The sequence below is a fragment of the Bacillus rossius genome, chromosome 6, assembly GCF_032445375.1.
Source record: "Bacillus rossius redtenbacheri isolate Brsri chromosome 6, Brsri_v3, whole genome shotgun sequence".
NCBI classification, from domain to species: Eukaryota; Metazoa; Arthropoda; class Insecta; order Phasmatodea; family Bacillidae; genus Bacillus; species Bacillus rossius.
The window spans coordinates 73,004,952-73,248,744 of record NC_086334.1 but is presented as its reverse complement, the minus strand read 5'-3'; the positions used below and the strand labels follow the sequence as shown (position 1 = coordinate 73,248,744).

The window sequence follows — 243,793 nt, the reverse complement described above, 5'->3', positions numbered from 1 at the left end:
GCTTACTCTGAACAAATAAAGTTTTCTCTCGAACTTCAGTGTTATGATGTATCAAATGGTGTTTGTTGTGTTGTTCACGTCGCATACGTTAATCTGTGGTGGAGCGCGAAACGTTTGTCTGTTTTGAGGTTTTAGAGGTTAGAAATTACGTTGCAGTGGTTGATTGATTCTCGTTTGTTCTACCTCCTGTCCGGTGAAGAGGGACGGGAGGGCAAGATTTTCAATCACAGAGATGTGGTGCAAACGTACGTGAAATAAATGTTTATTGTTAACAAAGGTTTTCACAGTAAACATCACCCTTCAATACACAAATTAAATAGGCTTGACATTAAACTTCAGAGACATTACTTTGAGGAATAACACCATGAGAAGAGCCACGTTTCTGTGAACAAAAAAATAACAATAGTTAAATACACCTACTCTTAAATACAAATTTACACAAGTTTTATTAGGGCCCTTATCTGGAGCCGACAGGGATAGTAAATTAATTTTACATATAGGAAATACCCTTGTAATTAACAAACATCCAAATGAAATTAATTTTACAATTCAAGTTCTGGTCACTTTCCCTTGATTTTAAAATATCCAAAGAAATCGGTTTACTGTTATACAAAGATAAAAGAGACCATGGTGAAGTATATGAACAATGACAACAGAAACGAAATATAATATAGCACAGTTTAAACAACACCATGTAACTTGGTTTCTCTGGTTATGAATATATCCTTTAAATTCATATAACATAAACTCCTACTGTACTATCTTTGAAAATGAACAATTCTTTAAAGTTTTTACTGCATATTTTTTCACTGGACTGTTTTTCTGGTATAGTGTGTATGAGTGTATGTGTGCTCAGTCTTTCTTATTTTATGTTTCACCACGCCCCAAATTACGTGTTCCCAACTCCGAAATGTTTACGTTTTTACGCACACTTTAATCTATGCTGTTATAATAGTGAGTCTTAACTAAACATCAGGCGACAACCACGTCGGTACTTTTATTCCGGTGTACACCCCGCCGATATCGCGGAGAGTCTTATTTTCATTTACTCGCCTCGTGCTGTTGCTGCCTGGTGTTCTACTCAGCCTTGGACGCCTGCTGAATGCTTGCCTGTGGCAGCAGCTGACCTCGCTGAGAAGTATTGGGTCGGCGCCCGACACTCGGTGAGGGCGACGTTGGTGCGGACTCCTGTCCGTCATTACTTCTCCAGATCCACGTAGTTGCTGTGTGCTGCTGCTAGGAAGGATGGTCGTTACACAAGCACTGCATTCATCCGGAATGTATTGTTACTTCGTGAAATGTTTAGTCGAATACTGTCACGTAAATTATACTTTGGTTACTGACGTTTCAAAATGTTACGTCACCGTAGTCCTCAACGTAACTGGTAGTTGGTAAAAATTTACGTAGGGCGTATGATCTGAACCCCTCGTCCGACGCCTGCCCACTGCTACTATTACTCACTGCCGTTATAAATCTCAGGTTCAGTTAAACACATTTATGTCCGTGACTTCTTCACGAGACCTCCTTTATTCAACAGACGAGGCAAATTTTTCTATGTCCTCACTCTGCGAAAATTTGCTAAGTCCAACGAGAACTATTTCATTTCAAATTTCTCTAAGTCCGTCGTTGACTTGTGTCTTCCAACTGAGCTGAAACATTTTCAAAGTCCCTAGGAACTTAGTTTCTGACGGCGTCTCTTACCGTATTCTTCTGGCAGTAGCAGTTGGCACGCCGGGCTGAGTCAGAGACTGACTGACGATCCACTGGAGTGGGCCGTATTTATAGTCCGCTGGGCCCCGACCGATCACACCGAACAACAGTCTGGGTGCCCGCGGCGGAAGTTCGGCTCGTCGGTAGTTCCGGCGCCAAGCCCGCGAAGCCGATCTGAGTCGAAAGGACCCGAGCGGGCCCGATGGCTTGCTGTCAGGCGCGCAGAATTCGAACAGTGCGCGCCCCTGTGTTGCGGTCGGTATCCAGGTGACAGGCAGGGGCGCGGTCTTGAAATTCATCAAAGTTACGCTGTGCGAAACTGCGTAACAATTTAGCTGTAAATTTATTTACCAGTTTAAGTAAATTTTGGGGTAGCAATGCCACACTAGTGATGGAATTTGATCGTCATAGTGAAAATTATGATACTTTAAACAGAAATCATTTTCCATTGAAAATATATGAATTTCGGCGGGAATTTTTAAAAAATATGTTAATTAAAAATACGTTATAGTGAAGTACGTTGTCCCAGTATTCTACTGTAATACAGAGTTTTACATTGAAAAGACAATTCTTTAAAAATTAAATATATATCTTATATGTGTTATATATTTTTTAATAATTAAGACACGATTGAAAAAAGCTATTTTAATATACTTTTTATTAAACTAACTATAACATACAAGCCATAGCTGTAAAATACAAAAAATTGAACGAACGAATAAAAAATGTATTTAAGTTAATTAGAAACTAAACAGTCGTTTCTGTTTAACATTACTGACTTATTAACCGTTCACAAGCATTAATTTATCTCTTAGGAAGCTCAACTAATGATTCTCGGTAGCGGACAAAAGGTGGTCGCACCATTAGGAAGACGTACAAAAACTTAAAAATTTATATGGCAACAAGTGTCGCTACATTTCTAAATCCCCAAAACTGTCTTATATGGAAGGAAGAAACATTTTTCTCAGGTTACTTACTTTTTAAAAAAATTCTTTTGTACTTATTTTTAAATTGGGGCATACATTGAAACCTCGCACCAGTGGTTGGGTTAACACTTCTCCAAGCTATCAGTGTGTACGGCCTGAGCCGTGATAAAATCATCTACGATGCTTGCCCAAAACCCAACGGCACTCCGGAAAAATACGAAGTTCGAGGCAAGCGCTCGTTAAGTTTGACGACACAAAGAGACAGCCAACACACAATTTCACAGATTTCGTCTGGATGATCCGGTATGAACTCCTGGAATCGTTCACCAACAGCACAGCCAAGCGTCGCGATGGTGCCTCAGCATATGTCGCTGAAGGAAGGCGCTATGGCGATCCTTTCAATCACGACCGACGGCACCGGGAGTGAAGCGAGTCTGACCATAGACAGACGTGGTAACAAGGTAAGTCTCCATTGGATCATGTGGAGCTGCGAAAAGACTTAAAGGCTATACAATAGCGAACAAGACAAGAAATCATGAGTCAGTAAACTGTTTGCAAAAATGTACGGAAGAAAAAGCATGTAGACACAAAAAGAAAGAACATTTAACTTTTAGTTACAAACGGTTAGAGAGTTGGAGAAAACGAAATGCCAGCTATAAAAAATACAAGAAAATTATGCTGCCTCACCAAACATAAAAAAAAAAAAAACTTTCTATTTTTAAATTTTCGTTTTTCACTTATAAATTCAATAAAAATAAAATAAATTAATTTATAAAAAATAATTTAACATTTCATAAATAAATACGTACTTTCCTCTTTTAAAAGAAGTACACAATATTTAATTTAAAAAAAAATATTTTGAAAACCTAAGTATTAAAAGTATAAAATAATAAGTAAGATTAAGTTTTTTTACGCTGGTAGATTATTTAAAATATTGTTCTGATCAACTACTGGAAGAGGTTTTGTCTTTGAAAACCTGCTGTTGATTTTCTGTTTTGAAGCAAGTTATTCATACATAACTTTTAAATTTAAAAAATCAGCTGATTTTAATCAACATGATATTTATGCCACGTAATGAACTAATCCATAGAAAAAATTGGTATTAAATAATTTTTATGAAATATTTCATAACATTTGTTGAAACTATCTTACAAATTCGTAGATGAATTTTGTTATCGTAAAATACCATTAACAATAAAAATACATACTTAAAATTTTTTAATTGTAATTATTTTCGAATTTAAGTAATAACTTAAATGGGTATTAATGTTGCTTTTAATTGTTTAATATTTGTAATTTAAGAAACAGAAATATGATATTGTTTACTTTATAATACATCATATTTTAGTATTTCTTAAGAAGTTTTATAAAATGATTTTAACTATATATTTTTATTCAATAACAAAAAAAAATAAAACAAATATTCTGCTTGAAAAAATATTATTATTACTTACTTTGGTACCTACTCTCTGCATCTAGTAGATAACACAAAATCAGCACCCGAATGGTTTTATTAAAATACAATTTAAAACAAACTACAAAAAATGATACCAAAAATACGTGCATGAACCCAGCCCGAAAATATTTTGTTAAAGAACACGTCCTCAATAGACAGAGCAAATACATAACGGTGTAGAAATAAGCACTTTATTTAATCAAAAACTATTTTGTAAATCATAATAGCTCTACTTTATTTGACGCAATTTTTTTATGAAATACTTGGACTTCTTAGAAACATGAATTAAAATATAGAGTCCAAATAATTTAATTGTGACCCGAAAATAGTGTTTACTACAATAAGCGCTAAAAAAATATAACCTTTACATATTGGTAATTATTGTTTATATAAAAACTAATTTTTATAAAAAATATTAAATTACGGAAAATTATTTGTATAAACATCGTACAAAATGATTATTCCTAAACTGCCAGCAGTTAATAAAAGATATTAAATTAAATGACCGCATTTATATTCAAAGATATAATTAACAAAAATTACCATTAAAAATACACCAATAAAAAATTAATTAAAAAAAATTATGTACCAAAATCCTTTACTAAGCGCTGGTGGAGTGCACGAATATTTCATGTTTAAGTCAGTTTACTTCTTGAAATATAAACTAAAAAAAATTATTAATTCCAAACCAAGTTATGTTCGCCCACTGAAGCGCACGCAAAATGCGGAAACCGATATTCTGGCCCACCACAAGGTCACGTAGCATAACTTCAGTTCATCCGAACCAACACCATATACAAGCAAATCAGCTGTACTCACTCGTAGCTAATCTCAAACAATGCATTTAAATTCCTTCATGCCTTGTAATAGATATGTCTTGCCTGTCCCTCTAAAGCCGATCAAACCTGCTCGAGGCTATTCGTGTAAAATTCAAAGTCTCGTGAAAAGTTTTGCACCGCGCCCGGGCATGGCCTGTACACTCACAGTCGCGAGCCAAGTATACTCCCCGCGCGCACAGGTGCTACAACGAGGTCTCGCCTCGGCTAGCAGCGGACTCGTCACTTCGCAACACACACTTGCCAACTTCTTTTTTACAGGGCAGCCAACTCACACTCCTATTGCCAACTGTCACGTAAACTCTCTAAACGAGGAAACTGATTCCACACTCCCGCGCAACGCCCCAGCGATACAATAGAATTAAAAACAAGAAATAATTAAAAAGGCTAGGATAAATGACTTTAAATTTAAAAAAAACTAAAATAACTTTAAAATATAACAAACATTAAGATATTAAAAAAAAGTTAGTAAAATATATAAGTAAACAAAGATAAACTCTTTTTTTATTTTTTATACAAAAACAAGTTTCAAAAGCAAAACAGTATGTTGGCCGGAATCCTGGCCACATTACTTTTATAAGCTAAGAAATAATATATGTTGGTTTATTTTTTTTAATAATATTCACGACCTCACAGTTACATATTGACTAGAATTACATTTGATATGATTGATTTTACATAAAGTAATGTTTATATTTGTGTAACATTTGTAGTAATATATTAACGGAGACCATATTATTTATTACAAAACATAGTAAAAAAACATTAAATGAATTTCACTGCCCTTCAAAAATTAGGACATAAATACATATCATTTGATTCGTCACAATTTAAATACATGTTATGTGCCTCGTCTAATGTTTGTTATCTTACTCGTAAGTTTGCTGCGAAACTAATCTTTGTAAAATATCTTTTTTCTTGGGTTATTCATTTCTATATTTATTTTTCAAAACCAGACAACCCAAACTTTAAAAGTAAAAAAGAAGCGTTTCTACAAGACCCTGGAGGACAGGGAGGACAGATGGAACTCGTCGCGCATCACGGAGTTCCAGACGGGAGCGAGCAGGCCACCGTCGCTGCGAGTCGCACTATAGACCAGCGAGTAGTGTGTCCAAGCGAGTAGTGTGTCCAAGCGAGTGGGGACTCGCAGTCAGAGCGGCAGCGCACTTGGCTGCCCGCCAGCAACTAGCTGAGGAGAGCAGGGAAGAGGGTTGCCGACTCGCTCAGCGAGTAAACGAGGTGGGCGTACGGATGTACCCCGATGCTCGTTCACCGAGCAGAGACGAGGCGAGTTATCACCGTGTTGTTTGCCCGCGTAGTCTACGGCTGACTTCTTGATTTTTATTTGAAACTAGAAATTATTCCATGTCCCTGTTTACGGAAGAAACCTATTAATTTTTTACCATTATCAGAGAGTGTCGTGAATTTGCACTAATTATTATTTTTTTGTTTGTCTAATGTGCCATTCTACAATAGAGGACCATTAACAGAATAACATAAGTAAAATAACGTATGAATCATACCATTTTCTAAAAGTTCTCTTAAAATTATGGTATTAATACAAATATTTTTGCAAGTCCAGGATCTGCTTCATGATTTTGGTCGGTGTCGTGTCCACCATGTTGGATGACCTTGACCCAGACCGTCATAATGGATGACCTTAACCGGGCCAACATTTTTATAATGACACCACAGCCGCCATTTTAGATTACATCGTGGATTCTATATACTTCTACCATCTTCGATCATGCTTTTTTAGTATAGAGAACTTTCCGTAATATTGTATTATGACATCGCATTCACCATCTTGTTTTCGTCTAATGGAGATAGCTGTCTTGGATGATGTAAAACCCTCCATATTGCTTTCGTCTATGGAATTCGCCATATTTTAAGATGTAATGGTCACCATCTTTGTTTCTGGTGTTTGTTCCTTCTGCACACCAGCATCGCTCTGTCTCATACAAGCTAGGTTAAAACCATGCTAACTGCTATTATTTTTGTAGCAGCAAACCACGGTCTGATTACCATCTTTGCCTTGCTGGGTGGATCTTTAGGTTTCTCCAGTTTATTAGAAACGAACAAAAACAAGGTGTGATTCCGTCTGAAATATAATTACTCCATACTGAGGAAACATATAACAGATACAAGAAAATATTAACGTACAGTATTAATTACATTCTTAAACAGCTCTCAGGTATATTAAAAAAAATTATTGGCCGGCCGTACATGGAATTATCAAAAGTTTCATTTACTAAAAATACATAAACCAATAAAAAAAATACAAATATGTTTAAACTATCCCAGGATAAACTTAAAGTCCATAAATTATATTTATCTAATTAACTGCATCTGACGACGTAATTTAAAGAAAGTTCAGAAAAGGGTCAAAAGATACAGAAGCACCGGAGGTCGGGCTTCGTTTCCCGGAGATCACGCTGGTACATGATGCCAGGGCGCCTGTGTGTTGTTGAGGAAGGGAGATGAAAAAGCCAATTCGGCGTCCGGCTCTCGGACCCTGGCTGGAACAGTCCGAATCAAAACTGATCAGAACTTGAACACAGACAGTATACGGGGCAGAAAATGCCCGGAAAAGTTAAGGGGAGGTTGAGGAAAGTCGCGGATCGTCACTCACCAGACAGGGGAGTTGGCTTCTGTTTACCGATGCGTCGCCAGCCAGGAACTGGATCCCGCGATTACGCGGCTGGGCGCGGTCGTTTCTACCATTTCAAAATAAATAATTTAACAGAAAACTAACTATCACACTTTGTACTATGCAGACGGACTAAACTACATAAAGAAGATTATAGGGATAGCATCCCTTATTTAGGCGACTACATAGTCGGTTGCGGCCGGACGGAAGTCTTGCAGTGTCTCGTCGACTCGCCGATAATCAAACGGTCCGTCTGCAGTCGCGACGCGAAGTGTCCCGCGGAGAACCGCGTCTCGTAATTAAAAGTAAATCTTGAATCATTTTGGGGGGGAGGGGGCTGGGAGTCCGGACCGAAAAGTCCCGAAGTTCCCCGAGAGGGCGTCATAAAAAAACTCTGACTGATGTCTCGAAGTTGGTAGCACTGGCCGACTTTAGCGCTATCTGTTGAGGGCTGTCTGAAATAAAAAAGAATCGACTCGCCCAAGGCGTCTGCTTAAACCAAGGGTTAAAGGGCGCAGTCTAGTTGCTACACTCTGGCGGCCAAGATAATAAGTTACTGTTTCTGCCGCGAGATGTCGTGGGGTGGTCCATCCTGGCACACACATTTTTTATGCGAGGCGTCCTTGGAGACAGTCGCTGTCTGCTGGGGTTTCTGATCTGTCATTGGCCTTAGGCGAATTCTTAGAACTGAGCGGGAAGAGTGGTGGAGTAAGGGGGGGGGGGGGGGGGGAGAAAACGCAACGACGCTGGGAACAAGCATCCATTACGTGCTTCCAGGGGAGTGAACCTAATATGTATTCGTGACTGTAAAGGCTATGGTCAGCTCGTCTCTGAGAAATGGTAACAGCTCGCCCAGAGCTGCTGTAGGCGTTTTTAGTCATGAAGTGAAGTAACTTTACAGGACTGGGGCGTGCCTGTAAGTGAGGGAAATTTTAAACTGGCTGCCAGCAAAGTATTAGATCTGCATAATATCAGATACATCTCTGGGAAAGGTGCTTCAGACTACTGGCACAAAGTTTAACTTAGGGGAGTACACCAGTCTAACAAAGTGTAAATCGCCCTTTAGTAACCAAATTATAGAGCAAATAAAATTTCCAAAAATAATTTAAAATTATATAAAATTATAGAAAAAAGTGTCGAAATGCCTAATTTCCGGCACAATCAATGTTCCATTACTTACTAGTTTATGACCCGTATAGACTAATTATATTTCATTTTAATACAAACTATATTTGACGCGAGGTGATTTGAAACATGGCAGGTTGGACCTTTGGTATGGAAAACATAGTACTTTGAGACATACACAAGATTAATAATTAAATTAAGTAATTAAAAATATAATTAACACATCTTGGGACATGTAAATTTTTTTAAATTAGGGAATAATGACAATACATACATATTGGAGGCCAAGCCACCAACTTTGTTTCAAATACTTCCTACTAGAAGCGCTATGCTCGTTTATTGTTCATGCAGTCTGCTGGAGTGTAGTATCGCAATTTTTGTTTTAAATATGTTCTACTAGGTGCTCCCGTGTACCGCATTGCACACTTCGTTAGATAGAGTATGCTGCCGACATTTTTTTTTTAATTCTTGCTACTAGAAGCGCTGTTGTCGCATATTGCACGCATATGCTAGAGTGCATGGTAGCATTTTGGTTAAATTTATAAGCGTTAGAGTGCAGTAGTGTTAATAACCAGAACATTTTAGAATACGCCATTTGATGGCGAACTTGGCTAAAATATTTAAAATATGTAATTATCAACATAAAAGTTTGGAAAATTCTGCAAAATATTATTTTAAAAATTAATATGTTTAATATTTATTTATATCATCGGTTGGATCCTTGGCCGGGGGCAGGATATTATTTTTTCTTAAAAAAATTATTTAAATAAACATGATGAAATATCCCCAAAGTGGCTTAACTTCCTCATATACCAGCTTTCAGTATGAGGCTGAGGGCGTATTGCCTGCATTTTGAAAACTGTATTTATTACCCTAAATGTTTCAAAACATTCTAAAAATCCTTAAATTTTTACATAAAACATATTGTTCTGTTCTTTTAGTTTCCTTTCTAGGTGTGATTCTTTGTCAGTGCTTAAATTACCAAATAATTTTTAAATTAATTATTTGAAATGTTTTTTTCCATCACTTTTCGACAAGTTTAATAATCTTCATTACCAATACCAAGGACGCTATATAAGATAACTGCCCGATTCTAAGAATATGTTAGGAAACATCAGCAAGTATACCAGCATTAAATATATATAATACTGCCATTGAGGCCATATGCGTCGCAAATTATGATTATTTCTATACATATATGCCAAGCGTTTACGAATCACGAGGATTTCTTCGTCGATACTTGTCAAACCTTTCAAACAAATCATGAACTATTTGAAGCAGACAAGATAAGCTTCTTCGAATTTCCAGGGCTACATAATCTATTTAACCTATTACAATCATATATACGAACTAAGCATGTTTTATGCTTGCTACAGAATCACGCAACCCTGAGCAATTTAATTTTTTGTCCTGACTACTTGAAAATTCACATTCATCTAGAACACACATTTAGATGCACAGATGACTAAAAGGACATATATTGAGACACATTTTCAGGTTTTTGAAAACATATTAAGAAACATATTCGTCATCTAGGAAAATATTTGCAAACACATTCAACAAAAAGGATATTCATTTGTAATTTAGAACATTCACTTGGACACATATTGGTAATTTAGGACCCAATTAACACACACATTTGGACACACATTAAATAAAAAGACACACACATTGTTTACATGGCACACATTTTGCCACATATTCGTCATTTAGGTACACATTTCAGGAAACATTAAGAAAAAACGCACCAATGCACCACATTCAATTAAAAAAACATATTCGACCTCCAGGATACACATTTGGACATACATTTCTCATAATAGCTAAGCATTTTGTTCCAATAGGTCACAAACAATTGTAAAATACTTTTTTAATCAAATTTATGAATAAAAAATATATAAAATTATTTCCGCCTACATATAAAATTTTTATTGTATAAATAACACAACTCCCAGGAATTCCAAATACAAAGGATATCTCATCCACGCAAGAATAATCTCTTCCACACAGAGAAGCCTGACAACAAATCCATTTGGATAGTCACGTGATAAGTAATCCGACTCTTCTAGTGTTTCATATTCTTAATACCTAAATGTCAATATTTTGGTAATAGTAGTATAGTTTGGCCGGTCCGAGATCAGGATGCAGGATGTGGAGCCGAGAGCCGATCCACATCTCTGACGTCACGTCCATCTCTGTCGTCACGGCGGCCATCTTGGATAAGCGTAACAGGACACAGCGTAACGGGACACAGCGTAACGGGACTAATCGTAACGGGACAAGTAGATCACGACGGCCATTTTGGATCCGCCATCTTGGATCCGCCATTTTGGATGACGTCATTGTGTGTGTTCTCGAACATTCCGACGTTGTGTTTTCCGACATATTGGATCCTATTAATGCTGCAATTTTTGTTACGGTCGCCATCTTGAAATTTGGACGCCATCTTGAAAATCTTTAATTATTATCCGATTTTAATGAAAAAAATTCCAAAATACATCAAAAAATTAACTTATTAGAATTCTGATTGATTATATCGATCATCGTCCTCGGTTCGAACCCGGTGAGTGCAAAAAAAACTAAAAATGGCGACAGGCTCCTTCCTCAATGGTGGATGCAGACAGACTGACTCCTACCACTTTTTTTTCAAAGCATATATATCGTCAGCTAGTATGACGACATGTCCGCCATCTTGTCTCCGTCCGCTGGAGATCACCATCTTATTTTCGTCCGCTAGAGTGTGATGATACCATGTTAGAATAATTATCTGGTCACCACACCTTTGACCTTGACCTTGATCTTTGCCCTTGAAATTTGACCTTGACCTTGAACTTTGACCTTGACCTTGAAATTTGACCTTGACCTTGAACTTTGACCTTGACCTTGAAATTTGACTTTGACCTTGAACTTTGACCTTGACCTTGAAATTTGACCCTGACCTTGAAATTTGACCTTGACCTTGAAATTTGACATTAACCTTGAAATTTGACCTTGACCTTGAAATTTGACCTTGACCTTGAAATTTGACCTTGACCTTGAAATTTGACCTTGACCTTGAAATTTGACCTTGACCTTGAAATTTGACCTTGACCTTGAACTTTGACATTGACCTTGAAATTTGACCTTGACCTTGAAATTTGACCTTGACCTTGAAATTAGACTTTGTCCTTAAAAATTGACTTTGTCCTTGTCGACCATCATGGATCCTACATTTTATGTTCAGTACAGGCTACCAGGAGCTACCACCTGCTGGAGTACGCCATCTTGTGTGTGTACTTGTATTATAGAGTACATTTCCATCTGGATAATTTTATTCTAACCTGCTACAGTGCAGTAATCATTTATTACGGAGGTGCCCCCCCCGCCATCTTGAAATTCGGCCGCCATCTTGAAATTCGGCCACCATCTAGAAATCATGTAATAATGTAGCTAGAAAAGCGGGAAAAATTCCAAAATTCATTAAATAAATCACTCATTAACTTACATATCGATTCGATCCGCTCCAGTCCTTGGTTCGATCATCGATCGATGCAATAATGTTTAATTTTATGAAGAAAAATTTAATTCCAATAAACCATGTTCAACATTCTTAAAGAGACTTTAAATAATCTACTACCATCATCTTATCAGACATCAAGACCACCATATTGGAAATTCGTAATTGTAATGCTAGAGATTCGGGAAAAAGTTCAAAATTCATTAAATAATTTTGTAATCCATATAATAATTGATTGGATCGACTAAGGTCCTTGGTTCGATCCCTGGCCGATACAAAACAACTTTAATATTTTAAAAAAAGTACCACTAAAGTGGCAGGTTTGAGAAAATAAAAAACACCACAAGTTCCTTTAAAAAATTTTTTATTACATACATACTACTACAACTACAAAAAAATACACAGACAAATTACTAAAACCGTTTGGATTCCTCGATTCAAACAGTCTTCTTATTGTACGGACTAAGCCTTTTACATGACTTTAAATGTCTATCCGATCCGGTCATCACCGCAGTCAGAGACGGACTGAAGTTCATATCACTTATATAGTCTCATTAGCCGGTACAACACATGAGTCAAATCAATAACCATGTTCATTATACGTCTCGGAGCATTTTTTATAATGACGATGTAAGCTATCGAGACGTGAAATTAGTTTATTGCACTTATTGCACTGAAATTGTATTCTTTGAACATTATTAGAACAACCGCTTCTTTCATGTCTGCGAGCATTTAAGGTGATAGTAAATGATGCACCACAGTATTTGCACTGATGCGAAGTACGCTCTTCATTAATTGAAGTATTCAATGCTGATGAAACTTCAGCTGATGGTGGAACAGCACATATCGAAGTCTCCATCAGTGTTGTCAGAGGCGTTGCCAACGGGAACTGCTCCAACATCGTCGGCGCTGACGTCATGGTTCCCGTAGTCGATGCTACATCCTCCATCGAGTTCGACGTTAAAGTCGGTAAAGATGCCATCGAAGTCTCAAGAACAGGCAATTACACGACTTATGCACCAGAAGAAACAAACTAGGTGATCCGTACACCGTCGACGGCAGTAACAAACTGAGCGTCCTGCTGTCTAGGACTCGTTTATATACATTAACCGGTTTGAATAATACGCTAGTCAAATCAAGAACAATTTAGTAAAATACTAGAGTCAAAACAACATTAAAAAAATAGAAGCACCATCAACAAAAAAGGAAGCACATTTGGAAGCACCATCAAAAAAGGAAGCACATTTGGAAGCATCATCAAAAATAAAAAACAATAGGAAGCACCGACTACGAAAAGGGAGCACATTTGGAAGCACCGACTACGAAAAGCAGCACATTTGGAAGCACCGAAAACGAAAAGGCAGCACATTTGACAGCACCGACAACGAAAAGGCAGCACATTTGGAAGCACCGACTACGAAAAGGCAGCACATTTGGAAGCACCGTCATCGAAAAGGCAGCACAATTGGAAGCACCGACTACGAAAAGCAGCACATTTGGAAGCACCGACAACGAAAAGGCAGCACATTTGGAAGCACCGACAACGAAATGGCAGCACATTTGAAAGCACCGACTACGAAAAGGCAGCACATTTGGAAGCACCGACTACGAAAAGGCAGCACATTTGGAAGCACCGCCTACGAAAAGGCAGCACATTTGGCAGCACCGACAACGAAAAGGCAGCACTTTTGTAAGCACCGACTACGAAAAGGCAGCACATTTGGAAGCACCGACAACGAAAAGGCAGCACATTTGGAAGCACCGACTACGAAAAGGCAGCACATTTGGAAGCACCGACTACGAAAAGGCAGCACATTTGGAAGCACCGACTACGAAAAGGCAGCACATTTTGAAGCACCGACTACGAAAAGGCAGCACATTTGGCAGCACCGACAACGAAAAGACAGCACATTTGGAAGCACCGACTACGAAAAGGCAGCACATTTGGCAGCACCGACAACGAAAAGGCAGCACATTTGGAAGCACCGACTACGAAAAGGCAGCACATTTTGAAGCACCGACAACGAAAAGGCAGCACATTTGGAAGCACCGACTACGAAAAGGCAGCACATTTGGAAGCACCGACTACGAAAAGGCAGCACATTTGGCAGCACCGACAACGAAAAGGCAGCACATTTGGAAGCACCGACTACGAAAAGGCAGCACATTTGGCAGCACCGACAACGAAAAGGCAGCACATTTGGAAGCACCGACTACGAAAAGGCAGCACATTTTGAAGCACCGACAACGAAAAGGCAGCACATTTGGAAGCACCGGTAACGAAAAAGGCAGCACATTTGGAAGCACCGACAATGAAAAGGCAGAACATTTGGAAGCACCGTCATCGAAAAGGCAGCACATTTGGCAGCACCGACAACGAAAAGACAGCACATTTGGAAGCACCGACTACGAAAAGGCAGCACATTTGGCAGCACCGACAACGAAAAGGCAGCACATTTGGAAGCACCGACTACGAAAAGGCAGCACATTTTGAAGCACCGACAACGAAAAGGCAGCACATTTGGAAGCACCGACTACGAAAAGGCAGCACATTTGGAAGCACCGACTACGAAAAGGCAGCACATTTGGCAGCACCGACAACGAAAAGGCAGCACATTTGGAAGCACCGACTACGAAAAGGCAGCACATTTGGCAGCACCGACAACGAAAAGGCAGCACATTTGGAAGCACCGACTACGAAAAGGCAGCACATTTTGAAGCACCGACAACGAAAAGGCAGCACATTTGGAAGCACCGACTACGAAAAGGCAGCACATTTGGAAGCACCGACTACGAAAAGGCAGCTCATTTGGCAGCACCGACAACGAAAAGGCAGCACATTTGGAAGCACCGACTACGAAAAGGCAGCACATTTGGAAGCTCCATCAAAAAAAAAAAAAGGCAAAAAGGAAGCACAAGTTACGAGATCTAAGTCTTAGTTAGAAATCAGAATACAAGAAATAAAAACATTAAATTCTTATAATTTAAATTATTTATTTTATTGCTTTACATTATACAAATGCAAGTAAAACAAGCCATTATTGTATGTAGCCAGCATTCCTCAGTTCCTTGAGTATGAAGGATATTTCTTTGATGCACGAATAGTTTCCTGCACAAAGCGAACCATGTAGAAGTCTTAGCCGGTCAACCAATATGTTTGGATCTTTCCATGATGTGTAATCATTCTCTTCTACCACCATCTTCCTTGCACCTTTATAATAAATATTATGATCTCTGGTGTCTTCCGTTTTACCACCAACCTTAGGGTAACTTTCATGCTTGAGACGGCGATCATCACAAGCTTGATCAGATTTATTTAATATATCACGCCGTTTCCACCGTTTCGGTCTCAGGACACCGCCACATTCTTCGATCTTGGCAGCTTTAGGTGCTTCATCAGAGTCTATGTCTTTGTCAACAGCCTCAGAGTCACTGTAACAATCACCATAGAAGGAATCGTCTTCACCCAATTTACCGTAATAATTCGATGTTGATGATGTTGAAGTGTCTTCATCGTCTTCATGCTTCCTTTTTAGGAGTCCATAATTTTTACAAAGTAGGAAAGATCTACTTGAATTCGGCTGGAATATATTCTCACTTTTCACGTTAAGGATTCTTCCATTGTCTTCATTCTTCCGTAAATCATCAACCTCCTTCAATTTAAGTTCTTTGTCGAGATCGGAAGAACCAAGAAAATTATTGTCGTAATGCAGATCACTCTTCCTTAGGCTAGTAGATTCATCGTTGTCCTCTAGCTTGTACGCAGGCTTGGCGCTACAAGTTCTGCCATGTCTTTTTAGGCTCTCTCTCCGCGTAAACGACTTGCTACATCGAACACAACTTATCATATTGCGCAGTGGATTTTTAACACAGTCATTCTTCTCATGTTGTCTTTTATTCTTTCTCAAGATAAACTCTTTACTGCAAAACTTACACCTATGTTCTTTCGATACAGCGTCAGATCCCGAATCGGAATTCATATTAGTTACTGAGACTAATGCCAGATACCAATTGAGTGTTTTAAATTAGATGCAATACTTAAATATAAATTTTTTCATATTTCATCAGCGAGAATTAATATATCTCATGCAAAAGTACTTTATGCATGTAGTTCTGCTTTTCAACAACAGATGTCGCCACATGTTGCTTGCAGGTAAATTATATTTAGTTCTTTTATGCGGGATGCGGGATGCTCACTAACGATCGCAAAAGAAGGATGGCTTCGTTAGACTCCAAGGAAAAGGAAGTTCGTCTTGCATGTTGGTGCTCCACAGATGTCTCATAGCGTAATATTAATTTGTCTGAAAATGATTTTTTTTCCACCTGATAAAAATATTGCAAGTTTTGATTTAGTAGCAGAAATTATCGAATTAAATGTAACTCCAAATAAAATGACATGTCTCATCAGACAAAAAAAAATCCATGCAGAGAGCGGTTTCTCAGAATAGTCAGAAACACTTGAAGAAACCACAGGAATGATTGCAAGAACACGGGGAAAACCACCATAATATTGACAAGAATAATCGGAAGCACACGGAGAAAACCGCCACAAGTTTTCTTTGATATCATAAAAATACAAAAAAAAATAATAATAAATTAAAAAATAAAAACGAAAAAAATTCAAACATTCTGGCTTGTACTAGAACTCTAACTTTGCACATGAAAGAGAAGTTCACAAGCATGAGATATATTAATTCTCGCTGATGAAATATGAAAAAATTTATATTTAAGTATTGCATCTAATTTAAAACACTCAATTGGTATCTGGCATTAGTCTCAGTAACTAATATGAATTCCGATTCGGGATCTGACGCTGTATCGAAAGAACATAGGTGTAAGTTTTGCAGTAAAGAGTTTATCTTGAGAAAGAATAAAAGACAACATGAGAAGAATGACTGTGTTAAAAATCCACTGCGCAATATGATAAGTTGTGTTCGATGTAGCAAGTCGTTTACGCAGAGAGAGAGCCTAAAAAGACATGGCAGAACTTGTAGCGCCAAGCCTGCGTACAAGCTAGAGGACAACGATGAATCTACTAGCCTAAGGAAGAGTGATCTGCATTACGACAATAATTTTCTTGGTTCTTCCGATCTCGACAAAGAACTTAAATTGAAGGAGGTTGATGATTTACGGAAGAATGAAGACAATGGAAGAATCCTTAACGTGAAAAGTGAGAATATATTCCAGCCGAATTCAAGTAGATCTTTCCTACTTTGTAAAAATTATGGACTCCTAAAAAGGAAGCATGAAGACGATGAAGACACTTCAACATCATCAACATTGAATTATTACGGTAAATTCGGTGAAGACGATTCCTTCTATGGTGATTGTTACAGTGACTCTGAGGCTGTTGACAAAGACATAGACTATGATGAAGCACCTAAAGCTGCCAAGATCGAAGAATGTGGCGGTGTCCTGAGACCGAAACGGTGGAAACGGCGTGATATATTAAATAAATCTGATCAAGCTTGTGATGATCGCCGTCTTAAGCATGAAAGTTACCCTGAGGTTGGTGGTAAAACGGAAGACACCAGAGATCATAATATTTATTATAAAGGTGCAAGGAAGATGGTGGTAGAAGAGAATGATTACACATCATGGAAAGATCCAAACATATTGTTTGACCGGCTTAGACTTCTACATGGTTCGCTTTGTGCAGGAAACTATTCGTGCATCAAAGAAATATCCTTCATACTCAAGGAACTAAGGAATGCTGGCTACATACAATAATGGCTTGTTTTACTTGCATTTGTATAATGTAAAGCAATAAAATAAATAATTTAAATTATAAGAATTTAATGTTTTTATTTCTTGTATTCTGATTTCTAACTAAGACTTAGATCTCGTAACTTGTGCTTCCTTTTTGCCTTTTTTTTTGTTGATGGAGCTTCCAAATGTGCTGCCTTTTCGTAGTCGGTGCTTCCAAATGTGCTGCCTTTTCGGTGACGGTGCTTCCAAATGTTCTGCCTTTTCGTTGTCGGTGCTTCCAAATGTGCTGCCTTTTTCGTTACCGGTGCTTCCAAATGTGCTGCCTTTTCGTTGTCGGTGCTTCAAAATGTGCTGCCTTTTCGTAGTCGGTGCTTCCAAATGTGCTGCCTTTTCGTTGTCGGTGCTGCCAAATGTGCTGCCTTTTCGTAGTCGGTGCTTCCAAATGTGCTGCCTTTTCGTTGTCGGTGCTGCCAAATGTGCTGCCTTTTCGTAGTCGGTGCTTCCAAATGTGCTGCCTTTTCGTAGTCGGTGCTTCCAAATGTGCTGCCTTTTCGTTGTCGGTGCTTCAAAATGTGCTGCCTTTTCGTAGTCGGTGCTTCCAAATGTGCTGCCTTTTCGTTGTCGGTGCTGCCAAATGTGCTGCCTTTTCGTAGTCGGTGCTTCCAAATGTGCTGTCTTTTCGTTGTCGGTGCTGCCAAATGTGCTGCCTTTTCGTAGTCGGTGCTTCAAAATGTGCTGCCTTTTCGTAGTCGGTGCTTCTAAATGTGCTGCCTTTTCGTAGTCGGTGCTTCCAAATGTGCTGCCTTTTCGTAGTCGGTGCTTCCAAATGTGCTGCCTTTTCGTTGTCGGTGCTTCCAAATGTGCTGCCTTTTCGTAGTCGGTGCTTACAAATGTGCTGCCTTTTCGTTGTCGGTGCTGCCAAATGTGCTGCCTTTTCGTAGTCGGTGCTTCCAATTGTGCTGCCTTTTCGTAGTCGGTGCTTCCAAATGTGCTGCCTTTTCGTAGTCGGTGCTTTCAAATGTGCTGCCATTTCGTTGTCGGTGCTTCCAAATGTGCTGCCTTTTCGTTGTCGGTGCTTCCAAATGTGCTGCTTTTCGTAGTCGGTGCTTCCAAATGTGCTGCCTTTTCGATGACGGTGCTTCCAAATGTGCTGCCTTTTCGTAGTCGGTGCTTCCAAATGTGCTGCCTTTTCGTTGTCGGTGCTGTCAAATGTGCTGCCTTTTCGTTTTCGGTGCTTCCAAATGTGCTGCTTTTTGTAGTCGGTGCTTCCAAATGTGCTGCCTTTTCGTAGTCGGTGCTTCCTATTGTTTTTTATTTTTGATGATGCTTCCAAATGTGCTTCCTTTTTTGATGGTGCTTCCAAATGTGCTTCCTTTTTTGTTGATGGTGCTTCTATTTTTTTAATGTTGTTTTGACTCTAGTATTTTACTAAATTGTTCTTGATTTGACTAGCGTATTATTCAAACCGGTTAATGTATATAAACGAGTCCTAGACAGCAGGACGCTCAGTTTGTTACTGCCGTCGACGGTGTACGGATCACCTAGTTTGTTTCTTCTGGTGCATAAGTCGTGTAATTGCCTGTTCTTGAGACTTCGATGGCATCTTTACCGACTTTAACGTCGAACTCGATGGAGGATGTAGCATCGACTACGGGAACCATGACGTCAGCGCCGACGATGTTGGAGCAGATCCCGTTGGCAACGCCTCTGACAACACTGATGGAGACTTCGATATGTGCTGTTCCACCATCAGCTGAAGTTTCATCAGCATTGAATACTTCAATTAATGAAGAGCGTACTTCGCATCAGTGCAAATACTGTGGTGCATCATTTACTATCACCTCAAATGCTCGCAGACATGAAAGAAGCGGTTGTTCTAATAATGTTCAAAGAATACAATTTCAGTGCAATAAGTGCAATAAACTAATTTCACGTCTCGATAGCTTACATCGTCATTATAAAAAATGCTCCGAGACGTATAATGAACATGGTTATTGATTTGACTCATGTGTTGTACCGGCTAATGAGACTATATAAGTGATATGAACTTCAGTCCGTCTCTGGCTGCGGTGATGACCGGATCGGATAGACATTTAAAGTCATGTAAAAGGCTTAGTCCGTACAATAAGAAGACTGTTTGAATCGAGGAATCCAAACGGTTTTAGTAAATTGTCGGTGTATTTTTTTGTACTTGTAGTAGTATGTATGTAATAAAAATTTTTTTAAAGGAACTTGTGGTGTTTTTTATTTTCTCAAACCTGCCACTTTAGTGGTACTTTTTTTAAAATATTAAAGTTGTTTTGTATCGGCCAGGGATCGAACCAAGGACCTTAGTCGATCCAATCAATTATTATATGGATTACAAAATTATTTAATGAATTTTGAACTTTTTCCCGAATCTCTAGCATTACAATTACGAATTTCCAATATGGTGGTCTTGATGTCTGATAAGATGATGGTAGTAGATGATTTAAAGTCTCTTTAAGAATGTTGAACATGGTTTATTGGAATTATATTTTTCTTCATAAAATTAAACATTATTGCATCGATCAAGGATCGAACCAAGGACTGGAGCGGATCGAATCGATATGTAAGTTAATGAGTGATTTATTTAGTGAATTTTGGAATTTTTCCCGCTTTTCTAGCTACATTATTACATGATTTCAAGATGGTAGCCGAATTTCAAGATGGCGGCCGAATTTCAAGATGGCGGGGGGGGGGGCACCTCCGTAATAAATGATTACTGCACTGTAGCAGGTTAGAATAAAATTATCCAGATGGAAATGTACTCTATAATACAAGTACACACACAAGATGGCGTACTCCAGCAGGTGGTAGCTCCTGGTAGCCTGTACTGAACATAAAATGTCGGATCCATGATGGTCGACAAGGACAAAGTCAATTTTCAAGGACAAAGTCTAATTTCAAGGTCAAGGTCAAATTTAAAGGTCAAGGTCAAATTTCAAGGTCAATGTCAAAGTTCAAGGTGAAGGTCAAATTTCAAGGTCAAGGTTAAATTTCAAGGTCAAGGTCAAATTTCAAGGTCAAGGTCAAATTTCAAGGTCAAGGTCAAATTTCAAGGTCAGGGCCAAATTTAAAGGTCAAGGTCAAAGTTCAAGGTCAAGGTCAAATTTCAAGGTCAAGGTCAAATTTCAAGGTCAAGGTCAAAGTTCAAGGTCAAGGTCAAATTTCAAGGTCAAGGTCAAATTTCAAGGTCAAGGTCAAAGTTCAAGGTCAAGGTCAAATTTTAAGGTCAAAGTTCAAGGTCAAGGTCAAAGGTGTGGTGACCAGATAATTATTCTAACATGGTATCAGCACACTCTATCGGACGAAAATAAGATGGTGATCTCCAGCGGACGGAGACAAGATGGCGGACATGTCGTCATACTAGCTGACGATGTATATGCTTTGAAAAAAAAGTGGTAGGAGTCAGTCTGTCTGCATCCACCATTGAGGAAGGAGCCTGTCGCCATTTTTTTTTTTTTGCACTCACCGGGTTCGAACCGAGGACGATGATCGATTTAATCAATCAGAATTCTAATAAGTTAATTTTTTGATGAATTTTGGAATTTTTTTCATTAAAATCGGATAATAATTAAAGATTTTCAAGATGGCGTCCAAATTTCAAGATGGCGACCGTAACAAAAATTGCAGCATTAATAGGATCCAATATGTCGGAAAACACAACGTCGGAATGTTCGAGAACACACACAATGACGTCATCCAAAATGGCGGATCCAAGACGGCGGATCCAAAATGGCCGTCGTGATCTACTTGTCTCGTTACGATTAGTCCCGTTACGCTGTGTTCCGTTACGCTGTGTCCCGTTACGCTTATCCAAGATGGCCGCCGTGACGACAGAGATGGACGTGACGTCAGAGATGTGGATCGGCTCTCGGCTCCACATCCTGCATCCTGATCTCGGACCGGCCAAACTATACTACTGGTAATCTCTAAGGTCTTCTGTTTTACAATCCGCCTGAAAGTCACTACCATCATCGTAGCTATCAGCATATTACTGTAACGTCAACTATGCATCCTTCCGGCTACTGCGATATGTCTTTTGCATTTGTCCACGATTCACGAATACATGAAGGGAGCAAATACATGAAGTATCCATCTCGTATGAAGTTTCGCTGCAATAAGTTTGATGTTTGGTTTGCATTTATTAACAATTTGTGACGGCGTGCAAAAAACAGTAAAGCTGAAGTCCGTGTGCCTACTGATGAACTAACTGCAGACATTTTGACTCCTCGCTGTAGATTAGAAACTCGTATGCGTACAGGCACCAAAAAGGATGTTCAGCAACCGATTGAGATGACTTCTGGACATCAATCTAAGACTAAAACTGTGCTCTGTGCATACAGTTATATGATAACGGATTCCACCTGGCGAAAACTGAATTTCGTGGAATGTTAAAAAAACTACAATTATTTCAATACGATTGGTGAGTCGAATGACATTTGTACTATTCTTAACGATATCAGGCATAACATTATCATTACAATCAGCTTACTGATGAAGAAGCTACATAAAGACCTTTAAAATATAACTTGTGATTGGACTGTGTGTATGGAAAAACCATAAACGTTCAAGGACAAAGTGAAGAAGTGGGCACACAAGACAGTGAAAACTTCCATTTACAATACCGACGATCTGAGGCAGTCTGTTAAACATAGTATCGAGACAACCTGTCAAGAAAAAAAGACTACGTAGGAAAAGGATCTGGCTGGTCTCTGTCTTCAGTAAACCGAATGGAACGAAAAATTAGTCTGTTTAAGCCAATGTAGAACTATATGTTTATAAGAGTGCTCACTTTGGCTTGTGTTCGTGTTGTAGAGTAGAAATTATGTAATTAATTATATTTGTAGAAAAAAATTTTGTTTTATTTTTTGAGTATGTACTTTTATAGAATTTTTAAAATAAAGTATTGTTTTTTGCTGTGATCAAGGATCAAACTTAGGAAGTATATTGATAGAATAAATTAGTAAATTAATACGTGATATTTTTGATGAATTTTGGAATTTTTTCCGAATTTATAGTGAAATAATTCCGAATTTTCAAGATGGTGTCCAAATGTCGAGTTGCTGGGCGCCACAGTAATAATAAATTATTACTGCACTACAAATTTAAATTAAATTAAATTAGCGGCAGTGCACTCTAGAGGACGAAAACAAGATGGCGGACGTGACAGTATACTAGATATATATATATGTCTGCATATATATATATATATTTGTGTGTGTATATATATATATATATATATATATATATATATATATATATATATATATATATATATATATATATATATATATATATACTAGATAATGCCCGGCATGCGTTGCAATGCCTCAATCAATTTTTTTTTGTAATTTTTTAAACGTATACTAAGCATCTCTCTATATCTCTCTAATTCTCTATCTCTCTATGTATATCTCTATAACTCTCTCTATCTTTCTATTTATATCTCTATCTCTCTATATATCTTTCTAGCGGACCCGACAGACATTGTCCTGCCCAAATGTACTTTTTGTGAGATATGGATATGGCGGCAAGTATTTCTACGCTGGACATTTTGTATCTTCTCATTATACATACCCCTCCTCTTGGGCACGCCACTGCCGTTACCAAAAACCTTTCCCATGGTTACGCAGAAGGCAACAACAATGCAAAAGCCCGTTGCCATGGAGGCTAATTATCAACAATGCTTAGTTTTTTTTGCTTTTAAAGCGTGTATTTTTAGTTTTTCTTAACTCAGAATCGAGTTAAAATATCCAATTGTGAATATAAACCATCCTCGAATCCCCGTGAACTCACACACAAAATTTCATCAAAATCGCGTACAAACAGACAGACAGAAAAAGTACTGTTTTATTATAGTAAGATAGATAGATTATTCTTACATGTTCGCATCCATGCAGTATATGAAAAATCAGCATGCATAGCCCCACACCTATAACTATACGTATCTGCTGCCCACGACGTTTTCCGCATGGAATTTTGTATTATCTTGCACCATTTAGAAATTTAAACATTATAACATAACAGTTGATACAGTTGTAGTAGTTTTCTTATGTTCACAAATGATATTTTTTCTCACCTCTATTTCAGTCTTTGCAATAAAAATATGTTACTACCTAAATTTTGAGTAAATATGTTTCTACTTTCAAATGTAATGACGGGAAGACACTTCATAAAATTTCTTTGTAAACCACATTTACTGTTTTTTCCGTCTCGAGCTAGAATGTAAAGATTGTCTGCATTACTGACCCGCGAGCAAGCTACATACATTTCAGAGAGAGAGAGAGAGTGAGTGAGAGAAAGACACCTATTGAATGTCTATCTAACTAATTTTTTTATGAGAGCATATTTTCATTAAATAAATCATGAAATCATTCAACGATAAAAGCTGTTTATTTAATTAAGCGGACGGGTTCGCTCCAAGGAGAAAATTGACGCGGCGAGACCTCGTGGACACAGAGAAATGACACACACTCACTATTTGTGTGGCTATGAAACATGATTTTTTTCTGCAATTTAAATTGTAATATACAAAAAGGGTACTGAAATTTGAAACAAATATGGTGACACTATAAACTGTCAGGATCTTTATTTTTTTCTTACTCTCTACTTAGTTCCTTACAATAGCAAAACTTAATGGCTTCTAATAATGCGTTGCAATTTTTGCTTTTAAAGCGTGTTTTTTTAGTTTTTATTAACTCAGAATCGAGATAAAATATCAAATTGTGAATCTAAACCATCCTCACTATTTGTGTGGCTATGAAACATGATTTTTTTTCTGCAATTTAAATTGTAATATACAAAAAGGGTATTGAAAATTGAAACAAATATGGCGACGCTATAAACTGTCAGAATCTTTATTTTTTTCTTACTCTCTACTTAGTTCCTTACAATAGCAAAACTTAATGGCTTTAATAATGCGTTGCAATTTTTGCTTTTAAAGCGTGTTTTTTTTAGTTTTTCTTAACTCAGAATCGAGATAAAATATCCAATTGTGAATCTAAACCGTCCTCACTATTTGTGTGGCTATGAAACATGATTTTTTTTCTGCAATTTAAATTGTAATATCCAAAAAGGGTATTTAAAATTGAAACAAATATGGCGACGCTATAAACTGTCAGGATCTTTATTTTTTTTCTTACTCTCTACTTAGTTCCTTACAATAGCAAAATTTAATGGCTTTAATAATGCGTTGCAATTTTTACTTTTAATGCGTGTTTTTTTAGTTTTTATCAACTCAGAATCGAGATAAAATATCCAATTGTGAATCTAAACCATCCTCACTATTTGTGTGGCTATGAAACATGATTTTTTTTCTGCAATTTAAATTGTAATATACAAAAAGGGTATTGAAAATTGAAACAAATATGGCGACGCTATAAACTGTCAGGATCTTTATTTTTTTCTTACTCTCTACTTAGTTCCTTACAATAGCAAAACTTAATGGCTTCTAATAATGCGTTGCAATTTTTGCTTTTAAAGCGTGTTTTTTTTTAGTTTTTCTTAACTCAAAATCGAGATAAAATATCCAATTGTGAATCTAAACCATCCTCGAATCCCCGTGAACTCACACACAAAATTTCATCAAAATCGGTCCAGCCGTCTAGGAGGAGTTCAGTGACATACACACGCACACAAGAAATATATATATAAAGATATATATACACACCTTGGAATTACTGGTGGGAGGTCAGTCTGTCGGCGACTTCTGTGGAGGAAGGATCTATCGCTCTTTTTTTTGTCTTCACCAGGTTCGAGCCGAGGACTTCAAGATGTAAGTTCGTTTTTATTACAATTTTATTAAATATTGATTAATTAATTTTTAATAAATTTAAAAATTTTACCTAATTAAAATTTGATATCATTTACTGTTTTTCAATACGGCGGTTGTGACGACATTATCTAAAATGGTGGATAGTTTTTATTTAATATTTAATTATTCTTAATTTTAATTTTTTCCAATTTTATAGTATAAAAATACGGATTTTCAATATGGTGGCGTAATGAAAATTGCAACTATCTAGAATCCAAGGTGGTGACTGCAACGAAACACGCAACGATGACGTCATACACATGTAAGGTGGCTGGCGTAAATAAACATGATACATTTCTAGAATCAAGGATGGAGACCGTAACGATATAAGCAACGACGTTTTAACAATATTTTTATTTAAATTTTATTTTTAAATTATTTTATAAATTTTAAAATGTTTCCCAATTTTATAGCTTAAAAATATACAATTTTTATGATGAAGACTATAACGGAAAGCAACGATGACGTCATATTTTAAAGATGGCTGTCATTGTATACTAATAGTCAAGGTAATGACCTCGGTGGCTAAGGGAGGCTTGTAGATATGTATTCTTAACCCTCATTACCGACTTTTCGAGCCGTTGACATTTTTGAGGACCAAAACGGGAAATTATTCCTCAAAACGTGAATTTTTCCTTCGAAATAGAAAAGTTTTTATTAATATTTTTTTTTATTTTTTGGAGGAATTTTTTTTCCAAAACACTGGAAGTTTTGGTGGATTTCGACAACCTTTGACAAATTTTAGATAAATTTTGGTAAATTTTGATGGTCAAGGTCAAAGGTCAATGTCAATGTCATATACGATGGCCGTCATGACGTCACAATCCAAGATGGCGGTTGGCTCCACCTACTCCTCCTACGAAAGCCTTTCCCAGGAACCTCTATTCTATTATATAGGTACTACTATACTTATAACAAATATTACTAAGTATATATTTCTATATATTCCAATCTCAAAAATTATTAATTTTAAAAAATGTTTAAGCAAGCATACATATAAATAGCTTTTAGAAAAACTTCTCTCTCTGTGCTCCTGGTTACCCCTTGCAATACTTTTGTCAGTTCGGTCCATGTACAGTGTGCCATTGCAGGTAATTTTATTGCCCTTTATAATTTTTAATATTTCATCGAGTTTTTCTTAATACCATTCTTCAAAATGTAAGTGGGTATTTTAATTATTGTTTATTTCGTATCCATTAGTTTAAGCCTTTCAGAATTAAAGTTAAAGTTACATTCTCCACTAGGGATCCCTCGCCAGACATCGGTACCTTTATTTTTGTAGTTGTGTCAGTATTGTTCACAGCATTTCATCCGTAGCAGTTTCCAGCCTCACGCCTCTTTCCCGCCACTACTACCAACGCAGTCTGTACTCAGCACAAGAGACAAGTTCCCCGTTATGTCCAAGTCGCTCCTTCCGCAACTCCCCGCTTCCACAGAATTTTTCTGAAGGAGGCATCTTTGTTAGTGTACTAAATTTGCTAAATAAACACATATGATAAAGCAAGAATTGTGTAGGAATGTCGCAGTAGACACTTTGGTATCTAAAGTCTTCTCTGCTCTTAAACTGAAATAAGTTATCAGTGCAATAACAGTATTAACCGTATTAACCGTAACATCCAGTGCAAGTGGTCAGTAGTTCCTCTATCGAGCCGGTGCGAATCAGTGGCAGCTTGTCAAAAGCTACTAGATGTGGCAATGATTGTGTGTTAAGGCGGATAGTAAATATGTTTATTCTACACTTTCTAAGCTATTGCATGACACTGACTCATCCTTCGAGGTCGCTGGTCATTATGCCGACAAATGAATGAATGACCTTAATCTCTTGTCGACATAGGGGCCATTACAGAGTATGCTCATAACAGGTTAAGGCCGACCTCTTCCTCGATATCTCTGTTCCGAGTAGCTGTGTGTTATCGTCACCAAAATAATAAAACAAAATAAATAAAAAATCACAGAATACATACCTCTCCCTTGCTCTTTCATGCAAAACGGTACTAAAGCCGTTTCAATACACGATTGCTCTCATTTGTTTATAATTACTGGTTGAGAGCGACAATATTGTTACATACAAGTGAAGTTGAATATAAAACAATAGAACGCAAATTGTTGCCGGAAAACACGAAAAAAATTTAATTACTTCTCTTCACTGTTCACCCGAACCGCATTGGGAAAACCTACCGACACTTTTTTGCCTTGATTTCTATTGAGAATTTTACAGCAAACCAAAATCAATTTGGAATAAGTAATTGTAAACACACAAAAAATATTACCTTGGTATGAGGTGGATTTGGAACTAGTTCTTGAAAAATTAAAAATTAAATTTGCATATTTTGAACAACATTTATCTCTGTGATGAAAGTCAAATATTGTATAGGATTGTGTAGTAAAATTTGCTACATTTACATTGAAAAAAAAATATTTTGCGAAACGTTGATGTTATAAACGCCATATATAACATTAAATATGGGAAAAATTTACAATGTGTAAAATTACGAGGTGTGATATAAAGATACATGACGCTACATATATTTGAAATAATAGTCCCGATAGCCTGATCCGTTGAGATAGTCTTTGTCCTGGACCATAAACTGGAAATTTTATACATTTTGACCAAAAAATTCCAAAAATATAAAAAAACAGCTAACGTCAAATGTTTAGTTATGCAATACATCCCAGTCCTCTGTGCGATTCCCGGCGAGAGTAAACATGTAATTTATAAATAAAAAATAAAAAATTTTAATTTTAAATTTTAAAATTTTATTTAAAATTGCTTACGGTACACTCGCCATCTAGGATTCTAGAAACGTTGCACTTTTCATTACGGCAGGCATCTTGAAATTCTGTATTTTTTTTTGCTAGAAAATTGGGAAAAGTTTTTTTAATAAATAAAAAATAAATAAAAAACATTCCGACACATTGAATTAGGACGTCACGTCCGCTAACTCAAAATTGATTTTTATTAAACTAAAATTAGGGAAAAAAACTAAAATTTATCAGTAATCTTAAATTCCGTTTTCCATTACTTTTCGTGGAGTTGATTAATCATTAACTCTACGAAAAACCACTGTATGCAAGATACCTGTCTGACGAAATAAATAGGTTGTCGCTGTGCCTACCATAATTGGAACACTTGTAATACGTTCCAACCTGGTCTTGCACAATATAGACAAAGCTTTTTAGACCCAAGAGATATTGTTATTTTCCATGATACTCAAAAAAATTTTTTTTAACATACCATGTTAAAACCAGGCATATACGAACCACGAGAGAAAAAATGTCCTAGTACAGACTTAACAAACCAAAATCAATGAAAGGAAGCACATTTGGAAGTAAAATCGAAAAAGGAAGCACAAACGGAAGCCAATCAATTAAAAGGAACCACAATCATCGAAAAGAAAGCACAATCGGAAGCACATTTGGCAAAGAGGAAGCAAATAAACGAAAAGTAAGCAATTTGTAAACACAATCAATGAGAAGGAAGAACAATCGGAAGCACAATCAACGAATAGGAAGCACAATTGGAAGCACAATCAATGAAAAGGAAGCTGTAAAACGATAACTCAGTCATAGAAAAAAATTACAAGAAATAAAACATTAAATTTATGAAATCTAAATTATTTTATTTTTATTTTTCAGTACTGCAAACATGACAGTTTAACAAAATATGATTGTATGTAGCCAGGTTTCTTCAGTTCTTTAAGAATGGAGGCTACTTCGTAGATTTTACGAGTAGTTGCTTCTACGAATTGATATCCCCAACAGTCTCAGGCGATCAAGCGATTCGCTAGGATCTTCCCGTGACATATAATAAATCTCTTCTGCTATCGACATCTTCCTTGAATTTATGTTAGTTGTAGTTTTAAGATCACTATCGTCCCAGAGTTCATCGTAAATTTGATTAGAATAACTTATTTTATCACACCGTTTCCATCGTTTCGGTCTCACGGCTTCATTACAGATTTTTTCTTGCCGGCTTTAGGTGCTTCATTACTGTCTTTGGTCTTGTCACCTGCTGCAGAGTTACTGTCGCCATCATCGTAGAAGTCAACATGTTCACCCAGATTACTGTAAGAATTCGAAAACGTCGACTTCGAAGCTTCTTTATCGCCGTAAAGCTTCCTTTTTAAGAGTCCTTCATTTTTACAAAGTACCTTAATTCAGTTTGACTGTATTCTCACTTTTCATGGTATTATACTTCCACTATCTTCAGTCTTCCATAAATCTTCATCGTCCTTTAATTTAAGTTCTTTGTCGAGATCAGGATAGCTATTAACATAATCTTGTTTAAGACAAGGAAAATTATTGACGTAATGCAGAACACTCTTCTTTAGATTAGTTGATCCATCGTTGTCCTCTAGCTTGTAGCAGGCTTAGCTTAATAAGTTATATCATCTTATTAAGCTCTCTCTTCGCGTAAACGATTTGCTGCGACGATCACATCTTGACATATTGCGCAGTGAATTTTTAACACAGTCATTCTTTTCGTGTTTTCTACCATTATTAGTACAAATAAAGTTCTTGATGCAGAACTTACACATGTGTCCTCTCGATACAGCTGGAGACATCGAACAGGTATCCATGTTAGTTACTGAGACTAAGAGCAGACGTTTACTGAGAGTGTTAAATTGGAACCATTACTTAAATATAATTTCAATATGAGTAGTATATAATAGGGGCTCCTGCGGCAGGCTGCAGGCTGTGGAGCTGTGTGTCCTTTCCGCCATCTTGGATTGTGACGTCACGGCGGCCATCTTGGATGAGCGTAACGGGACACAATGTAACGGGACATAACGTAACGGGACATAATGTAACGGGACATAATGTAACGGGACATAACGTAACGGGACAAGTTGACCCCGGCGGCCATTTTGGATCCGCCATCTTGGATCCGCCATTTTGGATGACGTCATTTTGTTTTCTCGAACATTCCAGCATTTTGTTTTCCGCCATCTTGGATTATGACGTCACCGTTGCAATTTCCGTTACGGCCGCCATCTTTAACTTTTTTATTTATTATCCCATTTTAATGAAATTTTTTTAAAAATTATAAAAAAATAAAATTAATAAAATTTTAATATATTTTTTTAAAAAATGTACTTTTTAGACACGGAGTTCGGAGTCCTCGGTTCGAACCCGACGGGTGCAAAAAAAAATTAAAAATGGCGACCGATCCTTCCCCCTGTGGTGGCTGCTGGCAGACTGACAAGCCCCCACCACTTTTTTCAAAGCATATATATCAACAGTGAGCATGACGTCATGTCCGCCATCTTGTCTTCGATGTTGGAAACCATCATCATTGTATCGGCGGCGAGAGTGCGCTGACGCCTAGTTAGTTTGATTCTTACCCGCTAGAGTGCAGTAATCATTTATTACTGTGACACCCGCCATCTTGAAATTTGGCCTCCATCTTGAAAATCCGTAATTTTAATATTCCGTCATCGCATATTATGCGTTTATCGTCGTGCCAACTAAGTGCCAATTTGCCATTTTTACTGTTCAGGTCCGGCAACGTATATTTTTTTCGTTTTGAACCAGTAAATCTTGAAGTGTCTTTTTCACTTGGTGGTATGGGATTTTTCCTTCGTCCCACTCTAGTACGTGATAATATTTGCATAGCCATTCGTTCGAACGTTTACTTTTTTCGTCTAGTAGTTTCCAAGGATACGGAGGTCGGAAGCTGCGGGTTCGAGTCTTGTCTCCGGAGGTGATGGCAATTTCTTTGAGAACAAAGCCGTTTTGACTCTGGAAACCTTGCAGGTTGCAGTACATCTTGTCGCTAGCAATGCTCGATCGTAACTGAATTACTATCGCAAACGAAACAGTATTTAAGTCAGAATTTTCACAAGTTTGTCTCGACAATTGTATGATGCAAGCCGATCGTGAAGTATCAGACAAAAAGCATAGGTGTTTGGTGGAATATTTCCGCTAGTCGATATCTCGATCCTACAGTCGATGATGTTTGAATTTAATCGATCATCCTGTTTGGAAACGTCAAACACCATTAACGGAGCCATGTTCTTGTAACTGTCGGGACTCAGTATCGGTGACTGTCTCCGCCCATAGTAAGCTTGCTGAAACTTGGCATACATTTGATATGCGAGAAGAAATCTTCCACTTTCAAAGTCCATGTTCATATCAACGTACGGATAACTTTCGCTGTTTAAAAATATTTTTACATTACGTAATTGACAGTTATCGAATAAGGAACGACTTACTCCTGCATTGAGCTGTCTTCCGGTCTGAAGCCCGACGATGATGTATCTTGGTTTTTCCGTAGCGAAGCTGGACTTTACTATCCAATTGATACGCTGACTATGAGGCAAGCCAGGATAAGTTTCCAGGCTCCAGGATCGGAATGGCACATCGAAGGTCTTGCCATTTTCTATGTTCTTCAACATCTTGACTCGTTCAACGGTGCTCACTTGGATGTGGGGCAGCATCCACTCGATAGACTGTAGTGTTAGCGAGACATCTTGAGGGTTTTCTGCAGTGACGACAATTGCATTAATGTGCGTGTTGGCTAGAAGCAGTACGAGCTCTTGTTTCGAATTAATGATTATATGCCTGTAGTCCTCAGCGAATCCAAGAAGCATGGACAGAGGAACACAAACTTCGAACTTTCCTTCGGCATAAACCGGAAGCTTATATTCATCCTCGAGAGCCCAACCGGCCATCTTTGCAGCAGTCAGTTCATTTGGCGTGAGCGAAAGGTAATTTTTCATAGCAGATGTTATGCCTACATCTCTTGTCTGGTCTACCTCGACGCCATTGAGTACATAAGTAATGCGCTCGATGAGGTGAAGAATACCATTGCAGGATATTGACGTCGTTGTCGGATGCGTACCATCCGCCTTTGTAAGCATGCCTCTTATACGTAGAAATGACTGTGAAGGTAAAGTACAAATATCTTGGTGCTGTACAGCAATGCGTACTTCCGATGGAAGTGCGTACGGTCCGAGCAGGAAAGGATGGTACTCGTGCAATTCCATTTTCGTAATGCTGTCATCAAAAATGACCGGATCTTCCACGTTGAGGATTTCGTCTTCCATATTTATTCGGCACTTGACCAATACTAAGAAGATACTTTATGTTGTCAGGTGTTAATGCACCGATGTCTGGTAGAGAACTGTTCTTATTCACGTCAATACGACTTCTTTTATAACTGTTCGGTGTTACGAACTTTATGCCCATCGCTTCAAGTGCAACCGTAATGTAATTTCTTCGTCTTGAAAATTCACCAATCGTCCTCGCTGGTCAACGATTCTGACGACGACTTCGTGTGCACACTTCACGACGACTGGAACGTAAATGATACTTTGCGGTACTTCGACCAGTTTATATCCTGGCGGGACCATCGGCGAAAATTCGTGCAGCATGTTGCTTAGTCTTCCGTTGAGATACGTTCCACTTGCCAAATTACAGTTTATTCTTATGACATTCACAGGCAAAATGTTTACTGCGCGTGTAGATTCGTACGTTCTTCCTGCATCATACACCTTTGATTCGAATCCTAACATCGAACCTATGGTCCCAGGTTTCGTAAAGTCGACAATTTCACTGCATGTTAGAATGCTTTTTTGAGTGTTTGGATTTCCACGCAGTTGAAAGTCTACATCCTGTGGTAACATATCCCTGATGTAATTTGCAATGTCGTCAATTTCGTAAGATCCAACAGGTAACCGTATTTCATGAACGGTCCCATCGCTTTTCAGGAAGCAGATCTTGCAGTTTTCTTCGTCGATATTCGGTATGGCATTATACGTTTGAAAATCTACGAGTCCGATACACCATTCTCCGTCTAAATCCAGAGGCGGGAAATGAACCGCCCGCAGCTCAGATGCGTGACCTGTCAATGTAAGTGTTATCGACATGACTAATCAATTATCATCACTGCACATCCTTTAAGTAGCAATTTTTATTTGTCAGCTAAATTTTTTTTTTAGTTAAAAAGCGAAGACACAAGTGTCCGCAGTTTGTTTGATTAGGCTTCTGTTCCGTTTCGTAATTGTAGAACAATGTAGTGGACCGACCCAGGTACCGCCTAAGTTCAGGCGGAGGTCTCAAATTACCGAAACTGTCGTAGTAAGTAGCTTTTTTTCCAGACTTTATGTACGCTACCCAGTGCGTGCCGCGACCTGCCGACGTGTCTAAATTAATTATGGCGCGTTCGTTGGTTTTTGGTTTGCTGGGTAAAGTGTCTCGCATAAACACGCCGCGGAAATTTGGTATTTTCAATTTGCGTGCGTACTTTATTAAATCTATGTTGGTGAGCGGTCGTTTCGGCAGAGAACTTAGGATTTTCGTTTCTTTTTCATGCCTCGGCCTGATTTGTGAGGACGTAGGTACAGTCCTGCACCGTTTTTTTTACCTATGGCAATGGCTTCCATGCTTGCATTATGTCTACGTGCTTCCTCCAACTGCTTTCGCTCATTCTTCGAAGTGTTGACTGCCCGCACTATACCGCTCGTTGCACCGATGAGACCGCCGAGAGCACCCAATGCAGGCAAAAGCAAAGGAAGAAATCCTCCTATAATGTTCTTGTCGAGAGTCTGTAATTTTTGCTTGGCTTTTTGTATGCCTGCTCCAGTCTTGCGTTTGGTCTTGCGTGAGTTAGTCTTTGACTTGATGGAGCTGGGTCGACGAGCACCCAGTCCTAATTTGGTCTTTGCCTTCATGATTTTAGATACGCCCCAGGCCGCGATTTTTTCTCCTAGACCCGCGTGCGACGATTTACTAATATCTTCAGCTTCCTGTGCCAATATCTCGTCGGCCTGGTGCCTGGATTCTAGATCCTTGCTGAGGGAATACGCAATATCGTGCTGCTTGCACTTTTCGTCGAGAGAATTAATGCCCACGTCACCGCGAGCTAACCTTTTCGCTAGTTTGGTGCCGGGGCCGCAAAATCTGTATCCGGGAATGTGTAGCTCGAATGGTAGATTGTTTAACAGCGAGTTCACGAGTCCTGCACCGCTGTGTTTTTTATTCTTACCTGTTCGAGTCATTACGCGCAACTGACCAGAAAGTATAAATGTGTTTGATTATATACAATTTATTTAGTACAATGCAGGTCGTCAAGCAAGATGTTTGTTTGCCCGTGCGCATTACGCAAAACGATGAAACTAGCGGTCGCGAATCGCGACATGGCTTACTGTTACCTTCTGCTGTACGATGCATAATGGCGGGACCGTCAAACTGTGGCAAGACGTGCGTTCTACTGAGTTTACTGGAGGAGCCAAACGGTCTTCGGTTCGAGAACGTTTACTTGTATTCCAAGTCGTTGCAACAGCCAAAGTACCAGCGCCTAGCAACTGTTCTACGCTCGGTGGAAGGACTGGAGTATTTTCCGTTTAGCGATAATACCGATGTGGTGTCTACCGACGAAGCAAAGCCTAATTCCGTGTTTGTGTTCGACGATGTAATGTGCGAGAAGCAGGGTATTATACAAGAGTACTTTTCCATGGGCAGGCACGTCAAGGTAGACTGCGTATACCTGTGTCAGACGTACAGTAGAATACCCAAACATCTCCTACGAGATAATGCGAATGTTATAGTTTTGTTTCGCATGGACGAACTTAATTTGCGTCACGCCTACGACGACCACGTAAACACCGACATGTCGTTTCAGGAATTCAAAGACATGTGTTCCTTGTGTTGGAAAGACGAGCACGGATTCATAGTCATCGTAAAGGACTGGCCTCTATATAAGGGCAGGTACAGACGAGGTTTCGACCAATTTATCGTCAAACATGAATCATAGCATTTCGAAATTCGGTCGTAGCAGCAGACATACTGTATGCCCCGACTCTGATATCCGCAAATACATTATACTACTGTCTCAAAAAGTAGACAGTGTGAAAAACGAAATAATAGAGTATCTCGTTGCCATCGACCTGCGTGTGGAAGCCTCGGATTCTCGCATTCGCGACATGATCGAAGTATCGAATGCACAAAGACGTGACGATTTGAGGACTTTTCAAAGTAGTCTGAAAGCATCACTATCTCACTTGACAACTAATTAAGATTTTGCCACACACAAGAAAGAAGTTTCTGCGAATGAATAAAAAAGTATATAAAGAGGTCTTGCAATAAGTTTTCAGACAGTACAATGTCAGACCTGGCCAGTGACCTTCATCGAGCTATACAGTCTGTTCGTGAAAAATATTTACTTGCTAGACGAACCAGACTTTCACGTGAGATGGAAAATGAGGAGATATTTAAACCAATCACTAGTCGCCTCGACGAACTTAAAAACATGGAAGAACCAGCTATCATTGTGAAGACAGAAGTTGAAGATGAAATGCCAACTGTAAAGAAGAGAAAGTATGAACCAGATCGAGAAGAAGAAGACTTAACAAGTACAGAGACCATGCACAAGAAAAAAATACCGAAAAAGGGACATCAAATTAATGCAATGGTCCGACCATACCTGATATCGTTTACGAGCCGGAATAATGACACGACCTACGGAGTGTACAGAAAACATAATAAGTGGTTCCTCGGTGCTAAAGAAATAGACTTTCTACCAGGAAATATCGTTCGCGTAGAAGAGTTCAAAACGCGCGAGAATCGCTGTTTCGCAGGGAGCCTAAAGGATATTCTCACAACGACTTACAAGAGTACAAAAAACTGCTAGAGCTAACCAACGCACATTTTCGCGATAACGATCCAGATAGTGGTGTATATAAAGACGTAGATCATGAAAAAATCGACATTCTCGCTAATCTCTTCAGTGAACTAACAATACATGGCGAAGGTTTAAAAAAGCTAGAAAGTGGTCAGATATTTGACTATGTATATTGGGACGATCCTAATGAATTAGTTGATCGCCTTAGAATTCTACATGCTTCGCTTAGCGTAGGAAACTATTCGCACATCAACGAAATAGTCTCCATACTTGAAGAACTGAGGGAAGCCGGCTACATACAATGAGTCGAACCGGAATCGCTCACGAACTTCATGCTCCTGCTAGACGAAAATACCTTCGTCGCAAAGTCATAGTTCGTGGAATTGATGATTTATTCCAGGCGGACCTTGTTGAGATGATACCGTATTCCCGATTGAATAAAGGTTTCAAGTACATGTTGACAGTCATCGATGTTTATAGCAAGTTCGCTTGGGCTAGACCTGTCAAATCAAAGAATGCAACTGACGTAGCCAAGGCCATGAACAATATTTTGCGTGATGGACGTGTACCGTCGCACCTTCAAACGGACCTCGGGAAAGAATTCTACAATGCAACCTTCAAGGCTTTGATGAAGAAGTATGGCATCAAACACTACTCTACATTTAGTAACGTCAAAGCCTCCGTTGTCGCAAGGTTTAACAGAACTTTGCGATCCAAGATGTGGCGGCAGTTCACGGCTAACGGAAATTACAAGTGGCTTGACATCTTGCCTAAACTAATAAACGAGTATAATTCCGCGGTGCATTCTACCACGAAAATGAAGCCAAAGGACGTAAGGGACAATCGCCTGCTTCGAACAGTGTTTTCCAACATGAAGAAGAAAGATCCACGAAAGCGTAAAGCTAACGTCGGTGACATTTTGCGAATCTCCAAGCAGAAAGGTATCTTCGAGAAAGGTTTCACTGCGAACTGGAGTCCCGAACTTTTCCGTGTGACACATGTTCGTGAATCAGAGCCTAGGACCTACTACCTCGAAGATTTGGACCACAAACCTATCCGTGGGGGCTTCTATGCCGAAGAGATTCAGCCTACATTGTATCCTGATATGTACTTGGTGGAGAATATTATAAAACGAAGAAACGGACTGTCCTACGTCAAGTGGTGGGGCTTTCCACCTCGCTTTAATTCGTGGGTGGCAGATGCAGACATCGAGAAATCCACAAGACTTTAGTTCTATGTCTGTGTATTATTATTTGTACTTGTAGTAGTGTATTGAATTAATGTAATAAAAGTTTTTAAAAGTACTTGCGGTGTTTTTTATTTTCTCAATCCTGTCACTTTTGTGGTATTTTTTAAATTAAAGTTGTTTTGTATCGGCCAGGGATCAAACCAAGGACCTTAGTCGATCTAATCAATCAGTATATAGATTACAAATTTATTTAATGGATTTTGAACTTTTCCCCGAATCTCTAGCATTAAAATTACGGATTTTCAAGATGGCGGCCAAATTTCAAGATGGCGGGTGTCACAGTAATAAATGATTACTGCACTCTAGCGGGTAAGAATCAAACTAACTAGGCGTCAGCGCACTCTCGCCGCCGATACAATGATGATGGTTTCCAACATCGAAGACAAGATGGCGGACATGACGTCATGCTCACTGTTGATATATATGCTTTGAAAAAAGTGGTGGGGGCCAGTCAGTCTGCCAGCAGCCACCACAGGGGGAAGGATCGGTCGCCATTTTTATTTTTTTTTTGCACCCGTCGGGTTCGAACCGAGGACTCCGAACTCCGTGTCTAAAAAGTACAATTTTTTAAAAAAATATATTAAAATTTTATTAATTTTATTTTTTTATAATTTTTAAAAAAAAATTTCATTAAAATCGGATAATAAATAAAAAAGTTAAAGATGGCGGCCGTAACGGAAATTGCAACGGTGACGTCATAATCCAAGATGGCGGAAAACAAAATGCTGGAATGTTCGAGAAAACAAAATGACGTCATCCAAAATGGCGGATCCAAGATGGCGGATCCAAAATGGCCGCCGGGGTCACCTTGTCCCGTTACGTTATGTCCCGTTACGTTATGTCCCGTTACATTGTGTCCCGTTACGCTCATCCAAGATGGCGGAAAGGACACACAGCTCCACAGCCTGCAGCCTGCCGCAGGAGCCCCTATTATATACTACTAATATGGTCAGCGAAATTTCATTTATCTCATGCAAGAAACTTACTTCAAGAAGTTTCTATTCTCGCCTACAGATGGCGTCACGTGTTGTGTTGAGATAAAAATATTTTATTTTTATGCGGGATATAGGTTGCTCACTCACGATCGCAAAAGAAGGAAGACAAGGTAGTTCGTGTTGCATGAAAGTACTCCTCAGCTGTCTCAAAGAATATTATTTGACTGAGTAAAGGATGTATTTGTTTGTTAGCATTCCACCTAATAAAAAAAGTGTAGGTATCTATTTAGTAACATATCATCACTAATCAAACGAGACTCTTAATAAAATTGTTTTTCTAATACAAAAAAAAATTACATGCACTTTTTTTAGGAATAACCATAAACACTCGTGGAATATCAGCAGAAATCTCACCGTGAATGACCAGGAGAACACGGAAAAACAAACAAAATATTTTCAATAATAATTAGGACTATGTACACAGAAGAAAATTTATGCACGTTTTCCTAAATCAAGATCAGTGAAAAACCAATAATAAAAAATACAAAAAACAATGAAAAAACTAAAATTAATGTAATAAAAAATAATTTTAAAATCTTCCAGAGTAGTATATAATAGGGGCTACTGAAACTGGCTCCGGGGCGAGGAGCGAGGCGCCAGGCCACATCTCTGATTGTGACGTCACGGCGGCCATCTTGGATGGTCGTAATGGGACACAGCGTAACGGGACAAGTAGTACCGTGACCTTGACCTTGACCCTCAATACTTTTCTTAATTGGGCAAAATTTGCCCAAAATTCCTCAAAATTCGCCAAAATTTCCATTTCTATGGAAAAAAATTCCGCCAAAAAATCTCAAAAAATTCCACAATTCAAAAATTAGGATTTCGAAAATCCTCAAAAGTCGTTTTGCCCTAGAAAGAACCCTTATTCCTAAAAACGGCTTAAGCATCCATGTCTAAAGCCTCCGGTAAGCCATTTCTAGGAATAAGGATACCATGATCGCCATCTTGGATTATGACGTCACCATTGCAATTATCGTTACGGCCGCCATGTTTAAAATCTTTATTTATTATCCGATTTTAATGAAAAAAATAAAAAATTATAAAAAAATTAAATAATTAAATTTTAATAAAAAATATTTAAAAAAACAAACATTTACGACATTGAGCTCGAAGTCCTCGGTTCGAACACAACATGTGCAATAAAAATGGCGACCGATCCTTCCCTCACAGTGGACGCTGGCAAACTGACTCCAACCACTTTTTTCAAAGCATATATATCGCCAGTTAAAATGACGTCATGTCCGCCATCTTGAAAATCCGTAATTTTTATGTTAGAAAATCGGGAAAAAATTTAAAAATCATTAAAAAAATTAATCAACCGAACTAAATAATAAAAATCCTTAAAACCACCGTTGCACTTTTCGTGACGGCCGCCATCTTGAAATCATCCGCTGCAGACCACCATCTTGTTTTCGTCCGCTAGAGTGTGCTGATACCATGTTAGGATAATTATCTGGTCACCATACCTTCGTCCTCAACTGTTGGTATTGAACTTTGACCTTGGCCTTGAACATTGACCTTAACATTTGACCTTGACCTTGAAATTTGACTTTGACTTTAATCTTTAACTTTGACCTTGTCGACCATCATGGATCCGACACTTTATGTTCAGTACATGCTACCAGGAGCTACCGCCTGCTAGACTTCTACATGGCTCGCTTTGTGCAGGAAACTATTCGTGCATCAAAGAAATATCCTTAATACTGAAATAACTGAGGAAAGCTGGTTTCATACAATAATGGCTTCTTTTACTTGTATTTGTGTAATGTTGAGAAGTAATTAAATATTGAAAGTAAAAATTTAATGTTTTTATTTCTTGTATTCTGATTTCCAACTAAGCCTGTGTTTCCGCTACTGTATGTGTGATCATTCCGTTTCCTGTGTGTACGTTCCGTTTCCTGTGTGTACTGTGTGTACGTTCCGTTTCCTGTGTGTATTGTGTGTACGTTCCGTTTCCTGGGTGTACTAAGTGTACATTGCGTTTTTTCCTGTGTGTGTACTATTTCTTCATTTCGTTTCCTGTGTGTACTGTGTAATCATTACATTTATTGTGCGTAAATTGCATGTATTGCGCGTACATTGCGTACATTGCGTGTTGGAGCTGTTGGAGCTTTTGGAGCCGAGTAGACTTGTATCCTTGTAGCTTCATAGACATGTGGTTCCGTAGCCAAGCGGTCTTTCAGTAATGCAGTCTCTCAGCCATGTATAACTCGTAACCAGCTAGATCCTTTTAGACTCGTAGCCTTGTAGCCTCGTATTCTCTTAGACTCGTAGCATTGTAGCCCAATATCATTGGAACTGTTAAAAGAAAAGGCAGTTGGAGCATTTGGAGCTGTTGGAGCATTTGGAACTGTTGGAGCTAATAAGTAGTCGTTGCACGTCTATGCAGGGCTAAATGCTTATAATATTGCTGGCTTTCGCAAGTGGTCCTGTAGTAGGATAGAAATTGTGTAATAAATATTATGTTTGTAAAAGAACTTGTGCTGTTTTATTTCTAGAACCTTACACTTTTCTGGTATTTAAATTAAATTTCTTTTAGCTTCGTCCAGGATCGTGCCAAGGACCTTAGTCGAACTAATCAATCAGTATATTGTTTGCAAATTTATTTAATGAATTTTGAACTTTTTTCTGAATTTCTAGGTTAATTATTACGAATTTTCCAAGATGTAGGTATTGATGGCTTATAGAATAATGGTAGTAGAGGATTTAAAGTCTATTAAAGAATTTTGAACATGGTTTATTGAAATTATTATTTTTTTATATAAAATTAAACGTTATTACATCGATCGTGTATCGAACCAAGGACAGTAGCGGATCGAATCAATCTGTAAAATGATTGCCAATTTTTTTGGTTAATTTTGGAATTTTTACCGAAATTCTAGCTAAATAATTACACAATTACAAGATGGCGACCAAAATAAAAGATGACGGGTGTCACAGCAATAATAATAAATGATTACTGCACTCTAGCGGGTAAGAATTAAACTAACATGGCGTCAGCGCACTCTAGCAGTTGATAACAAGGTGGTGGCAATGACCACTAGCAGGCGGTAGCTCCTGGTAGTATGTACTGAACATAAAAAGTCGGATCCATGATGGTCTACAAGTTAAAAGTCAAAGATCAAGGTCAAAGTCAAATTTCTAGGTCAAGGTCAAATTTCAAGGTCTAGGTCAAAGTTCAATGCCAAGGTCAAAGTTCAATGCCAACAGTTGAGGACGAAGTTATGGTGACCAGATAATTATACTAACATGGTATCAGCACACTTTAGCGGACGAAAACAAGATGGTGGTCTCCAGTGGATGATTTCAAGATGGCGGCCGTCACGAAAAGTGCAACGGTGGTTTTAAATTTTTTTTATTATTTAATTCGGTTGATTAATTTTTTAAATGATTTTTAAATTTTTTCCCGATTTTCTAACATAAAAATTACGGATTTTCAAGATGGCGGACATGACGTCATTTTAACTGGCGATATATATGCTTTGAAAAAAGTGGTGGGCGTCAGTTTGCCAGCGTCCACTGTGAGGGAAGGATTGGTCGCCATTTTTATTGCACATGTTGTGTTCGAACCGAGGACTTCGAGCTCCATGTCGTAAATGTTTGTTTTTTTAAATATTTTTTTATTAAAATTTAATTATTTAATTTTTTTATAAATTTTATTTTTTTTTCCATTAAAATCGGATAATAAATCATGATTTTAAACATGGCGGCCGTAACGATAATTGCAACGGTGACGTCATAATCCAAGATGGCGATCATGGTATCCTTATTCCTAGAAATGGCTTACCGGAGGCTTTAGACATGGATGCTTAAGCCGTTTTTAGGTATAAGGGTTCTTTTTAGGGCAAAACGACTTTTGAGGATTTTCGAAATCCTAATTTTTGAATTGTGGAATTTTTTGAGATTTTTTGGCGGAATTTTTTTCTACAGAAATGGACATTTTGGCGAATTTTGAGGAATTTTGGGCAAATTTTGCCCAATTAAGAAACGTTTTGAGGGTCAAAGTCAAGGTCACGGTACTACTCGTCCCGTTACGACCATCCAATATGGCCGCCGTGACGTCACAATCAGAGATGTGGCTCGGCACCTCGCACCTCGCTCCGGACCCAGTTTCAGTAGCCCCTATTATATACTACTCTCCATCCTCTGTACTTTCCCTTTGTTTTGCAAGGATAAAGTTGCAGCATAAGTCAATTTTTTTTAAATATTTTTTGTGACGTTATTTTTTGGATAATTATTAAATTATTTATTATTATCTTTTTTGTAATGTTTTATTTTTTAATATTTATTATTTTTTGTTGTTCACTGATCATAAAAAATATCTTTATTATCTTTTTCTGTCATTCTACAAATATTTTGATTAGGTAGGGTGCCACGACAAAATATTAAACCTATAAGTGCGCCAATGGTTTTTGGAACCCCTAGACTAAATAAAATTGTTCCAATATAAGTGGTATTACCATATATGTAATGTTTTGTGTACTGTTTATAATTATTTTGAAAGACTTAATTTAATAAATGGCTCAACATTTTCCAATTATAAGTTAGCAAAAGTGTATTTAATATTTAAATTACCCTTAAAAATGTGTTTAAATAATAAATGTACTAAAACACCTAACAATACAATAAAAAAACACCACACTTAAGTCAGCACTTCAACCACCGCCAGCAGGCGTGTCGGCGGGACCACAGAAACGCGCCGCGGAGACACATTGCGAGCCAGTGGCGCACAGACTTGTTTTCTGTGGAATGGGACGTGCGCCTGAAATAGCAGACTGATTACCTTTGTCGCCGAAGCGGAACCTAGCAATGAAACAAAAATTTTTGCATGAATGCGCTTGTATCTTTTTCGGTGAGACAGAATGGGAAACACAGAAAAGGGTTGATAGGAGAAGAAACAGCTATCTCCAAGCAGTCGGAAGGAATAGTTTTATGGTTGGAAAATATCGCTACAGTGCATCATGTTGGAGGATAAAAATCTCTTTGTATCAAATGTTTATGTCTCTGAAAATATTTACCTGTGATTAATCTGAAAAGTATGTGTACAATTTTAATCTCACTTAATTTAACTTATATATATTTTTAAGACTTTATTTAAAAATCGCTGTACATTAGATGGAAATTTAATAGGAGGGTGAATCGCTATTTACACTATTTATAGGTAACTGAAAGTTTTTTTCTCCTGTTCTGTTTCGTAAACATTCGATATACTGAGTAATATAAATTTTACATTTTTTGTAAGTATAGTCTCTGGTTATCTTAAATACTGTTTTTTTATGAGATTTAATAATTTCACATGTGGGAATTTATTGTTTTAGAATCAATAATATTAGCTTCAAAATCAATAAAACGCAAGAAAATAAAATTTTCTGTGAATAATATAAAGAATGGAATTACAAGCTCTATGTACAATTCCGTAAAGAAAAAACCTATAATTAGTGTAGTAGTAAAATTATATATTTTATGACCATAATACTAGGGAGGAATGTGAAAATGGCGAAGAGACATACAGAGCTACATCCTGAAATATTAATTTTATTCAAATAATACTGCAAATATAGTGAAAAAGAAGTATGTTTTGTTAAAAGTACTAAAGGAATGTAGGTTCTGCTGATGGTGATGGTGGGAGGATTGTAGATGAGGTCAATGACCGACCGTTCTGACGTCATGGCGGCCATCTTATAAGACCTTTTTTACCTTCAAAAATTCCCAAAATTAATAATAAACGACTCTAAATTTCTCTAAATTCCTATAAATTTCCCTATTTCGAGGGAAAAATTTCCATTTTGAGGTAATATTTCCCGTTTTTATTCCAGAAAAATTCAAAATATTCGAAATTTTACAATTCAGGCTTAAATTATCCACGGGCAAGCCTCCAATAAAAAACTGGAGTTAAGCTTTGATCTTGACCTTACCTCCGCCGTCTAGGTTACACTTTTCGTTACAACAGCCATCTTGGATTCTACAACGTTAAACTTTTAGTTACGGTCGCCATATTGTATTTTATGACGTCATCGTTGAAGTTTCGTTACGAATACAGATCCCGATAGAAATGTTCACGAATGTTACACCTCCCAGCCCGCAGCTGATGATGCCAGGTTCCTACCTTCGCAAAATTTATAATGTTGTTTAAAGTAAATTTTTCGTGTAAACTGTACACCACACTTCTCACAGAGAAATTTTACTCGGTCGATATTCCTTGTACAATCATTATTTTCATGGATTTGTGTATTTCGTCCTCGTCAAAACTTTTGCCTCAGTGGTGACATTGATACAACAGCGAACCAATATATTCCTAATATATAGCTGTAGTTTGCGATGTCGTCACTCCCGCAGAAGACATATCAATAAGTCTTTAGAAGCCTCATTATATGACAAGTCTGTTGCTATGATTTTAGAAATCCTTCGTCATAACCATCAATCCTTCGATGTACAGCTTGCAAATGAACGTTGTTTCTACAGTTTCTAGTCAAATTACTTTTCTGTGTAAAATGTACACAACATTTGTCACATGGAAATGTCGCACGATTATCGTGCCTTTGGCAGCCATGTTTTCATATCTTCTTGCATTTAGTAGATATTTGAAACTTTTGTCTTTGCAACTACACAGTTGACTCGTCGGTAGATTCTGGGTCATCATAGACTCAAATAATACGGTACCTCTAATGTACTCTGCTGGAGGCTCAATCAAAGAGATACAGACTGTCGCATGAGCTGGAGATTTCACAGTTAATGATGACATAACATCTGTACAGGATGTCGAAGAAGCTGAGCTAGTTTCGGCTGATGCAGGAGCTGGAAATTGCTCACAAAATATTTTATTCGCCAAAGCTGATGTAATTGCAGGTATCTATGTATCCTCTGCTATCGGTAATGCATGCATTGAATACTCTTGCAGAGACGAGGCAACAGGTAAAACCAACATCGGACTCTCTGGAGCTGTTGAGCCCACCACCATCGAGATCTGCGCTGATGTAGACGTCTCTGACATTGATATCCTCTTTAAATATGCCGTCGAGTTTACAAGTATATCGGACTTATATTTCAGACGAGCCAAACTTGACTACTCTCAAACTGCCATAATCTGTAACAAACTGTGATCCATGCTACCTAGGCAATGCTTATATAATTCCAGTCACTGTTATAATATGTAAGTTAAAACAGCAAAAATCATTTTTAATAGATAATTTTTTACGATTTTCAAGGAAGGATAAGTTAAAATTATATGGAAACATGTAATCTCAAAGTGTAAATACACGATACATTTAAGCTTACTAGAGGACAAAGAGCATCTAAGACAAGGGACCCAAATTAGAATCAAAATGCAATTCAGACTACTCAGATAGTTTATTGAATACAAAAATGATATTTAAAATGTACAAATGACTACGATAAGTGGCCGTATATCGTACTAGGACCGAAGACAGGAATTAAACCTGTCATCCCCAGCTCAGGAAGCTTTAATGTGTTATATATTCATAGTCAAGCCATGAACTATGTAGAAAAATATGTAACCAACATTTTCAAAACCCGAGGCCATCAGTATCGATCCGTGCTATGACTTATCACAAAAGCCTTCCAATCAAAGTTCCCACTCTAGATTCACAAGAGACGCTTTTCTGCTCGAAATGCTACACATGACCAATATTTCTGTAAATAACCCAAAACACTATTAGGTATCCAACATTTGTTTAAACACATACAGTAGATCACACACATATATATATATATATACTCATGTCCATTCTATAGTCGTCTTCAAACTTGTATTCATCAGTCTACTTGAGCATACTAACACAACACATATCACTAAAATTAATGAACTAAAAAACCTTCATTTATTACATTCAAGCAGTCATTGCCATACCGGTCGTTAGTTGGGCAGGTCTGACAGTAGATATATTCAGCATATTTTACATTTATTTAGAACCAGCAGTCTCTGAACCACTGAACATTCAAAACCATATACACGACGTTCATGTTCCATCATCGAAACTCAATTCGAATCTCATTCCCCATTATCGACACTCAATATATCGATCATTTTCCGTCATCGACATTATATACACTCAATCCAGAAATCAATCCGACCTCATTTCCCATGATTGAAACTCAATTCGATGCTCATTTCCCATCATCAACACACCATCCAGCAGTCATTTACCGTCATCAATATTTAATTAGGCACTCATTTTCCACCTTCAAATCTAATTTTACGTACTTATCACTCAATTAGAAACTCATTTTCTGTCATCAACACTCAAATTAACACTCAACACGGCACTTATTTTCCATTATTGACAATTATTTTGACGATTAATCAGGCACATACAGATGCTGACTAGTCACCTACAGTCATTGGTCAGGATGTAATCAGCGGCCAGGAACAATCAGGTTGTGGATAGGTATGTCCAATTAGCGGCCAATCAAATCCAGTTTGTGGTGAGACGGCTCCAGTCAGTGGCCAGACACATCCAGTATGTGACCAGCCACGCCTTGATGTACGCTATTCATGTCAAGTTGGTGGCCGTGCACATCAGTTGGTTAGCCAGGCACTCACGGCCAGTCGGATATTACGCCCAGCTGGTGGCAAGGTACGTCAAGTCGGTGACCAGACGCGTCTATCCAGTGGTCAGGAACGCATGTCCAGTAGGTAGCCAGTCCCACCCAGTTTGTAGCCAGCCGCATCCAGTAGATGGTCAGGCACATCCAGTCAGTAGCAAAGAGGTATTTTTCGTCAATACTCAAAAAACATTTTAAACAGTTCATATACAGAATCATGCGCATAGGTCAAACGTCTCCGAACCAAGATGTATTACTCATCGAAATGCGACCAATATTTTAAAATCGGTCATGTTCAACGTCATGTATATATACCAGTCGTCTCCAAAACACAAGATTAATCGTGTCCTATGTTCAGACTTAAAGATGCTGATTCGTCATCATATAGGAAGTACATTCTTAAAAGAAAGCACATTCGTCGAATAGGAAACACATTCATACAATGAAGCACATTAAAAGAAAACGACACACATTTGTACGAAGATTAAACTTTGTACGATACGTTCTCATCACAGTGATACGATCACGTCAGTATGATAAGATCGCGCGGTTTATGCAGTAGTATACAATGCCTTCAACTGTCTTTGACGTCAAGAGTTTTTGGCTCTAAAGCTTCAATTGCTCAAATGCTACCACTGATCAAATACTTCAATGGGCCACTGATTCTAAGCTCCAACTGTTCCAATGCACCTATGCTCTAATCGCTCCAAGTACTCTAAAGCTCCCAAAATCCAAAGCTCCAAAGCTCCAATTGCTCCAGTGCTCCAACTGCTCCAATGTATCGCTGCCCCAATTTCTCTAACTGCTCAAATTTCCCAAAGTTCCATTCAGCAGCCAGAGTTAATTGATCTCGTAGAAGAAACTTGTCGCAAATAGTACCTATTCCTGCCAACAGATTTTGCCACATTTTGTGTTGAGGTAGAAATTATTTATTATTAATGTGGGATTTGGGATGCTCTCTCACGATCGCAAGAGGAGGGTTTCACTATAGATATAGGGAAACGGAATACATATTGCATGAAAGAATTTCTTAGCTGTCTCAAGGCAGAGTATTCGAATCAGTAATGAATCTTTTCTTGCTGCGTTTTACAGACATTCACTGTTATTATGTGGGATACAGGAAGCTCTCTATCGATCGCAAGAGGAGGGCTTCGCTAGACATCAAGAAGAAGGAAATTCATCTCGCTTCATAGTGTTTCACAGCCGTCTTAAAAGCAGAGTAATTGACTTAGTAATGAATATATTTCGTTTGAATTCCACAAAAGATATATTTTAACCATTCATTTAATAACAGGATTTTAGCAATCATGAAAAATTATGAATAAAAATACATTTCTGCTCAGAAAAAAGGATGATGTGAAATTTTTCTTAGCATGTTGAAATCTAACAAAATTTCCATAAATAATCTGAAGCACAGGGAGAAAACAAACATAAGTCTTAATAAACCAGTTCAGTGAATGCGACATTTAGAGAAATGTATACAGTATGCCCCGCATAATAATATACTTAGCATATAGCTATGTTAGGCATAATATTATATCAAATATGCTTAGCATCTATATGTTACCATTATACATATACATAACATGTATATAGCTATGTAAGGCATATTAAAATATTATTTATGCTGTCTAGTGACAAAAATTTTAGTTACAGAACGGATATGTGTGGAACTGGTAATTGTCACACACTTGAAGGAAACGCGACACAGTATTACAGGATAAAATTTAATATATGGGTTTCCTAATATTAATTTAATAGTAATTAGTGATTTTTTCTCTGACAACAGAAAAGAATATTGTAACGAAACGAACAAAAAAAATTATTGTTCATGATATTGATTCTGTAGGCTGCGTTCACGATGAATTTCATGATGCTGACTTTTAAGCTGGTGATAGTAATTGTACTCGGAGTTTCTATGAATATCAATAACAATTTGTAAAGACGATGGAAGCAGCGAATGAGATAAATTGTACATCGAGAGACAATCCAAATGGATTGGACAAAAGGCTAAGGCATTTTCTTGGTTCACAAAAATGATGATCATTTATTATCATCTAAGATACCTGGACTAGGAAGTGCAAAGTTTGTTTAATACAAATTACAATTTTTTTATGTGATGTTAAATTTTTATAAAAATTTACAATTTCTTTTAACGATGAAATAAATATGAATTGCTTAATAACATTCTTGCATAGCTATATAAAAAAAATTTTTTTTTGGTCAAAACTTCCCGTTGTATGGAAAATATTAGCATACCTGTTATTCGAGTTAACATATACATTTTACAGTTTATACTTAATGTTTTAAAAAAACTCAATTATCAATAAATGATGTTGGTGTCAAATGCTATTGTATTCTGTCGATCGCAACCTAACGTAATCCAATATATTATGTCGACCGCATCCTATCGAGCTGAATGATTTATGAAATATGTCGCATTTTCGTTTAATGTGTGTAGTTAATTCTTTGGCTGGGAATGAAGATTTGATGGTTCAGAACCTCTCGTTCTAAATCAAATATTTCTCAGGGATTTTTGGTTCTATATTAAGTGTAATATATTCTTAGTTCTTAGTCTTTATGCTTGTTATTGTTTATATCCATACTATAGGTACGGTAGTTTGGAGACTCTTGTTTTGTCTGTTTGAAATAAGTCATAATTATTTTGAAAGATATGATTTTTTTTGACGAAAAATTCATGTGTTGATACACTTTGTCTATATGCTACGCATTCCTAATGGCTTGTATGAAATGAATGTCCAATGTCGAAAAATACGGACTCGTGGTTCGGAGATGCTTGGCCTATTTTACTAACATTGTACATGACCTGGATTCGAAGTTCGAAAACACTTAGCCTTTATGCTTGTGTTTGAAATTATTGTAGTCATAATGTTCATCGAATACATCCTTCAATTTAGGGATAATAATAACGTGAAACATATTCATTCGGTAGGAGTCCTTGTTTGCAATGAGGATAATAAATTATATAAATATTTAATAGCATAATTTTTTGTATAGATCAATGGTTGAAACAAGGACGAAAATAGATCAAATAAATCAATAAATTATCAGGTAATATATTTTTTTTAGATATTTTAAGTTTTTTCAGAAAATTAAGGATAATAATAACATAATTTAAATATGGTTGTCGAGAAGCATAAAAAGATGGCAGATGCCATTGAAATTAATAATACTGCACTCTAGAGGGTTAAAATTAAACCAATATTGTAACGGCACACTCTAACAAACAATGCGCGCCCTAAGACTCCTTAGGGCTTTTACTGATATCAAAGGTGGTGTACATTACATCATTCAAGAAGGTGACCTCAAACAAACGAAAACAATATGGGACTATGTCATCAGAATCGAAGAACGTGGCTGTGATGCCGGGATCAAATATGATGGGCTAAAGCAAACGGAAAGAAAAAAGACATTGGCGGCGACATCGGAATCCTAGATGATGACCTGCAGCAGACGAAAACAAAATGGTTGACGTTACATCATAATTCATACTGTCAAATTCCAATATGTCGTAAAGTTATACCATAACGAAAAACGCAACATCAAAGTGTTGGGTTGAAGCGTTGGGATCGCCGCATCGTTTGAATTACCCGCGTCAGCGCGGGTGATGGCACGTCGTCCCCTCCTTCCTTCCCCCTCCTAGTGTGTGCTTGCTTGCTCCTCGCCTCCCCTCCTCCGGTCGGCGCATGCGCGCTGCGCCGCACCTATGCTATAACACCAGTGGAAATTGATTAATTCAGTCTTGTTTGTCTTGTCTCGTCTAGCTTGTCGGGTCTCGTCTTGTCTTAGTCTCTTTCGAGAGCTCGAGTAGTTTTGTAATCCAGCATGTGGTCAGTCAGTTAGGCTTAACTTTGTACGACGTGCGCGAGCGACCTCGGGGGAACGATAATGTAAGTTTGGTTTGATTGGAGTGAGGCGGTGGCCCTTGCCTTAATGTAAGCTTTTGTAATGTACATTCTTGTTTGCTTTGTTTAAATTCCCTTTCGGCCACCACCTAGAAAATTTACGTTTGAAATTAATTGAATAACTTAACTTCACTTTGCTTGTAACTGTTCTCCCCTGAGACGTCGGCGTACGTAAAACGTAATTTTAATGATTTGTTTCAGAATGTAACTTAACCATGTAACGGGCATTATGTAGTAGGTTTTCCCTTAATTCCAACTAATCGACTTGGTTGTAAAATGTGCTGTTCTCAATGCGTCTACCTTGTGACGCCCCCTTTTGATGGCCCGTAATGGGACCTGCGCAATGTTTCGCCGGCGTAACTTGTTACACGTAAAACGTAAATATAAATCTGTTCTTTATCTTTTGTAGCCTTGATAATGGCATTCACTTGCAATTTAACTTGTGTGTATAATCAATGTATTTGATTCTGGATATCTTTGTTGTTGTTGTTTCAGTATTCAATTTGTTTTTTGGCCTAGTTAAATAACGTAACTGATTAAGTTGTTGAAAAATACAAATACAATTCCTCAATCCTTGCCATGCTATTGCCTCCCTCCCCTCCTCAATTTCTATAGGCATTACAACTGCGCCACTCTGCTAGGGATTGAGAGAGTTAACGTGTATTTGTTCTTTTTTTGCATGTACCATGGGGACTCCGGCAACCGGGTGGATATACCGTTTGCGGAGAGACGACGCAACTGTGGCTACCCTTCGTGGGTTGCTTGTTCAGCACGTGCGACGCGCCTGGGAATCGTCAGAAGAGGTACCGTCTCGGCAAGTCCCCACCCCCGCTAATCCTGCTGTGTCGAATTATAGATTTAATGAAAAGGTTTTCTTTGCAAATTTGAAACTTCTCCCTCGTCTTGACTGTTGTGAACCACGTGCGGTTCTAGATTTTTTGATTGCGGCTGCTCACTTAGCTGGGTTGAAACTAGTCTGTGAGGCGGAGCTTTTGAAAGCTCTCTTAAGCCTCTGTGGTGCGGTGTTTTTGCCACTGCTCACTGACGCCATAAGCCGGAATTTAACTTTCGCGCAGTTCAAGACGTCTGTGTTACAGTTCGCCTGTCCGCTACGTGTTTTGGAAACGTGTAAACGTGAGCTAGTATTCAGGTTTCAGAAGCCTGATGAGCCCTTATTACAGTCCATTAATTCCGTTGCGGCCTATGCCGAGGTGCTGGAGTTGAATCTCTCTGAGGCTGAATTAAGTCAGGCTATTGTAGGCAACGTGTCACCGCTAGTGTTACAGTATAGTGCTATGCTAAGCCCTCCTTCTAGTCCTAGTACTCTCCGCAAGTGGAGCTCAGACGTGGAGAATAGATTATTGGCTGTTAAGAAGTATCAGGAGGATTTTCCTTCCATGCCTACGCCAAGTAGCTTTGCTTCGAATTCTAAAATCAAATCTCCTAATTTTCAGCCTGCTTCGCATGTCAGTTCTAAACCCGCTCGCGCTGTGTGCGCAACGCGACACGTTGAGTGCGCGGCTAGTGTTAGTGATCCTTCTGCCGCGGCGAGTCTTGCTGCCAGCAGACGCCCAGAGTCCGCAAATGCGCCCGGCCCATTCTCTAATCGTTCCAGGTGTGCAAACTGCTGTACCTTCGGCCAAGCGGTGTCTGAGTGCACGTAGCCCGCCGTGAGCCCCGAACAGCGAAAATGTTTCCGTTGTAAACGCGCAGGGCATTACAGAAATCAATGTCCGGGAAACGGGCCCTGACCGGGCGTGCGAGTGGTTGCCACGGTCATCGCTTGAGGAAAGCCGCTCATAATTTGTTCAATAATTTTATACACGTTCGTCTGTTTGGCGAAATTATTCCGGCCTTAATAGAGTCTGGTGCTACCCGTTCTTTAATAAGCTCTGAATTGTTCGATGCATGTTGCATCAAATCTCCGCATTTGCTAAGCCGTGTAAGTACCGGCTCTGACGTAAAAATTTGTGTCGCCAACGGCGTGATTGCTACGTCAGACGTTGAAGTCGAACTTCACTTAAAAATCGCGGGTTTCTCGTGGAATTGGCGATTTAATGTGGTTCCCGGGTTATGTCACCCACTCATTCTAGGATGAGATTTTCTGGGGAAAACGCGATGTTTGTTAGACGTCGCTAATCAGGAACTAGTATTCGGCTTTCATCCTTCAAAGAAAATTAAACTCATTCATCAGGACTCCACTCCTATCTTCATGTCGTGCGCCGACAATTCTGACGTCATCAATAGGGACGCGGTTATAGCTGACGTCATGAATATGTATTCTGACGTAATTACCAGCCGGATAGGCAGGTGTGATGTCATGCCCTATAAATTCTATCTTAAGGACACGACTCCCGTCAGGGCAAAGGGACATAAAATTTCACCGCCTAAATTGCAAAAATTGAAAAATATCATCGATCGTCTCTTAGATGCAGGAGTTATTGCTCCCTCTGTTTCCGGTTTTAGTTCGCCTTCCTTTTTATTTCCTAATAAGGAGGCTGGTGAATTTAGGATGGTTCATAACTATAAAGAACTTAATGATAAGATTAAAGAGGACGGCTACGAGTTGCCAACCGTATAGAGCGCCTTCCAACATCTGGGGAATGCTGCCATATTTTCCGTTATTGATTTAAATGCTAGCTTCCACCAGTGTCTCTTGCATCCTGATTGTCGCAAATACACTGCATTTTCTACCCCTTGGGGGCAATTTCAATTCAATCGAGTGCCTATGGGTGTGTCTTTTGGTAGCCAGGCGATGAGCCGAGTGCTAGATCACATTCTAGGTGACTTGAAATTTAAACCAGTCTTTAATTACATTGACGCTATTATTGTCTACAGTGCTAATCTGGAGCAGCACAAACAACATTTGTGTCAGGTGTTTGACCGCCTCAGAGCCGCTAATTTAACGGTAAATCCCGATAAGATTCACTTGGGAAAAGATTACGTGAAATTTTAAGGTTACATCATTTCTAAAGGTAAATTGATCATAGATCCCGATAAAGTTTCCCCTATTGTAAATTTCCCTCCTCCTAGGAACGTCAGAGGAGTTCAAAGATTTCTTGGCATGACGGGATATTACGCTCGCTTCATTCCCGATTATGCTGCGGTTTGTAGTCCGCTTAATAAGCTGCATAAAAAGAATGTTGTTTTCGAGTGGGGCGACGCTCATTGGAAAGCCTTTGACAGCCTTAAGGCTTTGGTGTCTTCTCCCCCTGTCTTTGTTCTGCCTGATTTTCAACGCAGGTTCGCACTCCAGGTAGATGCGTCAAGCATCGCGTTAGGTGCCGTCCTTGGGCATATTGAAAACGATAGGTTACGCCCTAACGCCTATGCCAGTAGAACACTCACTGACGGGGAACGATGTCTGGGTACATACGAGAAGGAAGCCTTAGCGTGTTTGTTTGGCGTCGAGAAGTTCGCGTCTTATCTTGATTGTCATGAAATGATATATTCACGGACAATCAGGTGCTCAGCTGGCTCTTTAACCATCCGAACCAGCTCGGTAAGCTCGGGCGCTGGGTGTTGCGGTTGTCTCGCTTTAAATTTAAATTACATCACATTAAGGGTAGTGACAATGTAGTGGCTGATGCGCTTTCGCGAATGTTTTCCCCGGATGAGTTCGACACACATGTTTCGTCTGCGGCTGAAACAAAGCCGATTTGTGCCGCTGTTTGTAAAGTATTTCCCGAGTCATTTCTTAGCATTCAGCAATGTCAGCAGGAGGATCTGTTGTGTATTAAAATCCGTAAGGATTTGAGTGCCGGTAAAGCCGTGCCTTACATTGAGGAACACTGTGTAATGTATTATACCAGGACATCCGGTAGGCAAAAGAAGGCTGTTGATCTCGCCTCCCTTCGCCCTATGGTGTTGAAATACTTTCACGACTCCTTATTGGGTGTGCACCTGGGCATCGACAAAACTTTTCGTCGAATCAGTGCGCATTTAGCTTGGCCTGAATTGCGAGCTGATGTTCAGAAACACGTGCGATCATGTCGAGAATGTCAAGTCTCGAAGCCCCCGCAGTGTGCCAAAGTCGGCTTGTATTGCGCTGATGCTCCTGTTTCCCCCTGGCATGTGCTTCACATTGACATTTTTGGTCCACTAACACGTTCAAAAAAAGGGAATAATTGTATTTTGGTCATTTTGGACATTTTTTCTAAATTTGTGTTACTTATTCCCTTAAAAAATATGAAAGCCATTAGTATTGTTAGAGCATTACGAGACCAGGTGTGGAAATTTTTTGGTGCGCCTGCAATGATAACGTGTGATAACGCACGCTATTTCCGTTCTGTACAGTTTAAAGACATGTGTTTTCAATGGGCCATTAAGCCCATTTACAGCAGTCCTTTCTGTCCCCAGGGAAATAAATCTGAGCGCGTAAACAAAGTGCTTAAGGGTATTCTTACAGCTTTCTACAGGGATGATCAGTCGCTATAGGATAGTGATTTGGATTTTATTAATGTAGGGCTTAACTCTGCAGTGCATTCCGCCACTTGATTCGCTTCTTCGATCCAATTCCGTGGTAGAGAGTTGACCCACCCCCTCCTTAACCTGTGGGGACTGCCGCCACTGGAATCTACCTCTGATGACGAGTCACTGGAGGCCGTGCTCGATAGTGTGGCGTGTAACCTTACAAAGGCGCGTCAAGCTGTGGATAATTTGTATAACGCTTCACGGAGACCTCATGGTTTTGTAATTGGAGACCGTGTGTTGATTAAGAATTTTTTGCTGCCTAAGTTGGCTGATAACATAAATTCTAAATTAATTCCTCCGTACGTTGGTCCGTACGTAATTAATAGATTCTTAGGTGACAACACTGTTTTGTTGCATAGTGCTGCGGGTTCTAAGAAATTCAAAAAGCCCATGTTGGGCATTTAAAGAAATTTAATGTGTAGCCTTGATGGTCTGCAGTTGTTTTCGCGTTCGCGTCTGGCCTTGTGTTTTTTTTTTGTTTTCAGCTTGTTTGGTTATCGTTTCCCCCTCCCCCCTTTCCTCGTCGAGGACGCCACGCCCACAAGAGGATCCGCGCCGCTGTGGACCTGACGCTCCTCTGCCTGCCCGCACCGCCGTGGTTGCTGATGCCCGCACGTTCGCCGCTGCGTCTACGAGGCCGCCCGCCTCTCCTGCCGCCTGATTCCGAGACTGCATCATTGCGAGCCATCCGGAACGCCGCGTACACATGTCACTGTGCGGCCATATGCTGCCTCTCAGGGCAGGGGCCCGCCCTGAGGAGCCTTCTTCGAGTCACCGCGGTACGCTCAATGCTGTGCTGGCTGAGCGAGCGGCCGTCTACTCTGCGACCCTGGCGTGCTGGTGTGCGACCCTCGTCCCGCTCATCTGGAGCCGCGACACAGGCCGTGAACGAGTCGCAAAAGAAGCCCTCGCCCCTGTGAGCATGCAACACGCTCGACACAGGTGCGAGGTGAAGAGCCGAGTCAGCCAGGCGCCTGTCCGCATGCAGCTTTGGGGACGCCTACTGTTACTCTGCCCGGAGGCGCGTCGGCTGTCGACTCTAGAACTTCAGTGCTCGAATCCACGTATCAACATGATCTTTCCTGGGACGTCCCGCAAGATTCAAGATTAATATTCAGCGCTGAAGATACCAATGTAATGACACTGAAGATACCAATGTAATAATGATGAAGATGGACTTTGTTAACATTCATTCAAGAAACTTTGGCCTATGTAATTGGCGTATTTAATCACGTTTATTTTGTATTGTATGTGTACGTGCTTGAAAATTATTTGTTTAGACTGGCAGTCAAACCTTTTCGTGGACACTTCAAGTTTTTCTTTTTTGTAACCTATATAACTTTGAAATTGACATTGACATTGGTGTTTGCGAGGGCGGCGGACACGGTTGTTCCAGGGCAGGGGAGTTGAAGCGTCGGGATCGCCGCATCGTTTGAATTACCCGCGTCAGCGCGGGTGATGGCATGTCATCCCCTCCTTCCTTCCCCCTCCTAGTGTGTGCTTGCTTGCTCCTCGCCTCCCCTCCTCCGGTCGGCGCATGCGCGCTGCGCCGCACCTATGCTATAACACCAGTGGAAATTGATTAATTCGGTCTTGTTTGTCTTGTCTCGTCTAGCTTGTCTGGTCTCGTCTCGTCTTAGTCTCTTTCGAGAGCTCGAGTAGTTTTGTAATCCAGCATGTGGTCAGTCAGTTAGGCTTAACTTTGTACGACGTGCGCGAGCGACCTCGGGGGAACGATAATGTAAGTTTGGTTTGATTGGAGTGAGGCGGTGGCCCTTGCCTTAATGTAAGCTTTTGTAATGTACATTCTTGTTTGCTTTGCTTAAATTCCCTTTCGGCCGCCACCTAGAAAATTTACGTTTGAAATTAATTGAATAACTTAACTTCACTTTGCTTGTAACTGTTCTCCCCTGAGACGTCGGCGTACGTAAAACGTAATTTTAATGATTTGTTTCAGAATGTAACTTAACCATGTAACGGGCATTATGTAGTAGGTTTTCCCTAAATTCCAACTAATCGACTTGGTTGTAAAATGTGCTGTTATCAATACGTCTACCTTGTTACGCCCCCTTTTGATGGCCCGTAATGGGACCGCGCAATGTTTTGCGCAATGTTTCGCTGGCGTAACTTGTTAAACGTAAAACGTAAATAGAAATCTGTTCTTTATCTTTTGTGGCCTTGATAATGGCATTCACTTGCAATTTCACTTGTGTGTATAGTCAATGTATTTGATTCTGGATATCTTTGTTGTTGTTGTTTCAGTATTAAATTTTTTTTGGCCTAATTAATTAACGTAACTGATTAAGTTGTTGAAAAATACAAATACAATTCCTCAATCCTTGCCATGCTATGGCCTCCCTCCCCGCCTCAATGCTTATAGGCATTACAGGGTTGTTTATGGATACGTCAATTTAACGACAAATGTAATTTCAAGAAGTAGCATAGTTGATGGCGATGTTACCGTAACGAAAAGTGCAATATTAGGCTGAATGCAGCAAACAAGGAGTTCCGGGATTGCGATTCGGTATTTATGGCACGAACTATAGGTGAGGGGGTAGGGCCTGTCGGTGGGGAGATTGCTGCGAGAAAATTTTTTTGAAGGGGGAGTGTTAAGTTTATAAAATATGCTTTGGAATAGGTGGTGGGGGTCAGTCTGCCAGCTGCCTGCATAGGTGGGATATTATTATTTTATTGCTCCCAACGGGTTCAAATCAAATATGTAAGTGCGTATTTTTATTAAAACTTTATAAATTAGATGTTGTAGGTATAAGTTTTAAAATTTTTCTGAATTTCTAGCCTTAATAATACTGTTTTTCAAATTGGTGATCGTAACATAAAAAGAAACGTTGACGACATAATTAAAGACGGCGGAAAATTTTTATTAAAATTTTGTTAATTAATTTTTGTTAATTTTAAAACTTTTAACATTAATTTGAGATTTTTCATTTTGGATTTTCAATATGGCTACTGTAACGAAAAATGCAACAGTCTAGAATCAAATATGGCGGACGTAACGAAACGTTCCACTATGACGTCTTAAAATCAAAGATGGTGACAGTAACGAAAAGTGTAACATTCTAGAATCCATGATGGCGGGTGTAACGAAATGTGCAACCATGTTGGACTAGGTCAAGGTCAAGTCAAATCTCCCTTCTACAAGGTTATTGGAGACTTGCCCATTAGGAAATTAAGCCTCAAGGGGAACATTTCGAATTTTTAAATTTTTCTGCGGAACTTTGTTCTGAGATTGTCGACAATTGATCGAAGTAACGCCGTCCTCCAATTGTTTACTAGTCGAAGTCAGTTCTTAAATCTTATAGCAAATCTGTAACAGCTGGGTTTCGACTTGGTTCATATTGATATTGATAATTAAAATATTACACGAAACCATTAAAGTCTTCTTTATCAATATGTGAGTGAAAAACGCACTTTTGTTTAATTAATTCTTCGCGTATCGGAGAAATATTAATTAAATTATCAATATGTGCTATGGCAAAATCACCAAATACGCCACGTCATATGGAGATGCAAACATATTTCATGTAACTGTTTTCCACTTCCAATGATGAACACTCACCACGGTTCTGATTGACGTCAGTTAAATTAGTTCTCTTATTGTGACTCGAAGTTCATTTCACCACACATATTCTTACACAGACACAAAATACAAATATCTCCCAGCAACACACAATTCTAATTATAATTTTTGTCATTTCATAGACAGCTTCTTAGTAGTTCAATTGAATATATTGCAACAGATAAGCTCATTCAAGACAAAATCATTCCGCTTATGTCAAATTCTAAAGCAAGACCCTCTGTTCCAATCGAAAATCATTTCAGCGCATTGTCTTTTTTTCATGCTACACAACAACGCTTATAGAAAAATACATTATACTACCAAGAATTATCATCTTACAAAGACAAAATGCCTTATGAATAAAATATTTGGGCATTTCTCTGTAATCTGAGCTATTTTTCTAGGAAAGCTGTAAAGTCAACTTCTTTTTCGTTTATATTTAGTAAATGAAGCTAATAATTTGAAGTCTATGTTTTCGTGGTTAATGCACAAACAAGTATCACGCCTATCAACTTTGGGCATGACAATCCAAAAATGTCGGGGTCTACAAAAGGTTTGGTAACTTAATTTGAAATTTCTCTTTTGTTGGAACTTATTATATAAGCCGAGTAACGAGGAGGCAGAACAAGTTCCCTGTCTTGTTGAGTGGCGGGGGAGTGTTTAGTTTGATTTCATTGAAAGGTAACACATAATGTAATTAAGTCATTTTATTTTACTGTACCTAAATATGAAATATTCATCTATTATAACGATATGAAGTATCTAAGGTTTAATATAGTATATTAAAAGGAAATAAGTATTATCCTCACCAGAGGACAGTTAGCTGTCAGGTTACGACATGACTTCCACGGAGGGACGCAAGTGCAGCACTAAAAAAAATGGCGTCCGGGCGGTAATGGCTGCAACCGAGCAAACTTCAGATTGTTTGCTTTTTGTTACATGCAACGCCGTCCTTGTTTAACCTTAATACTACGTGGTGCGTAATTTTAAATATAGACAGGGGGACTGTTTACAAAATGCGGAGACAAACATTGAGTTAACTTTTTAGTGTGATAAAATAAATAATATTTATAAAAAATAAACATGTCCCATTAACAATTAAAAATTATTGTTTGAATAATAAACAACTTGATTGATTCCAATAGTTATTTTCTTAAATAATTTAATCTAAAAATACTCTACTGTTTCGGTGACACGCCAGGGGACTGTTTTTTGCGGTCTGTATAAACGTTTTTGATACAATAAACTTTATTTTGAAGGCTATTGTATGTTTAGCAGAGCTAAATTAAGTTATGATCTTTTAAAGTTATTTACGAAACATTTATGATTTGAACTTTTTTTATACAATATTGGCCTGAGAAAACGAGTTCCCCAGTTTACAGAGAAATGCCTATTTATTTCCTACGGTTGTAGTTAAATAAAAAATCGAAAGTTTATAATTTTCCTGTATCTATATATTTCTCCACAGAAATGCCACAGTTGTTAACATTTACCAAAGTATGCCTAGTAGTTAATAAGTTCCTATGTATATGCAATATTTTAAAAATTATTAATATTAAATTTGACTAGTTATGGTTTAATTATTTACACAATAGCATATAAATTTCTTTTTATATTGAATTATATGTTACTATATTGTGTTGGGATTTAATCTTAGAATCCTACGATGAATTATTTCTTTTGAAAATGCAACTGTTAATAATTGAACATTTAACTTGCACATAATGCGATATTTAATAGTTAAAAAAATTAAACAAATCAGTTATGCCTTAATGATATTCACAACAACTCTATGACTTTGGTACTAGGCAAGATATAAAAGTATTATGATATACCAATTATTTTTACAATTCGCACAACGACATTTGAAGTAACCTAATTCATAGCAATTTAATTTAAGGATCTGACAAACTACAAAACTAAATAAATAATCCATTCAGTTCTATCTGATACACACACAAAAGGTTTCTATTCAAATCTGAGGCTATTTAAAATAACGTACCTTAGCTTATTTTAGCTGGTACTAATAAAACAACGGTATGCTACCCCAAGCAAATAAATATTTGGTAATTTAAACCTGGCACAACTTTTCAGCTGTTTTGAAAGTCATGTTGTTATGCTATAAATTTTAACTAGAAATTTCGGAAAAAATTAAGAAAAACATTTTAAAAAATCACTTGTTAAAATAATGATTGATTCGGTCGATATACTTAATGGTTTAGATTCTTGCTTGATGCAATAAACGATAAGTTATTTAAACTTATCAAAAAAATGACTGTTTGAAGAAAAACTGCAAAATACAAATAAAAAATTTACCACAGAAATTCTACAAATACAAAAACAAATAAATTACAAGCGTTTCTCGATGTTTACAGTCCTTTTAGATGGCCAAGCGAGTCATTTGCATGTCTTGACATGTGTTTTCAGGGCAGTTATAACTGACAGTCGATTAACCAGCTACGTCCATTCAGGAGTAGGGAACGCACGTTCAGTAGATGGCAAGGCACATCCAGTTGGTGGTCAGACATGTCTATTCAGTGGCCAGGTATGTAATCGGTGACTATCTACGTCTTAATGTAAGCTATGCATGTCAGTCGGATGGTCAGGCTAACACGCCAAGTTGGTGGCCAGACACGTCTACACAGTAGCCAGGAACGCATGTTCAGTAGGTGGCCAAACTCCCTCCAGTTGGTAGACAGGCACATCAAGAGGTATTTTTCGGTGATACTCGATACTCGACGAACATTTTAAACACCAAGTGTCTCCAAACGAATATGTTTTATTCACTGATATGGGAACAACATTTTAAACAGGTCACGTTCGTTCAATGTCAGGCGTATACACCAATCGTATCCTAACCACGACGCCAATCATTTCCTGAGTACAGACATATCGATGCTCAATCATCGTCAAAAAAAAACACATTTTAAAAAGAAAAAAAATTCTTCAAAAAGAAAGCACATTTGGAAGTACATTTGTAAGCACATTCGAAAAATAAAGTACTTTGCAACCACACTCGACCAAAAATTGCACATTTACAAGCACGTTCAACAAAAAAAAACATTTGAGAGCACATACAGAAAAAGTAAGCACATTTGGAAGCACATTGGACAAAAAGAAAGCACACTTAGAAGCACATTAAAAATTAACAAAAGAGGGTGTGAAATTTCAACTTAGTAGCACACGATCTCATTAGTAGGATACGATTGGTCGCAAGATTCGGTAAGATACAATACCTTCAACCATCATTGGCTCCAAATGTTTTTGGCTCCAAAAGTCATTGCCTCCAACAGTACTTCGCTCTAAAAGTCATTGACTCTAAAAGTCTGTTATAAATTGTATTTGGCTCCTGCTGTCTTAACCTAACATCTTCAGCAAAATTTTGCTACAAGGCTACTTGGCTACAAAGCTTCAAGACTACAAGGCTACTTGGCTACGAAGCTACGAGTCTATGAGGCTACAGGACTATAACACTACAAGACTATGAGGCTCCAACTAGCTACAAGACTACGAGGGTTTTTAGCAACAGGCTTTGAGACTAGGCTAAAAGCCTTCAAGGCTACGTGGATACGAGTCTACAAGGCTGCAACTGGTTACAATAACTAATATCAGAAGATAGAGTTAATTTATCTCATGCAAATAACTGGTTGCAAGTAGTCCTGATTCTAGCAACAGTTGGCGCCCCATGTTGTGTTGTCAGACAGTCGCTTTTTCTTGTGGGAGGTGGGATGCTCACTTACTATCGCCAAAGAAGAAGTGCTTCGCTAGACATCAAGGAAAGGAAGTTAATCTTACATGATAGTGATGCTCAACCATCTTAAAGAATTTTTTTGACTGTGTAATTATATTTTTGTTTGAATTCCACCTGATTAAATTATTGTTAGTGCTGGTTTAGTAATAGAAATTTACTATTTAAATGTAACTCTGAATAAAATTAAATGTATCAAAAAATAACTTTTTTTTTTTTTCATGCAGAGATTGATTTCTCAAAAGTAATCAGAAACACTCGGAGGACATCAGCAGAATTATCACCACGGATAACCAGGAAAACACGGAGAAAACTAACAGAAGCATCGCCATGAATGACCGGAAGAACTTGGAGAACCCAACAAAATATTGGCAGGAATATTCTGAAGCAGGCAGAGAAAACAAACACACAATTTCCTAAAGTAAAGTGCTAATTTTTTAATGTGCTTCCTTTTTGACTAACGTGCTTAATTTATATAGTATCTACTTACCTTTAAACGACGAATAATCAATCGCTTTTTCTGTACTCAGGATATTATTGGTTTCGTCGTGGGATACGACTGGTATTTACGCGTGACATTGAACATAACATGCTTAAAATGTTGGTCGCATATCGGTGAATATAACCTCTTGGTTCGGAGATCCTCGGTTAAAGTATGTTAGTTTTCTTGGTGTGATCCTGATTATTCCTGGCTATGTATTTTTTGGTTTCTCGAAGTTCTTCTGGTCATTCATATCGACGCTTTAGTTTTTTTTTCTTTTTCGGGTGGTCCTGGTTAGACCTGTCAAGAATTCTGCTGATGTCCTCCAAGTGCTTCTGGTAATTTCTGAGACGTCGATCCTCACATTAAATTTTTTTTACATAATGAGACATGCAGTTTTAGTCAGAGTTACATGTAATAAGTTAATATCTTTTAATAAACGAGCTGAGAAACATTGACATGTGAGAAGAATTTCCTTCTCGTTGATGTCTAGCGAAGCCCATATTCTCTTGCGTTCGTGTGCGAGCATCACACAACCTATTTGAAAGACCGACTGCCTGTACAACACATAATATGGCGCCAACTGTTGCAAAAATCGGGACTACTTGCAACAAGTTATTTGCATGAAATAAACTAACTCTCGCTGCTGAATGGAGCTATTGTAGCCATTTGCAGACTCGTATCCTCGTAACCATATAGCTTTGTAGCATCTTAGTCCTGTAGCCTTGTAACCTGTAGCCCTGTAGTCGCGTAGATGTTGCCATTTAGCGTCGTAGTCTCGTAGCTATCGGGAGCATCACATAGTCAAGAAGCCGATATCCCTGTCATCTCGTAGCCTTGTAGTCTTGTTGTCGTGTAACCTCGTAGTCGCGGAGATTCGTAGTAGGAGCCAAGAGAGTTTGTATTAAAGACTATTAGAGTCAACGATTTTTGGGGCCAAAGAATGTTGGAGCCAAAAACCTTTTGGTACCAAGACTGTTGAATCCAATGAATTTTAGAGCCAAATATTTTTGGAGCCGAGACTTTTGGAACCGAAGTTATTTGGAGCCAATGATGATTGGAGGTATTGTATCATACCTCATCTTGCGACTTATTGTATCCTACTGATGAGATTGTATCCCTCTGATGAGATCGTAACCTAACAAGTTAATTTTCGTACAAACGTGCATTATTTTCTTTAAATTTTCTTGATATTTTTGAATGAGCTACTAATGTGCTTCCGTTTTGACGAATGGGCTTCTAAATTTGCTTCCTTTTTCTGTATGTGCTTTCAAATGTGCTTCCTTTATGTCGACGAAAAAGCATCGATCAATCTTTACACAGGTTATGTTTGGCCTCGTGGTCCGGAGACGACTGGTATATACACCTGATATTGAACCTGATCTGTTTAAAATGTTGGTTGCATATCTGTTAATAAAATCTCTTGGTTCGGAGATTCTTAGACTAGGGCCATGATTTTAACATTAAATGTTTAAAATGTTCACAGAGTATCGAAGAAAAATAACTTTGGCCTACTGCCTGGATGTTTCTGACCACCTACTGGATGTGCCTGGCTACAAACTGGAGGTGGTCTGGCCACCTACTGGACATGCGTTCCTGCCCATTTTAGATTGCCCGATTTTTTGCCTGGCCACTGAATAGAAACATCTGACCATATTGTATGTGTCTTGCCACCTACTGGTTGTGACTAGACACCGACTGCTGGACGTTCCTTGCCAACCTGCTAGATGAGTCTGTCCAATGGCCTGGACGTGCGTGTCTGGTTAACCAACTGGCATTCATAGCTTACATCAAGTCATTGCTGGTCGCCGGATACGTGCCTGGTCACTGAATAGTCATGCCCGACCACCAACTAGGTGTGCCTTGCCACATACTGGACGTGCCTTTATGCCCACTGATTAAACTTGGCTGGTTAATCGACTATCTTGTGGAGATGCCCTGAAAACACATGCGAATGTTTTTATTGAGAAATGCTTAAAATTGGACTTTATAATTTAAGGATTTCTGTAATAATTTTTTTTAAAATTTTAAATTCTCTTCTTTTTCTCTAACCTATATTTTGTTGGTAATTTAAATAAAATTATCTTTTATGGCATCAACCAATAACGTATATCAATCGTCAATCATAATTTTTAACAATTGATTTTTTTAAGGATTTTTGGAATTTTTCTCGAAATTGTAGTGTAAAATTTACAAAATACTAACATGGCGGTCAAGACGGCTTATAAGACGGCGGACTCTACGGTAATAAATACTACTGCACTCTATCGGACAAAATTAATCTAATATAGCGACAGCGCCCTCTATCAGACGAAAATGTGATGGTGACCTACACGATATGTCAAAAAGATGGCGAACCCAAAATGAGTGGCATGAATGACATCATAGTGGCGGCGTAATATCTATATTGGAATCAGTGGTAGGAGGTGATTATACCAGTGGATTTCGTAGAGGAAGTATGCAATGCCATTTTAATCGAATTATCTCGTCTGTTTTGAACCTAGGATTTCATGATGCAAGTTAATTTAAAATAAAATTTAGTCAAATTAATTTTTCTATAAATTTTCAAATTTCCCCATTAAAATAACATAATAAATTACGGATTTTCAAGATGAACGCTGTAAAGAAATGTGCAACTTTAGAGAGTGGGGATTTCGATTTGAAGTTACGGTAAAATTTAAACAAAATATATTTTTTTAAATTTTTTTTATTAATTTTTATGTTGTTTCTGATTTTGTAGCAAATTTGTGGATTTTCAATATGATGGCCATAATGAAAAATGCAATATTAGGAAGTGGGAGTTCCATTCCAAGATGGCAGACGTGTCATCAGAATGTAAAACAAAAATGAATGTGACATTATATCCAAGATGGCAAACATGTTATTGGAATTCAAAATGGCAACTGTAATTAAAATTGTAACAGTGCCATTATAAAATGGTTGAAAGTTCTAGAAATCAAGTACTTAGTCAAAAAACAAAACGGCCGCTAATGTAAGATCAAACTCAAACATCATGGTCAATTTAAATGTAAAGGTCAATATGAAGGTCATCCAATATGGCCACCGTGACGTCACAATACAAAGAGAGTGGATATCGGCACCAGCACTTTTAGTATTGATCAAGGATCTAACCGAGGTACCTAATCGAATAAATCAGAAAATTAATAAGTTTTATTAACGTTTTTTGTATTTCTTTCCGAATTTCTAGCTTAAAAATTACATATTTATATAAACCCGGTCTGATTTCAATAAATGAGTACTGCACTCTGGCGGGTAAAAATTAAACTATATGATGGCAGCGCCATCCAACAGACGAAAACCATATGTTGGCAGCTACCTCCAGCAGACGAAAACTAGGTGGCCGCCATAACGTCATTCTAGCTGACGTAATATCTGCCTTGGCATTAGTCGTGGAAGTTCTGTCTTCCGGTGGCTTCCGTGTAGGAACGATCCGTCGCCATTTTTAAACCATGCCCTCGCCGGGTTTGAACCCAGTGTCTTTTATAAATTTTATTATATATATTTTTTTTTTTAAATTCTAAATATTTCCTGACTTTCTAGCATAAAAATTACGATTTTCAATATGGCGGATATGATGTCATCAAAGATGGTGGAGGTGACAAAATTGTTGATAAAATTTTTATTTAAATTGTAATTGAGTATTTTAGTAATTTTTTTTATACATAAAGCACAGGTTTGGTCTCGCCAGGAATAGAACCAATGACTGAGATGATTTCGATAACTAAACATTTTAAATAACTTTTTAAATATTTTTTGGAATATTTTTTTTTCTGTTGAAAATTAAAGATTTCAAGTTTACGGTCAAGGTCGACGTCATGACCTCTGATGGAGCTTCTGAGGAATTTTAGCCATCCTAGGAAAATTGTCCCACTTTGAGGAAAATTACCCCTCTCAGAGGAATTTCGGCCTCTTAATTCTTTTTTGAGGCCTCAAAGTTGGTATTTTCGTATCGAAATAGGGAAATTTTTAGGAATGTTGAGGAATTTTGAATAATTTTTGAAGAATTTTGACACCAAGATAGCCATCGTGGCATCACAATCCAATATGGCGGTAGCCACCACAGGCATACACCCTGGACCCTGCCGCAGGGAATACTTGTAGGCTATAGGCCTATACTACTGACGACAACTGGGCCCTGAGTGGGGACGAGGGTTAACGGTAGTGGTTTACATCGTAGGGTTATGCCCGGAGGCTTAACGCCGCGGAACCTTTAACATTATACAAAAGTCCATAATATAATGTACCAAAGTCTTATGGTACATCATAAAATATAACCTTAACAATTTACAACAAATTATACATCAAGTTGAAGGTAAACTAACCTAGTTTTCCTGACAAATGTTCAATTTGTCCATCATTTGTGCATAGACTTAAAGTTCAATTAGGCCCACTATTTGGTTAACAAGTCCGGAGTAATGGAAGCAATTGCCTCATAAATCCTGTATCTCAACTCTGGCAAATCATAAGGTAGCGGCGGATCATAGACACGATCTTTCATAAAGACCCAAAGGAAAAAATAAACCGCATGGTGAACTTGGATGCCAGCGAAAAAGAGCTTTGTCGTCTCGACCATATTGACCAGTCCGTCATGAACTTCGACGATCAGTCACTCTTGTACAAAGATATTCCAATAGGGAGGGTTCCTTTCCATCCTGTTTCCAAATAAAGTTTACAGGTTCACTACCTACAAAAACGCCTTTTTGCGTAGGTGGGGCTGCAAGCGAGATAACAAAAAAAAAGTTCTCATGCATACGCTTATCTCAAACTGTTTGAGTTACTTTTTAATTGTGATCTTGAACCAAAACTTTAAAACGCTTACAGATGATAACATAAAAATTTATAACTGGGACATACTTTTATGTACATACTGTACTATAACTGAAAGTACTTTGGTTGCTAGTCGTTGTACCTGAATATGAGTGACATCTCGTTGCGATCGAACCCACAAATAATGGCATTGACAGTATTGGTCCATATTAAAATGGAGATGTAAATTGGTTGTGAAGGAGCGGAATTGTAAGGTACACGTAAGAGAATAATGTATCAATTTATTTATGAGGCCATTCAGGTGCAATGCTAAGGTTACTTATTACTGACTATAGACTGTTGACCTAATGATTATTTTCTGTGTGAACCTTTTGAATGGAGGTTCATGGCTAGGAAAATAATTCTAATAAAAATTATGATATTAAAATTTTTGTAGAGAAAGAAAACTCAATTAATTAAAGGTCTTAAAATATGAGCAGTAAAAACAAAACAAATCAATGATTATGAAGTTTATCACGAGTGCTTATAAACCCCACAAATGTTTACATGAATCCAAGTAGCACTATTCAAATTTGGATGTACAAATTGTTTTGGTAGATTTCGAATAAATACTAGCTATATTAGCCGTTACCGTGGTGCGACTTACGAAAAATTTTATATAGTTTTTCTTTTCATGGTCCATATACTCCAAAACAATCGTCAAATAAAAGGTTTATTTTGGACACGATAACTGTAGCAATTTTTCCCAAATTACGTCCAAACTTATACATAAAATATAATAGTGTAAAATCTCGGTCAAGTTCGTTAATGAACAATATCCGAGCAAAGGGGTGAAAATAGGAAAGGTTATTTGAAAAACCGAAAAATCGCTGTAACTCTCATCATACGGAAAACATCACATCCGTTTGAATGTATAATAACTCGGAGGAGTAATATCAAAATCTCTTGTCTAAATACATATTTATACATTTTTTATACGATCAATCATAACTGTAAAGGGTTGAAAAAACAACGGTTGGAGGACAAAAACAAATCATAATTTCTTTCGTAGGCATAACATCAAATTTGTACAGATTGTTTGTTAATGTAATACTTTTTAATTAAACTCCCTCTAAGAACAATTGATTAGACGAACCATTGCTAAAAGGGGTTGAAAAAATATGAAAATTAAAAAATCTTAGCTCTCTTAGTAGGTACACTATCAAATCCGTTCGAATTATTTTTATCTTTAATGTTTATTTTAAAAATTTTGGCTGAAACAATTTTTCATCAGATGAACCATTGTTGTAGTGGGTTGCAAAAATTAAAATTGTAGAATCTCCAAAAATATAATTTCCGTACCATGTTAACTATTAAACCCGTTCTATTTAATTGTAAAACCTTAAATTATCTACTACTTTCGTCTGTAAGTTACCGCAAGGGTGGAATAAACAGGGGTTAAATTACAAAAAAAGTTAATAACACCCTTAGTAGGGGCGCTATCAAATCCTTTCAATTTGTTTGTAAAACATATAAGTATTATAAAAACTTGGGTTAAAATAATTTTTTATGCAACATAACATTGCTGCAAGGGGAGGATAAAAATGGATTCAAATACAAAATAAATTAATAATTCACTTAGTAGGAATAACTTCAAATGCGTTCACATTGTTTTTTAAATCTTATAATTAGTACTTAAATTTTTTTGTCAGAAACAATTTTTAAAATACAAACCATTTCTGCAAGGGTTTGATAAAAATGGGGTTGAAATAAGCAATTAATTAAATTTTCCGTACCATGTACTCTATCGAATTAATTAATTAATTTGTTTATTGCCTCTTTTTAAGTGGCGAAGTTAAGGCGTACCGCCTTGTCTTACACTTAACCACATAAATCTTTACTAACTAGGTACACATGCCAAATATTGTCACAAATACATTTAAATAAAACATGAATTAACATATAAATCCGAATATGAAAATAATAAATAAAAAAATTTGCATATACGATACACATGAGCTACCTGAAGTAAAACTATTATAGGCATACTATAAAAAGGCCTTTTTTTATCTTTCTAATGCAAAAATTATAAATATTTAAATATATTTAATAACCTAAATATTTATGTAAAAAACTAAGGCACAAACAATTTTTAAAATATTATTGAAAACTTTTGTCTAAATTCAATTTTATGTAATAAACCATTACGCAAGGGGTGGAAATAGTAAGGATAAAAATACAAAAATAATATAACTTTTTGAAATAGATATGCTATCATATTCGTTACAATTTTTTGTAATACTCCAAAACTTGACTAAAACCTTTGGCTGAAACAATTTTGATAAACAGGGGTTGAAATAAAAAAAAACTTTCTTAGTATAATGTTCGTCGGAATTTATTTTTAACCATCTTAATTTTTCGTTAAACCTTTGACAAAATAAATGCTCTACAACCACGTAGTAGTGCAAGGGATAAAAATAATTAAATTTTTGATAGTCAAAAAGAAATGCAAACCTACTTTAGTAGGCATTATAAAATTTCGTTAATGATTTCAACGTTAGATGCATTGATTTAAAAACTTTCAAAATATAATCGCTGCGTGGAATATGAGAAAACGTTTAATCGATCTTTTTATTATATTGGTAAACAAAAAGGATATTATGTCATAAAGTTCTTAAAATATTCCAGATGTTTATAGAAGTTTCCAAAAATTTCCAGAAGAAATAGGTACTTCGAAATTTACGTACGCCTGTAGGCTGTGCCCGAACATAACAAAATGTTTTAATTGTTTGCTGATTGTGTGCATGAACCCAGACAAACCAGCTGTAGGGTGGCTCGCTTACATGACTCCACTGGTGTTGGGACGGGTAATTGGAGAGAGGGTTATTCAAGCGAGAAAACAGGATTCATTACGAAAGGATTGAATGAGCATGCTGATGCGTGTGGAACATGTCGGTGATAAATAAACTCACTCGTAACGAGAAATTGATGCATGATCAATGTAATTTTCCCGTCATGTTACTATGCGGAAATTAAACGGTGAGAAGGTTTAAGATATGCAAATAAATTTAGCTAAAAAAAGATTCCGTCTCATGCTATTTATGAATGCTAGGAAGCCTAAAAGTAGTAACATTTAAAGCACGAACCTGTTCCTTTAAAATTCTCCTGCTTGACTCTGTTTGCTGACACTAAGTTCATATCTTATTGATCCTGAGCAGTCCGGTTGCCTTGAAATTTAGTAACATATATTTGAGAGACCACTTAGCAGGTAGGGTTATAAGGTGGACAAGTAAACTTTCATTAAGTTTTTCTTTGCATTTGCGAAAGCATGAAATTAGCTCTTCACAAAAACTTTTGCGTGCTTCGATAATTTTTTAAGGTAAACCCTTTGGCTATATTTTGGCTATATTAATCACTAGGTTATATTTAAGTATGTATTTTCACCCCTTATTTTAAAAAGTGGATCACATGGTTTGTTATGAAGTTGTAAAAATGTTTTTTTTTTAAATTACTATATCAACAAAACCTTTGTTTAACATATTGCGAAATTCCACCTCAAAGGAGTCTAAATGATATTAGATATTGGGCCAATTTGTTATTAATGACTAAACACATACCACCTTTTTTTACTTTTCTATGAAATTCGTATTTTTAAGGGAGCAAAAGATGGCGAATATTTTTAGTAAAAACGTATTTATTACTGAAGCAACTAAAGATTTTTTTTCCTAAGAATGAAATACAAACATAAAAACTGTCAATTTTTTTATCATATAATAACATTTTATGTAGAATTGAAGGTAAAAAAAGTTTCATAATGCAAATTCCGTAAAACTGTTGTATAGTTTTTCATTTCATGGTCCATAGACCCCAAAATCATCAATCAAAAAGTATATATATTCATATATATCACAAAATTATGGAAACCATAATAATTGCAGTTATTTTGCACAAATCACTTTCAAATAGATACATAAAAAAGTAATAAAAAATCTCGGTCGAGTTCGTTATTGGGTGATATTCCATCAAATGGGTAAAAATGTGGAAGGTTTGTTTAAAAAAAAAAAAAAAAAAAAAAACTGCTGTAATTGTTTTATTTTAAATATTTTTGTAAGTAGAGTTTAATCGGCTTTCATTAAAAAATTTAATTAGATTATTTGAGGCTTATATTTATAAACAGTGTTGAGAAATTTCGTGAGTGCGGCTGAGTGCACGAATGACACCTAAGCGGACTATGTATTGTTGTTGGTAAGCGTCGCCACGGACCCCAGTGGCACGTGACGTCAGCAGACCTGTGGCCGACTTGACGTGTACAAAAATGGCCTACAAAAATAAAGACGACCGAACAACACTCCTGGTCCTGATTAGGAGTATGCTCCAAATGCTGAAGACATATTGTGTCCTGAAGACGTGTTAAGCCCTGAATAACTTGATATAAATATGAAGTTTATCCCCGAAAACCTGAACCGGGATGCAACAACATTGCAACATATTCATGAGTTGGAAAGAAGTACTGTTGGTCAACAGCAGAACACTAAATGTAGGGATGCTCGTATGAACAGACTTACAGGATCTAATTTTGGTTCTGTGGTGAAAAGACGAACACATACTACATCCTGCCACTGTCTTGTAAAATCAATTTTGTATCACAGAGAGATAAATTCAAAGGCCGTTCAGTTTAGACGAGTCAACGAAAACGTGGCTAAGATAATGTATTCCAAACTAACAACTGTCGAAGTAAACGATTGTGGCTTTTTTGTACTCCCACGATTTCCATTTCTCGGAGCATCACCAGATGGACTAGTGGCAAACGATGGTTTGCTGGATGTTAAATTTTTATTTTCATCTGAGGACGATTAATTAAAGGATTATGTTTCAAAAAACAAAAAAAAGATGTGTCTCGAATCAAAACTTAGACCGTTGCGTCTAAAAAAAAAACCCACAATTTTGTTTTACCAGATTCAAGGTCAACTTGGCGTCTGCAGTAGAAAATATTGCGACTTTGTAGTTTAAACGAAAAATTACTCCCATTCTGAAAGAATTTTGTTCGACAAAGAAATTAGGGGAAAATGCATGCTTCTAAAGGTACAACAATTTTTTGAGGAGTGTTTACCTTCAGAATAGCAGGTCCATTAATTACACTAGACCTAAAGGCGCGAGAGCCTTACTTTGTAAAAGAAGCCCAAGAACCACGAAAGAAAAACACGAAAGAGATTAATTCGGTTACGGTTTCCTACATGTTATGCATTTGTTCTTCTTTTTGAGACAGTCCTAACATAACAATGTTGATAATATTATGATCATATTTTGATCGTAAATACAATACGATTATTTTTTAATAAGATTTTGGGTAATTAAACACATAGTTAATGTTTATTTGTAAACATAATTTGAACTCATAAATTTATATTGATATCTCTTTTACTAAAAGTAATATTATGTGAATCGTAGCAGTCAAAACCCTTGAAAGACTATAATTTCTCTGTTTAAAAACGTATGCCAACATGTTAATTTAAATATTTAATGTTGTTTTGCTAAATGATATGTAATTTATATAAATGTACATACATATAAACTATCTTTCTAAACTCTCTGTTAAATAACACAAAAAAATTCTGACCAGAGTATCATTGTTTATTACAGAATTTAATTTTGTGAGTTTATTCATGTAAATTTCAGGAAGTAAAATTCAAAGTAGTTATTTTTCATCGAGATAAATGTTTTTTAAAATGGAGTTATAAAACTAGGAATTAGTAATTTTTAATTTTTTAGTTGTATTCTGTTTATGATCGAAATTATACAAATAAAAATCATGCCCGGGCCGAGATTTCACATAAAAATATCTCGCTATAAGCCACACTCTTGAAACAGTAACTAAATTACAGATCAATAAATTGTTGCAGCAGAAGATACTGTAGTTGACAACTGTTTTAATTGAAAAGGTATGTAAAATAGCACGCGCACAGCATGTGAAGGCCGTGGATCCTGGCGGAGCTGGTGTCCGGCCGTGAGGAAACATACCGGGTGGCAGGGAGGTAAGTAACCGGCGTACTGCGACAAGAGGCAGAGCGCGTCTGACGACTTGGCAACCCCGCACGCGGAGTAAGCCCCGCCCCAGCCGAGCGCTGCACATTCGCGACACCCGCGCGCCCTACCGGATAACGACTGACAGGACTGGCTCTTGTATCCCGTTAAGGGGCCCGCCTCGTCAGGGGTGTATCTGTGTTGGTGAGGCGGGATTATAAGAGCGAAGCTCGCTGGTGCTTCTAGCGCGGTATAGCCTCTGAGCGCAAGGCTCTGAACTGGCGCGCAGTCTTCTCGTAGTCACAGGATATCTGTAAAATTTAAGTGGTGACCGTAACATTATATTGCGGAGAAATGAAGATTAAGGTGTAATGCAAGGCCCTTAAGTGCTTTTAAGAATCTTTACCAGTTTTTTACGTCTAAAAATTACTCCAAAAAACACGCGTTTTAGACATTTTAACTTTTCTAAAAATACAGTTTAAAAACTTAATCCGAAATCAAAAGTACTTTTCGGCCCTCGGCGAACTCTTAAATGTTTTTCGTAAACAGACCCCACTCGGATATCTTGAGTAGTTTTGAAATCGCGTTGTTTTTCCTGAAGCACTGCGCACCGTATGTGTGCCCGGGTAGGCGGGGCCCTTAAGCCCCTAATTAAAAAGTTATTATTAGGTACAGACATGTTTCGTGATAAAATCTGAACCCCTATAAGACCACAACAAGGTCCACCCGCACCAGTCAGCGGCTCATTCATTGTGATTGGCGGCCGTCTGCGATGTTCTGACCTAGCTACACAGGACACGTTCGGTTCCGAGCTGAATAACTGTGATTTGTGTTGTAACAACTGCCATGTACCTTAAAGAAACTTACACAATACCGAAACACAGCTACAGTGTTATAACTTTCAGCTTGACGCGGAATCTTTTCATGAAATATGCATGCTCTTAGTTATTATACATATTTATTTTGGAATGGTATGTCTTTAACCTACACTCTTTTATCGATACAACATGCAAATCCTTGTCCTATTAAAATACTTTTTAAATAATAAATTACTTGATATTATTGCTTATGAATGACTTAAGACCATTTAAAAAATATGATATTAAAATTTAAAACGTTTTTTATAGTTATGGATATTTAACTATGATATAATTTTATAGATATGTCTTTAACTATACTCTCTATCATAACTTATTATTTTCTAAAAAAAATTAACTTTTTTAAAAAGTCATTAATTTAACCATTATTTTATGACATATTATGTTTTTAGACGTCTACTCTTTAATTGTACATATATAAATATGTTATTAAATATTTAAATTTTGTTTATGTAAAATAAAACTATAGCTAAGCCCGTTTCATTCGTTCCGAATATATTTAAGTAAGCTAAAAAAATTCAAATTTATATTAATTAAGAAATAAATATTTTAATCTAATTAATTAAGGAAGTCCTAAATGCGTGTGTTTGGAAGACCACTCACGAGAGGGCAGGTCGGTAAACGCCTTGCAGCATTTCTCTATAGGTGTTTAGAGGACCACTCTAAAATTATTGGGTTTAAAAAATTAAAAGGATTTTACCAGTCGGTAAAATGCTGTTGTTTTGGTAATTGAGTAACGTGTATCAAAGAAGGAAATATATGTTTGATGCACGTAGCATTGGTAATGATGTAATGGGTAAAGAATGCAAAAGAGCTTGATACTCTATATATTGTATAGTTGTAAAATAACATAAAATTTCATAATTAAACACTTCACTAATTATTCTTCAAATAAATTGTAATTACTAGGTATATGATCGTTGTAGCGTTGGCCATGTTGGATGAACCAACGACCATCAGTGATGGCGATATCTCTGTTACAAACAGATGATAGTAGCCTCGAGGAGCCAGTCAGTCAGCAGCAGCTCCCAGCAGCGCTTGCGCACGCTGTCGGAGTGAGCCTTACATTGGAAATAAACGGAATTTCATCCGAGTGTACAGTAAGCAGATGCCTGAATTGTATTCTGAATGGTGAGCTACATTACTCGCGAGGGCTTCAATCCGCTGCGCGTATGAAGTTTAAAACTTTACGTTAGAACAGACTGCATCGAGGTCAACTCTTAACTTTATAGTTCTACCCTGCACTCGCGATGAATGTGCGATTACTTTGCTGACACAGGGTTGGGTACTACTCTCGAAGCTTTAAATAGCAGAGCTGCGAAGGAAAAGATTCGGGCCTGGCATGACCACTGCTCCGTAGCCTGTGAACTGCTGCGCACGAACTGCAATATGGTCATCTGCTGGGCAGAGTGCTTGAGGACAGGTACACTGAACACCGTGGACCATGCCCTGCAATTTACAGCGTGTAAACTGCACCTGCTTAGACCCACACATTCATCAAACTCTGAAGACGAAGTGTGGTGAGTATCAGAATCTAACAATACTTTCAACTTTAAACAATCCTGCTTCAACATGGAAGCGACTGAAGATAGAGAGACAGTTTCAACGAGCATCGTTATGTTACAAACATTCTAGCCAATGTTAAGACATAATTGCATATAATGTATCAAATATGTAATTAAAATCAATAATACCATAATAAATGAAAATAATAATCGGGTGAGGGGTCCATTTTACCAAATATCAAATTGTGTCAAGTATGGCAGACAGTTGGTGAAAGAATAGCTGAAAAATACATGTAACTGAGAGAAAAACTCTTACAGCAGGTACGCCAGTGGGGAACCTATTAGCATAAACACAAACGACGACCGCAGAGATCACGATGGATTATGTACAGTCATCACAGACAACACTAGAGATGACTTTAATGTGTGAAAAGGTGACTGCTAAGGTAACATGTATGATGTCGACATTATCGAATGGTTAGACTATGTTGAACACATCAATGATGCCCACTGGAGGTACAGAAACATCTTTCGAACATCGATGTCACCATTGTGGAAAGTGGCATTCAAACAAAAGTAAGGCTCCTCGACACAATAAGAGAGAATGCGCTGAGAATTCACCTCGCAAAATTTTTGGATGTTAGAAATGCCGGAAACTATTTGCTAGGAATGATTATTTGAAATGACATTTGTACACAGGCAAAAGTCGGGCTGTGTGACATAAAGGATATAAATGTTTATGGGGAAACATGAATATATTAATCGGTGTTATGCTTAAATGACAATTTCCGGATATATCACCTGTAGATTAATCGAGGCCTTACTGTATTGACAGATTGAGAAGATATTTGAAAATTTACTAAGTTGAAAATCGCTGACCTACTGCGGAAGTACCTGCGAACTTTTCGAGTCATCAGTTTGGGTTGAAGTATACAAACTCAAGTAGTAAATTATATGTTCAGCATCTAGATTCATTGCTGTCTAGACATGTATCTAAAACTATAACCGTGGTAAGTGCTTTATAGGTAAGTGATAATAGGTACCACATGGAAAAATCTGCATTTCATGAAATGTTGGATGACTTCTATCTAAATAAATTAAGTGAGCCAAAAGATATTTGCAGTTTTCTTGGTGATATCAAACATAAAATAATGAACCAGCTTACTCATGACATAGCAATAGAGGTATTAAAAAAAACATAACTTGTTATTGTACTTATGTACGGTAAACCAACGATATAGGTTTATAAATAGGGCTCCGGTGGCATGGTTCATGTTGAATAGTGTGGGGTTTCTGCCATCTTGGATTGTGACGTCACATCAGGCATCTTGGATGGGGTGCTGTCATAACTTAGAAACACACAACTTAGAAACACGTAACTTAGAATTTTCTAAGTTATGACAGTTCTAAGTTATGACTTTCTACGTTACGACGTTTCTAAGTTGTGTGGTTCTGCGTTGTGTGTTTCTAAGTTACGTGTTTCTAAGTTATGACAGTTCTAAGTTGTGATAGTTCTAAGTTGTGACTTTCTATGTTATGACGTTTCTAAGTCGTGTGGTTCTGCGTTGCGTGTTTCTAAGTTACGTGTTTCTAAGTTATGACAGTTCTAAGTTGTGTGTTTCTAAGTTTTTATAGTTCTTAGTTATGACTTTCTACGTTATGAAGTTTCTAAGTTGTGTGGTTCTGCGTTGCGTGTTTCTAAGTTACGTGTTTCTAAGTTATGACAGTTCTAAGTTGTGTGTTTCTAAGTTGTGATAGTTCTAAGTTGTGACTTTCTACGTTATGACGTTTCTAAGTTGTGTGGTTCTGCGTTGCGTGTTTCTAAGTTACGTGTTTCTAAGTTATGACAGTTCTAAGTTGTGTGTTTCTAACTTGCGATAGTTCTAAGTTATGACTTTCTACGTTACGACGTTTCTAAGTTGTGTGGTTCTGCGTTGCGTGTTTCTAAGTTACGTGTTTCTAAGTTATTATCGTTCTAAGTTGTGTGTTTCTAGCTTGTGATAGTTCTAAGTTATGACTTTCTACGTTATGACGTTTCTAAGTTGTGTGGATCTTGAATTGTTAACATTCGGTTGTGTGTTTGTGGCGAAGGTTTTCATACGGTCTTTCATGCAGTCCCTACATAGTTCTCACTTTGCCCGCTAGATGGAGATGAATACCTAAACCATCTTTACCACGAGTGCTTTCTATTGGTTACTTTAAATACTACATTTTTATAAACTTTTTTTTATATACTAAGGCATTTCCACACAGTACGCACGTACATTTAACAAAGAACATCTGTGAGAAATAAAATTTATGTATTATGAATTGTAGAATAGTAATAAAATGAGCTTATCTCCAATTGAAACATATTTGAAGCGCAATCAAACAAAAAATTACTTCAACTGAATTAAAAAATAAAGTTAACATCCGATTAACCAATATGATGAAAAATAACGGCCATTTAAATTAGCTAGTAATAACTAACATTTGATGGGTAGTTTTGATTGCATGGTTTTAAAACTGGGAACAATATTATTGGTTTATTCTTTGTAATAGTGAACACCAAATAACTCTTCGTGTTTTTAAACTGCGTAATTAAAACAAATATTTTAAATTTATATTTTATTTCGTTAAATTGATAAAGCTCCGCTTTATTGGACATTTGTGAAACGGAAAAAAAAAATTCACAGTCCAATGTTCAATAATGTTTGTTCGCTGAAGTATTACGTGTAATAAAATGCATTAATGACTATGGCTAGTCGACGTCTTATAGAAAATGCATAATCATCCCATACAACACAGAAAGTTAGCCAATAAATTCACAGTGAAACATTTGTTTAAGATTTCGTTATGTGCAATTCACAGTCAAATATTATTATTTTAGTTTAAAAATTGGTCTAATAAATACACACTTAGCAGACTTACGGGTCTATCTTTTGACAAAAGTTTGAAATCAACATATTTCATATGATTTTTTTTGTATATGCAAATTTTATTATTTACTGCAGGGCTTTATAATCATGCAAATTTAAAATATATACTTTATAGTTCAATGGTTTCATTACACGTTACAAGATATTACTTCAACCATTTGTTATTTGTAAGTAAATCATCAAGAGTTTGTGTTGAAGGCCAATGGAAATGAGAAAAAAATGTTAGCTACATAGTTTTGTACACTTCAAACGGATTGTCGAATAGAGTTTGATCGTGTATTGGATTATCAAGAAAACAATGCCCAAAACACGTAGGTACAAGGTTTGTCAGTTATGTTTCGAAATTATATTTGATACTGCTGTAGCGACCAGCCATCATATCTTATTTTAACTGAATAACGTTCATTGTTTAAGAGAGTCGTTATTTTAAGAACTAATTTTATAACCTTACATTAATTATACTGTTCCTGAGATTAATTTTACTATCCATAATTTATTTGTGTTAACACTTAATAGGCCCCTACTTCAGAATTTTATTTTAAAACGATTTATCTAGACTCATCAAAAATTAAAATCTTTGTTTTAATTTTTATATGAAAAATTAGCCTGAAAACAAATTTAAGTATTTTTTTTTTCGTGACCATACAAAATATTTCCTGAATATATTTCTCGGTGGACTGATTCATACTGCTGTGTTTTTTTAAGTGTACTTGGCTTTGGTTGCCAAAATAATAAGTGTAACTTCTGCAGTCACAAACATTTTTTCGTTATTTTTACCAGTTACAAAATTCCTTTAAATTAAATGAAAAAGGAAAGTAGCATTTTAACAGATATATTCATGTTGGTTAACTTGAATATTTTAACATTAAAAGAGAACAAAATTACATAATATTTTAATGGACTAACACATTTCTGAATTCTTGCAAGTAGTGAGGTCTGGCGAGTCGAAAACATAATTTAGAGTTGTTATTGTTGTTTAAGTTGGGTTCTTCCCGACTTTGACGTATTACTTTGACAGAAAAATAATAGATCTTATAAAGTTCCATAACTCAGGTAGAATTTGATGCTTCGAGTGAAATTTGAATCCTATATTCCAATTTTACCTTGAAACTGAAAGATTCAAATGAAAAGAAAAATTTAAATAAATTACAAAAATTATGAATTCTTTTTTCATTCTCTTTTCTTCAGATAAATAATTTTAAATATAACTTATATTAAGACGTATTTGAAACCAGTCACATGAAAAAAAAATTATTAGTGTCAATTAATTCAATTACAGTGTTTGAACCTCGGGAAGACAACAATAAAATCCACCGCTGTCTTTACACTTCCAAGCCCATTAGGTGACTGATCTCCTCCGCAGCAAGCAGGAAGTCTTTGTGTTCAAATACTCTTTCTATTCTTTAACTTTTCAATCTCACTGAACATGTCATAAAAATATACAGAATGATGGTAAATCTTCATACAATTAAAAAAAGATTAATGGCAATTATTCTCAAATGAAGAAATTCCTTCATAACTTTTAATGCAAATAATTATTTATAGAAATGTTTGGCAACGTATGGTATATACATAAAGAGTCATTAAAAATATTTTAAGGTAGCAAAAAAATGTTAACGTCATTGTTTTCTTGTCCTATATTTAAGTGAATACAGAAATATACATTTCTACAAAAAAAAATCAGATTTAGTTGTTGCTTAAAGAAAGCAAGACAAATGTCATGTAATGTAACATCATTAAAAAAATTGCAAAAGTTAAACCAAGAAGACGCAAACTTTTGTTTACACAAATCAATAATTTATAAACGCCTTATTTGTACATATAATTGGATTCACTTACAACATACAAAAGTGCGTGCATTTTATTAGATTTAAAGGCGTGAAATACACACGCCGTTCATTTCACACTTGTTTTATTCGTCATGACGGGTGAGCGCCACTTAATGTTTACAAATACAGTAGGCTCAGATATTCTTTTATTGTATTGAATTAAACCTTACATATGTAAGAAATTAATTCCCCTTTCGCTAGACGTGATTTGAACTTTCTCGTTCGAAGCCTCCGATTTTATTTACTTCGCGGGCAAATTACTTTAAATGTTGTGAGTCACTCTGTGCTTAGTTTTCGTTTGGCAAAAACCAGGATTTGAAAATAACGATTTGCGGTAATGTTATGTTCATTAAACATTTCTATGAATAAATTGTGTTTGTTTTAATATTGTAGTAAGAAGCCAAATGAAATTTTCTTTTATCAAATATCCGTCTGACAGTTTTACTTTTCTTTTTGAGTAATTCTTCTTCAATATCTTCATTTTTTAACGTGGATGCTTTGGTATCTGTATTTATTAATGGACATAACTGACCTATTTCTAAGCACTGCCTTGTTTTTAAGTGGGTTCTTAAGCCAGTAATATAACGTTGACTGATTTTCAAAAATTGAGAACACATTAGGCCTTCAGACGTGTTTAATTAATGCCATTTACCTTTAACATTACTGTCACCAAAATTCTTCTGATGTGGTTTTAAAAGAGCCATACTTTACTAGTACCCGCAATTAAAAATAATAGATTAGGTTTTGTACATGAATTAATGTTATACACCTTACGTGAATAGCTAAAAAAAATTGCTCTAAAAAGTTACCACAATTCAATGGGATTATCTTGAATCAAGGTAAAGGCAGAAATTATTTAAATGAACGTAAACAAAAATATACTTTACTAACACGACGACGGATTGTTCGCGAAACCACCCATGTTTTTTGCGCGAGTCAAATGCCAACTGGCGAGTGAGACGGCGGCGGCGCGGCGGCGCGTCTATGTCCGAGTGCATGCGAGATGCAGAGCGACGGAGCGGCAACGTCGCGCTAAGCGATTCAAAGAGCGACGAATTTGACTGAATTTTGCGCGATTCGTCAACCAATTCACGATGTGGATCCACAAGTAGTGCAGGATCCCCCAGGCCTTCAGATGATGCTGCATCCCGTGGGATTGCGGGATTCCACTTAGCTGTATTGCAATCCCTAGTCTCAGTGCCTTGCTCCTGTCAAGCTTATACGCCTATAGCATTACAGTCTTTCATTTACATGTACCTTATTAAGTAATGCGATTGTAGTCTCGTCTTTATTTAGTGTCAGCCACGCACACGGAGCTCAGAAGGGAGACGCTATCCATCAGTGTGTACCTAACTACGTTTTGCTAACTAATCAAACCGTCTTTCTTTACAATAAATATATTTTAAAGTTTCTCTACTTTTAAGACCAATGTATATAATTTAAACCCTGTTTTTCAATGCATTTTTTATCACTTCTGTTCATTAGTGTTTTTCTGTCTGTCTGTTTGTCTGTCTGTCTTTCGCGTTGCTCGGAGACGTTAATTTTTTACATAGATACTTCTGGAAGAGAGGAAAGGGAAGTGGGTCAATTTTCCCTTCAAATAAATATTATCAGAATTTTATAAAGTTTCCTTTATTTCATGTTAAACGATCTTTACGCCATTATATACACCTCGACAACGCGACAGATCCCGTGTTTCATAAATTGTAAAACTATTATTTTAAACATACTCCCCTCACATGCCTCTTCTGCATATATTAAGTTTACTTTATATTATATTAGTATTTTTTTCTTAATATGAACTTTTTTTCTGTTCGGAAATTCCTTACAAAACACTTAAAAGGTTTTGTTTTTATCAACAGCATACTTATTTTGCAGCATGACTTTTAATTTGAGATTCTTAGTATAGTCTCTATTCCATGTTATTCCTACTGACCCCAGCTATTGCATTGTCGATGCTTTCTTCACTGCAGTCGTGAAAGGCCCTTGGTGTATTGCACACATTGCTCTTTAGAAACTGCCAACAAGTTTTAATTATTCAAATTCCAACTCTGTTCAAACCTTTGCGTTGTAACCAGTCCAACTGTTTACAGTCATATTATTATTTTGATTATTATTGTAACATTAATTGTATATTTCATGAGCAGATCTTACGTATTTAATAATTTTATTATAAAGAGGACAACCAAAGTTAACCTATATCACACATCTAATTGCCAGAGACAACACACTTTTTAACTACAGGGTCATCTAAGCATTATTCTTTGGAAACTTTATTCATTTGCTTTAGTTCAGCACTCTGACACGCTAATATCCCATTTTTATTTCACTATGCAGTTAATTTGGTTTGCTGATGGTCCTATAGCTCCTTGGTTGCTAGGGACGGAAAATAAATAGTTAGAAGGAGGAAGAAGGAGACGCCATCGCCATCTTGCAGCGGGAAGACGTTTCTCGGGCTGGGGCGAACCAAAGCCTTGGTTGCCGCCCGAGGAATTGAAGATTCGCGTCATCCGCGGTCGTGTGATATACAGAATTCTCCATATTATGATTTGTGAGAATAGTTCTGGACTGAATAAGTCTCAGATAGGGAGTATCGGCGACATCTAGTGTCAACTTCCCGTCGGTCCCGTTCGTCCCCGTAGTGGTTCCGGACGACTGATGTCAGCGCCAGCTACGATCGGCCACGACGTTTGGTGAGACCAATCCAAATTCAAACAGACTTTTTAGGACGAGAGGGAAGCCGATTCTTCAGCCAGACCCCCGACGATATCGGATCTTCTGTAGCTCGCCAATTTCAGCTTCCAGCGACCAGTGTTCCAGCGTCGCGGTAGACCACCTGTAGTTCCTGGGAAGAGAGCCTCAAGCCTCCGACAGCTTCTAGCTAGACCCGGCATGGTAGTCGATGTGTTCCTGTGTCCTCAATTACCTTTACTTAATGACACATAGATTTGACAAAAATGCTAACATACACTATAAATGATTTTGGTTGTTCCTCTAGCTGAATATTGCATGGTTGAAAGTAACTTCACGTCAATATCAAAGAACACATTAAAATCGCATGTTTTCCAGTTATTCATATTTTATTTATGGCACATGTCAAATTACGTCTAAAACAGACCAGGTCATAGGTAATGCAAATTGTCACTCGTCACACAACACTACCAAACTTCCTTTTAACAATTACTCTCTTGACAGTAATACAATGCAGTGACGTGCTAGCTGGATTAGCAGTCTGGATAGTCACTCCAGCAGCAGCGTTCCTGAGATTTACTGCAGAGAGAATAGGCGACAAAACCCTGAGAATATTCTTATTGTATTATAATAATTATTGGCAGTGTAGACTTTTGCAATATCTACACCGCAAAACACCGTAGAACTCCAATAGTTCACAGTGGCACCCATTATCGTGGGGCTGGTACAATTGGCCACCACCATAGCCACTGTGACCGATCAAGGAAGGGGAATACGCGACAGTTCACAGCGTTTTAATTAAATTGGCTTTACAACAAGCTAGTAAGATTGTTGGCAATGATGGTACTCCAATGTCAAAAAATTCGAAATACTGGGATACTAAAGGTGACGATGTCAGTGTGTTTGATAAATATGTGCACAGCACCGATGATAATATAAATGATCGTAATCAATATTACAACGATTTACAGAATATGATCAGCAAACACTCGAAGAAGACGGTGGCATCAAGTGAAATTGTTTATATATCGTGGAAAGACCCGAACGTGTTGGTGAACAGGTTGCGACTTTTACTTGTTTCACAAGATGACGAAATTTTATCAGTTATCAAAGGAACGTGGACTATTCTTAAAGAACTAAGAATTTCAGGGTATATAGAATAAGTTATTAATGTGTATTGACTGACGAAATTTTATACTTTTGTATTTTTGATATAAATATAATTTTGAAAATTGATATTAAATATGTGTCGTTATTCATACCCTAATAAAGTTCATGTGTTTGCTACTTTAAAAAACTGAGGTGCGTATGAATATTTTAATATATGTCTGTGTGTGTGTGTGTGTGGATGATGGAAAGTTTCCATTTTATAGTATGTAGATAATGGAAAATGAGTGTTGAAGTTGGAAAGAGTTGAGTGTCGATGACGGAAAAATTAGTTGATTTGAGTGTCGATGATGTAAAATGAGTGTTAAAATGAGTGTCGATGATATAAAATGAGTGTTGAATTGAGTGCTGATGATGGAAAATTACTGTTGAATTGAGTGTTGATGATGGAAACTGAGTGTCGAATTGAGAGTCGGTGATGGAAAATGAGTGTCGAATTGAGTGTCGGTGATGGAAAATGAGTGTCGAATTGAGTGTCGATGATGGAAAATGAATGTCGAATTGAATGTGTATTATGGAAAATGAGTGTTGATTTTAGTGTTAATTATGGAAAGTGAGTGTCGAATTGAGTGTTGATTATGGTTAATTTGCATTTGATTGCATGTTAAAGATGGACAATGAGTGTTGACTCGAGTGTCTATGATCTAATATGAGTGTCGGTGATGGCAAATGAGTGTATAATTAACTTGCATCCAGCACTGTATATGTTCTGAAGGTTCAATGGATTCCTGGTCCTATATAAAAGTAAACTTTGCTAACATGTTCACTGTCAGGCTTATTTAACTAACCGACGGTATGCTGTTAAATAAATAATAGGTTTATAATTGACTTCTTGTAGTTTATGTGTGCTGAGTGTAGCCGAGTAGACTGATGGAAGTAAGTGAGGAGCTTAATGTAGAATGGACTTGTGTTGATGAATATGTTGGTGACCTACTGTATGTGCTTAAATCGAATGCTGGTGGTCTGATAATATTTTGGGTTATTTACGAAGATATTTATCGATGTGTGCTATGACAAGCTTAAAAATATCTGGTAAACTTATAGAGTAGGTCTCTTGTTTCGGAGACTTTTGTCGTAAGGCTTAACAAGGTTCGACCCTGAAGGGTTAGGATTTTGAAGATGCGTGGTACTGAGCATGTCTTGGTTGTAGCTATATCAACACTGACGCTCATCTGAACTGTAGATGAGAAGTACAAAAAATAATTGACCTTGGACCTAGCCTGGTAACGGATAAAATAATTTAGTCGTGTGTTGTAGACATTTGGAGTCAGTTGGAGGTTATGTGTAGCTGTACATAGTAAAATTTACATTTGAGTAGTTTAAATTTTGTTTGGATTCTGAAAATTCCATTGTTTACAGACTCTTGCTCCTATAGTAATTCTAAATGAACCTTGTATGTGCGATGTGCGATTAGTTGTTTGAATATATATATATATATATATATATATATATATATATATATATATATATATATATATATAATTAAAACTTTTATTCCTTGAAATTCCTAATTTTTTTAAGTAATAACAATGGATTATGTATTGACTTGCGTATTATACAAGCGGACAATGTTATTTAAGCGAGTCTTAGACAGCAGGTCCCTCAGTCCACCTCTTGAAGTGGTACAGTGCAGATCTGATGAATTGTCTTGTCTGCATATAAGTCTGGTATATGAATATTCATATGTATCCGTACTCAATGGTAGCAACGTCGACATCGGTACAGATCCCGATGGTGGCGGGATCAACGGCTGCAGAGATCTTGGTGGAGGGTCTCGCGTCTTCACCGGGGACCCTGACGACGGAGGCGATGATGACGAAGCAGATCCCGATGACAACGATGAGAGCTGCTCCAGAGATTTCGATGGAAACGAGACTACCATCTACAGAGATCCCGATGATGGCTGTATCGACTGTCTCTTCACTCCAAGAGACTTCAGTGTGTGCATTATCGACAGCAGAGGAGACTACAATACCTGCAACTACACCGCATTTGGTAAATAAATCATTTTGTGAGCACTTCCCAGCTTCTGCATCAGCCGTGTATACTTCAGACATCCAGTACAGATGATCTGTCAATGTCGACTGGGAAATCTCCAGCTCCTGCAACAAACGAGACTTCGACGCCTACAACAGCAGTGCACATTGAAAGTAATATAGTTTCCGAGCCTTCGGTGACTCAAGGTCTAACGACGAGACATCTGTGTACGTGCTGTGACAAAAGTTTTAAATACCGTCAACATGCAAGAAGACATGAAAATCATGTCTGTAGAAGAAACGTTAATCGTTTGACATTTCCGTGTGACCCATGTGGTGTACATTTCACAAACAAAAGTAATTTGATTAGGCATTGTTAAAGCAAAGTACATTTGCAATTTGTACATGGGGAAAGCGATGGTAATTGTGATGAATATCTGTATCAGTGTCGCTACTGTGGTAAACGATTTGAGCGACTACGAAGTACACGCATCCATGAAAAGCATGGTTGTAGAAGAAATCTTGACCGTGTTAAATTTCTGTGTGAGAGGTGTGGTGTACGGGTTACACGAAAATTTTACTTCAAAAAACATTATAAATTTTGTAAAGGTACGTTTCTAGCATCAATATCTCTGGTCCTCTAAGGTGTTACACTCCTGAACTGATGTATCGTGATCTGTATAAATTAGTTGTATTTTGTCACTCTTAAAAAGAACTATAATAATTTATTTTAATAAAAATGAATGTCGCATGGACTGAGAAATGTATACGATGAATATACAGTGCCAGATTTTATTGTGTATAAATGTACAATTTAAAATAAATTATAGAATTAAAGAATTTTATATTTACTCTTCTTAACCTGCATCGTTTATCTTAATGTAATAAACTACATGTGACACGTAATTTAGGTTGGATTTGTAATGTTCGTTTTGACTTGTTTGTGTGTATTATATTTTTTTTACCAAGTATGATGAAGACAGTTATTTTTTTGCTTAAAATTATTTTTGACTGTGTATGTCATCTGCATTTTTAAGATTTTTTATGGGAGATGTTTTGGTAAAGTGCTGGTACAGGTAATACCGTAACATTAGAGCAAATATGACTAGGAACTAGATTTATTATTTCTGAGAAATGATTTATTACTCCCCGAAATAAAACTAAAAGACTTGTGGGAAATTTATGGTCTTAAATCGTAACCTGCCATATATTGGTGTACACTACAATGGTGATATTAAAAAATTAAAGAATGTTAATCAATTGACCACACTTCGGAGTAAGCTGGTGCACTGGATGGGCTGTATCAGTAAGATTCTAAATACTTGGTAAGCGGTTCTTCGTCCAAGTTACTCACTCCTTCGTTGCTGATTTCCCAACATGAATTTTTACAACATGGAAAAAGAATGTATACTGGCCGAGGTCTTGAATAAAAATATTTTGCTGCTTATAATTATCAGAGTATCGGCTTTCACAGTATGGTATGTAGGAATCGACTCCTCTCGTATATGTGCTACACATTTTTTTTGGTAGTAAGTTATACATTCGTAGGCTGATTTTCTGCTCTGGTTCAGTGATGTATACTTTGAAGTGGTTCCAGCAAGTACTTTACGTATGCAGGATTACGATTTCACTGGAGTTTTACGTGTAATGAGTTGGAAGGCTAGCGACGTGATGTTTGTATGACTCGAATAACATATGACTGCCGCAGCATTCTGCAAGCTTGAAACTCCCGCGCGAGGGGTCAATGTTCATTTGCAAATGACGGTATGCGTGTCTCGATCGTGTAGTCTCTGCCTCTATCCTTGAGAATTTTTTAAATTTTCTTTGAGGTTAACGTGCTTGAATTTAGGTACTTTTGACTAGACGCACGTGGATAAGTTTAAACTCGTGGCATTGGAAGATATTTTTCTACAGGAGGTAGGAAAAATACATAGCTGCTACAATGTCTAAGATAGGTATCGAACACATGTTCATTACCCTATGAGTGACTAGCACTTGACGTTTGACCCATCTCCTCTAACCCATTTTACTTTGTGATATAGATGGGACATGGTTGTTTTCAGAGAGATGATGGTTCAAATGTCTTGGGCATAGAGACGTTTGTAGAAATTACTATGTGTGGTAATTGTTTAGACGAAGTGATAATTTAATAATACACGTAAGAATTAACTTGAAGGTTTTTTTTCTAATGTGTAAACAAATCAATGTTAGGATGGATTTGTATGTAGAACTGGTAGTATACCACATCTCTTGAAGATCACTGCATGGTATATAATAAAAGACTCTTGGGTTCAAGAAACTAAACTATAGGTGGAAAGAATGAAGCGGTTCCTAGGATTAAATGAAAGGAACTTTGTTGATATATTTTTTTCTATATACTAAGATGATATAATTGAGTTTGGGATGATGGGTTGAAGGATTAAATAATGATACTGAAAACACTCTCTTTTACAGAAAATGAGAATGAGAATTTGAAAACAGTAGAGAATATTGTGAAGCTCACAAGATCAAAGATTGTGGTAAATCTCTGAAAACTTAAATGTGGAAACGATTTCATAAAATGAGTGATATTGATGCAGCTCCTGGTATTATAACTGGTAGATACGGTGATGATGTCTTTACGTCTGTGATAGTGTAATGGGCTTGGGGATTTTAAGACTAATAATAACATATAAGTAAAGAAGATGGAAGCCGTAGCACATGAGACCAGTTGTTCATCGAGAGACAATCCAAATGATTGGAGAATAGGCTAAAACTTCTACTTGGTTCGCGAAATACTGAAACTTTATACGTCCTCAAAGAAACATGAACTACGAAATGAGGGGTTTATAGAATAAAACCTACTTTTTTTATCTGATGTATATTATTGTGATTAAATATACAATTTAATATGAGCTTTATTAAATATCATTCTTACATACGTACTTTCAGGGTTTTAGTGCCTAAAGTGTACATAAAGTATATAAAATATTTACGTACCTGGTTCTTCGTTTAGCATGTATATTTTGCATTTTTAAATTAGAATTTGTTAACGATCAATGACTGAAATGATGTGTTTTATAAACTATAAGTCCTTCTATAACCGGCGTGATTTATAACACTGTGAAATTTTGAGGAGTATGACCAATAGGATGTTAATATGATGATGTGGCGTTGGCTTGATACTTCGCTTGAATGAAATTTAATGTTTACTTTGTGGTGAAAGCTGCTAGTGCGTGCATTGCGTGTCCATTTCATTATTGTCGAATTTGCTTCCAAATGTGCTGCCTTAATTTGGTGTGCTTCTTTTTTAAATGTTGTTTTGACCCTAGTATTATAGTAAATTGTTCTTGATTTGACTAGCGTATTATTCCATCCGGTGCAAGTATATAAGCTAGTCCTAGACAGCGGTTCGCTCAGTTTTTTACTGTCGTCGAAGGTGTAAGGATCACCTAGTTTGATTCTTCTGGTGCATAAGTCGCGTAATTACTTGTTCTTGCGAACTCGATGGCATCATTACCGACTTAAACGACGAACTTGATGGACGTTGTACCATCGTCTACGGGAACCCTAATGTCAGCGGTGACGAAGAAGGGGCAGATCCCGCCGGCAACGACGACGACCTCCCAAGAGGAGGCTTCAACAGTCGTGATACCGTCAGCAGAAGAGACTTTAATGCCGGTGGTGCTGACTACGCAGGAAAACTTGACGAACTTCGTTTCGACCTCGATGGAAACTTCAATGACTGGTGATTCAACAACGACTAACGAACATCGGTGCTGTTACTGTGACAAGATTTTCACAAACAGCAGCAATACTCGACGGCATGAGAAGAGAGAATGTACCAAGAACCATTATCGTAAAATGTTTGTTTGTGAGAAATGCCATAAGCAAATTGCTAGAAAAGAATATATGAAAACGCACATGAAGACATGTAAAGGTCCAGCTGCGCGGCAGAAAGTAAAGGTTTCGTTGCAACAACGATGCATTGATGTTCATAAGAGTATGCTTGGAGATGGCACAACTGTGGCAACGTTAGTATCTGGATCGGGTCTGAAAGGCTCGTCTTCATCACCCCGGTATCCTTGCAGCTACTGTGATATGTCGTTCGCATTTTCCCATGATGCACGAAGACATGAACGGAGTAAATGCAAGAATAATCCATCTCGTATAAAGTTTCGCTGTGATGGGTGTCATGAATGGTTTACACGAATTGATAGTTTGCGACGACATGTCAAAAAATGCAACGGTAAAGTCCGTGTGTCTACTGAAGAAATACCTGTAGAAATTTCGACTCCTCGTTTTAGATTGGAGACTCGTAAGAGAACAAGCAAGAAAACCGATGTGCAGCAACCGATTGGTATGGCATCTGGACATGAAAATAAACCTAAGACTGTTCGGCGCATTACAAGTGAATGATAATGGGTTCTACTTGGCGCAGTCTGCATTTCGTGGAACATTGAAAGACTTCTATTATCTAAATACGTTAGGTGTGTCGAAAGACATTTGTAACTTTCTTGATGATATCAGAGAGGACATAATCAATCAGCTTACTGATGATGTAGCAACAAACGGGCCATTAAAATATAACTTGTGGTTGGACTGTATATATGGAAAGCCGTATCCATTCGAAGACGAAGTGAAGAAGCGTGCATTCAAGACATCGGCTGCAGTAATTTACAATTCTGACGATGTGAAGCAAACTGTTAAAAACGGTATCCAGAAGCTCTGTCAAGAAGATGAGGACTATGTCTGTAAAGGTTCTGGCTGGACTCTTTCTAGTATGAACCGATTGGAGCTACGAATTAGTCATTTCACGCCTATGCAGACCTAAATGATTATAAGATAACTAACCTTCGCAAGTGGTCCTGTAGTAAAGTAGAAATTATGTAATAAAGTTTATTTTGTGAAAGAACTTGTGTTGCTTTATTTCTCGAACCTGCCACTATTATGTTAAAATGTTGTTTTGTTTAAATTTTTTTCGTCTTCATTCCGAATCGTACCAAGGGCCTTAGACGATCTAATTACTCATTTTATTGGTTGTAAATTTATTTAATTAATTTTGAACTTTTTGCTGAGTTATAGCTAAATAATTACGAATTTCCAAGACGGTGGACATGATGGCTTATAGGTTGATGGTAGTAGAGTATATTAAGCCTCTTTAAGAATTTTGATCATGATTTATTGAAATTATTATTTTTTAAATAATGTTAATATATTTTGAATCGATCAAGTATCGAACCAGGGACAGCAACTGACCGGATCAATCAGTATATTGCTTACAAATTTATTTAATGAATTTTGGAATTTTTCCCGAATTTCTACTTAACTAATTACACGATTCCAAGATGGCTGCCATAACGAATCATGCAACAGTAATAGATCCAATATGGCGGTTATAACGTAAAGTGTAACGACGACATCGTACTCAACGAAGATGGCGGGCGTAACGAAACATGCTACAATTATATAATCCAAAATGGCGACCATAACGTTACATGCAACTGTGGTTTTAAGTACTATTTTATTAATTTTTTTATTTAATTCGATTAGTTAATTTTTTTAATGATTTTTAAATTTTTCCTGTTTTTCTAACATAAAAATTACGGATTTTCAAGATGGCGGACATGATGTAATACTAGGTGAAATATTTACTTTGAAATAAGTGGTGGGGGTCAGTCTGCCAGCACCCACCACGAGGGAAGGATCGATCGTCATTTTTATATTTTTTGCACTTGTATGGTTCAAACCGAGGACTCTGAACTCCGTGTCGTAAATGTTTGTTTTTAAATATTTTTCATTAAAATTTCATTAAATGAATTTTTTTATAAATTTTTAAACTTTTTTCATTAAAATCGGATAATAAATAAAAAATTTAAAGATGGCGACCGTAACTAAATTTGCAACGGTGACGTCATATTTCACAATGGCTGCCATGGCATCCTTATTTTCAAGGTCATGACCTCGGCGGCTTAGAGCGGATAGCTCTTGGGAGTTTTAAGCCGCTTTTAGGAATTTGGGTTCTTTCTAGGGCAAAATGGCTTTTGAGGATTTTCGAAATCCTAATTTTTGAATTGTGGAATTTTTTGAGATTTTTTGGAGGAATTTTTTTCTAAAAAATTGATATTTTGACGAATTTTGGGCAAATTTTTCCCAATTTTGGAGAATTTTGACACATTTTGAAGGTCAAATGTCAAGGTCAAAGTCAAAGGTAAAGGTCACAACCATCCAAGATGGCCGCCGTGACGTCACAATCCAATATGGCGGTCGGCTCCTCGGCACCTCAGCCTGAAGCCTGGCGCCGGAGGAACTATTATATACTACTTACAGGAATAATCTATGTCATAAGATTAAAAATATGTATATTTAAAATAATTTTATAATATATTTTATAGCATATTTCATTATATTCAGACGAAAAGAGGGCTTATTTTAAGGACATTACGATATAGTCAAAAATTGTTGCATTAAAGAAATATTTTCAAAATATTTAAATAGCATTCGTTATTATAATAGGAAAGTTAATATGATTATAGTATAAATACATATCTATGTCATAAATTCGTGGTTTAATTTATGTTTATTAAAAAATATAATTAGTAAAAAACTAGCTATGTTATTAAGTTTGCGTGTTTCGACGTATGTTAAAGATATACCTGTTCAATAAGAGATTAATAATATAAACATTTATTTTAAAACAATTTCATGTAATTATAACATTTTTTATGTATGATATGGATAAAGGGGCATATTTTTAAGATAAATCTTATTGCTATAATGATATTTAAATTTAATAATTTATTAAAAATAAAATAATTTATTACATATTTTTAATTAGAAAAGGTGTTTGTAAATATGCAATAAAATTGTTTGTAATAATATTTATTATAGGGTTAAAACAAAAAAAAACATAAAAAAATAATGAAATAACTCTTAGAACTGAATGATTTCTGAGATATTCTTACTTCAATATTGTTTTTTACAAACGCAGACAGGTCAGGTCAGGTCAGGTCAGGTCAGGTCAGGTCAGGTCAGGTTTGGAGCTGGCTGGTTGCCCTGCACGGCCACCCACACACGTCACGCGCCATCCAGTGACGTAAGGCACGACACATGTGCATGGCCGGATTACCCCCCCCCCCTCAACCCTTCTTCAGGATCCCTCACATCGACCCACCTCATGCCATTGTCAATTACCCTTCCAGCACCCGGGAACTCTGCGGATATTTTCCGAGGCCACCGCGCGGAGTGACGCGAATATGCACCACCTTTCTGGACTTTTCAGGCATCGGATCGACCAAAGGTGACACGACATTTCTAACTGCCCGAATCGGTTCCAGAAAGTCTGCCAAGAGTATAAAAGCAGTGACGCCGGCCTCCATGAGAGTTCCGAGCGAAGAGCGAAGAGCGGAGCAGCGGCGAGAGTCTCCCCCTCGGGCAGTGATGCTGGCAACACCCGTGCGACCAGCGAGAAGTGAGGAGGGCTAGTGGCCCTTGCTGAGCGAACCGGACCTATCGGGAGGCGATACCTGCGAGAAGGCCTGGCGAGCGATAGTTGAGGACTGTGCTGCGGCGCGGTGTGGGTGAGTGTGCGATGGAAGCGGACAGAGGCGGACAGAAGAGCGAGCCACTGTCGAGCCAAATTCAGTGGAAAGTGTTAATGTTTCAGTGACCAGTGTAAGACTAATTTTAATGGAAAGAGAACTTGAGTTAATTTATTTTACGGTGTTTATATTAGTAGTAAGTAAAACTGAACCAATTAATTGGGCTATTACTTACAAACCCAGTTTTCTTCCCACACTATACTCGTATCATTTTGTTGTCAGAAGTTGTATTAAGATATATAGTATAGTTTTTCATACTAAAATTTAAAAAAGAGTAAAACTTATTTAAAAATTTAGTTATCCTAAAATTGAGTTAGCAAGGAACTTTAGTTTTGAGTTAGTAGAAGTTAAGTTAGTGTTATTTTCTGTAGGGGTTTAGGTGATCTCGTAGAGGAAATTACCGTGTAGTGCATAGGATAGTAGTGTTGGGCTGGTAGTGTTAGTGGACTCGATAAATGGTGGGCCGACGAACTGAGAAACATAATGGATTTCTTGGCAGAAATGCATAATGTAATAGAGGAAATGAAAAGGGTCAGGAGGAAATGTAAAATAAAATCGAAAGTATCCAAAAGGAAATGATAAATTAAATAAGGGATGGCCAAGAAGAGATGAAGAATTAAATTAAGAACTGTCAAAAAGAGGTCAAGAATGCTATGAAAACCAAGATAGAGGACATTAAGAAGAACCAAGAAGAAATGAAAACAAAAAGATCGATGAAACCAGGATCCCATTGGAAGGCAAATCCATATTTTCAAAAAAAGTTTTTAAAAATTTTTTGAAGTTTTACTTTAAACAATGCAAAAATATGTTTATTCAAATTATGTATTTTACATAGGTAAATGGTAGGAAATGTAAAAGAAGTAAAACATTATATTTAAAAAAGTTATTAACTCTTTTAATCCGCTATCCAATGCAGTGAAAAACTGGTGCAAATTTATCATAATTAAAAAATTAATATTTTTTTTATTATACATTTCAAAACTTCAGCACTAAATGAACGTATTTGGAACATAACCTTGTATGGACCAGAAAATTTTCTTAAGTCCCAATTTGAGAATTTTTGAAGTTAGTCACAACATTTTCTTACAGTAAAGTAAATGAAGACAAAAATCATCTTTGACAGCGTTACAACAATAGCTCTTTCCGAAATTGTTGCTATAAAGTTGTAGGTAGTTATCTCGTACAACGAAGGCAATTATTTAAATGCAATGAATGTAGACTGGTAGTTTGAGATTTAATTAAAATATATTTTTTTTTCAAGAAAGGCTTTAAAATCTGTCAAAAAATATTTATAACGTTTTTTTCTATTTAAAAACAATATAAGATATGAAAATATCAAGTGAAAAATCTTCTCCTAATAGCATGATATGATAAAAAAAATTGTTACAATTACATTCTAAAAGTGAACAGGCGTGAAGCACGTAATTACGTCGGCTCTCGCTGACTCTCAAGCTTCCTCGCACAGCTTCGCTCCCGGCTCTGAAAAGGTCGCCGGGGCGCAGAATGTAAGCCTTCTTTTCACAGACGAGAGAGCCAAACGCCTGATCGTGCATCTTCAGGTTTTTTATTGTTCATTGTAACTCATGATAACTACTGGTCAATTAGGTTAGGTTAGCTACATTATAAATACTTTAAAACATTGTGGACGGTTGATTTGGTTAGGATAGCTACATTAAAGATACTTTGAAATAATGTAAACGGTTTCCTAGCCCTGGATAGCTTAATATAAAAAGTTATTTGCTAAGCAACCATAAAATGATTATACAGTATTTTTAATGTAGCTATACTTACCTAATAAACCAACCATCCACAATGTTTTAAAGTATTTATAATGTAGCTAACCAATCCTAATCGACCGCAAAATTTAAGTGCCACACCGGTTTATGCCATGAGATAGAATAGGGGGGAAAAAGCGAGCATGAACTTGGGGTAACTTCGGGTGTGGCTCTCTCGTCTGTGAGATGGTGGCTTCCCGCGCGGACAGGGGGTGAGGGCGCGCACGCGCAGAGACCGCGTCGCGGGGCCGGAGAGCGGCTGGCGCGCGAGTCCAGTTGCCCGGCAACCCGCGCCCGTGGAGGTCCGAGCCCGGCTCCGAGTGTGCCGAGTGTGCCGAGTGTGCCGAGTGTCCGAGTGTGCCGAGGCCACCATCTGGTCACCGCCTCGCCTACCTGAGTTACCACACAAGATCCTTCAAGCCAAGGGCTTCGGTAGTTTGCTCAGGCGCGTCGCCATCTAACTTCAACCTTGCCCAGGTAGGTAAATATCTTGTTACTTTCTGGCGTATTTCGGTTATCAGACGAATACACTAATGCTTAGACGCGTCACCATCTTACTACATCCTTGTCCAGATAGGACACTTCCCTCCTACTTGATTTACCAGACGAGAACCTTCATGCCCAGGTTCGTTGCTATCTAAATAACCGTCTTGCTCAGGCGCGTTACCATCTAACTTCAACCTTGCCCATGTAAGCCATCATAATCTTAACTCCCGGCGTAGTTCGGTTCCCAGACGAATACGTTTATGCCCAGGTGCGTTGGCATCTTGATAACTTCTTGCTCATGCGCGTCAACATCTAACTTCAACCTTGCCCATGTAAGCCATCATAATGTTACCTCCCCGCGTTAGTCCAGTCATTTTAGCTTAAATTAGGTAAGAATCTCGGAATTCAAGATACCCAGCTGTAAGTCTGTAAATACTTGTATATTGACACCCTAAAAGTTGTCTCAAAACCTACATATGGTAGGGTGTACGCAACTATTAAATTTCAAGGTCAAAGGTCACAAAAATCGGTTTTTTGGGCTTTTTATTTTTGATAAATATCTCATTTACTATGGGATTTTTTCTATTTGTATTTATTATCAATATTGTAGAATACAAAATTCTCTACAAATTTTGTTCAATAACCTTTTTCATACGGTGAACCGTTTTCGAGAAAGAGGGCGGAGAGCGCGCGGGCACAGCATTACTTCAGGTCAACCGGTGCCTCCGGTCGAAAACGCGCCATATATAGTTGATGAACTATCGATAAATCAATCGATTATAAATATTTGTCAATTTTTATTAACTATTATATTATATTTTATCATTTTTTTCCTAACCTATCCACTTTTTATTCAGTATTAATTTATTTAACAACACTTACCTGCCCATGTAATTGCAGAATTGTTAAAGAAAATATAGGAATTATATTTGAATTTTAACCTAATTAATATTAATAACTTCTTACATGAAAAAAAAACAAATAAATTATTAATTAATCTTTTTATTAAAAAATATCATTCAAACCATTTATTTTTATTAAAAGTAAAAAAAATGGAATAAAGGGTACAAAAACTACAATTTATAATTTTAATCATCTTCTTCCTCTTCATCGTCGTCTTCCGGCTGCTGGTAAATTTCAAACTGGTCTTCATTATCGTCTTCAACGACATTTGTCTCAAGTTCTTCCATGATTTCGGGGTCAAAGGTTCCATCTTCGTTAATGTCGCTCTGATATGGTAGAGCATTGAGACAAGCTTACCCATTACATTGGCCACAAGCTAAAGAGCATTGCAAGCCCGCTTTCCTGCATCCGCATCGCGAACCACAACCACTTTTGCAGTTGCAGAAAATTGTATTTAGCAAATCTTCTGGAGCAGGTGGTAAAATTGTCATGATAGGCTCCAGAAAATCGTTTCGCATTGCCCAACCCCATACCTGGGGTTCGAAATCATAGTCTAAACAAGTTTAAACTTGATAGAATACACGTTTGACGTAGTGGAAGGATTTTAAAATTTACAGATTTGAAAGAAGATGAACTTAATTATTTTCTATTTAAAATGTCATTAGTGTAAATGGGAATATAATTATATTATGATTTAAGTTTTTCCCATAATTATTTTTTAATTTTAGGAAACGGTTATCAGTATTATTGAATAGATATAGATTTAATGCATGAAGAAAATGATAAAATATAATATAATAGTTAATAAAAATTGACAAATATTTATAATCGATTGATTTATCGATAGTTCATCAACTATATATGGCGCGTTTTCGACCGGAGGCACCGGTTGACCTGAAGTAATGCTGTGCCCGCGCGCTCTCCGCCCTCTATCTCGAAAACGGTTCACCGTATGAAAAAGTTTTTTTGAACAAAATTTGTAGAGAATTGTGTATTCTACAATATTGATTAAAAATACAAATAGCAAAAAACCCATAGGAAATGAGATATTTACAAAAAAGCGCAAAAAACCGATTTTTGTGACCTTTGATCTTGAAATTTAATAGTTGCGTACACCCTACCATATGTAGGTTTTGAGAAAACTTTTAGGATGTCAATATACAAGTATTTACAGACTTACAGCTGGGTATCTCGAGTTTCGAGGTGAACTTACTATAATGACTGGACTACGTAGTTCGGTTCCCAAACGAATACGTTTATGCCCAGGTGCGTTGATATCTTGATAACTTCTTGCTCATGCGCGTCACCATCTAACTTCAGCCTTGCCCATGTAAGCCATCATAATGTTACCTCCCCGCGTAGTTCGGTTACCAGACGAAAACGTTTATGCCCAGGTGCGTTGGTATCTTGATAACTTCTTGCTCGGGCGCGTCACCATCTAACTTCAACCTTGCCCATGTAAGCCATCATAATGTTACCTCCCCGCGTAGTTCGGTTCCCAGACGAATACGTTTATTCCCAGGTGCGTTGTTATCTTGATAACTTCTTGCTCATGCGCGTCACCATCTAACTTCAACCTTGCCCATGTAAGCCATCATAATGTTACCTCCCCGCGTAGTTCGGTTCCCAGACGAATACGTTTATTCCCAGGTGCGTTGTTATCTTGATAACTTCTTGCTCAGGCGCGTCACAAACTAACTACATCCTTGCCCAGGTACGCCAATATCTTGTTACCTTCTGGCGTATTTCGGTTACCAGACGAATACATTAATGCTTAGACGCGTCTACATCTTTGCCCGGATAGGACACTTCCCGCCTACAACCCTGGTTCGTCGCTATCTAGATAACGTCTTGCTCAGACACGTCACCAGCTAACTACATCCATGTCCTAGTAGGCCCCTATCTGAATACCTCGTCACCTAGTTGGGTTACCAAAGGAGTATCTTCAAGCCTCGGTGTGTCACTATCTAAAAACATTCTTGCTCAAGCGCGCCACCATCTGCTAGATATGTCACCAGGCATTGTCTCAGTAAGTTACCATCCAGGAAATTACCTCTTTGGATACGTCACCAGGAATGCACGTATCTGCCCAGGAGTTTCATCTTCTAAATACTTCCTTGCCCATTTGCGTCATCTTCCGGGTAATTCCTTGTCCATGTGCGTTAATATTTATAAACCTTAATGTTTAGATGCAACAACATCTAATGGCACTCTGCCTGATTTAATTATGGACAAAGGATATCTTTTCCCAGGTGAATGACTATTCATATAAATCTTCGCTCAGGTGAGTAGCCAGCTTTGTACAATTACCCGCATCAAAGAGCGGAGATTATAATGCATTCATTAAATGTTATATCTTATATAAATTTGTAGCTCTGAAATAAAACTATTTGTATCTTTTTCCTTTAGTTCATTTTCAGTTGTTCGTTTCAGCCAACATCCTTCAATATTCTTAAAGAAAAAAAAAAACATTTCTGAAAAGCACGAGTATTTTAAGTATATAAATTATATAACATAAACTATTAGTTTGTATTTACATTGGTTTATCTTCAGTTGTTCGTTTTAGAGAAAATCCTTTAATATTAGTAGTGAATGACACATTTAAAAAACTGCTCTAATTGTTTAAGTACGTCCTTTAAAGTAACGATAACGATCTTCTGAAAGCAGTTCGCAAAACCAAACTCAAAAGTCTACATTTTAGTGATTCTTATAAGGCACTGTTGAGTGAATTCATGGTATATTAACCTGTACTCAAATTGGTCGAGAGACAAGTTAGGAACTGGATATTCCTTCAGGTTAAATTCCATTCCTTGGCAATAATCATTAAATTAATATCGACTAGGTGCTAAAATGCTTGGACGTCGCAGCTGACCTAACCTACATATAAAATGTTATATTTTAGGATTGATTATTTACTGGTAGTTTGGAATAAATGAAATGATCTTTACGTGATTCTTTATTAATTGTAGTTAATCATAATATAACTGCAGTGTCTATCAAGTTTCTTAAAGTTCTACATAATAAATAAATCATAATTTTTTTTCCAAAAATTTAATGTCAAAAAATTTTTTTTTGCAGTTTCTATATGAAATTGCTGGCTTGGGAGTTTGGGTGTAAAATATAGTAATTTGAAAGCTATTTTATTTCATTTATTAGTTAACAATTTAATTTTATAAATATAAAATCTTTGAAAAAATTGTTACAGTGTAAAATATACAAAAAACAATAAGTCGAATGCATATTTTTTTATACCTTTCCAAGATAGGATTTATAACATGAGTATTGAAAAAGTTATCAGCTATGATCATACGAGGTAAGAAATATTCAGAATTTTGACAGATTTATTTCGAAAATCTATGGTAAATGTTAACAAGAAAACATTGTTTGGAATTTTGGTAAATTGAGTCACCCTTCGTAAATATATGAAAATTAATTTTTAGCAATAGTTATTTTTACGATGATTTAAAATATACTTTAATTTACACTTACAAAAACAATCAGAAATGCTGAGCTTGTAAAGAAACCATATGCTTTGATACGCAAGTCACGTCTTACCATAAACCATCCAAACTTTGTAATGCTAACAATGATTTCAAAATGTCTTACATACTATTTATGTCCAACCATAATTAGAATTATGAACACTGTAAATGTCTCGTAAAGGTCTGAAATGGTTAGTTTCCGAGCATCACAGACAAAGCAAGGCAAGGTGTTTTTTATTGAAAAAAAAAAATGAAAATAATTTTACCCGTTTTCCTCTCAAGTGAGTGTTTGCTAAGGCAGTACAGCTGGAATCACTCCTATGTAGCGTGATGGACTTCACTACACGGACGAGATGCGACAGCCTAATATCGCAGTGATGTGAACATGCGCTTCCACCCGCTCGATAAACAAAACTAAACCAAATAGATGGTTTCAAGTCATTAAATATTAACAACATATTCAATGACCATTATGATTTAGAATATTTTTGATCAACACGTTTTAAAGAAAAACTTTAAATACCAATTTTACGGTCACTCAGAGAATTATTTCACAGATGAACTAAAAAACCAAACTTAGAAAAAATACGAAAACAAACAATATGATTAATGCACCAGTTGATCCATAATTTAAAACAAATTTCTTTTGGCTTGGTTTATAGTAAAATTGTGCCCACAACACGGTGTAAATATTATATATTTCAATTAGTTAAGTCTTGCCGCTTCTTCCCGAAATTAGTTGCAATGACGTCATAGTCTACCTGTTTTGACTGTAAATGGCAAGGACATTATTTTATTCACGTTTGGCAGTTGCTTCACGTACTTCGAACCACGCGTGGTTCTTATGATATCGCAACATTATTCGTCTTTGAAACTCTGATTTCATAATACCTATTTCAATTAATATATGTAACTATAATCATGAACTAAGCAAATAAAGTTCGTAACTGAGATCTGACACACGTGTAAACATCTTTGACCATATCATCCCATTTATTAAAAGAAAGTTTTGAATGTCTCACTTTTTAAGTATATTTTTATAATGGAAAAATGTTAAAAAATTATTTTATGCAATATTTATAGTAGTATAATAATGGCAAGTCTGGCGCACGGGCGAAGTGTGCGGGTCAATGACCGGTCGCCATCTCGTATCAGTGGTGACCGCAACTGGTGACATGGACCGTCAAATACATGTCGGCTGAACCCTTATAGTGAGATTGGAATATGATAATAGGATAACGTGTTCCCTGAGAACTGAAAAGTATAAGCAAAGTTGCAAAAGTCTTACAACCAATTTAAAAGTTAATCATGGCTCTACAGTTTGAGCCTCTGCGAGTGTAAACATTTAATTATCAATTTTATAATTTTGAAGATTAAATTGAAAAACAAAACATAAATGATTTTGTATTAAGTAACATTTCGAGAATAGAATTTGATAGTAAAACAATAGTCCACAGGTAGGGCCTCGGTGAGAGTAATCACGTAATCTTCAAATGAATTCGGAAAACGATCGTTTCAGCATTTAAATAAACCTTTACAAAACGATGCAGTGGTAAGTTCAATATTAGAAATATAAACATGAGTATTTTTAATAGGTTTGTAGCTTTAACAATGTTATTTGTTTAAAACTAATCACATCATAAATTTCAAACCTTGCGTTTGAACGCAACTTGTTCAAATGGGCATTCGCATTAGAATTTACCTTGTAAATTTTCATTTGCAAAGAACAGTTCCATTTTTCATTCCCAAAGCGCATATAGAAGGATATGATGAAGAAATTAACCAAGGGTCTGATCGTAAAGAATCACATGATGCAGGAACTGTGGAGCCACTTCTCTCGTTCCTGGTACATATTGCACTATGACCAAGGAAAGTCAGCAATAATCAGCAATGTACTCCACCTGACCATTCTTCGAAATTGTCAGTGATAAAATGAATGAAAGCAAAGGGGATGGGTAGACACCTGCAGTGGTTCTTTCATCACCGCTGAAGTCCTGCTGCGACCAGCTAAACACGCAGACAACCACGTGGCATCGTAGCAGTTATCTCAGCCACTGTTTCCACGCGACTCGGGATATGCTCGCGTGCGTAGCGATGGCGAGAGAGTTCAGCTGCTGCTCCGCATCGGAGATTAATTACTTAGCATATCTGCAGGTCGCAGAGTTACTATTTAACCACACTTGAAAATAACTTCTATACCTATGGCCATTAAATAATAGTAATGCTACGAAACATAAGCAGGGCCGCGGCGCGCAGGTGCAGAGCTGGCTGGCGGCCCCGTATGACCACTGACGTCACGTGGCCGCCGCAACGTGAGACATGCCGCGCGCGCCTGGCCGATTACAAGGGTCGTCGCTTCCCACTCCACCCCCCCCCCCTTCCACGGCAACCCGCGCGGGGCTCTGTCTCGGCGCCGCTAACCTGACACCTGGCAGCTGTGGGAGTTCCGCGGGTTGCCACGCGAGCTGCCGACGACTGTCTCGATAATTCTGGCGTCAAGTCGGCGAGGAAGGACACGACTGGCCCCAGCCACGCTCGTGAATTCTAGAAGTGGCACCTGGGCCTATATTAGCGCAGGACGCCGGCCTCCGAGATTTCAGTTCCGGTACGATAGTACGGGCGATAGTGCCGCGGGTGCGACGGAGTTCTGGTGCGATAATCAGGGCGATTGTGTCGCGAGTGCGGTGAGAGTCCCGAGCGAAGTTCCGAGCGTAGCGTCAAGTGTAACTCGGCGAAGGGAAGTGCGACGGCGGCGGCGGAGTGCGGCGTCGGAGTCCCGCGATGGAGGACCACGAGGGGTGCTGCGGCGAGAGTTGCGCCAGAGGTTCGGCCCAGCGAGGTGTGCGGTGTTTAAAAACCGAGTGACAGGGGAATAAAATAAATTTAATTGTTATTAATTATTAGGGATTTTTAGAAGATTATTTGTTAGTAATGTAAATATTGGTAACCAATAAAACGGTTGTGGTAGAATCTTTAATTGGGCTATCTATTCACGAACCCAGTAGTTTTCCCACTACGATATTTATTTTGTTTTTAATAATTCGTAACACTAATGTAGTTTTCTAGATTAGACGCACATCCAAAAAAAATTAAAATACTCTTTTAAAACTTTTTTTATTTATTTTCATTAAATTTTATGAGTTTGTAAAATGCATTCTAATATTTCAAGAAGTTTGCCGGTATTATACAAGAAGTATATTAATGTATGTCAGACGCCTAGTTATAGTTCGTAGGCCAGAGCCGATTTCCACCATATTGCATGCTGACATCACAGTGACCATCTTGGATAATAACGTCACCATTGCACTTTTCGTTAGGTCGCATTATTTACTTCTGAAGTCACGGCGGCCATCAAGGATTACCTTGACCAAGACCTTTTATCTCAATCGCCATCTTGAATTCCGCCATCTTGGAATCGAATGCCCCACTCTAATGTTGAAAGTTTCGTTACGACCACCATTTTGTAAATTATGAAGTCATCGTTGCCATCTTTAAATTCATATATACTATCAGAATAATTGGGAAAAATTATTAAATTGATAAAAATAATTATTAATAAAATTTTTTTAAAAACATTATTCCGACTTTTTAAAATTATGACAATACCGTTCCACTTTTCTTATGGCCGCCATCCTGAAAATCTATTATTTTTATGCTAGAAAATCGGGAAATATTATAAAATTCATAAAGAAATCAATTAAATTTGATTAAAACCCATCATGTATCCCTTGTTTAGAACCCGTTGAGGTAGTTCGATTGAAGAATGGTGATGGATCCTTCCTCAAAGGAAGTCACCGACAGACTGACCTCCATGCACTAATGTCAAGGTAGATATTACATCAGCCGTATGATGTCATGGCGGCCATGTTTTTTCATGCTGGAGGCCGCCATATTGGATCCGACATATTGTTTTCATTTGTTAGATTGTGTCATCGCCATATTAGTTTCATTTTTACCAACTAGAGTGCTTTATTATTTATTAACAGCCAGTCAACTGTCGCGATATCCACCATATTGTCGGCCGTCTTTGCCGCCATTTTGAAATTCTGATAATTATTCATCTATAAATTAGGAAAATATCAAAAAATTATTAAAAAAATACATGTAAAAATAATCATTTATTCGATCACATAGATTGCTTTGTTAAATCTTTGAATAATTAATATATATATATCTTGATTATAATTACCATAAAAAATAACAGGTTGAGAAATAAAAAATCTAAATTACAAATAAAAATGTATTACATAATTTCTACTATAAGAACAAAAACATAAGAAATCAATACCGTTTCTCGAATGTCGCAATTTTCTTAGAATGTGAAACAAGAACTTGAACACCATGATATTTATTTTCATTTTATTAGGTCGACTACTTGGTTCACCACATTTTTCACACAGAGAATAATTTTTGATTTTATTAAATAAACAGTGTTATGTTACATGACGTTTTTCACGTGGAATATTTGCTAATGCTTTGCCACAGAATAATCACTTTGATTCTGATGAATGTTTAATCACTCCTTTGCCAAATTACATGTGTATTTTAAGTTTTTATTTTTTATTTTTATTTTTAAGTTTACTTGTATATAAACTGACTACAACACCCGATGCACTGGTATTTAGGGCGTTAAGAGTTATTATTACAATTGTGTACAACATGATCACAAATTATAAACTTTTCGATATTGTCCCACTACTTACAGTCAGGTGATAGAATGCAGTCAGTTACTGCTTCCTTTATCGTTATCAGTGGCACCAGGGCCGGATTTAGAGGTTTAAAGGCCTCGGGGCAACAGAGGAGCGGAGGCCCCCTGGCCCAAAATTATTTTCTAAATAAAATGAAAAATATTTTTCAGTCGAGTTTTCCAATAAAAAATTTCTTGTGAAATCAAATAGATTGTCTTAGTATTTAAAAAAAACATACATAAATATAATCGAAAACAAGAATTATATCAAAGGAAAAGATGTTTACTAGTGTTTACTTGTCGGAATTTGAATGATTTTTTTTCCGAAGTCTCTATTGTTGGGGCCCTCTGTATGTGGGGGCCCTCCGTTTGTGGGGGCTCTCCGTTTGTGGGGGCCCCGGGGCTTTCGCCTCGGCTGCCCTCCCCTCAATCCGGCACTGAGTGGCACTGTTGACAATAATTTCAACAACGGTGAAACGTCAGTCTTGGAAGTCTTCAATATCTGCTTTACTGTCGATACTGCATAATATGTCGAAATCTCTTGCAGTGCTGTAAGAGTAGGTGCAACTTTAGATGCCGTTGCCAACATGATCTGCGACTCGTCATCGGGGTCTGCGCTGTTGAGGGTGGGCCATCCATCCAGGTCATCATTAAGATGGTAATCATGCCATCGAGTTCTGAATAATTCCCAGAGACCCATCTAATATGTGAGATGAGTTTCTGCACCCCAACCAGTGGTGGACTGAGAAACTCATCGCCTAGTCCTCACCTTTGTAGTTGCAGCGACTGATATGAAACTCGAGTCAAAACTAAATACAATTTAATTTCTACAAACTGGTTTTTTCTTGCACTTAACTAACCCAGTACAGATATCATAAGTTCGATGGACTATCTAGTCGTGAATTTAGTTTATTACATGTTATGCATGAAACATTGTTATTCCGGCATCCACTTCTTTCATGCCGACGAGGACATGAAGTTTTGGTGAATAATATTGTCACGCACGTTTACAAATCTTAAACAATAAAATAAAAAAAAAATAGTTTAATAAATATTTCTTTGGGGGGGGGGGGGTAAATCGTAACTCTTAACATACTTGCTTGATTTCATACTTATAATTGGCGAAAGGCATTAATTACAATTCCTCTTAAATTACTAACATACTTTATTGTACCTAGGATCGAAGTGAATAGGTTCGTCATCCCGTACAGGATGTCTGGTGAGAGATAAACTAAAGGAGATTTTTAAAAATAAATTAATACTAAATGAAAATGATTTAATTTGTTTAACTTAAAGAAGCAAAATCAGTCTTAAAGAACATTTACAGATAGTGATTAAAATTTACAACGACAACTCTTCACTACTTGACTACTGAACGACCATACAAGAGAGAGAGAACTTCACTAAGCTCATCCCTAATCCGCCCTAATACGTAACACCCTAATTTATAATTAAAATTAAAACAAAGATAATTCAATACTCACATTTTATAATAAGCAGAACACATCTTGATCCCTTACTTTAAAACTAACATAGGGGCCTCTCTTGCCCTTGACAACCCGAAACTATGACTCTGACGACTCGTGACCCCTGACGAGAGACATAGCCTCCGCCAGAGATAGCTTAAACACGAACTAAGCCACTCGTTGCCACAGGTGAGTGCAATAGGCTCCGCCTGAGTGAGCCCCGAGATAACACTCACTTGCGCTTCAATTCTCGCGCACCGCCGCGCCTAGCATAACAAACGCTGGTTACTGAAGCCAAATTTACTAAACAACTAACCAGGACAGCTGAGAAGGCTACCCCCTTCTACCCAGACGTGCAGGCCACACCGTTGAGACAGCGCGCCCCAGTAACCGCGGCCCGTGGCTGCGAACAAACAAAAAACAAAAATCTGCAAGCCAGCAGCGCGCCGCGCCGGCCCCGTGCCCCAATTAGGCCTACATGGCCACGCCACTTGCGCCGACGAGTGAACAGAGCAGCCAGCCCAGAGTCCTATCAGTAAAGTCCCCAAATTTGATTTCAAAAACCCTGCAAAATTTCGAACCGCGACAATATACCAAAGTAATTGCACTGGCGCAATGAAAGTTCATAGTTCATTGAAGTCTCCAAAGTTACTGGTGAAACTTCATGCGATGTAATAGCACCTGCCAACGCCTCATCTGGAATTGATATCACAGATGCCATTAGTATCTGCGTCGCCATCGACATCACTGCCATCAGGATCACTAGTGCTGTCCGTATCGCAGCCATCTGTGTCCCCGACGACGATGCTAGACATTCCACAATGATCTCTGCAGTTGTTTGCAACGCTGCCACCAAGCTCTGTGCGGCTTATGGTACTACTTCCATCAAGATCGACATTGTAAAACCCAATAAATTTCAGATAATGAACTGAAGAGAGCCGATGCGCAATATGCCACAGTCAGAGGTGGACCGAGGGCCCCATAGACTATATCACTCTTATATACCACGGTTGCTAGTAAACTATAAGTGTAAGAACATTCAAAATTTATATATATATATTATTTAATTAATTAAAATTAAGGTTTCTTAAAACTATAAAAAAATAAAATAATTCAAGGTTCACAAGTAAATGAACAAAAATACAGAAAAACATATCAGGTTAAGGCATTAAGTATTTACATAAACAATTCTGCACGGACTGCCTCGTCGACTCTGGACACACTCTCATCGATTCCAGTTCCAACTGGTTCACTGATCTCGAGCTTAGGAACACAGATATCACATTGCTCATCTCATTTGGTGAAGACTAATTTGGTGAGATATAAATGATGACATCTGCGACCACAGCTGCAATTGGGTTTAGCCTCGGGGCTTGTTGAGACAGAATCATTGACTGAACTACGTAATACAAACGTCGTTTGGACGTTTGCATAGATGCATCGCAGGTCGCAACATGTTGTAACAAGTCCATGTTTGGTGTTTGACGTGCAGATGAGGAGACTATTTCATCGATTCTGGCTGGAAGAATCATGTGCGTTCTCATGTGATAGAAGACACAGTTTCCAGGTTCGCAGCAATCTAGTAGCTGCAGAGTCGGCTCGTAAGACACAGAAAAATGCAAAAACAGTTAGTGATCAGAGTCTCAATCACAGGTTTCCGTATATGTGCGCAGATGTCCGGCATCCCAGTAGCTGTACTCGACACTGCTGAAGCTAGGTCTTATGCTCACAAATATTTTTGGCAGGTCAGACGACAACTGAGGATACGAACCGTTGCATGTCTTGTATACATGCAGACTCTACTCAAACTACAAGTGCCATTTTCGCATTAACTGCAAGTTTGTACAGGCACATACGCATTCAAATGCTGCTCGACATAAATTCAACTAAGATTGTGCTTAAAAGTACAGCCGCAGTTGGACTGCAGGACTACAATTTCGGCCGTTCCATCGCAAAACATGCTTAGCCTTTCTTCTGCGTAGGTCCTATTACATAAATGATGCTACATGGATTCTGCAGTAGCATATAATCTAGAGTGTTTTTCAGTTGTTGGTATGGAATTTTACCTTCGTCCCACTTCAGGTCATGGTCATATTTTCACAGTCATTTATTTTAGCATTTACTTTATTCCTATTGCTTCTAAACAATGATCCTTCCAAGATATAAACTGGTTGAAATGTCATAAAGTATTATTTACGTTTCAGTTGTTGAGAAGTACACACACGAAGTCGACACTGTATCGTGGACCAGCGAGGACACTTGGTGAATATTCAAGATAAATAAATGACATTATATCTGTACTTTAGGCGATGGGCATACATTTTATGACACTGAAGAGTTATGAAAGAAATCGCATTGGCATGCAAAAGACAAGTTCTCTACCAGATGTCGGTGCATTGGCACCTGATAGAATAAAGTTTATTCTTAGTAATGGACAAGTGCTGAATAAATATGGAGGACGAAATTCTCAACATGGAAGACCCAATAATTTTTGATGAAAGCATTACTAATTTGGAACAGCGCGAGTACCAGTCTTTCCTGCTCGTACAGTACGCACTACTTTCTGAAGAAAAAATCGCTGTACAGTACCAAGATATCTGTACCCTGTATCCTTTGCAGTCATTTACTCTAAAGAGGTACACTGACAAAGGCAGATAACATGTGACCGAAAACGACAGCAATAACCTACAATATTATTTTTCACCTAATCTAGCTCATTACATATATTCTCAGTGGTATCAAGGTAGACCAAACGAGAGATGTAGGTATACCATGCGGTATGAAAAATTACCTTCCACTCACAATGGACGAATTGTCTCCTACAAAGTTGGCTAGCTGGGGACTCAAGGATGAATACAGGGGGGTGACAGTAGATAGGACAAACTGAATCCTTAAAAATTGGATCAAACCATGTTTCACCAACATCGGAAAAAAAAGATTACAAGTTTTGATCTCTAGTTTATTACATATCGAGTTGTTATAATTACATATTGTATTGTATTGTCTCGTGGTAATAATGTGATTTGAAAGTAAAAGTATATATTTTTAAATTGTCACTGAAAACAAGATGCTGCGTGGCATATTGCCGAAAACGAAAATTAGAGCACGTTGGCCTGTCGTTCTCCATATTACCTGCTACTGTTTTTGAAGTTGAAAATTAAAAATATATAACGAAATGGAAAATAAATATAATAAACAGAAATAAAATTAATTACTAAACGATCATCAGTTTCAATCTGGCTGTATAATTTGAAGTTTACTAGTGCAGAAAAATATTAAATAAGTAGGAACACTTGTAGAGCTTACTATTTGGTGAATTGGTGGTCATGCGAGTAAAGGCGTCGTGTTTCAGATCTAACGATCGCGGGTTCGAATATGCCTTGAACCGAAGTTTTTTTTATTGCGGAAATTTTTTTTCTATTGTGGAAATAGTTTAACGTCCCATTATAAGGACTAACATAAAGCAATTTTACAATATCGGTAGCCTTTATCGAAAAAATATAAAATATGGCAACTACAAAGGTGCCAACTATCGCACGCTAAACCTTTCTCAGGTTGTATCTGGCTGTAATTATTTGGTTGTCAAGTTGCAAAGAAATGGTATGATCGCAAGGGTTTTGTTTACAAATTTAAGCAAACGATCATTACTATGGGAATGGCACCTCTCCGTTTACTTACTCTATGGATAAATACAAGCTACCTGTTTATTGCTAAGGAAAAGTCGACTTTTTTTGTTCATTTGTTAATGTTTCTTGGATTCGCTGAAGACTACAAGCAAAAAAATAATTTATTTGATCAAAGAGCTTGTACTTCTTCTAGAGAATGTGCACATTATGCATTTGTATTTGCCGCAGAAAATCCACCAGATGTTCGCTAACACTGTGACTGTGTGTATTGGTCACGAAAAATTTAGTGTTAATTTTCTAAATTTCTTTGTGTAGTTAAAGAATGCTTTATATTAATATTGTTATAAAAGCCCTGGAATCTGCTTTAAGTGGGCAAAACATACTATAGTATACTCAGAGGTAAACAAGGGAGAAACATTAAAAGGGGAACTTACTTCTCACAATAGGAAGTAGAAAATTTATCGTATATGAAGTAATAAATAAAAAAGGATAATTTTGCTTAAAACTTACAATTGTTATTGTTAAATATGTTATTTGTTATTTTCTTTTGATAGTATCTGAAATTACAAAATTACACAGACCAGAATTAATGGGGCCCCGGCCATTAAATTGTATAGATTACAAATTGATAATTACTTTTACATGGAATATACGTTTAACATTCACCTTTGATAAAATCAAGTGTTTACAAAAATAATTAACATAAATAATTTCATTAAAGTGGAAATGTTACGCTTACTATAACCGGGAGAGGCTGTTAATATCCATTCCAGAGGGAAACGCGTTAATTTAGTTGATTTCCATATTACCAACATCATCTTCGTTGGTGTCTTTTTAAAGAAATTTAACCTCTATAGTTAAAAAACTAATTACTACAACCTATACTACTACCTCTACTACTACCTATAATCCTACTAATTCTTATACTACCAGTTATTATACTCTACCATTTTTGAACTATTATCACTATTACTTCAATCACTTTTAATACTATTACCACTAATAGTATATACTACTAACTACCACCCGTACCCCAAGTACCCATGACAAATTATGTTACATCTACCATCACTAAACTCTAAAAATACTACTACCCCTACCATCAATATTAATTACTAATACTAATACCCAAACCATCACTACTGTTACAATTTTTTTACTACTGCTACTATCACACCAATACTACCACTAAAATACAAGCGTTACTACTACACTTACCAGTAGACTTTAATAACCCATAACGTTTTTAAAATATTTATTTTGCTTTTTTTGCAAAATTAAAAGACAACACTAACATAAACGGTATTCTAGCGTGGTAGTCCATTAAGAGACAACCATTGAAAATTAAGAAAAAAATTAAATTAAATGACATATTTAAAATTTACATACAGATTAAAAAATGTTTTAAGTGGAAGATTTTAATCCTCTTCACAATTTGACTACTTTACTTATGACAAGAACGTTTTGAAAGTTTGACACACAAGCTAATATACTAGGTGTGACGAGTTTGGCCGTCACCTGTTTGTTTCTATTCTTCGTCCGGGTGATGTTGTGCCCGTTTAACCGTAAGGCGTCATTGCTAGCTGTGTGCTGGCAGCACCCTTTTTTTTTGCGGTGAGTGTGACGTGGGAAATTTTGGTTTGTAAGGTTGGTGGTTGCGTTGTTCTTTTGTTGTCGTTGTTATGAGCTGCTTGAAACATAGGAAGTGAGGTGGAGAGGTGGAGAGGGACGAGGTTGGTCAAGCTGGAGAAAAACAGGCCAGCTGTGATTAAGTTGTTTTCGGGGAGTCTTGGAGACGAGACTATAACGGGTAGCGTCTAGGAAGAGTGTTGGACTGGACAAGGGAAATGGGGATTGACGAGAGTTGTACGACTCACATGAGAGGTTGTGGATTCGCGGTGCGCGAATAGTACAGCAGTGAGCTATAACATGCTTTGTGTCGTGTTGGTCTACGATGGCAGAAATTCCTGAGGTGGAATTGTCCCGTTTCTCCGGTAGCAGCCAATTCCTGTGGTGGAATTTTCCCGTTCCTCCGATAGCTGAAATTCCTGAGATGGGATTATACCATTTCTCCGCGCCGCAAGCAGCCATTTTCCTGGATTTTGCCTGTTTTTCGAGGAAGGGCAGAAATCATCGGTGACCCAGGTTGGAATAGATTTTAGTTTGTATTGGATAACGGCTTGATTACTGCACAATAAAAATTTAAGTGCGGCGTGACTTTTGAAGAATTATTGTGGCTATTGTGAAGCAGAATAGTCCGCGTTTGATATATATATATATATATATATTTTTTTTTTGTAAAGTCATACATTGTTATGTGAACTTCATTGATGACAATATACAATTTTATAGAATTAATTAGACATTTATGTGAGTATTAGCCACCAGCAAGTTTGTAATCTGCAAAGCCGTTACTTTTAGTGGCAAATGTGGCATGAGGTGATCTTAGGAGATTTATGTAAATGTATTAGCCACCAGCATGTTTGTAATCTGCAAAACCGTTACTTTTTGTGGCAAATGTCGCATGAGGTGATCATACGAAAGTTATATGAATGTATTACCCATTTGCATGTTTGTAATCTGTAAAACTGTTAGTTTTAGTGGCGAATGTGGCATGAGGTGATTTTAGGACATTTATATAAATGTATTAGCCACCAGCATGTCTGTAATCTACAAAACCGTTACCTTTAGTCGCAAATGTCGCATGAGGTGATCTTAGGAAAGTTATATGAATGTATTACCCATTTGCATGTTTGTAATCTGTTAAACTGTTAGTTTTAGTGGCGAATGTGGCATGAGGTGATTTTAGGACATTTATATAAATGTATTAGCCACCAGCATGACTGTAATCTGCAAAGCCGTTACTTTTAGTGGAAAATGTCGCATGAGGTGATCTTAGGAAAGTTATATGAATGTATTACCCATTTGCAAGATTGTAATCTGTAAAACTGTTAGTTTTAGTGGCGAATGTGGCATGAGGTTATTTTAGGAGATTTATATAAATGTATTAGCCACCAGCATGTTTGTAATCTGCGATTTTTCTAAATTTTATTTTCCTAACCTAACTTAAACTAAGTGTATTTTGTTTGGGAGGGTCTGGGTTAGGGAAGACTCTAGGTGCGTCCCAGGCCGAAGCCTTTACGCCTATTCATGCTGGGTTTAAGCCATGCAGACAAGGGAGCATGCATCGCGTGCTTGTTCGGGGATTGGCCAGCCATGGCTGCGATTGGCGCCATGACTAACTCCCCTATTTTAATACTAGACTATAACTAGATAAGTTGGGCCCAGGTAAAACCCTCCATAGACAGAGGGAAAACCCTGGGCACTTTCATGCGGGATGCAAAATTTCATGCATTAGTTACGAGCAGGTTGGTTACAGGAACAGAAGGAGGGTTCAGGAAGAAGAGTTGGTCAGAGTAGAAAGAGTCTACCATGCGGGGGTTGGGCGCTTGGACGGTTGTGTCCGCTTGTGGTGTTTAGGGGCACTGGTTTTTTGGGGGCGACTTAAGTCGTTTCCCCCCAGCTGCCAGCCAGCTGAAACTTAAGACTATTTTGTATTCTAATTCTTAATGACATGTGTTGTAGCGCATGTGTGGGCATTAAATGTGTTAAATTACGTTAACTATCCGCGAGCTGAGACAAGGGCCTTACTCCGGAGAAACTATAGCTTCAGGTCGCCTGTCGTCTGTCAATGACTGTCGGCACTTAGAGAAATTAGTTCGTCCATCATTGCTTAACCCATTATCACAGCATCTACGCATCCAGAGCTACGAATAATTAATTTAAACAGTGTATCCGCGAGTTGGCGCGTCAGGAATCACTCAGGAATAGGACACAGCACTTATCGCCTGTCGGCAGTAAGGGCAGTCGGTCGGTCGTGAAACTATCAAATTCCTTCATCGCGAGCCCCAACTTCTACGCTTAATTTTCTACGAGTTTTTGTGCGTGTAGAATTAACTGTAGATGTGTTTAAGAGCTGCCAGCATACTTGTGTGAAGTGCACTAGGAGAACTGTGCATTTTAAAAACACGCCTGCCCTCGCTATGTTAAATTATAGGGCAGAATTTTCTCGCCAGTCCGCAACCGTTTGGTCGGGGTCTGGCTTTTTCGGGTAAGCTGCGTCGAGCGTGGCCGGGTGGCCGCGTAGGTGCGCTGTGATTGGCCGCAGGGTCCGGCCAATGACAGGTCACTACGGTGGTCGGTGCGCGAGTACCATTTTCGGACTTAATTATTTCATCCGGGTCATATTGTCCGAGGGATGAAACAAGTGGGTTTTGGTTTGTCGCACATTTATCGTAAAATGTTTGTGTAGTTCGAATGTAGAAATCGTGTAATGTCTCCATGTCCGTTTCCCTATGTAGAGCCTCGACTGGGCAGTATCTGGGGGCATCTGTGGCGATACGAATGCATCTGTTTTGTATTCGCTGTAATTTTAGTAAATGTGTTTTGGCTGCTGTGGCCCATACAGGGGCTGCATATGTAATTATTGGGTCGAATGAGGGCAGTATACAGGGCCAAGCCATTGTACACAGTGCCTCCCAGGCGCCTACTCATTATTGGGTATAGTGAGCTCATTCGTCTATATGCTAGGCCGCGATTGGCATCTATATGGTTTCGCCATAGTAGTTTGCAGTCCATAATGACTCCTAGGTATTTAGCTGCGTCCTTGTGCGGTATATTTTCGCCAAACAAGGTAAGCTGTGGCCTGTTGTTTGGTCGCGGTAGATTTTTTCATGTAAATACTACTACCTCAGATTTGTGGTATTTATTTTAGTGCGCCATTTTGTGCACCACTGTTGCATTGTATCTAGCACGGTTTGCAGTCTAGTCGTAGCTAGGCGCAAATTATGTGATCTGCTGTACAGAACCGTGTCGTCTGCATAGCAGCCTAGTTTAACGAGGCGGTGCTCAGGCTTGGGTATGTCGCTTACATACACATTAAATAAGACAGGGCCTAAAATGCTGCCTTGTGGTACACCAGCATTTATGTGCTTAAGTGTGGATTTAGTGCCTTCCGTGGTGACTCTAAATGTTCTATTGGCCAGGTATGATGCTATTAATTTTACGTAGCAGTCAGGGAAGCCTGTTTCATACAATTTGTATATTAAGCCTGCGTGAAAGACTCTGTCGAATGCTTTTTCAACATCTAGAAATGTAGCAATTACATAATCTTCGACATTGTATGCGCTTGTTATTTCCTCAGTGAGGCGAACTAGTGGTTGTATTGTAGAGTGCGCTGCGCGGAAACCAAACTGCTCGATGGGCAGAATGTTGTGTTCGCGAATGTGTATATTTAGCCTGTGTAATATAATATGTTCGGCTACTTTTGACAGCGTACTTAATAGACTTATTGGTCTGTAGCTTTGTGGGAGGGATCTGTCTTTCCCCGGTTTATGAAAGACTATGACGTTTGCCTCTTTCCATTGCGTGGGGAAGTGCTGTAATACTAGTATTACATTAATACACGCAGCTAGGTATTCCAGTGTTTCGTCTGGGAGTTGCTTTAAAACAATAGCTTGGATGCTATCATTTCCGGGGGCTTTTCTGTGTTTCATTCGCTTAATGACCCTTTTAATTTCTTGTGCGAAGGTGGGAGCCGGTTCCACAATCACTGGTTGTTGTAATTTAGTGCGTAGTTCCCTGTATATGTGGGCAGTGAATTGCCTATCGCAAGGCTGGTTGTGCGGCTGGAATGCAGTTTACAGTGTCTGTACAAAGGCTTCTGCCTTGTCCGCTGGTTTAAAGGCGATTCCCGTGTTAGTTTGGAGGGGAGGAATTTTCTGTGACTTATTTAGTATGCGTTTCGTCATAGTCCAGGTGCTATTGTCCTGGATTTTAAGTTTAGAAATTTTTTTTTTCCTATGTGCGGTCGCGCCAGAGGGCTTTTTCTTCGGAAATTACAGTCTGTAGTTCGTTTATTCGCCGCTTGGTTTCGGCCTCTCTGTGTCGTGTGTATCTTCTACGTAGGCGGCTTTTTTGTGTTATTAGTTGCGAGATGTATGCTGGCTCTAACCTAATCTCCTTTTCTGGTATGCACGCGGTTATCCCATCCTGTATTTTTGTTGTGAGGTCAGCTATCGCTGCCTCCAATTCATTGCCTGTTGTAATATTAAGCTCTGTCGCGTCAGGCAATGCATGGATTAAATGATTTTGAAAGCCCCTCCAATCGGCGCGTTGATAGTCTTTAGTTTTGCGGGGCGTGTTGCAAAACTGTTAGTTTTAGTGGCAAATGTGGCGTGCAGCTATTAATATAAATTGTTGTTGTTATTACCTTTTGCACTTTGAAAATAATCCTAAATAATAAAAGGAAAAGTTCTAATGCCTGAACTTAGTGTTTATTTCTTCGAGACTCTCCCTCTTCCCCTTACTGTACCGATAGGAGAAGAGAGAGGAACTCTTTACAAGCTGCGCTACTCTGCTGGCTAGGTTAGGTGTGGTAGAACTTTGTGCTTGCTTTTGTATAGTACTTGCTACGTTATTAGACTATGATCTCAAAAATGCCTACAGCCTGGGTACAAGGACTAACCAAAGAGCAGCTAATGGTAAATTTGTTAGCCGCTGGTATTACGGTTGAGGAGATCGATACGGTTGAAGTGTTGAGAAATAAATTTAGAGGGTTTTTAAAAGGTAATAAGGCTATGGGAGCAGAGGTCGAAGACAAACGAGAAGGCCATAGGAGTAGGGTTGAATTGAAAATACCATTGGCCCTATCGTCTTTGCAAAACGTGCCGCAATTAACATCTTATGAACTGAAGGCATTATTGCAGTTTATTGTAGCTGTTGATAAAATCAACCGTAGTTACCTTTTGCAATCCGATGTCGAATTGATCCAGGGACTATTGCCTAGGTGTGCCGGTGTGGCACAAGAAGCATTGTTAGATGGTTTGTCTCTTGGAGAAAATTGGGAGGCCATTAAGAAGAGGCTTTGGATGCTATTTTGTCCTGAAAGGGAAAGAGAGCATTTGAAGTTTCTTGTCTGAGATGTTTTCAGAGAAAAATGAAAGAATGGTTGAATTTATCCAGAATTTACGGGAATGTGCGTGTGGTCTAGGAAAAGCGTACACGGATGAGCAATTCATGAAGCTGGTGTTAGGAAATATGGCGCCCTCTATTAGGCAATTGTGTTCTTTTGTCGAACGTCCAAAAAATTTAGAAGAGTTAAAAGCTTGGGCGATTGAGGTGGATAGTTTGGAGTATACGCGTCGTCTGGCGCAAGGGCAGATATTCAAAGAGCCTCATAAGGAAAGTGTAGAGGAGCATGGCTTTGGCAAGGAGATCGATCAGGGTAGTCTACCAAAAAATAAAATGAAGCCTGTAACTTTCTTCAAGTGTCACAAAGTAGGGCATGCTGTTTCCAAATGTTGGAGCAAACCTAAAGAAAGCCGTAAATGCTATACTTGCGGGACATTGGGATATATAGCTAGCCAGTGTAAGAAGAAAACTGCGAGTGGGAGTGACTCCACCAGTCAGGGAGGCAGTGGGAATGCTACTGGGCAAGTAGCGGTAATCAAATACAAAGGACCAGAAAAGAAACATAACAGTTTTTGGGTAGAAATCCTAATAGGTGATAAATCAACCAGAGCCTTAGTAGACACTGGTGCTGGTGGTAGCTTTATTAGTCATAAATTTGCTAGTCTCTTGGTGTCTGAGAGGCCTGAGCTCAAGAATCATATTAAGGTGCGGGAGGGTTTTAGCTTGCAGGTGGCTGATGGTGCCGGTGTTCAGGTTAAAGTCTCTATGAGGTTACATTTTAAAATTTGCAAATTCTCTTGGACCAGATACTTCTGTATTCTGCCGGGGTTGATTTGTGATATTGTCCTAGGGCTGGACTTTTTAGAGAGAACTAGAGCAGTGTTAGATTGTGCGAAACGCAAGTTAATCTTTGGGTTCCAAAAAGATTTTGCAGTACCCTTAGTGCAGAAACCACAAGGGAACATGAAGTTGTGTTCCGGCATGCAGGCAAGAAAAATCCTTCTGCCTGAGGAACATCAAGAGAAATTGAAACAGCTAAAAGCAGAGTATAGTGATGTCTTGAGTGAGAAATAAGGGAAATGCGAGATGCTCCCATATCGGTTTCAAGTTAGTGACCAAGAACCTATTAGATGTGTTCCATATCAGTGTTCCCCTCCTAAGCTACAGGCCTTTAAGGAAATAGTGAAAGATTTGGAGGGACAAGGCATAATCAAACGTACTCTTTCCCCTTATGCTTCGCCAGCTTTCCTAGTAAAAAAAGAAGCGGGGAAGTACCGCTTAGTGTTGGATTATCGTCTTTTAAACAAAAAAATAAATGTAGATCCTTTCCCTCTTCCGAGTATTGAAGGGCTGTTTCAGTACCTGAACTGCGGAAGTATTTCATGGTATTTGACCTAAATTTGGCGTTTCATCAGTGTGTCCTAGAGGAGAGTAGCAAAAGGTATACGGGATTTGTAACTCCATGGGGCCATTACCAGTGGGAGCGTGTACCTTTTGGGGTTAACTTCGGGGGACAATGCCTATCCAGAATTCTACACGAGTTGTTAGAAGAGTATCAATTCGACTTTGTTGTTTCATTCCTTGATGATATTCTGGTTTTCTCTAAATCATTCGATGAACACCTAGTGCATGTACGTAAGGTTCTGGAGAAATTGCATAGTGCCGGATTTACAGTCAACCCCCACAAACTAGTATGGGCAAGTGAACAGGTAAAATTTCTGGGGTTTATAGTTTCAGATGGAAACGTGATTATGGACCCAGAGAAAATCGGACCCATTGTGCATTTTCCCCAACCCAAAAATATAAAGGGGGTTGTAACGCCCCTCGTGCCTCAAAATTGAATTATTTTAAATTAATTAAAAAGAGCCTTGGAAACTTGCTGGGTAAGAATAATAAGAAAAATAAGTTTATTGACCAGAGGTGGCACGAGGTGGAGAACAAGACAATTTAGAACTCCCTGACACAAGCAACTGGGAAGCTGGTGGATCGTTTAAGGGAAGAAGGTATATCATAAATAAATTAACACTACACAAGTAGCTTGGTCTATAGGTTCCCTGTTTTATTTAAAAATGTAAATAATGAATTCCGTTTTCCATTTGATTTGGCATTTATAAGTTTCCCAATTAATGATATTAACAATATGCTTTAGTTTTTTGAGAAAGGGCCGGCCTTAATTTAGTATAACAACACATACTCAACTTTAACAACAAACAATTACATAAACAAGAATTTATAAGTATCACACCAAAATTTGATATGTCCAATTATTACATCGATGATTAGTTTTATTGATTCTACATATTCTTGAGGAAAGCACTGTTCGCTGGTAGGCTATTCATTCGATTAATGTAGTTCGTAGCTAGAAAGTGGGGGGGGGGGGGGGATGCTGATTTTACATTACCACCCGGGTCTTCAAAAGATAACGTCGGGTCGCGGAAACATCTCTTCTAACGTGACCCGGAGTGGAGGTTACAGGACCACGAGCTGGGAGCAATTTGTCTCTCCAGCACTTCGACCCTGTCTGAAACCCAAATTAAATTCGAAACGAATTAGACTTGCTTCCAGACAGTCCTACACCGTCGGCGCAAAAGGCCAACCAACGGGAATGTGGGGGAAAAGGCCGGATTACTCACCAAACAGGGTGTAGAGTTCGGAGCTCACTAGGTGTCTCGCGCCGACATCAGGATGCCACGGACTGAGAAGACGCGGATGCGCGAACGAAGCCGAAAATTTAAAAAAAAAAACAGTAAAACTTAAAAATTAGAGACATGACTTGAACTAATTACTACTACTGACCGACTACTGAACAAATGGGATCACATCCCTTAGAGCAATTGACTACATCTCTTCTGCAACCGAAAATCGCCGTTCCCGCGAAAAGCCTCTTAGCGCAGAGGACGCCGAGAACACGTAGTCAGCAGCCGGGCTCAGAGAACTAAGTCCCGATGATGGCGGACAAGGCTTCTAATTAAAACAGGCGCTAAAGCCCTTGGGAGGAGGGGGGAAGGTTCGGTTCTAAGCCGTAAATTTCCGAAGGAGTCCGAGGCGGGCGTGACAAGAATACGACATGCGCGCTCTCTACCGGACCGAAACGAAGGCAACGAACAATCGACTTCTACAGGTCGGGAGGAAGAAGCATAGGGCCATAAGGCGTAGTAGCGCTGCGCTCTGGCGGCGTAAAGGGGAACTAACGGAGGCGGTGAACTGACTCGCCGCCAGGTGTCACGAGCGTAGTCTCAGCTCGCTGGCCACCATTGGTGAAGTTGCTTTTTTCTGCTGCTAGGTTTCGTGGAGGTCTCTTTAGGTCTCGTGGATAAGTTCATGTCAGGTCACTACTTCTGGCTTGATTTCTCAGAACTAAAGTGAGGTGGAGAGAGAGGAAGGGGGGCACAGAAAACGCCACTCCAGTGGGAACGCAGCTCCACTGGAGACTGCTTCGTGACGAGCCATGTTTTTCTCAGCAGGCCTCTACAAGGTAGCAGCTTGCAGCCCAGGAGCTGCTCTATGCAGTTTTGGTCATGCAGGGAATTAAAATTACAAACTCGGGAGGTGACTGCAGGCGAGAGAAATTTCAACCGGGCTGACCATGTCCACCTTAGACAGCAAAATATCAGATTGGCCCCCTGGGAAGGGGCTTCGGTCCACTGGCACAAAGTTTAAATCCATGGCGTACACCGGCCTAACAAAAAGTAAATCACCCCCATTAACAACCAAATACATTAAAAAAATAAGAAACCCTAAAAAATTTTAAAATTATAGAAAAATTAAAAAAGGTGACGAAATGCCTAATTTCCGGCACAGGGTCATGAGATTTATTGGGATATTGCGGTATTTTGCCAAGTTTATTCCGAACTATGCAGAGAGGTGTGCTCCATTAAATCAGTTGAAGCGTAAGAATATTCCTTTCAAATGGGGTGAGGAGCAGGAACGGGCCTTCAAGGATCTAAAATACGCCATTTCGCATCCTCCGATCCTCCAGCTACCCAATTTTAACGAAAGGTTTGTACTTCAGGTAGATGCCAGTAGTTTGGCCATAGGAGCAGTATTACTGCAGGGCAAAGGACAGATGAAGCCCGTTGCATATGCAAGTCGAGCTTTGAATAATCAGGAGCAGTCCTATAGTACATATGAAAAAGAAGCACTGGCGTGCATTTTTGGTGTAGAGCGTTTCGCAAGTTATCTTGAGCACGCAGAGTTTGATTTGATGACAGATAACCAGGCCCTAACTTGGGTGTTTTCACATCCTCGCCAACTCGGTAAACTGGGAAGGTGGATCATGCGTCTCACACGTTTTCGTTTTAAAATCATTCATGTAAATGGCAGAGATAATTGTATTGCAGATGCGCTTTCGCGCATGTATGATGCCTCAGAATTCGTACTGGGAGGGAATGAGGAAAATGGAAAACGAAAGACTTGTGCCGTTATTCATCATATTCCTGAGTCTTTGTGAATATTGAAGAATGGCAAAAAAAAAACGCGGAAGGGATGGAGATCCGAAACAAGATTAGGACGGGGAAAAGCAGAAATTTCGTGTTAGTTAAGGGAATAATCTATCACATGAACAAAAAGGGTAATAAAAAGGTTTGGGCACCCAAGAATGTGCGGCACATGATATTACGATATTTCCATGATTCGACTTTAGGAGCCCATCTTGGGTGTGCGAAAACCGAAAAGAAGATACACAAAGAATTCTTTTGGGAAGGTATGCACGGGGAAATTAAGGATTATGTTAGGAAATGTACCGATTGTCAACTAATCAAGCAACCTCAACATTCGAAAATGGGAATGTATTCAGTACAGACTCCTAAGAGAGTGTGGGAGAGAGTATATATTGATATATTTGGTCCTCTTCCACGCTCAAGTAGGGGGCACAATTGCCTCTTAGTTCTGGTTGATGGTTTTTTTTAGATATGTCGTGCTAATGCCACTTAGAGACATGAAAGCGAACTCCATTTGTAGCAAATTGGAGAATGAGATGTGGAAGGTTTTCGGTAGCCTCGAGTTGCTTATTTCAGACAATGCAACCTACTTCACTTCGCAAAACATGAAAAACATGTGTTTCCATTGGGGAACCAAACAGGTTCATACCAGTCCTTACTACCCGTGCCCGAACCTGGTGGAGCGGGTGAACAAAACAATTAAGGCTGCTCTTACCATTTTCCATCATGAGAAACAGAGGGGATGGGATACTGATTTGTCATCCCTGAATGTAGCCTTAAACTCAGTCCCACATGGGGTGACTGGAAAAACGCCTTGTATGGTGATGTTCGGTAGAGAGTTGCCGCACCCACTATTAAGTCTTTGGGGAATTCCCCCTGGATGTTTCGAAGAGTCAGGCAGGAAGTTAGAAGAAGTTTGGCGTGAAACTCAACAAGCCTTGAATAAAGCCCACACGGTTATGGAGAAGAAATACAATAAAGAGAGATTGGTGTCCAATATCGTTGCTAATGACTTTGTGGTGTGTAGAAAAGTCAGCCTAAGCAAAAAGGTGGATTATGTATCCAGTAAATTGTATCCTAATTATGATTGTCCCTATCGGGTGCTGTCTTTCCTCACTCCAGTTACCGTAAATTTGGGGGATCCTGATAAGGGATTTGTTATCAAGAAAGCCCACATCTCGTCGTTGAAAAAATTTACACCTCCTTAAACTAACAGCTGGTTTAATCGGTTATGCTTCGAGCGGCATGCGTTCTAGTGTCTGTTGAGCTTCTTATCTTGTGAGGATGTTAAATTGTTTTTTTTTTGTGTTTCTTCTTGGTTTTTTTTTTTGCTATTGTTGGGTGGGATGATTTTGGGGTTTTGAGTTTTGGGATTTCTTGTTGTCACTGTGTGTTTTAAAGGTTGTGAGTATGCTTCACTTTGGGATGCCTTTATTGCCGAATGCTTTCGTGCCGAGAGGAAAGGAGCGAGGTAGGGTTTTTTTTTGGGAGGGGTGGCTGTGATGAGTTTGGCCGTCACCTGTTTGTTTCTATTCTTCGTCCGGGTGATGTTGTGCCTGTTTAACCGTAAAGCGTCACTGCTAGCCGTGTGCTGGCAGCACCCTTTTTTTTTGCGGTGAGTGTGACGCGGGAAATTTTGGTTTGTAAGGTTGGTGGTTGCGTTGTTCTTATGTTGTCGTTGTTTTGAGCTGCTTGAAACATAGGAAGTGAGGTGGAGAGGTGGAGAGGGACGAGGTTGGTCAAGCTGGAGAAAAACAGGCGAGCTGTGATTAAGTTGTTTTCGGGGAGTCTTGGAGACGAGACTATCACGGGTAGCGTCTAGGAAGAGTGTTGGGCTGGACAAGGGAAATGGGGATTGACGAGAGTTGTACGACTCACATGAGAGGTTGTGGATTCGCGGTGCGCGAATAGTACAGCAGTGAGCTATAACATGTTTTGTGTCGTGTTGGTCTACGATGGCCGAAATTCCTGAGGTGGAATTGCCCCGTTTCTCCGGTAGCAGCCAATTCCTGTGGTGGAAATGTCCCGTTTCTCCGATGGCAGAAAATTACTGTGGTGGAATTGTCCCGTTTCTCCGATGGCAGCAAATTCCTGTGGTGGAATTGTCCCGTTCCTCCGATAGCTGAAATTCCTGAGATGGGATTATACCATTTCTCCGCGCCGCAAGCAGCCATTTTTCTGGATTTTGCCTGTTTTTCGAGGAAGGGCAGAAATCATCGGTGACCCAGGTTGGAATAGATTTTAGTTTGTATTGGATAACGGCCTGATTACTGCACAATAATTATTTAAGTGTGGCGTGACTTTTGAAGAATTATTGTGGCTATTGTGAAGCAGAATAGTCCGCGTTTGATATATATATATATATATATATATATATATATATATATATATATATATATTAAAGTCATAAATTTTTATGTGAACTTGATTGATGACAATATACAATTTTAAAGAATTAATTAGACATTTATGTGAGTATTAGCCACCAGCGTGTTTGTAATCTGCAAAGCCGTTACTTTTTATGGCAAATGTGGCATGAGGTGATCTTAGGAGATTTATGTAAATGTATTAGCCACCAGCATGTTTGTAATCTGCAAAACCGTTACTTTTAGTGGCAAATGTCGCATGAGGTGATCTTAGGAAAGTTATATGAATGTATTACCCATTTGCATGTTTGTAATCTGTAAAACTGTTAGTTTTAGTGGCGAATGTGGCATGAGGTGATTTTAGGAGATTTATATAAATGTATTATCCACCAGCATGGTTGTAATCTGCAAAACTGTTAGTTTTAGTGGCAAATGTGGTGTGCAGCTATTAATATAAATTGTTGTTGTTATTACCTTTTGCACTTTGAAAACAATCCTAAATAATAAAAGGAAAAATTTCTAACGCCTGAACTTAGTGTTTATTTCTTCGAGACTCTCCCTCTTCCCCTTGGGAGATGAGAAATTCTTTACATAGGTATTGCTCGTGTGCTGTAAGCAGGAAGCTGTCTCTATGTATATTATCTCGTGCATCAACTGGTGACACAGATACATTTCTGTGCACCGTCATGCTGTAGCCAGATAGCAAGGAAATATGTTTTCAGGCATGTCATTTAATATTTTGGCACAGTCTCTGAGTGAACTGCCAGGTTTAATCTTGATAGGAAGGGGGTTCGCGCTTACTATTACTAAATACACTAACACAGTTTATCATGCTATGAATCGATTGACAGGTAGATTTTAGTTTGGCCATGATTTTTTTAAGTGTTGAAGTTTTTTTTAACCAATGTGCCAGCCCCGTGCTCAAAATCTTAGAAGGAAATGTAATTTTTTTGTTTTAATTTACTAAAAAAAAAGCCTTCGAAATGCTGTTTAAATAAAGCGTTTATTGATAAAAACCCTTTTAGTATGGGCTAATGTATTAATGTTAAATTGTATTTTTGACTGAAAAAATTTGATTGCAGGTGAATTCTCATCGGCCCCGATATATATGTATATATATCAGAAACATAGTAGAAAATCTACGCCTGTAATCATCTTCATCAGCTTAAAACACAAGGGAAGCAGGAGGAGGTATATACAGCTTCCATAGGGATGGCGGTAGGTGTTTTAAATAGGTAAGCCAGCGAAGCACAGTAGATAGAGAGTTAGACTGCCTTGTGGCGACTCGGTTTCAGTACCACATAGGCTAATTTTTTTTTTATTTTTTATAAATAACTTGAATTTTTTTTTGAAAATACAAGAAAAAAATAATTTTCACATACAGACCATAATAATGAAATTTTTCCGCATTGTAATATTTTCTTGCACGGTATTAAAAATGAAAATATTTTGAAGTTCTGTGTGCATCTATGCCCTTACTCTTATACAAGAACGGGAAATAACTTTGCGTGAGAAAGTATTAAAATTAATTCATTAGTTATTTACAAATTTAAATCTCTAAATTTTACTAACATTCTTCAAAACTGATAGAACCACTAGTAACTAAATCTGATTTTCTCTTTCATTGCTTAAATAAAACGGTTGATATATCACTGTCGTATTCATACAATGCGTATGATGAAAACAGAACATATGTTTTCCGTGTTTTTGGGATAAGTATCACTCGCAAGTTTGCATAAAATCTGTAGAAAATGAATGTAACAGCGATGTGTAAATTTTATCATAATTAGGTATGTATTTGAAACATTAAGAATGTTGTGCATTTAATAAGAGAGTTTTGATTATTTAATTTTACCTTCATCCCAGTAGTAGAACATTTAATAAAAAATAATTTATAATTTTAGTAAATTAATATGAACTTTTACGTAAGCAAAAATTAAAACCAGGATCAAAAGTAGGATCGAACCCAAATCACCAGTATGGTTGCATCATACTCTAACTGTAGGCCCACGCTGCATTAATTTTTTCAGGTGCAATGTTAAGGGTATGTAAGTGGTGTCTTGTTTTATTGAACGGCTATATCTGTTGAGCACTTCAAAATTGGGGTTTCTCCTCTACACGGTAGATTGAGAAGTTCTTTACTGCCGAAAAGGGGCTTGCTTTGTGAATTGCTTATAATTAATGGAAGCGTAGCGTGAAAGAGTGTTTATAAACATCTTTATACAAACAGGGCGTGCCGCAATTAACACTCTGGGGCAACATGCAGCGCGCGGGCCACCAGTTGGACACCCATGATAAAAGAGAGCTGTGTCATTTTGTACACAAGATACCAATATTTTTTCAACAAATGTAATTATTTTAAACATAATGCATACAACGAACCTGGTGACGGGGTAAACAACTGTACTAACTTTCACAAAGATCTTGGTACGATTCTGGGTTTAGATTTTCCATTGTTTTCCAAATCGATTCCGGTGAATTCTGGGTAAGGACAATTCCGTCCTTCTTTGACGACTTCGTTGGTGGTGAGACGTAAAGCGTGATGGAAAAATTATATTTACCTTCGTTACGTTTCTGCGCGCACGTCTTGCCACATCGGGCCCGAGCGCGATGTTTGTTCTCCTGGTCTCTTTCTCCTGGGTCGATCACAGGCCCCAGGCAGTCCCACCGCCAGCAACCACCCAGCTCGCTTCCCTCGCCTCAAGGGTGATCGTTCCAACAACACGGAGCACCCGTGCTGAAGCGCGGATCAGAACAATCCAACACGACAGTGCAGATTGTCAGTCGTGCATTTAATTACCGAAATGAAAACCTCTTATTTGAACTTGTATCATTACTTCAGAAAAACAAAAATAACATGTTATTTTTGACGTGATATCGTCTTATAAATCGATTAACGCCGGCTGCACGCACGAAAAATTGTCACGTTCCGTCTGAGCCGAGCGTGCAGAACCGGCCAAACACCGTGCGAGAAAATCTTCTATAATATCTAACAGGTTAAGGCGGGCTTTTTAACAAATTGTTCGTAATAACATTTAAATAAAAAAATTATTTAAAATAAATTTGCAAAAACTTTAAATAATATTTGAAAATTAACAAGTTTGCAATTTTTCATCAATGTATTCTTATGACGTTATCACGTAAAATTATCTTCCGTAAACCGACTTTACAGACAATTCCCATTTTTTTGTAAAAAATAGTACCAGAATACCAAAAAAAACACAATTAACTTATCAAATACTTAATTTAGAACGAGAAAGAATGTCAAATTTAGTTTAAAGTTTTTTCTTATTAATTTAATTTAATTTTTGTTGAAAAAATAGAACGTCAACATTTTTAAGTTGCCTGTACTAGTAAACGTTAAGCTTGTCTTGCCTAACTTTATCAGCATACTAAGATAGTGTTTAGTGATATTATGTTTAAATAAGTACGTTCTATGTTTTCAAGATAACATTTTAAAATATATTTCTTGCTCTATATTATGTTATGAATACTTATTTGACATTCAAACTAACTTCTAAAAAAATAAGAAATATTACAACCATGGTTCTAATCGGCGAGCAGTTAGCTAAATCTTCAAAAGACTCGTGCAACAAATAGCCACGTGAATTCATTCAAAAACAATCTCTTTCACAACAGTTTGACTTCCGTTTGATTTTTTAGTACGAAATGAAAGAAAGGACACGGTTGTTAAGTAAAATTAAGGATTAAGTGTTCTCTCACAACCGAACAAAGTTCTGTCTCGCCCCAAGCGCTGAAATCCTGCAGCGCTTTAGTCAAGAGCAGCGGAGTTCACCGCAAGCCCGAAAGAGTCCCAACTTTCCTCATATCAAAGACAAACAGTTTCTACCATTTTCAGCCTTATTAATTAATAAAAAAGCCCTTACAAACAATGTTTAACTTAGTCTTAGAGCGCAAAATATCTTAACTCCATTACCAATTCCTATAAAATATTGTTACGATACACTGAGTTCGTAAAAGGATAGCCCAATTAAAGATTTTATTACACACACAGTTTTATTGATGGCCACTACTTTTGTCATTTATAAATAATTTTCTAAAATATAAAATAATTAATTTCACTTAAATAAATGTCTATTCCACAGTCACTCATTTTTACAATCCGCACACCTCGCTGGGCCGCACCTCTGGCGCAACTCTCGCCGCAGCGCCCCTCGTGGATCTCCGCCGCGGGACTCCGTCGCCGCACTCCGCCGCCACCGACGCACTTCCCCTTCGCCGAGGATCCGCTCGACGCCTAGCTCGGAACTTCGCTCGGGACTCCGCCGCGCCCACGACACTATCGCCCGGAACTGAACTCTCTGCCCTGTGTCACCCAGCTGCAACACCGCCTTTTTGTAGCATTTAGTCTCAAATTTGATACACGACCGCAAAGTTCTAGAACATTTCAACTGTTTTAATATAATCTTCTGATCTAATAATTCATGGGAACCGTCGGTATATGCCTTAATGTACGGGTACATGGTACCGCGTACAGCAACATAAGACTATTAATTAATTGTTTTATTATCATATATGTATTTCTTTATTAGTTATGATACTATGTTGTTGTTTAACCTTCTAATGTAATATGTCGAACCTTCAAACTACGGAACTGTCATGCTACAGCTTAGCATTCATAAACATTGAACTGACTATACTATCATCAAACCTAACCTGATTCCATGTTTAACTCATTGTTGTAATTTCACTTCTGTTATTTATTGTAATTTTTGTCTCACCACAGATATCTTATATTTAATTGTGTTTACATATTGTTTTGATGTGATTGTTAATCACCAACATTTAGATTACCTGTTCTTGGCTGCAGTGTTTACAGCCGCAGGCTATCTTGTAAAATAGCATACCGCCGTGGGCGGAAATGCGTCCGTGAATTATGTTATGTAGAAAGAAGTAAGAAAAGGCGTCTCTTCGTCAGGGCCTATCCCGACGCCGGCCTTGAGTTGTAGCCAATTTCAGCAAGCCCCGGCGGCCCGCCAATACTTTCCCCGCCCTCCCCTTCTTAAACTTGCCCGCCCCACCTCTAGTCCAGCTATGCCGCCCCTCCTTCCCCTCTTTTCTTCTCCTTTCCCCTGTGTACCGCGATATTAGCGCCCCTATCGGATTAGTTTTTGCTGGTATATAAGCCCCTGGTCTGAGGCTGTCCACCGACATGTGCACTTCGAGCTCGTTCTGAAAACGTTACTATGCCCGTCGGCTCCTTGATCGCCCTTATGACAGTGGTTGTCAGCCGTTACTATGTTTGAACATAGAGCCGCGTCTTTATTAGCTGCGCTTTATTAGCTGCGCCTTTTTCCTTTTGCAAACACAGCAAGTAATCTGTGTTCGGGAGTTGCGGATTTCTATTGTTATTTCGGGTGTAGTACCTCCTTACGTTCTTAATTTTGCTAGGGGCTGTTAGGCTCATCTAACTTTAGTAGGAGATGCATTCTGATTTATTCGTGTTGTGTATTAAGAGTTCTTAATTACAGATATTTATACGGGTATATTTATATTTGTTCATGATAATTTACTTAGCTACCAAACACTTGAATGGCGTACATAAGTATGCGTTTAAGGCATGTACTGTTTGTACAAGTGCGTTGATTTGTATATGCGCTCTAACTTATCGTATTACTAACGTTATTAAGGGTAAGGTCTAGAGGAAGTAAGTAAGATTTTGCATACATGTATGTGTGTTGCATTTGTAATTCGTATGTGACTGTGCGCCCGTAATTATAGCGCAATTCATTTAGACATGGGCGTTTAACATAAATTTGTTTTATATGAATGTATCTACTTCCACTATATAAATATCTTATACAGTTGTTATTTGTGATGATATTGTTTTAAATTGTTATAAAATAAAATATATATTTTGTTACCTCTTGTATTAAGTCTGTTCGTTAGGGTCAGCCCCATTACGTCTTTAACTCACACTTACAGTGCTTGCCGAACTAGTGTTTCACTAGTGAAGTGTATAAGGGTGATATGTCCGCTTAGTGGTTGTGGCCGACCTGGTGTGTCCGGATCGGTTACAATTACTGAGATGCATTCTGATTTATTCGTGTTGTGTATTAAGAGTTCTTAATTACAGATATTTATACGGGTATATTTATATTTGTTCATGATAATTTACTTAGCTACCAAACACTTGAATGGCGTACATAAGTATGCGTTTAAGGCATGTACTGTTTGTACAAGTGCGTTGATTTGTATATACGCTCTAACTTATCGTATTACTAACGTTATTAAGGGTAAGGTCTAGAGGAAGTAAGTCAGATTTTGCAGACATGTATGTGTGTTGCATTTGTAATTCGTATGTGACTGTGCGCCCGTAACTATAGCGCAATTCATTTAGACATGGGCGTTTAACATAAATTTGTTTTATATGAATGTATCTATTTAAACTATATAAATATCTTATACAGTTGGTATTTGTGATGATATTGTTTTGAATTGTTATAAAATAAAATATATATTTTGGTACCTCTTGTATTAAGTCTGTTCGTTAGGGTCAGCCCCATTACGTCTTTAACTCACACTTACAGTGCTTGCCGAACTAGTGTTTCACTAGTGAAGTGTATAAGGGTGATATGTCCGCTTAGTGGTTGTGGCCGACCTGGTGTGTCCGGATCGGTTACACATGAATGTTTTTGTTATTACTGTAACACTCTCCTTATAAGAATAAATATAGCTAGATGTATGAAAAAAAAAAAATCATGCAGTTGTTAACTGTTCGGATCCCAGGGTAGAAATAAACAACCGCACGTGTTTAAATGTAAACAACCAGGACACTACAGGGCTTTGTGTCCGGAAAACCGGCCTTGACGGGGCGCAAAAGAGGTCGCCGCCGTCGTTTTCTCCGCAAAGCCTCTTTTCAAAATAGATTAGATTCTGTTTCTTGCAACCTTACCAAGGCACGCCTAGATGTTGCCCAGGCTTATATTAAGAATAGGAGTGACCATGCTTATCAAGTAGGTGATCTTGTTTTAGTTAGGAGTTTTAAATTGCCTAGTTTAGCTTCGCAGCTCAATGTTAAGCTTATGCCCCCTTATGCAGGTACTTTTGTTATAGATCGTTTTCTTGGTAAGAACACTGTTCTGCTTAATGATTGTAAAAATCCTAGAAAATCTCGCAAGGCCCATGTGGAGCAGATAAAGCCCTTCTATGGCAATAAAGCAGTTTAGGAGCCCCTTTTTTTTGTATATGTAGGTGTAAGAGTGTTCTCTCCATGTTTGTTCGGTGCTGTGCGGCTCCCCCCCACCTCTGTTACCTGTTTTAGCCTGGTCGCGCCCGCCCTTGTATTCTTCTTCGTCCTTTCCTGGCGCAGTCACGCCGGGGCTAATCTTCGTGGGATCGCCTCGTCGGGACAGTGACAGAGACGTCTGCTTGATCCCGTTCTTCTCCCTCCTGCTAGAGTGTACCTCGCCTGCGGGATAGATTTCTCGTCGAGATCAACACATCGGTCCACCCCGGAATGGGTGGCGTGAGTGGATACAAGATTAACTAGATTCTGGCTTTCTGCGTTTCTCCGACTTCCCGAGTCTGGTGGATGTCTGGAGGCGTTTGATTCGGGTCAGCGATCGTTTTCTGTGCCTTTTCTTGCAGGCCTCAAGAGGGGTACCGGTGGGATGGTTAGCCGCTCCTTGGCGCCCCCATGAGATGATTTTGGTACCTGTGCCTGATATGTGTTATGACTGACCCTGCTACTGTGAACGTTTATCTATGCTGAAATGGGTCAAGCTCAATACAACTTCAAACTTAGGTGATGTGAGAAAATGCGACGTAGTCTTACCAGTCACGCTTCAAGATTAATGATTGCACTGAGACTGGACGTTGCCAAATCTTTTTGCACTGACGTTCCCCGCAGGCTTGAGGAGCTTAGGGAGGGGGGAGTTGTAGCCAATTTCAGCAAGCCCCGGTGGCCCGCCAATACTTTCCCCGCCCTCCCCTTCTTAAACTTGCCCGCCCCACCTCTAGTCCAGCTATGCCGCCCCTCCTTCCCCTCTTTTCTCCTCCTTTCCCCTGTGTACCGCGATTTTAGCGCCCCTATCGGATTAGTTTTTGCTGGTATATAAGCCCCTGGTCTGAGGCTATTCCTTGCAGTCATCGCTCCCTCTGAGCAAGGCTGTCCACCGACATGTGCACTTCGAGCTCGTTCTGACACCGTTACTATGCCCGTCGGGTCCTTGATCGCCCTTATGGCAGTGGTTGTAAGCCGTTACTATGTTTGAACATAGAGCCGCGTCTTTATTAGCTGCGCTTTATTAGCTGCGCCTTTTTCCTTTTGCAAACACAGCAAGTGGTCTGTGTTCGGGAGTTGCGGATTTCTATTGTTATTTCGGGTGTAGTACCTCCTTACGTTCTTAATTTTGCTAGGGGCTGTTAGGCTCATCTAACTTTAGTAGGAGATGCATTCTGATTTATTCGTGTTGTGTATTAAGAGTTCTTAATTACAGATATTTATACGGGTATATTTATATTTGTTCATGATAATTTACTTAGCTACCAAACACTTGAATGGCGTACATGAGTATGCGTTTAAGGCATGTACTGTTTGTACAAGTGCGTTGATTTGTATATGCGCTCTAACTTATCGTATTACTAACGTTATTAAGGGTAAGGTCTAGAGGAAGTAAGTCAGATTTTGCAGACATGTATGTGTGTTGCATTTGTAATTCGTATGTGACTGTGCGCCCGTAATTATAGCGCAATTCATTTAGACATGGGCGTTTAACATAAATTTGTTTTATATGAATGTATCTATTTCCACTATATCAATATCTTATACAGTTGTTATTTGTGATGATATTGTTTTGAATTGTTATAAAATAAAATATATATTTTGGTACCTCTTGTATTAAGTCTGTTCGTTAGGGTCAGCCCCATTACGTCTTTAACTCACACTTACAGTGCTTGCCGAACTAGTGTTTCACTAGTGAAGTGTATAAGGGTGATATGTCCGCTTAGTGGTTGTGGCCGACCTGGTGTGTCCGGATCGGTTACAATCTAAATTAGCATTTTTGGCATAATCTTAAAAGATCAAGTAAATTCAGTGACTTAATATTAATTGGTATGGTGATAGCTACGAACGTGAGTGTTTGCAGCAATATCAGGCGGTAAAAAGATAAGTTACCAACAAATTAAGTTGAGGCTTATGCTATAAGCCAAAAGTAGCCATCGTGATCTTGGTAGCGTCCTTGGTACGGACTTTTATGCGATGTTAATGTTGAGACTGATGATTATTGCAAAGTTAATTACCCATATTAAGTACATTTTTAACATCTGATGGAACAGTATTATAAATTAATATTTTTTTTTTCAGTGTCCTTTACAGTTCATTCTACTCAGTGGTCTTAGAGCAGAACTCCTGCAAACCCTGAGCTACAGCCGAGGTGAAAACATTATATAATAAATAAATTCTAAGATATTTATTTATTGCACTTAGATTTTTTTCAACACTGAGCTACGATAATTTTAAATAAGTTGAAGAGTTTGAACACTGAACTGTTTATCATACATGAACTTTTGAGTGATGATAAGTTTAAATTGACGAACTTTTGGTTGAATATAAATCTGTGCCTACGTATATCCTGAAAATTAAACAACATAAAAATAACCAGGAAAGCCACAATAATCCATATCAACCCAGAATTTTATTATTATCAATCTACACCATATTTACTTCCCCTTAATAACACCTTTTTAATTACAGATTATTCGCAGTTGAAGTGTTATGTTTTGTGTATGTATTTGTTTATAGTTAAGGGCATGTGTTATCGTTGTTGTCGTTTTGTATTTAATTAATATGTGTTATGTTCCAATCACAGGCCGCATACATCTGAATCATTAAAATTAATTATTATTCATTAATTCATATATTCTTTTTCATGTATGTGTTCAATACTCATAATCAACATAATAGACCCGTTTTGATGGTATAGCAACGGCGCCCAATTCACCAAAGTTATATGTATTTAGCTATATTACTACCATTGGGAAACTAATACTATTGTAGCACACTTCTACTTATATACTTATAAGTACTATAGTAATTGTTAAAATACATTACATTACATTACATTACATTAAGTTTAAATGTAAGGTTGTTAATAGGAATGTCTTGCAATAAAGCGTCTAACATTCGACATAAGGGTTCGATGGCAATTTTAAATAAAACCAATGACAATGGACAACCGTGTCTGACGGGGCTCTCAATCGGTTCAGCGTGTATTTACCATCAGCCGGAGGATATTCCTGTGCTGTCATTTTTACCCAAGTTATTTAAGTGTCGGGGAATACACAGTGTGTCATTATTTGAAATATAATATTGTGGTCAACCTGGTCACTTAACACGGCAGTTTTATTTTGTTGTAAAGATGAAAGTAATTGCACATCACGCAATGCAATTACTCCCTTTATAATAGATCTTCTTGGAACAGTACTTGTCTGCCTAGGACAAATGACATTACTCATTCATAACTTTAAACGTTGTGCGCATATCCGGGCTATTATTTTATAGTCTGTACAAAGAAGCTTTATTGGTTTACAGTCTATTGGCTTCACTGCATGTTGCTTTTTCAAAATTAAAACATGATGCCTTCTTTATGGGGCTTGCAGAGCTCCCCTCATACAAGAATGTCATTTACAACCTCACAGAATTGGGGGCCAATAATCTCCTAGAGGACCTTGTGGAACTAATAGATTATCCCATCAATGCCTGGTGACCTTTTTGTTGGCAATTATTGTATTATTTTATTAATTTCCGCTTTAAACATTGCTTCCTTAACATCTTCACTGACTTAAATTTTAATTAAATCTGGTATATCTCTAATTTCTTGTACAGCTGTGAATAGTACATTCACTATCTCGAGCTGGTCATGCATTGTTTTTCCATCGTGGTTCACGAATCTGGTAACGGCTGTACGACGTACTTGCTGTTGCTCTGTAACTATGTAAGACAAACTGGTTTTCGTATCGTCAATAAGGCTCCTACTTTGTAAAAGTATGTCACGTTTTTTTTTTTTTTTTTTTTTTTTCATTTTTGAGTGTTTAATCCCAACAGTTTTTTTGGTGCCTAGGATATTGTCAATTACAGTTTCCCCTCTGTTTGCATATTGCTGTAATTCGTGCAGCATGGTCTCGTAAAAAATGTAAGTCCCCCGTCGTTCCTCAGCCAGTCGATATGCATACCGTTTGAAAAACCTCATCACTTCTCTCACCAAATGGCTACTGAAGGAAACTGCTGTTTCCGTCCTCGCTATAGTTGCCATTGTTCTGTGAAGTCAGCTGTCACTTCTGTATCTTGTAGCAGTTCCGTGTTGAGCCGCCACGTGCCTCGCCCATACCGTGTAACCTTGGCAAATTTTTCATACGTGAATATAACCGCACAATGGTCACTGATTGCTACCTGTAGTACTTAGTATCGATGCACTTTACTTAAATGTCTTATTTTGATGTAAAATTGGCCAATCAGTGATCGGGTATACATCATAATAAACTTAAATTGCATGTTTATCCTGCCGGCAGTAATATCGCTCATTCTCAGGTGAGTTATCAATGTTGAGAGAGCTGCGCTTGTTGGATACACGCCTCCCTGGTGGTCATCTGCTTGAGTGATGCAGTTGAAATCGCCACCAAAACCTATCTGGTTGTAAGCAGGGATAAAGAAAGGTACCAAATATACTTCAAAAAATGGTTTTCTTTGCCGTCTCGCCTGAGTTTCGGAGGGCGCATAAATATTCAGAAGCCGTACATTGTTGATACGTACTGCCATCACGCGGCCTGACGGATGGCAACGGAGGTCTTGTATTTCCAGTTCAGCGCGAGTTATGTCGCTGTTCTCCGTCCCCGATCGCCAACATTGGTATACACACTGAAAGTTTAAAAGCCACAAAAATAAAGTGTCACAACTTATTGTAAGAATGCTATATCGACTGCCTGGGTTCTAGGAAACTTTTATAAAGCTGTTTTTCGTGCAGGGACTGAGATAGCACAAATATTTAAAGTTAGTATTGTCAGGACTGAAATCATAAATTAATGAAAAATACAATAAAACAGCAAACACACACAAAAAACTTCACAACCGAGGGAAACGTTAACCTGTCCGGCGAACTTAAAGAAAGATTTGTATTGTTTTTTTCTTCTTCGCAATGCTTACTATCCATGTCTGTTAGCGGTACCATTTACATTCGATCTTGTCTTTGTGAACCACGCATTTGTTAAATAACTAATTTGGCAAGTGTTAAGGATTCCCGTCGGTCCGTTTGCTGGGGTTTTTCTGATTGGGACAGTGTCATTGCTTTCCTTGGGGAGCTTTTACTCCCGGTTCGTCTGTCTCGTGCATGAGGTCGCTTATCTCGTGCGCTATTTTTTGTCACTTTGGTGTATCCGTGTTTACTTTTTCATATACTTCCATGTCATCCACCTATAAATAATTTTGCAATACGTTAGCAGTTTTCTAACCACCCTGTGTTTGTTCTAAGTTTTAGTTTGGCGTAGAGTGTTGGTCAGTTGTTTCTCCCGCCTTACGCCTTACGCGCATCGGTCAAAAGCGAGTTTATGTTGACAGCTCGCTCCTCACCTGTTTCCGCAGCCACCGTCTGCACGGACGCCGAAACAGTTAAGCATAAAAACGGCGTTCCTTTAAACGGAAAAAAAAAATAAAAATATTCTATCCGCTCTGTCTGGTTATGTATGAAACGGGCGTGATAGTCCACTGTCGTCTTGTGCTTCTCAGCACATCACAAAGCCGTTGTGTTGGCTGCTACAGCTGACACATCCCACCCCTATCAGCCGTCCTTCATTCGTCTTTGTATCTCACTTCTCACCCCCCCCCCCACCCCGGGGACATTCCGTATTCCTACTAGTTCGCGGGGTCTCCACTTGAATACGCTCCATACGCCCGTGGCCGAACGCAGCGCTATCCTACGAGGAAAAAATGAACCACTTCAACTGACCGCGAGCGAGAAAATATTATCTCCCACGCGCTCGTAAGTAATAATAGAAACCATAGAATTTCGTACTCAGTATTTAAGACTCTCATACTTTCCAAAAAAAAAAAAAAAAACTTCTTACAAGGCACTATAACAAATAATTTATTCCAATAAATAAAATATTAATTTAAAAAGGTGACTGATGATACAAATAACCCCTGTTCTTTAAATGGTTCATGCTATTGTAAATTTTCATTTAATACAATTTATTTGCATTGTTTAACATGGGGAAAATTCAAAATAAGAAATAAAAAATTGGTTGTCTGTAAAGTCGGTTTACGGACGACAGTTTAACGTGACAACGTTATAACAAAACATTGATGAAATAATTGCATACTTTTATGAATAAAATTGAATCATTTTTATTGAATTATCACTTTTTTGTATGGATACAAAGAAGGAGTGAAATGAAATCTACAATTTAATTGATATATTTACTTTTTTTGCACTAATTAATTGAACTTTGTTTATTACTTTAACGAAGAGATTATTTTAACTATAACTTTTATACATGTTTGATATTTAACTTCTTCCAATCTGTGTTATTCTGTTAACGATAGGACGATGAAGGAAAAGTAGGAAACGAATGGGAGTGTTTCAAGTTTAATGTGCCTCGAAAAAGTCAAATCGATGGTTGTTCCAATCGAGTGGAAGAGAGATAGATGCGTCGCAAGCATACAATGAGCGTAACGGGAAACATCGCAACGGGACAATGTGAGTAATGGGACACTTTTTCGTGCGTGCAGCCGGCGTTCATCGATTTATTAAACTTTATCACTTCAAAAATAATGATTTAAAACATTGTAGCATAGAAAGACAATTTAAATGTTCAAACATTATTGCAAGAGTCTGGTCAAAATTTATCTACTAACCTAAGAGTACTTATTCTACAAACATTTTTTTTAATCTTTCTTGTAGCTCACGTGCCTGCGACTATATAGGTAATATAGTTCCTTTGGGGCTTCCCTTTGGTTCGACAAGGACCTATATTTTCAGAAAAGAAGCATTCAATATAATATCTCGAAACCATAAGAACTATTCCACCGTTCCAGAATTCCCTTGTCTTTTTTAAACTTTTCCAAAAGCAGAGGTATCTTCTCATGTGTCATGGCACTAAAGTAACAGAAATCAAAGCTCGTGATTGTTCCTTGCACTTTAAAACCATATGTTTGCGATTTTAAAGGTAACTTTTTCAGCATTTGTAATGTATGTTAAAAAAAAATTCTTTTCCGAATGTCATATTTTCCAGTTCTTGATCCACGAAAAACAAATTAACGGCAACGACTTCATTTTTATCCTTCACCATCTGGAGAGATCTAGCACCAAGAAATACATGTTTTAGTTTTTTTTTTTTAAAGACACACTCTTTCACTGACAGTCCTGCTTTATACTGTACCCCCCCTTAGACCAAAAATTTGCGGAAGGCAGGATACAAAGAATTGACAGCGAAATAGTGAGTAAGTTATGTATTATTTGGTTCTTTATGTGACCATAAAACAAATATAAGCAGAACATGCCAAACAATATATAAGTATATTAAATTTAACAATTAACAATAGGGTATGTCAGGCTTCGCCCCTCTTGACTAGAAGTACATAATGCAATAAAATAACAAGTATAACTATACCACCCCGGTGCACCACGGGTGTCGCACATGAACTAGATGCTGTTCCTTTACTGACTTGGTTAACATCAAAAACCACCACAATAAATATAAAATACAATATTAATGAAAAAAACAATATCACTTCAAACTGCAACCTAAAATATATATATAGAAATATAAAATACTACCACCTTTCACAAAATAAATAAGGTGCTCGGTTCAGTTAATCTACTCATTAAATGTTTTTGGCAAATTAATTACTTGTTGCCTCAAACTCTTCCAGTCCAATTCGAAAGTTCATGATCAGGCAGTAAAGAAAAAATATATATATACGATAAATGATTATAATAGTTCACAGCCAATTTTCTGCCTGACAAAATACCCTATCGAGCACCTGACTACACACCTTTAAAAATTAGCTTGATAAATAGCTACATAAAAATTTATAATGTTATAAAAATTGCAAAAAAAATTACAATAAAATCTCATTTAAAAAAATACCCAGTGTGCATAACTCGCATGAAGGGTACAAAATATTAACAATTTCCCTCCCAAATAGGTAACGACTCAATTCCAGACTTGACGTAGTTACTTGCTGCTGTGTCTAATCAAAACCAATTGCTTCAAAAAATTACAGTTATATCCAAACGTTATCTCGAAGGTGAAAAATACCTGCGTAGCGTAGCCCGCAAGGTCTACCCAGCGAAGGTCCATAGAAGGTCCGTCTGACGTAATCTAGACGAAGACTAAATTTCAAAACTTACAGTTTGTCTGTTGCCATCTGCTTCCGGAGATATCCAATCAAGAAGCCTCAAAATCAAGCATTTACACTTCCTCGCAGACAAGCCTTAACCGGGCTGAAGGAGGATCAGCAGCACGCACGGCACCATTTAACATCCACGACATTAGCGACTGGGCTCACTGTACAAAAATTTAAAATTCTCAATATACTAAAAATAAAATTGGTAATAACTGCGTAGAAAACTGCTGCACTCGAACATGGTGTAACCGACGGAGCAAAACCAAGGTTTACCAAACTTCCACACAAAGTTACAGCCATGAATTTTAATTACCGCAGCCACTCCATCGGCAGTAAAAAAGGTAACCCACTCAGGCCATGGCTCGTAGCAGACAGACCCTCCCCAGAGAAAACTCGTCAACAACCCAGCGCGCCACAGGTACCAATCTCAACCCACCAAAAGGAAAACACATGACAAACGCAAACACCGAGAACCGAAAATTGCCGATCAGAGCCTCACAAGAGCACGAGCGGCTCTAGATCCTGACAATCTGAAACGTGCCCGCGCTCCTAGATCCACACCGGCCAAAACACCAAATCTAAGGGTACGGCTCGCGCCGCCACACGGCTAACGGTAAATAACACTGCGCGGTAAATAACCGCCACCAAATGTGACGTGACACACACGTCACAATACGCAAAACGCTTTATGTAAATATAATCATTTCTATTACATATTAAGTTACTGCTTTTTTCATTGATAGCATTTGGTTTACTGATTGTCTACATGAAGCCGGTCTTTGTAGTAAATTAGAATATCAAACATACTTGCTGTAAGTCGTAAACATGTGAAAACTCTAGCTGTCAAATAAATTTTGTAGAATTCATTTTCGTTAGTGTGTGAAAATTTTTAAGTAAATGCGACTGTAGAGCATCTTTATTGTATTACAGTTGTCATCCGGTATACGCGATGATGTTCACGAGTTTTTCTTCTGAAAGAGCTTTTATTTGGTGGAAAAAAATATTTGCAGGAACAATTCTTGTTAGGAATCGATTTACAAGAATTTCCCTTCGGAACTTGAGAGCAACTGCACAATCATCTCTAAACAATCCTACGATCCTACGATCCTACGATCCTCTATTCTGCATTGAAAATTGTTACTAGGATTATGAAAAACTCATTTTAACTGTTTGTTTGGTTCTGCAGTAGTCTCAGAGCTTTAGTAAAAATTCGCTCTACAAGGCATATTCTTAGCTGAAAAGGTCCTGATGCTCACAATTTTTTACACAACATTTACGTTGGTGTACTTATTACAGAAGAATACGATTTAATTAACATATCGCAAACAATTTAGGTGGATTACTTCCTATGTGTCCATATTTTCGACGTTACGTTTGAAGCAGTGCGGGCACTGCTTAGCGTTCCTTCCCCTCCTTTCCCCTCCCCTCTCCCCCTTCCCATCCTCTCCAACCTCCCCTTCCTACCCCCCTCTCATCCTTCCTTCCTCGCCGCGCCACCAGCGCACTCTGACGTGTATTGTTCCCGGCCTATATAACCTCGGCACCCAGGCTATTTGCCGCAGTCTATCGGTCGTCTGACTCGAAGGCTGTCACTTAGGGCTGGCGTCGCGTTGGTATGTACTCGGCTGTGAAACTTAGCTTCTGTAATTTTCTGTAATTAGTATATTCCCTTATTCTTGCTTGTGCGTTGTGGCCGCGCTTTCATCTTTGCTTGTTTGCCATGAGTTGTAATGTTTGTAAGCCATCTTGGACCATTCAGGTCATTGTTTGATTTAGTTCTTTGCCTTAGTTTCTTTTGCTCACACCGAGTACTACCTGTAGCTTATGTAATATTATTTTTCTGCGGTTGTATATGGGCACGCCACGATGGCTTTGGACACTTCTTGACAAGCCGCGTCGTAACGGTAATAGTAATTGTATGTAATTGTAAGTGTAATTTTTTTCTTTCTTGTTGTTGCCTAGCAGCCCATATGATTTGTGCTATGTCAAATGCGTCGTCAGTTGGCCCCATTTATCTCAACATTATTTGAACTTGTATCTGTATTAATGATTCCCGCGGGAATGCTTGATAACTGCATAGTTACTGCCTGTAATCAACTTATATATATGTATGTTTTGCCTCTATATAATTTATGAATAAATTATTGTTACGATTGATACGATTGACTTTACTTCTTGCAGCAATAGCAAATATCTGTCGTCGGTCTTAATGGAAAGACCCCTTGTTATTTCTCCATTTTCAGTTGTATCCCAGTTGCCGCGGCTATACGTTAAATTGTTCAACAGTAAAAGCACCTCTTCCAGCAGCATTAGTTTTCTTTGTTTTAACTTTTCTTGACTTTATGTAGTAATTAGTAGATTTCTGTTGCATGTTTGTGAGGGTATCCCCTATGATTTTATCCACAGTAAATTGAATTTTTAATTTGTGAAATCTACAGCAGTATGGTATATTCCACATTATTATTTTGCAAACACTCGAGTTGTCATTACTGTACAATACTTTTATAGCAAAACATGTTTCTATAACTGTTTTTGAAACCTTCGACGATCTTATACTGTCCCATATTACTGGAATGTTGGTTACTGTCTTAATCTTGTTAACCGATGTGGTCAATGTTACCCTCGTGATTATTTTTTTATTTTCCACTTAAAAGTTAATGTTTGTTCTGTGTGGTCCTATGATCACCTCTATGCAGAATGTTGAGTAATAAAATAAAATCTATGTAGTTATTAAAAATACTTAATAATTTTTTTACAGAAAGCATGTACAAAATATTTTTTTATTTATTACATTAATAATGTAGTACGTTAGTCACGGTTACAACATCAGTGGAAGCATTAAATGTATGGCCGTAACTACGTTGAATATAGCTTCTATATTAAAAACGTATATGGCAAGGGCATAATATATCTTTAAACAAAGCGGCAAACTGATTTCATTTTTAACCAACTTCAAAAAAGGAGGATGTTCTCAATTCGACTGTATTTTTTTATATTTATTACCTAAGAATTTTCGACTGGGTGAACCGATTTTGATGATTCTTTTTTTAATTTGAAAGCTGGTGCTTCCAGTGTGGTCCCATTTCAATTCGGTCCAGTTCTGACAATGGCATCCATGAGAAAATCATATAAGTCTTAAATTTGCATTAAGTATGTGCGCGACAAATGGACGAATAACGCAATATTACACGAAACCGATTTCGATGATTCTTTTTTTATTGGAAAATATGTACTTCAAGGGTAGTTTGATGAGAGTTTGGTTAGGTTCTGATAATAGGATCCATGACAAAGTAACGGAACTCTTCAATTCTTAGGAGCAAATTAACAAAACTCGGCCGAATCTTTTATAGGCTATCCGGATATGTGGGTCGTCTAACGTAACGTCGTTTTGGTCAAGTAATTGTCGTAGTCGAATATGATTATCAATGGAACTCCTTAACGGCTTACAGTAAGGGCGCGATCTATGGCAGAATTTCTAACTGTCTGTAATCAAATTGCAATGCGCTTACAATTGTTGCTGCATTGCAACATGACGCAACCGTTCTAATTACATTACTTAAGGTGTATTGTGTGTGACCTTCATTGTTGGAAGACAGATTTCGTAGTCTCCTTAATACCGTCAACGATCTATCGTCGTGTGGTATATTTAATAATTTGTTGGCGTCCAAATCTGATAAAGCTATACCTTCAAAACTTTTGACACAATTAATATTTGCCCTTTTGCAAAGTATTTTTTCCAAGATCGATTATCGATATTTTCTCTGTTAAAAACTTTTTTCATGTAAAGCCGCATTTCGAAAGTCTATTTTTGCGCTCTTTGCAAGTGTCTTTTGAAATTGTCCTCGAGGTTGATTTCCTCTGTTGAGATAGACGTTTCTCCCTGACTTCGTTTGTTTCATTTAAACGGTGCGGCGCTGTCTCATATGAGCAGCGCGTTTAGTTGGTGTACCCATATACAGACAAATAAGTTAGTGTACTTTAGATTCACTAAAAATAAAAAGTAAACACAAATTTTAACAAAAAAAATATTCCAAAACAAATTAATATGCACTAAAAAGTAAAAAAAAAAAACAATTGCGTATTCTTCTACAACTTAATAATCATCTACTTATTCTACTCATCAATATGTAGGTACGATCTATGTGTTTACCACACAAGAAGGTAGGTAGGTACCTACCCACTTCAAATATAACTCAAAACATACCTATGAAAAATAATAAACAATGATCAAAATAATTTTTAGAGTTCTCCTGAGTAAAATGAAATGAAAAATATTAGACTACTTAAAAGTTAATCAAATATATTACAATAATATAATATAGTTACAATTATTGTTATTTTTGGAGTCGGTGTCAGCCAAGGAAACAAACACTTCAATATACCTAGCAATAATAATACGAGAATACTCTAAGAAATATATATTTTTTTACAAATTAACTTTTATACGAACAACAATATACTGTGAGTACTGTGACAGAATACCAATACCTTATTTAACCCATTTACAAATTAACTTTTATACGACAATACACTGTGACGATATCTGCGACCTTGAAACTACATAACTACCAATACCTAGGGCCATGAAAAGCTCCCGAGAGTAGCTGGAAGTTAAAACACTGTAGCATCGCCTGTGTTACGTGATTGGGTGAGTTACTTTGAGGTGCATGTTGATTGTTACAACAACCAATCACACTAATTTAATGTGGAAGCAATCTCGTCCTTAGTGGCTCGTGCAAACAAGGCAACGACTTCTCTCGCAGGCGGCCGCCAATCACAAGGAAGAAACCGCTGGTGTGGGTATACCTTGTTGCAGTATAGTAGACGTTCATATTTTTTCGCGAAAATTTCCTGCCCCTACCAATACCTAATTAAACAAAAAAAAAAGAACTTTAATACGACACTATGCTCAGACATAATGTAGCAAACGGTGATACGAAAATATAGCCAATATTAAGCACAAGTAATTACCGTAAGAAGGAAGGTGTGGATATCGTAATGAAGTGACTGGTATCTGGCGCGGCACATGCCCGGCGTGTCCACTTAACCGCTCCCTCCCGCCGCGGTCGGCTCTCGCCACGTCAAGTCGCGCGTGCGACACAAGCTCAGCTCACCTATAACTAGAGACCGGAAAAATTCGCGGATTCATTTCGCAATACGCTTAAATTCACATACATATACCTTTAAGCTGCTTTTGTTATTGGTTCACTGTTAATCTGGACTACTTTGGGCCAATGGGAAATACTCAACCAAAGAAGTATCGTATCACAATCAAACTGGTTGAGAAGACTCACAAGTCAGCAGCCAATGAACAGCCGTTATTTTCCCAAGTATACTGAGGACTATGTAGTCTATCCTGAAGGTCATCGAAACTGCGAATTTTTCCAGTCCCTACCTATAACTATGTATGTAGTTACAAACCTACTTGGTACCGAAATTATGATTTTTTAAAATTCTATTCCTTAATTATTTCAACAACTGTATTGTTACGAACGTGAGCAAGGCCACGATACGTGAGGTGCAGAGCTGGCTGGCGGTGGCCGCAACATGATATGCGCCGCGCGCGCCTGGAAGATTACAAATATTCTTGCTTCCCCCCCTCCTTTCCAACACTCCCCGTGCGGAGCCCTGCCTTTGTCACTTAACTGACACCGGACAGTTACACGAGCCGCCGACACGTGTTTAGAGAGATTTCTGCCATCGGGTCGGCGCGGAATGACGCGACTGGCCCCGGCCGCGCTCGCGAGTTCTGGAAATTGCGCATGATATATAAAACGGGACGGCGGCCTCGAGAGATTGAGTCAGTTCAGAGTTCAGGCGGGAGCCTTCCCGCGGCGGAGTTTCCGGGACGATCGTGTCGCGGGCGCGGCGGAGTTCCAAGCAAAGTTCCGAGCGAGGCGTCGAGTGGGATCTCGGCGAAGGCAAGTGCGTCGGTGGCAATGGAGTGTGGCGACTGAGTCCCGCGGCTTGGATCCACAAGGGGTGCTGCGGCGAGAGTTACGCCAGTGGTGCGGCCCAGCGAGGTGTGCGGATTGTGAGAAACGAGTGACTGATGAAGCAACATTTTTAATTGCAATTGAATATTTAGCAATTTTATAAGATTAATTTATTATAAGTGACATACTGTAATTAGTGGCCATCAATAAAACTGTATGGGTAATAAAATCTTTAATTGGGCTATCCTTTAAGAAACCCCGTAAATCGTAACATTTTTGGTGTCAGAAGTGGGATAGCCCTAATTTAAAGAATTTAGGATTAGTTTATAGTGAATTAAAATTGAATTATATTTTCGAGATTGCAATAAGTGTTAGGAACTGTAGTTAGTTTTAAGTGTAGTAGTTGGGAAATTAATGTTAGTGTTAAGTACGGGTTTTGGTTAGATCGTAGAAGAAATTACAGTGTCGTCATAGGACATTAGTGTTAGGTTTGTAGTATATTTGGATACGAAAGATGGCTGTCGATGAGCTTAAGAATGTCCTGGCATACTTGGCTGAAATGAAGAGTGGCCAGGAAGAAATGAATAATGAAATGAAGAGATACAGGGAAGAAATGAAGAATAGCCAGGAGAAAATAGAAAATAGGTTGGATGAGATGAAGTGTGGCCAGGAAGAAATGAATAATAAAATTAATAACTGCCAGGAGGAGATGAAGAATAGCCAGGAGAAAATCTAAAATAGGCTGGACGAGATTATGTGTGGCTAGGAATAAATGAAGAATAAAATTGATAACTGCCAGGAGGAGATGAAGAATAGCCATGAGAAAATGGAAAATAGGCTGGACGAGATGAAGAGTGGCCAGTTAGAAATGAAGAATAAAATTGATAACTGCCAGGAGGAGATGAATAATAGCCAGGATAAAATGGAAAATAGGCTGGACGAGATGAAGAGTGGCCAGGAAGAAATGAAGAATAAAATTGAAAACTACTGAGAGGAGACGAAGAATGCTATGAATACCGAGATCGAAGACATCAAGAAAAACCAAGAAGATATGCGAAATGAAATAGTTGCTGCACAAGAAGAAATGAAGAAGAAGATTGATGAAACCAGCAACCAGTTGGAAGGCAAAGTACAGTGTTTGGACCGACATGTAGCAGAACATGAAGAACTAGTAGCGCAACAGCTGGCTCAACTCGAGCAGGCTACCGAAAAGTGAGTATCAGCGGTAACCGAAGAGTGGCGTCGGATGCTCAAGGAAGCTACATCTGCTACAAAACGGAGTAGTTATTCTGGATACGTGAAGGTGGAAGGTGAAACTGGTCTCCCAAAATTCAAGCCTCCCACCTTTGATTGCCAATCGTCGTGGGCTGTCTACAGGCGACAGTTTGAGGCAGCTGCTGGAGTTAATGGGTGGGATGATGAAGAAAAGGCTACGGCACTCGTCTTAGCCCTGCGAGGATCTCCACTAGAGCTGCTGCAGACCATACCAGTTACAGACCAGAAAGAATATGGGGTATTAGTAGAGGCCCTTGAGCTGAGGTATGGCGACTGACATATGGGCGAGGTGTATAGAACGGCCCTGAAGACACGTCAACAGTGATCTTCGGAAACCCTCCAAGAGTTCGAAGCCGACATCGAGCGACTCATGCACCTCGCCTACCCAGAAGCACCAACAGAGTTCTGCCAGCAGCTAGCCACTAGTTCTTTTAGGCGCGGTGCACACCAGAGCGATACGATAGACTATGCGATAAACGATACGACACGCGTCGCGACGTGAATACGACATGGTTCCATGGAATGTGTGGCAGCTATATGGAAGCAACGTAAGTAGGTGCACACTACCGCGATAGCGATACAATAGCGATACCGATCGGCGTCGTATCGTGGAGGCTACACAGCGTGCTGGTCGCGCCAGGCAACAGTATCGCTTCGTGTTCCCTTCACGAAACATGGCGAGTTCGCAGAAAGATGTTGTTACGATGATTGCATTTATCAAACATGTAGAAAACAAGCCTTTTTTTGTGGAACTACACACTCAAAACGTATTCTAGGAGAGATGTGACTAGTTTGGAGTAGAAAAACATAGCAGAAGAAATTAAAGACACAGGTAAATGACCCATCAGGGTCAGGAAAAAAAAACCTATTACCTTGCAGCACATCCTGCTTTCCTCCATCCCTATATGAAGGGAAAGACTACGTCAGTGAATGCAACCGTACAAGAAAGGGATTACGACGAGGAATCAGAAAATCGTCATGCATGGCAGATAGACAGTGATTTACAACAATCAACAGATAGTGTCATGGAAGAATCATTGGGTATGCCAGAGGGTACACATTAAGATGTGGATTCTGAAATTCTTCAACAACCCCACGTGTCAAAGAAGAGGAAAGTGGTAACCCCTACACACGACATTGACAAAGCATTTGTTGAATGGCTTGCCTCGAAAAAAGAAGAAAGAATTAGGAAACTGGAAAACGAAAGCGAACGAAATTATTCTGACTGGCTGTTTTTAAGGTCGTTGCTGCATGATTTCAAGAATCTGGATGACAGGCGTAAAAGAAATCTTCATGCAAAATATATTCTACAGCTTAACGAACAGTTGAATGATGCTGAGAGAGAAGCATCAGGCATGTTTTCTTCACAATGTGATACGTCTGCTTACAGTACTCCACATGAGATACATTGTCCTATTCCAACCACTGTACTCTCAGCCAACAATGTTCACACAGTTTCACACACTGATTATTTACCCAATAACATCGACACAGTTTCATTAACTGTATTGCGTTAACATTTGTATGATGCAATCAGTGTTTTTTTCTTTGTTTTGACTGTATTGTATTCTCTTCTTTTGCTATACATAATAAATGAATGTATACACTATATACCGCAACTTACTCTATGACCTCTTAATTGCTAATGACATAGTTTACTTACCTTAATGTAATAAGTAATTTCTCAGCAGGTGAAACAGCAAGCCTGTATTTAGTGTCTTGGCTTCGCAGTTCCTCTGAAACTAGCTGCTCCAGAATGTGAAACGTTTCTGTGCTCATCCTATACATTTCGTGAAATTTTTTTTTTCGTTTTGTTGGAGTTCTCGGCCAACCACAGCCGAACTATGTTTAATATTCATGACATTATACGGATGTACCCAGTACTTCCTTGCCCTTTTCCATTTACGAATTTTTAGGTACCTGTAAGCCACTACAACATCCTCGTCAGAAGGAATCATAATTACAAATGAGGCCTTTATCGCTTTCTGTATTGCCTATAGCATTGCTCTGGTGTGTACCTGAGAGTTGACAAGATAAAAGTTGCGTCGCGCAAAGCGATCCCACGCTTATCGCATCGCCTATCGTATTGCTCTGGTGTGCACCGCGCCTTATAGACGGGCTCCGAGATGCGGAGGTTCAGCAAACTCTTCGGTTGGCTCACCACAAAAACATTCGCGATGCTCTTGTTCACGCCCTGGAAATCGAAGCTGCCTGCATTGCCTCAAGAAACATGAGAATCAGAGCGAGACGGGCCGTGATTGAACCTTACCACCAAGCGAATAGCCGCTCAGATACTAACGAAGAGATTATACTTGGAACACTAAGGAAGCCGTTGAATGGATCGCAGTTTCGGAAAACAAGGGGAAAACAGCGGTGTTTCGTCTGCAAAGAACTAAGACACATCCGGCGCGAGTGTCCGAATCGTGGTAGGAAGCCCAAGGGAGCAGTACAACGCTGTAAAACAACGATCGAACAGGAGAAGAGTCTACTGGTCCGACGGAGAAGAGGTCGTCCACGATGTTACGCGTGTCGAGAAAGAGGGCACGTCCAACATGACTGCCCAAATCGCGTGAAGAAACCGAAGGAGGAAGGACATCGATGTGACAGCAGGATTAAGGAGGGTGGTAACTCACTGGTCAGAGGAACGGGAAATCACCTACGGTGTTCTCTTTCTGCGTGCCAACAAGGGCATTCTCGAGGGAGGTGCCCGGCATGGGAATGTGTTCAGCTGGGTTGCCTAATGGAAATGGAAGCGCCACAGCAACAGGTGCGGAAGAGTGAGACCCATTGTCACCGCAAAGATGGCCTATGGACCCGAAGAGTCGGAGGATGGCCGCGATGTTACATCTGTCAGGAAGTGGGCCATATTCAGTACACCTGCCCGCTGTGTAGGATTTCTTCGCCGCATGGCTCACAACAGTGCAGTGTTACCTGTTCGGGATGAACTGGTTTAAGGAGGGGGCAATGTTACGAACGTGAGCAAAGCCGCGACACGTGCAGGTGCAGAGATGGCTGGCGGCGGCCGCAACATAATATGCGCCGCGCGCGCCTGGAAGATTACAAAGATTCTCGCTTCACCTCCTCCTTCCCAACACTCCCCGCGCGGCGCCCTGCCTTTGACTCGTAACTGACACCGGACAGTTACGCGAGCCGCCTACACGTGTTTAGAGAGATTTCTGCCGTCGGGTCGGCGCGGAATGACGCGACTTGCCCCAGCAGCGCTCGCGAGTTCTGGAAATTGCGCATGATATATAAAACGAGGACGGCGGTCTCGTGGGAGAGAGTCGGAGTTCAGAGAGAGTTGAGGCGGGAGTTTTCCAGCGGCGGAGTTTCCGGGGCGATAGTGCCGCGGGTGCGGCAGAGTGGCGAAGTCCTTGGACGAAGGTTCCAGGGCGAAGAGTTCAGTTCCGGGTGATAGTGTCGCGGGCGTGGCGGAGTTCTAAGCAAAGTTCCGAGCGAGGCGTCGAGTGGGATCTCGGCGAAGGCAAGTGCGTCGGCGGCGGTGGAGTGTGGCGACTGAGTCCCACGGCTTGGATCCACGAGGGTTGCTGCGCCGAGAGTTGCGCCAGAGGTGCGGCCCAGCGATGTGTGCGGGTTGTGAGAAACGAGTGACTTTTGAAGCAACATTTTTAAGTGCAATTGATTATTTAGCAATTTTATAATATTAATTTATTGTAAGTGACATAATTAGTGGCCATCAATAAAACTATGTGTGCAATAAAATCTTTTATTGGGCTATCCTTTACGAACCCCCGTAAATCGTAACAGTAACAATTGTTCATCTAATAAAAATTACTTTCGAGAAAAAAGTTTCAGATAAAAATTATAAATTTTATAAACAATTTGAATAAATTTGATAGTGTATTTAATAAGGAAGTTATGATTTTCTTTAATTCTAACCCTTATTTATTCAACACATTGCAGCAATTGTTTAGCTAATCCAAAATTGATTTAGGCAAATGTTTTAGATCAAATTTATAAAATAAAACACAGTTCACACGAATTTTATGTTGTGTGTACGAAGGGAGTTTTTTTTGTCCAACTATTGTCTATTTATCACCTTGCTGTTATGGTTGGTCGTATCAAAAACTCATTCAGACTAATTTTATTACTTATACGAGTTATAATACTTTAGAACGGATGTGATATTTTCCATGGGAGTTACAGCGAATTTTCTGTTCATCAAAAACCTTCCCCATATATACCCCTTTGGTCGAATATAGCCCATTAACGAACTTGATCTATTTTTCAATACTATATATTATATATAAGTTTGGAAGTGATATGTGAAAATTTGCGGCAGTTATCGTGTCAACAAAATATATAGATGTATAAATATATATAAACTATAGATTTGACGATGGTTTTGGGGTCTATGGTCCATGAAACGAAAAACTTTATAAAACATTTCTGAAAGTCGTACCATGGTAACGACTACAATAGGTAGAACTTGAAATATACTTAAGAACCGACACCTGACGTGGATCACTTATCCACTGTGCAGACATCTCCTGCGCTATAGAGGCTGACTGGCTGAAACAGCTGAGCGTCACAACACAATCTTAGTGTAAGAGCATGAGCCGCGAGTTTTGTAATACTCAATTTCATTAAATTTATATTTTTGATAATGAATCGGAATTACATTAAAAAAATATGCGTTTTTTCTGTTTTGAATCTTTAGTCATAATTTTACATTGGGTATTATTTCACTATTTAACTTAATTTCAATACTACAAACTTGGAAGCTAACATAAAAACTTAAATAATAACAAACAATTGAAAACACATAAAAGATAACTTCAACGAAAAAAATATATTTGTGATTTTTATCCAAGCCTATTATTAAATAAAAGTTAAAGTTTGTAAAATAAGATAGTTATTTTTTTAATGTGTGGATGTTTAATGCTGCATCGTGGCCTTACTTCTTTTGATCAGAGGTAGGCCATTTCATGGATTATTAAATATTCTTCATTTATATCATTAAGAAATTTTAACCCCTTAATGGCAATAGTTATGTTTTTTTCATTAAAATACACCTCTACTAAGCAAATTAGGTTAGAGGTAATATATTCCAAATATATTCCATATGAATAATAAACTTACAAAGACGGCAAAATTATTTTTAACATTTTTTTAATATTTTTGATTAATGGGATGAATACAGATAATTGCACTTATAGATAATCTTTAGTAAATATATGTTGAGAATATTTGCAGGAGCTAAATTGTAACAATTTTTTTTTTAGGAAATTTCCTCAAATAATAGAAGTGACTTAAAAATTAAGAAAAAAACTTATTTAGCGTGTTATACTCGGCTTTTAAGATTGAGAAAATGATATTATAGTTTCGTAAAATAAAGTTCATAGATACGAAGTACTATAAGGATGGTGCACAAACCTAAGCATGAATAAAATATTTAAATATTTATGTCGAGAGTTTTTATTTTTCAAACATTACTTACTAATATAATAAAATAAGGTTAATTATGGATTTTATAGTAAAAATAATCATTTATCCGAGTCTACCTCAGAAAAATTTCGATTTTATCTCTGGATAGTAATTACATGTTAATGCTCAAAATTTACTTAGATATACCGTTTCCTGAAATTCCACTTTTAAATATTTTATGGGCTTATTTAACGTGACTGCAGTCGCGGTGATATTCTGCTTAGTGACCTTGGAGCCTGGGAGGTAGACAAGCAGCCTGGCGGTTGAAGCCTGGGGTATAGGCCACCCGCCGTACGGCAGCAAAAGAAGGAAAGAAACTCCAGTGCCAAGAAGTGACGTCATAATGACGTCATAATGACGTCAAATGGATACGGCCATCTTTGCTGGTCGACTACCCAAACATTCTATATTGTTTGAGGTTGGCAGGACTCGGCTGTGAGCTCCTGGCGGCGAGGAGTGGCCGCGACCTCCGACTGCCCGTAGCCCCGCGTCAAAGATGGCCTGACAGCCGGAAAATATGTCGAAAATGGACTTAGAGTTGAGTTGGTGACAGCCCAGCAGCACCAGGTGGAAAATATTCCAAGTCCGTGATGGACTTCAACTTTCAACGAGTCGCAGTTGAACTTGTGGAATTTTGAAAAGGCATACCACTTTGGGACTTTACAAAAAATGGGTGGATGACCAATGATGGCCATCTACATGTCTGATCGTTAAGCTGGTCGGTGATCGGTGTGGCAGTTTTGTCATTTCTTACTTCGGACTTAAAAACTTTTCAGGCCCGGCACGAGGAGGCTACGTTCAGATACGTAGCTTACATACGCGGAGTTACGGTTACGGTTTTCAAAAATTAAACCGCTACTCTGGAATCCCTTCTGCATGAAGGGGCGAAAATGGGAATATGTTTTTGGTGAAGTTCAGAACTAATACTTTGTGTTTGCAACTGCATACGGAGAGACGTATTAAGGCACGAGCGAAAGGAACGTGTGTGATTCACTCCGTGATTACCGGGGCAACCCGTGTGCCCGCCGTAAGTGTAAGGTAACCCAAGTTTTTGGCCCCGATGCAACCTGCTCGCTAGTTGGTTACGCCAGAAGGAAGACATGGCGGGACAACCAGGAGCCAGTCTTCAGGGAGCTTGCTACTCGCTGTGCACACCAGCTGTGCGGACCCCAGAGCAGCGAGTAGCCGCTAGTAGCAGCGAGTAGCAGCGAGTAGCAGCGAGTAACAGCGAGTAGCATCGAGTAGCAGCGAGTAGCAGCGATTAGCAGCGAGTAGCAGCAAGTAGCAGCGAGTAGCAGCAAGTAGCAGCGAGTAGCAGCTAGTAGCAGCTAGTAGCAGCGAGTAGCAGCAAGTAGCAGCGAGTAGCAGCTAGTAGCAGCTAGTAGCAGTGAGTATCAGCTAGTAGCAGCGAGTAGCAGCAAGTAGCAGCTAGGAACAGCAGCAAGTAGCAGAGAGTAGCAGCAAGTAGCAGCGAGTAGCAGCGAGTAGCATCGAGTAGCAGCAAGTAGCAGCTAGTAGCAGCAAGTAGCAGCGAGTAGCAGCTAGTAGCATCGAGTAGCAGAAAGTAGCAGCGAGTAGCAGCGATTAGCAGTGAGTAGCAGCAAGTAGAAGCGCTGGGACCTCGCCCTGTGAGCCGGCGGCCTTCACTAGTAGCTGCTGACGGCTAGCGGGTGTCCAGATGGTTGCAAGTTCCGTACAAGTTGCGAATCTTGTGTCCTTAAAAATAATAGTTTAAAAGAATACCAGTAAATTGTTTGCTGATAAAACGGTTAATTATTTAATTTTTGATATAATAATTCGTGCAATACTTTGTGTGATTATTAACTTGTATTTTACGTGTAATAAGCTTCTTCAATTAAATTTGTTAATAATTATTGTTAATGAAAAATCTCGATTTTGATTCTTGGCACATTTTGAATTTTGACTTAGCTTCTTTAAATGGATTATAAAATAGTTTAACGTTACTTCTGACAGCGTATATGTCGAGTAGGATAAGATGTTAGTGCACGATAATGATAGCCAGTTAATAAAATATTTCCAATGCACAACGGAAAAATAAAATCCAAGTGTATAATGTTTAGTTGTATCGTTAATTTATAACCTATAAGCTTATAGTTATTATATTTGTTAGAGTATTGGTCTGGAAAGATCTCGGTGCACTAGCCAATGGAAACGTTCAAAATTTATTTGAAGCAAGAGTAATGTATTATACTTTGTGTCTGGATTGTATTTTATATCTTATGCTCGTTCATGAATAAAATTGTACTTGTATATAGACGCGCCTTCTCTATTGGTTTGAGGTTTAGCAAAACCCACCCAGTTACAAGGCATGGTAACAAGAAAGTAAAAATAAATGTGGATTTGGCTTTATATATTATAGAGAAACACATTGCATTAATGTAACATAGGCTGAGATACGATACTTAGCATTAATAATATGCATAAATACTTATTTGGAGTGTGCAAAGAGGCACATAAGGGGTAAGTTTTTTATTACAAAAATACAAAAAAACCTCTTAAGCTGATTAATTGGAGATAAGACGAGTGCATAAACAACTACGCAAATTATGTTCATGTCTTCCTTAAATTAAACTTTAATGGTGACAAAAGGAGATAAGTTAAAATTTATACAAAAAATTACATCTCTAAATTGAATCAAGACGAAGTTGATATTTATGTAATGTTTAATGAGCACATTAAAACTATATATACATGTATATGGTACATAAACATATCTAAGTAATAAAAAAATAATATTAAAAACTATAAATATCATATCAAAAAGTGTAATTAGTAGAAAAATGAGCAAAATATAAAGGATACATTTTCAGAAAGAACTGTATAATCAGATATGTTGTTTTATCCAACTGAAGGAGATAATAATATACTTTAACAGTGTATACTATCGATGCAAAAACAATTTTTTTAATCCCAACATTTGTTTATTTGTTTGCAAATATTCGATGAGATGATTGACACAGAGCTTAACGGAAGGATGTTTATGCGTGGCTGGCTATTCAGATCGTGTCTTCCTCAGGATAACCTGGACGAGAGGCTGGGCGGGACCTCAAGTCAAGTAGTTACCGTTCTTCCTCGACACCTTGCCTCTCCCGACAGTTGCTAATGGCATCATTACTGAGGGTTTAACCCTTCTTGATCCAAGCCCCCGTTACGCAATCACCTTTGTTGCGACACACTCCAACTTGACAGCAGTTATGAGCCGGCGCTCTGTGGGAAAACCTTTGTACAATTAGAACAGTTTTCGCAGATAATGTTAAATCAAACATGAAATATAAGTCTTATACGAAAACCGTGATTTACTTCAAGATATCAGATAAAAAAAGTACAGGCTTCTCATAACAGACTGTTTGTGCCGGACGACCAAAGCAGACGTCGGTTCATAAACCAGCGCGAATGGTTTGTTATAGGGAAGCTACTGTGTTTATCTGTACTGTCGTTGTTGTTGTTGTGTTGTGTGGGATATCTGTTCAGTTTTATTTCTAGGTTCTTATGTGGGTCGCCGTGTTGTCGTTGTGTTGACCAGGTTATTTGTTAAGTATTATCTTTACTGTCGTTGTTGTTGTTGTGTTGTGTGGGATATCTGTTCAGTTTTATTTCTAGGTTCTTATGTGGGTCGCCGTGTTGTCGTTGTGTTGACCAGGTTATTTGTTAAGTATTATCTTTACTGTCGTTGTTGTTGTTGTGTTGTGTGGGATATCTGTTCAGTTTTATTTCTAGGTTCTTATGTGGGTCGCCGTGTTGTCGTTGTGTTGACCAGGTTATTTGTTAAGTATTATCTTTACTGTCGTTGTTGTTGTTGTGTTGTGTGGGATATCTGTTCAGTTTTATTTCTAGGTTCTTATGTGGGTCGCCGTGTTGTCGTTGTGTTGACCAGGTTATTTGTTAAGTATTATCTTTACTGTCGTTGTTGTTGTTGTGTTGTGTGGGATATCTGTTCAGTTTTATTTCTAGGTTCTTATGTGGGTCGCCGTGTTGTCGTTGTGTTGACCAGGTTATTTGTTAAGTATTATCTTTACTGTCGTTGTTGTTGTTGTGTTGTGTGGGATATCTGTTCAGTTTTATTTCTAGGTTCTTATGTGGGTCGCCGTGTTGTCGTTGTGTTGACCAGGTTATTTGTTAAGTATTATCTTTACTGTCGTTGTTGTTGTTGTGTTGTGTGGGATATCTGTTCAGTTTTATTTCTAGGTTCTTATGTGGGTCGCCGTGTTGTCGTTGTGTTGACCAGGTTATTTGTTAAGTATTATCTTTTAATTCTTATGTTCGTCGCTGTTTTGTCCATAATAGCTTGTTTGTTAGTATTTTCTTTATTCAACTGCCTCGTGGTTATAAGCGCACTGTTGTGCGTACGCATTTCTGTATATATATCAAATATTCAGAGTACAAAATCTCTATGTGTCAACTTTTGTTATTATTTTTATGTAGAAATCTGGGTGCTGCCATGCTTGCTAAACACACATAACACTGGATAAATATGTGTGCAATTAATATCTTTAAATACTGCTAGCCGGTCATCCAATTCACTATGACTAAAGTTTGAGACCTCCTGAATTGATGATAAATGTATTATAAATATACACAATATTAAATATTTTTTTTTAAATAAAGGAAATACTTTATTAATTGATTGAAGAATGAGATTACAAGTAGTTACCCACTTTTCGTAACTCACAACAAACACACATTCAAACACAGAATAGTATGTCTCTTTGACAAACAACTGAGAAAATTATCATAGGATTTGCAAGGATATTTTTCAATAAAAAGGTATAAACATGTATTATCAATAATCTTGTAAAGGATTGAGTTTGGGTACATTTAAACCACAACCGTTCATAATGGTATTTCGGTCAGTATGTTTCAGTGAAAGTGTATTAAATCACTTTACAACACAATAATCGATAAATGAGATATAATTAATGGTTCCAGCTAGTTATATCAGCGGTGAGCATATTGCCGTTTTCATTAGGACCACTGAATTGAGACCGTCCTCTAGTTTAATTAGCCATTGGCAAATAATAATAGAAACATTTCATTCACAATAATCAAATATTAATGTTTCCTTTCGATATAATTGTCTTGTTTCTGGTTACGTTCACTTTATTTCAATTTTCATTACGTTTTAAAACTGCGCCCTTGGCTTCACTACTGTGTTAACCCTCCAAGGGAAGTGTATAGGAATTGGGAGGGACTTATACGGGCATTTCATTACGCAAATTTACTTATAAAAAGCAACGTAAGATGCTGTCATATCCAACTAGTCTAAGTTAGACTTAAAACTTTGCTCTAAGCATCATTAAAATGATGGATGCTAATATATGCAAGCTCAAACACATAGATTTCAATGCTGCTTCTTCTGATACATCTTGTCATCATGACCGCTAGATGTAGAAGAACTTTTAACATGAAAGACGTTTAAATGTTACCTATATTTGAAACCAGAATGCTTATTGGCACGCTACTGCGCTGAAGTCACAGTGCCAGACGCAGTAGACGAACAAAACACACGCTAACAACAAAAATAAGTTCTCAGAACATCACAGTTCTTAAATAAAATATGATAATTTTCTGCTTTTTATAAAAAGTTAAATAATAAATGCGTAACACTGTTCATTACTCCTTAGAGAGGTCTAGGCAATAGTTACTGAACGGCAGTTCTGTATACCTGGAGTATGTAAACACATACATTATGTTACAAAATGTAATATTGCCGTTGATATTTGAATGTCAATAAAAAAGTCAACACAGAAATAAGTAAACAGTTTAAATTACATCTGTACAACCAATTTCTGTACGTTTTTTGTCTGTATTATAATTTTAAATAAAAAAATATTTTAATAAATTAATTGTACCCAAATTATTTGGTGTTTTGGCATACAATATTTTACATAAGCTATTGTTTGGTTGTTATCCGTGTGTTATTGTACTCATTTCTGATGTCTACTCGAAGACTTTTTTGATTAAAATATAGTCTAAAGCAGTAATGTCCATGAAGGTAGTTTTAAGAAGTTTTTCTTACTATTAAATTTCTTTAAATGTTTATTATTATTGTTAAAAGTATATTGTGGGAAGAAAACAGGGTTTGTAAGATTATAGCCCAATTAATTGATTAATTTTTATTTATAACTAATATCTACAATAAAAATTTCATTAATGCACTCAAGATCTCTGTTCACAACAATTAGTCTAACACTCCTCATTGAAAAATTATCTCTTTCTACTAGTTAGCTCGACAGTGGCTCGCTCTTCTGTCCGCCTCTGTCCGCTTCCATCGCACACTCACCCACACCGCGCCGCAGTACAGTTCTCAGCTATCGCTCGTCGCACCCGACTGGCTCGCCAGGCCTTCTCGCAGGTATCGCCTCCCGATAGGTCCGGTTCGCTCAGCAAGGGCCACTAGCCCTCCTCACTTCTCGCTGGTCGCACGGGTGTTGCCAGCATCACTGCCCGAGGGGGAGACTCTCGCCGCTGCTCCGCTCTTCGCTCTTCGCTCGGAACTCTCATGGAGGCCGGCGTCACTGCTCTTATACTCTTGGCAGACTTTCTGGAACCACCTTGAAGACAGGGGAGTTTCGCGTCACCTTGGGCCACCACGACGCCCGAATAATCCCGAAAGGCGGTGTTTGAGCCAATCCACACGGTGGACTCGGGAAAAGGAAAACCACAGAATTTTCAGACCGCTAAAAGGGTCATTGACAATGGCCTGAGGTGAGACGGTGCTTGCGGTGCAGAATGGCCGGGGGGTGGAGGGGTAGCAAGGTCACTTGTAATCCGGCGAGACAAGTGGCATTATATTTGTCAGTAGAAGAAGGTGCATTACGTCAGTGGCCTTGCAGACCTCCAGTCAGCTTTGATCCCTGCGCGCCACTCGGTCCTGGCTGCGTTTGAAACAAGATAACAATTTCATGTTCAGGTTTTTATATTGCTTTCTGAAGTTAAAGGGGCACACAACACAAATCTAGATTTTCAGGTTTTTGTTGTAAAAGAAAGCGGAAAAAGTTACAAAACGAATGCAACAAACCCGGCGTGAATACTGTAATATTACATATTCCATAATTGTATATTTTATTTATTTGATTAATATTATTTCACCTTTTAGGAAACATAATATTGGTTAATTTATTTTATCAATTACTCTATGCAATGTGAAATCAATTTCTTTAAATGCAGAAACAAAAACTAGAGTGTGCCATGGGCAGAGAAGTATGATATTTTCTATGTGTAAAAAGAAAAAAAAAAAACAATCTTTTGATAAAAGAAACATTTATTAAAAATTTTTTAAACAGAGACAACTTTTGGTGCCACCATTTTGGTGTGGATATGTAAGTGCCCGTAGTGGGTTTGAATTAGTATATTTGAGTCAATTAAGACTTCAAAAGTGTTTAAATGTTACAAGAAAGAGACTTGTGATTTATAAGTTATATTTTTGATTAAACTACGGTGACATTCAAGAAGATTCCGTAAGATAATCTACGAAGTACCTGTGTGAAAGTGCTATCATAAACTTGTATGAGCATATAAGTTGAAGGTATGCTATGCTGAATCTTTCGACTAGAGAGACATTTTACAGCACAGCCTGTTAGCACATTTGTTAGAGAACTGGTGATTCGACCAGCAGAAGACTTACTGAACATTGGTGAGACACCTAGTTGATGGTGGGGTAATCGAGAGTGACTACGAATGAGCCCAGCAGCACGTCGAGAATGATCGTCGGTAGCGGAGTAGAATTCGTCGAAGGAGGTGTTGAATGAACTGCCGACTGTGATCCGCGAGTGTTACTGCCGACGTTTAAAGACTTCCCATTCATCGTTATTGAAAAGTCATCAGCGGAATCGTCGATGACTGGACGAATACAATAGAGTCTGCCAATATCCTTTTGATTATTAGTAATTGAGTGTAGTCTACATCACGGTATGTACTTTGTAATGATTGGTATTGTATATATATTTTTGTGTAAATTACTATGTGTCCTTGCTCCCCCTTAACTATACCGTTCCAAATTGCAGCACCCATACACTATATTTGCCCTGATTTAAGTTCAGTTTGTTATCTTACATTTGAGTTGAAGTAATTGTTTTGTTTTCATGTTTTTGCTTGGTCTGATACCCATTCATAATGGTTAATATTTGTGTTGCAATAACTCCCAATGAGTACCTTGGCATAATTAGAGTTTTCCATAATCTACTGACACAGAATTTAGCACGGCGCAATAATATTTATGTGGATTATATATTCCACATGAATACAGATATTTGCTGACCTACATTAAAACTATCATGTTTAAATGTCTGGCTAGACTCTCAAGTTGGAATTTGGAACATCAATGTTGTATTTGTTAACTTAAGTACCACAGTGCTAAGTGTGTAACTTAAATTATATTATCACAAATAATTGAAACTAGGAAAACACACGTATATGCATGGTAATGTAATTCTGCAACTTGATGAATGGTCAAATACAATGTGTTTATCCAGATTATTGATTATTTGATGATAACTTTCATTGGTCAGGCAGTAGTCATTAGTATAAGTAATGTTAGCTGGCGCTCAAGGAAATTTAAATCATGTTGCAATAACGAATATCAAATCAAACTTATTAACTTTTGAAAAATCGGACACAAATAGTATTTATTCAGGATTTGTTCTGATAATTCTTAACAGAATGGAGAATACTAATTCTTACACCAAATAATCAGGCAACTCACATCAAATATTTATATATGTATCATATAAAGTTTGAGCCAGCAAGTTAGGTTGTCACCTTATAGTGTCACACAACGTTTTGGACAGTTTAAACGATTTGAGAGTGTACTGTTATAGTGGCGACTAACTTAGGAATTTTCTATCTAGTAGTACCACTCTTGTCGTTGCGGCAAACCAGAGCTATAAATTGAGGAAGATAAATATGAAGCGCGCTGTGATGTCATCTCGCTCATAGCCGGCTGCCCGAGCTCGGGGACTATAGGACAGTGGCATGTAGTCACGCGCGCGTTCACCTTCCTGTTCTTTTGTTACTATATTAGTGTGTTACATGCATGCATTTACACCCCGTGTACATTTTTTAGTGTGTGTCGTTTTTACTTAATATAAATGAAAAGACTCTTTAACCATTTCAGTTTGAGCCGCAGCAGCCTGATCTCGAGTTTCAAGATGAAAGCAACACCAATGAAGTAAATACCGTCGGTAGGGCACACAATCATTCATGGTGCTCGTGTGGTAAATGTGTTGTAATGAACACACATGAAGAGAGTGTGTGTTGTGAAATAGAAAACGTGAGAAATGTTAAAACCACAGTGTATCACTGTGTAACAGAAAACCCTTCATTTAATAATTTAGTACTAGATGGGTAAGTGTTAACCATGAATCGCCATAATTTAAGCATAAAAACAAAAAGTCGCGTAAAAAAGCGATAATTAACAGCAGAAAATCCTACAAATAGAACGTGGAGTAATACTGCATACAAACAATTCACCTCGTGGATAAACTCATGGACAGCTATAGGCCACCACAACAGAGTGGTAATTCCTTTGTGTGTTGTTAACAGAATCAGATTAAATTTTCCTGAACGTAATGGAATATAGACACGTTTTAAACATAACAGTGATAGATGGCATAATTAGGGCTACCCTTTATCAGACAAAAAATAATTTTTCAGCATTCGCCATTCTTTATATATAGCAAATCATAAATGTATTTCATGTAAAAGGCCTGTTATATTCTGTTGATAGTTATATAGTTTGATTTTTTTTACAAATACATAAGGTGTTAATTAAATAAGTATTTTAGCAATTCCATTAAAATGTACCTGTTTACTGAGAAGCATTATGAAAGCGGGAACAGCGTCAATAGAAGGACGACGTACTGGAGCGAGGTTTTCAGGCACCGATAGGTCTACTGCATCTCCAAGCTCCTCTTCTGGTACCTAAGTTCAAATCTCTCAAACCTCCTAATATTTGCTTCATTGTTTCTTCTTTTCACCCGTCAGTGGACAGTGCATACTTATTTTTTAGAACCCAGTCACCAGATGCCTTTGAATACTGGTTTCTACATCCCACTTTCTGTTTATTTGCGTTCCAGTTGTAGTCCAATATAGCTAAAATTCCCCGCCAATATAAACCGCAGAAAGAGAAGTGAACTCTTTTTGGTGCATATTTCAAACGAAAGTTATGGTAACTTTCCAAATTACCAGTGTATACATAATGTTTTACATGCTTTAGGTCCTTGAAGAATAATTTATCTAATACAATTTTCTTTAGAGCATAATAACCTTCAGATGAACCGCTAAGCCACAGTTTCTTTGAGTTTCCATTCTCACTGATAAGTTCATGTTCACAACATTATTTACACCTCCTTCGTACCATTCGTGCTGATTTTTTATATGGTATAGAAGAGAGACATAATATAAGCCAACGTTTGATTGAGACATAATATATTATATTTCAATCAAGCGTTCGCTGTCTCCGCCACATGACTGAGCCGCCCACCAGAGATGATTGTTTATACTTGCTTTCCAAGCATGAATTTCTTTTTATTCTTTTCATTAATGTTTTTGACATGTGCCATACATCAAATTCATGCTCGATGGTAGGATGTTGTGTTCTCACGTAATGGTGAACTGCAACACGTCTGTCACTCAAAAACAGTTTTATTTTACATTTTTCCTCCTCAATTATTTTTGACATTAATTTTTCACAAGCATACCTTTTTGCAAAAACTGAAAATCTACGATAACCCCTTTATGCAAATTCATTAGAGAGTAAACTACATATTATGCGCAAAACCCTAGAGATTCGTACTGTGCGTCGCCTGCTAGCCAAACATTTTAATTCTTTTTTAGTTCTTGGATGTTTGTGTCTCTCTCATTTTTCCACTCGGAGTTGGAAACCAGATTAATTATTTCGTTGATAATCTTACCATGTGTTGTTCTTGAAAACATGGCATTACCTATACAAATACAAAAATATTTCAAAGATTTGAATAAAATTCCTGACAAATAAAGTGATGAAGCAATTTCCATATTCCCCTCTGGTATTTTACCAAAAATTGTTGAGAATGCCATGAAAATATCTTTCCACAAGCGCACACAGTTTTTATACAAAACATAGAGCCCTTGCAGTAATAAGATATGTTTCGAATTTCATTCCTACAGTCTCATCTGATTCGAAAAAATTTTTCCAAATCACATTTATCTGTCACAGTTAAGTCATGCTGAGTGCCACCAAATACAGCAGAATGTTGCCTAAAACACTCAGACATTGATTCGCACTGTATTTCTAAGTTATTTTTTATTGTTGTGGGAAACGTCAGGAAGTTCTGTTCCAGAGGTTATCGTAGCTTCGCGTATAGTTTGAGGTCGATTCTCCGATGACAGCATTTCTTGTACTAACATTTTCCACTTTTTTTTATTCTTATCGCACTGCACGCGTATTACTTGTACTAGTACATGGGGATTCTGCGTCTACTCTTTCACTATTCAGCAAGTATAATTTCCTCACTGAAGGTATCGCACCGGACTTTTATTAAGGACCAATCAATTTTTGTCGTGCATTAATTTCAATTTCATTAACTGGGTTTCATCGAAATCTGTGTCTAGAAAATGTTGGGAACATAAAAATGCATCACGTCCGGGCGTAATTTTTTTTCTTTTACAAAATGATACCCATTTCGAAAACACTTTAGGAAATTTAGAACGGTCCGGAAACACATGGAGAAATATACCTTTACTTCTATTTCCTGGGTTCCGAGAAGAATTACTACGTCCGATTGCACTACAAATCGGCAATCTCCTAAAAAAAAACACTATCTACTGTTTGCACTCATGACAATACAATAATGTTGCACTCATCTGTAACATAGCACTCCACTTGTGAACGTATCGCAGTGTTCGTGAGGAACTGAGGAACACGCGCGATGTATTATTGCGTACACGTGTCGGAAGACACAAGACAGGCAGCGGCCACTCCACGTGACCGGGTGAGCGAGATGACGTCACAGCTGCTCGCTTCCAGCCGTGCTTCTCGGAAACGGGACACCGCAAATAAAAATCGATACCTGCATTGTTCATTGTAGACCTTCATCTTTCCTTACACCACAACTTGTATTTTGTGTTGTGTGCCCCTTTAACATTTTAATTTTTTTTTTCGGGTCGATTTTAATGATGGATTGAAGCATGAAGCAAATTATATGAACTCATTTTTCAAGGAATTTGTTTTGTTTAAACTATATATTTTAATAAAAATTCCTTCGGGTTCATTGCTTGTAATCATAAAAAAACACATTTAAGAAATTAAACAATACATAAGTATGATTATTTTATATTCACCCCTTAACTTATTAAAGGAAAATGAAAAAAGAATAAAGAGTGATGGATCAACCAAAGTCAGCTTTATTAAATACATACAATTATTTTTGCATGCTTAAAACCAAAATGTAAAAAATTGGTTGTCTGTAATGTCGGTTTACGGACGATAGTTTAACGTGTCGTCATAACAAAACATTGATGAAATGATTGATCCAGAAGAAAATGAAATATCATATTCGGCCTGAGACTGAGCCGTAATAGGTTTTTGCAACCAAACCATTTAGGCATTAAAACATAATATATTCTTTGAGGAAGAAATTTTTTAAAAATTTTTCTATCTTTTGTATGATAAAATCTACCTCTGCATACTTTAATGAATAAAATTGAATCATTTTTATTGAATTATCACTATTTTGTATGGATACAAAGAAGGAGTGAAATGAAATCTACAATTTAATTAATAAATTTACTTTTATTTGTATTCATTAATTCAAATATATTTATTACGTACTTTTGAAGTGTCGTGCGCACCGTATTAATTTTTACAAGTACAAAAAAAATTTAAGCTGCCGGGACTTGAACCGTCAACATATCGATGAGTAGTCAAATTTTTTAGATTTTAGATTTATTAATTTTTTTTATTCAACACATAAATACACATAACAAACGAACATTGCAGCAAATGAAAGAGCACACTCCAGCTAACTACCCTCTTTCGTGCTTAAAGAAATACATATTACAATAAAAACACAACACTATCGGGCAAAATATCACCACTAAAAGTTCTAGGAAAAAGTACAAAAAACCCAGAGTACAGCAAACAAAAAGGGAACAGAATATAACAAAAGACGACTCGAAATAACTAAAAGTATCAGGGAGGGTCGGAAAGAAAAGTAAAAAAAACCAGGCCGCCATCTTGATTTCAGGTGGAAAAAGTAAGTACACAGTGAGGGAGAGGCACCCAATTTGGGGCCGCTATTGAGAGGAACAAGAAACAAGGCATTTAATGCAAAACATAAACAACAAAGCACTTAATAAGCGCAAGGCAAGAACAAAAACACACCGTAGCAGTACATAAACAAAAACCATGCACAAGCATGAGACACAGCACAAACCATGCACGGGCATGAAATACGACACAAACCATGCACAGGCATGGAACACTGCACAGACCATGCACGGACATGTAACACAGCACAAGCCAAGCACGGGCATGTAACACTACACAAACCATGCACAGGCATTAGACACAGCACAAGAAGGTCCACTACACTAGGGGGGATCTCGAAGCGCAAAGTCCTTGATACGACGATGCACGTGCGGGCCGAACACATCGTAGGCGCCAATTCCAGCGATGACGGGGTTGGTGTGGCGAGCAGCATGCATGAAGAATCGGGTCGCAATGCGGTGGATAAGCTCGGAAGGCGACAGGACACTGGCGAGGTGGTAGAGCTGGGCGACGGCAGTGGACAGCGGCAGGCCCAGGACCGTTTGGAGACCGAGGTGATAGCCGGTCAGGATGGGCCGCCAACAGGAGACCGATGCGTACACCCAAACGGCAGCCCCATACAGTAGGATCGGAAGAACCAGTGACTGCCATAGACGGACACGCAGCTCTTCCGCCAGGCGACAAGCGGGGATCAAAACGGGATGCACAGAACGCAAGGCAGTCCGGGCCTTGGCGGACATGACTCGAATATGTGAGTGCCAGGTGAGGGTAGAGTCGAGCATGACACCCAGATACCACACCACCGGTCGCCAAAAAAAGTGCGGCCCAGGAGAACAAGGGGCGCAGGCGGGCGCTTGCGGCGCTTTGTCAGAAACATCAAAGTGGTCTTCTCGAGGTTGGGACGAACACCCCATCGCTGAAAGTAAGTACTTATCGTCCGAAGGGAGCACTGGACGCGGGCTTGGAGGGTCAAGGCAGTATCACCAGAGAGAAGAAGAGTGGTATCATCCGCGTACTGCAGCGTCCGGGCATTCGGCAGCAACGGAATGTCAGCCACATAGATGGAGAACAAAAGAGGGCTCAACAGGGACCCCTGAGGGACCCCATCCTCAATCGGCAGCGGTGGCGACAGAACCCCAGATACACGGACCTGAAAGGACCGGTCGGTGAGAAAACTGTGGAAGACCGAGATCAGCCTCTCAGGAAACTGAAAATGGCACAACTTGCTGAGAAGAGCGGCATGGTGGACCGCGTCGAAGGCACGGGCCAGATCAAGAAAGACCAGGGCGGAGTGCTGATGCGCGCAGAAACCCACGGTGATGGAGTCCACCACTGAAGCAACAGCGTGGAGAGCCGAATGTCTGCGCCGAAAGCCAAACTGAGTGTCAGGCAGGACTCCGAGTAAATCGGTGAACAGCATCAGCCGGGACAGCAGAATCCGCTCAGCAACCTTGGACAACAGCGACAGCAGCGAAATAAGCCGGTAGGAAGAAAGCAAGGCCGGCGGAGCATCATGCCGCAATACAGGCACAACGACCGTAATCTTCCAGGGCTAATGGAAATGCATGATAAGGAAAATGCCGTTGATGATCTGCATGAGAAAGACGAGACATTTGCGAGAAAGAGAATGAAGCAGCTGGGCAGGCAAGAGGTCAGTGCCGGCAGCCTTCCCCAACTTCAGGCGACCCAAAGCCCGGGACACCTCCCGCGGAGTGGTCAGCAGGTGACGTGGAATCTCAGGTGCCTCGGCAGGACGAAAGCGGAGAGAGCCCAGGTCAGCACCAGGGGCACCCGGGGGCACCGCCACCGGCTGGAATGCGGCACAAAATACCTCCAACAGCGCAACAGCCTTCGCCGCAGGATCCTCCAGGGAGGCCCCGCCAGAAGTCAGCACAGGAAGATCCCTCGGGGCAGCACATAGGCGACGAAAAAACTTCCAAGCTGTACCTTTCTCCAGAGTGAGCCCATGGAGTTTCTGCAGCTGCAGTTGCGCACACCAGACAGAAATTGCCCACTGCGTCCGACGGCAGCATGCGTGAAACAGGTACAGGTCCACAGGCAGGCGGGAATGCTGCCACCGGGCGCGGGACCGATCGCGCAACCTGATCAAGTTCCGAATGTGCGGTGGAAAGGGCGCGCCGGAACGCACCTGGCGATGCCGGGGCACAGCAGCATCCGCAGCCGCAAGATTAGCCGCAGTAAAAGATGACACAGCAGCATCAAGCGCCTGGGGAGAGCGAGGCACAACAGAAAGATCGAGGCGGGAATTCAGATTAGCACGAAACCGCCGCCAGTCGGCCCGGTAGAAATCCCACTGCGCACCCTCGGCAAAGCCCACAGGACCGACCTGAAGGCAACCAATTACAGGTAAGTGGTCAGAGTCCAGACGGTCATATGCCAAGATATGAGACACGTCAATGCCGGGAGTGGTCAAAACCAGATCGAGAACGGAAGCACGCTGGTTCGCGCAAGGTGGAACAAAGGTGAAAGTCGCCGGCGCAAAAATACGCAAGTCGTTCGCAACAGCAAAACGAGCCCAGCCACGCCCCCGGTAGTCAGTGATAGCGCACCCCCAAGCGGTATGTTTGCTGTTGTAGTCCCCGGCCAAAACGAGAGATGAATCAAGTTGAACCAGGAAAGTAAGATCGGCATAAGAAAAGCCCGATGTGGCGGCAAGTAGAGGACCATAAGTGTGAAAGGGCGACCGACACCGGTGCCCTTGACCACCAGCGCCTCGAGGGACACACCCCGCGGAAGAAGACGGTGATAATGGCATACACCAGCACGAACCAAGATGGCGACCCCGCCACGAGCCGCATCAGCACGATCGCAGCGGTGCACAGTAAAACCGGGCACACAAAGGGGACTGCAGGGCCTCAGCCACGTTTCAGTGAGGCAAACGAACATCGGCCGAAATTCATCTAACATGGCCAGGAACTCGGCAAGACGGTACAGGAGAGAGCGGCAATTCCACAAGAGAAGCGTGGCACTCATAAGGGCGAGGTAGGAACCAAAGGAAAAAACAGCAGAGAATGAGTCGAGCGCCTCAAGAAGGACACCCAGGCCAGCAAGGAGAGCCTTGCACTTGTCAGCCAAAGTGGCCGCACTGCCGAAGCCGCCCAAGACCCGCCGCAAACGCACCAGCCAAGAACACACATCCAGACGGCGAAACATATCGACGATATTGCGCAGCGAATCCAGAGTAGGAGCAGAATCGGGGCCCCCAGCCGAAGCAGCCGGGGAAAGAGGCCCATCCAAGCGATGATCAGAAACAACACTGGAAAAAGATCTGCCAGGAATCTGCCATGCAGTCGCAGGTGGTGATCATTGCTGGGAAGCCCGCTGCGCCGAAGCTGTCTTCGCCTTTTGCCGCTCCGCCCTGGAGGTGATCATCTTCTCCCTCTCGGGACAGCCAGAGAAATTCGTCGTGTGGTCACCCTTGCAAAAGCATCAGGTAGGCTTCTCAGATGGAGGACGAGGACAGTCAGCAGAGGCGTGACCTTCCCCGCAGCGCACACAAACCACATCCTCATTGCAATTATGCGACGTGTGCCCGATGCCTTGACAACGAAAGCATTGCACAGCCCGCCGATTCCCCCGAAACACCTCAACAAGACAGCCCATATGGCCGAGACGAGTGATCTTCAGAGCCTGATGGAGCTGACTCGCCCCCTCCAAAACCACCAAAAACAATGGGTAGGGCTCAGGAGCACGACCACCAGACGACATGCGCAACAATCGGATGTGCCGAATTCCGATCTCGGTCAGACTGTCGGAAATGTCACTCACTGGAGTATCAATATGGAGGTTCCGAATAACCACCCGAGCATTCCGATCCTACGGGCATGTCCAGGAATGAAATCGCACACCTCGAGCCTGAAGCAGCTCCGTCATCTTCAAATGGTTGTCACGAGAAGCCATCTGGTAAGTCGACGAAGAAGGGTAGTGCTTAGCAACAAAACCAGATGAAAATTGATTGTCGAGAGCAGCCAAGTCCTTAATGGCAGTCGGTGTCAGCCCGTCACGACAGACAATGAGCGGGGGCTTCTTGGAGCGCAAAGAAGTCTGCCCAGACTCAGGCGGTGGAGCAGCCAAGGCAGCAGAAGCAGTACGGGGAGCAGATGGATGATGACGCCCGCCACGGGATGCAGCCTTAAATGCAACAGTCCTCCCATGAGGCACACCGGCAGCATTGTGAGAGGAACCAGTAGTCGGCTGAGGCAAGGCAGGAAACTGGGCAATAGCCCCACGCCGCGGACGTTGCTGCTTAGGCGGCAGCACGGCATCATCCCCGCTGGTGGAAGCTGCAGGACGCAGAGCAGATGCACTGTCCGTCCACTCAACAAGGTCAGCAACCCAATCGTGAACCACACCATCACCAAAGGAACGCTTCCCCAGGCGACCCTCCAGCACATCCCTGGGCACCGTCTGCGAGGTGACATTGGCGGCAGATACACAAGTGCCACTATCCCCAAAGCGAAAGGTGGGCGGCGGATTCCTGAAGGCGGCAGGCACCGCAACAGATGGCCGTGATACCGACGTGGCGTGGGGCTATTGCCCAGTTTCCTGCCTTGCCTCAGCCGACTACTGGTTCCTCTCACAATGCTGCCGGTGTGCCTCATGGGAGGACTGTTGCATTTAAGGCTGCATCCCGTGGCGGGCGTCATCATCCATCTGCTCCCCGTACTGCTTCTGCTGCCTTGGCTGCTCCACCGCCTGACGCCACAGACGGCAAATTCGCCCAAAGCCCACCAGGGGCTGAAGCAGCTGCAGGAGAATATGAGACGGCAGGCGAAGATGAGACGGCAGGCGATGAAGCACCAGGCAAAACACCAAACACGGAACATGGCTGGCACGATGCGGGAAGGCCAGGCCCAGCAGATGGAAGACTTGGAACAGCAGCACCAACCAGCCAGCAAAAGATACACTAGAAGAAGGTGCAGAAGAATCAAAAGCAACCACGTCGGCAGACGAAGCACCCAAAGGTGGCCCGGGAGGCGCCTGGCAAGCGAACTACAAAGGCGTCAAACCCGGCGATGGAAGACCATGCCCGGGCGCAGGCGGCGAAGGAGGTGGCCCAGCTAGCGATGTAGCTGGCGGCGGTGGTGGTTGAGCAGCAGGAACAGAGACAGCAACCGGAGAAGAGACAACAGCAGATGAGAGAGGACTCGAACACGTCACCGTGGTCGCAGTAGAAGTCGTCAATGTGGCCTGGAGGCAGCTGGTAGAGGGGGCGACACGACCCCAATCCACTAACTGCGACGGGGAACCACCACCGCGCTCGGGACTGCAAGAGGAAGAAGAAACAGAACGCTGGGATGCACTCCCAGACCGCCGCACAGTAGAGCGAGGCCCGGGACGCCGCCGCCGAGAGAGACGAGCAGGAAGGGTCGGGGGGCGCCCCAGCCCAGCCTCGCGCAGCGCAACAGGTGGATAATCACTTTGAGAATCATCATCAAGCCCAGAAACTGGATCAGAATCGGCCATAGTAAAAAGCACAAAATGGCAAAAAGACCAGCAAACAGGAAAAAACAATCAATATAGAAGGCAAAACACCATCCCACCCAGCAAGAAGAGAAACAAATAAACACCAAAATACAACTAATTAACAGATCGCAAAAGCAGGCGACACAAACAAACCAATAAAAACACTCGCAAAAAAAAGAAACAGCAATATTGACAACGCCCAGAACAAAAACAACAGAAAAGCAGAATAATGCACGAGGGAAATTAGCATTAGTAAAGGGAGCAGAACATACATTGACCAATCCATCAGCAAAAAGGCCATGACAGGTGAATCAGCCATCTACCCGATCTTGAATGGAAGGTTGAACATAGAAAACCAACACATTGTTTACCTTTGGACGAACTTCGCAAAATGCAGAGTGGAAGCAATTCCGCGCAGGAAAACACTCACAAACACTTTCCCAAGCGCAAAAGAATACCAGGAATCCGAATTTAACCACGAAAACACCGAAAAACGTCCCAAAACAATCAAAACACCACAATAAACCTGTCGGTTTGTTGTCAGTGATGCTCACCGCACGGCCACAAGGCCATATTAGAACCAATTGTTTCAGATGTTATAAGTTAAAAAGTTCCATGCACGATATTTGTTTGAATTTCTTTTAACTAGCATATTCTCTGTTGGACTCGAAATATTTACACGCTCGTGGGCTCATAACTATAATACGGTGTGTGATGTAGTTGATCAAATAATAACTCATGACAAATAATTACCAATGTCAAACTAAAGCGTGAAAAGTATCATACCATCAATAAATATTTAGTTACACAGCAAAAACAATACTCATACAACACTGTTTAAATATACTGATTTACACCAGTAATTAAAATAATACGTACTTGTAAGAACGCCATTTCCTTGCGATATTCTCCCGTGGCACGGTGCACAACAATAACCTCGAGTACGCCGCCACGTGCTGGTCGAGTTCTCTGTACCGTCCGCAACATACCAGAGAGATGCCACACATGCGTAAACAGGACACATCCGTAGTGGGACATCCGTAGTGGGACAATTTTTCGTGCGTGCAGCCAGCGTTCGCTAGCGTTCATCGATTTATCAACGTTGTCATGTCAAAAAGACAAAATGCTCACTTTTTAAATCTACTTTGTTTTTTATACATTATATAATTAAAAAATTTTATTGGTTTCTATTATATAATTTTCACCCCTGCTCGCAATTAACTAAAATTCGGGAATTGACTTTGTTTAGAGTCACTTGTTGAAATGGACTGTAAAAAGTAATGTTTAGAACTGCATTTTTTAAAGGTGATATATAATAGAATAGTTAATAACCCACTTCTTCTATCACACAATTCAAGCATGTTTCTAATATATTGCCATTGAAAGAAATATATGTAGTTTATCCAAACATTTTTAATAAAGAAATAAACCATATAAAGTCAGATTTAAAAAATCCTAACAAATTCTTTTGAAAATAAATTTTATAATGTGTAATGTGTAAGCCCTTTTTAATTTTTAGTACGGTACAGATTAAATATCTGATTTTATGGTGCCGGTTTTAGTGTGTTCGAGGTTAATTTTAAATTTATGTTATCAAACCTTTAAAATTAAATTTTACAAGGTAAACATTTTTAAAAAAAAGTTACACAAACCTATTTAATTTTATCTAAGTTTATGCAGTCTTTTTCACTTACACTTTCACTTATCACGGTTATGCTACGCTCATATTAATTAAATAATTTCACCTTATTACAAATACCTCCATCACTGATACTGTAACGCCAAAGAGATATGTATACTTTAGAAACAAGCGTCCTATGAAGGTTTAATATTAGCGTACTCCACAGAGATGTGTATATAATGAAAATGTAAATGTAATAATAGAGTAACATTTTAAATACAGCTACATAAGTAGATCGCACCTTAGTTATTAAATTAAAGGGTTAACATGATCATTTTGCACCATAAAAATAGCTATGTTCATAATTACTAAAACGGCTTATATCTCAGAAAGTTTAGCAATAAACAAAAAAGATGAATATTTTTAGATTTTTGGAAAACCTAACTTTGCATCACTGGGATCCTTTTGATGATATTGGGAATATTGTATTTATGCCCTTTTGAATATCGTTTTTATCTTTTAAATATGATTATATCGTAAAGTTTTTTAATTTTACTAAAAATCCTTTGTTATTTTTTTTGTAGAGGCTATATGTTTGTTTGTGTTTTTATGTCCGAAAGATTTTTGGTGGATATGTTTTGTTTGTATTAACGTTAATTTGAATTTTTATATTTTATATTTTTTTATGGTCACTTAATTTCTAAATGCTGAAATTATCGGTAATAGTACAGATTAAAGTGTTTTATATATTCCACTTTTTTAACGACACCTTAGGGGTCTTACAACTAACATTGCTAATATTTATAAAAATATGGGTATATCTCAGAAAGTTTAACTGTAAACAAAAAACTGAAAAAAAATATTTCTTTTTCTCCTTTTTGGAAATGTAAATTTGCGTCAATGGGAATCGTTTGACGATAATTTGAATGTGTACTTATGCGCTTTGAAATTTTTTTTTTTTATATTTTAAATATGCTTATTTCCCTGAATTTATAATTTTATTAAATAACACTTTGGTATTTTTGTCTTTTATACGTATAATGTACAGTGTTTTGCCCGAAAGATTTTTGGAAAATATGATTTTATGTAGTCTAGCCCTATTGAAGTTTTATATTGTAAACGTATTTGGTGGTTACCTATTTGCTTACTGCTAAATATCAGTAAATAGCACAGATGTATTTTATATATTTCATAAATAATTTTAATTTGCACAATATTAAATTATAATGAATTTTTAATAAAAATTTCAAGTCAAAGTTAAAGTGTTTGTTATATTCATCATTTTTCAACGGGTGCTTTAGTCGCCTCTCAACCCTCTAGTCTAGACATATTTGATGCAACCGCATCTACATTTAAACGTAGAGAACAGATAATAAATTTAATATCTAATGAGTATTGAAGCTGGGGGCATTTTGATCACAGATACATAATGAGACCTAAGGGACATTTGTGGCATGAAAGTATGCTTCGCGTCTCCCCCTGACCGGCCAGACCAGATTGGAGGCAGTTACATCTTACCCCCACCACTGGCGGCCATCTCCCAGCTCGAGGAGGAATAGTCTGTAGGGACACTGTGATTGGTCGATACAGAAAAGTGCGGATGGCATGGCACGTGGAGGAAGAAACACACAAGAGCCAAGGAGCATGCCCCGCCGAAGGAGTCCAAGTGTCAAGGATATCGTCCAGCGTCTGTGATCCAGCCCAAGCCTCCAGTCATCTGAATCTATTTTCTTTAGCTTTGACACATGTGTTCTTCCCTTCCCCTTCTCCGAAACCGCAGGGCATCTCCGAGGTTAGCAGCTTTTCTGTTCGAGTCCCCCCACTGGTGTCCAGTAATTTCACCAGGGCGGCAGAGGAAGTATCTTGCTTGGTGTATGCACATCACTATGTACGATGTACTTGTATTATAATTGAAACTATATCTGTCGCTAGGCTCAGTGAAAGAACACACAAGATATATATATATATATATGCATATTAATTTATATATCACTATTGTACACACAACCTTTTTATTTAAGTAGGTCAAGAGTATACAGCTCTTGTAACTCTGTATAATTTTTGTTTTGAATGAAAAATAAAATAATTGGGTATTTTCTCTCTGTGATAAAAGTATTGCATTACTAAAACTTTTTTCTTTTTTTAGTTTCACACTTAATAAAAAGTTAAAAAAAATCATTTCTTTCTTTGCTTAGAGTATATAGAATTTGGTTGGCGCCTGCCAGTTTAAGCACACAACTTGATGTCGTACCTCATATGGTCCCCCCGCCCCGTCCCTAAAGGTGGCACCCACCCTCGCATCGAGTCTGCACTGGGCCTCCGTAAGAATGTATACATCATTTTAATCTGTTGAAAACCGCTAAAAGGGAAGTGCACTGTAAGTATGTGTTTGGGCCTTTTTAGGGCATATAGTAAATCGAAACTTATTATTTCTGGGTACCACCTTCAGCAATATTTGATGGGGGAAGTTAAGTATTTAATATTAAATGGAATAGTCCAAGCAAGTGACGACCAATCGTCTGTTTGACTATAACAGCCAATAATTATTCATAACATAAATAATCATGTAAATCATGAACCTATTAAATTAATGTTCAAAACTATTTTATTATTAAGAAATGCAGTAAGAATCTTGTTCTGTAAGACTTAATAAGCATAGTAAAGTATTTATTGTATGCATGTAATTGGAGCGATATGTTTCTTCCGCCCTTGTCGCGCACCCTGCAGTTCCCAGCAGTCTGCGTCCAGCGGCAGTCAGGAGCGGACGAGTCTCGTATCACTTGAGAGCCTTCAATGTTGTCAATTTGACAGATACTTTCTGTTCCTTCCATCGCTGGGTGACCCTCCCGTGCGCTATTTGCTCGCTGATGGCACTGGCCGACTCCCATCCGAGGTATGCTGACAATTGTGTCGCGCACATACCTACCGACCACACTATCATTCTATAAAGCTAGTTGTGTGTAGATCCCACTCCACGGGACTGACCAGTTAATTGTACCTAATTCACTGTCCGCAGGACGTGTGGTTAAAGAGAATGACGCAGAATCAGGGAAGCCTTCTTTCCACAGACGAGAGAGCCAAAACTCGAAGTTCCCCGAAGTTCATGCTTTGTTTCCGTATTTTTAATGTTGCTATCCTAACCAAATCAACCGTCCACAATGTTTTAAAATATTTATCATGTAGCTAACCTAACCTAATTGGCCATTAGTATCATTTTATCAACACCGCCATATTTATTTACAATGAACAAAAAAAAACCGAACATACACGATCAGGCGTTTGCCTCTCTCGTCTGTGAAAAGAAGGCTTCCCCAGGATCAGGTCTCAAGTGTTTACAGTATAATTTTTTATAAATTGTGTGCTGTGCCAACGCGGTTTTGTAGCATCGCAACAAACGCATGTTTTTATAGTCTATTAACCAAACAGTTTTAATTATTTGTAGTGTTTTCACCTGTCCATACAAGTTAACGTGTTAAGCTTCAGCATCTTAAAGTGAGAGGGGAAGTGCCATAATGCTAGTTACAATAGGTTACAAACTATCGCAGACTCTAATTCAGTACAATACACTGGAACAATGAACCAATCCTCTCTCAGGTTTATTTCTGGAGACTAGCCTGGAGCGCTTTGCTGAAATTTGTTTTCTGCCACACTGAGTTCACCCCGAACGTGACCCGAGTTCCAATGAACACAGGTCTATGGGTGATGTCAAAATGTAGTGCGGAACAGTTTGGGAAATGGGAGAAATTGTGCCAGGGATTTTGTAAATAAGTACAAATTCGTCAGTTTTTTTAATTATAAAAATCATTACATACAATGTAGAACATAACTTAAACTGTAAACTCTATATAACGGCACTATACGGACTGAGCATTTTTCGGCGTTATAGAGAATAGTCGTTAAATAGAGAGAAATAAAATATATCATTTTACTATTCCATTATAATAATAAGTATTTACTAATATAGTACACATTTTAAACACGAACATTAATATTCATACAAATAACAACACTCATTGTGTACAGTCTGTTATCTTCGTCTGATGTTTTTTGCTGATCCAATATTTTAATTGTATTTTATTATGTTTCTTCTTATTTTAATGGTTTTTTTTCTTTGTTTTTCCATATTGTAGACATGGTAGAGCGGCTAAATCCAAAGCGTTATCCAACATCACTGATCTTTTCTCCCACCTCTATTGAGCGTATTAATAAAACTTTTTAGTCAATACACAAAGATTTTCGTTGTTTACAGTTCGAAAGTCTGTAAGCAGCTGCGATAATAATGTGTAACAACTTGACAAAAGTCTAGTGACCGAGGTAAACATGTGCAAGTTCATCATACAAAAAAAAAAAAGCAATATTTCTTATAATCTCCGTTACGTCAGTCAAAGTAAACACGTGCTAGATAATACAACAACAAAACAGCAAACAAAATGAACGTACACAGTTGCAGTTCTGATCAACTTCGGCAAATTAGAAATTACTGCTTAATGATTTATAACGCCGTATTGTTGTCGTTAAATAGAGTGAGCGTGACGCTACATAGAGTGTATTATTGTATAGATAACAAGGTAAACCAACCAAAGTCAAAGCAATTTTAACGTTTTAAGGAGTTTGTCGTTAAATCGAGTGACGTTATAAAGAGATTACACTGTATTTACCACTTTTACAACGGACACCTTTGTCCGAAAGTACTCAGGTAGCTGAGCCATGAAACAAGTATATGCCCACCACAATATTTTTTTTGAACCTTGCTCATGAGATTATCTTCAGGATGGTTGGTCACTTGCATCTGTTGACAATAGAAAGCTCCTTTTAAATTGTTACCGTCCAAGTCAGCTAGGTTGAAAATTAACCGGAATGCATTATGCACATGCACCATCTTAAAAAGCTCGTAGCTGTATTTTCCAATGTAGCTCTTGTCACAAACTCCTTTACAACATGAAATCTGCTCATTGTCACCCACACAAGCCTTGGGCCCCTTCATGTTGTATCTTCTTAACATATTGTTACACAGTATGAAGCAAAGAGATCTCCTTAAATTGGTTCATAGTCAAACCTGTAGTGCGGTATTCTCTAGCCAAGTACACACACGCACATCACCTTAGGTAAAATTTATACCCATTTGTAGGAGCCATGTGAGGCCATTTCTATGAATAAAAGTTCCTGGATCGATCTGTTAAACCTCTCAAAGATGCTGGCTTAGAGCTTGCTGTCAGTCGAATAGTGATTGATGTGATGCTTCTTCATCAGAGCCCAGAAAGACCTGTTTTAGTACTCTTTGCCCATGTCTGTGTAAAGTTGCCTGGGAACTACGACAGCCCACAAACAAAACTCCATAACCACACTGTCTTGTGTTTAATCAGCACTGCATAAGGTTTCTTGCAAAAGAAATCTATGCCAATCATAATGTACCTGTAACCTCGCTTCACGAAAGAATATGGCTGTTGTTCAAGTAAGTCACACTGCTTCAAGTCGCCTAGTCCGTATGTAATAACTTTGTGAATTTATGAATCTTTTTCATTAAGGATGGCCATCGGTATTACGAAATGTACTTGACCTCAACAAATCTTCTAACAGTGATAGTATTTCGTTAACATGCGAAATATTTTTAGCAGCATGAGACAATAGTAATAAGCATAGATGGGTCACTAATTGGTTCTGATCGTCACAGTAAACAAACTGTTTCCTGCGACTCAAATCCAATGTTTTCTGTACGAAACCACTTTCCTGATACAGGTTTGGGATCAGATGCACAATTATGTTGAATTTTGCATGTTCGGTGCTCTAATACTATCATGTGGGTGGATCATTGTTATTATAATATCCATGGATCAGATCCAAGAAATGTTTGTACTGCTTCAGAGCAGCATCTGATTACACAGTGGGTTCGTGCAGATACAGAAGCTCATAGAGTCCGGGGCGTGGCTGTAGGATTTTGTTACCGTTATGAATCATATTATTGGGCATAAAATAAATTTCATTCTTCCCAACAACCATTTACGATTCCTTATGTAAACTCTGTAAACAGTATCGTTTAATTTATAATGTAACCAAGAGAAATAGGGAGCCGCCTCTTCACCTGCAGCCTGGACGATGTAACCAATTGACCCTCACTGTGTTTATTCTACCAAACATCCAGGGGCAAGTTGCCATCATCGGAAACGGACTCGCTCTTTGCCTACGGCTGTTCCACTTTCACTTTGAAATGAGCGGGGGAAACCTTCACAACATCTGCCGGTGTCTCACCAAGTGCTACGAGCTAACAGGTAACGGGGTGAATTATTTGTTAGGTAATGGAGTCGCATGAAAGCCTTGCTCTCTTTGCTAATAAATATTTTGAGCGAATGTTACCGATTACTTGGTGCAGATCTGCAGTATCTGAAGCAACGAATGTTTCATGAGATTTTATTGAGAGACTTTTTATGCATTACAAAGGGTGTCTTCATAGAAGTGGGGACCCCTATAACTAGAGACGTCGCCAGTGGTTGGCATAGAGATCGTGACAGTGGTTTCACAGATTTGGCTTGTGGCTGCATTACCTTAAGACTACATAAACGTTAGAGACGACTCTTCATGCCATTCATGGAGCGAATAATCGTATGCGAGACCTGGGACCTTGATTTAGGACCACTTAAGACAGAATCCACCCGAGCATCAATGTTGGCCAGAACTTCCGTGATAAATTTGACATTATCCTCAAATAAAGATCTCATCAAAGTATTAAATTGAAATTCTATACCTGATACTATTTCCTTACTTACGAGCTTTGGCTGGTCACCCATGAATTTTGACAGTTTAGTAAACTATGCGTGGTTTAGCCATAAACCTGCCTTAGGTATGTCACTAATCTGATTGCACATCACATGCAGTGACCAAATAATTTATCAATGCATCAAAGTCACATCTTTGCTCATTTAAAACCTCGCTGCGTTTGGACACCAAAATACTTTTCTACTCAGCAAAGTTTGGCGTGAGCCTGCCAGCAGATGGGGTCACCAACAACTCTAGAATATTCGCAAAAGATTTACGAGTGTTGCTATCTGCCTGATGTAATTAAATGCCTACACCCCTATACATGTCATGTGATGCAATCACAATATCCTTCAGCTCATTAAAAAAAAAAATTCAGCTATCAGAATCACATCGCGATGAGCAAATAACAGAGCTTTAAATTCACCAGTACCTTGCTTCACATCAGCTTGAGGTAATTTTTAAGAATCCTATTGAAATATTCCCGGCTGTTACCCTCAACCTGCCGCCGGAATGTGACCACAGGTTTGTGCAAATAACATATGGATGAAAGTCCATATTTAATTGTACACTTATGTCCTGTTTAAAATTATCTGCCAATACATTAAATACAGACGCTTTATCACCAGAAATAACAGTTATGTAATGTATATTAGCTGCATCTGTGCCATCTTTTAGCATGACCAAGGCCTTTAAAGGTTTCCCGTCAAAATCATATTCACCATTGAGCGTAAGAGTCAGCACTTCACGATCTGGTGCTTACGTACAACCCCAACCAAACTTCGACATCGTGACTCAAGAGCGAATTATTACAAATATATTGAACCCACATCTGTAAAGGAAATTTTGTAAAAGACAGTCCTGGACTATAACTAAGAACCCATGCTCGGTTTTCCAGCACAAGGAGCATATGTCTTTGAATTCCTGGAAAGTCATGTGTTTACATGATCGTCGTATGCGTTACATATATTAGGCCATCCAAGCAGAAAAGCACTACTGTGTTCACGTTTTTACGCACCAAATACTTGGGAATCCTGCTTTATGTCTGACACAAGTAAATGCAGTCCACGTGCACATGTCTTACCATGGTAAAATATTGTTCTATGATCCCTGGTTTCTCACACATAACATCATTAAACATATCACTGAATAGGCTCTTTTTTCTCTCATACTACCACCTCAGCATTATCATTACATGGAAAATATTCAGTGCCTTACATCTATTGTAAAACCATAGCAGTAGTATATAATAATTCCTCCGGCGCCAGGCTTCAGGCTGAGGAGCGCGAGGAGCCGACCGCCATCTTGAATTGTGAAGTCACGGCAGCAATCTTGGATGGTCGTGACGACCTTTGATTTGACCTTGAATTTAATCTTCAAAATTTGCCAAAATTGTCCAAAATTTACCCAAAATTCCTCAAAATTCCTTAAAAGTTCCATTTTTGTGAAAAAAAAAAAATTCCCGTTTCGAGGGAAAATTTCCCGTTTTTAGTCCTTACAAATCCCATTGGCCTGAAATGTCCATATAGAGGCTTAAGCATCCATGTCTACAGCCTCCGATAAGCCTCTGACGTCATCATGGAATATGTCATCTTGATTTATGACGTCACCATTGCAATTAACGTTTCGGGTGCCATCTTTTAAAAATTTATTACTATCCGATTTTAATGGAAAAAAATTTAAATTTTATAAAAAAATTTAATTAATTAAATTTTAATAAAAATATTTAAAAAAAACATAAATTTACGACATGGAGCTCGGAGTCCTCTGTTCAAACCCGATGTGTGCAAAAAATATAAAAATGGTGACCGATCCTTCCCCCGTGGTGGGTGCTGGTAGACTGACCCCCACCACTTATTACCATGCATATATATCGTCAGGTAGTATGAATTCATGTCCGCCATCTTGTCTTCGTTTGCTGGAAGCCACCATCATGTTATTGTCTGCTAGAGTGCGCTGACACCATGTTAGTTTAATTCTTACCCTCCAGAGTGCAGTTATCATTTATTTTTACTGTGACATTCGCCATCTTGTCATTTGGGTGCCATCTTGAAAATCTTTATTTATTATCCGATTTTAATGAAAAAAATTCCAAAATTCATCATAAAATTAACTTATTAGAATTCTGATTGATTAGATCGATTTCTGTCCTTGGTTTGAAACCGCTAAGAGCAAAAAACAACAGATCCTTCCTCCACAGAAGCCACCTACAGACTGTCCTACCACCACCAATACCAAGGTATATACCATCAGCTTATATGACATCATGTCCGCCATCTTGTCTTCGTCCGCTGGAGGCCACCATCTTGTATCCGTCAGCTAGATTGTGCTGATACCATGTTAGTATAATTTTCTGGTCACCATACCTTTGTCCTCAACTGTTGGCATTAAACTTTGACCTTGACCTTGAAATTTGACCTTGACATTAAGATTTGACCTTGAATTTTGACCTTGACCTTGAAATTATGACCTTAAACTTGAAATTAGACTTTTATCTTGACGACCATCATGGATCCGGCATTTTGTGTTCGGTACATGCTACCAGGAGCTACCAACTTGTTTTCCTCTGCTGGAGGACACCATCTTGTGTGTACTCGTCTTATAGAATACATTACCATCATACTTGTCTAAATTTTACCCGCTAGGGTGCAGTTATCATTTATTATTACTGAGGTGCCTGCCATCTTGAAATATGGGCGCCATCTTGGTATCGTGTAATTATTTAGCTATAAATTCGGGGAAAAAATACAAAATTCATCAAAAAATTCACTAATTAAAGTAATGATTGATCATATCAATTCCTTTTCTTGGTGCGATCCTTGGATGATGCAAAATATATATTTTTTTGTAAAAAATAATAATTTTAATAAATTATTATCAATGTTCTAAAAGAGACAAAATCATCTACTACCATCATCCTTTAAACCATTACGACCGCCATCTTAGATATTTGTATTTATTGACTTATTAGTTCGAGAAAAATTCCAAAACTCACCGAACAAATCACACATTACTTTACATATTGAATCGATACTTGGGTCAATCTATGGACGATGCTGAAATTAAATTTAATTTTAATACCAGAATAGTGTCAGGTTCGAAAAATAAAACACTGCAAGTTCTTTTACAAACATAATATTTATTAAATAAGTTCTATCCTACTACTGGATCACTTGCGAAAGCCAGCAATCTTATAAACATCTAGCCCTGCATAGATGTGAAACGAATAATTCTTAGCTCCAACAGCTCCAACAGCTCCAAATGCTCCAAATGCTCCAACAGCTCCAAATGCTCCAAATGCTCAAACAGCTCAAAATGCTGCAAATGCTCCAAAGGCTCAAAATGCTCCAAAGGCTCCAAAAGCTCCAAATGCTCCAATAGCTCCAACAGCTTTAAATGCTCCAAAGGCTCCAAATGGTCCAAATGCTCCAACAGCTCTAAATGCTCCAAAGGCTCCAAATACTCAAAATGCTCCAAATGCTCCAAATGGTCCAAATGCTCCAACAGGTCCAAATGCTCCAAAGGCTCCAAATTCTCCAACAGCTCCAAATGCTCGAAAAGCTCCAAATGCTCCAACAGCTTAAAATACTCCAAATGCTCCAACAGCTCCAAATGCTCCAAAGGCTCCTACAGCTCCAAATGCTCAAAATGCTCCAACAGCTCTAACAGCTCCTAATGCTCCAAATGCTACAACTGATATAAATAAATTTTTTTATCGAATTTGACATGTTTACATGCATGACATTATTAGTATACTTTTTGGGTGTCAGTGGTGACGTTTTTACACCTTTAAGTTATAAGTTTTATTCAGAAATGAGCTTTCGAGAAATGATAACATCCATTTTGAAAAAATATATAATTTTTTCTTCAAGTGTATACACGTGCATTTAATTTAAACTGATTCTGCTAGCTTGTGATCTTCTCATTGTTGAGGAAAAATAGAGTTCCATAGCCAGAATGTTTTGTATGTTTTGTAATTTTTGTTTAATTTTTAAAAATTGTTTTGCAATTTTTCAAAGAAAATGTGTGGTGGTTTTTTCCGTGTGCTCCCGATTATCCATGTCAATATTATGTTGGTTTTCTCAGTGTGCTCCTAATTATTATTGTCAATATTATGATGGTTTTCTCCATGTGCTCCTGATTATACTTGTCAATATTTTGATTGTTATTTTCCGTGTGCTAGCGATCATTCCTGTGGTTTCTCCAAGTGCTTCTGGTTATTTCTGAGAAACCGATCTCTCCATGAAGGAGTTTTACTCTTAATGAGACATGTCATTTTATTCAAGGTTGCATTTAATTAGTGAATTTCTGGTACTGAATCACCACTTGCAATATTTTTATCAGGTGGAATTTAAAAAATCATTATTCAGTCAAATAATATGCCCTGAGAAATCGTAGAAAAACTAACTGGAATAAACAAACTTCCTTCTCCTTGGAGTCTAGCGAAGCCCTCCTTCTTTTGCGATCTTTAGTGAGCATCCCGCATCCCGCATAAAAGAAATAAATATGATTTACCTGCAAGCAACACGTGGCGTCATCTGTTTTTGAAAAGCAGAACTACTTAAAACCAGTATTTTTGCATTAGATAACTTTCTCTCGCTGACGAAATATTTAAAAAATTCTATTTAAGTAATGGTTTTAATTTAAAACTCTTAGTTTGCATCTGACATTAGTCGCAGAAGCTAACATATACTGACGACAGTCGTCGTACCCCCCCAGATGCAGAGACGTACCTGGACACCGATGTGGGCCTGAGGGAGTTTTGTTCCCCCAGTGCACCATCTTTGAACTGCGACGGTCAGGGACGCACCCGCGTGTGCCCTAGCATGCCAGTGAGCTTCTTTTGTGTGATAAATAATTCTGTGTTTTATTTATTTTTTAAATGGTCACGAGCCTCGATAATTGTGTATATTTTGTAATCGTAACTAATTAACTGATGTGTAAATTCGCTTTTTGATTAATGTCTCGCTAAGTTGTGTAAATAATTCTGTGATTTTTCTCAAGTGTTTCGCCATGATAGTAATGTAATCGCAGTCTGGCGCGTCGCGGGGTGGGCCTCTCCCACGCCGGCCGATTTCTCCTCCCCTCCTCCGCGGCCCGCGGGCCTCGGCACACTGGCGGGCGGGGAAGAGCAGTGGTGTTCTGAGCGCGATCGAGGACAGACGTGCACGCCGCTCCGCGCTGCTCGTGAGGCGCGTCTTCTGAGCTCGTGGTCCGACGACAGTGTAACTTCACGGGTTGTCGCGGCAGCATATCTGCATCCGTTGAATCGCTCACCCTGTTGAGTTTTACGAGTTTTGCGGGACGTCACCAGACGACCGTCTTAGGCCGTGTACGCGCGGTTACGGACCGCCGAACCTCGCAGTCGGTACGAGACTTTTACGTGACAGAACGCGCACGCATTGCGCATTATTACGGAACAATCTTAATCGGGGCATCGCCTGTGCCCCACCAGAGCCGCGTGGGAGGAGGCGCGCGAGGGCAACACATCGTAGGCGGGAAATGCGAGAACGGGGGCGGAGGGACAACTGGGTGCCGCTCCCCGACCCGCCAACCACCGGCAGACCCAGTAACCAGCAGGATTCGTCGACCACCGCACGCGCCTACAACATCAACCTCATGTCAGTCGCCGGGAAGCGAGGGGCAACAGAAGTGCTCCCCGTCAGTGGTTCCAGTGCCGGGACATCACCAGGGACAACTGAGTACCATCACGACCACAGCGGCCCCGACGGAGGCTTTTCCGGAGCTGGACCAGCTGCCTCGTCGACCTGCCGTTGACAAGGTGGACCACCGGAACATCAACGCGCCAACTCCAGAATGAGCTGAGGACCTCGCCGCGAGTTCCCTAAGCCCGGACGGCGCGGAGGCCGAGGGCGGTGGGGGACAGATGGCCGCACAGCTGGGGCAGGTAGACCCTCAGGAGCAGGAGCTGCTGCGAGTTCCCATCCACGCTAACAGACGGGAGATGCTGGCCCACCTGGTGAGGGCAGAGGCGGTGACCCCGCAGAGGGAGCTGGTGCAGCTGGCCACCAGGGACGCCGTCGTCGCTGCAGGGGGCATCACTCAAGTAAAATTGATCATCGTTGGTCACGTTAGCCACATCGAGGCCTGGGTGGTCCCCGGGCTCCGCGAGGGGCTGATCCTGGGAGTCCCATGGCTGTACGAAGTCGACGCCACCGTTTAAGTACGAGCTGGGCAGATGAACTTCGGCACCCGGGGGCGCTGGACGGTGTACCGGGTTCACCAGGTTCCCCCTAGTATTCCTCAGTCAGTCATCCGCCTAGAGGAACTTCAGCACGGTGTCCCCGAGGAGCACATCGGCGCCATCAACAGTGTCCTCGCCTCCCAAGCACAGGTATTTGCGGCCGCGGACCAGCTACGACGGACGAACATGACCGAACACCGGATGCCGATGGTACCGCACCGCCCCCCCCCCTTTGAGAAGGAGTACGGATTTGGTATCCATAAGCGGGATGCCATACAGACTCAGATTGACGAGATGTTACGTGACGGAGTGGTTGAGCCCAGCACCTCCCCGTACAACTCGCGGATGGTGCTGGCCACCAAAAAGGATGGAAGTTTACGCTTTTGCGTGAACTTCAAGGCGGTGACAAACTGACCATCTCCGCCCCGCTCCCGCAGATCAACATCACGGACGCTCTAGCCGGACTGGGGGATGCGACTATCTTCACGACACTAGACCTGAAATCGAGCTACTGGCAGGTGCCGGTGTGCCCGGAGGACCACCCTAAGACGGCATTTATAGCACCAGACGGCAGGCGGTACCAGTTCTGCACCATGCCGTTTGGTCTCATGGACGCCCCTGCAACGTTCCAGGCCCTGATGGTACGTGTTTTGGATGGGTACATTACCGAATTCGTCAGTGCCTATCTGGACGACGTTATCATCTGGTCCAGGACGTGAGAGGAGCACGCGCACCATCTGGCACTGGTGCTAGAACGTATGGCCAGACATGGACTGACGTGTGCCCCAAAGAAATGTCACATTGAGGCCACTGAGATCGAGTTCCTGGGACACATTGTGACGGCGGAGGTGTGCCGCCCCCGACCCGAGCAGTTGGAGCTGATCGAGGGAAAGGGGGCATGGAAGACCAGGAAGCAGCTCCAGAAGCTGCTGGGGCTGCTCAACTGGCTGTGGTCCTTTGTCCCCGACTTCGCCACGGTCACGGCCCCGTTGACAGACCTACTGTCGCCGAAGACTAAGTTCCGGTGGACCCCCGCCGCGGACGAGGACTTGCGACAGGTGAAGCACCGGTTCAGGAACTGTCACACGCTCTCACGCCTGATGCCCAGCCGCCCCATCTTCATCCAGACGGACGCGGGTCAGGAGGGGATGGGTGCGGTACTCTACCAGATAGATGACCAGGGCGTGAGGCGCGTGATCGAGTACGCCAGCGCCAAGTTTGGGCAGGCTGAGCGGAGGTATCACGTGAATGAGCAGGAGTGTCTTGCGGTGGTCTGGGCCCTGCAGAGGTACCGTCACCACGTCGAGGGACACTCATTCACGCTGAGAACCAACAGCCAATGCCTCCGCTGGCTAGACTCCGCTCAGGGCCGGAAGTCTAAGTTCACTCAGTAAGCCATGCTGATCCAGGAATTTTCGTTCATGGTCGAACACATTCCTGGACGTGAAAATCAGCTGGCCAACGAGTTGTCCCGGAATCTGGATCCTGAGAATGAGTTCAGCGACGACCAGGGCTGGGAGGAAGTGCTCCTCCCTGAGTGTGAACGCGGGGTAGAGGACTTGGTGCCGCGACCGTGTGCGTTGTACGCGCTGTACAGCTCCTCTGCCCCTGGGCTGACGCACGACCAGAAACTATGACTGAACTGCTCACGTGGGTCCATGCTGCGCAGCTCCGGGACCCCGACACCCAGACTCGACTGACGGAGTGCGGGGAAGGGGTGGTACCGGGCTGCCGAAGTCTGAAGGGGGTGCTCCAGACCAGGGGGCTCACAGGACGAGCAGGTCGCAGACCCACGTGCCGCCCGAGGCTAGGCGCTGGGTCATGGGCTACTTGCATGACCACCCCCTGGCGGGACACCCGGGTGCGGAGCAGATGCTGCATGAGGTCAGACGGACGTTCCACTGGCATGGCGACGGGGCAGAAGTGAGACGCTATGTGCGGGCCTGCCTGCGTTGCCAGGAGCTGAAGTCCAGGCGACCCGACGGCAAGGAGCAACAGGTCCCACGTCGGCTCTGGGATCCTTTCCACACTGTAGCAGTGGATACCATGGGGCTGTATCCTCGCACGTCCCGTGGCCGGCCTTTCATTGTTGTGGTCACGGACGTCTTCACCCGCTGGGCGAAGACGTTCGCAGTGCCAAACATGAAGGCCGGCACCGTGATTTCCCTGCTCGAGCGCAAGTTCTTCCTGCGATACGGGTACCCCGCGGTCCTGCTGACGGACAACGGGGTGCAGTTCACGGGGAGAAGCTGGCGAATGTCCTGCGCGAGATGGAGGGTGAAGCATCACACGACGCCCACCTACCATCCGCGCGCGAATCCGACCGAAAGGCGGAATCAGGACATTAAGACTCAGCTGCGCATCCGGTTGGACGAGGACCACACCAAGTGGGACCTGCACCTGCCGACGCTGCTGTTTTGCCTGCGCCGTCGGACGAACGCTGTCACGGGCCATTCCCTCGCTGAACTGGTGCAGGGCCGAAACCTCGCCCTGCCCGGGGAAGCACACACACCCCCCGACTCGCACGACATGACCACGGACAATCTGCGCGAAGACGCCCGACGTCGCCAAGCTGACTACCTGGAACGACGCACGCCGCAGACGCACCAGCCCCCAGGACAATTGGAGCCTGGCCAGCAGGTTTTTGTCAGGTGTCACCACCTGTCGTCTGGCGAGAGGGGCTTCTGCACTAGTCTGGCTCCTAAGTGGTCAGGACCACAGGAGGTAGTTGACAGACTGGGGACCACCAAATACCTCGTACGTCGCGCCGACATCCGATTGGTAGACGAGCCGCACGACGTGGACGAACACGACGACAGCGGACCAGTAGTCGAGGACGGAGCCAATGATGACATCACCGTAGGAGTACTGGCCGACCTCAGTGACCCCGTGGTGATGCCGCCGGAGCTGGACCAGGGACATTGACGGGGACACGCCCACCCCAGGTCACGGCGGGTGGTAAGTGGGGACGTTGACAAAGACAATGACACACGGGACGGGACACACGGGGGCGACCACGACGGCGGCAGGCTGGTGGTCAAGGACAGGGCCAATGACAACGTCTCCGTAGGAATACTGGTCGACCTCGGTGACCCCGTGGTGATGCCGCCGGAGCTGGACCAGGGACGTCGATGGGGACATGCCCACCCCAGGTCACGGCGGGTGGTAAGCGGGGACGTTGACGAGGACAATGACACACGGGACGGGACACATGGGGGCGGCCACGACGGCGGCGGGCCAGTGGTCAAGGACAGGGCCAATGACAACGTCGCCGTAGGAATACTGGTCGACCTCGGTGACCCTGTGGTGATGCCACTGGAGCTGGACCAGGGACGTCGACGGGGACACGCCCACCCCAAGTCACGGCGGGTGGTAAGCGGGGGCGTTGACGGAGACGATGACACACGGGGCACGACGCATGAATGGGCCCGCACGACGATACTTACTCAGCCCCCTACGAGGGGACATCAGGGAGGAGACGGCGGCTCTCGGCTGGCGATAGGGGGCGGGGCAAGGACGCACGTCAGGAGGGGCCGAAGGGGCCCAGGTGGCGTGAGCATAGCAGAGCTGGAGCGCTTTGTGGACCGGGTACTTCCGCCCGATGACGACAACGCCAACGCCAATGTTAATGACAGACCGCTCATCAAGGATGTGACGCATGAAGACACTGGACAGGGCGACCTGGTCGACCTGAGTGAACCAGTAGTGACATTGCCGGAGCCTGTCCAGAGGCGTGGACGGAGATGCGTCCACCCCTGGGAACGGCGGGTGACGAGGATGGACGTGAGCAAGGATGTGACAGATGGGGTAACGGTCCGGCTCCTCAGTAGGGAGGGCGATGTCGACAGGGCCCAGCAGGTGGTCCTGGACTTGCTTTCCGGGTAGCCGATGATGACCGCTCACGCGGGGAGAGGACCGGCGTTGCGCCGGTCCACGCGTGAGACAACCGCCCCTCACTACCTCCGGGACTACGAGTGAGGGGGTCAGTACAAGCCTCGAGACGTACGACAGACGGCCGCCGGGGGGCTATACTGCAGCGTGATGCAGCTCCTGCCCCAGTTCGCCCGACCCATACAGAATGACGTGACGGACTCCGACGACCAGACATGTGGCCGGACGCAGACGCAGCTACCGGTCTAGGTGCGCCGTGCTAGTAATGTAATCGCAGTCTGGCGCATCGCGGGGTTCGCCTCTCCCACGCCGGCCGATTTCTCCTCCCCTCCTCCGCGGCCCGCGGGCCTCAGCCCGCTGGCGGTCGGGGAAGGGCAGTGGTGTTCTGAGCACGATCGAGGACAGACATGCACGCTGCTCCGCGCTGCTCGTGAGGCGCGTCTTCTGAGCTCGTGGTCCGACGACGGTGTAACTTCACAGGTTGTCGCGGCAGCAGGGCTGCATCCGTTGCATCGCTCACCCTGTTGAGTTTTACGAGTTTTCCGGGACGTCACCAGACGACTGTCTTAGGCCGTGTACGCGCGGTTACGGACCGCCGAACCTCGCAGTCGGTACGAGACTTTTACGTGACGGAACGCGCACGCGTTGCGCATCATTATGGAACAATCTTAATCGGGGCCATTGTTACAGGAATAACTTCCCAGTTTGTGTCGGGATGTGTTAACGGACGAGACTTTCTTCCGGGAGTCTGGGTCGTAGCGGGGAGCGCGCTCGTTCCAAGACGGATCCGCCAGGCTGCATTAGGCTCTCTAAGCGACAGTAAAAGGGGCTCGTGGAACGTTCAACACCGAGTTATCCTTGGAACTGCCTACCATTCTTCCTCCTCACCTAAAATTCACTCCAGGTCCCGTATTTCCCGGTTCGGCCACGTTGGCCTGGACCCACACCTCACCGACGAGAGCTGCATGGGCAAGACAGGGCAATTACGCAAACGGGGAAACAGGGACCTAAAGTCGAGGGACATCAGTACCCTGGTTCGTTGCCTGTAGCTGTATCAAAATGATATCACTGTAGATACTGCAGCAAGGTGTTTATCTTGAGAAAGAATGCTAAACGACATGAGAGAAGCGAGTGTAATTTGGGTCCTTGTCAAAGACCATTTAATTGCAGTCAGTGTCATAAATCCTTTGGTAGAAGATATTACTTGGATAGACATTGCAAGAACTGTACAACTAAGATGAATGAAGATAACGAAGACTGTGCTCCAACATCGTGGAAGAGGAACGAAGGCAGAATATTAGACGGCAATAATGATTATGAAGAATGTAAAAAAGCTAATGCTAAAAATACTGATATAGATCAAGACAATTATTTAAAATTAAAAACAAACGAAGAAAGTAGCAACCTCATTAGAAATGAAAAGATATTTATACCAATATCTATTCGTCTCCATGAAAATGTGAAAGATGGAGAACCACCTGAAGCTGACAAGTCCGAAGACTGTGATGAAACATCTGAAGCTGACATGATTGAAGATTGTGGTGACACATCTGAGGCTGACATGATTGAGTACTGTGCTGAAGCACCTAACATCGTCAAGATCGAAGAATGTGATGGCGGCCTGAGACCAAAACGGTGGAAACGTCGTAATAAAATAAATTATCCTGATCCAGATTGTGATGCTGACATGAATGAGTACTGTGCTGAAGCACCTAAATCATGCAAGAGCGAAGACTGTGATGGTGGCTTGAGACCAAAACGATGGAAACGACGTAATAAAGTGAATTATCCTAATCAAGCTTGTGATAATCACTGGCTCGATGACGATAGTGACCTTGTAGTTGGTGTTGAAACAGAAGACACCAGGAATAATAATATTTATTATAAACATACAAGGAAGATAAACATAGCAGAAGAGATTGATTATACCTCATGGGAAGATCCAAACATATTGGTTGACAGGCTAAAACTTCTACATGGTTCGCTTTGTGCAGGAAACTATTCAAGCATCAAAGAAATAACCTTCATACTTAAGAACTGAGAGAAGCTAGCTAATGGTTCCAATTAAATGCATGTGTATAAACTTGAAGAAAAATTAATATTTTTTTAAAAATGGATTTTATCATTTCTTGTAAGATCATTTCTAAATAAAACTTATAACTTAAAGGTGTAAAAAAGTCACCACTGGCACCCAAAATGTATACTAATAAAGTCATGCATGTAATCATGTCAAGTTCGATAAAAAAAAAAGTAATTTATATCAGTTGGAGCATTTTGAGCACTTGGAGCTGTTGGAGCATTTGGAGCATTTGGAGCTGTTGGAGCATTTGGAGCATTTGTAACTGTTGGAGCATTTAGAGCATTAGGAGCATTTTAAGCTTTTGGAGCATTTGGAGCATTTTGAGTATTCGAGCCTTTGGAGCATTTTAAGCCTTTAGAGCATTTGGACCATTTGGAGCATTTGGAGCATTTGGAGCCTTTGAGCATTTGAAGCTGTTGGAGCTATTGGAGCATTTGGAGCTTTTGGAGCCTTTGGAGCATTTGCAGCCTTTGGATCATTTGGAGCATTTTGAGCTGTTGGAGCTGTTAGAGCATTTGGAGCAGTTGGAGCTGTTGGAGCTAAGAATTAGTCGTTTCATGTCTATGCAGGACTAGATGTTTATAAGATTGCTGGCTTTCGCAAGCGATCCAGTAGTAGTATAGAAATTATGTAATAAATATTATGTTTGTAAAAGAACTTGCAGTGTTTTATTTCTCGAACCTGACACCATTCTGGTATTTAAATTAAATTTATATTCAGCCTCTACCATAGATTGACGCAAGTATCGATTCAATATGTAAAGTAATGTGTGATTTTTTCGGTGAATTTTGGAATTTTTCTCGAACTAATAAGTCAATAAATACAAATATCTAAGATGGCGTTCGTAATGTTTTAAAGAATAATGGTAGTAAATGATTTTATGTCACTTTTAGAACTTTGATAATAATTTATTAAAATTATTATTTTTTACAAAAAAATAATTTTTTTGCATCATCCAAGGATCGAACCAAGAACAGGAATTGATATGATCAATCATTACTTTAATGAGTGAATTTTTTGATGAATTTTGTATTTTTTCCCCGATTTTATACCTAAATAATTACACGATTCCAAGATGGCACCCATATTTCAAGATGGCAAGCACCTCAGTAATAATAAATGATTACTGCACTCTAGCGGGTAAAACTTAGACAAGTATGATGGTTATGTACTCTATAAGACGAGTACACACAATATGGTGTCCTCCAGCAGACGAAAACCAGATGGTGGCAATGACCTCTAGCAGTTGGTAGCTCCTGGTAGCATCTACTGAACACAAAATGCCGGATCCATGATGGTCTTCAAGGTAAAAATCAAATTTCAAGTTCAGGGTCATAATTTCTAGGTCAAGGTCAAATTTCAAGGTCAAGGTCAAAGTTCAATGCCAACAGTTGAGGACAATGGTATGGTGACCAGAAAATTAAACTTACATGGTATCAGCACACTCTAGCTGACGGATACATGATGGTGGCCTCCAGCGGACGAAGACAAGATGGCGGACATGATGTCATATAAGCTGATGGTATATACCTTGGTATTGGTGGTGGTAGGACAGTCTGTAGGTGGCTTCTGTGGAGGAAGGATCTGTTGTTTTTTGCTCTTAGCGGTTTCAAACCAAGGACAGAAATCGATCTAATCAATCAGAATTCTAATAGGTTAATTTTATGATGAATTTTGGAATTTTTTTTATTAAAATAGGATAATAAATAAAGATTTTCATGATGGCGCCCAAATGACAAGATGGCGGATGTCACAGTAATAATATATGATTACTGCACTCTAGAGGGTAAGAATTAAACTAACATGGCGTCAGCGCACTCTAGCAGACGATAACATGATGGTGGCTTCCAGCAAACGAAGACAAGATGGCGGACATGACGTCATACTACCTGACGATATATATGCATGGTAAAAAGTGGTGGGGGTCAGTCTGCAGCACCCACCACGGGAGAAGGATCGGTCACCATTTTTATTTATTTTTGCACACATCGGTTTCGAACCGAGGACTCTGAGCTCCATGTCGTAATTATTTTTTTTAATATTTTTTATTAAATTTTTATTAATTGCATTTTTTTATAAATTTTTAATTTTTTTCATTAAAATCGGATAGTAATAAAGATTTAAAGATGGCGGCTGTAATGATAATTGCAACGGTGACGTCATAAATCAAGATGACTTATTCCATGATGACGTCAGTGGCTTATCGGAGGCTGTAGACATGGATGCTTAAGCCTCTATATGGACGTTTCAGGCCGCTGGGATTTTTAAGGACAAAATACGGAAATGTTTCCCTCGAAACGGGAATTTTTCCCTCGAAAAGAGAACTTTTTAATTTTTCAAAATTTTTGAGATTTTTTGACGGAATTTTTTTCTACAAAAATGGAAATTTTGAGGAATTTTGGGCAAATTTTGGACAATTTTGGCAAATTTTAAAAGGTGAAATTCAAGGTCAAAGTCAAAGGTCAAGGTCATGACCATCCAAGATGGCTGCCGTGACGTCACAATCCAAGATGGCGGTCGGCTCCTCGCGCTCCTTAGCCTGAAGCCTGGCGCCGGAGGAACTATTATATACTACTCATAGCCAAACACGGTTACTTTGGTTGCTGTAATCAGGGCCGGGTTAAGCCATGCAGAGGCCCCTAGGCAATGAAAGTATCGAGGCCCCTATCCCCTTAGGTTGGTAGGACTCTAGGTAGGTAGCTTTTAACCCTTATACCAACACCAAACTTTAATATCTCGACATTAATGAATGCAATTTATAAATCAAATATGTATATTTTTAGTTTATGTAATATAATTAAAATTAAGTAATACTTTTAAATGGTAACTAAAGTTAAATTATAACAATGATATATTCCTTGATTATCTATAAATCATCATATAACTGTCAAAAAAACTGCATTGAAAAGTAATTAAATATTCAATTATATTTTTCAAACACAAACCTTTCTCCTATTTTAATGTGAATTCTTTAAAAACATCTTGAAATTCGATTTTCTTAAGATAAAATATTTAATGGCCATTATTGCAAGAACATGCAAACGTTTATGAGCCACTGATGATTAAGTTTCAACTTTGAAAGATACGTTCGCCAATTGCGTTTGTAATCATGAGATTTATGTATATTAGAAATGCTATCATTACATTTGTAGATGTTGACCAAGCCATATTACCCAAAATCAGTCTATATTATTTATCTGCAAGAACTATTTCTTTTTGTTTAGGGCACGTCGTCTAACTGTGAGATACCATTTCGTCTTTAAACTAATGCTCAATGTCCTCGCAATAATTTTGCCTAAACTTTTCAAAAGCCTCTTTAATTTCATCGTCAAACTTTGTCTCGAAATATACCGAAAATACAAAATAGGGAATTAATTTCCCGGTAAGCTTCTAAGCGCGGTGACAAAGTTTTGTACACAATGTATCCAACACAGACAAATATGTTTCAGTTGGGAACTTTTGTCTTTCTCTGAGCACAACATATTCTGCACTCCCATCATAATTAAGGTTTTTTTTTTTTACTTTTTTGCATACGCAGATTTTCAACACTTATTGGGCATGATGCAAGTCTAGGGCATTATTTTTCTCATTTGACTTCATCTTGTAATTGTCAAAGAATTATTTCTGTGACATTAAAAAAACTATAAGTGACTTCGATAGATCGATAGCCCTTTGAAGTTATTTTTTTCTTTTTATATAGATTTACTGACACAATTGAAGTAATCCAATATGCCAGCCCAGAAGATTGTCACTATGAAATTTTTTTCAGTCCTTAAATAGATATCTACCCTGTAAACCACTTCTGATATCCAATTCTGATCACCAGCAATATTACTGAAAAGCTTTCTTAAAACTGTTCTAACCTTTTGACTAAGTCTTAGTTGCATCGGCCCTTTCACATAATCTTGTATCGAATGCTCTTTTTAAAACCAATGACGAGTATTGTTTATGTTCACCACCTTTTCAACCGTATTCGAGGTATTTAAGCATAATCCCGCTACTATGATTTAATGCCGAGAAAAATATCTACAGTGTCTGTACGAATACGAAAAAGGAAGTGCTCCAATGCAGCTTTCCACAGAACTTAACTCCAACCAAATTAAGTTGGCTGCAGACTGAATATCGTTCGCGAGCTTATTATTATTATTATTTATTATTTTAATATGCACCTGAAGGTATTTAATATAACAATCAGGCATATATGACGCATTGTCGTATGACTTACCTCCCAAATTTTTACGTCGTTTATTTAAAATTTTATAACAGCGGTGGCTAGTTCTTTCCCTTTGTGACTTTCAATGGAAAATTTTGTATGAAAACGTTCTCTCACTTCAACATTTGACATCGTAAGATATATTAGCACTATATTAAGCTGATCGGTATGGGATATGTCTGGTGTCAAAACTTCTTTTTAAAATATTTGGCTTCAAGAAATTTGTTTACAATATCTTGCAAGACTTTATTTCCCAACAATTCAATAATTGCCTTGCAAATAGTTGAAGACCAATATGATGGTTTTCCTTTGCCTTCGTTACCATATCTGGCTAAATTATAACTGAGAAAAGGTTCATATTCTGCGATTAACACTAAAATTCCCAATTAGTTTTGATTATTTTGAGAACCAAAAAAGTTCATTATCACAACACAGTGCTAATCCACGTAATGGCCCAAAATTTTATCACTGACACTACTCTGTGTAAAATTTTAAACCAATTCTCCCTTTCTTTATTGAACTGAATCTCCAAAACTGTCAATTCGTCCATGACAGTCTTCTACTTATGAATCTCTGTACACATACTCGGTGCGTTTCACTATTGTCATGATGTTTAATTCGCTGTGATGCATTTCTCCAATCAGAAAATCTTGTTTTTAATTAATGTCATCTTTGGGCTTCATCAAAAAGAACTCATGGAAAACAGTATATATTTACATTAGATAAGAATACATGAGCCACTCTATTTTTATTTTACCTCCATTTACATGTGATCAGAAAAACCTAGAATAAGAAAAATTTCTTTTAATATCGTCAAATTTTCGGCTTGAAGCTCGCGCGCGAAAAAACAAACAAAAAAACACCGGAATTCTGGTATAATCCCAGCACAGGGAGGCACACCCTCGCAAAAACTTCTCGTAAACTTCCCGTACGTTATTAGAGCGTTGGTGGCACCCCAACTCTATTAACCCTTTAAAGGATAGTGGTCTCTATTTCAACCACATACAATAAGCGCAAAAATAATGTATTTTTCACATACTTATTCAACCTTATGCACCTGAAGTGTATTGCTAAATGGACAGTGGTTGTTGTGGAAACCACCTCTAGGCTTCTTATGTTGGCAGGCCTTGTGGAGAGGAGAAAGATCCCGAGGTGGTCGCTATGCGTACCACCATCCATTGCTATCTATGGTTTTGTGTCTAAACATGTGTTTGCTGACATATTATTAGCATTTGCGTGAAAACGGAAGGCAAATAAAAGGTGAGTTATTGAAGCATATGTTGTAACAAGTTAAAATTATATATTAATTCTAATGCATTAAAATTTTAAAACCTAGAATATGAAATTTTAGTCCGTAACCTAAAAGAATGACTTAACAATTTTGTTTTTACATATTTTTATAATTTACACAAAACAAAACTGTAGCAGAACAATGCAAGATAACGACAATAGTTTGCAACTGTATATATTTATGCTGGTTATTAATATCCAAATAACAGTTTTAGGTATTGTGCTTTCGAGTTATAGATATATATATGTGAGAGTGCAGAGATATTTTAGGTTATGAAACACATTTATGCGAGTTTTAGTTTTATTATTATAGACATACAATTGTTGTTCTCCATTGTAAAAACTAACTTATGATTCATTTATAATAGTGTGAACTATTATTTCCACTTATATTACCAAACATTTTTCCTAAATACAGTACTTTTTGTTTTTTAGGTATCTTGCAATTTTCAGTATTATGCCTTTTTTCATTTAGGTAATTTTATATCTAATTACACGCCTATTTTGTACAGAAAATGGGCGAGAGATACACAGCCAAACAGCTTGAGTCTATGAGCCAGGAAGAATTACTGTCTTTCATAAATTCTGTTTCTGATGAAGAGGCATTTGACTCCGAGGCAGGAGGAGATTCAGATGCAGACGATGAGCTACCAGCACTACAGCCGAGTAAAAGTAGGACAAGTAAAATATCTGTAAGAACATCAGCAGGTATTTCCGACACAGACTTGGATTCTGATGATTCTGTGAACGATCCTGATTTCATCCCTGAGCTACCAGAAAAACGGATGCGACTTTTGGTTCCCTCTGAATCAAGTAGTGATTCTGATGAACCCGATAAACCTTGTGAAGTAATGCGATCACCAAGTTCTACGCATAATTTCCATTTTGTGAAGAATGCAAGGAATGCAAAAGAATTTTCTGGTTACAATTTTACACTTCCCTTTGGCCCAAAGTGTGAGGTAAATTTGAAATCTCCTCTTGAAATATTTCTTACATTTTTTTACTTTTTCAATTCTTGAAATGGTTGTTGACCAGTCAAATTTGTACGCTCAACAAAAAGGGATAGATTTACATTTGTCTGTCACGGAATTGAAAGCTTTCTTTGGTATTTTGATAATAATGGGGTTCCACTCTTTAACAACAATGAGACTCTACTGGTCATCAGATCTAAATTTCCATGTTACTAGAATAGCAAGTATTATGTCTTTGAGACGGTTTCTGCAAATTCTTAGATTTTTACATCTTAGTGACAACGAAAAAATGCCGGGAAGAGGGACATCTACATTTGACAAGTTGTACAAGATCAGGCCTTTGATAACTCATATGAACACTGTATTTCTCAATTGTTTCAATCCAGGTAGATTTATAAGTGTAGACGAAAGCATGGTTGGTTTCAAAGGGCGCTCATCTTTGAAACAATACATGCCACTGAAACCAACCAAGCGTGGCTTCAAAGTATGGGTTGCTGCTTGTTCAACGACTGGATATATGCTAAGTTTCAGCATATATGAAGGAAAAAATCTGTTGCACAATGAAGGTTCATTAGGTGAAAATGTTGTGATGGCACTTACAGCACTTTTCCAAATGTTAGGGTATTGTATATTTTTTGACAGATTTTTTACCAGTTTCCCATTATTATTCAAACTGTTATCAAAAAACACTTTTGCATGTGGTACAATAAACCAGAATCGAAAACATTTTCCAAAACACAGCCTACAAGCGGACAGAAAAATGAAATTGGGAGAAAGTGATTTTGTAATGGACAATGATATTTCTGTCGTAAAATGGAAAGACAGAGGTACAAAATCAGTATCTTTAGCTAGCAACATGCACAACCCATTAGCAAAGACTCAAGTTTCTAGAACGAACAAAAAAGGTGAAAAGGAAATGATTTCATGTCCACAGGTAGTTGCAGATTATAATGCATACATGAGGGGTGTAGACAGGTTCGACCAATTTCTTTCAAGTTATTCCATATCATGGAAATCGCGTAGATAATGGGTCAAGCTTTTTTATTACATATTGGATTCAGCAATTGTTAATTCCTTTATTCTGTACTCTGAAACCATGAAACTTTCTGGCATGAGGGGAACAAAACCCATGTCACATCTCAATTTCAGAAATATGTTAGCTAATGAATTTATTGGTAATTATTGTTCAAAAAAGACACCAGGTCCTAAATCAAGCCCAAAAATTATCATATAAAAAGCAAAATTTTCTAGAAAAAGCACATGTGATAATAGCAACATAAGAAGTAATGTTGTACAACTTTGCGATGTTGGATCTCACATGCCTGCCGAAAGCACACCAAGACGTTGCGCACATTGCAGCACTAAAAAAAATCCAAAAATAAGTAGGGTAACTTGCACAAATTGCAAGGTTGCACTATGTGTAAGTTGCTTCGAGCCTTTTCATTAAAACTTGTAGGAACAACAAGCTTTCAGAATGACTATCAGAATTCCGACATGTGTGTTACAAAATTTATTCTAGGAATTTCAGAAAATGTTGTTCGATTGTAACGTGTTATGCAATTTTCTTTGGTAAACTAAATATGCATTCAGTGTAACACTTATAAAATATCTGAAACAGTAAAAGTTGTATAAATCTGATTTGAAAGAAGTGGTGTGCATTATGTGTAAGTGGAATTACAAAACATGTTACTAAATGTTTTCTACAAGTGTTTCAAAAATTTTTGTGTGATTGTAAAATTGTATACAATTTAGTTTGGTAAACTATACACGCATTTATTGTAACAATGACAAAATATCTGAAATTGTAAGTTGTATAACAATTTGATTTGAAAGAATTGGGGTGCAGTCTGTGTAGGTGGTCAACATAGTGACCACCATCCACTGCATGTGATGTGTGTTACTAAATGCATGGTGGTTCAATACTCGACCACCTATTTTTCTGTAACTGAAAATTTTGTACGACTCTTTATGTTTGTTGGTTATTTTTCTGTTATTTGGACTAAGAAATAGAGTACATTTATTAAATGAAACACTGGATTACATGAAAAAATAATTTTGTCCTTTAAAAGGTTAAATAAAAATTATAAAAAAATTACAAACATATTTCCGTTAAAAATAATTATATTTTTGAGAATCAAATAAGCACAGTCCAATAATTATAAGCAAAGAAAGTAATTCACTAAAAATATAATTTGCCAATACTGATTGACCTTGAAGTGAAAATAGTAAATGTAAAAAAATATTTAGACAAAACACAATTAATGAGGCCTACCATCTGCCTGACTATTATTGAAGAATCAAAAATAATATTTTGAAGTGTAACTAATGCAATTATTCTTTATAACTAAAGCAATTATTTTGGGTAACTAAATCAATTAAACACAGCGCAGTTTTTTTCTGGTTATCAAATTAGACGAACAGGTTTAGAGGTTATCGATATCATTCTAAACAGATCCTTCCACTGCTATACAAACTTTTTTCAACAGCAAATACAAAGTTAAATTCTCCGCGCTTCATGAGAGAGAAACGGTCAAATGGACTCGTGAAAAAAAAAGCGCTCTCTGTACAGCATTCCCTTTCGTTGTGTCAGCTTCAATTAATAAAATTGGCATTTAATCTAGATGGATATTTTTTTTTTAAAAGCGAGGTAGGCACATCACAGAATGGTATTGACGAACGAATATCTTGAAGTGTGCACTCCTGGAGTTGCGACCGGTAGCCTCGCACAGGGTGCGGACGCAATGAGACCCGCGCGCTCTTGCACAAGTCCACCCTTGTCACTTCACCGCTCTTGCAAGATTTGGGATACGTTTATACAGGCTGAGTCTGAATTTGAACAACCAACGTTGGCTTCAAGTTAACCACGACAAAATAAGTTGAAATACTCTCTAAAGTACTTCCCAATGCTTGATGTAGGCTACATTTAAGTTATCTAAACAACATATGTATTGTTATAATAGATAAAGTATTTAAAATGGAACACTAGGCGTCTGGATTAAGTTTAATTGAATAAAGTACTACAACTGCTGAAAAAGTTATGCCGCGGCATAGTTATTTTATTGAAATAATTAGAAGTAACACCTTTATTTTCGAAATATTTTGGTGATGTGATACTACCCCCAATTATTACAAAGAAATAATATTTCTACAGCCACAAAGTTCGCGTGTGATGTAGAACTTACTTCAATTTAACATTATCCAGACGCTGAGAGTTCCGTCCTATATAGTTTCAGTAGTAGGAAAATGGGTAGTCCGGTGCAAATTTTTTTTATGGGAATACGACTTGGTTTATTGGCGTGCCATTTGTAAGGATTCGGCTATGTTCAGGCGTTTCCACCACTCTGTGTCAATGATCAGGACTTGGGCGGCCATTTTAGATGACGCCACGTCCGCCATATTAAAATCCGAAATTTTCGAAATCCTTAATTATTGAGAAAGAAATTCGTAACAATTTCAAAATTCTTTAAAAAAAAATAACTTCTAAATTAACTGTTGAATCAATTGATTTTCTTTCTTGGTTTGATACTTGCTCGAAGAAAAAATGTTTATTTTAGACAAAAATTTCTATTTAATAAAATATGGTAAAAAATACTACCAACATCCAAATTATTCGCTCGATTTCCGTCCTTCATTCGACCCTTGGTAAATGTACAAAATATAGTATAAGTAAAAACACTTGTTTGATAAAACATGGTTGAAAAATCCTAAAAGTGGCTTAAATTCTTCATCCATCAGCCATCAGTAAACTGCAGATGCCATATTGGCCACCATTTTGGAAATTCATAATTATTAATATAGACATTTTTTTTAATATTTAAAAATCATCAAATAAATCAGCAATTAATTTACTGGTTGATTCCATCGATTCATGTCCTTGATCTGATCCTTACTCGAGGCAAAATATATTTATTTGAATTAAGCATCAAGCATTAAGCATTTCAAGAGATAAAAGCAACAAAGTTAGAAATAAAGATTTTATTACATAAAGCTACAAGTAAAAATATGTTATAACTACAGTTCCTTGATTTTTAATGTCTTTTTAGAAGGCGAAGCGAATCCATTGCAACCTTAAAATGAGTTGTCCATTTCCAAACAGGGCTAGTTGCATTTTGTACACTTTTAAGAAAAATAGAATAAACCTGTAATATAGAATATTCATGATTTCTCTGTGATGTTTTAACTTTGCTTAGTCTCTCAAGTGCATAAAGAATAAGAGAAAAGTAGTTCCTGAATTTATCGCTGGATATAAATGAGCTAAAATCAGTTTTAATTTACAATTAGCCAAGTTTGTAACAGTTTTAAACAGTTTTGTGCCAGTTTTGAAACAGGCTTATTTGTAACGAACAAGAAGTTTCGATACTATGAATGTAATTATACTCTTTTGAAACTCGAAAAAACAAGTTACATACATGAAATAACCAAGATACACAAAATAAAGTAATATAAATATTGTATTTAATAGTTTGAGAAAAAATAACATTTTCATACTTTAAAACACATATTAAAAACAATTTTTAAAATGTTCAATACGTTTGAAAGTATTTTAGTACAAATTAACTGCATACTGATTAAAAGAAGCTAAATTGTTTCTAGAACAAATGTTTTTAGTATTTATTAACTGGAATGTAGTAAAAGTAATATTTTAAATAGCTTCACTTTACACTCCAACATTTATTTATTCCTTTGGTTCACCATTTTCTTCACGTGCAGTATAATTTTCCATACCTTTGATAAAATGTTTCTGAAATACTGAAATCATTCTTTTCCAACCCAATTTTCACCATAGTGTTTCTTTAGCGGTTTCTAAATATCACTTAGTTTATCTTTGCTAACTGGGATTCCCACAGGTAATAGTGTTGTCTGCATGTCTGAGACATATCTTCGGAGATTGCTAACAGGCAGTAGTGTCCCTAGATCACTTTTGTAGAACATCCCACCAAGCACGAGTGTATTCTTGTTCTTGCTTCTTGAGATTACAATACGTTTTCATTTTTAAAAAGGAAAATGTTAAGTCTTTGTTGGTGTAAGAGAGTTTATGCACAGCTTGTCTTCCAATCATAGCATAAAAAAGTTATTTCCTATTTGGAAAATTATTACAACGTCTTCAAAAGCCTTTGTGTACATAGAAGGACAATAATATTTCTCCATTTTTTTATTTTTTTACAAGTGGCTAAAAAGTCTATCGGGAGGAAGGAAGGAGTTTCCAGTGACTGGAAATTATACATGAACTTGTTTACATTGCGTGGTAGATCTTCAAGAAGGATTTTGGCGAACATTCGAATCAATATGTAATTCTTATTTTGTCCTGCGGCATCTTCAGCATAAAATTCAATTGCCTGAGCGTCTTCTAAAGGCGTGTTTAATAGACGGTGATGCTAAGATGACACAATTATATTGGATCGTCTATAATCGTCAGTTTCGGACCACGTGTAGATGAATGTGTTTATTTTGGTCTGTGGATCCTTAAAAGAACCTGCACAAATAGTAAAATTATATTGGTGAATTTGGCGAGAAAAGCAGTTACTTTGATATGGTAACTTTAGTATAGAAAGTTTCTTCTGACAGTCGAAAGATAACTTTTTGATACCATCCGTAGTGTTCCCAATACTTTCATTAAAAGCACTTTCTCTTAACTTGTGAACTCTCAACTCTATCGTCAATTCGATTTTATGATTTCCTACAGAATGTGTACCTTTACCCTTTAATTGAAGGCATGCAGAGTATGCTGGAGTTTTAAAGCTTACATTATACTCATTGTTAAAAATACTTCTAAATTACTCGTAGTATACTACAAGTTCGTGTGCGACACTAGGTTTGTATGGTAACAAAAGATTATTGATCGACAATTTGATTGATAGGTAATATCTATCACGTCCGTTTTCTCGGCAGTAGTGTGATTCAAGAGGTTTAAGACCTTCAATAATGTTTACACCGAGTTACGTTTGCCAGGATTCTTATTTCTGTGCCAGTCTTTCAGTTCTTCAGGTTCTCGCTGGACTAGATTTCGCCTGTTGATCAGCTGAAACCTATGGTTTGAACATGGGCGTTGCAACCGGCGGGAACCTAGGGGATGGGGGGGGGGGACACGTCCCCCCCAATAATAAAAGTCTTCAGTTTCGTCCCCTCCAATAAAATATTGAAAACATACCCTGAAGTCGACCCAGAAGCCTTAAAATTAGAAATTAAATTATTTTTGAAGAATTACGGTATTTCCTGCCTCAGTGATGCTGCTGCAGCGTTGAAAGAAATGGTGCCAGAAGTACGGAATTTATTTAGAAATGTGGAATGTTTGGTTAAGCCGTTGTTGGTGTCCCCGAAGCAGAGAGAAGCTTCAGTGCTCTTAGGCGCCTCAGAAGTTATCTGAGGACTACTATGTCACAACCTAGGCTAAATCAAGTTGCACTTTGCTATGCCCATAAAGAACTGCTCGATAAAGTTGATGTCAGGAAAATGGCTCAGCTGTTTGTGTCAAGAAAGAATTACAGAAAATCGTTCTTTGGAAGTTTGTAAGATGAAAATGTTTTCCTACACTAGAAAACATGTAGAATATAGTAGGTAATTTCCCATGTCTAGAACGAGGACTCATTATTATTCCTTAAAATGACTTTATGTGAGAGACTGTCGATATTTTTTTTTTCCTTTATTTCTGTATGCTATTGTTACAAGTAAAGGTTTGCATATGCATGGCTTAAATGATAGTGTTTAATAAAATGAAGACAATGTTTAATTATTTTTTATCTGCTCCAGTTCGGTGAATATTTCACTCAGATCTTAGACAAACTTCGAAAATATAAGTATATATATATATATATTTTTTAAGGTAAAATAATGATCAGGAGAGATACTATAATAAAAGTGAATTTAATCAATTTATTACTTATGTTTGTGTACATGTGCGAAATATTCTTAATACTGCTGCGGCATTTAAGTGTAACATTTAGGTTTCTCCTGATGTTTAAATTAATTATTTTGTGTGGATATAGCACTAGCAGATATGTTAACTGTGTTTTTACAAATTTTTTCTCTGAAAATATTTATGATATTTATAATTATATATTGCAACCAACTATAATTAGAATATTTATGAAAGAAAAATGCCTAAAAACCCACCTTTTTGCACCTTCAAACCCCAAATTTTTCCGGGGGAAGACCCCCGGACCACCCGCTTTTTTTTTCCAGGGGATGGATATTCCTCAACAACTAAATCAATTGAAGTCCCCCCCCCCCCCCCCAAAAAAAAATATATCCTTGCGACGCCCATGGTAAGAAGTCCGTAGGATGCCTGAAAACGTTTATTGGCAAACTTGAACGTCATGTTTTCCCCTCTCTCTACTTTAAATCTGGGCACACAATACTTATTTGTACATACTCTCTTGACATGAGTATGACCATCAATGTCTTTACGCTTTAGTCGTTCTGGTTATTCATTTGAAATATAATCACTATAAAAGTATCGTGTGTATTTTGTCACATGATTAAAAAGCTTGGTGGAACTTTCTAATATCTGGCATATTTAAGGTATATCTAAATTAAAATTATACTTTTCACCTTTATTATGGTTACACTTGGTCAAGGTAGGCAGATGCTTCGAAACATATAGTTTTTTTTCAGTAAGTTTTTCTTTCACTGAGATGAATTTCTTTTCTTTGTTCTACTTTTATTTTTGAAAAAAAAAATTGAATTGAATTTTCAAACACCAATTCTTTAATATTAACATTTAAAATCATTTTGAAACTAAATGCTATTAATAATCAACTACATTACCTCTAAAGCACTCTATCAAATTACATTAATACAATAGAAGAATTATCGTAAAATATCAGTATAACCAACCTCAAATGTTGTGAAAATCGAATAAATACTGGTGTCTACCTTAAAAATATCCACTATTTTAAAAATTTAATTTCTTATGAAAACGTATAACGATGCAAAAGAACACCTGGGTACTTAAAGTAGCTAGTTCTGTAACTGGAATCATAAAAGCCGCAATCTTAAACAAATACCATTACCTAAATAGTTAAACAACAGTTTGGCCATTTGCAACTACATGGTTTAGGAACAGTTTGTGGGTGCGATTGGAAATGTTTGAAACTTTTTTAATTTCTGATTATTTAATTTAGGTTGGGTTAGCATTATTTTGACACTGTAAAGCGTTTTAAAATTGTGCATTTTAACCATGCCAAAATAATATAAGAAAAATATAATTATTATTTTATTGTCAGTTCAACAGTTTCGTAAATAGACAATTCAAATGTGTTTTCAGGGCAGTTGTACATGAGAGTCGATCAACCATGCACGTACAATCGGTGGCCAGGCACATCCAGTTGGTGGCAAGCCACAATCAGTTGGTTATCTAGGAAAGTCAGATAGATTGGCCAGACATGCACGTCCAGTCAATTGGTCATGTTAACACATCAAGTTAGTGGCAAGGTACTCCCAGTCGGTAGCCAGGCACGCATATTCAGTGTACTTAGTGTCCAGGAACGCACCCCTAGTAGACAGCAAAGCGAATTTTTTTGTAGTCATAAATGTAATCGACAGCCAGACTCATTCAGTTTGTGGTCAGAAATGTCTAGTCAGCAGCTAGGCATGTCCATTCAGGAACTAGACACGACCAGTTGTTGGTCTGACACGTCCAGTTAGTGACTATACACCTCCAGTCATTGGCAAGACACGTCTTTATGTAATACATTATTGTCACATTGGTGGCTATGCACATCAGTCGGTTGACCAGGCACATATGTCCAGTCGGTCAGTCAGGATAATACGAAATGCTGGTAGCCAGCCAGCCACATCCAGCCTGGGACCAGGCACGTAATTGGTGGCCAGGAATAACTAACTGATGTTAAGAAATGTCAGATATGTTGGCCAGTCACATCTAGCACATTGGTCAGATTAACACGACCAGTTGGTGGTCAGGGACGCCAATTTGTTGGCTAGACACCTGTAATCATTACCCATACACATCAGTCGGTTGGCAATGCACACACAACTAGCCGGTTGGTCAGGCTGACATGTCCATTTGGTGGCAAGATATGCCCAGTCTGGGGTCAGGCCAGGTAAGCACGCCCAGTAGGTGGCAAGGTGCCAACAGTTGGTTGCCAGATGCATCAAGTAGGTTATTACACACATTCAGTTGTTGGCCAGGCACATCCAGTCGGTGGGCAGGCACAACAGGTATGTTTGTTTAGACACATCTAGAAGGTTGACAAGGCACAACTAGTAGGTTTGACAGGCACATACTGTCCATAGCCAAGCGGACTTCTTTGTTGATACTCGACAAACATTTTAGACAAGTAAAATGTACAATGTACTATGTCAGATGCGTAGGCCAAGAGTCTTCGAACCAAGAGTTCTAATTTTTCAATATTGGGAATACCTTTCAAACAAGTCATGTACATATCAGGCGTATATACCAAGCATCTCTGAAACAAGAGGTTTAAGTTTTCGATACTTGAAATAACTTCCAAAAAAGTAATGTACAATGTCAGATGTGTAGGCCAGGCGAGCTCGAACCAAGACGCCTTCTTCGTTGAAACTTGATATAAATCTCACAAAATAATGTCCTATTTCAATCAGACAAGAGTAGAGTCTTGAGGCCTGAGTTTATTACAAGAAGCTAGACCACTACTTACTACGCATGTTTTATGTTTAATATAAAATCAAGTGTACTCGAAAAATGCTTTACACTTACAACAGTTTTTGGTCCAATTAATATTTAGTCCTGCCTACAGACTTGACTATGTACGTACATTTTGACAAGGACTCGAATTTGAAATCACACTAAAAAAAGGAAACACAATATGATTCACTTTTAAGAAAAAAATCAATTAGAAGCACATGTTAAAAAACTACGCACACGAAAAACAAGGTAGCATATTTAACGAAAAGGGCGCACATATTAACGATTAATCAACTCGATAGTATACGATCCCATAAATTAAGGATACGATACTTCAAACTAAACAAATCGAATTTAACGAAAAGGACGTTCATTAACGCTTTCCTATCAGTAGGATACGATAGATCGCAGGAAACGATAGGATACGGCTCCAACTGTCCGTTCCTCCGACTGTCTTTGATTCCAATTTTACAATGGCATTTGGCTAAGAGACTTCAAGGCTACATGCTACAAGCCTACCTGACAACGAAGCTACATGTCAACGAGGCTACAAGGCTACAAGGCTACAAGGCTACAAGGCTACAATGGCTACATGCATACAAGGCTACTTGGCTGTGAAGCTACAAGTTTACGAGGCTACAAGGCTACAAGTTTATGAGACTACGAGTCTACAAGGCTCCTACATGCTACGAGGCTACTTGGCTACAATGCTTCATGGCTACAAGGCTACTTGGCTACGAAGCTACAAGTTTCGATACTTCAAGGCTACAAGGCTACGAGACAACAAGGCTACAAAACTGCAAGTCTCCAACCGGCTATGAGGCTAAATGGCTTCAAAGCTTCTTGGCTACTACTCTATGCTACTACAAGGCTTCAAGGCTACATGGCTACGAAGTTACAAAAGCAAGGCTACGAGATTTCAAGGCTGTGAGGCTACAAGGCTACACGGCAACAAGGCTCCAACTTGCTACGAGGCGACATGGCTCCAAATGGTTACACTAGCTTCATTCAGAGGCGAGAGTTCATTTGTCTCTTGCAAAGAACTTGTTACAAGTACTTCAAATTCTTGTCAACAGTTGTTGACACATGCTGTGTTGTACAGACTATTAATGTTTTATGTTGGATGTGGAATGCTCCAAGATGGCGATCGCCGCCACAGGCACCGCACCCTTAATACTTTAGCAGGACCGGCTATCATATACTAATATCAGCTTTCGCGAAAACATTTGGGTAAACGGTAGTACAACGGGGGAAACTTTTTCGTTACATAACTTGCAGAATAATAATCAGCCTTCTTTAAAGCAAATTATTCTTCTGAGTCACAACATTAATGAAACATAACATTTTTACACTTAATCATTTAAATTAATAATTTTACTTTGGCGACAAGATGTGCAGTGTTGGTAAAATTTTTTTCAATAACACACTACCCATACGCTTGGCGATCAATAACAGTTTCTTTATAATTTTCATAAAAACTCGGTTCAACAGCAACTTCAAAGGTGTATGCCAATCACGGGAAGAACATTAGACCATGTGTCGTATGTTTTTAACATGTTTTTATATGATGAACCTGAAAAAGACGATTGTTGGTTGAATTCAGACTCATTCTGAATAAGTATTTAAGAAATTCAAACTGCTGAAGTATTTTCGTAACATCTACCCCTTCCTACCAACGTTTCCAGTACCAATGTGAGGCCTTATAAACTAACACTCGAAATGAAGAAGCTTACGTAAGAATACATGGTTCGCTTGTTCCGATTAAATAATGTAATGAGATGTCACAGTGATGTCACCCGGTTGTAAACTGCAAGACTCAGAAACGTGGTTCAAGAAGGGTGACTTTAGACTGTGTATCACAAGCCACTTCGTCTCAATGTACCAGGGGCGAATTCAAATGAGGGGAATTGGGGGGAAAAAAATTTGAATGCGGTTTTTTTATCACCGTACATCCATTTGTCAAAGGATCTGAAAATATTTTTTGTATCAAATATTACAATTTTATGCTTTTGTCGAGTAATTTATTACAATGAAATTGGGAACATTGCTTGGTAACAAATGTATAATGATAGCATGTATCTTGAATGGGAAATTTGTGCCTTTTTTTGTTAGGGATTTTTCAATTCGGATGTGGCAACTCTGCTTGATAACTGTAGTGTCTGAGATTGTTTCGCGCGCTTTAAAAGAAAACTAGTAGAAAGACCGTGATATAAAATGTAATAGTGAGTGTTCAGTAAATCATGTTTTTGTGAGGTGTATGGTGGCAAGGATTACTCGAGCATGGTGAGAGTCTCTTAGACTAGCCTACTGTAGCTACACAAATGCCTTTCAGTGAAGTCAACACAAGTTTTTGTGCGATACCAGGCGCAAGCATCTCATTTTTTTATACAGTACAACTTAAGGAAGCATTTGAAATAAATTAGAATCTTTTTGTACATCTGATCGGACCATAAAATTAGTTTTAAAATGACAATAATCCTGCCAAAATGTATTAATATCTAACACGCATTTTTTTATATGATTTTGGCACTTTTTTCACCTTAAAATTAATTTAATCTGAAATATTTAAGATATTTTAATGTTCTTTGTATTATTATGATTTTTTTTTAATTGTGAAATACCAATATTATAGTGAGGAAAAATACGCATGTGTTACGTATGTAGAGAGAAATACATTGTCGTAAAGATTTTACTAAAGTTGTATTCAGCTCAAAAATAAAACCCGCAGTAAATATTTTCAATTCTATTTATATTAATTTTGCGCAAATTAGCTTTAAATAAGATCCCATGAACCGGCTTCAAGTGTGGTGGAATTACGCGATACTGCACTGACGATATGCTATTGCAACTCATAGAGCAGACTGTGGTAGCATCTAGCAGCATACTTGGAACTAAGTATAGTTTGTAACACCGTGACCAGTGTCTCACTTCATGACTTCATCAGCGAACAACTCTGGCTCTCTGGCCACAGTCCCAAACAGTAAACTTTCTAAAATTTATGAAAAATTATTTATTCAAATTCTCTAACATTAGAAAATTATAAAAAAGCAAAAACGATAAGCAGAAGCAAACCTAACTGTTATGAATGGAATTGAATTAATTAAAACAAAAAAATAACATCTGAAGTTATTAATATCTTTACCAGTATGTTTAATACACCAACCACAGTTACAAACTGTTTAAAAAGTCTCATTTGGCGAATATTAAATTGCAACCTAGCTAAGAAATCCGCATCTAAATAATTTCTTAGTCAAATGCAAAATAAAACTATTAAATGTGCATTTATAAAGTAATTAATATAAAAGAGCATTCTGCAGAATTCAACTAAACTGTGCTACAAAGTCAAAGGTGACCATGTATTTTATAAATATTAAAAAGCATTAGAAATATAATAGTTTATATAAAGACCTTAAAACAACTATATCCAAAGTATTACAAATATCAAAACACTGCATCGTTTCATATGCTAACATCAAAGACACATTTAAATTGCTCGCAGTAAGCGAAATTTTATAACTGTTTTCATACTCTTCACAAATTACCGCAGTCTAATTCTGTCACAAAATGATGAATATGATATGTGCGGATTTATACAGTTAACTCAAACATGTTTAATGCTGTGTCTCGGACAAGTTCATTAAATTAGGGGCCTACATACATATGCGGGTATGTTGTATACTCGAGTGTTCCACCAAACTAAAGATATTATTGTCAGCTGCTGAAGTAATATCCACTAGGTGTTGGTAAAATAATATATTGCAACTACTTAACACCTGTTTAAAATTACACATTATACTCGTGTCCAGGCTAATTTGTCGTGAAGGGGCTAGCTCAAAATAGGCATGGCAAAAGTGCAACAAATTGCCAAACACTTTCTTGTGTTGGTTTCACTGTTTCACAGAAACTCAAAATGTTGATTTCCAACATTCTTTTGTACTAGTTTATGATTTTTTTTTCCAAACAGGCTGTTCAACAAGGAGGAAAACAAAGCTTGCTATCTTCTTTCTTTAGGCCACCTCAGAAGAAGTCACGCGTGGAACTGAATTCTGACGATGCCTCAGAATCAGTTGAGCAGCCCACTGAATTGAATTGTGGTAAAACACACAATTATATGGTTTTGGAAAATGATTTTACATCGATTATCAATAATAATGAGAAAGTTGCATCATCTTCAAGTTCTTCTGACCAAAAGCCTTATCCAGATGAGGTTAACAATGGCATATTACATTCAGGATTACTTAGCTCTTCGTCTTCTGTTGGAAGTGTTTCCAGTGACATTGGCCACTTTGTTGGAGGCTGTTGGCCGGGGATTTTATTGTGAGTCCTCTAGGAATGACTCCCTTGCTGCGACATTTCCAGAGAAAAGTCAAGTTATTCGAACATTGTGATAAATCAATTAATTTCTTTTCCAACTTCCTCAGAGAAATATGCATACCGGGTCCATACCGGGCATTGATGTTATCTTTAAAAGATTTGTGCAATGGGAGTGCATGACTTGATGTAAGTTTTTGGACATACGCCATTGCTAAGAACTTTTTCTGTTTGAAGAAAAACTAATAAATAAAATAAATAAATAAAAATACTCAAAAAAAGGACAAAAAACACACAAAATTAAGCAAACAATTGCTGTTGTCAACAAGGATATGAACACCACAAAATATTCCGAAACAGGAATATGGTCAGCAAACAAACAAAGAAAAACAAAGAAAAATGTACTAAGAGAACGAAAAAATCCCCACAAATGATGACAACACAAAAATATTGAAACCCAAAATAATTCAGCACAACAATTGATTTATCACAATGTTCGAATAACTTGACTTTTCTCTGGAAATGTCGCAGTAAGGGAGTCATTCCTAGAGGACTCACAATAAAATCCCCGGTCAACAGCAAACAGGCTCAACAAATAACCCGGAAAGCCAGCCAAAAGCTTCTAAGTGAAAGAATTGCCGCATATCACTGCCAAAAATCACATTTGAACAATGCAATTTCGGCACTACAGCTTGAAATTCAGTCTACCCTCAATACTAAAGATTTCAATCGCATCTATCAGTCCATCACGAATCTTGTCCAAAAGAGGTCTCTACAGTGCAAAGAGAAGCAAAAAGATAAATTAGCCAAACTGACGAGTATGATGAATACAAAAACACATCCCACAACACAGAACATCAACACTGTTGTTAATTCATCTTCAAGAAAGCTGTCCAATAGCGAGGAAAATGTTTTGCAAAAAGGCCTCAATTTCAGCATTGCTCCACGACACATTCCTGCACTTGACATAGTTTCATCTGTTGAGAGTGCAATATACAAACTTCCTGCCGCCAAACAAGATGAATTTCGTTGGAATGTGCGTACAGCAATCACTTCAGCTGGTCCGCCTAAACCGAATCTGCCGCCTGATGAACTCAAGGCCATCAAAACTCTGAAATCCGACCATACCATTGTAATCCTCCCAGCCGATAAGGGTCGTGCTACAGTCATACTTGACAAACCAGACTATGAGCAAAAAATTACTGATTTGATCACCACAGATCAATATACAAAACTGGTAAAAGACCCCACAGACAGCATTGAAAGAAAAGTGTACCAAACTCTAAAAAAACATCAGAATCACATCCCAGAAAAAACTAGATCAGAACTGACACCACACAGCAGTAAAGCACCCCACATTTACGGTCTTCCAAAGATTCATAAACCCGACATGCCTCTGCGCCCGATCATCAGTTGTTGTAATTCCCCATGCCAGAAACTATCAAAATATCTCCTGAAAATTGTTGAGCCACTAGCAGGACAGACAGATACATTTGTCAAAGATTCTAATCATTTTATTTCTAAAGTCAAAACACTGAAAATAGAAAACAACGATACCCTGGTGAGTTTTGATGTCCAAAGCCTCTTCACTAATGTGCCAGTAGCCGAAACACTCAGCATTGTCAAGGCCAAATTGGAAGCTGATCCAACCCTAAAGGACAGAACTATAATACCAATCCCATCCATCATGGAAATGATTACCCTCTGTGTCACCACAACATATTTCCAGTTCAAGGATATTTTCTACAAACAGACCGATGGCATGGCAATGGGCTCTTCTCTTTCACCATTTATGGCCAATATATTTATGGAAAACTTTGAGCAAGAAGCACTTAGCAAAAGTAATAGCCCTCCTAAAATCTGGCTCCGTTATGTGGATGATACCTTCACTGTCTGGCAACATGGACCTGAAACTTTGGAGGAATTTGTGAACCACCTCAACTCTCTGAGGCCATCAATAAAATTCACATATGAAAAAGAAACCAAAGGTAGTATTCCTTTCCTGGATGTACTAGTCAGCAGAAAAAACAACAGCCTGGAAACAAAAGTATACAGGAAACCTACGCACACAGGCCAATACCTTAATTTTGCATCCAACCATCCCAAAACAACAAAAACTGGCATAATTCACACACTAACCAACCGAGCTGAGATTATTTGTTCTGATGAGAAATCCATTGCGGTTGAACACAATCATATAAAAAAAGAACTCATAGCCAATGGTTACCCTGTCAACACCATCAAACAACATTTGAAATCCAACAAAACAATCAAATCCACAGAAACTGAGAAACCTGCAGGAACCCTAGTTATTCCGTATGTTCAAGGGCTTTCAGAAAAAATAAGACGCCTAGGAAATAAATATGGACTTCAAACAGCATTCCGTTCTAAATCTACTATTAAAAGTATTGTTACCAAGGTGAAACCAGCCACAGAAAAATTACAAACCCACAACTGTGTGTATCAAATCCCCTGTGAATGTGGCCACATGTACATAGGTGAAACTGGCAGAGCTCTATCCACCCGAATCAAAGAACACAAAAACAACTGCAAGAAGGGTGAAACCCTAAAATCCAGACTTGCTGAACATACATGGGAAAATAGCCACAAAATTCTCTGGGAAGACTCCACACCACTCATACAGGAATCCGATAAAATAAAAAGGAAAATCAAAGAATCAGCCTTCATTATTAGCAATAAAAATATTTTCAGCCAGCAGAGCATTGAATTAAAAAATATGTGGATCCCTTTGATAAAGAGAGAAACATCCCTGCAGCACAAAACAATAGCCAATACTCAACCCACCATAACCAATCCGCTTTAACTACATGGTGCACAGCCAATGGGGAGACAGCTCGTCTGTCATTGGCTGAGCAAGATGTAGCCCTTTCTCTGATAAATACCCTCATTTTCCAGCCCCTTCTCAGTCGCACCTGTGTTTCCGTACCATGTGCGTCTCTGCCTGAGGACGGGAGCAGATAGCAGTTCCCGAAACGTCGCTTGTTTCTGTTTAGGTAAAACTATTGTATTTGTTTGTCTTTTCGTTTTGTCATGTTTTTTGTCTCGCTTCAACTGTTGTGCTGAATTATTTTGGGTTTCAATATTTTTGTGTTGTCATCATTTGTGGGGATTTTTTCGTTCTCTTAGTACATTTTTCTTTGTTTTTCTTTGTTTGTTTGCTGACCATATTCCTGTTTCGGAATATTTTGTGGTGTTCATATCCTTGTTGACAACAGCAATTGTTTGCTTAATTTTGTGTGTTTTTTGTCCTTTTTTTGAGTATTTTTATTTATTTATTTTATTTATTAGTTTTTCTTCAAACAGAAAAAGTTCTTAGCAATGGCGTATGTCCAAAAACTTACATCAAGTCATGCACTCCCATTGCACAAATCTTTTAAAGATAACAATTATGTTATGCCAGGATTCCATAAGAACCATGTTGTCAATACCGTTCAATGTTCTTCGGGCACCAGTCCCCCCCCCCCACCCAAACTGATCACTGGATCCGCCCCTGCTATGTACAGACAATCACCTGGCGTGCAGCCACTTCGCACCTCTCTGCGTCCAGCAGTAAAGCTATAATTTTATATTGGGAAATACATGAAAACTCCCTGCACATCTCTTTTTAACATTTTCATGCCAAGCAATTTTTTTTTAGCCATTACCAACAACGTCTAGTAACTTTGGAAACGAAGCTAGAAGTGAAACACTCACGGGCGCTTGAAGTGGCCTGAAAGCAGTCTCGAGCGATGTAAGTGGCGTGTCAGCACGTGGCTCCCCAAGCAGTGACGTCACGAGGGTGCCGGTACCGCACGCAAGTCACGTCTTGCGGCCTCTCTGCATCGCAACACCCGCGGCGGAGCGATACGCCAGCCCTGAGCGCGACGTGGCGCGAATACGCCAATTGCCAGTTCAATCACTCGCTCGATAATCTCGTTACAAGGCAAATGTAGCGCTTTCCTTCGAGCTGTCATTTGCAGACGATTTAGGCGACGGCGCTTCAAGGTTCCAATTCTCTCCGAACCACCTGCACCACATTTCTGTCACGCCGGGACTCACCCACGACCCTCCCCACATGATAATATACACATTTATACACATGTATAGATTCCAGACAGGAACATCTGCTCTAGGTCTGAAGGAGAAACTCGGGGTAGTAACGATAACTTATAAGAGATAGTATGAGTATTTCTTACTAAATCGATTCAACAGTACGAAAGAAAAACTTTCTTTCGTGTATTCTATTTATAGTATAATGTTTACAAGTATAAGAAATAAACCCTGATATTAGCAATAAAATGTATTGTAAGGTAAAAACAACTATCACGCACATTGGGGCAATGTCGATCATTAATTGTGCATGTGTATAACATTGAGAAAAATGTGTCGTAAATTTTTGGCACAGTAAACCATTAACCAGTTTTATATATATAATAAATCTAATTCAAATCGTTATACTGAAAGGACAGTGTCAACTTAAGAAGTAGGACACAGGTCGCGGTGACAAGATTGCAGGTGACTTTAACATTACTTTGAACCATGAAGGCTGAACCTGAAATTGGTCACCTTAAATAAAAATTCATACATCTGATGGAATAACATCCCGATTCCCTTTCCCCCTCTAAAAAACTTAAAATATTTGTAGGTTCAAATATTCCAAAAAATATAAGTAATAATAAAAGGTGGTTAATATGCCATTTAGTTCCGAGTTATCGGTTTGAACCCACCAATTAAATTTAATAAAATTTAATTATATTAAATAAATAATAAACATACAGAAAAATCTCGGTACAGAAATTTGAATTACAGAACCCTTTTCCAATTTATAAAAAACATAATTTTTTTTTTTCATATTTTCTTTACAATATTTAAAGGCCACAGACGCCCAACAAACATTGTTACTTTGAAGGCTTCCATGAGCTTCATAGGAAAGTGTCAACAGGTGAAGTACTTTCACGTGAACCTTCAACTACGTGTAACACAATCCTTTAAAAATTAATAAAATAATTTGAGCTGAGTAAACAGTGTTCAAAAGGGTATTCCAATTAATTATAGCCAAGGATAGATGCAAAGGTTAACTTAGCAAGTATTTAAATTAACTCATTTCGTTTAATCCTGGGCAAAAGCCTCATGTAAATCCTCATACAATTACACCATTCATATATCACATATAAATTAATACTGATTAATTAGCAAGAAAAGCACAAGTACAAATGTCACGGCAAAATACGTGAACGTATTTTAATATTACAAATACTTTAGCAATTACTTTAGACAGATAGTATTGGATAGTATTGGTTTTTTGTTACAAAGAATACTTTATAGTTAAATTAACGTTAACACACAGCGACCAAGAATGTCGTTAGCACAGACAAATGCCTCATTAGACAATACAAAACCCGTAAATGGACATGCAGGCGACCGTGGCCTAACCTACACTAGGCAGTATGAAACTTACTTTAAAGCATGACATCAAAAGAAAACCCACCAAATGTAACAAATTAACACATTACATACATTACGTAAAAGCGAAAGAGAAGTCCAAATGAAGAGTGAAGACATGACGGGGAGAAACGTCAGACAAACTACACGTAGCAAAGAGAGCAATTAATCAAAAAAAAACGATTAGGGTAAAAATGCCAAATGGAATTTAGAAGGTGACGGCCGAATAAACAATTTATAATTTAGCTATTACCAGTTACATGACTGTAAGGGTCACCACCTTACAAACACTTACATGAAGTCTCCCCACTGTCACACTCTCTCTACAATCTACTACCTGACCTACATGCTTAATTCAGTGCAATACCAGCACCAACTGGTTATCACGACCAATCTACCTGAGTGCTAACGAACAAGAAGAGCCTTCAAGGCAATACACGCAGTTTTAAGTAAGAAAGAGGGCGACACGCGCATGCGCGGACACCTCAAGAGGGGAAGTCAAGCACAGTACTAGACGCAGGGAGGGGGAAAACGAGGAAAGGAAGGAGTGCCAAAGCCCGCCGCGCGGCGCGAAGTTCAATCACAGCGCACCGACCACTTCAACTTCATTATCATTTTGACTTCGCAGGAGTCAAATTGGCCGCCATCTTGGATTATGTTTTCTTTTGCTGGATTATGCTATTGTCAATCTTTATTTTGCTTCATCTTTTATCTACTGGAGTAACATAGTGTTAATCACCAGATCATCAATTTAATCGCTAATATTATGCTTTATTGGGTCGTACCGAAAAATTGAATGCATACAATTTCAAAATGTTGCTCATTAAAATCAGATGCGCCTCGTAGTATTTAAAGTAAATATTCTTTATAAACAAAACGTAAGTACGAATTTGTTAAACTTTAGGCATTAACATGGGTATACATCCTACAGGAGGAAAACACACACAGCAGCCCCTTATAAAATTAAAAAGATTATTTTTGTAGAGGCGATTATAACTGTGAAATGTAGATAATAAACACAATTATAATGATAAAACTTTGTTTCAAGAAAAGATATATTAAATACGCTTATTGTGTACATTTAGGCCTCTACTGCCAAGTGTGATAACTTATATTGGTTACCCCACATGTAAAACCTTCGGGCCACAGATTCCACCCCTTCACCCTTTCAGACCCCATTCCATTACCCTTCCTGCCCTCCTACGAATCATACAGATCTGTGTCTTTTGGCATTGGAAATGGAAACGTTCTTTGTAAATATTACGTAACAATATCTGTAATTATGTTACTCACATTAATTTGCACACAGTTAATATTCCAAAATATTACCCAAATAGCAAATAAACACACCAATCTTCCCACTTAGTAGATACTACAATTCAGATATAATTGTTATGTGGAATTATTCAGGCAATAATCTCTCAAATGACTGGTATACATGTTACCAATCTTTACAACACTTATGTCTTCAAATCGACGCGCACCAAGTGGTTCCCCAAAGTTCACCAGATAAACATTTTACGTTCTCCTATGTTTTTGGTGCCTCTTAAACTTAACTTTTAATCTTTAACAATCTTTCATCTTTGCTGACATTTATTATTTCATCTCCGCCTTCTTTCTTTCTTTAATATTTCAGTCGGTATTCATGTCTAGAATCGTAGTTTTCATGTTCTGAGGCTAATCATATATTATTCTTTTAGTCCTTTTTCATTTCTTTACTACTTCCACCTCCAACATCAATGTCCACTCATCTTAATTTAATTCTTATATGTAATCTTGTCTTTCTTCAATATACAAACGTCTAGACTATTCCAGATTCTTTTCCGTCTCACTTATCGTCTTCTTCCAAATCTTAAAGGATCTTGTCGGCCAATATACCTTCGATTACGCCATGATCATTGTTTTTCCCCTTTAATTCTTAAACATATCGTTTCCTTACACCGGCTATCTTCAAGCATTAAAATATGCCTCTGCTAAGTTTATGGAATAAAGCTGTATTATAAAAAAAATTTGAAACAGTTATGATGATGTTCTATACATTTATCTTTCAAAATTCCCCTACACATAGAAGTAGAACATAATTTAATCTTCCCTTCATATAGATGTCCCATAATTTAGTGTGGAGTTTGTCCTCACATAAGAAGTAACACGCACCAACTGCCATGACATAGCCCCGTGCCCCACTAACGCCTTCACATGGCTATGCAGTAACCAGTTCCATGAATCTCAGCAGTTCCCTTCAAACAAGTCTTGACCCGCGCACTGGAGTGTCACGTCAAGTTGCACACTGAAGCCCCTATTAGCCGCGCGGCCAGCAGTCACGCCAAGTTCAGCAGCTGACGGGAGCCCAACTACCGCCTGCACTGGGCCATACGGCCTGCCCATCCCCGGTGCGAGCTCACTGACGTATCGCAGCCACGCGAGGTAGCCTATGACGCGCGCCAGCATAACCAACTCATGTGAATGTCGTCAGATACAGTTTATTACTTTTCTAAACACACACCTTTTTGAAACCAAGAACACTTATTTCCTTTTTTTTATAAAAAATCATCAGAAAAAAAGTACTTACATTAACAAAAACATAAAAGATAAAATAATTTCTCAATATTTAAAGGCCAATTTTATTTCCAATAAAACACATTTTTACTTGTTAGGCTCCATAAATTACTTAATTGAAATGTATGACCCAACAGGAAATTTTCTCTTACTAACAGAACAGCAAAACTGACAAAATTAAGACTATATAATGGGCCCCTTACAAAATTAACTAAATTTTATTGTAACTTAAAGTCCCTTTGTTACATAATATTGTCACGTCTCACTTTCAGAGGGGGGTTCAATTCTTCAAAAATGTAGCTCAGATAAATAATAAACTCAAAACATTAACTAGCCATAGAGCATCTCACTGAGGATTGGATCTTAGTAGGTGTATTCTTATACAAGAATAGAAAATCAGGATACTGAGAAAAAAATAAGAGAAACCTAAAAACAATAGAACAATCACATTTATTTATAACAATTAAATATAGCTGACAAATAATGAGGCACCTTCCATGTCCGCTACCAGCCTTAGATATTCCGACATAAACACAATAAACCATATAAGATTTTCTTAGTAGTACTAACACATTAAGATTATCCTAATAATTTCCTCCAGGCCACCCCGTGATACCAAGCTTCATTAGCTCTTCCACAACTTCATTTTTAAAATTTATTAAGAACATCCACTACCTCGAAACAGATTTTAGAAATTATTTAGTTTAGGTTTATAACGTCATCATTTACATGAAAAGACAAGGATCGTGATGCAAACAAATTACCGAGTTATACTTGAAAATAAAAAGGGAACTGTAGTGCTCAACTTATTACACGTTAAAACCACTAAGTTTCTAAGAACAAATTATTTATAAGAGCAAATAATACACCAAACGAGAATTTTAAAGTTAACTACGAAGAAACACTGAAGGCTAAGAGTCCGGCATCACTCAGGCGCCATTTCCGATAGCACTCACCTAACCATTACCAAGTCGCCGCACGGCCGGGCAGCATAACAGCCTTCCACAGGATTACAGCCCCGCGAAAACATTTTACATCTCTTTTAAGCCATTTGCTTGGCCGCAAAACCCCTACGGGGAAAACATCCTGACGGGAAGTTTTCCTGTGTTTTACAAACACGTAAAGTTATTACAACAAGCCGGCCGCGCGGTCGGCCGCGCCGGGTTGTCCACGTAGTCAGAAAACCAGCCACCAGGTGGCAACACTCGCCCTGCGCAAAGCGCGTGCGCACAACCTCATTCCCAGCTGGCCTCAAAAGAAGAACGGTAAACAAGTTTACGCCGCGTTTCTCTGGAATTGCAGCAAACAACGTGTCAGCTGGCCTGGCTGAAACGCGGTCACGCCTGCGTTCCCAGACAAAGACGTGCAAGACTCGCACTCTTCCAGCCCCGCGGAGACCCAAATCAAACAAAGGTGTTACCCCATCTTAGCGTGAGGGAAACCAAGTCCCGAACTAGCGAAAAGAATTTAAAAATTGTATTTTCAACAAATAAACTAATTAAATAAATTAATGATAATTTTGAGCCATGCGACATCACCCCGGGCGGCAGGAGCTTGTGCCCCACAAGCTTACAACAATGCTTGGGGAATATTTAAGTTTGCTTCAAAAAAACCAATTGTCACTATCATTTCTATGTGATCCAGTTACAGTTATAAATTAAAATTAGTGATTACAGTGGTTGTTGCTTATGTATAAATACCAACTCTAAGTTCTACTAGCACTTATTGACAATTCCCTCTCGGAGGACAAGTGTGTTTTACAAAATTTCACACGTTAGCACTGCTTGGGACAGCAAGCAGCCAGGAGGGATACGGCGAAGAGATGCACCAACTCAGGGCAGAGACAGGAACAGCCAGCGGAACTGTGAGCTGCAGAATCACACCCCACTCCAACTTCTGCCTCTCCCAGCCGGCCCATCCCGACGTCGTTCGTCCCAACTGCTCGTCATCCACGGTACACAACACCATTCCTACACAAAATACATGAGCAGCATCAGGAGTCATACAATTACAAACAACTAAAAAACTCTCAAACATCAAAATAATAGTGAACAAATCAAACAATTAAATTATCTTATTTAAATTAATGACGTATTTTCATGTGTTTATCAAGAAGTATTCCTGAGATCAACATAGATCACCACAACTAACCAAGGAGGGTCATACCAGGTATCAACACAAAAATAACTTTTAAAGATTCTTAAAACAAGTAACTATTCAAAAACTAAACTCGTAACTCATCTGCAATATTCAACATCTTGAAGAAAAAGCCTACTCCCCCACATTTCATAGAGGAAGGATAAGGTAAGGTACCTAATAGGAAAATTTACAACAAAAACTGGACTGTGTCCACATGTAGGTTGAAAGTTTATAACTACACTGGCATTGTCTTGCTATACACTTTGTTTTGAAAGTCAGGTCAGTAGTCCCAAACTACGTATAACTCTAGTCTTCTAGATAAATTTGTTGTTAGGGGGGCCACACCCTACCGCGATGTGTAATCACCGTCCTTGGACATGGCCACTCCCAAACCGCTGATACGCTTGGTAATCGTGCTTCACCACACGATTCGATGATATGGGCCCCAGCCCGCAGCAATGGGTAGATGAGGGTCCTCTTCTCCCAACTGGCCCACGTGGTATCTGGCTGACCCTTAACGACGTACCTTCTCCCAACTCGAGAAGGTACAAGTGTTCTGGATGGAGCTGCCCCACAGCACTCCTTTTGAAATTGCACTTAACAAGTCCGCCTCAAAAGTCATTTTCTTCGATTGACGATAACTATCAATGTCACTTCTTGAATACTAAAAACACAAGGGGGGGGGGGGAGGGGTTTATAGTGGAAAATGGGAATACGGAAAGGATCCCACCCACATTCTCAATGATTAGTCCTGACGTCATAATTCCCCTTATTGAACCTGGTATTCTCCCTCCATCGTTATTTGGTTCTATAAAAATTATTTATGGGCGCATGCCCCTTCACATAAACATTAATCAAATTCTAATTTCTCTAATCTTAGGTAAAGCTTTACATTGAACAAAATTCATTTACTACTGATCATCACAAACAGAAATGGTTACTTTCAATTCCTCCCCAGTTTCACTGGATAACTTAGCTACACAACCATTATCTCTGGCTAGTATGTCTTTTAATTCTACCTTTTCACTGGTAGAAGGAACAGAATTTTCTACTGTAGTCGAGATTTCTACAGACATACTGAGGGGTTTTCGATTTCTCAGATATTTTAATAACAGAAATAAAAACATTCCAACTATTACCAATATAGTAATTACAGTTACACTTATTTCGATGCCAAGGGTAGTAACATTGTCCAAGGCGGATACTCTTGGTAGCGTTCCAATACCTACTAGATATGGATTTTTAATAATAATTAATAATAATACACTACTTACAATGGAAAGCGCAATACTCTGCAAGTTTTTCATTACAAATCTAGGTACGTTTTCTGGTTCTCTTAAATGAATCGGGTCTAAAGGGGTTTCAAACTTTGACAAAGAAAAATTTAAATGTGGTATTAAAGTTGGCCAATTTTCATCTAAACAATCCATTAAAGATGAAAAAACTGTATGTGTTGACGTAGGATGAGGAAAAATTTTCAATTTACGTAACTTCGTCCAAGCAGCTGGTATTACATGTACCAATTGAAATTTAGATTTTGTTAACGCATCACATGGATACAACTCGTTAATTTTAAGTTCTTGGTTTAAATACAAACGACAATCACACGGTACTTCTATATCTAAAGCTCCGAGGATGTCTCCACTTCCTAAAAATAAAGATTCATTGTTATGTTTCATGCATTGCAAGTCTAATTTTCCTGAAGGATTTGTTAGGAAGTACCGCTCTGGTCCAGCCTGGTATTCAATACTCCATGGATGCTGAAATAAAAATTGTATTAAACACCCTAGCCTAAAATTTAACAAACATAACCAACATACTACAAATATCTAAAAATACTTTCACCTTAACAACATGCAAGGCTGTATGCAACAACCATCTGATTGGGCTCGTCTAGTGGAAACTGCAAATCAAAACAGCAGCAACTAGTGGTGCCATCAGGTCCTCCCTGGAGTGCCACCGGCATCACCATCCACAGTCCATGAAACACTACTTTACAACACTAATTAGTACTAGGCACAAACAAAATAACTCATTAGTTAAAACAAAATGTTTCCTCTGCATCACAAAACTAATTTATTTATTGTTTATTACTTAAAAAAAACACTTATTTATCATAAAATGCTCGTTCTCTTTTTTCTTCTTCTACCTCTTTTCCTTCTCAATTACCTTCTGCTTTAAATGTTAATCTGAAGTTAAGACCTACCCTCTATTTATTATTCATTACATTATTTATGTTACCCTAAAATTCCCATAAGTTTCTACTATTTCCTATCAAAGACATTCTCTCTCAAAAAAAATTTCTTATGGCTCATAACTTAACAGAATAAACAAACTTTTACACTAGACTTAACTCATTATGTATTCCTTCTTAGTTACTTAATTCCTATATGTAAACTTTAGTGCTTTTAAAAAAAATTACCTATTACTCTCTACCTCTTAATCTCTTTCAATTATTACAATAATAATGTTACTTTGCATCTTTAATCTTTCTTTCTTTCTTCTTCATTAAATTAGACATCTCTTAACAATAAAAATTCTGCCTATACTCTTTTTATGGGTATCCAACCCAACAACAAAATTCCAAATTCTCAAGTTTCCTCATATTTAAATTATGCAATACAAATCCCCTCTGTGGTGCCTGTACCCTTTTAGGCCTACCTCCTTCCCTCACATCATGACAACTCTTACTCCTCGGGGTCTGTATTCACTGTTTAAAATCAAATTTCTCAAAACAAATTAAAAACAAAAAAAAAATTTATTATTTTAAGAAAACAAAAAATTAACATTGAATTTACTATGGAGCCTGGAAATTCAAATGTCCCACAGCAGCTAACATGACTAAATCCCATGGAACCCCAGGTTTACCTAACCTGTGCCCAAAAATTTAAGCATACCAGGCTTTTTCTTGCACTGGTTTTACAGCATCACACACTATTTAGGGCCCCTGATCTGCCATCAGTCCCAAGGAGTTTTCCCACAACCCCTCTCTACTCTAGCGCCTACCGCATTCCTCTGAATTGGCTATCGGTTTTACGGCATTCTTTTGGGATCCGACCATCAAGTTAGGGCTAATCGAACATTAAACCTCCATACTTCCAAAATAATGTAAATCAATTAAACTTTCTCTGTAAATTCTTAAAATCAAAAAAAATATTCAAACATGCCAAAGCAACTTAAAAAAAATTCATAATCTTATCTTTAAACAATAAAAATAAAATAAATAGATTACTCTGTCTCCTTAATAACTGTAAACTGTCACCAAATATCATGTCATAAATTTAACTATGCTTACTGACTCTTAATCATAAAATCTCATTCGTCCTAATTAATAAACAACCAATTTCCTTAAAATCTCACTGTATCTCTCACACTGTTAACCTCCACTGGCTGAATATCTCAATAAATTCAAAAACAATTACTTAAACTCTTAAAGAAACTCCTCCCCAATTATTCAAATTACTTCACATTATTTTATTTCATTACTTAAAACACCTTACTCAAAACAAAATTAATTAATTATCTCCCTTCCATTATTATTTGACAGAAAAAAAAACTTTCTCATAAGTTAATTTAGTAAAATTCAATTTCACACTTAGGCAAGTACACTAACTCACTTCATCAATGTTTCTCATTTCCCTTCTTCCTAACTTATTAACACATTCTCTAACTTTACCCAGGGATATTTTACCTCCAAAATAATCAAAAATTTCACTGTAGTGCCTATCTGCTCTAGGCCCACTACACAACAGGGGACTCTAACCCCACCCACAAAATTCATTGAAATGGTACCCTTATCCCATACGGGATAGCCACTTCGGTACTACCATGGGGAACTCCTGCCCCAAACTACTCACAACTCTCAGGGGTTCTCCTGACCCTTAATTCCGTAGTCAGCCCATCTCCTATGGGTCTGCCCTACAATCCCTACTTCCCAGGGACACAACACCTCACCATTAGGGTCCCTCGCCCTAATGAAAACATTAATTTTGTCTCTCTGTTCTTTTGGAGTAAATTTCCTATACACAAAAAAAAACAATCCTCACCCTTTTCTCCTAAATTATCCATTTTATAGTGTACCTCCTAGTGATCCTAAAAATTGAAAAAAATAATTTTCGCCCAAAATAAAATTAATTATGATGAAAAAAATTTTTTTTCTGTTAACATTATTATGTATTCTCAACATTACTACTTTTACTTATAAAAACAATAGACGATTTGGTCAATCACGCACATAACCCATAACACAAAAAAAAATAACTATAAAACTCTTATCTGTGTGCGCCACTGACGTGCCCTTGACGTCCCGCTGGCCGGAAACTGCCGAGCCACCGAGTCCAGGCCGTCCGCCGCTCAAGGTCACCGCACAGCTGATCGCCCACCACACCATGCCTGCCTGACTGCGTATCGCGCCCGACGCACGTAGCAAGCCAGCTCCATGACACATTTCACTCCCGCGCAACAAGCATTGTCTAAAACATTTCTTAAAAATACAAGGTTTAACCTCATTCACGAAACAATAGCCCACACAAACTCTTCGTTTCATAACAAAATGTAATTAAATGCCCGGAATTTGAATTTACTTAATTAAAACTTAGTAAAAATTTATTAAATGACCTGACCACAGCTCATAACTGACTAAAAATAAAAACTTTTTTTTCTTCTTAAAAGGTAAAGAAACCAACAGTAACATTAATAGCAAAAATACGTGACTAACAACGCAACTCATCCGCCGTGTGCTCCCACTGGTTTCCTGAAATAACCTAACATAAATCATTTTCATCATTAAACAATTAATCCTATAAACACATCTATCGTAATACACCAGCTGCACTGCATGCTCTTCTTCTTCACTAAAATAAATCAAAATGTTAGACCACACATAACACTCTTATCTTAATTTATTTTTCAGTATCCCAACATTCTTTATACCTACTAACCGGCGATCTCCACCATTTCTGTCACGTCTCACTTTCAGAGGGGGGTTCAATTCTTCAAAAATGTAGCTCAGATAAATAATAAACTCAAAACATTAACTAGCCATAGAGCATCTCACTGAGGATTGGATCTTAGTAGGTGTATTCTTATACAAGAATAGAAAATCAGGATACTGAGAAAAAAATAAGAGAAACCTAAAAACAATAGAACAATCACATTTATTTATAACAATTAAATATAGCTGACAAATAATGAGGCACCTTCCATGTCCGCTACCAGCCTTAGATATTCCGACATAAACACAATAAACCATATAAGATTTTCTTAGTAGTACTAACACATTAAGATTATCCTAATAATTTCCTCCAGGCCACCCCGTGATACCAAGCTTCATTAGCTCTTCCACAACTACATTTTTAAAATTTATTAAGAACATCCACTACCTCGAAACAGATTTTAGAAATTATTTAGTTTAGGTTTATAACGTCATCATTTACATGAAAAGACAAGGATCGTGATGCAAACAAATTACCGAGTTATACTTGAAAATAAAAAGGGAACTGTAGTGCTCAACTTATTACACGTTAAAACCACTAAGTTTCTAAGAACAAATTATTTATAAGAGAAAATAATACACCAAACGAGAATTTTAAAGTTAACTACGAAGAAACACTGAAGGCTAAGGCTGGACTCACAACCATCCGTCTCATCCGTCCGTCACCCGTCCGTCCGTTAGTTTCGGTCCGTCATTTTCTCTCCGCGATTCGTACCGACTCACAATCATCCGCCATCCGTCCGTCCGTCCCAAATATGCTCCCTCTCTCTTACATAATAAATAAGTAGTTCTTCTGAAAACGGCACACACATTCTTGAATCGAAATTTAACACAAATACTTAAATCCACAAAAATTTAATTTGTAAACAAACGTTCTATACATCACAGCCTTGTATTTATTGCAAACCCGAACAATCGAAGGCTGTTTTCAAAAAGTCGTTAAAAAATCGATTTTACAAGGCTGTGGTCTATCCGTCGGTCCGTCAAAAGCTAAAGCTTGGCAAGGTTTTGACGGACGGACGGATGGAATTTTCCGGGCCATCTGATTGGCTGCAGGTCACGTGATTGACGGACGGACGGTTGACGGACGGATGAAACGGATGGTTGTGAGGCCAGCTTAAGAGTCCGGCATCACTCAGGCGCCATTTCCGATAGCACTCACCTAACCATTACCAAGTCGCCGTACGGCCGGGCAGCATAACAGCCTTCCACAGGATTACAGCCCCGCGAAAACATTTTACATCTCTTTTAAGCCATTTGCTTGGCCGCAAAACCCCTACGGGGAAAACATCCTGACGGGAAGTTTTCCTGTGTTTTACAAACACGTAAAGTTATTACAACAAGCCGGCCGCGCGGTCGGCCGCGCCGGGTTGTCCACGTAGTCAGAAAACCAGCCACCAGGTGGCAACACTCGCCCTGCGCAAAGCGCGTGCGCACAACCTCATTCCCAGCTGGCCTCAAAAGAAGAACGGTAAACAAGTTTACGCCGCGTTTCTCTGGAATTGCAGCAAACAACTTGTCAGCTGGCCTGGCTGAAACGCGGTCACGCCTGCGTTCCCAGACAAAGACGTGCAAGACTCGCACTCTTCCAGCCCCGCGGAGACCCAAATCAAACAAAGGTGTTACCCCATCTTAGCGTGAGGGAAACCAAGTCCCGAACTAGCGAAAAGAATTTAAAAATTGTATTTTCAACAAATAAACTAAGTAAATAAATTAATGATAATTTTGAGCCACGCGACAATATAAGTAGTACTTATATAAATTGTATGTCCGAGCCAACGAGCCAGGAGATAGATTGTAATTTACGGCCGCTATCTTGGATAGTGATGTCATGGCAGCCGTTTTGTTTTACCTTGACTTTAACCTTTGACCTTTAACCTTTAAAATTCAAATTTGCCACAAATTGTTAAAAATTACTTAAGCTTAGCCAAAAATTCGCCAAAATTCTCCCAAAATTACCAGTTTTTATAGAAACAAAAATTGGTTGTCTGTAAAGTCGGTATACGGACGATAGTTTAACGTGACAACGTCATAACAAAACATTGATGAAATGATTGATCCAGAAGAAAAGGAAATATCATATTCGGCCTGAGACTGAGCCGTAATAGGTTTTTGCAACCAAACCATTTAGGCATTAAAAATATTATCTTCTTTGAGGAAGACTTCTTTTTTTAATTTTTCTATCTTTTGTATGATAAAATCTACCTCTGCATACTTTTATGAATAAAATTGAATCAATTTTATTGAATTATCACTATTTTGTATGGATACAATGGAGTGAAATGAAATGTACAATTTAATTAATAAATTTACTTTTATTTGCATTAATTAATTCAAATATATTTATAACTTTTGAAATGTTGCGTGTGCCGTATTTATTTTTACAAGTGCAAAAAAAAAAATTCACATCTGCCGAGATTCGAACCGATAACCTTTAGATTGAAAATTCAAATTCAAATTCAAATTCAAAAGATTTTTATTGTAATGTTTGTGTACATTTTTTGTTTACAATGGTTCACTTAGTGGAACGCCAGCACATTGTGCTCTTTTTCCATATGTTACAGACATTTTACAACATTTCATATATACATTTGCAGATATGAAATAATTGTTGTTATAGGAGGAAAAGTTTAAAAAACCTCCCTAGTGTTCTGGAGCCTGGGGGCTCAATGTTTTTCTGAAAAGCATACATGTTAAAATATATTTACAGAGAACTAATTATTGATATATACAGTTGGTTACACATTTTGCACTGAACAGTTAGGAACAGATTTGTTTATATGTGCGGCTGATATAATACAATATTTTACACTATATTACAATGGTTACACTTTTATACCTATGTTGGTTTGGTTGGCGTTCATTTGTGGTTGCGATGCACGGCACTTTGGTGGGCGTCCGTTGCACTGTACACTGTTGTGGCTGTTCGGAGGATTTTCTTCTTCTGCCCAGTCAGGGTGGCCTGCCTGGGTGGTAATCTGTAATTAGTTTGTGTGGGTGTGGTCGTGTGATGTTATGTTGTCCAATGTTCTGTATGAGTGTAGACGGGTGTTGTGCTGCTTTTGTGAAAAATTTGTCTGTGTATTTAATGACTAATTGGCGTGGTGATAATGTGCCTGCAAGGTCGTGTAAATTGGTGTTAGTTACATATATGTATTTCCCGAGTGTTGCTTTGAGTAGCTTATTAAAACATGTATTTATTTGATGGAATCGGATGTCGGGGACATGGGCAAATATTACAGAGGAATACAGTAAAATAGGAACAATGTACGCCTTGAAGAGGCGCACTCTGTCCTGGTCAGGCAAGAGTCATCCATGCTAACCACACGGCCACGAGACCATAATGAAGAAAATTGTTTCAGATTGTATAAATTAATAATATTCCACACACGATATTTGTTTGAATTCCTTTTAACAAGCATATTCTCTGTTGGACTCGAAATATTTACACGCTCGTGGGCTCATAACTATAATACGGTGTGTAATTTAGTTGATCAAATAATAACTCATGACAAATAATTACCAATGTCAAACTAAAGCGTGAATAGTATCATACCAGCAATAAATATTTAGTTACACAGCTAAAACAATAAGTAGTATAGTTTGGCCGGTCCTGAAACTGGGTCCGGGGCGTGGATTAAAGATTGTTTACATTGTGACGTCACGGTGGCCATCTTGGAGGAGCGTAACGGGACAAGTTTGACCTTGACATTTGACCTTCAAAATATGCCAAAATTTGCCACAATTGGGCAAAAATTGCCCAAAATTCCTCAAAAATCGCCAAAATTTACATTTCTTAGGAAAAAAAATCCGCCAAAAAATCTCGAAAAATTCCACAATTCAAAAATTAGGATTTCGAAAATCCTCAAAAGTCGTTTTGCCCTAGAAAGAACCCAAATTCCTAAAAACGGCTTAAGCATCCATGTGTCCACCCTCCGGTAAGCCATTTCTAGGAATAAGGATACCATGACCGCCATCTTGAATTATGACGTCACCGTTGCTATTTTCGTTACGGCCGCCATCTTTAACTTTTTTATTTATTATCCGATTTTAATGAAAATTTTTTTAAAATTTATAAATAATTCAATTAATAAAAACTTAATAAAAAAATTATCAAAAAAACATACATTAACGACATGGAGCTCGGAGTCCTCAGTTCGAACCCGATGAGTGCAAAAAAAATAAAAATGGCGACCGATCCTTCTCCCGTGGTGGGTGCAGGCAGACTGGCCCCCACCACTTTGTTAATAGCATATATATAATCCGGCAGTATGACGTCACGTCCGCCATCTTGTCCTCGTCTGCTGGAAGCCATCATCATGTTATCGTCTGCTAGAGTGCGCTGACACCATGTTAGTGTAACTCGTACCTGCTAGAGTGCAGTAACCATTTATTATTACTGTGACACCCGCCATCTTGTCATTTACCCGCCATCTTGAAATTATGTAATTATTTGGATAGAAATTCGGGAAAATTTTTAAAAATCATCAAAAAATTTAATCAATCAAATTAAATTATAAAAATCTTAAAAAAAAACCGTTGCACTTTTCGTTTCTACAGCCATCTTGAAAATCAGTAATTTCAATGCTAGAAATTCGGGAAAAAATCAAAAATTCATAAAAAAATTCACTCATTAAAGTAATGATTGATTCGTGACTTGGTTAGATCCCTGGAAGATAAAATAATACTAATTTTTAAGTAAAAATACCAAAAAAAAAAAATGACAGGTTCAAAAATAAGACACCACAAGTTCTTTTACAAAATAAATTTTATTACATAATTTCTATTTTACTACAAAAATTTAGGTCCGCATAGGCGTGAAATGACTAATTCTTAGCTCCAATCGGTTTATACTAGACATAGTCCAACCAGAACCTTTACAGACATAGTCCTCCTCTTCTTGACAGAGTTTCTGGATACAATTTTTAACAGTTTGCTTGACATCGTTAGAACTGTAAATTACTGCAGCCGATGTCTTGAATGCACACTTCTTCACTTTATCATCGAACGGATACGGCTTTCCATATATACAGTCCAACCACAAGTTATATTTCAAAGGTCCGTTTGTTGCTACGTCATCAGTAAGCTGATTATGTCCTGTCTGATATCATCAAGAAAATTACAAATGTCCTTCGACTCGCTTAACGTACTTGGATAATAGTAGTCTTTCAACGTTCCACGAAATGCAGACTGCGCTAAGTAGAAGCCATTATCGTTCACTTGTAATGCACCGAACACAGTCTCAGGTTTATTTTCATGTTCAGACGTCATAGCAATCGGTTGCTGCACAACGCTTTTTTTTGCTTGTACGCTCACGAGTCACCAATCTAAACCGAGGAGTCGAACTTTCTACAGGTAGTTCAGCAGTAGGCGCACAGACTTCACCTTTACATTTTTTCGCATGATGTCGCAAACTGTCAATTCGAGTAAACCATTTAAGGCACTCATCACAGCGAAACTTCATGCGAGAAGGATTCTTCTTGCATTTACTCCTCTCATGTCTTCGTGCATCATGGAAAATTGCGAACGACGTATCACAGTAGCTGCAAGGATACCGTGGTGATGAAGTCGAGCCTTTCAGACCTGTTCCAGATACTGGCGTTGCAACAGTAGTACAATTTCCAGGCATAATCTTATGAACATCAATACATCGTTGTTGTATAGAAACCTTTACTTTCTGCCGCACAGCAGCGCCTTTAAATGTCTTCAAGTGCGTTTTTATATTATCTATTCTGGAAAACTGCTTATGACACTTCTCACAACCAATCATGTTGCGAGGAGGATTCTTAGCACATGCTCTCTTCTCGTGTCGACGAGCATTGCTGCTGTTTGAGAAAATCTTGTTGCAGTAACGACATCGATGTTCGTTAATTGTTGCCGATTCACCATCCATTGAAGTCTCCATCGAGGGCAAAACAGCGTTCGGCGACGTTTCCTGTACAGCCAGCACTACCGACATTAAAGTCTCTTCTGCTGGTGGTATCTCGACTGTTGAAGTCTCCTCCAGTGTTGACGTTGACGTTGCCAACGGGATCTGCACCTTCTCCGTCGTAGCTGTCGTCAAGGTTCCCGTAGTCGATGGTACAACCTCCATTGAGTTCGACGTTAAAGACGGTAAAGATGACATCGATGTCTCAAGAACAGCTAATTGACGCGATTTATGTACCAGATTAAACAAACTAGGTGATCCTTACACCGCCAACGTCAGTAACAAACTGAGCGTCCTGCTGTCTACGACTCTCTTATATACATGCACCGTATGGAATAATACGCTAGTCAAATCAAGAACCATCTTCAATTATACTAGAGTCAAAACAACATTAAAAAATAAAAGCACCGACAACGAAAAGGCAGCACATTTGGAAGCACCGACAACGAAAAGGCAGCACATTTGGAAGCACCGACAACGAAAAGGCAGCACATTTGGAAGCACCGACAACGAAAAGGCAGCACATATGGAAGCACCGACAACGAAAAGGCAGCACATTTGGAAGCACTGACAACGAAAAGACAGCACATTTTGGAAGCACCATCGAATAAGGAAGCACATTTTGGAAGCACCATCGAATAAGGAAGCACATTTGGAAGCTCCATCAACAACAAAAAAAGGCAAAAAGGAAGCACAAGTTACGAGATATAAGTCTTAGTTAGAAATCAGAATACAAGAAATAAAAACATTAAATTCTTATAATTTAAATTAATATTTTTTATTTCTTTACATTATACAAATGCTAGTAAAACAAGCCATTATTGTATGTAGCCATCTCTCCTCAGTTCCTTGAGTATGAAGGATATTTCTTTGATGCACGAATAGTTTCCTGCACAAAGCGAACCATGTAGAAGTCTTAGCCGGTCAACCATTATGTTTGGATCTTTCCATGATGTGTAATCATCCTCTTCTACCACCATCTTCCTTGCACGTTTATAATAAATATTACGATCTCTGGTGTCTTCCGTTTTACCAACAACCTCAGGGTAACTTTCATTTTTTAAACAGTGATCATCACAAGCTTGATCAGATTTATTTAATATATCACGTCGTTTCCATCGTTTCGGTCTCAGGACACCGCCACATTCTTCGATCTTGTCAGCTTTAGGTGCTTCATCGAAGTCTATGTCTTTGTCAACAGCCTCAGAGTCACTGTAACAATCACCGTAGAAGGAATCGTTTTCACACCCAATTTACCGTAATAATTCGATGTTGATGATGTTGAAGTGTCTTCATCGTCTTCATGCTTCCTTTTTAGGAGTCCATCTTTTCTACAAAGTATTAAAGATCTACTTGAATTCGGCTGGAATATATTCTCACTTTTCACGTTAAGGATTCTTCCATTGTCTTCATTCTTCCGTAAATCATCATTCTCCTTCAATTTAAGTTCTTTGTCGAGATCGGAAGAGCCAAGAAAATTATTGTCGTAATGCAGATCACTCTTCCTTAGTCTAGTAGATTCATAGTTGTCCTCTAGCTTGTACGCAGGCTTGGCGTTACAAGTTCTGCCATGTCTTTTTAGGCTCTCTCTCCGCGTAAACGACTTGCTACATCGAACACAACTTATCATATTGCGCAGTGGATTTTTAACACAGTCATTCTTCTCGTGTTGTCTTTTATTCTTTTTCAAGATAAACTCTTTGCTGCAAAACTTACACCTATGTTCTTTCGATACAGCGCCAGATCCCAAATCGGAATTCATATTAGTTACTGAGACTAATGCCAGATACCAATTGAGTTTTTTTTTAAATTAGATCCATTACTTAAAAAGAATTTTTTTCATATTTCATCAGTGAGAATTAATATATCTCATGCAAAAGTACTTTATGCTTGTAGTTCTGCTTTTCAACAACAGATGTCGCCACATGTTGCTTGCAGGTAAATAATATTTAGTTCTTTTATGCGGGATGCGGGATGCTCACTAACGATCGCAAAAGAAGGATGGTTTCGCTAGACTCCAAAATTCAAAAACTGATTATGCTAGCTTGTGAACTTCTCATTGTTGAGCAAAGATAGAGTTCTAGTCCAAGCCAGAATCAGTTTTTGAATTTGTTGTGTTTTTTTATTAATTTTTTTCTGTAATTTTATGATAACAAAGAAAACTTGTGGCGGTTTTCTCCGTGTGCTTCCGATTATTCTTGTCAATATTATGGTGGTTTTCTCCGTGTGCTCCTGAATATTCTTGTCAATATTTTGATGGTTTTCTCTGTGTGCTCCTGATTATACTTGACAATATTTTGATGGTTTTCTGCAAGTGCTTCTGGTTACAGATGAGCAATTGATCTCTTCATGAAGGATTTTTTTTATTTAATGAGTCATGTTAATTTATTTAAGGTTATGTTAAATTAGTGAATTTCTGCTACATAATCTCTACATGTTTTATGGTTTGAGTAAAGTCCAAGCCATTGCTATAATGGTTCATTAAATGTCATTGTTAACGTGCCTCTAGCAAACAAGGATAGCAGTTTTGAGGCTTATAACATTTTCGCCTTCCCATTTTTTTCTTCTGAGTTCAAACATTATCTCTTACTCAACGTACTTTGTTGGTTAGTCCAGACAGAAAAATATTTGCTCCTGTGTTTTCTTCTTCTCTCTCGGGTTGTTAAAAATACAATGTAACCTTATGTTCCCCGACCTTTCCGTTTTTTGATGCCCATGTCAGTAATTGTGAGTTTAACCTTTTCCTTGGTAAACCCACTTATGAAATTTGTGATAAAAGCTTTGTTTCACTGGATTTACCTTTCCTTCTAAAAACCAATACACTCTGGTTATTCGCTAAAAATCATTCATTGGATGTTGCCTTATTGTGTCGATCAACTGCGGAGTCATTTCCACCTTTAACTATTTCTTTAATGGGTAGTGGATATATGAGTAATGTTTCTCATTGTGACATTGTAAGCCCATTTTTCAAAACTTTCGGGTCAGTCATTTCTACTTTACTTTTCAATATAACTTTACCTTCTATTCACATCCCAAAATTTAATTTTTACCTCAGCAAGCTGTCCTTTTCCTCACTCCCTAATTTAACCATCAATGCTTCTCTTATTAAGGATATTAATGGTATGTTAAAGTCCCGTTCTAACGGTGCTCCTTTTCATTATGTAGTTAATCTCTTTCGTCCGAAGCAACAACACGTTGAGTCCTAATCTCACTTTAACCTTGCTGCCATATCCATATCTTCCCTGGTCTTAATTTGTATCCTCATTTTGAGCATTATCCTTTTCTTGAAGTTGCGCTCCATTCGACCCCCCCACCCCCCTAATCCTTCACCACCTATCCCTTTCGGGACAATGTTGTTTCCCTTAGCCTCGTCTTCTAATGTGGAATAGTAACTTTATATATATATATATATATATATATATATATAGCTAAGTGTTTATATGGGTATTGTTGTAATTGGGATGTTATTTTAGTTTTGGGACTTATTAACTGTTGCCACTCACCGGCTGTTGCCCTTTGAAGGGAGGAGTGTGTGCCATTGCACATTTGTAGTAATGCGCATGCTCACTTTATCTATTTTATAGTTATTGTTTTTACTTTATTTTGTATAGCTAAATGGGAGCCATAATTTTTTTTATTCTTGAATTTGTAAATCATTTTGTAACCAACAATTTCAGCATAATTTATATTTATAAAAGGACAAGATTGTGTGTTAAAATTCTTATATTAGTTTTACAACAAAATAATTTTACTTTTGTCCATACTGAATGTTGAAATGGGAAACCGCACTATAGTGTAACTCTATTTGTTTTACATGTGCAGTCTTTCATGTCTCAACACTATGGTCTTCTTCAGTTCCACAAAATAATACGTCTTTTTTTTTTAAGCATGTCGGCCATGATGTAACTGTTCCTAGCTTCGGCCGTTTATTAATCTGTTGACATCAATGTCTTAATTAATTCTCCGTACACCACAAGTATGTGTGTGCGGAAGGCGTGGGTGGCCATGGGCGCTATTACTTCGTGACACACAACTTCTTCGTCACCTGAGTCATGGTGCTCCTCAGTTCCTGATGCAGCTCGTCTAATCAGGAAAGATCTTCTTTGTTACTTTCTGCATGCAGAAGAGCAACCATGAGCCACCACATATCTAAAGAGAAAATTTTAACCTAGCATCTTTTTGCATTGTTTTGGATTAATAATTAATTAATTTTTTTGTCTCAACCTATGTAATTCTTAACATCAAAATCAATGTGTTTAACTTAAGTATCTAAAGGAGCCCCTTATCTTAACATTTACTTTTACTATGAGTATTACTGTATACTAATAATTAGAATTTAAAGAAAAGAAATATAAGGAACAGAGAAACGATATTGTTGTATTAATTTAACTAAAACCACTGTCTGTATTAATTTTGACTATTTAATATTTAACTATTTTATCCTGTAATATGGCCTCCCCAGTCGGCTCAAGGTTTTCATGACTTTACTACACGCCTAACAAAGCACCATTGAGCCCGTTCCCCATGCTTTCACTGTTGGCCTCTGTGCCTCCTTGGTGTTTGGACAGGTTGAGGTAGAGAGGGCGGCAGAGTATCTGGCTCCGTTGGACATCGTTTGAGCAAAAGCTTAAGATGTAGATCAAGTTCTGTCCCTGCCCGAACACGCCCGAATATTCACCTCCGGTAAACCTCGGGATTTGTTTAATTTTTGCGCAGGAAAAATGAATTCAAATATTAAAAGTGGTCGGTTAGGTTAGCTACTTTAAAACACAATTGACGGTTAGTTAGGTTAGTATAGCTATGTTAAAATAAACAGAGAAATATAAATATATAAAAATAAACCCGAGGTTGGCCAAAGGTGAATATTCGGGCGTGTTCGGGCAGGGAAAGAACTTGATGTACATCTTAGGCTTCCCATTGTTTGAGTTTGGGTTGCCGAGTTGCTACGCCGGCAAGACATAAGGTATTGGTTTGCCTTGTTAAGGATGGCCGAGAGGGGAGGGAGCTGTGACCTTGGGTTATGTTTGCGATGTTTTATGGGTGGTTTGAAGATAAAACGTGGTGGTCAATGTTTTCTAACTTACATTACGTGTTGCTTGGCAAGTGACATTTATGATACTTGGGAAATGGGCACCACTGTTACTACGGTAAATATTTTACGTCTTGGCTTTTCCGCTAAGTAAAAATAAAATTACGAAAATACCATTTTGACATTCCTGTATTTACCTTGAAAACTGCGTTAATATATTTCTACTAGTATCTGAGAAATCACAGTTTTTTTATCCGACATTTCAATACCTGTGCATTGCTAATGCCATTAACTGTTTGCCCATGTCGGTTTATGTGTATGTTTTGATGAACTTTATTCAAATAGTTTTAATTGTCGATTAGGTAAGGTTAGATACATTTAGGGCGGAATTCATAGCGGTAATATAAGCAATACTTGAAAAAAGTACTTATTATATGCATGCTTAAGTATGGCATTAAATTCATAGCGAACAAAACGAGCACTGCTTATTAGGACTACTTCAAGTAATAATTCACGAAGCACCGCGTCAAATAAGTTTTGCTCAATACGAATTCACAGTCATGAAATAAGTTTGCCTTGTTTCGCAAGTATTTATAATCAAATAAGCCATGCTTATTCATTGATATAAGAGTAATACTTCATGAAGTCGGCTATCTAGGTGACTCAAGTACTGGTAGGTACGGATTTCTTTGTTGTAAGGAATAGGTTATGTAAGGTATTAATTCCCGTTAATTTTTCCATATAGGTATTAAATTAAAATTGAGAGAGTAAACAAATTCAATTTGGGGAAAATAAACGAAACAAATAGTTGCCGCTTGGTTTTGTAAACAATACAGGCTACGTACATAACCTCTTCTGCAGCTAGTGTGTTGTTTCGCTACCACGTGGTTAACTTCACCCGCTTATAGATCTAGAGATGTAGCAAACCGTACGTATTCAGTACTGAGTAACGGGTGCACCATCTAGTAACGAGTAACGAAATGTTACACACGGCTGCGTCTCGTTACTCGCATTTTTCGTATGTTTTACGCATGCGCGCGCATATTCGATGAATTTACGTTACAAAGAACGATGTTTGTTTATTAAGTAAAGTATAATTTGGAAATTAGTCGTCCAAGTTTTTTACTGTTTATTAAAAATATTGTGTGTGTAGACAAAGTTTCAGATTGGAACAGAAACAACGTAAGAAATTATTTTTTACAAATTAGAAATATGTATGTTTTTGTTTTTTACTATCGCGTATTTTCACGTTTTTTTGTTCTTATCGTAAAAGAGATAATATAAAAAAGCCGCTCTAATGAGATTTTATTGTTTCTTGGTTAACAAAAACAGTTAATTATCAAATATTGTTAATTGTTTATATTCTATTTATTATTAATAACGCGACGTCATACTGTACGCGGCGTACAGTACGCGTGCGCAATACGACTCGATTCGTTGCTGCAACATAACATAGCATATGCGGTATCAGAAGTAACGAGTAACGTAACGATACGATAATAACGACTATAAATTATTATAGTAACGAATACATACGGGTACGCTTTTTTTTCGTTACTTTTACACCTCTATATAGATCACAGACACAAGATGGCCAACATAATTTAACAACACAAACATTAAAAACATATTTATGTAGTCGTAAATTCGTATTAATACATGTTCATATTTATGTTATTCAAGTTCACTATCAAATAAAGTATAAATATCATCTTACGTATTAATTTCATTATTTTAATCGCATATATGGTTTGAAACGTGGGCATTTTTATTTTCAAACAGGTAAACTATGTATTTACAGCAGTATATTTGCTTGCGTTACTTTGGCACAAAATTCGTCCTTTACTTTATGAGATACTTCATCAAGTACAGCATGGACAATATAAGTAGTGCTTGTTCAAGTATTACTTTGTCAAGTATAGGTTTATGAATTCATTACTGGAATAAGTACTACTTGAAGAATAAGCACTACTTTATAAAGTATTACTTATTCGCCAAACAAGCCTTCGACTATGAATCCCGCCCTTAAAGTACTTTCAAACATTTTAGACTGATTGTTTGGGTTAGTAACTACTACATTAAAAATATTATATGTATTTTATTTATATAATGATTTATGTTTAAAAAAATGTTATGATGCAAACCGTAAAAAAATTTAAAAATTATATTGAACTGTAATCGAAATACATTATTAGTTTTAGAGAAACGAAAGTGGTAGTTGTTCCGAAAAGGCCTGGGTTAAATTTCACAATTGGCCTCCCTGTGTTAGTGATGTCAGTGTCCTTTCAGCGAAATAATGTTTTTATTTACTAACATAATAACTGAAATAATAATTCTGGAAATTTGAAGTGGATTTTTTTTAAATCAATAAACCTAGCTTGAGTGAGCGAGAAACATATAAATTTTTCACTAAGTTTGAGCAGTAAAGAAAATATATACTGATAAATGGTTGAACACCCAACATCAGTATACAATACAAACACTCACTGCCTGATACAAACATATTTTATGTACAAACGCAAAATTTTGTTTAATGTTTGTTGTTGATTTATTTATAACAGTTTATAAAATCTAAAATGCTACAAAACTAAAAAAAAATATTTTTGCAAAACTCCGTTCCCCCGGAGAAACCCCTGGAATGGCCACCGCATGGGGAGCCCAAGAAAAGAAACAGGCTCCCCATTTGGAAGCCACCTGGAAGCCACCTGGAAGGTTTTTTTCTGTTCCACCCACCGTTTCTTTGGTAGCCTGACTTGTTACAATGGATTGTATACCTACCAGAGAAAATGCCACCATTTTGTCTGGGCAATCCGCCTTGGAGAAGCTGGGGCGCGAACCCGGGTCCTACAAGTCACAAGGCAGGCGCTCTACCCCAGAACCAGAGTGGTAATGCGGATACTTACAGTCTTCTTAACACTGACACGACATGGTGTTATTCCACGAGTTTACTGTAGTTTCGTTGTGTCAATAACACGTGCAGTACGTGTTGTAACATCTAACCTCGGTAACGAACAAATTTATATGTTTCTTATGTTCTTCGTTCAGCATGAATTGTGTGATTTCATAAAAGTGAAATATAATTTGTATAACTAGTCTGGAAATTTTTAAGTTGTTTTCCTGCAAACAAAAATACATTCCAGCTGTACAATAATAATAAATATAGACTACTAAAAATATCTGATTACTAGTATAATTTCAAGTATTTATTCTTTTATTATTAAAATAAATTTTGGTTGTCTGTAAAGTCGGTTTACGGACGAAAGTTTAACGTGACGTCATAACCAAACATTGATGAAATGATTCCATACTTTATGAATAAAATTGAATCATATTTATTTAAATAATAAAAGAATAAATACTTAAAATTATACTAGTAATCAGATTTTTAAAATGCATGAATAATTAACCTTTATTGCCGAAATTGTTGAAAACCACATTAACATTTCACTTTACTTTATAAACAGTCGAGTGGAAGAGAGATAGATGCGGCGCAAGCGTACAATCAGCGTTACGGGACACAGCGTAACGGAACAATGTGCGTAACGGGACACAGAGTAACAGAACAATGTGCGTAACGGGACACTTTTTCGTGCGTGCAGCCGGCGTTCATCGATTTATTAGACGTTGTCAAGTCAAAAAACTATAAAAATTTTCTTCTGGTTGCTAGGGAATTACCAATTTAAGATGTGGCTATCCTGACCTAACTAACGGTTTACTCGATTTTACATTATTTTTAATGTAGCTATACTAACCCAACCAACCGTCCACAATATCTTAAAGTTTATTTTTACGTCGCTAATGTAACCACTGAATCTTTCGTTACTACGTAATTCAAAACACTACTTTAAATTAAATGTAAAAAAAAATCTTAATTCATTGACATTTGGACAAACAACCAATAAACAGAAATTATCAATTTTTAATCATTCCCAACAAATGCGATACACCATCATATTAACTAATTTTATCATAAAACAATACTTTAGTTACTAAAGTTCTCCCAAAATAAACACAGAAACCGGTATGAGTAGACAATAAATGGCGGCGGCACCGTTCATGCTCAGGTATTGTAATGTAAGTTGAAAGTGTGATTTCTCATGAACTATTACATGTCTGTCAACGCTGTTTTCAGGCAAAATACAGGAACGTCTCTAGTATTGGAAAATTGTATTTTCGTAATTTTATTTTAAATTTTCGGTAAATGCGCGACGTAGGATATTTACCGTTATTACTTCTGAAGACATGTCGAATTTGAGAGAAGTTGAAAGAAACAGACTGTAAGAGAGTTCTATTCACCGGCCAACCCACTAGAGCGGAATATGCGGGTGAACAGGGGCTTGGCGCGGAGGGAAAGATAATTGGCAACAGCGCTTCTAGTCACTGCCCGACCGCGCAATGCGGGAGATAATCTGGCACCAAAGCTAGTGTTATTAAAATTTTTAATCTGCCGCCACTTTCTTTTCAAAAGGAAATAATACCACCAGTCATGAATGCCATAAATAATACCACCAGCAACGAATGAATGCGACTGGTTTGTCTAAGTAATAACCAGGAAGAAAGGAAAATTTACGTGTAAAATTAAGGATTTGAAATATTTGTAATACATTTATAGATAATTAATTTAAAAAAATGTATCTTCAGTATTTTTGATTATTCAATTTATTATTTGTTGTTTGTTTAAAATCTCTACTCATATTGGTCGGATTGATTATAGCTTTTCGGATTTATGACGACAAAATATTGTAAACAAAATAAAATGTTATTTAGTTATTATATGTTTCTTACTACAGTAACAAACTTTAGGTACAAGTCCTATTAAATCACAACATACCAACTTTTATAATTGTTAAGTTTAAAATGTAGCCTATACAATTAAAAAATAAAAAATCACTAAATTTAAAATTGGAAAACTAAAATGTTATTGGGCATTTAAATTTTATTAAGGAATTTAGCTTTGTGTACTGTGCTATTGCATGTATTTTAATTTGACACTAGTATAACGTGATCATTACAAAATTTTCTTTACTAAAAAAAAGCAATTTATGTAATACAATGTA

The 243,793-nt window shown here is 38.5% G+C and overlaps 1 long non-coding RNA gene across 1 annotated transcript; it reads right to left on the bottom strand.

The window, feature by feature from the left end:
• Window positions 1-260: 260 nt before the first annotated feature.
• LOC134533572 (uncharacterized) lies at window positions 261-127,624 on the bottom strand. The gene is made up of 2 exons (XR_010075339.1): window positions 127,479-127,624; window positions 261-382 (listed from the first exon to the last, which is right to left on the bottom strand). It is a non-coding gene; the product is annotated as an uncharacterized LOC134533572 (long non-coding RNA).
• Window positions 127,625-243,793: the final 116,169 nt, after the last annotated feature.